The sequence below is a fragment of the Lynx rufus genome, unplaced genomic scaffold, assembly GCF_022079265.1.
Source record: "Lynx rufus isolate CCGP_SWC_20201006 ecotype Redwood Valley unplaced genomic scaffold, mLynRuf1.p SCAF_15, whole genome shotgun sequence".
Lineage (NCBI taxonomy): Eukaryota > Metazoa > Chordata > Mammalia > Carnivora > Felidae > Lynx > Lynx rufus.
The window spans coordinates 30,436,870-30,681,237 of NW_025814829.1; the positions used below are offsets into that span (position 1 = coordinate 30,436,870).

The 244,368-nt window shown below is 42.8% G+C and overlaps 5 protein-coding genes across 7 annotated transcripts; 3 read left to right on the plus strand and 2 right to left on the minus strand.

The window, feature by feature from the left end:
• Nucleotides 1-18,244: 18,244 nt before the first annotated feature.
• Nucleotides 18,245-46,995, plus strand: HSD11B1 (hydroxysteroid 11-beta dehydrogenase 1). The gene is made up of 6 exons (XM_047076785.1): nucleotides 18,245-18,332; nucleotides 19,072-19,202; nucleotides 19,941-20,052; nucleotides 20,184-20,369; nucleotides 44,020-44,163; nucleotides 46,778-46,995. The coding sequence occupies exons 1-6, from the start codon at nucleotides 18,245-18,247 to the stop codon at nucleotides 46,993-46,995; spliced, it is 879 nt and encodes a 292-aa protein (XP_046932741.1).
• Nucleotides 46,996-58,129: 11,134 nt separating this feature from the next.
• TRAF3IP3 (TRAF3 interacting protein 3) lies at nucleotides 58,130-81,833 on the plus strand. Of its 3 annotated transcripts, XM_047076786.1 has the most exons (16): nucleotides 58,130-58,367; nucleotides 62,005-62,411; nucleotides 64,298-64,442; nucleotides 64,584-64,647; nucleotides 64,900-64,924; nucleotides 65,562-65,591; nucleotides 65,685-65,780; nucleotides 71,990-72,061; nucleotides 74,454-74,594; nucleotides 74,746-74,883; nucleotides 76,578-76,713; nucleotides 77,289-77,351; nucleotides 78,803-78,862; nucleotides 79,939-80,075; nucleotides 80,828-80,941; nucleotides 81,590-81,833. In XM_047076786.1, the coding sequence occupies exons 2-16, from the start codon at nucleotides 62,064-62,066 to the stop codon at nucleotides 81,680-81,682; spliced, it is 1,662 nt and encodes a 553-aa protein (XP_046932742.1). In that variant the 5' UTR covers nucleotides 58,130-58,367; nucleotides 62,005-62,063; the 3' UTR covers nucleotides 81,683-81,833. The 3 variants fall into 3 exon arrangements, with proteins under 3 accessions (XP_046932742.1, XP_046932743.1, XP_046932744.1); XM_047076787.1 differs by lacking the exons at nucleotides 74,454-74,594; nucleotides 74,746-74,883; XM_047076788.1 differs by lacking the exons at nucleotides 79,939-80,075; nucleotides 81,590-81,833 and having other exon boundaries at nucleotides 80,828-80,915.
• On the minus strand, nucleotides 79,005-84,118 carry CUNH1orf74 (chromosome unknown C1orf74 homolog). The gene is made up of 2 exons (XM_047076789.1): nucleotides 83,918-84,118; nucleotides 79,005-83,216 (listed from the first exon to the last, which is right to left on the minus strand). Exon 2 carries the CDS (start codon nucleotides 83,137-83,139, stop codon nucleotides 82,330-82,332), a length of 810 nt encoding a protein of 269 aa, XP_046932745.1. The 5' UTR covers nucleotides 83,140-83,216; nucleotides 83,918-84,118; the 3' UTR covers nucleotides 79,005-82,329.
• A 3,637-nt stretch (nucleotides 84,119-87,755) lies between these two features.
• Nucleotides 87,756-125,476, minus strand: IRF6 (interferon regulatory factor 6). Its single transcript, XM_047076790.1, has 9 exons — nucleotides 125,436-125,476; nucleotides 100,692-100,775; nucleotides 99,965-100,141; nucleotides 95,699-95,903; nucleotides 94,320-94,448; nucleotides 92,111-92,269; nucleotides 90,645-91,037; nucleotides 89,837-89,955; nucleotides 87,756-88,478 (listed from the first exon to the last, which is right to left on the minus strand). Exons 3-9 carry the CDS (start codon nucleotides 100,136-100,138, stop codon nucleotides 88,254-88,256), a joined length of 1,404 nt encoding a protein of 467 aa, XP_046932746.1. The 5' UTR covers nucleotides 100,139-100,141; nucleotides 100,692-100,775; nucleotides 125,436-125,476; the 3' UTR covers nucleotides 87,756-88,253.
• A 1,059-nt stretch (nucleotides 125,477-126,535) lies between these two features.
• UTP25 (UTP25 small subunit processome component) lies at nucleotides 126,536-150,776 on the plus strand. Its single transcript, XM_047076792.1, has 12 exons — nucleotides 126,536-126,717; nucleotides 127,653-127,692; nucleotides 128,931-129,165; nucleotides 130,909-131,070; nucleotides 133,001-133,089; nucleotides 135,030-135,440; nucleotides 137,220-137,439; nucleotides 139,279-139,481; nucleotides 140,859-141,041; nucleotides 141,178-141,290; nucleotides 142,061-142,306; nucleotides 149,862-150,776. Exons 1-12 carry the CDS (start codon nucleotides 126,611-126,613, stop codon nucleotides 150,103-150,105), a joined length of 2,253 nt encoding a protein of 750 aa, XP_046932748.1. The 5' UTR covers nucleotides 126,536-126,610; the 3' UTR covers nucleotides 150,106-150,776.
• The last annotated feature ends 93,592 nt before the right edge of the window (nucleotides 150,777-244,368 follow it).

The following is a 244,368-nucleotide window of genomic DNA, read 5'->3' on the forward strand; positions in this document are numbered from 1 at the left end:
CACTTACCACAAGATGATTTTCTGGCATATAAATTATACTTAAAAAAGATGTTTAAAAAAAATCAGGTCAGTTTTGGCATGTTGAGTTTGAGGTATTTAGGAGGCATTATAAAGGCAAGGTTGAGTAAACAGTTTTTACATCACCTGAAGCTTAGGAGGCAGTGCTGCACAGGAGATAGAGAATTTTAAGATTCATCAACATAGAACCCCAATTGGAGGTTCTATGTCTCCCAATTGGAGCCATAGAGGTGAGGGAAATCTCCTAGGGAAGAGAGAGAAGGAAAGAGTGAAAACAGAATCAAGGCCAACTTGAAAATTCAAGGAATCCAAAAGGGAAGGGAAGCCTACAGAGAACACTGAGAAGAAGCAGTCAGAGAAGTAGGAAGGAAGCCCAGAAAATATAAATAGACAGAATCCAAGGGGAAAAAGATGCTTTGGGGCAGTGAAGAAAGGCTACTGAGAACTCAGGTAAGTATAAACAGAACCAACCAGTAGAAGTCATGGTAGAAAAATCTAGCAGGGCTGGGGAGCCCAAGAACATGGCTGGCCATAGCTCCAGGAGGCCAAAAGCCTCCAGAGGATCAGGCATAGCATGCAGAAGGAGTGACGTGTTGATGGAGGGAGTGAGGCCAGATTGATGAGCCTGAGGAGTGTAGGGGATCCAGAATTTTTGACATAAAGCAATGAGGGAATACAAAAGGCCAGTAAATAGAGCTCTGGAAGAAGGACAAAGAGACCCCAGGGTACAGAGCTTCCAAGTCTGGAAGTGGCCACAACTACAGATTCCAGCAGTAGATATTCAAGGCTCTCAAAGATGTGATTCCTGCTTACTTCTCCAGGCAGATCTCTAACCACAAAACCCCACACCTCTTAAATTCAGTGATCCTGCCATATGGAATCCTTTGCAGTTTCCCAAACATGCCATTCTCTTTCACATCTCCTTCTGTTTTCTCACACAGCTTCCTCTGCATAGAATGTTCTACAAACCAGCCCTCCCCTCTCCCACACACACTCCAGGAACCCAACTCAGTGTCCATGCTTACCCTTCCTCATTTGCCTGGAGCATTCCTCCTCTTGTTTCAATATGAATCAAGGTTAACCTTGCCTCTGAAGCCTTGCCTACTTGCCCATCGCCCACATGGAACAGCATATTTCCTTCTTTACGCCCTTGGGACTCCAAGGGCAGGCCACCCCAAGATGGGCTACTTTGGCATGAACATTATTTTGAGTTACAAGCAATCAAAACCCAGCAGATTCAGGAAAAGTTCTTTATCTTCCCCTTCACTTCCTGCTTGTACCAGGAAGAGAGCTATAAATGAGATTCCTTTTTACCTAAGAAATTTATCTGCATAACAGGGCAACCTTTGTTTTCTAAACATTTCCTTTTACCTTCCTGGTCTTTCTCCCTTTGGTACCCTCAGGCCCCTACAACTCCCCTTAGCTCATTGAAGCCTGATTATCTTTGGAATTCCATGTCTGTGTGGATTCATTGTATGCCTGAAACTAAATTTGATTTTCTGTTACTCTGTATCCTGTCAGTTTGATTCTTAGTCCAGTAGAAGGACCTTGAAGGGCAGAGAAAATTCTCCCTTCCCAACAGCTGCCATAGTCAGCAGGATACTTTCATTCTCTGGACACTACTCACCCCAGACACTCCTGCTGCTCAGAGATCCTGGGACATCTGACATACAGCTGGGAGAGGTAAGATTTCTTACCATGTCAGTTCCCCAGAATCTCTATCTGCAGAGTCTAATGGAGTGAGAGTGGTGAGTCCGTTTCTTCTCTTTGTAAATTTAGGTTAGCAGAAGAAAATATCTGTGGAACAAGTTCCTTGGGTCTAGCAACTCTGGTTAAATTTGGTAGACTACTCTTTAAGTACTTATCTGTTTCCTTCCACAGATGGTCTTTGTTTTCCTTTGTCTGTATCCTTTCTGTCCTTTGTCATAAGAAGGAGTTACCATAGGGCAGAACACAGGCATAGACCATACAAGCCTGCTGTTGGAGCCAGCCTCATAGACTGGTGAGTTCACAGTTCACACCAGACCAACACCTATTTAGACAAATTTTACCATAGTTTAATATGCACATAACTTAATGGCAATTGCTATGGGACATCTTAGAAGCCAAAGCCACAAAATTGGTGGGCACAGGCTGAACATTTAAAAGTTGTTAGAGTGCTTGCCACCTCAAGAAGATTCCCAGACTGATCATAGAATGAGTGAGATTGACATGGTCACTCAGCAACTTCCTTGCAATGAGGTACACTATAAAACAGCACATAGTCCCCAACCCTGTGGCACATCTCTCCTAGGTATTATTAGTATGGCTCCAGACTCAAGGCTTTAGCTAAAGCTGTTAAGGTGCATATGAGATTTTTCCTTTTGTCTTGTTCTATGTCTTAAGAGCTGGCTTTGTGACCAGTGAGAATATTCCCTTTGGTCTCTGTCATCCAGAGGGTGCACTTACCAGGGTGTACCTTGATGGCCAGTCGAAATGACTGGGAATCTAACTCTGACACTCTCTCTCTCCCCACCTTTCACCCCAGGCCTTGTCAGTGGTGTTAGTCATGAGAGGCTTTAGCCCATAGGAACCTCTGTCCTCTCACAACCATCATTGCTTATTAATGCTGGAAAGTCTCATTCCAGTAGCACCTCCCTGGTGTCACAGATTAGTGGTCTGTGATTTTGTGGGAGACCAGAGACACCATTTTCAGCACACCATCCTTACTGCCTGTGCAATGAAGACCTTTGCTTTCTTAGACTAATCTTGGAAGTAAACTTTTGGATCATGGGGACTGCATCATCTATGACCTCTTTGAATGCCTTTGTGTCTTTAGTTAAGTCATTAAAAGGCTTATTGGTTTGAGTTGCTATTAATAGATTCTACTCCTCAATGGCTGGACGATGGATCCTTTAAATTGGCTATATTTATTTTTTTAAGTTTATTTATTTATTTTGAGAGAGAAAAAGAGAGGGGGTGGAGGAGAGGCAGAGAGAGAGGGAGAGAGAATCCCAAGCAGGCTCTGTGCTGTCAACAAAGAGCCCAATGCAGGGCTCAAACTCACAAACCATGAGATCATGACCTGAGCTGAAATCAAGAGTCGAGCACTTAACCAACTGAGCCACCCAGGTGCCCCTAAATTGGCTATATTTAAAAGAAAAATATTCTTTATAGAGAGTTCTCAATTGTCTTATTAGTATAACTAGCCTAAGGACTTGTTTGACAAGATTAAAGCACAGAAGTTAGACAAATTTAATTAGAAATTAAAACAAAAATAAAAGTCCACATCCAATGTACAGTTTCCTAAAATCTCCCCGTTTTAATTTCTCTTTCCTTACAAGATGTACAGAGAGCACACCAGCCTATTCTCTAGGTTCAAAGAATATAGGTTGCTCATGTAAATGCTGAATGCCAGGAAATGAATGTAACAAAAGCACCCAAGACTGGCAGTGAGGTTGGCTTTGATCCTACCTCCCAGGGATCTGTAATCAGGATCTGCCAGCTGTAGGCATTCCTGTGCAATGTCCTTTACAGGTGTACCCTAGGTCCCCCACTGCAGAAGAATTCTCTCCCCTAGACAGCAACAGATCTCTTAAATTATAAAGCCTTTTTTTCCCCCAGAATATTTTACTAACTTTAGAGAGGAATTGGTTCATGAGTATTCACAACCTCCCTTTCACAGAGGAAACAGGACCCCAAATTTCTCCTGAGCCCTCCTACACATGATCTCAAAAGGCTAATATCAGGGACTAATAGAAGCCAAAATACTTTATACAAGGGCACAAATCTTTTGATTCTCAGTTTTAGTTAAAAATCCCCCTAATAGAACGAAGCAAATTTAGTTAAAAAGGCAGGCTAGTCCCTTGATATTCAGGCTGTAATCCAGTTCTTTGGGGGATTAGAAACAACGACCTTTGTTTTACAATCTCTACAAAACCAGAAATGCAAGTCTAGAAACAAGTCAAGCCCTCCCATCTTTACTAATCCCCAAACCTTGCCTATTCCTCTCAAAATATTTGTAGATATTATAAACAGAATATTAGAACAAAATTCTCCTGTACTCAAAAAAAAAAGTAAGTTTCTGATAACAATTACCATGAAATTTGAGGAGAAAAAACACTTTGCATTCTTTCTCTGTCCCTAAAAATTATAAATTTTACCATGTCTTCAAACAGTAAATACAGTCCATCATCACCTGAGACTGAAGGGAAATAAAGGGAGTGGGGGAGGCCTTTTTGAAATAAAAACCGCTAAAATGGCTCTTGTGCCAAGACTCCAAGCACCTCTGATAATAGGCACTTATGCTCTGATCTCCACCTTGGAGAAAACTTGGATACTTACTCTGTGCCTTTGTGATGCAAATTTTCTAACCACCACCACCCCCTTCCACACACCCCCTTCCCTAGGACAGAAGAGCCATTCTTTGAAATACAAACTTTAGAGAATTTTTTATCAGGAAAAGAAAGGAAGGAAGGAAGGAAGGAAGGAAGGAAGGAAGAAAGGAAGGAAGGAAGGAGAAAGAAAGAAAGAAAGAAAGAAAGAAAGAAAGAAAGAGGAAGGAAGAAAGAAAGGAAGAAAGAAGAAAGAAAGAAAGAAAGAAAGAAAGAAAGAAAGAAAGGAAGGAAGGAAGGAAGGAAGGAAGGGGGAGTTATTTTAAAATTTGGGTCTTGGGGTGCCTGGGTGGCTCAGTCAGTTAAACATCCGACTCTTGATTTTGGCTCAGGTCGTGATCACACAGTTTATGAGATGGAGCCCCACACTGGGCTCCAGGCTGACAGCTTGGAGCCTGCTTGGGATTCTCTCCGCTCCCCCCACCCCCCCTCACCCCGCCCTCATCCCTCCCATGCCTGCTCTCTCTCAAAATAAATAAATAAACTTTTTTTAAAAAAATGGGTCTTTATGTCCTCTCCACAAATATTAGCAAAAAGAAAGCTGTAAGATTTTGTTTGTATCTGAGTGTCTGTCCATATATGTTGCAAATATGAGATATTTTCTCTACCTCTAGGTGGTATTGCTAAAATTAATTTGCAAAAGACCTCTTTTAGTTGGCTTGAAGGCCAGCATTTGCAAAAACTGGACAATCTAAAACTCATAAAGAGAAACTAACCCAAATGTTTTTCAAGTTCATATGATCTGGGAAAATATTCAGTATTAAAAAGCTATTTAAAGTTGTTGGTTTAATTAAAATAGACATGTCTTTAAAGTTATCAGCATTAAGTGTAAAACCTTTATTCCATCTATATTTACTGAAAGTCAAATAAGTTCATGTTATATCTCTGTTGCAAAATTTGTCAAAAGAAAAAAATCTTCAAATAATCATTGACTTTGTCTAATGCCTCATAATGTTTTGCAAGTAATCTAAACATAATTGTTAAGAACAAGTAAATTGAATAGATGTAAATAAGATAAGAAGGTCTGTAGGTAAACTTTTAAGTAGCTTCCTAAATCTTTTGTAACATGGAACTTTATAAAGTTTTGCTAAGTTAAATGATAAGTTGTAAAATTATTAAATATCTACATCATTTCCAAATAAGACAAAATAATAAAACATTAAGTACTGAACATAGGCTTATCTACTTCTGTCATATTACAGAGAAACTAAAGATAAATTCGGGTCTGTTAATAAACATGGTTTGTGCATTATTGAAAGATTGTACTATGAAAAACCACACATTTCTAGGAATTACAAAATGTATTCATAAATTTGCCAATCTAAAGAATATTGGCATAACAGTTCACAAGTTGCTTACTACTTAGTTTTCATTAGAAGTCAAGATTTCTAAGAGAAAATTTTTAATAAATATAATTAAGACTACTGAAAATAATAAAGGAAATAACTTTGTATGCAAGGAAAGTAAGAATGTGTGTTTGAGGATAAAAGGAAAAAAAAGAAGCATGAGGAAGGGGAATACATTTTTGTTGAGGGAAAAGAAAATAATTTTGTCCTAAAGTGAAACTGGTTATTTAAAGAGGGAAAACTTAGGACAAAATCTGAATGTAAAATGTTGCAGGGGTGCCTGGGTGGCTCAGTTGGTTAAGTGTCTGACTCCAGCTCAGGTAATGATCTCACAGGTCGTGAGTTCAAGCCCCACATTAGGCTCTGTGCTGATAGCTCAAAGCCTGGAACCTGCTTAGGATTCTGTGTCTCCTTCTCTCTCTGCCCCTCCCCTGCTCCTGCTGTCTCTCTCTTTCTCAAAATAAATAAACATTAAAAAAATTTTTTTTAAATGTTGCAGAAGGTTTATGAAAAAGGAATCTGGAAAGGAATTTCGTGTGTGGTTAGTACTGGCTAAGATTAGAATCAATTTAAGTAAGTAAATGAGTCTTAATATTAAAAATACACTGAAGCACAATTACAATTTTGTCTTTCTCTTTGGTAAAAGGACAAAGTTTTCTTGAACTATTGGTCTGCTCTTAATAAGAAGTTGTAAACAAAAGTTTTTCTTTGCCTTTAAAGTCATCTGCCTGGAAAACAATCACTCTGTTTTGCCAAATAATTTCCTACATTAATCAAGTCTGATTACTTAAGAAAACTGAGCCTTAATATTAAAAAAGCTAAATTTTGCTCACAACTATTTAACTTTCTGTATTTGCCTTTGAAATATTCTATTGTTGATTTGGTTAATTAGATAATTTAATATTGTTTCATAATAATTTATGATCCTATCTAATCAAATGTTCAAATCTTTTCATACTTTTTGACATACGTCCCAAAATGAAATTCTAAAAGAAATCTTTGGACCACAATCTAACTGAGGTGTTCCAGAGCACTCCTGGAACATTTCAAAGATTTTGTGAGAAATTAAATTAAGTAGGCTTATTTGGCATGTCAAATTACATGGGAAGCATTGTCAAATAAGTGATACTAAGCCCTCTTGGGTTATATTTTTGTAGATATTTTGGGTATATTTTGCAGATATTTTATTAAACTAAGTGTTCTAAAAAGTTGTATGAAACCCCTAGAAATCTGGTGTGTTATTATCTTGGAGTGCTGTGTTTCACAGAAATAACCAAATTGTCAATTGCATTGTAATTAAGTCTAATCAGATCTTTAATCATGATCATTTTTAAGACTTGTCATTTACAGTTACTGTTCTACTCCCATGATGTTGCAATGTGTTTCATCTTAAGTGAGACTCAGAAAAAACTCTGAGTACAAGTTTCTGATAATTTTAATATCATAAAATTGAACGAGGTAAGAATTTCCAGAACTAGTAGAAAAACTGGATTAAAACAGAGCAAGAATTAATAACTTGAGACTGAATAAAGAAGATCATTGTAATTTTTACAATTTTTGTTTAAAATATCACTGACATTTTTCAATGTTTTGCTTTTCTAGATATAAGGAAACCTTTTCTCTTAGGCTAACTAAGTTAATTTAAACGTAACCTATAGCAATGTGATAAATTATACCTTTGGAAGCAGAATTGAACCATTTATCTTTTCCTCCCTACCGGGTCCCTCCAGAATTTAAAACCTCTCAGTGAGTATTCTTATATTTTCATGGCAATATATTTATTTGCATAAGCTCAATAAGAAACTGTTCTCCTTATAATAAGATACAACTGGAAACATTGGTTATATTACCAAGGCTTTGACTGGAATGTCATATTTCAGAGAGACCCACATAGACTCAGATATGACCAGACAGCTTTAGGGAGCTAAGGTTGACATGAGGGAGCCAATAAAGCCCCTTGGAAATATCAGCCTGAGTTTCCAGCAGCTTACAAGGTGAATAAACTCACTTCCTCAGGAGGAACCTCAGGATATTTTGGGTACCTCAAGAAGAGAGGAATTAACGCAAATCCACAGGTATTGCCGGCAAGGTCTGATGGCAAGTATTTGACTTGGCTTCTGGTCTCAAACGACTATTAAAAATTCAGTCTAGATACTTGTTATGAAAACTTACAGCAGAGCAGATTTTTATTTATTTTTTTAAAGTTTTATTTATTTAAATAATCTCTGCAGTCCTTGTGGTGCTTAAATCCACAACTCCAAGATCAAGGGTTACATACTCTTCCAACTGAGCCAGCCAGGTGCCCCAAAGCAGGCTTGTGTGGTCAACTGCTATTCTTGCTGAGCTTATGTAAATAATCAGGCCAAGTGGGGTTGTTTTTGTTTGCTTGTTTGTTTTTGAAACTAGACTTATTTTGAGAATTACTAATTTGGCTATCTTTGATAGAAATGGGGGTGATTATAGAGAGAAAATAGGTTTCAATAACAGACCTGAGTAAATATTAGATTCTAGTCCTGTTCATTATAAACTAGACTAGATCCTGATTTCTTCCAGCATCCTCCAATGCCTGACTACAACTCTCCAAACTAGTGCTTTCAATTTTTCTCCCACTTCCTGAGTTAGAGTCATTTGAGATCTAAAATGCCCTTTTTTGGGGCGCCTGGGTGGTTCAGTCAGCTGGGTGTCTGACTTTCAGCTCAGGTCCTGATCTCACAGTTTGTGAGTTTGAGCCCTACATGGGGCTCCGTACTGACAGCTCAGAGCCTGGAGCCTGTTTCAGATTCTGTGTCTCCCTCTCTCTCTGCCCCTCCCCCACTTGCACTCTGTCTCTCTCTGTCTCTCAAAAATGAATAAACATTAAAAAAATTAAAAAATAAAAAAACTAAAATAAAAAAACAAATGCCCCTTTTCCTGAAGCCCTGCACACTAAGTATGAATAACTTGATGTAAACTTGAGGGAAATCACCACAACAGCTCATGTATAGGCAATCTTCATGCTCTGTGGGCAAAAATATCACCAAAGACATTCAAACTACAAACCAGGAAAATCTGTCACTGGATGCTCTCACACTATCTAAAGAGGCTTCAAGCTTGACATTTAGAAATCTACTCTCTACCCTCAAAACTCAGAAACTGGTTTATAACTTGATCCAAACATTAGCCATTGTTTTTCTTTTGTTTCCATAGAAATGCCTCTTATTTAATGCTTAATTGCTTGAACCATAGGCCTAACTTTGAGGACACACCTGAATTACCACCTCCTGAAATGAGTTTAACTAAACTGACTTATTGCCAGGACTGGTTCAATGAGCCAGGAGAATCTACCAGCTCAACTTTTAATGTGTGAAATGTCAGGGAAGTTTCAGAGGAGAGAACTACAGGGGCCAAGGGCAGACTGCCCCAAGATGGGCCACTTGGGCATGAACATTATTTTGAGTTCAAAGCAGTCAAAACCCTGAAAATCCAGGAAAAGCTCTTTGTCTCCCCCTCAACTGCTTGCTTGTACCAGGAAGAGAGCTATAAATTAGATTCCTCTTTACCTAAGAAACTTATCTGCATAACAGGGCAATCTTTGTTTTCCAAACATCTCCTTTCACCCTCCTGCTAATGCTTTTCCTCCCCTTTGTATCCTCAGACCCCCACCCCTCCCCTTAGCTCATATAAAGCCTCATGTTGCCTGTCTTTGAAATTCCATGTCTGTGTGGACTCCCCATACATACAAAACCAAACTTGATTTTCTCCCATTAATGTATCTCATGTTAACTTGGTGATTAGTACAGCTAGAAGGACCTTGAAGAGCAGAAGAAATTCTTCCCACCCTCCACAGCCCCCACCATAGACTTCTATCATATCACTGGTAACTCTATTTCACTTACTTCCATGTATGTCTTCTTTTGAGACTTAGAAAGCATTTTATTTGCCTTTCATTCATAGGACCTGACCCATAGTAAGTACTAAATAAATGTTAGTAGATGAAATCTCCCCTCAGCCACCATGTGGCATGTATGTCCCTTTTCCTCCTTGCTACTAAGAGCCCTTTTGGGGCTGTTTGTGGCCAGACTGCTGGGTTTCATTGTATGAGGGTGGATGAGGTAGTCTGCCCTCTGCTATCAGCAGCCATGATCAAGAATGTTTTGTCCACACCTAAGGCCCAGTTTCCCAGTCCCAGGATGCCCAGTTGAACCTGAATTTCAGATAAACAATGAATACAGTTTTAGTATAAGTATATCCCATTCAATTGTAAGAAAGCAAATTTTACCACCCCAAGATATGCCTTTTTGGCACATTGATTATTCTAAGTTGGTTATTTTTAATAAACTGCAGACACAAGAGAAGCTCTGAAAACCAAGTAGAAGTTACCTTTTTGCAAGAGACATTTATATGTATAAGGGAAATCTCCATTTAGAAGGGTATCTGCCTCAATACTAGGAAGGAGGGGTGAGTCTAATTCTCTAGAAACTGTTATCAATGGAGAAAGCTTAGATATAAACCTACAGAACAACCTTACCCTTGAATATGGTACTTTCCCCAGGAACTTCCCATAGCTGACCCCCCCCACCCCATCTTTGTCTTTAGCTGGAGATGGTATTTTGGGTGTAGCTTCACCTTTTCAGGGAGTTAGTTTTCCTGGGTTTTTTCCATGTATATAGGAGGTATATATGTTATTAAACTTTTCTTTGACTTTCTCCTGTTAACCTGTCTTAGGTCAATTTCATTCTTAGACCAGCTAGAAGAACTTTAAAGGGTATAGGAAATTTTTTTCCCTCCTAACACAATAGTTGAGATTATACATAGCCCAAAAATGTATTTGTTGCTTACATATATCCATGGTTCTTATATATTTGTTAATTATATATATTCCAAAAAATGTATTCTGCAATTCAAATTTAATTTGGTGTCATGTATTTCTATTTGCTAATTTGGCAAACCTACTTTCCACCAAAGGGAAGTGGCTTCTGTCTAATGCTGAAGGCACTGGCACCCTAAAGAAACTCACCCAGCTGAAGCTGCCATACCATCTTGATGTGTTCCTGAAAGCTGGATTGAATGACCAAGAAAAAAACTGCTAGATGGACCAAAACTGTGTGAGCTATGTGGTGACTTTGCTGGAGCCAGCCATTTCAGCTGTGTGGGCCTCTTCCACTGCTCCTCATACTACCAGTGTTTTACCAAAGTTTCCAGGGAGTAACTTTTTCAGTTACTGTAGATGGGCCCTATCTCTCCTCCATGCTCAGATGCAAATCCATGGGAGCTAGGCCAGAGAAAAACCTGAAAAACTGCAACTGCAGCATGTTTAGAATTGTATCTGCCCCACTCCCTCTGAGGGGCAGGGATCAGACCATGCTCTGGGTCTCATCAGGTACCTATTCTTTCCCAAGAGTCTCTTGGCTTTCCCACACAAATGGATTCCAGGTAGTCTGCCCCAAGAGTTCCCCTGCCACAGATTATATGTGACGGGTTAGGACAGGAAACACACACAGGGCACTTTATCCCATCTCTAGTTCATTTGCCCCTATCTTGAGATTCTGTTAGAAAATGAGAAAATCTGTCCATTAGGAGTGGGGCCATACAGAAGGTTGACAAAGAACTCCTCCCCCACACCTCACTAGATATGCAGGAGAAGGAAAAGAAAGGAGGGAGTGGGGAGGAACCCATGTTATTAGATAAAATGATATAAAATGATGGTTGTTTCCATAGCTAGGAACAGATTTTGGCAGCCATGGCATAGACTTAGGAGTTCCTAAAAAGTCAGAACTGAGAAACTGGAATGAGGCAGGTGGCAAGGGTAGAGAAAGGGAGAATTTTATTCATTCTAATATTATGCTAAGGTCCTTTCCTGTCTCAGCGCATTGACAGTATTTTCTCAGGAAAGGGAGAATCTCCAAAATGAGAGGGTTCAACCACCTTTTACTCTAAGATCTTCCCACTCTACCTCTGGTAGGATTAGTTTTCAAAAAGAAGAGGCCACTTAACAAAGCTACTAAACAGTCCTGAAAATCCCCACAGCTGCTGCTGCCTCGGAAATGACAGGTGCACCTTTCATGATCCACATTTTATGCCAAATGCATGAAAATTCCTCTTTGGCTGCCCCTCCCCACAGTCTTGCCACCCCCTTCTTAGTCCTACTGGATCTGGCCCATCCCTCATGGTCCCTTTCCCGTTCAATGCCATGATCTTCTCACCTTGTTATTTCTTGAGCCATTGATTCAGGTGAGAATGATCAAATCAGAATTCCTGGCTGGGCTGGGACATGCACCTCCAGCTGAGTGGACCCACTCTGAGTTTTTGAAAATTTCTAGCTTGTGTTTACCTATTTCATTGAAAGCCTGCTCTAAAGTGTACATAGTCGATGCATTACAAAGGAGGGCCAGCATGAAGGACTGGAGTGAATAGCTAGCTTTGTTGCCATGGCAGGGAAAGGAACTTTACTTGACTGATGAAAATTTGACTCAAAACGAATGCTAGGTGAAACAGTCATATTTCCTTTTGTCTTTTTTTTTTTTTTAACTTTGTTGAGAACCACTAGAAGAGGAGTAGGGAATGGGGCGGATAGGTTCTAACTAGAATGCTGAATCCCAGTGATTTCTCTAGATTAAATCAGGCTGCAGAAAGATAGCAATTTTCTCATTGTTGCAGCACCTCGGAAACACTAAAACAGCAAATTTCATGGAATGCCTATTTTGGAGCCAGGCTAGGGGGAGATGGAGAGAGACAAAGATAAAAAGACACACTCCACATCCTCCAGGAGCTTACAAGCTAATGAGAGACCCAGGCATGAAAATATGGACATACCGTGGATCAATGTTTATTACATAACGTGGTCAAAGTGTGGCACAAATGTATCCCTAAGACCCTCTTGAAAGGAGGTTTGAAAGGTCCACTATTTTCATAATCATACTAAGACATTATTTGCCTCCTTTCTTTATCAGTCTTTCACAAGTTTTCTAGAGGCTACAGGATGTGTGATAATACAAAGCAATGTATACTTATGTATTCTTGAGTTTCAAAAAAATTCTCAGTCTTGGGGTGCCTGGCTGGCTCAGTGGGTAGAGCATGCAACACTTGATCTCAGGGTGTGAGTTCGAGCCCCATGTTAGGCATAGAGCTTACTTAAAAAAAATTCTTGGGGCATCTGGGTACCTCAGTCAGTTAAGTGTCCAAATTCAGCTCAGGTCATGGTCTCACTGTTCAGGAGTTCAAGCCCCTCATCGGGCTTTGTGCTGACAGCTCAGACACTGGAGCCTGCTTCACATTCTGTCTCCAACTCTCTGCCCCTCCCTGCTCATGCTCTCTCTCTCTCTCTCCTCAAATATAAAATAGAACATTAAAAATTTTTCTTTAAAATTCTCAGTCTCAATTTCTTTTAAAGAATCCTCCATTCTTATTTTGTTTTAATTTTGTAAGTAGTCTCTCAATCCAACATGGGGCTTGAACTCACGATCTCAAGATCAAGAGTTGCATGCTCTTATTGACTGAGCCAGCCAAGCACCCTCTCGGTCTAAATTTCTAATACAACAATATCAGCAGTAAAACCCACATGTAGGCATACCTGATTTTATCGCATTTTGCTTTTTGTGCTTTGCAGATATTGGGCTTTTTGTTCATTGAAGTTTTGTGGCAACCCGGCATCGAGCCAGTCTACCACAACATTGTTCACTTTGTGTCTCTGTGCTACACTTTGGTAATTCTCACAATATTTCAAACTTTTTCATTATTATTATATTTGTTATGGTGATCTGTGGTCAGTGATCTTTGATGTTAGTATTGTAATTGTTTTGGGGGCTCCATAAATTGTGCCGTTAGACAGCAAACTTAATCAACAAATAGTGTTCTGACTGCTCACCAACTGGCTGTTCCTTCATTTCCCTCCCTCCTGTCAGGCCTCCCTCTTCCCTCAGACACAACAATACTGAAATGAGGCCAACTAGTCACCCTACAATGGCCTCTAAGTGTTCAAGGGAAAGGAAGAGGCGCGCATCTCTCACACTGAATCAAAAGCTACAGATTATTCACCTTAGTGAAGAAGGCATGTCAAAAGCCAAGATAGGTTGAAAGCTAGTGCTCTTGTGCCAGTTATAAATACAAGCCCAGTTGCAAATACAAGGGAAAGGTTCTTGAAGAAAATTAAAAATGCTGCTCCAGTGAACACACAAATGATAAGAAACCAAAACAGCCTTATTACTGATATGAAAAAAGTTTAAGTGGTCTGGATAGAAGATCAAACAGCCATACCTTCCTTTAAGCCAAAGCCTGTTCAGGAGCAAGGCTCTAACTCTCTTCAATTCTATGAAGGCTGAGAGGTGAGGAAGCTGTAGAAGGAGTAGAGGTCGGTTCATAAAGTTTAAGGAAAGAGGCTGTCTCCATAACATAAACTAACTGCAAGGCGAAGCAGCCAGTGCTGATGTAGAAGCTGCAACAAGTGATCCAGAAGATCTAGCTAAGGTAATTAATGAGGGTGGCTACCTTAAACAACAGATTTTCTACGTGGACAAAACAGCCTCCTATTGGAAGAAGATGCCATCTAGGACTTTCACCGCTACAGAGGAAAAGTCAATGCTGGGATTCAAAGTTTCAAGGGACAAGCTGACTCTCTTGCTAAGGGCTAATGCAGCTAGTGACTTTAAGTTGAAGCCAATGCTCATTTACCATTCCAAAAATCCTAGGGTCCTTAAAAATGATGCTAAATCGACTCTGCCTGTGCTCTACTAATGGAACAAAAAAGACTGAATGACAGCACATCCATTTACAGAATATCTTAAGCCCGCTGTTGAAACTTACTGTTCAGAGAGAAAAAAAAAATTCTTTTCAAAATATTACTGCTCATTGACAATGCATCTGGTCACCCAAGGACTTCTGTGGAGATGTACAATGAGATTAATGTTGTTTTCATGCCTGCTAACACATCCATTCTGCAGCCCATGGATCAAGGAGTAATTTTGACTTTCCATTACTTAAGAAATACATATCAGGGACATCTGGGTGTCTCAGTCAAACATCCGACTCTTGATTTCAGTTCAGGTTATGATCTCAAAGGTTGTGAGTTTGAGCGTAGTGTAGGGCTCTGTGTGACAGTGCGGAGCCTGCTAAGAATTCTCTGTCTCCCTCTCTCTGCCCCTCCCCTACGCTCATACACGCATGCTCGCTCGCTCTCTCTCAAAACAAATAAATACACGTTAAAAAAAAAAGCCTTAAAGAAATATATTTCATAAGGCTATAGCTGCCATAGACAATGATCCCTCTGATGAATCTGGGCAAAGTAAAATGAAAACCTAGAATCGAAACATTCTAGATGCCACTAGGAACATTCATGATTTATGGGGAAAGGTTCAACTATTAACATTAACAAGAGTTTGGAAGTTGATTGGATCACATTGAGGGGTTCAAAGACTTCAGTGGAGGAAGTCACTGCGGATGTGGTGGAAAGAGCAAGAGAACTAGAATTAGCGGTGGAGCCTGAAGATGTGAGTGAATTGCTACAATCTCGTGAGAATACTTAATGAATGAGGAGTTGCTTGTTATCGATGAGCAAACAAAGTGGTTTCTTCAAAAATATACTTTTGCTGAAGATGCTATGAAGATTGTTGAAATGACAGCAAAAAATTTAGAATATTGCATAAACATAGTAAAGTAGTGGCAGGGTTTGAGAGAACTGACTCCGATTTTGAAAGAAGTTCTACTGGGGGTAAATGCCATCAAATGGTATGATATGCTACAGAGAAATCATTCATGAGGAAAAGGAGTCAACCAATGTGACAAACTTTATTGTTGTCCTATTTTAAGAAATTGCCACAGCCACCCCAACCATCACCAACCACCACCCTGATCAATAAGCAGCCATCAATATTGAGGCACAACCCTCAACCTGCAAAAAGATTAAAAGTAGCTAAAAACTCAGATGATGGTTCGCATTTTTTTTAAGCAGTGAAGTATTTTTAAATGAAGGCATAGACATGTTTTGGACATAAGGCTATTGCCTACTAAATAGGCTACAGTATAGTATAAACATAGCTTTTGTGTGTGCTTCATTTGACTCACTTTGTTGTACCATTTGCTTTATTGTGGTGGTCTGGAACTGAATCCACAATATCTCTTAAGTATGCCTCTATGCACAAATTGAGATCCTCAATAATTTTTAAGATTGTGCAGGGATGCTGAGACCAAAAAATTTAAGAACTGCTCAGACTTAATGTATCATCTACCATTATATGGTGTCCTCATTTCTTATTAATGCATTTTATTGGTTAAAAATTATTTCATCTATTTCACAAAAATTACTGAAAGCTTTCTTTGTATCCTTATTTTCTAGCACAATAGCTAATTATTAAAATGTCTGTGTGTGTTTTTGTGTGTGCCTGTTTGTGTTTAAATGTGTCTTCTGAAGCAGCACAATGTGGACTTCATTTTTCATTTAACCAACAATCAGCAATAGTTGATGCATTTGTTTTATGTTCCATCAACCCTATCTCACTTGTTATTACTTTTGCTTTCTTTAAGTGTATGCTTTCTGTAGTATACCTTAAGTCTTTTTTTTTTTTAATTTTTTTTTCAACGTTTATTTATTTTTGGGACAGAGAGAGACAGAGCATGAACGGGGGAGGGGCAGAGAGAGAGGGAGACACAGAATCGGAAACAGGCTCCAGGCTCTGAGCCATCAGCCCAGAGCCTGACGCGGGGCTTGAACTCACGGACCGCGAGATCGTGACCTGGCTGAAGTCGGACGCTTAACCGACTGCGCCACCCAGGCGCCCCCTTAAGTCTTTTTTTAATCAGACTATAAACTTCCCTCATCTGTCCATCTTTCTGTCACTTCAGCATCATATTTTAAAGCAATTTTTCCTTGTATTGTCTAATTTTACTATTAATAGGATGGTACTAAGAAAAATGAAATGTTTCAATTTCCTTCCCTCCAGAGATGAAAATGGAGCCTAGTATGTAACATGTCTTGGCAGCATAAAGCCCCTGATAAAATGATGCATATATGTCTTGGAATTCTGTCAGTATGTAATGTAATTTCCCACTTGAATTTTCTTTATATATTTTTTTCTATTTTGTCCTCCATAACCTTGAGCTCTAGCTAGCCCTCAACTGTTGTCAAATCGCCACTGTTTCCTGGATGTGAACTTCACAGCTGTGAGCCTTTGTTGATAAATTATTTCATCTCCTCTGGGTCTTAAATTGTTTTCCCTTACTCTGAAGTGAAAACTCACCGAGTGTTTCCACATACTGTACTTGTGGCCATAAGTCAATTTCTCTTAATCTTGTGTGAGCCCCCAACTCCTGCCCTCAAACCATATTCATCCTCCCAAAACACAGATACCCATTCTTATCCTAACATTTAAGTGGTTTTTCTTGGCTCTGTTGGTAATTTGCAGAATTTTGGGTTTGCTCTGTGATGAGAGAATTTTTATGGTTGGTTAGTTTGTTTTTTTAAGTTGAAAAACTTAACAATAATATCTCTCAAATTCTTTTTTGGAGGATTGTTCCTTACTGAGTTCTTGCTGCAGACATACCAAAGTGGTTATTTCTATATTTCTGTGACACATTCTAAATAACTAGGGGGTTTTCCCCTGGTCCTTTGATTGTTACTAGATCCGTCTTTAGCCGGATGTAGACCTTGGGGGGCAAATTTTGCTTCAACAATGCGAATTCCTTCTGTTTCTGGACCAGGTCTCCTCTCCTTTGCATCTTTACAGTTCTTGTGCCTCTATAGCATTTACAAGACCCAGTTTAATAGCTTAGTGCCTTTTTTTTTTTTTTTGGCACTCATTATTTCTTCTTTATTTGCTGTTAAAGTAATAAGTGTACGTTCCGTTGCACTTGCCTGAGAGAGAGTCTTGAACTGGTCTTGGGTTTCCCGCCATCTGGGTTCTTGCTGGCTTGCATTCCCCTTTGATGTTGTAATACTTGTTCATTGAACTTGAGTGTGGGGCTTATAGGGCTTGTTTGCTTCCCCCCCCCAAATGTGCACATTTTTTTCTTAAGCTTATTTTTCTGTTTTGTGCTGTTATTTTTAATTGCTTCCGACTGGGAGGTGGGGCCAAGAGTGAGATTTGGCTTGAATTTGGCTTGTTTTGCTATTACTCACATTTCCCCAGAAGCCCCGCACACACTTTCTCTCTGCCTTTGACGTACCACTTTTGAACGGCCGTTGATTCTTGGCATAAATGGTGTTAAGAGGAAGATGGGCTCTGGGTAGGGATGTTCAGGAATCCAGTCCTGTACAGTCATGAGCTTGGCCATCTGGAAGTCTCTTCTTGCTCAATGAAATGGAGTAAACATTGTCCATTATGAAATCCACCACACAGGCTGCCAGGGACGAATGGGATCCCACCCAAAGCCAATCGCTGCTCTGACAGGGAAATTGGCTAGCACTGCCTGAGACTACTCCAGCCTCCCCCGTCCCTGATGTCACAATTCAGAGGCTGCTGCCTGACTGGGAGGTTGTAGAAAGCTCTGTAGGTTCTCTCTGTGTGTCCTACAGGGCTCCTCGGGCCAGGTCTGTGTCTGATGGCTTTTATGAAAAAATATCTCCCCCCCATTCTGGGGATCTTCTTGGCCTACTACTACTATTCTGCGAATGAGGAATTCAGACCAGGTAAGTACCAATGTATCTAATTCTGGAGGAATAGATAAAAAAACATAGGGGTGGCTGGAGTGTTTCTGAGGATCCAGATGAGTTCCTGATCCCCAAAGTTGCTGAACAAGAGGAACCCTGGGGTGGGACTGTATTTCTGTGTCTTCTAGACATGGGCTATGGGTAATAGAGTATGGGGAGGGGTAATCATGTAGCCAACAGATTGCCAAATAGTCCATGCTTTATTTGGCACCCTTAATGGAAAGTAATTTCAGATTCCTTACAAAAATGAGGGTAATTCCAAAATTTACAACACAGCCAGATAATTGGGCTCCAAGGAGAGACTGATAAGTGGGAAGCAAGAAAGGATTCTGGAGTTGATGACTAAATAGAAGTGAGAGAAAATCCCTGGAATCTCTATGAGCACATGTGTTTTGATGACTTTTTGGGTTTTATTTCAAATGAGCAAAATTGGATGAGCCCAGAAATGTCTGGAACTCTAGTGTTTTAGCTGAAACCTCTGTCAATGAACATTTTTAGAAAGGACAGCAAGAAGGCTTGTTTTGAGCAATCAAGTTAAACCTCCATTTCAGAGCATGTTTATGAAACTTGAACTGTTCCTTCATTGATTTATACAGTTTGAGAAAAGTTGATCTGGGCTCATAACCTTTAGACATTGAGATAAGGCTGCCCACATCCAGAGAGGAAGGAATATTGCTGCCAAGTTGGGAATGGTCCTCACTTCTTTTTGGTTTCACAGAGATGCTCCAAGGAAAGAAAGTGATTGTCACAGGGGCCAGCAAGGGGATTGGAGAACAGATGGCCTATCATCTGGCAAAGATGGGAGCCCATGTGGTGGTGACAGCAAGGTCTAAAGAAAATCTAAAGAAGGTGAGGGTTCTGTGCCCACAGACACATGTACTCTCTCATGTCTAGATGTATTGTATATACTCACATACACAGGCCAACACACAGAAGCTGACACGTCCATACATAGATGCAAACACACACACACACACACACACACACAGATTCAAACACCCACAGGAATATAAAGATAATGCATTTAAGTATTCATTCCCATGCACACACATACAGACACAAAGTTCTTGGGCTATACATGCTCATAGACATGCCTATTCACCCATATTTACACATGGAATCACAGATATATAGATATGTGCTCAGATACCAAAATTCTAGTACCTACTCACAAATTCACATTCTCATCCCCATGCAGACTCAGACACATGTTTTCTCATATACTCAGACTCACAAACCTAAGGCTACAAAGAGTCACAAACCTAGGGCTACCCACATGGAAACAAGCATCCATACCAATAATGCATTCAGATACATCTATTCACAGAAACTCATAAGCACAAGCCATGAACTTAAACCCCAGCACAGGGATGATTTACTTAACTTACAGCCTAAGACAAAGATTGTGTCAGGTTGCATTTAGCAACACACACACATTCATTGAACTCATGCTTACACACACATATCCCTACCATTTCTTATCAAAACAGGTTTGTGAGCAGTTTCTCACTTAAACCCCCATTACTTCAGAGATTGCTCCCAAAGTCTATGGCCAAGACTGACGCCATTGTTGCTGTGTCCCCGCAGATAGTATCCCATTGCCTGGAGCTTGGAGCAGCCTCAGCACACTACATTGCTGGCACCATGGAGAATATGACCTTCGCAGAGCAATTTGTTGCCAAAGCTGGAAAGCTCATGGGTGAGGCTGCTCTCCTCCCTCCTCTTCTTGACTTTGCTCTAGGGGTGACTAGGGAGCTTTAGGGAAGGGGGGAGGTTGAGAGGAAAGGTATCACCCCAGACAGTTTCTCTCAACACAGCCATCTCTTGCAGGGGGACTAGACATGCTTATTCTCAACCACATCACCAACACTTCTATGAATCTGTTTAGTGGTGATATCCACATCGTGCGCAGAAGCATGGAAGTCAACTTCCTCAGTTATGTGGTCCTGAGTGCTACTGCCTTGCCTATGCTGAAGCAGAGCAACGGAAGCATTGTTGTCGTGTCCTCGAAGGCTGGTGAGTGGGGCAGGGACCACGATGGAAGGTAAGAGTAGGAGAAGTAGCAGGGATGGTGTTGGGGGCTCTGCGGTGAATGTGAATTTTTGTCAGTTTCCATGCAGAAAAGTAACACAATATAAACTAGAATTTTCAATGTTCACAGTGGGAAAAATTATAAATAAATAAATAAATAAATAAATAAATAAATAAATAAATAAATAACACAGTGATATTAAGCAAAAGCTGATTAACAGCTTGACCCTATACATGAATAGGCAGACATATGAATATGAGGCTTGGGTGTGTAAACTCAATGAGAAGCACACATCCTGAGGAAAAGAGACACGGTTAAAGAACAAATTGGGTCACAAGAAATGGGGGGCTGTTAAAGGTAGATGGGCTACAAGATCCTTGGGAGTAACAGAGAAAGAGCAGTAATGCAGAGTGCCCACGAGAAGCTTGGTGGTTTGTGACCTAGAAATGGAAGTCTAAAGGGGCTTTGGGAGACTGCAGAGGAATAGCCCATTCTGATACTAAGGGAGAGACCTGGTCATGATGGATAAACATGATCTTGCTTCTGCCATGACCAAGAACTGTAGGTTGGTAAAGTTCGTTGATGATACAAAGGTAGAACTGAGACGTGAAATATTTTAACATACAGTTGTCTGATAAGTGGATTAAACTAAGGCTAAATGAAATAAAGAACAGAAACAAGCACATCATATCATTAACAGATCTGCCTATATTGGGGATGTTCTCCAAAATCGGAACTTACTACCTTAAAAGTTCTATTTAAACAACGAACAGGGTAGGGAGAGAGCGTGTACAGAGAAATATTCATGAAGAGAACACTGTGACCAAGAAAGGTCCTTGATGCTTTGGATGGTGACAGTATCAGAAGTTATCACCAATAAAAAGCTAGAGAGTTTCCAGCTTGAGGGATTCCTAGGCCCACTTTTCTCATGCATCCAGGAGAGAAGTCCCACACGTATTTGTTGATTAGTCAGAAGGATGTGACTGGAAGGTGCAAACACCAGGATTAAAACGAGCCATTTAAAAGTGGTTCCTGTAAAAACAAATAACAAAAAAACAAATAACCTGAAGACTTTGTAAATTCTTAAATATTTCCCAAACTATTATTAGGTATTACTGTAACTAAGAACACCATCTATGTTGTAAAGAATTCTATTTCCTGGACAGGAAAGGCCTGCATAGTGATGGGATAAAAGGGCAGTGTGTCTGTGCTACCCGCCAAACAGAGTGATTGATATGCATCCCTGTGCTTCCCAGACAACACAGACTCCCCACCCCTCCCCAGACACAGCCTCTCTCCAGGCTGAAAGGAAGGGAGAGCTTCCGGATGCATACTGAGTGGGAGGGTGCTGGGCACATCCCCAATCCATCCTAGGGCATTGGCCAAAACCCTCACATCAGTCATGGTGTAGGTGGCTTTAATGATTTTAGTTGATTAAATAATATATCCACCCCAAGCAAAGAGTGTTCTTGATCTTTGGCTAGAGAAATTTAACTTTCTATAACGTACAGAGAGTCTTAATGTTCTCAGAAAGAATAAGAATTATTGTAGGAGCCCAAGGGCATGATGAAAGTCTGATAACCTCTTCCTCCACACCTCTTCCATACCTACTAAATGTCGCTTCATAATGTTTGTGGACTCAGAGGTGGAAATCTAGTTGAACTACTATCCTTCATGTCTGCTGTTTGTGTAGCCCAAAAAGTTCAGCCTGTTTGCTTTGAAGCATGTCTGTGAATTTGCAAAGTACAGATGCTTTGCTTTCTCTCCCTAACTGAAGAATTTTTCTTTCCTATGCTGTTTTTTAAACATTCAGCAAACATGGTCATTAATCCTTCCTTAAAATCTGAATTCCATAAACATGGGATGCTAATCCTCAAATAGATCCTAAGGTCAGCCAAAGAGTATTGGGATGAATTTTTAATCATTCCTTTCAGGGAATACATTAAGTCCCTTATTGAATTATGGTGATAAGCAATTGTTGTTATCTCCAATGCATTTCCAGGTACTGCAATACATAGAAATCCTATACTTTTAATACATTCTTTAAAGCCTCAGCTTTAAATATGCTTTAGCATCAAAACAGTATTGCTGCCTCTGGGAATTTCCTTACAGTCCACATCTACCCATCATTCAACACCATTTGGGGCACCTACTGATCAAGTTTCTATGGATATATAATATCTAGTTATTACACTGATTAGTCTCCCCTCCTTCTACCACATGCTAGTTTGGCTATAAGTTGAGCTACTATAGCAAACACCCAAATCAATGCTAGCTTACACAAATCAAAATTTATTTTTCTCTCATAAAACAGCCTGGAATAAGCAAGGCTGATATGGTAGTTCTGCCCCCACGAAGTTGTCCAGGAAACTCTCTATCTCAGAACCATCATCCCTGGGATGTTATCCTCACCTGTATGTCCAGGATGGTTCACTATCACATCAGAATTCTAGCTAGAGAAAATGGAGAAAGAAGAATAAAACCTGAAAGTTGTATACTTCAGGGCTCCTGGGTGGCTCAGTCAGGTGAGCATCCGTCTTCGGCTCAGGTCATGATCTTGTCGTTCACGAGTTCGAACCCCACATCAGGCTCTGTGCTGACAGCTCAGAGCCTGGAGCGTGCTTCAGATTCTGTCTGCCTCTCCCCCACTTGCATTCTGTGTCTCTCTTTCTCTCTCTCAAAAATAAATAAACATTAAAAAAAATTTTTTTAAAGAAAGTTGTATACTTCTCTTCTGCCACAGCTGGCTGCAATTGTGGCCTTTACTCAAAGTGGATTTGTGTCCAACTGAAAACCAGTGTCTATAAAAGACACTGATGTTGATAAACAACTAACAGTGTCTCCCACATCATCCGTGCCAAGATGCATACAAGACTAGAAGGCGGTATTCCCTCTAGGCCACCCCATGTGACTACTGCATACCATATACACACTCCAGATTCCATCTCTCCAGATTCAAGATCCATCATGAACACAAAACCCCTTCCATCAGACAGCAGTACAGGAGGCAATGGGGCAAGAATGTGGAGATGGTATTTGTGAAACAAAGATATTAATTCTCCAATGCAACTGGAAAAGAAATCACTGGTTTGGGCAAAGAACATTTGAAAACATCTGGAAAAAGTTTATCTGCCATTAATCAAAATGGGTCTTCTGGAGGCAGGTTCAGTTTTCAAAAAGTAAAGGTCATTCCATTTTCATGCCCCTTGGCTCTGTGACCCCTGTAACGATGGCCCATCACATCAGTTACACACGTGACAGCCAGAATCCACCTTCTAATGCTGCTTCTCCGCCCCTCCTTTATCATAGACAAACTCTGTGATTCCCTGCCTCTTTCTCCTCTTAAGAATCTCACTTCACATGAAGTTCTTTCCAGCTATCACCAGAGCCCTTTAAACATTTCCTCTTCCTCTAATCTACTACATTTTGGAAAATTACCTTTAAAATTCTACTTCCTCCCCCCCCCTTTCTTTTTTGGCTCTCTTGGTGATACAAATACTACTAACAACAGTTATACTAAAAATACTAACCACACTGGACCAGGATAAATGTAGGGATATTAATTCTTCTACATCAAGAAAAACGTTAAGACATATTTTGAAGTGCAACTAGACATAACAAAAGACTGAGTTTCTTTAAATATTCAAAATGAAAAACTAAAGGAATAAGAGAACCCTGCCAATAAACTGTGAATGCTCAGACTTCTCATTGAGAGCTCCATAAGGGTCTCCAGTTACCTATTCATGATTCTCCAAGTAAGTCCTCTTTTAAAATGATCAACTTTCTGTATATATTTTTTAAGTCTTATTCAAATGTATTCCTTTTCTGGTTTATCCATTTCCAGAATTGCTTCATATATTTTTTTTTACACAGATGTGTAGTATTTCAGGCATATTATGAGATGAGTAGCCAGCGGCAAATACCTCATAAGACAATGCTTTTGTGGGAAAACTCAAACCAATGTATGAAGTCACTTGTTGGGCCTTAACCTGTTTGTCGGTTAAGGGCTGCCTGTGTGGTCCAAACCTGTTTCAAAAATTCAACATTACGAAGAGGGGGAGTGGGGGTGAGGGGGAAACCAGGTTTCTCAACTACACATATCAACTAACAGTATTTGGAATACCCATAATGGTGTTTTGCATCAGGACAAGAATATACAGATGCTAATCTCATCCCTCCCTTCAGCTCTGTATACCTACTTTTTCCTGAAAAGCCCTAAACAATGCCTCAATGTATGGATATGCCTTGGAGTGCAGTGGGGAGAGGAGGGTCAAGGTCAATGTCTAGGATGCAAAGGGGCCTAGGAGTTAGAATAAGAAGGGGTGATTTATCATTCACCCAATTGCTTTATATTTTTCTAAGACGAATCTTTACCCTTAAATCCAATTACCTCAGAAATCATTTTCAGGAACCATACTTTCCAAGGTGAGTAGAAGTGTTTATATATGTGAATAGAGGTGTTTACATGGGCAGGAGGTGGGTGCTGCTGCAGATTTGCACTGTTTTGAGGGGAATGGGGAGAGACAGTGGGAGAGGAGGTATGTACATGTATAGATGTCATCTACAAGGTCTGGAAGAAGGCCAAAAAGGAGATTCAAGTAAGAATCAACAACCTGGACATAGAAATTTCAGGAGTCATTGTTGCCTAAATTCAAGAGATTGTGTTTAGGCAAACATGAAGGACTGAGACAGAACCTGCTGGACTCATCTTCAGGTTCTGGGACTCAGCCCCGCAAGAGGGGCACATAGAGATTTGAAGGGGGAGAGATGACTCCCTGCTGAAGATAGTAACAACTTAGTATAGGTTAAGAACAATATGATGCTATCCAGGACAGCCATTGCTCCAACTTTCCCCCTTGAAAGGCTGCGGTGGGGGTGGGTGGGCTTAAGGAGTCATAGCTCCTTAATGCTTCTAGACAATTGATTTTGTTCAGGTGCCCTTCCTGGTGAAAATAGGGAGGGTTCTACCATCCTTCATGTCTACATTTACTCACCAAGGACTTTTAAAAGGCTTAGAACAAATATACTCTATTTGGAAATACACAAGTAGAAAACTAGGTCTTAAGAAAAGAAGATAAAACTTATCAAATCACTATGTTGAACACCTGAAACTAATGTAACATTGTGTGTCAATATACTTCAATAAACTCGAAAAACAAAAAAAGAAAAGAATATTTAAAAGTGCCAAACTTAGACTCCACATAGATGCTGTGCTTAAGTTTCAAATTTGGCTCTTGAATTTTCTTAACAACAACAACAAAAGAATAAGGTCAGTATATAGATAAGATTATAGGCAAAAGAAAGAGATACTGCAGGAAGCAAATAGTATCTGTAATCAATTTCTCATAAAACACTGTTTTTCGTAAATAAAAGACTGTAAATTGAAGGCACAAAGTAATGAAAAGAGCAATGGCCCAACAACTTTCTGAAAGTTTCTTAAAGTTGCTATGATTTTAAAAATTATACACACACATTATGAAAATCTGAAAAATGAAGAAAAGTATAAAACTGAAAATAAGTCATTCATAATCATGCCAATATTTTGGAGAATTTCTTTCCAGATATAGATAGATATAGATATAGGACAATTATTTTCCTACTGCCAGATATTTAGGTTACTTCCAATGTTTTGCTATTTTAAAAATCCTGCAGGGCCTCTTAGTGACTCAGTCAGTTAAGCCTCTGACTCTTGGTTTTGGCTTAGATCATGGTCTCATGTCTCACGGTCATGATCTCATGGTTGTGAGATGGAGCCCCACGTTGGGCTCTGCACTGACAGCATGGAGACTGCTTGGGATTCTCTCTCTCTCTTCCTCTTTCTCTGTCCCTCCCCCACATGTGCACATCCTCTCTCTTTTTCTCTCAAAATAAATATTTTTATTTTTTTTTAAATATTTATTTATTTTTTGAGACAGGGAGAGACAGAGCATGAACGGGGGGAGGGGCAGAGAGAGAGAGGGAGACACAGAATTGGAAGCAGGCTCCAGGCTCTGAGCCATCAGCCCAGAGCCCACGCGGGGCTCAACTCACAAACTGTAAGATCATGACCTGAGCCGAAGTCAGAAGCTCAACCGACTGAGCCACCCAGGCGCCCCTCAAAATAAATATTTTTTTAAAAACCCTTTAAAAACCCTGCAATAGATGTCTTATATGTTAGCCTGTCACTAAGTTGATGATTATTTCCTAGATAAATTCTTAGCACTAGATTTACTGATGGGTGAAATGATGAAATGATGATGGTGAAATGATGGAAACATTTTTTTTTAATTTTTTTTTCAACGTTTTTTATTTATTTTTGGGACAGAGAGAGACAGAGCATGAACTGGGGAGGGGCAGAGAGAGAGGGAGACACAGAATCGGAAACAGGCTCCAGACTCCGAGCCATCCGCCCAGAGCCTGACGCGGGGCTCGAACTCACGGACCGCCAGATCCTGACCTGGCTGAAGTCGGACGCTTAACCGACTGCGCCACCCAGGCGCCCCTGATGGAAACATTTTTAACGCTATTGCTGTATTTCCAAACTGCCTTAGATACAATGAAAAATAAGAGACTAGACTTTTTAAATACACAAAAATAAAAAAAGAATTTATATGAGTATAAGCATCATGCCCCATTCCCACTCTGAGTATAGACCTGAGTGTTCCTCTCACACCTATTCTGCAGAGTTCACAAAGTTTTCAGCAATTGACAATTTTTGTAGGTAAAACAAAAAGGAGTTTAGTAGTTAAAATTTTAAAATCTTTATTTGTGAAATGGGACGTGTGAGGTCCCTGTCTCTTTGAGAGCAGTAGTATTTTATTTTTGGTTACCATAAAATCCTTATTTCCTACAATACCATCTGGCATGTAGTAGATATTTAACAAAAGTCAGGTAACGATTGAATTCATTTCATTTTCATGTGTTTATAGGATATTTATATTCTCTATTCTGTGAATTTTTTCCCCATGCTCCTGCCCATTGAGATTTTAGCAAAACTTTTCTAATAATAAAGACACCTAATTGATTTTATCTGCAGCTTCTTGTTGCAAACATTGGCAAAGTCATATGTTTGAAACACAGCTAAATATAAAATTAATAAAGTGAAAAGTGAATTTGGCATGGTGTGAATATATAGCTTGAGAGAGTTGGGCTTGACCCAAGGAGAATTCCTGTTGAAATAAGTATTGATTTCAGTAAGTAGAAGACCACCTAAGGTACTTCAAGATTAGGAATGGGTGGGGAGAGAGGGCATAACTTTACATCTGAGAAGTTTATTCTACACACAAAGTTGCAAAAATGTTCCCAAATTACATTCATTCATCTTCAAACGATATAAATCAAGGGTCCACTCTGAGCCACACACTGTGCCAATGCCAGGGCTTTGTCAGGAAGTGAGGAAGGCGAGACACGGTGCATTACCGTGGAGCCCTCATTCCAGTGTAAATGATCGTTACATTGTTTACAGTCATGAAAAACTGAAGGCAATCTGAATGTCCACCACTAGTGATAGGTTTCTAAATTATAGTGAAATGCTTTATAAATTTTTACACATACTGACTATAAAATCATAATGTTTTAAAAGAAAAGTAACTTAGAGAACAGTACATATAGTATGACCACAACTGTATTTAAAGAAGGAGTCTTTTGCCTTTCATTTTATAGACTTCAGAGCTGTTTCTTGTACAATGAGCTGAGAATAATTTGAATAATTAGAAAAGTTAGAATAATTTTTAAGACAAAAGTAAGAGATGGAATTCTATATGTAACCAGAAGCAAAATGTTTCTCTTCTCATGATGGCTGACTTGGGGGGGAGGTGGGAACAGAGATTGTGCCCAATCTCACAAGGCAACAAGCAAATTCAAGTGACTAAAAATACTACGTTACCAAATTCAAACTACTAAATGCCATGGTAGGAGTGGACTATTGTTTGTTTGTTTGCCTACAAAATTGTCAGTTGTTGAGAACTTTGTTAACTCCACAGAGTAGGTTTGAGATGGGCACACTCATATACACCTAGTAAGAAAGAATATTGTTCTTTTATTAATTTTAACTCGTTTCCACCATTGATTATTAAAAGTCTAGTCCTTTATTTTTCATGTTCTCTTAAGCAATTTGGCAATATGTGTCCATAGCCTCAAAAGTGTTCCCATCATTTCACTTAGCAAACATAATATTGAGACTCTATCAAGATATAATCATCAATCCAGTCACAGATGGATGTACAAAAACATTTACTGTAGAATTTTTTTCAATTTGTCTTTCAATCTGCAAGCAAAGCCACCACACTGAAAATAGCCAGCTGACATGTGCCTGAAGTCAGCCATCACAGCCGACTTAAAGTCAGGATCCAATTATTGCATAGTCCGTTTTACTATATGGGTTGTAAATTACTTCCTATTTTCCCATGAAGTTGTCTGGTTCAGGAACTCCCATTTAATAAGTGCCTATAATAAATCCTTTATTTCTAGCATTAGAAAATTAGTCTTTCCCTGTACTCTCTAGTTAAACAATATTTAAAGAATATTATTTTGAAGGGGTGCCAAATGACTGGCCCACATTGGACGTACATCAGTCTCAGCCCATCCCTGGGAAGACAGCTGGTCCTGTGGGAATTGCAGCTGAGACCGTGGCAGGAAATAAGGCCAGGTCAGGATCTCCCAGAGATAGCATGGTTCTGCCATACCTGCTTTGCTCAGCACATTTGCTCTCCTTCTCTCCCCATTAGCTTTTGCTTCCTTTGGCACCTAGTTCAACCTGGCTGCCACTGTCCTTTTGTCAGCCTAACATCTCTCAATATGCTTTTAACTTCTGCCCCATTGCCAGCTCCCTTGGTCTCTCAATCTCCCAACTCCAAATCCTCTCACAGAAGAGGTATCTAATTGGCTCTGCTGAATTTTATAAGTGAACCCCCCAAGTTATTCATGACTTGACCAGTCTAGAGGCACAATCATTGACTCAGGTCTAATTAGTGAGGCCACAGGAAGGACAGAGTTGGAGTAGAACCAGGGTAGAGAATGGTAGACATGTTTGAGTCATTTGCATAACCTTTGGATAATCTTCCTTAAAGACTGCTTCTGTCAGCACAGGTTGTCAAACTTGGGCAGGCTGGGACAGGACAGAAAGCAGCACTGGCAGCCTGGCTCGGGATATCAACACTGAAATGAGATTAGGAGGACGTCCATACAAGAGGCAGCGATGGTAGCTTGGTGTCAAGTTTCAGAGCTCAAGTGGGCCAAGGAGGCACCACTTGAGGTGCCAATATGGTGCCATATTCCTTCCCAATATGGAGGGAAGAGGTCACCCGTGTGCCCTGGTAGGAAGTACCAGAGCCCAGGCAGGATGAGGAAGACATCCACACAGAGGACTCAGAAAAAAGTGAAGAATAATCACATCCGAGGGGCATTCATCAAATAACTAACGCATACCAAGGATAATGGAAGCCAGGTTCTTGCTGCCGAAGTTACAAACATGAAAAGGAAAAAACTGGAATGAACCGTGTGATATTAGATTGGGCGTAGGGTGTCTAGGAACCAATCATTCCTAATATCCATGAATAGATATGGAAATACACATGTGTATGTCTATATATGTATGCATATGTTCCCTAGCTCTATCTAGTGAGAGGATCTGGGAGCACACTTAGCGTCCAGATCTTGGTTTTTATTTTTACTTGTTTTAAAGTTTATTTCTTTATTTTGAGAGAGAGAAAAAAAACCATGAGCTGGGGAAGGGCAGAGAGAGAAGGACGGAGAGAATCTCAAGCAGGCTCCACATGCCAGCACAGAGCACAATGTGGGGCTCGAACTCACAAGCCATGAGATCATGACCTGAACCAAAGTTGTTTGCTCAACCAACTGAGCCACCCAAGTGTCCCAGATCTTGTTTTTTTAAATATCATTCTCCACTAAAAGGAACCAAGTATTCTTGGAGAAATGGTTGATTCCAGGGCAATGGCAGAAATAGTATAAGATGGGCCAACCTGTGCCAGTGATTTTAAAACTGCTCAAAGAGGGGCGCCTGTGTGGCTCAGTCAGTTAAACGTCCGACTTCAGCTCAGGTCATGATCTCTCAGTTCAGGGGTTCAAGTCCCACATTGGGCTCTGTGCTGACAGCTCAGAGCCTAGAGTCTGCTTTGGATTCTCTCTCCCTCTCTCTCTGCCCCTCCTCTGCTCATGCTCTATCTCTCTCTGTCTCTGTCTCTCAAAAATAAATAAACATTAAAAAGAATTTTTTTTAACTGCCCAAAGAATAATAGGCACATGTTCTAGGACATAGAAACTTTTTTTTTTTATTTAAAAAAAAATTTTTTTTTCAACGTTTATTTATTTTTTGGGACAGAGAGAGACAGAGCATGAACGGGGGAGGGGCAGAGAGAGAGACACACACACAGAATCGGAAACAGGCTCCAGGCTCTGAGCCATCAGCCCAGAGCCTGATGCGGGGCTCGAACTCATGGACCGCAAGATCGTGACCTGGCTGAAGTCGGACGCTTAACCGACTGCGCCACCCAGGCGCCCCGAACATAGAAACTTTTAAAAGGCTCCCACTAGCCAAACCTGGGACCATTGGGACATTTGAATAAATAATGATAAAAATGGGTAATAACCCATAAGATACAATAAAAATCCATGATGATATAAACAAACACATGAAGAAATGGGGAGTGGACAAGGCACTTCCATAGAGTGGAAAGCTACATGATAAATATGGAAGGAGTGATGAAATTAGAAATAATTAGTAATAGTTGAAAAGAATAGTAATAATTTGGCCAGAAATCATCAATGGATGCCAAAACTAGTGGGTAAAAGTTTAATAGAAAACACAGTATCTACATAGTCTTAAAGTACCACCCTACTCAACAACAGAAGAACAGCCTGATTCGAAAAGGAGCAAAGGACTTAAATAGACATTTCTCCAGAGAAGGCGTACAAATGACCAACAGGTATATGAAAAGATGTTCAACATCACTAATTATCAGAGAAATGTAGATCCAAACCACAATTAGATATCACCTAACAAATGTTGGGATAGCTAGCCATTGTCAAAAACCAAACCAAAACCAAAACCAAAAAACAGAAGGTAACAGGATGTGGTGAGGATGTAGAGAAATTGGAAACCTGTTGGTGGGAATGTAAAACGGCACAGCCACTATGGAAACTAATATCGAGGTTCTTCAAAAAAAATAAAAATAAAAATAAAAATGGAATTACCATATGATCCAGAAAGTCTACTCCTTGGTACATACTCAAAAGAATTGAAAGCACGCCTCAAAAAGATATCTGTACTCTCATGTTCATAGAAGCATTATTCAAAATAGCTAAATCATGGAAGCAACCCAAGTGCCCATCAACAGATGTGTGAATAAGCAAAATGTGGTATATACATACAATTCAGCCTTAAAAAGAAAAGTAATTCTGATATATGCTACAACATGGTTGAAACCTGAGGACAGTATGTTAGGTGAAATAAACCAGTCACAAAAAGGCAAATACTATAGAATTGCACTTACATAAGATACTTAGAGTAGTCAAAATCATAGAGACAGAAAGTGGATGGTGGTTGCCAGGGGCTGGGAGAAGGGAATGAGGAGTTACTGTTAATGGACATAGAGTTTCAGTGTTGCAAGATGAAAAGAGCTCTGGAAATGGATGGTGGTAATGATTGCACAACAAGAGGAATGTACTTAATACCACTGAGCTGCACACTTAACAATGGCTAAGATAGTTGTTGTTTTTTAAGTACCATCCTATAAAATATTGGAGTAGGTTGAATGGTGATCCTCAAAAAGATAGGTCTATGGCCTAACTCCCCAAACCTGTATATGTGATGTTACTTGGAAAAAGGGTCATTGCAACTGTAATTAAGTTAAGGATCTTGACATGAGATCATCCTGGATGACCTGGGTGGGCTCTAAATCCAATGGCAAGTGTCCTTGTGAGAGACAGAAGAGAAGACATAGAAGGAGATAGTGGGGTGAAGATAGAGGCAGAGTTTGGAGCGATATAGCCAAGAGGGATGCTGAAAGCCACTGGAAGCTAGAATCAAGGGAGGATTCTCCCTCCCTCCCCTAGAGCCTTTAGAAAGAGTACAGCCCTACCAACACCTTCATTTCAGACTTGTAGTCTGCAGAACTGTGAAAGAATAAATTTCTGTTGCCTGAAGTCAGCTAGCTTGTAGTAATTTGTTACGGCAGGTCTAGGAAACCAATAAATGACTTTCCACATTTTGATAGTTGCATTGTGGTTATGTCTGAGAATGTCCCTATATGTAGGAAATGCACACTAACATACTCAGGAGTGGTGGGACATTGGATTGGCGATTACCTCAATTACAGCAATTACTCTCAAATGGTTCAGAAAGAGTGGGGGAGGTCATTTGTACTATTCTTGCAACTCTTCTATAAGTTTGGAATTATTTCAAAAGAGAAAAAAAAATCCCCATCCTAGGGGTCTAGTGACTTGGATGACATATGAGGATGGATTTTGTGGGGCTTTCTCGTGGGTTCCTTGGAGATCCCCTGCAGGAAACATGCTAGTACTTCCTCCAGCTCACTCCTCTCAGCTTCTTCCTCAGCTTCTAGGTTTTGATCAGCCCATCCCCCTTGGCCCAGGCCACCCCACCATCCCTGGGCAGATGACTCCAGGCCAACTCCCCCTCTACAGGCTCCACATTTGGTGTCTGAGAAACCTGCTGCTTATTGATATATTTGATCCCACAATGCACCCAACTAGTTCCCAAACTCCACTGGACACTTGCAAAGGTGGCTAAATAATCTTAAAGCTCCTTTTGTGGGGCTTACGGTGAAGGGAATGCAACTGTCTCCCTGACCCTCAGTGGATGAGCATATAAGACAGTGACAATTCTCCCTTTTCCAAACACAACTATGTAGGCTGGATATGGGTGATTAGGTAATGCTGGTGGAACTAGCTGGGGCCACCCTTCAACTCTGGGGGCTCTTAAAGTCTCTTTTGTTCTCGTCTTGGAAGACGTGCTGATGCTCACGACAGCAGGAGCCACATTTCATGGCCTGCGCAGGAAAGCTCTTGCCAAAATCATCTTGCAAAACCTAGTAACAGATTTTATCTTACTTATCTCTGCAGCATTTTGCACTGTTTCAACAGTATACATTCTTCTTTTGTGTTCAGCCAAAACACCCCCTACTGGGTGTCATGTCCTCTGGCTGCCCTGCATGCCTCAACTTAGTTCTCCTCATCCCCCTCAAAGTCTTACTGTTGGTTTCCTTAAGATTCTTTCCATCCTGAGCCCTCTTCTCTTTTTGCTCAACATACTCTTCCTGGATATTCCCACCCATTCCCATTGCTTCAATTACCACTGGATGGATTGTGGGCTGTCTTAATGCTAACAATGATACCTCAGGTTCTCCAAAGCCTGGAGGAGGAAGATGGGTTTATCTTGAGACCCCGATTCAACCCAAGCAACAAAAGAGGTTAGACCCTGAGGGGCCCAGCTAAGGAAATATTTTTAGGAAAGGCTGGATAGAAGGGGCAGGATCCAGGATGAGTTCCCTGCCTCAAAGCCATCAGGGCGTGGTGAACCCCAAGTTGGGGCTCGCTCAGTAGAAGATGTGGCACATTTGCCTGGGGTCACTCTGAAAGTCTGAAGGCAGGCAGAAATGAAGCTTTTCAATCCTGCACACTTTCTTCTGAGCTCTCAGTTCAGGCAGTTTAAAATCTGCCTTTGAAATGGAAATACTGTAATTTCAAAATCTCAGCAGGGCAGTTGGGGATGGAGGGTGTGGAGTGGATGAACAAAAGCACTGAGGCCTGCTTTTGACCTCTTCTTCTCAGCTAACAAGCTCCAGCGCACAGCTTAGCTGCCAGCCCTCTGGCTCTTGCTGTTTCTACAGTGGCTAAGTCCCAGCGTTTCTGGGACAGAGCTAATTGCAAACAGTATGTCCCATTCATCACCAAGTCTGCACTCTTACTTGTCAGACTCCATGTCCCATATTTTGCTTCAGAAAATATGATCACCAGAGCTCTGTTTCCTTGTGGTCTAAAACTTCCCAGGAGAGAAATCGAGACGGCATGTATCTATTCTGCTGGGATGGCTCCATTCTCCCCACGTAAACAAAACCTAACCTTGAGCAGAAACACCCAGCCTTCTCCACCCTAACTTTCATGACCGCTTCATGCAAATTAGTACATTTATTTACTTGCTCATTTGATTCAATTAAGCTCATACTCTGGCATATTTTTAACTGCTAGTTGAACAAGTGAATCTCGTAGGCTACAATCAGAAAACAACTTTATTCTTTCCCTCAGACCCATTCTGTGGGTTAGCGCACCCCTGAACCTGCATGTGATCGTGGGTGGACAGACACACTCTAGGGTAATAAAAGATCCTCTGGCTGCTTCCAGTCTCAAAAAAAGTCTCACTTCGGTAGTTAAAATGTCTGGCCACAAGTAATTTAACTGAAGCTTCTCTCCCCTCATCCAGCTCCCGGGTAGGAAAGAGAAATGGGATCAGCTCTTCCTCCCATTCCCTATCTCCTCCCTGCTTCCCAGGCCCCCTCTGGCCCCTCTTGTTTAAAAGAAAATAGGGCACATGGGGATGAAGGGAGGTTCAGGATAGGTAAGGTCTTACTTGGCTGGCACCTGGCGAATATACCACTAAACTTTGGCCACAGCAAATGTTCAAAGTTCATGCTTTCTGACCTGGGAGGATGACCAAATCTGACTCTTGCATTGGATGTTTTTGTGGGTCCTTTGGAAGCCCCTGCTGGAACACTGTTAGCTCTCCTTGTGATCTGAGCAGAAGTTGCCTATGTGATTTATTTCCCTCAGGCCCTGGGAACACAGTGGGAATACAGGAGGATACATGCACCACTTGGGGCTGTCCTTTGGGACAGGACTGGAAATGACTCTGGGGAAGAAGGGACAGGCCCCAGGACAAAGCCCATAGGGTGGTGAGGAGAGTGTGGGCTGGACGTCAGGCTTCCTACAGGGAGTTCCCTTGTGTATGACAATCTGCACCAGCTCCATGGTGGCCTTGCCCATAATAACCAGAGCCTCTGGGGTGGCTCCCCAGTCCTTGGTGCCCCCTCAAACTCCCAGGGACAAGGTCTCCATGAGGCACCCTTAGAGTTCCTCTCACGAGGATGGACATGAGGGGAAGGCCCACCTTCCTTCTTGGAAGATGGCTGAGACATTGCTCGTTTCCTCTCCCTACTCCATTCCCTCTGTCCTCTTCGCCTTCAGCCCTTCTTTCCCTCAGGATGGTTAGTATACATGTTGCAACCACATTGTTGTTCTGGATTTTTGGTTCTCTTGCTTATCTGTGTTACCACAAGCTGGGTAAGGACACAGGCAATCTGGAACCTCCCTCAGAAGATGGAAGCATTGGCCAGTTACTATGTTCTAGGCCTTTGAACCTCAGTTAAAACTAGAGCAGGAGAAGTCAATTTTTAACATCCTGTTACATGTGATTTATTCCATCTTGTCCAGAGCCTCACAGAACCTTTCCAAAAAATAAAAATCTGGGTTTTTAGAGAGGCACTGCCCTTTTCAGCTTCCTGAAACTTCAAAATATATTTTACATAGGACAGAATGCAGAGGTTTCCTCACACAAGCAAAGGAGTGATATATGGGAAAATGTTTAAGAACAGCTGTGTGAATAGAAAACAGACTTTAACAAATGCACCAAGGTTGTTTTGGAATAGTGAGAACCTAGGAGATTTTCCTCACTTCTATTCTCTTTTTTCTACTCTTTGACTAGTTTCAACTTTCCTTTAGTGAGCCTAGACTGGTTCACAAAATCCTTTATCTGCAATTCCAAAACCCAATAAGCTATGGGTGAGAAAAGCTCTGAATACTAAGGATTTCCCCCCATAATTAATTCTCTGTACTTAATTTAACTTGAACTGAAGGGAAGCCTTAAAGCCTTTATCTCAGTGTGAACTTTCAAATATTTTACTGAAGAAATTAGAATGTGTTTGCTTGCAGCATGCCTCCCCAGACCCTACTGGAAGTGTTATGTAATATACAGTATAAGCCCCATACCACCTCCTAAAATCCAAAAATAATTCTGAATTTCTAGGGCGCCTGGGTGGCTCAGTTGGTTGAGTGCCCAACTTTGGCTCAGGTCATGATCTCACAGTTCATGGATTTGAGCCCTGAATTGGGCTCTGCACTGATGGTGTGGAGCCTGTCTGGGATTCTCTCTTTATTTTATCTCAAAATAAATAAACTTAAAAAAAATCTGAATTCCATAACACATCAGGCCCTATTGGTTTTGGACAAGTGCTTAAAGCCTATATTTCTAAAGAGGAGAAAATGTAATAAAGTGTTATTATTTTTCTTGTTCTACTAGCTTCTCATTATAACTAACTCATCCCCACCTCTAGTCCTTGTACAAGCTATTCCCTCACCTTCCTGGCCCTTCTGTACCTTCTTTTATCAGAGCAGAATTCACAACCTACCTCCTAGAGGTAAAGTTTGAAGTTTCCTGGTTAGTCTAATATCTTTTTTCACCTGAATATCGAGTTTAGATTTGGGACCAAGCCATACTAGCTTGGGCTTTAAAGAGACACAATGACTCATAATTTAATGACAGCTCACCCAACTATTGTCATAAGACTTTAGCCCCTTCCAAAGACCTCCCCTCCCCATTTCTTCTGGGAATTCCTAGATCAGGTTTAAGGAGCTTATGTCATCATGAATCTCCTCCTCCCACCATAAGTATGGTTTATTGATAAAGACCCTCTTTCCTGCTGAACCCTTCAGCATAGCCCTCTACCCCAGCATACAGACTAGAAGACTCTGGGGAGGGAGTGGACTCAAATCTGCAGGTTCTCTGCAGACTTGGGTTTTTTTTTTTAAAGATTTTACTATGTTTAAGTAATCTCTACACCCCATGTGGGGATCAAGCTTACAACCCCAAGATCAAGAGTTGAATGCTCTACCAACTGAGACAGCCAGGTGCCTCATCTCTCCATATTTGAATTTGAGAACTACTGGTTTAAAGGTTTGCACATCAATGGCAACTCACAAAATTTGAGAGATAAAATATGGTTATAATGAAGCAGTCTTCAGCTGAGAAACTGACAGTTCCCATTGGTAGTTATGTTACCCTGTACCTAATGCATAGCTTTCATAATAAAGGTTAACAATTTTTCAATAGTCTTTGTCCAATCTTGATCCTTGTCTAATAATTCAGTATTTTTCTTCACCATTTAAAAATATTTTTTTAATTTAATTTTTATTTTTTTAAATACTTATTTAACTTTTTTTAGAGAGAGAGAAAGCGTGCATGAGCAGGGGAGGGGCAGAGAGAGAGAGGGGACAGAGGATCTGAAGCAGGCTCTGTGCTGACAGCACAGAGCCCAATATAGGACTTGAACTCACAAACCATGAGATCATGACCTGAGCCAAAGTCATTCACTTAACCGACTGAGCCATCCAGGAGCTCCTAAAAATGTCTTTTTAAGCCATGCATCTATCTGGTGAATTTTTCAGGAAGTTTTCTGCCATGTCTGGCTGCTTCTCTCCCTCTCTCCTTTCTTCCTCTTTCCCTTTCTCTCTTCTCTCACCCTCCTCCCTGGAACAAACAAAGTACCACCACCAACAACAAAATCTCTCCATTTCTCCTGCAAAACAATTCAGAATCTTTTTTGTACTTTGAGCACAGTCTAAGACATAATTAAAGACAGAAAATGGGATATACTTAAGTTCCCTTAATAAGACAAAAATTACTGCTACAGGAATTCAGACTGGGGGGTTCACATGGTCTCTTGCTTCTTCATCCCTGTTGCTACCTGGAAAGATACATAAAATGCCACAGTCAATATCTTTTTTAATATCAAGAAGGGTATAGTGGGCTGATATGTCAACCTGGAAACTGTGAATATGACCTTATTTGGAAAAAAAGGTCTTTACAGACATAATAAAGGTAAGGATCTCAAGATGAGATCATCCCAGGTTATATGGGTGGGCCTAAATCCAGTGGCAAGTATCCTAATAAGAAGAGTACAACACACACAAAATTGGAGAAGGCCATGTGAAGATGGAGGCAGAGAATGGAATGATGCCTCTGTAAGCCAAGGAATGCCAAAGATTGGGAGCAGACATTAAAAGCTTACATGACATTACATTAAAAGCAGACAAGGAAGGATTCTCCACTTGAGCTTTTAGAGGGAATGTGTTCCTGCTGATACCTTGGTTTTGGACTTCTAGTCTCCAGAACTGTGACAGAATAAATTTTTGTTGCCTCAAGCCACCAAGTTTGTGGTAATTTGTTGTTATGGCAGGCCTGGGAAACTAACACAAAGGGACAGGTAGTGACTAGCCCTCTCTACTTATGGGTAGCCTCATCTGTCAGCTTAGAAGTGAAAATAATTTTGCTATTCATAAATTTTGCCTATTTAGGGTCTTAATGGTCAAGCAGAGAATCTTCACCAACTCAGGATGGCTGATTTCTACACAAAATATTCAGATAAAGAACAGTGGCTTCTTCCTGAGTGATATATAGGATTGTTGAATCACTGTATTGTACACTTGAAACTACTATAACTGTATGTTAACTAGGCTGGGATTAAGATTTAAAAAAAAAAAAAGAAAAAGAACAGTGCTTCTGTTGAGGAAATGTCAGCTACTGCTTGAAATTGTTGGCCACTATAGTCAAATTTGAATCCTGATTTGGCTCCTGGTTCTCCGACTCATTAACCATGCAGCTTTAGGCAATTATTTAGCCTTGAGACTAGCACATAAGAGCTACATAAATATTAGCTCCTATTTAACTCCAACTTTTGTGTTTATTTTGTTTGTCTGCTCGTCTGTTTGTTTATTCTTTTCAATGGTTAGAGATGGTTACCCCAGTCCCAAACTTACACGACTTTTTAGTTCAAAATCCAACAGCAGCTAATTAAAACCCTTGCACCACTTATTTCAATTTCTTGAGAGAGAGACTACAATGTATGTTCAAGTGGTTGTGTACATTAACTATTACTGGCCTGACCTCCTATGGCTGGGAAGGCAAAATCTTTTTTTTTTTTTTTTTATAAATTTAGGAATGTTGTTTCCTTTTTTTAAATATGTAAATGTTTATTTATTTGTGTGTGTGTGTGTGTGAGAGAGAGAGAGAGAGAGAGAGAGAGAGAGAGGAGGAGGGAGCAGGGGAGGAGCAGAGAGAGAGGGAGACAGGGAATCCCAAGCAGGCTCCTCACTGTCAGTACAGATCCCGATGCGGGGCTCAAACTCATGAACCATGAGATCATGACCTGAGCCAAAATCAAGAGTCTGATGCTTAACCTACTGAACCACACAGGTGCCCCTGGAAAGGCAAAATCTTTTTGAAGGTGATGTGTCTAGGAAGGCAATGGTGAGCATTTCTAGAATACTAAAGCCTTTTAAATTGTATATATTCGAACCTATTTATATATACCTTCATAATGTATGCCTTTGATTTCATGCTTTAAAAAGTAGCTCTTGGGGCACCTGGGTGGCTCAGTCAGTTGAGTGGCTGACTCTTGATTTCAGCTCAGGTCATGAACTCAGGGTCATGGGATGCACTGGTTGTGGAGCCTGCCTAAGATTTTCTGTCTCTCTCCCTCTGCCCCACCCCCTTCTAAACAAACAAACAAACAAACAAACCAAACAAACAAAAAACAGTAGCTTTTACCTTGAGATCATACATTGACCCATATTTTTTTATTTTACTTTCCATGTATACTCTCTAATATAATTTAAATTCTTTTATCCCAAGGGCACTTTTCTTTTCACCAAGTATAGCTACTTGTCCCAACATAGTCTTCTGAGTAGCTCCTACTTTTCTCACTAATTTGAAACATGAATACTAATAACAACAGCATTTACTAAATGCTTTCTATGTGCCAGAGTTTGTGCTAGGCATATTACATGGATTATTTCAGCTTAGTAGTATTATTATCCACATATGACAGCTAAGAAATGGCATACTTGGGATTCACACCCAGGTCATTTGACTGTCAAACTCATACTTTCAACCACTATGCTACTCATACAAATAATTTGGGTCTATTTTTAGCTTAAATAATAGGAAACATTTTTGACACAACTGGAAGTCCAGATTTAGGATGGGCTTCACAGTTGACTTGGCTCAAGTTCAATGTCCCCATGAGTCTCTTGGCTCTGCTTCCTTCCATGTGTGACTTCATCCCTAGGCTGATAGTAAGATAGCTGTAGCAATTCTAGCCCCCATATCCAAGCACAAAAATGTCCAGTAGAAGAGAAACAAAATGCTACTTTAAGAAACTCTCCCAGAATAAGAAAGGATTTTCTCAGACCCTCCAACAAAATTCTCAAGTCACATTGGCCAAAATTGGCCAAATGCCCATTTCTGTATCAATTATGGGCCAGAAGATTGGATTAAATCAATTATATAAGCCCACCCCTAGAGTTAGAAACAGTATCAACTTTCTTTTGGAACATGGGCATCATAAAAGTAAGAAGTACTATCAGTAAGGATTAGGTTCAGCTCTCTAATTCAGAAAACTTAAAATAGCAGTAGATTAAATAAGTTAAAAGGTAAATCAAGTCTGGAGGTAGGCATTAATCTGGAGGTAGGGCTAGGATGGAGGCTCCATGGTCACCCAGTTTCCCTCTTCTCTCAATGCTCTGCTGTTCTCAACATGTGGCTTCCACTTCATGGTTCTAGATAGTTCTGGAGCCACAGCCATCATACCCACCTTTAGGCACCAAGAAGGAAGAAGGAATGGAAGGAAGAGACTGATTTCTGTCTTTAAGGACATATCCCAGAAATCACATGATACATTTCTGTTTACAACCCACTGGACAACACTTAGTCATCTGGCAACATCTGGCTGAAAAAAAGCTGAGAAATGTGGACTTTATCCCAGATAACTATTTGCCCAGATACACATCACAGATTACACTACTAAAGAAGAAGAGCAAAAGATACAGAGAGAATGCCAGTAGTCTCTAGAACAGGTGGAAACATGAACTCAACTGGGGTTCTGTTATGGAGGAAGAAGGGGGAACTAAATAAATTCTGGTTACACAACCAACAATGTGTCCTGCAGCCCTGATGGAGTCATTGATCTAGTCCTAGACTAGTCAACAACATAGTGGTATCAAATACTCTGGATGGACATCTTGTGCCACACACCCATTCCTGGAACTTGGCTGTAGAGTCATTCCAAGCCAAAACTCATGATTGAGAATAGAGTGGAGTGGTTCCCTAAAAATATTTGTTTGTATTTTTTTTAAGAGTTAATACACTACGAATTGAAGTTTGGGTTGCCTGGATGGCTCAGTCAGTTAAGCCTCTGACTCTTGATTTCAGCTCAGGTCATGATCAAGTCATGAGATAAATAAATAAATAAATAAATAAATAAATAAATAAATAAATAAAATTGCACCTTAAAAAATAAGAATTGAAGATATTTGTATTGAAGATATTAAGCTTTTGTCTGTCTACTATGTTCTAAATTGTTTTCTAGTTTATCATTTACCCTTAACCTTTATAGTTATATTATTAGTTATTGCTTTCACATACAGAACTTTTACATTTTATATTATTAAATATTCTTTACCTTTACATATTTTTTTTTACTTTTCTGTTAGAATGATCTTTCATAACCAAGGATTTGATAAATGCTCACCTATATTATTCTTTCCTGATTAAATTATTTTTTATCAGTCAGAAGATTCATTCTGCTACACATTTAACAAAAACTCCACTTACAATCACTTAACACTAAATAGGGGTTCCTTTTTCTCAGGTCATAACTTCCGGGTTGGTTTGGTGGACTCATTAGATCTTCAAGAATCCAATCTCATTCCATGTTTCTGTTCTATAATCCTTAATATGTAGCTTTTCCTCAAGTTCACAAACAACCACTGCATTTCTAGGCATCACATCTGAAGTACATTTAGAATGAAAGAAGAAGGGCAAAATGTAAAAACTGCATGCTACCGGAATCCACAGATTTTGTCAGGAAATCAATATCTTTCCTGGAGACCCCATCTGTTAGATTTCTCATTGGCCAGAACTAGGTCACATGGACACACAAAAGAGCAAGGGAATCTTGAGGAAGTAAATATTTTTATGTGAACACATTGCTGTCCTGAAAAAATCAAACTTGATTATTAAGGGAGGGAATGGATATTGGGTAGACAACGTCTGCCATACTTTTCCAACTAGAATTTTTTTGATATATGATATAGAACAAGGAGCTAACAATTTTTTCCAATGAGTTAACCAACCTCCCCAGCATCTTTATTGAATGAACCATTCTTTATTCATTTATTTGGCAAGCAACTTCATTTGAGAACTTATAGAGGTTCCAATTCCAGTAATGGCAGAGAGGTACCTAATATATCGGCCTGCCCCAGATCAAACTCTGGACAAAACATAGAAAACAACCACTGAAAGCACTGGAGAGAAAAAACAAAAGCTGACAGAAACTGGAGAGTTGTTGACACTTGAAAGGAGGAATTTACACTACATGAGTTTCCCAATATTATAGCTTATGCCTAAAGGCAGGCCACAATCAATGTTGTATCTGGAATAGACATCTGCCATCTTACTACCTTGAAGAACTAGAAAGAAGAGTTTAGGATTTCTGTAGCAGCCAGAAAGTGGAGGGGGACATGCTGGAAAGGAAAGAGCCACAGTGGAAGAGTGCCACATTCTGTATGTAAACTCTTTCAAAATCTGTTTGTCCCCTGAATTACTCATGGGCAGTGCAGTTACCAAGAAGCCCAATTAAGATTAAATAATTCAACAGAAATTTTAGCTGGAATCTACTGCAAGAGACACTAGATTTCAGGCAAGTTAAATGCCCACCTAAAAAAAAACAAAACCAAAACTCAATACTCTTTTGAGGAATATGACAGAATCCAGAGGTTCTACAACGTATCATTCACAATGTCAAGAATACATTGCAAAATTACTCCACATACAAGAATAGAAAATATGACTGATACTCAGGAGGAAAGGCAGTCAGTGGAGATCAACCCTTAAATTATTCCTATTGTAGAATTAGCAGACAGGAATATCAAAGTAGCTGTTATACCTCTTTGTTCAGCAAAGAATCTAAGGTCTCAGGCCACTTCTAATCCCTCCTCCTGGACAGAGTATAATGAATAGATCACCCTATGAGGCATATGTCCACATGTCCTCCCAACAACCGGACTGAGAATTAACCAGGATGATGAAAGTAAGAATAATAGTTTTAAGAAGAAAAGGAAAGACAGGGTTTTTCATTTCCCTCGTATAGAAAGTAAATCAATGATTGGTTGTTGTATTGGCAGAGAGTTCTTGCTAAACCCTTGGATCTCAGCTCTCTTGAGTCAGAGGTAGCAGCTGTGGGATTACCTGGCTGTTTTGTAGTCCCACTTATTTACCATCCTTATTAAAATCGAACCAATCTTTCCTCAGTGAAGGCTTTCCTGCAGCCCATCCCATCCCCCACCCAGACTCTTCAAGGGGAGTTTCTTTGAAACCTTAAAGATCTTTTTTTTTTCTTTCAGAAATTCAACACAGCATGATAATCTCTATAGGGAGTAGAGAGAAACTATGCCTCAAAGGGTAAAAGGACTCCACAGGGGTTACAAATCCTACTACAGATGCAACAAAGATCATCTCAGAAGAAGCTAAAATGGGTCACCTTCTTAACCCATTTCCTTATTATTTAGGGAAAATGGCTAGTCCACTTATTGCACCCTATTCTGCAAGCAAGTTTGCCCTGGATGGGTTTTTCTCCTCCATCAGGATGGAACATTCAGTGGCCAAGATTAATGTATCGATCACTCTCTGTATCCTCGGCCTCATAAACACAGGTAAGTTGAAGAGAGTAGATTAAACAGCTTGCAGATGATTTTCTGCCATTTCCATTGTGGGTAAAAAAGGTGCTGAACTCCTTGACTCCTGTGTAATGCACAAAAAACCAGTGAGAGCAGTCGTTCTCCATGCAATGAAGCACTTCTGTCACTAGTGGAGCCTCTGACTATTCTTTGACTCTTCTTTCCATTCTGACCACCAAGTGTGCCAAGTGACAACAGACTCATCACCTGACCCTATTCTGAACACTTTTTTTCCTCAGAGACACTCAACGGCCATTACTTTCCCATTTGAGGCTTATTGAATACAAGTTTGTTATTCTTAATAATATTACTAGTAATAAGACATATCAACATCATGAATCTTTTTTTCTTAATTTTTTTAATGTTTATTTAATTTTTAGAGAGAGAGTACAAGCAGGGGAGGGGCAGAGAGAGGGAGACAGATGCCTGAAGCAGGATCTGTGCTGACAGCAGCAAGTCCAATGCAGGGCTCAAACTCATGAACCGTGAGACCATGAACTGAGCCGAACTCAGACACTCAATTGACTGAGCCACCAACCTTTTTTTTTTTTTTTAATAAGTAATCTCTACATCCAGTGTGGGGCTCAAACTTAACAACCTCGAGATCAAGAGTCTCATGCTCTATTGACTAAGCCAGACAGGCGCCCCTCATGAACCCTTTGATGTGATGCACTGGGAAAGACACAGCATCATTTTTGTGATATACTTGTCAGAAATGTATAACCTGACTCCAATCATCATAGAAAAATGGACAGAGTCACTGGCCATCTCAGTCAGTAGAGCATGTGACTCTTAATCTGGGAGTTGTAAATTTGAGCCCCATGTTGGGCGTAGAGATTACTTAAAAATAAAATCTTTTCTTTTTTTTTAATTTTTTTAATCTTTTTTAATTTATTTATTTATTTTTTTAATTTTTTTTTTCAACGTTTATTTATTTTTGGGACAGAGAGAGACAGAGCATGAACGAGGGAGGGGCAGAGAGAGAGGGAGACACAGAATCGGAAACAGGCTCCAGGCTCTGAGCCATCAACCCAGAGCCTGACGCGGGGCTCGAACTCACGGACCGCGAGATGGTGACCTGGCTGAAGTCGGACGCTTAACCGACTGCGCCACCCAGGCGCCCCTTTTTAATTTTTTTTTAACGTTTATTTATTTTTGAGACAGAGAGAGACAGAGCATGAATGGGGGAGGGTCAGAGAGAGGGAGACACAGAATCTGAAACAGGCTCCAGGCTCTGAGCTGTCAGCACAGAGCCCAACGCGGGGCTTGAACTCACGGACCGCAAGATCATGACCCGAGCCGAAGTCGGCCACTTAACCGACTGAGCCACCCAGGCACCCCTAAAATATTTCCTTTAAAAAAAGAGATAAAAATAGACAAACCCAAATTGAGGGACATTCTATAAAACAATTGATCAATATTCTTCAAAAGTATCAAGGCCATGAGGGACAAAGAAAGAATGAAGAACTCAGTTTGGAGAGAAAATAAGAAGAAATTACTACTAAGTGTAATCCTAGCTAAGATCCTGGAACATAAAAAGGATATTAGTGAAAAAAATAAGGTCTATATTTTAGTTAGTAAAATTGTCCCAATTATATTGTACCTTGACAATTGTACAGAGGTTATGTGTAATGTTATAGTTAGGAGAAGGAGAGTGAAGGATATAAGGGAATACTCTGCACAATTTTTACAATTTGTCTGTAACCCAAAGGTAAATTTATCTAAAATAGGTTCAATACAGAAACCTTATTTAAAGAGTAATTGAGGGGCACTTGGGCAGTTCAGTCAGTTAAGCACCTGAATCTTGATTTCGGCTCGGGTCATAATCTCATGGTTCGTGGGTTTGAGCCCCATGTGGGACTCCACAGGGACAGCATGGAGCCTGCTTGGAATTCTCTCTCTCCCTCTCTCTCTGCCCCTCCTCTGCTCACAATCTCTCTCCCTCTCTTTCTCCCTCAAAATAAATAAACTTAAAAAAAAAAGAGTAATTGAGTAAATTGAGTAGTAGTTGTAGAACAAGAGAGATTAAGACACACAGGGAAACAAAGATAGAAAGAGAGAAAGAAACTGTGCAGGAAGGGTATAAAAATTTAGAGAAGATAAGGTAACTTTCCTTCCAAATAAAAGTGGCTACTGTGGACAGAAAGCAAAGGCCTGGATTCTTGTCCATCTCTTCCTCTTACAAGTTAGTAAAGCGTTATCATGCAGCACTCTGCTTTGCCCACTGACACTTTCCATTAGCTACTGGGTCTTGATATAACTTCTATCCTCATTCTACTGCCCTTTATTACTCCCTCACCTCAACCAAAACACCCAAGAGAGAGGCATGATTTAAATCTCTCAATTAATCACCTCTAACAGCACTCCCCACAAATCTTCATCTAGGAAGACAGAGCCCACATTAACTCTAAGCCTCTCTTTGCCCAGCAGGCCCTACATATACCCGGTCTTCTGATAGGGCCCACAGGGTCTTGTAGAGCAAACCCTGGCAAACAGTCCCTAACAGCGAAGCTGTGGCTATCTGCAGAATTTCCATCATGCAGACTCTACTAGTCTTGGACAACCCCACTCTTCTATTGTCATTCTTCAGACACAGCCATGAATGCCATTTCTGGAATAGTCAACATGGAGGCATCTCCAAAGGAAGAATGTGCCCTGGAGATCATCAAAGGGGGAGCTCTGCGCCAAGAGGAAGTGTACTATGACAACTCAGTCTGGACAGCTCTCCTGCTGGGAAATCCAGGGAGGAAGATTCTGGAACTCTTCTCCTTAAGAAGTTATAGTTTGGACAAGTTTATAATCAACTAAGCACTTCCTTAAGGTAGATCATGGTAAGAGAGCTTGGGACTGTTCTTCCTGACATTTATCTGAGCTCCATCCATGAAGGCATCTCCCTGGAGACATAAGTGAGGGTCCCAGAGAGTTGGAAACATCACATGTCACGGCTTGAAGGAGTTCCTCTAACACTTGCACAGTGGAAATGTAATTATAATGAATGTCATGAGCCACTGCAACCTGCAGTCATGAAATTGATAACCGTAGGTATAATTAAAAGGTAGTTCTATCAAGTTTACCTCATATGTAATAATATTATGATAATTAAAACATTAATTATAATAAAGGTCATATCTACTATATAAATTCATAATTTGTAGCTATAGGTTCATTCGGTGTGGTTCCTTCAAAACCTACACAAGTGAAATTTTTCAGTGTTCATATCTTATCTTGTGGCCTGAACATTTTCTCTGTCCTTGAGTTGAAGAAATCACCCTACTCTTCATTTAAAGGACATCACATCCATACCATATTGTATATTTCAGATATTCTTTATATTATTTTATATTGTTCCTCTGGGAAGGAGGAAACCAGGGTGGGCATAAATCACTAGGGCAAACCCATGGAAGCGGAAGTCCCTGGAAACTTGAGCCACAGAACCAACATACTTTAGTGCTCTCAGACTGCATCAAGTGTCTACACTTTACATGTGAACTTTCAAATGTGTACTGTAAGTCTGGAGAGAAAGAAGTGGAGTTTGATCCTGCCACTCATTTAATCATTTATTAAGTCAACAGATATTTACCAAACATTTGCCAGGCATCACCTAACTACAACCAAATAGGAAAGAGAAATCAGCTATATTAACAATTCAGCAAAGCCTTTTATTGGTTAGGTCTCCAACAGGTAAGAGATAGCAAGTTAGATAATTTTAGTAGACTTTATTTTTTAAAGTAAGCTTCACGCCCAGCACAGACCCCAATATGGGGTTTGAACTCATGACCCTGAGATCAAGACCTGAGCTGAGACCAAGAATAAGATGTTTAACTGACTAAGCCACCCAGACACCCCTAATTTTAGTAGACTTTAATAAAAAAGAGATTATTGACAAAAGTGTGGACAAGGTTATAGGGCAATCACAAGGGATCAAGTAAGTAGTATCTCAGGGCTAGTCCCACCTTAGGGATAAGAAGAGAGAACCATTATAGAGAACCCAGAGAGAGAAACTGTTTGGAGAGCATCACAGAACAGGAGCTATGACATTCAGTTAAGGGATGCCACCAGCACACCCAGGACAATACAGGAAGGATCTGGAGGGACAAACACCCTCGCTTCACTCTCTTCCCTCCCTCTGATTTCTTGTTAATATTTTCTATTAGCTAAACAGAGGGGTAAGGGAGCAGCAGATGATATAACCTCACAGCTTTACTCATGCACAGAGCAGGGTAGGAAAGGATGGAGAATGTCCTAGGGTGACAGATGGGATATATCAACATCCCCAAATGTAGGGCTTCCATGATAAGTGATGCTAGGACACAAGACTTGGAAGCACAGGGAAAATTTCCCTTTCTCATCTCTTCATCTAAATGACCAGGCAGCATAACAGACTAGAACCCATTAAGGCTGCCGGCCACATGAACAAGGAGCTAGATCTGAGGGTGAATATGGCTGGGCTTTTCTTAGAAAGAGATTCTTCCCAGACTATGCTCAGTGTAAGGGAGCAGGAAAGACTTGACTGCAACAGTGTGCAAGAAACTAGATCCGAAATGTGAAGACAGATTTCTGACCATAGAGCAGCATACACATGCATACATGCACACCTGTCCAGGTGTCCAGGTGTCCACACACACGTGCCAGTCCCTGAGTCAGGTGCGTCTGTAGGTGACACAAATGGGGCAAGGAACCAGGTTTGTGACAGGATGAGGGCGAGAGGATGATTAGGAAGGGAAGAGGTGAATGCCGAGACAGGAGCATGATCAAATGGTAAATGTACAGCCAGAGTCAGCTTAAAATTAGTTTTGCCTTCAGCCTAAACTTTTAAGATTCTCCTTAGACCCAAAGACACATTAAGACTTCAGCCTATGTTTCATATAAATCAGCTGCTCTCTGATTCTGCTGATTTATGGCCTGGGGAAAACAAGAAGCTATGTAACAATATTTATGTAACTAATAAACTAAACCTTTGGTCTTTCCAAGGGTGTGTTGGTAAATGTTTAACTGGCAGTCCAGGGAAAGAGAGAGAGAGAGAAAGAAAGAAAGCCCTGATTCAAAACATTTGCCTGCTTCCCCTCCCACCCCCCCCTTTTTTTTTGCCTGCTTCCTTGATGTAAACATTCTCAGCATAGTCGATTTTTTTAAGCCACCAGGTCATCTCACTGAATGTGTAACAGAACAGGAACACACCGTGGGCTCTCTCAAACCTGCACAGCCTCCTCCAGCAACCACCCTGACTTTCACATTCCACATTCTGGCAGAATTAGTTATTCTTAAAGGCCCAGCTCAATGCCTCTCTCCTCCTCCAAGGACTTGAAAGTAACAGAACAGTTTGTTTCTACCATTGTTGGAGAGGGTGGGGGATCAAGAGCTCCCAAAGACAAGGGATGCTCATATTCTGGAACTCAAGTTCATGTTGACTTTGCATGAAGTCAACAGCCTTAATTGTGTGCGAGTCCCAAAGATGACCTTCATGTCCGCTAGCATTGAATTCCCCTGGAAGTAACAGAAAAACCCACTGACAGTGGCTCAATCAAGTAAAAATTACTTTTCCACCAGTTACCAAAAATCTAGGAGGGGCAGTCCAGGGCTTCTGGGAGTTGGATTCCTTCTGTCTTTCCTCCACTCAGCTAACCACCCTCCTCCTTGTGACTGTGGGGGCACAAGACACCTGCTCTACCTCAGCTCTGTGCTGGGTTTCAGGAAAGGAAAAGGTGAAGGACAGCAGATGCAGACCAGCGGTATCTGAGCCCTGATACAGAGCAAACTGGGAAGCCCCATCCAGGACTTCAGCTCCCATCCTGTGGGCCAGAGTCATGTCATGTGATCACCTCTCCCTTCAAGAGAGGCTGAGAAATGGAGCTTTCAGCTGAGTGCATTTTCACCCCAAACAAAACTGGGGTTCTGTTAGGCACCAAGAAGTGTTTGTCACAAACATAAATCACGACAGAAACAAAGAAACCTAGAGTCAGAGAAGGACATACATAGTTCCTAAGATGCCAGGTTCCTAACCATGGTGACAGGATCCAGTCCCACTGACCACCTGCAAGGTCTCATTAGTTCCATCTCCCTCCATGGTGAAAAACATCCCAGGCTCTTCCCTCTCCAAACTTCACTTTGAAAAACTATGATCCCCTCTCCTTAGTAAAGAGTATAATGAAAGACCCTAGAAAAGAAGTAGCAGGGAGCCCTGAGGTGACCCCAGAGGCAATGACTCACATTGTTCCTGGAGAGTTCCCTCTCAGGGACAATTAATTTCCACCTCACCACCATGTCCGTCCACATAGGCTGGGCCTTTCTTCTTGGCTGGACTGCTCTGGGCCAGCATCTCAGACCACCCCCAGAGTCCATGGCTTCAAAGATTCTCCAGAGCAGCGGTTGCCAAAACTTTTGATCACATACTTTGTTATTAAAAAATGATTAGGCATGTATATTTCTAACAGATATACAGTGACTATTACATAATATATGCATGTAGTATTCACTAACATAAAACATATACAAAAACAGAAATCTTCAAAAGATAAGATAAAACATAAATAGAAATTTGAACATCTCCCCATATCCAGCGGTTCCTCTGACAGGCTGGAGACCATGGCTCTAAAGCTGTGTTAGAGAAAGAAGTCAGCATATGTTATGCCTCTAGCCAGCCCTTGGTTAGAGCATCAGCAGGCACCTGTGGCTCCTGGCGAGCCCCATTCCCCTCTCAGGGGACCACATGTAGGGTAGAATCTATCCCTCCCACCGGCTCACACTGCCTGCTGTCCAGGGAATTTGTCAAGGACCCTCATTCTTATCCATTAGTGCCCTGCCTAGAGCACTGGGCAACATATGCTAATCAAGTCCCAGAATCATCCCTTAATTTCTCCAGGGAAATATTCGAACCAAAGTAATTTGCAGTATGAAGGGAATAGAAAAACATATTTGCCACCTTGATACAGTGCTCATGATGTCTCACGATGTCTCTAGCAACTCTGCTTTGTTGTCAACATCTCAGCACCCCTAGATCTCCATCCCACCCCCCAGGCAGTCACCAGTTCATGGAGACCGCTCAGGAAAATCAGGATATCCCTTACATGCTAGATCCTCCCCACTCAGCAATTTTTAACCTAACTTCTCTAGTTGTTAGTCTTACACGTTTTCTAGTTAGACTTAGAATGTGTCTAAATTCTCTAGTTTTTAAGGAGGGGGGAGGGGAAACGGACGGAAACAGGGCAAATGTGAAAAGAAAGGGAGATGAGAAAAAGAGAATTTTCAAAAAAATAAAACAGAACCCCAGTGCCCACAGGCAAAAAACGTCAGAAGAAGCAGAAGTCTGCACAGATCCAGAACACTTGGGGTGAGGACAAGAACCTAGAGCAAAAGGTAAAGCCAGAGGAGGGAGGGTGGGGAAATGAATTCTTAAAAAATAGGAAAGTGCCAGATGAATAAACCGCTTTAGTTGGGGAGGCTTTGGAGATAGGAGTTTCTGGGAAAGAGGATACAGAACAGAAGCCAAAGGTGAGGGCACATTGGCAAGTCGTAGGATCAGTAACCAGAGGGTTTCAAAAGATCCACACTGATCAGAGCTGAGGTCTGAAAGACCACGACGCCAGCGGTGCTAGGGTCTGTCTGTGTTGTGATTGGCTGCCCTGGGACTGTTGGGTTGACATGCTTTGGGACTTCCCTCACACTGTCCTTGAACAGTCTCGTGGCACCCTGAACTCTGTAACAGAGAGCTTGAAAAGCTACCCCACCCCAAGAACAAAGAGCCAGGCCATCCTAACCAGACTTTTCCTTTTCACGAGCCTGCGTTTTTGCCATCAGGGTGGCAGCGCCACCCAGTGACTGACAGTTCGTGGTGTAGGGCACTTCACCACAATTTCTTCCCCGCAGGTGGCGCCGGGTCGGCAAGAGCCACCACGACTTCCTTCACAGCGTGCCTTCTCTGCATTACTGCTTAGAGCAGTTGAACAGACCTTACAGGAGGCGAGGCGGGGCTCGGGCATCTACACCATTGGCTTTTGGTTAGATCTGTTCAATAGCGACAGCTAGTGGTCACTCTAGCTTTGACCTTACAAGCAAGGTGCTGTGAGCCTCACAGGGAAAGAAATGTTAAGGGAATGGGTAAATCAAGGCCCATTCTTGGCTGCCACTGGAAGCTAGAATGTATCCAAAGCCATTCTTGAGTACAGTGGTACAAAGAAAACTCAAACTCTTGACAGTGATGTCCAAGGACCTTGGCTACCTCCATAGCCACATCTCAGGCCACCTGTCCTGCTTTTGATTCCCTAAGGAAAAAGAACTGCTGGTCCTCTGAAGGCACCCTTCTATTTCCACCAGCCGTTTGCTCCATGCTATCTCTTCTCCTCAGAATTCTCTTCACTCTCCCTATTGTCAGCTTAACTCCAACTCATCCTTCAAGACTCCACTCTGCCATTACCTCTAGGAAAAGTGTCTTCCCTTCCACCAAGGCCTATCCTCAATGCTGGGATGAGTGCTCTCCCACTCCTATCACGTCTCTATAATTTTTTCTTTCTTTCTTTCTTTCTTTCTTTCTTTCTTTCTTTCTTTCTTTCTTTCTTTCTTTCTTTTCTTTCTCTTTTTCTCTTCCTTCTGTCTGTCCTTCCTTTCTTCCTTCCTTCTTTCCTTCCTTCCTTTCTTCCCCGCTATCTTTATTTTAAGTAGGTTCCACACCCATGTGGAGCTTGAACTCACAACCCTGAGATCAAGAGTCACATGCTCTACTAACTGAGCCAGCCAGGCACCCCATGCCTCTATTATTTTCTATATCTGTCCATCACTTTAGTTCACTATGCTTTGAATTTACCTTTAAGATTGTCTCATGAGGGGCGCCTGGGTGTCTCAGTCAGTTGTGTGCCCGACTCTTGATTGTGGCTCAGGTCATGATCTCATGGGGCTTGCGCGTTCGAGCCCCATGTTTTGCTCTGCACTGACAGTGCAGGGCTTGCTTGGAATTCTCTCCCTCCCTCTCTCTCTGTACCTCCCCCCCACAAAATAAATAAATAAGCTTAAAATAAATAAAAAATAAAATCGTCTTATGTAATTACTTGAAGGTATTTATTTTATTTTACTCATTGTTGCATCCCTAATTCTGAACACAGATCTTCGTGTGTATAAGGTATTTCGTGTGTATAAGGTGTTTGAGAAATAAAGGACTTCTAGACCCTAATACTGGGAAAGGCTTACTATGGGGACAAAACAACTTTTCATTTCAAAGAAGAGGTATAGATGGATCTAAAAGTGACTTCATCAGATTCCAGCCCATTATTCTTTTCCCCACACCATCCTGTTTTTGCCTCTCTACTAACACCCAGCAGCACCTCAGCCTGTTGGGAGAGCCCTCCACCTCTTGGCAGTTCTGACCTTGCCATCTCCAGCAATGCCCAAACCCTAGCTCTCTTCCTTCCTGTCCACTTCCTGCAAAACTTCCTCATCAGAACTAAACTGCTTCTTCTTGAAACTGCTCCAGCATACCCCACTCCTGGATTTTATCCAAAAGGAAATATTTCAAAAGAAGAAAAGCACATAATTGCCTGCACGAAGGTGCTCATTTGCAGTACTATTTGTAAAACTTAGAAATGACAAAAGTCTCCATATAAGTAAAAAAAAAAAATTCCTCCATATAATCTCCATATGAAACAAATAATCAGTTACATCATGCAAATACTAAGAAGTGTCTCAGCACGTTGGGATGATTTGTTCTTTTTTACTTCACTTTATTAGCAAGCATAGGACTTAAATCATGTTCAGGCACTATTCTACGGAATGAAAAGTCACTCATTTATTCCTCAAAACAGTCTTATGAGATAGGTGCAGTTGTGTTCCCATTACTTATTTCAGAACACATTTGGTTTGGTCCGATAGAAAAGAAAAGTTAAATGGCCCACAAGACACTTATTTGAGGGAACAGTGTGAGGCATCTCAGCTATTTTTCTTCCATATAGAGTTGTGTGATACACATTTGTAAAAGAACTTGGTCAGTTGACTTGAGTTGGGTGAGTTTAAAAACTTACATATTTGAACTAATGCCATCATTCCATGGATAGACAAGTTCCTTATGTTTATTATTCTTTCAAAGAGATGATTTTGAATGTTTTTTTAACCCATGTATATACTTATGAAATTATATCAGATAAAACACACAGATGCACTGAAACTACTTCATTTTCATACAGCTGCATGTCTGACTGAGGATCTATTCCATCGTAACCATTAATAAGTCACAAGGGCAAATGCTCAAAATTGCAGATGTTACTATAACAACAGTGATAGCTGGAATTTATTGAGTGTGTTGTAATATCATGTAATTCTAAAATAATAATGTAGAGTAGGTATTATCATTATTGCCATCTTACATCTTTTTTAAATTTTTGTTTATTTGGGGGGGGGGGGGCAGAGAGCAAGGGAGACAAAGAATTTAAAGTAGGCTCCAGGCTCAGAGCTGTCAGCACAGAGCCCAAAGCAGGGCTTGGACCCATGAATGGTGAGATCGTGACCTGAGCCAAAGTTGGAAACTTAACCAACTGAGCCACTCAGGCACTACAGTTTAATCCCATCTTGCAGAGGAGGAAACTGAGATGCAAAGACATTAAATATCTTACTAAACTGAAACAGGAAGTAAATGGCAAAGCCAGGCTTCCAACCCAGGCAGCTCTACTTTCTGAGTGCTCTTGCTGATCTACTGACCCAGGCTACCATTCAGGCAGTATGCTTCAGAGTGACCAATAGCCCTGAAAAGCAGGTGACAGATGTGATATACAAAGTAATCCTGTTATAAAGTTGAAAGTTACCATGGCTTTGAATCAATTATTGCGATTACAGAAAATTATTATAACTCATTCATTTTTCTTATGGCTATTAAATTGTATTTACCAGGGATTAATAATTATCTTGAGCAACATTAGGTAGATATAGCTACTGTTCAATAATAAGGAAATTATTAAGGAAATAATTTAAAAAATCATAAACAATAATTATTAAATTATAATAATTATAAAATTATAAAAATGTAAAATATATAAAATATAAAACTTATAAAAATAATAATTATAAAATTATTTTTAAATACTAGAAATTAATAAGGAAATAATAAAAAAGAAAGCAAAAATATGAAAAAATTATACTATAGTATCAAGTGGGAAAACAAACATATAATTGTAGGTTCATTACGCTTAAAATATGTAAAAGAAAGAAAGAATAAATAAGGAAGGAAGGAGAAAGAAAGAAAAAAGAAAGAAAGAAAAGAAAAGAAAAGAAAAGAAAAGAAAGGAAGAAAGAAAGAAAGAAAGAAAGAAAGAAAGAAAGAAAGAAGGAAGGAAAGAAAAACTAGAAGGCAATGTGAAAAATATGGAACTTGTGTTGGGGGAGTAGGATTAAGATGTTTATTTTTTTACTTTAAAAGTTATTTTAATGGTTTTCATAAAGCTGAAAAAAGAAAATCTGAATGCTTTCTGACCCATTTCTCCATCAATCTGCCTTATTAGTCTTCAAAGAGTGCTCCTAAAATGCTCTCTGCAGAGCAGGCTGACAGCAAACTGTCAGAACTTTGGTGAGATCAGTTTTTGTTCAATCTCACTGCATCAATTTAAATATTCTCTGTTACGAACAATAGATTGTTCTGAGTATAAAATAGATCAGCAATGCTGGCTCAGTCAGTAGAGTATGAGACCCTTGATCTCAGGGTCGTGAGTTTGAGCCCCATGTTAGGAGTAGAGGTTACTTAAAAAATTAAAAAAAAATTAAAAATAGATCAGAAGAGTAAGTATAAAAATGTGCAAAATGTATAGAAAAGGCTCGAGAGGATATTTAAGTTTGAAATGTGAGGCATCTGTGACATAATGGGAATAACTTAATCAAGGCTGTGGCAAGAAATGACCGTTTAAACCAGGAAAGAAAACTGCCAGTTTCAGCAAGAAGATAACACTACTACTAATTTTACCAAACAGCAAATATCTCCAGAATTAGCGTGTTAGTGAGTACAATCACAATTGTTTAGGCTCTTCAGAATTCTTGGCTGAAAACAAAGGTAATGGCCTTACCTCTTTCGTGATGATGGGTGTGGTATCTCATTGAGTGCATAGGCCTAAAAGGGATTTTGATCTTCATACACATTTCTTTTTGGTTGTTAATAGAGTCCAAATAGTTGATCCATAGGAACTTCTATTTCGACCTGTATTCCCTAGGGCCCTGAACCACCAGAACCCTCTTTGTCAGCTATGCCAATAAAAATGTTTTATTCCTTCATCTTGGATTCCCCAACTTCTCTGTCTCTGCTCATTCTCATCTCTATTATGTCAGGCTCCAGGACCTTGAGCTCTTGTCTCTTATCCTGAGGGAATGTTGTTTGCCTTCAGTTCCAGTGCTGGAGAATCCATCCTCTGTCCTTTCCCCTGCCTTCTTCTTGTCTGTTTCCTCCTCAGAGAATGGGGTAAGTAGTAGGCAGCGGAGAAGACTGTGACATACTCCCTACATGTTACTGTTATCTTATCACAGCTATTTAAAAGTCTCCTTACATACTTCACATGTGTCAAGACTAGAATTCATAGGAGCCATATGAATCATCCAACCACTGTACCGAGTGGACCATTCGTTCAAGGCTTATTGCGCATAGTTATAAAGCTACTTAGTTAATTTGTCCTGATCCAATTTCCTCACCACCTTCTTATCCTGAACTTCTTGTGAATTTCCTGACAATATCATTTGTAATAGTTTCTTTTCTTTTTAAGTGTCTATTTTGAGAGAGAGAGAGAGAGAGAGAGAGAGAGAGGGAGAGAAGCGGGGGAGGGGCAGAGAGAGGGAGAGAGAGAATCCCAAGCAGGTTCCCTGCTGTCAGCACAGAGCCACACACAGGGCTCAATCTCTCAACCATGAGATCGTGACCTGAGATGAAATCAAGAGTCAGACACTTCACCAACCAAGCCACCAGGCACCCCTGTAATAGTTCTTTTTAATGCACACAGATCAGTTCTTTTTAGTTTTTGCCCAAATTTCCTAGTTGATTGGAAACTTTTATTTTTTATTTATTTATTTTTGAGAAACAGAGTGAGACAAAGCATAAGCGGAGGAGAGGCAGAGAGAGAAGGAGACACAGAATCCGAAGCAGGCTCCAGGCTCTGAGCAAGCGGTCAGCACAGAGCCCGATGCCGGGCTTGAACCCATGAACTGTGAGATCATGACCTGAGCCGAAGTCGGACGCTCAACCAACTGAGCCACCCAGGCACCCCTGGTTGGAACTTTTTATGAGATTCTGTCTGCTATTTGTCGTGCCGCTCCCCGGCCCACACATCCCTCACCTTTTTACATCCTCATTGCTTCAGAAAGGAGCAGATTCAGAGCTGGCTTCATTCCTGAATTCTGAAAAAGACACCAAGTACTTCAGAATAGCAGAAACTTTTTTTTTTTTAAGTTTTTTATTTATTTATTTTGAGAGAGAGAGCATAAGCAGGGGAGGGGCAGAGAGAGAGGGAGACAGAATCCAAGCAGGCTCCACGCTGTCAACACAGAGCCCGACACAGGGCTCGAACCCATGAACTGTGAGATCGTGACCTGAGTCGAAACCAAGAGTCAGATGCTTAACCAACTGAGCCACCCAGGTGCCCCCAGAAAAGCAGAAACCCTTTACAACTCTCTAGGATTGGGAAGAGGTAACCAGAGGAAAGAGAAAATCCTTACACGGAGAGCTACCTGATACACATGCAAACCTATCCTGGGAACATCTAGGCCAAAAAGGCATCTTCCCCCTCATCGAAACTGCAAGGTTTGCATGTGACCCAGAGTCCCATCCTTGTCTACTTCTAGAAAGGGATCTTGATTTGAAACCAACTGAGAGCTCACACTGACCCACTAGCAAGAAGAAGGGTGGCAGGGGTGCCCAAAGATGGGAGGAGCTCCTGTGCCCAGCCCCAGAGGCCTCAAAGGCTCAGGGGCCCACTCAGATTGTGCCAGAGAGCAAGAGAGAGGAACTGGGGTGAGCAAGTGTTGTGGCTTTGTCTGTTTCCTGTTTCAGCAAGGCTGCTGTGCAGAAAGAAAGACAGTACGAAGAAGGAAAATGCTAAGGGGGCCCAGGGCCATGGACTGACAGCTTGCACTTGACCCAGCTGCTGCCTTGCCCCATCTGAGACCACAGCCAAGATCTGCCCAGCAGCTGGAATGCTTTCCTGAGCTGCTTGGTTTGGAGCCTGGGACCCAAGGTAACTGAGAAGGAGGATGCTTTTGTGTCCAGGTTGGGGACCTCCGACTCTGGGGTGGGGAAGAAGGTGATCTGTCGTTGAAGCTTCCCTCGGCTGAAGGGGGAGACGCAGAAGCAGATGGATTAGTTGAAGAGTGTTGGGGGGGTTGGGTAAGCAAGAAAGCATCCTGCACTGGCTCCCGAGGGCACAAGCCACACTACAAGGGTACGGCTTTTGTCGCTCCTCTGCTCCATCCATTAGATTAGATTAGGAGTGAGTCAAATGACTTAGGGTCCAGGCTACCCAGTGATGGGCATGAATTAAATGAACTTTTACAGTTCCCTTCAAAGCAGGAGTCCCCCCCAGACAACAAGCTGCCATTAGAGCACGTAGGTGCAGGCCCTTGCCTTCTCACCTCGCATTAGGATCTCTGCACTAGGGCGGTCAGACCCGGGCAGGAAGCCATTCATTGCACACACAAGCAGGAAGTAGGAGCAGAGACTTGGAAAGGCAGCAACAAACCCCTGTCAGGTGAGGGCACCACCCTGACCTCTCCCTGAGGCAGGATGCCCTGAGCCATACCACCTCCTCCCCAAGCTCCAATGGGACTTGTCATACTGCCAAGGGACACCCCACAGATGCCAGAAAGCCTGGGCAGTGGCCCAGTGACCTTTCTTTGAACCACACAGGGACCAGTTCCCTTTTCTTCTACAGCCTATCCCTGTCAGTCAGCCGTCCCACATGGCTTCTTGTGTTTAAGCAAATCAGAATAGTCAAAACATCCCAGAAAGCTGGATATGATTCCATTCAGCTGTGCGCACCTAATCCTCCCGGGTGTAAGGGCCTGGGGGTCTGGGAATGCTCCCTTCTCTAAGGAGCCATTTCTACTGCAACTCCCTGCTGGAGTAACGGATCCCAGCGTCTGCCCCTCAGGAAGCAGAGTGAGGCAGCCGTATTTTTAAGCGAAGTGGCCCACTGGTGTGGACAGCCTGGCAGAGTCCGGGGGAAGACCTTACCTCAGGCTCCATCTCCTCCCCCGCAGCCCTTTCCTCCTCATGGCAGGAAGGTGGGAGGATTCTCCATAACCACAGGCTTTGCCTCCTCTACAAAGCCTGTGGATTACAGGGAGGGGACCTAGCGGCCCACGTTTTAATGGCGGGATGCAGGCACGCTGGACACCGATTCTTTACCCCGCCTCTTCTTTGCCTTTCTGCTGGGCCTAATTGCGATGGCACTTGTGTCCAGACCACAGAGAAGCCCTTTTGCCTTGTAGCCCACACGCGGAGGTCAGAGGAACCAGAGCAGTAAATATGATTTCAACCCGAGGCCAGCATCCCCTCCATGTGGTAAACAGCACTCCTTCAAAGAGAAGAGGGTGGGAGACGGAAGGATGAGGCATTCTCTTGGTCCTGCAGTGCTAGTCTAGCCGGAGGCGTTGGTCTTACAGCACTGAGTCTTTAATAGCTAAGATCAGCAAGAAAGGGGTAATAATCATCCCACTTTAGTATTGTAAAAAGCTAACATTTATTGTGCGTTATGTGCCAGATGCTTGATGTGCATTTTCTCTTTAATTCTTATCACCTTACAAGGGAGGCTGTGGCCCCGTTTTATAAATGAAAAGACTAAGACTTAGAGATGTGTAATAGTTTGTCCAAAAGCACAGGGGTAGTGGGTGACAGAGCCAGGATATGAATCCACACGGCCTGAGTCCAGAGCCAGGGTTCTCTGCCTCCCCCATCAAAGGCAGAATACCTTCCTATACCACAGGCATAGATTCTGGACATGGAGTTCACCTGTACATAATCCATTCAGTCATGTATAACTTAAAATGAGTGAGCCTTTTGGATACTGTTCTAAGGTTTTAGATAACAGAGGAAGCAGGTGGGAAGTCAGGGAACACCTACAGAGTAGGAACGAGAAGAAAAGCCTAAAGAGAAAAGCCACCCAGGGGTGGGACGAGAGAACAAGCACTGACAGCCTCACAGTCCTGCCTAGGGTCTGCAACTGCCCACAGCCGGAGGATGCCCCTCCAAGCCTGGAGAGTCAGGCATTTGACAGCATGCCAGGTTTGACCTTGTAAGACCACTCTCCTGGAGTGAGACTGCCCCACCCATGAATGACCCCAGGGAACAAGTGGTATGATCCTGGAGAGAGCAAGGATCCTGCAGAGAATTCTGGACTGAGCCAGATGGGCAGGAAAGTTCCAATAAAAGGACAGAGAGTCTGCTACCTGTTGAGTCTGTTTGGCCTATAAATAAAATCAAGGGGCCAGAGCTGGTAACTGCCTGCTGGTCGATGAAGCTGAGATGCCCTCTCTGACCTCTCCAGGGACTGGGTTCTCGGGTTGTGGGTAGTGAAGTTGCAGGACACAGAGGAGAAGCTGCAAAAGGAGTCCCTCTTCCTTCATCAACCACTGGGCTGACTCCAGCGATCAGTGGAGGCAGGGCGCAGAATTTCCAGCTCTCAGGACCAGCTCAGCCAAGTCCAGTCCCAACTCAGCCAAGTTACCAGAGAGGATTCTAGGAAAATAAACTAATTTGCAGAAGGTAGGTGAGGGAGGGTAGGAAAGAGAGAAAAGGGCACAGAGAAGGAAGAAGGAGTTAGAGTTGGGGGTTCTGTGAATAGCAGGTAGGACCATGTAAAGGGGCAACAAGTGTGGCTTCTTCACCAAGCCTGGTTCCCTGCGGACTTGTTGACACTGTTTGCCTTTGTTTCATTTTTGTTTGTAATAGCCTCATTGAGGTGTAATTTGTGTAGTTGCTAGTTATGATGGCACAATCTCTGTTTGGGCCAAGGAGAGCTGACCTGGCGGCATACTTAGCCCTAACAGAGAGGAGATTCTAAAACATGGAACCTTCAGCTTGGAGGGCTATTGAGCTGGAAGCTCTGAAATGGGTTTCAGTCAACACTGGACAGAGGGCAGGTACTCAGCTGATACTGGTTTGAGTTGATCTGCTCCTGAGGGTCAGAGCCCAGTCCTGGGCCAGAAGTGGATGTCAGTGGACCAATGTCAGTACTTCATGACTGGAGAAATTAGGGTGAGCTTTCCCTCCTCAACCATGCCCAGGACCAGGCTCAGAAGCCAGTCATTAAGGGCCAAAAAGATAGCAGTGGGTGCTGGTCACAGGACTGGTCCCACCTTGAGGGGGGGGGGGTTCTGGTTATCCCTCCAGGCCTTGAGAAGAGTCACTCACTTATTTAGCAACAACTTGGGCCAAGAGAACAGTAAAGATTATTTTCTTTTAGATTGAAGAACAAGGAGCCAATTTACCTGGTTCTCTAGAAGTCTCTGGAAAATGAACACATCCCTAGCTGCTATCCAAAAGGCTATACACACATGACAATTTTATCAATTATTCCTGACTTAGAGGCAGGGTGAGAACAAGGAAGGTCAAGGAAGAAGTGGAAGCCAGAGAGATCTTTCCACTTTGCAGAGGGAGAAACATAGGCCAGAGGGAAGCAGTATGGAAAGCTCCATAATTAGTATGGAGACTGAACTCGGGAGTCCTGATTCCCAGTTCGACACCATCACCTCCTCAGTTTTCAACCTACATGCATGGGATGGTGTGCTATTTCTGCCCCCTGGTCCTGGGAGATAGTCATTTTTTCTGCCCATCTCCTGACCCCTCCCCTTCTCCTCCCTCTTGGCATTTGGCAGACCCAGGCAGCTATTCCAGGAACTGGAAGCCAAGCACAACAGGTGCTCAGGAGGTCATCATGATCAGCCTGGACCCCAGGCCTTCCCCTGGCTTGGCCCGGTGGGCCGAGAGCTATGAGGCCAAGTGTGAGCGCCGGCAAGAGACCCGTGAAAGCCGCCGTTGCCGCCCCAATGTGACCACTTGCCGCCAGGTGGGGAAGGCGCTGAGGACCCAGCAGAGAGAGCAGCTCCAGAGAGCACGACAACAGGAGTTCTTCAGGAGGAGGAACCTGCAGGTGGAGGAGAAAGGCAAGACACAGAGCCCCAGGGCCAAGGAGCACGGTCCCTCGAGGAGGCCAGGCCAGCCAACTGACCTCAAGGAGCCCTTGTCTTGGGCCAGCAGGATCTCCTCCTTCCCCCAGCAGCAGGTGGGTCATGTCAAGGGACACACTGCTCTGGATGGTGGCAGGCACGTGGGTGGGCTCAAGGTCACTAAAAAGCGATTGAAATTAAGTTCCTTCTTCCCTAATCATATAGCAGTCCCCCTTAGCCACTTACTCATTCGGAGACTTTTATTGTTTGGGTCTTTGTTTGCTTAGGTATTCTTTTGTTTTGCATTTGCCTTTTAGGGAAGAAAAAATAATTTAGAAAGTAAGTCCATTGCTAATTCCTAGTGATCAGTTCAAATTTAGGCAATCTATACATATCTTTTACAGCATTCATTCATCCAGCATTCCACAAATATATACTGTATATGCTTACTGTATGCCAGGGACACAGGCCCATCTTCTTGATGCCCCCTCTCAGAAACACACACACACACACACACACACACACACACACACACACACACCCTTCCTGTTGCACCCACCTACATTTTCTCTTTCACTTGGACCATTCCATTTGTACTAAATTCACTCAGTAAAGGTCTTGCGTGGTCCAGTAAGCTTTCTCTGGCTTCTCCAGGCCACCTCTGCTCTCTGCGGTCCTTATGAGGTTATAAATCCTCTAAGATTGTGTAATAATACTTAGAGCACCCATCATTCTGGCCTGGGAAGGAGCAGTGCTGGCAAAAATCAGGGTGTGCTGAGATGATCTCAGCCAGCAAACCATCTGTGTCTTCCTATCCATGTTCTGAGCATGTTGACAACAGGGATGGGTCCATCGTATTCCCTGGAAGTGCCTGGCCTGGTTCTGTACCCAGAGTAGAAGTTCATTCAGGGTTTCTTAACCAGTGGATCTGTTAGCCACAATAGAAGGTGCTGTTCACAAAAATGATCCTTGAGCCCAATTGTAAAATAAAACCAACTGTGTACTTTCTAAGGCAAGAGGTTTCTGAAAGCTTTTTGTTTAAAAAAATTTTTTTTAAGGAGAAAAAGAACGAAAACACATTTAACTAAAAAACTTTACCTATGCCTATCGGTTGTTTAAGGTTTTACTGAGATTGAGTCAGTCTGCATGGTTGGATACTATAGGCATTTCTTAGCCTTTTAGTGTTCTGTTACAATCCTAGAATTTTTGAGTTTGCATAAAGAAAATACAAAAAGAGCAGACTAGAGGGGCATCTGGGTAGCTTAGTCAGTTAAGTGTCCGACTTCAGCTCAGGTCATGGTCTCATGGTTCATGAGATCAAGCCCCGCATCAGGCTCCACACTGACGGTGCAGAGCCTGCTTGGGATTCTCTCTCTCTCCCTCTCTCTCTGCCCCTCCCCCGCTCATGCTTTCTCTCTCTCTCAAAAATAAATAAATATACTTCAAAAGAAAAAAAAGAGCAGACTAGATTGTGATGGCTACTACCACACTCTTCCCCATACCTCCCTGCTCTAACGTCTCTTCACACAAAACCTCAGTGGTATTCCGGCTACTACTGAGAGGAAGGAAGCCACCTCTCCAATATGGAAAGGGCCTGGGAGATCATCCACATTACACACACTCATACACAAACAGGAGACCAAGACCTAGTAGAAAAGGCAGGATCTAACCCAGACCCCCTCACTCTAAGACCAGTCCTCTTTCCACATCACCATACTGGCAGTGTAAATGGCTAAAACCAAACAAGGTAGATCAGGGATTCTAGAGAAAGTAAGTAGAGACAAGCCCAGCTCCCCATTTGCCTGGTCTGTGGAGAACCATACCCACCAACCAGGACAAGAGAGGGCAGGAGCAGGGACAACTTTGTAGTTTTGAAGGTTGGAATGGGCTACTTTGGCTTTCTGGATCTGAAACTTGATCACTGGTTCATCTTTCTGCAATCTGCTGGAGAATCACGCTGTAAGAAGCTCTAGGCTTTCAGCATCCCCTACTTGCTTTCCAGGTGTCAGGAACCAGCTGTGACGCCTTTCCAACCCAGCGTCACCCTTCCTCAAGCACCCAGAGGGATCTGGCTCACCTCTCCTCCCAGGCTGGGGGCCTTTCACCACAGGACTCTCCCATCAAGAAGCCACCCACCCACCACCGTGGTAAGAGCTGAGCCTCCCTCCCTCACTGGAGCCTGCAGAAAACCTTGCCACAGCAGGCTCAGCTTGCTGGCAGTGGAGAGGCCTCTCCCTTCCCACTTCCTCCTCCATGGGTTCTGAATCACCTTATCCTCCATTGCTCAGGCACTCAGACAAAGGCAGAAGAAGCCCAGCCAACAATTAAGAATGATGCCAGTCAGCAAACCAAGTGAGTACTTCCATGTGACCCCAGCTGCCTTACATCCCATCCATTCCACTCTGATAAGCTCTGCTTGAACCCTCACCCAGTGTGTGGAGAAGGAGCATGATGAACTTCCATGCCCACCTTAACTGAGAGAAAGACCTTCCCTACCCTACTGGCTCTTCAGAAGAGATCAGAGAAGGAATCGACCCACTGCCTCCTGATGTGCTTTTTTTTCTTTGATCCATTGTCATTTTATTCTATTTCTTCTCTTCCCAGTTATGGAGTTGCAGTTCTAGATAAGGTAAGAAAATCCTCACTTTGAAGGGGTTGACTCAGATGATATCTCAGCTCTTCCAAGTTCTGACATTCTGGAATTCTATGGTAAATACAGCTGGGATTGAGGGACACCTTCTTCCTGGATAAGCAAAGGGACAGGGGCCTGGAGGGACTCTGAGCCAAGGAAGAAATTTACTTGACACGAACCAGTCCTGGCTCTGGTTCCATGTTCCAGGATTTCAGGGAACCTAGAGTCTTCCTTCTTTTTTTTTTTTTTTTTAATTTTTTTTAAAGCTTATTTGTTTATTTTGAGAGAGAGGGAGAGCACAATCAGGAAAGGGTCAGAGAAAGAGAATCCCAAGCAGGCTCCATGCTATCAGGACAGAGCTCAATGAAAGCACAATCCCATGAACCGAGAGATCATGACCTGAGCCAAGATCAAGAGTTGGACACTTAACCGACTGAGCCACCCAGACACCCCTCTTTTTTTTTTTTAAGTTTATTTTGAGAGAGAGAGAGAGAAAAAGCATGAGTGGGGGAGGGGCAGAGAGAGAGGGAGAGAGAGAGAACCCCAAGCAGGTGCCACACTGTCAGTGTAGAGTCTGAGGTGGGGCTCAGGCACCCCTAGAGTCTTCTTGAATACCCTTTTTCTTTCTCTCTAGGAAATCATCCAGCTTTCTGAGTACCTCAAAGTAAGTAACATGTGAACTCTCTCTTCAGTTCCTCCACCCATCTACTCCTTCTTCCTCCAGGTTAATCTTACCTTCTTGCATTTTTCCCCCCAGGAGGCCCTCCAAAGGGAACTGGTTCTAAAACAGAAAATGGTGATTCTCCAAGACCTACTGTCCACGCTGATAAGGGCCTCTGACAGCTCTTGGAAGGTAAGGGAATGAAATCTTTGTTTGAACAAAACTCATGGGCTTCTATGGGTGCCCATCTCATTCTTCTTTCCACATCACCCCAGCAAGACAAGGGGTTTTCTCACTACTGAAGAGGCAAGGTGGGGGGGTTGGGGGGGTTGCTGAGGCCTAAAGGGCAAAGATGTTACATACATGGGAGAGCTCAGCTAAATCCATGGTCATTAGCTGGGGTGATGCTGCTCCATATCCAGGGAAGACCCAGAACCAAAATTGGAAAGAATTCCCATTTTTTTTTTATTTTTTATTAAAAAAAAAATTTTTTTTTCAACGTTTATTTATTTTTTTGGGACAGAGAGAGACAGAGCATGAATGGGGGGAGGGGCAGAGAGAGAGGGAGACACAGAATCGGAAACAGGCTCCAGGCTCTGAGCCATCAGCCCAGAGCCTGACGCGGGGCTCGAACTCACGGACCGCGAGATCGTGACCTGGCTGAAGTCGGACGCTTAACCGACTGCGCCACCCAGGCGCCCCAAGAATTCCCATTTTTTAATATGTTGGAATAAAAGGAGGAAGATCCCAATACAGTTGCTATTACTAACTGTGGTAAATGTCAACTATTTTTATATGGGATTCACACCAATATTAATGCCAAGCTATCATGCACCCACGATTCAGCTTAGACATCAATGTCAAAGTGAGATAGGACCTTAGATATCACATAGTCTAAGTTTTCTCATTTTACCAATGAGGAAACTGAGTGTCAGAGAGGTCAAGTGACTTGCCCAAAGTCACATCGCTAGTTACAGGCAGAACTGAAACTAAAATTCAGACCTCCTTATTTTAGTCCATTTGTTCAACAAATATTCATAGACCGTGTTTTCTGTACTGAGCACTGGAAATAAAAGATTAATTAGTCAGGGTTCCTGCTTTTAGAGAGCTTGTGGTTTTGTCAGGGAGACAGATGCCTAAACAATGCAGAGATATCAGAAATAAATGTTTTTCAGGATATAATAGCACACAAGAAGGAAGGAATGAATCCAGAGAATAGGAGAACCAGGGAATATTTATAGTTACATAAGTATTTTCCAGACAAATGTGGAAGTGGGAACTATATTCTGGGATGGAAATATAGCACAGGAAAGACCCAGAGGCACGATATGGGTCTCAATCTCAAGATTGCTTTATACTCTTTAAGAAGTTTATTGAAAACCTCAAAGAACTGTTTCTATTTACCATATTGAGATTTACTATATTAGAAATGAAAATAGGAATCTCAAAATATGTACAAATTTTAAAATAAAAATAGTAAACCCATTGCGTGTGAATCTAAATTACATATTTTTATGAAAGATAAGTACATTTTTTGAAAAAATAGTAAGAGAAATAGCATTGTTTTATACTTTTGCAAATCTTTTTAAAGTCTGAACAGAAGACAGCTAGATTCACATATTTTCTTCTGCATTCCATCTGTTGCAATACATTGTTTTCATTGAAGCTTAGAAAAGGAAAATCCAGCCTCATACAGATATGTAGCTGGAAAAGGGAAGCCCTCGTAGAACCAGTGAAAAGGTCTTAGGGATTCCCAGGGGTCCTCAGACACCACATGGAAACCCTCTAGACTATATTATGTTCAGGGAGCTATGCCACTGGGGCATAAGGCACCAAGTACAAAGAGAATGTACACACTCACAAGCCTCCGTGGACATCTAACCCTACAGCATAGATGGTTTGCTATTTAGACAGAAAGATGGGATGGGACAGTGTACAACAAAACTGAGAAGTTTACAGTGATGTAAAAGAAGCTTTCTAAGCTCGGTCCTCCTTCCTCATATATCATTGTACCAGGATTTAAGTGTCTGTGTTTTGGGGCTCCTGGTGGTTAAGGAAGGTCGTTTGCATCAGCAGAGCAGAAGCCTGAGACAGACAGCTGTGCATGCCAGGTGGTTTCCGGTGCTGAACTAATTTGAGATCATCTCATTTATTCAACAGACATTTGATTAAGTTTCAACTATGTGCTGAGCCCTGTGCTCCAGGGACAAAAAGTAGGGTTCTTGCTCTTGAGGAGCTCGCGTCTCAGCCAGGAAGAGAGAGATGGGTAGTAAACAACACAAATCCAGTGTGGAAAGGCCATAACAGGGGTTTCTACAAAGTGACACGGAGGAAGGAGAAGGAGGCAATTTTTCTGCCTGAGGTGGAACAGGGTAGGATCCAAAGGAAAGGGACCATTTTAGCTGAGCCTGGAAGGATGCATAGTCTACCAGTTGCAGACGTAGGAATGATGATGGGGAAGAAAAAGCAGAAAGGAAAGGGGATTTAAGGCAAAGCAATCGGAATGATTATAAGGCCTCTGTGTAACAAGCAATTGGGTGCAGCTGAGTTTGGCTGAAATGAAGGGATCATGTCAGAGGAGTTCCGAAGACTCTGGAATTATGAAGCTTAAACTTTTTCCACTGATGGGGTATGTCAAACGTAAATAACACAGAGACTCCTTCCTAAAGGAAAAGCATATGTGTCACAGGTCCGTGAGAACACATGCTACCCATGTGAGAAACGCTGCTCCAGGCGGTCAGCAGGTAGCACTGGGAGGGCGCTGCATCTGGGTTGAAAGTCCTACACTTAGCAAGATTCCGCCCATCTTCACAAGCAGCTCAGTCAGGGGCTGTGGAGTTGTGCTCTCTTCGGCAGCACACAGGCTGAAATAGTTGCGGAACTGAGCTGAGAATGAATGATCCGATCTGTGCTTTGAAATGGTCTCTGACAACAGTGTGGACCTGGGCTCCAGGTGGGTGTGGAAGTGGCGAAATCTCTGGTGACGTCCTAGGCACTGAGGTGCAGTCAGAGCCTGAGTCATTGGAGCTCAGTGAGGACAGGACACACTTCTCAGGGCACCTCTGTGGGCAGTTTCACTCCACGCTGGGCAGGGCAGGCGAGCAGAAGCTCCTTTGGTTGTGGTTTTCTCCCTCCCTTCTTCCCACCCCTCTCTGCATACCCACGCTTCTTTTCTCCCTCCTCCCCACCGGCACCCCAGCTTCCTGTTTTTAACAAAAATAGTCAGATTTGTCAGTTAAGGGCTCTTGCTTCCCTCAAAACAAAATCATCCAGCCCTCTACCCCTGCCATGGAGACCTCAGCCTGGATGAAAGAGCAGCCCCAGACTGTGGTATTTGGGAAAACCAACTGGAAGAATGTGACCCAAACGGGGATTTTGACATTCAACCCAGTTCAGACCTTTTATTTTTTCCATTTGGCCTCCATGATTTGACTCTCCCAGTTTCACATGCAGGGCAGCCCACGGCAAACCCTGCGAGAACCCCAAGAAGGAGCTCCCTCCATTGCCTCTACCTCCAAGCTAAGTCTGGGCCTACTGGATGTGGTGGGGCCTGGGGCACTGCTGATACTCCTGAGCTAGGTCCAACCTTCAGAGGGGAGATGGTTCGGGCAGTCGAGAAAGCAGGCTCTCAGTATTGGGCAATACCAAAACAAGAGTGGGGCACAGTTGGGTTCTAAGTTCTGCAAAGTGGAAACGAGATCTTGAGATGACAGCACAGCGGGGGATTGGCTGCAAGCCCTAAGCAACCTCTGCTAGAGCACAGATGAGCTGTGGGTTGGCGCTTCTGCGGTGTGGCGGTAGTGTTTCTGGAGAACAGATCAGAGGCCGGGGAAAGCCAAGCAGAAGCAGGAGCTGAAGCCCTCGGACCAGCACCAGGTGTGTACGGCCTCCACCTTGCTCCCTTTTCCAATTGGGGGTCCTGTGCTCTCTGAGCCCTGGGCTCCTGGCAGGGGGGGCGACTGCCAAAAAAGGTCCACAGTAGGCCCGTAAAGGGTGCTTCTTCCCACATACTGTACCACTGGGTTTCAGTCGGGGTAGCTGGGGCTCAGACCAGGAAACTACATGCCCCATTTGCAACAACTTGGCTACAACTTTCTTCCCTGCCTCAGGGAGTCTGGGAAGGTGGAGCTGTGGACAAGAGATTTTTTTCAATCCCCAGACTTGGGTGGCCCTTCATCCCCACTGAAGGGGCTATCCTGAATTGTCTTTTATTGAATTGTGAATGGAAAAGTAATCTGGGATACGGCTAAAATACAAAAACAGTTGGAAGAGGCAAAACATTGAATTAAAACCACAGTAAGGAAGGAGAGAGGAGCTACCCAAAAATGGGAGTATATGGGGGGAAATGTAAGGATGTAATGTTTTGGGCTTGTTCGTTTTCTTCCCAAACTACAGCAAGATAAACCTTAAACTCGGTGGGCTTGATTACATTCTGCCGTGGCAAGAGTTTAGGCACAGGAAAATGCAGAGATCTGAACCAGGAAATGGGGGTGCAGAAGGAGTTGATTTCAGGACCTGTGGTCTGACAATGAACAGGACACTCAGGGGAATGCAGCCCTTTTACCAGTTACTCCAAAGCCCAGAACAATGGAAGTCTTTGTCCATCTCTTTTATCTGTCCCAAAGCCCTGTGGTTTCTGTAGATGCCAAATCCTAGACTCTCAGGTCTCACACGAGACATTATGAAAAACATTAATAGCAGGAGACACTTTGAAAAATTATTTTTGGCAAAGCCTTTTGCTTTTGCAAGGCCCAGCTGAGTAATACAGGAAGCAGAAAGGGTGGGGGCGCCCCCTGGCTCCCAGGGTCAGAAGAATCAGCCAAACAAGATCAAAACAGGAGCTGTGAGATACCACTTCCTGCGCCCTCCCCAGGTGCCCTGAAACTCAGAAGCGGACAGACCTCAAAACAGAGTCCCCTCCTCTGCACCCAGGCCATTACAGACGGGAAATGTTATGAGGGTTCCAAACACCCAAGCCACCTGAGAAGGGCCATGGCATCTCAGGCCAGAAGAGAAATGTAATTTCTAGACCTCCCAAGTGTCCAGCAAAGCCTACTGGGAAAAAAAGCCAGAAAAAGGATATGAAAACTGGTTATTGCTAGAGACCCACACCCTCCTGCCTCCCGATCCTCTCACAAACTTAGGTCAGACTCAGGCCTGGAAGAACAAAACCCCGCCGTGGTAAAAAGAGACAACTACAGGTGGGGGAAAGAACAAAGCAGCAAGGAGGTTGTTAGCTACTCAGCTAAAATACTGAAAAATTGAGAAACAGATAAGGCTCTTCCTGCCTGCCTTTCCCCACTCCCATCCTTGAGATTAGCATCCCTCTTGGAATGTCCAAAATGTCATGCAACTGACCCTACTTATGTGTGACTTTCTGGGAAGCCTTTTAATCACCACCACCACCCCCCACATACACATACCCTGCCTCACTTGATCTCTCTCCTCCATGTCCTGCTTTCTTAAAGAATTTCTCATCTTGAGTCCAGTGTGTGTGTGTGTGTGTGTGTGTGTGTGTGTGTGTGTGTGTGTGTTAGGGGAAGGAAGGAGGCAAGGAGGGGAGGCATTAGTTTGTTAGGGGTGCTATAACAAAATACCACAGTCTGTATGGCTTAACTAAAAGAAATTTATTTTCTCACAATTCTGGAAGCTGGAAGTCTAAAATCAAGGTATTGACAGGGTTGGTTTCTCCTGAGGCCTCTCTCCTTGGCTTGCAGATGACGGTCTTCTCCTGTATCTTCTTCACATAGTGCTCTGTTCTCTTCTTATGAGGATACCAGTCATAGTGGATTAGGGCCCACCCTAACAACCTCATTTTAAATTCATTATCTCTTTAAAGATCCTATCTCCAAATACAGTCACATTCTGAGGCGCTGGGAGTTAGGATGTTAATGTATAAATTTGGGGGTGGGGAGAGCAAAGGGGGACACAATTCAGCCCATGATGGAGGTAAGGAAGGGAATGTGGAGACCCTTTTGGTCTTACTGGCCTATACTTTAGAAGTAAAGATCCTGTACACAACCGAGGGGGTGAGGAATACAGAAGTGCCTAGACAGACAGGAGAGAGAGGTAATGAGGAAAGAAAAGAAGAGCTTAGAAGATTTCCTTCAAGTGAACTATTATCATACCTTGAGCCATTGGATAGAGGACCTCAAGATACAGAGAAGACTTGGGGCCAGTCTGATTCCTCCTTCTCCTATTCCAGAGACAGAAGAAAAGATCCTCTTCTACCTAAACATCCTTTGACATCCTTCCTCCTCCCTACCTCCTGAAAGAGTTCAGTTCCACAAACATTGCTTGAGCACAGACCATGTTCTAGGCAGTAAGCTGGGAAAACAGAAGAAAACTCTTTGCATGCTATATTTTGGCCCAGACTAATTAAGTCATCCCATTTGCTCCAGGGCCAGCTTAATGAAGACAAATTGAAGTGCAAACTGAGATCTTTAGAAAACCAGCTGTACACCTGTACCCAGGTAAGCATTCTGGAGGACACTTCCAGCCCAGGAATCTAGAATTAAAGGAGAATGCTTGAACCTCAATCCTATGCTCTAGAAAGGACACCCAACAAAGATGAATGTACCCATTCCTACTCACCCAGTTCTGGCTTTGCCATTTTCATTTTGGTCCCCAATCCACCCTCTTCTCCCTTTTTCCTAGTGTCCTTCCCTTTGTACCCTGAGAAGGAACCCCCAAATCAAGTACTTTGCCAGCTCCAGGGAAACCTTAGGAATACCTGGAACTGTAAGGAGAGGTAAAGATTCACACCATCCAGAAAGACCTTCACAGGTCCCAATCTTTGAACAGAAGTGTTGGATATTATAATAAAGCCTTACAAAATGGTTTCCATTCCACGGGCAACTTTTGTCTAGTAGCAATCCCTGGGAGAAAGTAAAAGGCTATGACTCTTGGCTTTTCTATGGCATTGTTACCCATCTTCACTAAACTCTGCATTGACCTGATCTGGGATTACAAGAGATAGAAATGACAAGTGGTGAGGGGTCAGATAAGAGAATGAGGTGAAGCATGTGGAGTTGGGGAGATACGATGGACGGTTGGGGTCTTGTGGGGGAACAGAGTTTATAACCAGGTTTGCTGACCCACAACTTTTATTTTTTCAGTATGGCCTGTTTTGTCAGACTCTTATGAACTAAATAATGTCAACCCAGCTCATAAAATACCAACATATAATCCAGAATGCCAGTCTCTTGGTTTTCAGCAGGGGTGAGGGGTGGGGGAGCGGGTAAAGCTGGCCAGCATGGTTAAGTCCACTAACTGGGACATACCCATGTATGACTTCAGCCAGTGGCTCCTGGATCTGGCTTCTAATGGAAATTCCAAGAACATAAGACCCACTCACATTTAAATCCAAATTTTCAGATGGTCCCAAAACTAAATGGAAATGACTTCGTATGGATCCCTAAATTTGCATGATCTGGACTGCTGTTTACACAGTGGGGTAACCCAGAATTGACAGTAAAAGCTTCCTGCCTTCCCCAGAATCACAGGGCAAAAAGATGAAAGGGATGGGGAGGGCAAGACCCTAAGTGAATTTGTAAAGTTGCTCTTTTCTTAAATCCTGAAGCCAATTTTTTTTTTAATGAAAATGTATTAATTTAAAAACATTGAGAGTGCTGGGGATTGTTCAGATCTCTGAAACTACAAACATTTGAAAAGGGGGGGGGTGGGGCGCCTGGGTGGCTCAGTAGGTTAAGCATCCCACTTCAGCTCAGGTCATGATCTCACGTTTCATGGGCTTGAGCTGTGCTAACAGCTCAGAGCCTGGAGCCTACTTCAAATTCTGAGTCTCCCTCTCTCTCTGCCCCACCCCCACTTGTGCTCTTGCTCTCTCTCTCTCTTTCTCTCTCTCAAAAATAATTTAAACACTTAAAATTATAATAATAAAGAAGCATTAAAAAAAAAAAAAAGCTTGCTCTCTAACCTGAAGGTGTTTACAATCCCATGAGGGAGAAAAATTAATCAATAGTGTGGGAAGATAGAGACATACAAGGGATACTACGTGAACCCAAAGAAAAGCTACCTAACTCATAATGAGTTGGGGGATAGGGGTGATTGGTCAAGATTTATCAGACCTTACATGATTCTTGAACTGAACCTTGAGCATGAATAGAGGTTAGCCAGGTGAAAAGGGTAGGTAAGGACCTCTAGGCATAAGCTATATGGACAAAGGCAGAGGCCCAAAAGCACAGTGGTTAGGGGATCAGCAAGCAATTCAGCTTGGGTAGAAGCAGCATAGAATCAAAGTCTGAGCTACATGTGGGAGCCATGCCAAGGAATTTGGACCTGATCCTTAGTCACTGAGAGATTTAAACAGGGAGTGACACGATCAGCTACAAGGTTGAAGATGGAGAAAATATTGCATTGACCCATAGAGTCACAACTAAGGAGGTGACAGGAAGTACAGAGAAGAGACAGAGACAGATATGAGCTGTTAAAGAGTTTGATTTGACAAAGCTCACGGAACAACTGATTACTGGGAGAAAGTGAGAGAAATCAGATCTCAGGCCTGGGAGACTGAGCAGGTGATGATGTTGGTCACTGAGATAAGAAACCCAGGAGAAAGGAGGTTGAGAAAGATGATTTTGCTTTGGAAATGTTGAATTTGAAACACCCCTGGAAGGCCGAGGGGATGCTCACCATGCCAGGACACTGTTTGTTATCCCTGCTTACCTCCCTCATCACCTGGGACCCTCTCCCTGCTCCCCTCCAGCCTGGAAGAAGGTCCATCAGATTACTGGTATCTCTGCTCTGGGGGCAAGGACCCAATTCTTTTCATTTCTCTATCCCATCTCAGGGTTCAGCACACAGAAGCTCAATATGTTTTGTTGAATTGCATCAAATTTACAGAAATACTCCCCTTGGGGAATGAAAAAGGTGTTATTGGAGATGGAAGACCAGAAAAACAGCTATGAGCAGAAAGCTAAGGAGTCGCTGCAGAAAGTGCTGGAGGAGAAAATGAGCGCAGAGCAGCAACTGCAGAGCGCGCAGGTGTGGGCGTGCTGTGTAATCTTGAGGCTGGGACCCCGGGGTCGGGGGGAAGGGGGGAGCCTCTGGGCAGCCTGGGAGACACCTGCAGAACTCACTGGAACCCCCAAGGCACCCTCCTCTTGCTCCTCTTGTCTGACCCCCCACCCGCCAGCGGTCCCTGGCTCTGGCTGAGCAGAAGTGTGAAGAGTGGAGGAGCCAGTACAAAGCTCTGAAGGAAGACTGGAAGAGCCTGGGGACCCAGCACAGAGAGCTGGAGAGCCAACTCCATGTGCTTCAGTCCAAACTGCAGGTAGCAGGCCCTGGGGTTGGGTCGTGGGGAGAAAAGGCAGGGTTTATGGGGGCAGTGACAGCAGTGAGGAGAGAAGCTGCTAGTGAGACAGGGGGTTCCAAAGGCAGCTGAGAGCATCTGGCTTTCAGTTCCTCACTCATTGGCCACTTTGGACTTGACTCACTGCTGGGGCCCTGAAATCTAATTGTGAGCTCAGCAAGGATGTCTGCACTGCTGATGCAAATGAACCAAGTGTTCACTGAATGACACCAACCAAATGCAAAGGGCTGGACTGGAATATTCATCAGCCTACAGTCAGCCCACTCTCTGCACCCCACCCCAGCACAGCATCCAGTTCGGAACAAAGGTCACTAACTTACTTACAGGTTGAGTATTAACTAACATCCTGCCAATGTAATTTTTAAGCAATTACAGGAGACCCTTGGCATTCTCAAGGGTTCCATCATTTCCAGCCTGTGTTACCTTGTAAACTTTTAACTAATCTCCTGAGCCTCAGCTTCCTCACCTCCAAAAGGAGGCTAATAATAGTAACTCCATTGCTTGTTGGGATTTTGGGAGGATCGAGTCAGGTAATCCATACAAAGCACTTAGTGCCATGCCTGGCATATACCAGCCTCCGTAAATATTAGCGGTTTTTTTGTTTGTTTGTTTGTTTGTTTGTTTTTAGACTTTACTTACTTGGTTTGAAAATTTGAAGACCCACATCAAAAATTTACCTTTATAGGGGTACCTGGGTGGTGCAGTCAGTTAAGCCGACTCTTGATCTCTGCCTAGGTCATGATCTCACAGTTCGTGAGTTCGAGCCCTGCATCAGGCTCTGCACTGATGGTGCAGAGCCTGCTTGGGATTCTGTCTCTTCCTCTCTCTGCCCCTCCCCTGCTTGTGCTCTCTCTCAAAATAAATAAATAAACTTAAAATAATTTTTTTATAATTGACCTTTATAATTTTACTGAAGCAGAAACCTGAGTAGCCAAACTAGTAAGACAGGTCACGTTAGTCTTACTGAAGGTGTGAACCCAGCTGGTCAGTGCACTACAGCCACATCTCCACATTTGTTGTTTCTTCCTCCTGTCACCTACAAGGCAACTCTGATGAAGATCTTTTTCTTTTTTAAAGGTTTTTTTTTTTTTTTAATGTTTACTTATTTTTGAGAGAGAGAGAGAGAGAGAGAGAGAGCGCACGAGCAGGGAAGGGGCAGAGAGAGAGGGAGATCTAGAGTCCGAAGCAGGCTCCAGGCTCCGCACTGTCAGCAGAGTCTGACACAGGGCTCAAACTCGTGAACCGTGAGATCATGACCAGAGCCAAAGTTGGACGCTTAACCAACTGAGCCACCCAGGCTCCCCATGAAGGTCTTTTTCTTTTTAACCTTAATTCTTTGAGAAAAATGACCCTACCACAGAAAAAACAAGTTGACAGTGTTAGAATGAGAAGTAAAGACAATGTGAAGTCACCTAGAAAAGTGATGGGTGTTCTTCAATTTGGGTATTACTCAAATGAGTCCCTTTGAATAGTAAAGTCTAATGCATCATTTAAATGTGAGGAACATAGCAAGGGAAGAACTACAAATCCCAATTTTCCCATTTTCCTAATACTCCTATCTCTAAAATTCTAGTTTTCCTCTTCCACAGAATCTGTTCCCATCCTCCACCCCAGCACTGACCGGCTTCTGTGTCGGCCCCTCCTCCTCCTTACAGGGAGCAGACAGTAGAGACTTACAGATGAACCAGGCTCTGAGACTTCTGGAGAATGAGCACCAGGAACTGCAGGCCAAGATTGAACACCTGCAGGGGGACAGAGACCTGTACAGCTCGGATACGCAGCACCTACAAGGTACCCTTCTCCCCAGAGGCCTCTGGCTCAGTAAGGCCAAGTGAGCCCAAGAAAGGAAGCTGGGTAGAGAAGGCGGCTTCAATCTTTGGTTGGCTTTGTGATTTCATTTGACCCGGAGGGACAGGCAAGGCTGTTTTAATCATCCAAGACTGAAAATGAATCGCACTGCACTAGCGGATCTTGTAGTTATCAGCCTGCTTTTCCAGCCCATCCCCCGAGCCACGTTGCAGCACTCCTACTTCAGTCACACGTGCCAAGGCTGCATTTCTAATTCAAAAGGGAAAGGTCAGTTGAAACACAAGGCGCCGTGAAGGTTTCCCATCACAGCCTCTGTGTCAGCTGAGAGGACCAAATCGTGTACAAATACAACTCTTAATTCAACCTGACGTTGCCGATGCTGATGAAGTCCAAGGCACTTGGGATCTGGTTTACCCGTCTCAGAACTAGGACAAGTAGAAGAAAGAGCAATTTCCACTTGACACACATCAGAGGCCTACTACTAGGTCCCATTCTCGGGTGTCAGGCTCATGAAGTCTTAGTTTCGTCTATTTCGGTTTGCATTATTTCATTTCCAGATCAACTGAAGAGGTCAGAGGAGGAGAAACTTGCCCTGGTGGCCAAAGTACAGCAGCTGCAGAGTAAGTTCCCTTTCCAGATCCTCAAGCAGCACAGCTGGCTCTTTGGTGCTCCTGGGGCTCCTGCCGCACAAAGGGCTCTGGGGCCCGGTCTTGGACTTGTCCTTTACCTTTGTGCATTTTCAGACCTTCTTGGGAAGCGAGAGGTCATTTACATAGCTCTTCGCAAGTTAGTATTAGCCTGGTCTTTTCTTCTCTACTTTTCTCCTTCCATGCCAATGACAACCACCTGAATTTCCCCCAGAATTGCCATTTCCCTCAATTTTGATTTTAAAAAATGGGTTTTCTAAGCCAGTTATTTGACATATTGTAACTTATTATGTACATGAGTATGTCATATAGACTTCTGTCACTAGGAATGGTTCAGAAAATCGGCTCACACTACATATGCCTCAGTCCATTTCAAAACTACCTGTTGGGGCCAAAGAGGAAAAAGGACTTTTCAGAAGAAAAGTAGGCCATTGCTGAAAAGCTAGAGAACCTGATTCAGTTAATAGCTCTGCTGGCTGCCCACCGCCTTAACCTCTGCTACCCCAACAGAGATGTTTTGTGTAATTAGTATTAACAGAGAAAGGCAACCAGCAGTAGATGCCGAACACCTACAGGGCAGGAGCGGAATGGACCAGGAATCACTTCAACACCATGCCTTTATTTACTCAGTACATATCTACTGAGTCCCTACTAAGCACCAGGCACTTTAGACATACACACTGAAGACACAGTGCTGAAGAGAACTGACACAGCTCCTTCCCTAATGAAGCTTACACTCTAAGCTCTATAATAAAGTATGGAGCTTCTACGAACAAGTAAGTATGTGTCAGGCAGCAATAACTGCTAGGGAGAAAAATAAAGCAGCTTAAAGGGAAAACAGTTGCTATTTCATACAAGGTCATCTGGGAAAGTCTTCTAAGGTAACATTTAAGCAGAGACTTAAAGGTAAAGACATTGAAGGAAGAGACATAAGGACAGTGTATTCACAACAAAATACCACACACTGTGTGACTTAAAAAACAGAAATTTATTTTGTTCTGGAGGCTAGAGGTCCAAGGTCAAGGTGTTGCCAGGGCTGGTTCCTTCTGAGGGCTTTGAGGATAGATCTGTTCCAGGCCACTTTCCCTGGCTTGTAGATGGCCTTCTTCACCCTATGTTTCTTCATATGTCTTCTATCTATGGATGTCTGTTGAAATGTCCCCTTCTTACAAGGACACCAGTCATAAGACATTAGGGCCCACTCTGATGTCCTAAAATTCTTGATTATCTCTGTAAAGAACCTGTCTCCAAATAAGGTCACATTCTGAGGTACTAGGAGTTAGGACTCTCCCCCTATGAATTTGGGGGAGCACAATTCAGCCAGTAACAGATAGGAACATCTTGAATAATTAAGGTTTGTAGCAAAGTTCTGAAGACATTGTTTACAGTCAATATACAGACAAGTTCCTTGTGTCTTCCCACAGGTCTGCTTCAGAATCAATCCTTACAGCTTCAAGAACAGGAGAAACTCTTAACAAAGAAAGGTCAGCAAACTTACTTCCACAAAGTCTAAGATACTGGTCTTTCCTTGCCTGCCTAGAGGCAGAGGAATGGACTACATGACCTCTTGGAGTCCCATGCAGTTCTAGGAGTCTGTGAGGTCAGGGATCTAGCAGAGCTTTTTAAGGACTGATCATTGGCTTTGAGAACACTTTAACTAGTTAGCCTCCTATCCTGAGAGGTACATAAACTGTGAAAAGAATTTCTACTCTCTCTGAAAACATGTCTGTGTTGAACATTTCAATAAACTGATTTTGAACTCAGGATTTAATGTCAATTTTTACATTTGACTTTCCAAATCACATCCCAAGTCCACACCTCCACACCATGCTGCATGCAACAGTCACCTCACTCTTAGCCCTCAAGAGTCTGCTGCCTTAACTCCCTGAGAAGAATGCATCATGTATCTGAGGGTGGGGGGCAAAAGTTCCTCATGTATGCACTCCAAGTGGTCTTTTGTTTTCTCATCACAATCACCACGTAAAATATAAGGCAGAAAGTATTATACCCATATAGCACAAGCAAGAAAATGAAAACCTATGGTCATAAAAATTAAGGATGCAGCTAAGACAACAATCCAGAATTTCCGACTCCTAGTTCAGTGCCCTCTTCACCAACACTAAGACTTCTGCGTGGCTCAGAAACCACTTTTAACCACATGAAGGTGAATTCTATGATATGACAGCCATTCTCATTGACTTTGAAATAAGGACAGAAGGGGAAAGGGGTTAGTTCTATTGAAGCATCCAGCAAACCTACCAGAAGTACAACAAAAGAAATTGGACTAGTAAGTATTCTCTAGAAATATCTGCCATTAAACGGGACTGGGGATACAAAGAAAAGTAAGAGGCCAACCTTGCCCTCACGCGGCTCAAATTCCACCTGTGTCAAGGCTGAGCAGGATCCCAATGGGAGAAGTCAGAAAATTCTACTCCATGCAGTCTAGTCAGGGACAGGACCTCTCTTGTTCTCTCCCCTCCCTCCAGACTTCTCTCAGTGATAGGGCCCTTCCTCAGAGGCATGGACCGCACTATCACTGAGAATCTGGCTGCTTTTTTAGATCAGGCTTTGCCTGTGTGGAGTCCAAAGCCCTCCCATAAGGAAGTGGAACCTGAGGGTACAGGGAAGGAGAAAGAACGGGATTTCAGAGACCAGCTGCAAAAGAAGACTTTGCAGCTCCAGGCCAAGGAAAAGGAGGTGAGAACGTGACCTCAAGGTAGTGAGGGGCTCATACCACAATGGTAGGGAAAACTGCTGGGAGGCAGCCAGGGAGCAGAGATTTCAAAGTTTAAATTGTGATTGGATGCCAGCAGGTATTCACTTTGCTTTCAGGCTAACTTGTCCATCTTTTTCCTTCTTCATTTATACCAACCATTATGCAAGGTTTTATTAAATAGTTACCTTTTATAAAGTCAGCCTAAACTAAAACACACTTAATAAACATATTAACTCCTCAAACTTTGTCCTACATAGAGTTATCTTAAAACTTTATATAGTGTCTTTTAAGTAACAAACTCTTTCCATCTACATACTTAGAAACCTACATATTCCCAGAGTATTCACATGCAACTCAACTAGGTCCTGTTGAAGATGCTTCTTCACCAGTACTAAGATCATTCCCAGGTCTTTTGTGCTATAAGAACTTCATTTTTTGGTGTCCGCATTTACAAAGCACTTGCACATACACAATCACATGAAAGCACTAACATGTATAATATATAGTATTATCATATGCATTATAATCAATCATTTAAATGAACACGTTCCAGGCAAACTAAGTAAGGCAGCCAGAAGATAAACTGAAATCTCTGAGTAAAGGCTGGGAAGGGAGGATGGTGATAAAAATTCCAAATGAATGAAGGGGTAACTCACATAGGGCCCTCTCCCCGACCTGAGCTCTATCCCAGAAGGAACTGGTAGTGATGATGTTGGTGGTATTCTCCCCCCAGTGCAGAGAACTGCATCTGGAGTTAGACAACCTCAGCGACGAGTATCTCTCCTGCCTGCGTAAGCTGCAGCACTGTCGAGAAGAGCTGAACCAGAGCCCACGGCCGCTTCCCAGAGTAAGAGGGTCTATCCTCCCATATCGCCCCGGATGATGGTGGGACAGGTCCTCCTTTAGTCAAATCTTGCAGATCATTCATCAACCCGCGCCAACGTTGGGCCAGCCCATTCCATTCAGCTTGGTTTATATACTTGAGTATAACAACTGTCGGGAAACACTTGCTCATGCAACCAAGCCTAATTTTCATGGAACTCTTGAGCCTAAAGGAAGAGGCCTACTATTAGCTAAAGTATTAAATGGTGTTCTTTTAGCCTATTATGAGCTAGTGGCAAGAGTAAGGAGAGAAGAAAAAAAAAAGAGTAAGGAGAGCAAAAGTACTATGGAATATGAATAGAGAATAATACAGTGTTGCTAAGTTATTTTCCATCCTTGATTACTCTAACCAGTATTTAAGTATCTGGCCCTTGCTGGGTATGGTTCCCTAGGCCAGTGATCCTGGGCTTAGGGACCAGTAACCAGCAGTAAAGTGGTCTTATCCCAAAGGAAGTGAGCAAGTGAGAGAAATAATGATATAAAAAGCTTTTTCTCCTCTACTGACCCAAGGTTTTCCACGGGGCTGGAATGGGAAGAAGGAAGATTATTTTTGTCTGTATCTTCTCCAAACAACCCATGGCCTCTTTCTCTTTCTCCCCTTCCCTCCTCACAGAGGCAATGTGGCCAATGGCTCTCGATGCTGATGGTAATGATTGCTATAGCACTGGCAGTGTTCCTGGCCAACAAGGACAGCCTGATGATCTGAATCACTTCGGACAGCTGCCTGGGTGAAAATCTGAAGCAAGAAACTCAAAAAACTCAGAATGTTTACATACTTTAGAGTGTGGGTTTTCCCACAGAGATTTCTGACTTTATTATTTTTTTTAACCTACTGTAAAATAAACTTCACCTAACAAGTTTCTGTTCCTCTGAACTCTTAGTTTACCCCTGAATGACAGACACATCACAACACAATCATAAGACATTAGAGAATCCTGGTCTACTCTCCTTAGTCCGATTCAGTTGGTGGTATATAAACATGCAGTAAAACTTACCTAGTCCTCTACTTTCTGGCAGACACTGCCCACTGGGGCAGGTATATTTACAACCACCACACAAGAACAGACTACTTGACTTCCACCGCCTGTCTCCACAATCTTTCTTCTATCCCCTACCCAGTGAAAAATGAACAGACATCTCAGTTAAGTCACGAGGACTCCCTACTATAGAAATGGCAACTATGTACAACCAACACCACTACCACCTGTTCCCATGCCCACTGAGATGAGGACAACTGTTCGCAGAATTTTTCCCTAATTTTCTCAAGATGCTCAGAATTGGTCATTGAGATGCCATCCCTAACCCGGAGCTGATCGTCTACTGAGTATCTTCTACATGAGAGAAGAGCTGAAGTCAGAGAGCCACAGCTGGCAACGTGACTATCTCGGAGGAGATGCTCAAGTCAGCAAAGTCATTCTGCCTCCTACATCGAGTTCTAAGGTCCTTCTCCCAAGTGTTTATGATCTCCCTCAGGGCTGGGAACAAGCTCTCTGGGACACTAAAGGAATAGAGCAAGACTGCGGACTGACCAAGCAGCCATGAGATCCGGGCAGTGAAAACCCGTAGTGGGGTCAGGGCTAAGCAGTTGTCATCTCCCTGGTTCAGATGAAAGGTATATGGAACAGGATAGCCCAGGAGGATCCCAAACACAGTACAGAGATTCCAGTCTGAAGAACGAAGTCTGCTGCAGGAGACTTCCAGGGATAAGTCCCTCTGCAGCCCTTGCAAATGTGTGATGATCTCAACCATTATGGCCTTCAAATCCTGAAGTTGGTCCAGGGAGCAAATAGAAGGGTGAGGTTGGGAGCTGGAAACATCCACAAAGGCTATGGTACCAAGCAGTACCTGCTCCAAGTGCTGACATACATGCTCAGGACTGACAATCAGGCTGTTTTCTCCAATCTCAAGGATGTGAAGTCCCTGGGTCAGGAAGCCCAAGCCCTGCAACTCCTCCAGATAGCTCTGGAGCTCTGATGTCCCTGCACAACTGCAATCATAGAGCAGGGCTGGCTTCAGTCCCCGGGCCACGGCCAGCACCTCTCCAGCTAGGTGAAGGCAGACGGCTCGGGGTGGGCCCCGTCTCTTTCCCATGCCCAGGGTCTGCTGAGCAGCTGCCACCAGCATCTGAGGACTTGGTGTTGACATGGGATCTGGAAGCAACATCAAGCATGGCCTCCTTACCTAGCCACAGTTCCCTGCCCTGGACCGCATCTGTAAGCTCCAGTCACTTGAGGAAGGGCCTAAAAACAAAGCAGTAGCAGGGACTGTTAACACCAGCCAGTGACACATCAGGAAACCTGCCAACAGCCTTCCCCTAAATTTTACAGCATCTTCCAAAGATCTTTTTGTCCCTCCCTCTGCTTTGAAATGCTAATACAGACCAGACAAGATGAGATCATCAATCGTAACTCATTTCTAAGGCTGCCTTAGTCTCCCTTAGTCCCAAATTTCATGTGTCTTTCAGGCGTCATGGCTAGATTTATATTCTCTCTGATTTCTTCTAAATTTTACCTGTTGTAAACTACTTTCTTGGATTCAAACCTTAAGGAGTTTGGGGCAGAGAAGTGGCAGGGCTGTCTTTGGCAACATTCCGGGCATTTCATCTAAAATTGCCCTTCTGAGGTAAAATTCTAGGTTCCAAAATTCTAGGTTTCCATTGCCAGCTTCCTCTGATCTTCCCGCCAATAACTAGGAACAGCGGTCTGATTAAATACACACAAGAATGTGGACTTACAACCACTGCACCCTGAGACGTAAAAGTAAATAAATAAAACCTGTTAGAACTGCAGGAGGGCTGTGTTTTACTTTTGTGGTCCCCGCCTTTCCCTTCTGGCCGATGTCGACGGACCCTCGGAAGATGGGCTAACTCCAATCCCCCCACCCTGTCCTGAGCACACTATAGTGATTTGTTAAATGAGGCAGGTCTCTTTCACACACGTACGTTCTGCTTCCACTTCCGCTGCAGGTTCGCAGGCTCAGAAATGCCTTCCAGTTTCGTGCGGGCTGCCGGGGACACGGCGAGGACCGTGGGCTCCGCCGCAATACTGGAAAACCCCTTCAACGCTCTGGGTTCCGAGTCGGCGAAACGGGCCTACTGCGCTTGCCCAACACAAGCCCTCCCACCGCTTTCCGTGACGTCATCCATTCTCCTCGCGCCCCTCGCGTTAGAACCTCTGGCAAGTCTGTGCCGGAAGTTTGGGCTCCCGAGGCCAGGCCCTTTCCGGCCGGACAGAAGCCGGCCCGCCCCTCTGAGTAGGAACGGGGAGGGGCGGAAGTGCACGAAGGAAGGCGGGACCTGGTGAAACGAGCAGCGTGTCGTTGCCCTCACGTGGCTTCGCGTCGTGCCCAGCCTGTGTGTTCTTCAGGCTGAGAAGCCTTAGGAAGGCACGCAACGCAAAAACACCCTTTGATTTGTGTCTGGAGAAATGCGCTTCCCACTCCAAACGAAGCCTATCCCGTGGCAAGCGACATGTTTTACACCTCACCTGTGCGTGGCGCTGCAAAGTTGGTTTACTTTGATCTCCCTAAATGCTAAATTTGAGACGCTGAATTCCTAGAAGTGGCTGCACAAGTGCTGTCCTGCCCAAGATTTGTCATTTCTAAGCAGGGTGTGAAGGGCATGAGCATTATTCACTCTGAACAAAGGTGTGCCAGGCACGATTCTAGGCGCTGGCTCTCTTACAACGTACAAAATAGACAAAAACCCCACCTTCCCGGAGCTCAAGTTAGAGGAATTCAATTTCCTGACTTCACATAAGAGCAGACATGCAGAGGCTTTTCAATCTGCTCAACAAGAAGAAAGTGTGATTTCGCTGAAGGTTTAACGCTCCTAACTGCCAGCTAAGAATTTCTTGAGAAAGCTCATCTGAGGAAATGGCCCAGACTCCATGCTCCATGGGCGGGACAGATGCAGAGGGAACTGCGGGCTCCTACACCGGACGTTGCACTCCTGGCTCTACCGTGGCGGCGTCTTCAGCCGGTGAAGAGAGGCAACTATGGAGTAAGGATGAGGCCTGCCAGCATGTAGGAACCCCCAGGCTAACACTGGTCCTTAGCTCAGAAGGAGTCAGAAACAGAGACCAGGAACTAATTTGAGGATTTTTCCTTTGCCATATTTATTTTATTTTCCATGGTGGTTTAGCAATAAATCTGTAAGATGAAAGGCTTCCTTAGTTCATTCATTTATTCTAACAACAAATACAGTTGACCCTTGAACAACCCAGGTTTTAGGGGGTGCTGTACACAGGAGATACTCTGTGTATAACTTTTGACTCCCCCAAAACTTTACGAATAGCCTACTATTGACCAGAAGGCTTTCTGATAATATAAGCATTTAGCACATATTTTTATTATAGCAACATGTATTATATACTGTATTCTTACAATAAAGCTAGAGGAAAAAATGCTAAAAAAATATATGAGAAAATACGTTTATAGTACTCTACTATATCAAAAAACAATCTGAGTATAAATGGGCCTATGTAGTTCAAACTTGTGTTGTTCAAGGATGTTATATTTGAGAACATACTATGTACCAGGCACTGGCAACAAAGTCCAAGACAAACAGTCCCTACTTTCAGCAATTTTGTAATCGAGCAGGACACAAATGCTGAGCAATTACCAGGGAACAGATTATTCTGCAAAAGGAAGTATAGGATGATATGGGAACATAAAACCAGATACCTAATTATATAGGGAAGGAACAGCCCAGATCCAACACTTGCTCCCCCAATTTACCTATAGTGTTGTGTTTTGTTTGGTTTTGAACTTTGAGCTAACCTGGTTTGGTGGGGTGGACAGTGAACAAAAAGAAGAGCTGGTGACACCATCTAATTCCCTTTCCACTCTTGAGCAACGTGGACACAAGGAAGTAGAACACATCAAGAGTGTGTCGCCACTAAAGGAGATAAAGACTCTCCCAAGAAAGATACACCTTTGGGGCGCCTGGGTGGCGCAGTCGGTTAAGCGTCCGACTTCAGCCAGGTCACGATCTCGCGGTCCGGGAGTTCGAGCCCCGCGTCAGGCTCTGGGCTGATGGCTCAGAGCCTGGAGCCTGCTTCCCATTCTGTGTCTCCCTCTCTCTCTGCCCCTCCCCTGTTCATGCTCTGTCTCTCTCTGTCCCAAAAATAAATAAAAACGTTGAAAAAAAAATTAAAAAAAAAAAAAGAAAGATACACCTCGTATCTATCAATCCATCCGGACCAGAGAAGGAGAACTGAGGGAGATCAGTGGACAGCACTGCACTCTCCCAGCATCGTAAAAACAATAGAAAACATGGAAGAAACCAGGCTGTCTCATGAAGACCACATAGAACCACTCATCCATTCCTCTGACATGTTTGGATTTTTTTATTACAGTCACATACTGGAAGTTTGATCCTTCTTGGCCCTTCAAAACACAATTTTCAACACTGCCAGCTCATATTATCTGGACCCCCAGCCAGATGGACAGACTGGCTATTAGCCTCTCCAAGAATAAGGGAAAAGCACTACCCAGATCTAGCAGTTGCCCTCCCAGTTTATCTACAGTGGGTTCTTTTTAACTTTGAGCTGGGCAGGTATAGACAGAGGCAGCCAGACACAAAGACCAAATCCTTCACGTCACCCACTCAACAAAATGATCAAAAAATATAAAGGTTCTATACCTTGCATGTTTTCTAGTTTCTAGAAGCCCAACTTCTGCTCACAGATCAACACCTGACATTTACCCAGATTTCTCTTGGTCATACTTTAGTAACAGCAGATCCCACTAGGTCCCTTAGAGACCCTAAAACCACAGCTTTAGTATTCTAAATAAGTCCCACTGCCACCTGTGACTGAATTGAGCCTAAGGCTTTTGAAGCTGCCTGACTTTTCAGCTAGCTCAACTTCAGTAGCAAATGGGGGACGGCCTGGTTTAAGTGCAACACACTAGACAGGGGTTTTCTCATTATGGCCTGGCATGAATAGGCATCAGTATTCAAGAAGATTAGGGGCCTGCAACCAGAGATTAACATCTTGTTCTCCATTTAGGTTTTGGAGTTTCAATTATGCTTGTCTTTAAAAAAAAAAAAAAAAAAAAAAGGTTGGGGGGTAGGACAGAGAGGTCAGGGATGGAGCAAAAGTTAACAGATAAGACCAGTCTGTGGCAGCCATAGTTGCAGTGTTCTACACCATTCTTCACCTGAGTCCTTCATGCCCAGCCACCTCCACAAGAAGGGAGACAAGCAGGTTTGGGCCAGGTGAGCCTTTTGCAGAAGAGCACAGCCTAGTCCTCCTTCACTTTGGCCTTAAAACTGAATACCCCATTTTTCCAACAGCAAAAAATCCAAAGGGTAGTAAAATTGTAAAAGTTTCCAAACAAGAACGAAGTGTCCCTGTTGTAGTCACGAGTTTGTCCTACATGGCCCAGTGCACTCCCAGGTCTTCCTCAAAGAAAAAAAGGAAAAAGAGCTCTATCTTTTCTGAAGAGTACCACTGAGTCATATACTCTTATCTACACCCGCCCCCGCACCCCCCCCCCCACCACAGTGTTATTTGAGTGGTGGCAAGGTAGATACCGGACAACCAATTCTGCACAATCCCTAGGCCTTCTGTTGACAGATTCCCTTTAGAAGCTCAGTTTATGAGGCTTTACTCCACAGACCAGGTGACTTTCAGACTTTGGCACATATTTCTATTTAGATATCAAGCTTGGTTCCTAAGCAACTAGCCAGTTCCCCTCCCTCTCTCTTACCCCGTCAGGGAGCCAAGCTTACTATACTAGCAGAACAGGTCAAACGGTGATCAATCTTGGACAAATCAGTGCTTGAGGGAACTTTAATAAAAGGAAAAAAAATAGTGCTAGAACAATGCAGAAGGGTTCTGTTCCAGGCAGCTTTTTTGCCTTGTACAAGTAGAATGAAGTCATCAGGCCAGAGTTTTAAAGCTGGCATTGTTTCAGGCATTGTTCCACCCCTTCACTTTACAGTAATGAATCTGAAGCCTAAAGGTTAAATAACTTGGTATTTCAAGGTCATACCACTGAAGCAGAGGTGCAGCTAGAAGGCTGGTGTCCAAACTCCCAGGTCAAATCTCCTACTACATTACACTAACATGGGGAGGTTTAAAAAAGAAAGGGGGGGATATGAAGGGTGATTTTTCCATAAATTAAATCAACTTTAGAAGTCAAGCATATGTGGAGAGTTGGAGATCATTGTAAGATCGTAAGAAAGGAGAGGCTTAAGAGCTGGTTAAATCTGAATAAAAAATATCCATATGTACAATACTGTAAAAAAAAAAAAAAGATGTCATTCATGATTACTGGGCTGGCAGGGCAGTGGGTAGTTGCATGCTGGGGGTAGGCTGCATGGGCTGCCAGCTTTCCTGGGTTTGGAGGATGCGGTACAGCTGTTTCAGCTGAGCGACGATGTTATCTTTGATGTCTGGAGTTGAGATCTGCAGGCGGACACTGCCACTGTCAAAGGACCGTGTAAAATCACCAGAAAACATCTCGTAGATCATCCGAGCTACCACTGGAATGACCTGTTCAGGACACAGAGCATACAATTATCTGGTGAAGAAAAGGAATTTAAAAAAAATTTTTTTTTCAACGTTTATTTATTTTTGGGACAGAGAGAGATAGAGCATGAACGGGGGAGGGGCAGACAGAGAGGGAGACACAGAATCGGAAACAGGCTCCAGGCTCCGAGCCATCAGCCCAGGGCCTGACGCGGGGCTCGAACTCCCGGACCGCGAGATCGTGACCTGGCTGAAGTCGGACGCTTAACCGACTGCGCCACCCAGGCGCCCCAGAAAAGGAATTTTTAAATAGCAGGAGGGGGCACCTGGGTGGCTCAATCAATTAAGCCTCCAACTCTTGATTTTGGCTCAGGTCATGATCTTGCAGTTTGTGAGTTCGAGCCCCACATCGGGCTCTGTACTGATGGTGCAAATCCTGCTTGGGATTCTCTCTCTCCTCCTCTCTCTCTGCCCCTCCCCCCTACCCTCCCCCTCGTCAAAAATAAATAAATAAAATTAAATAAATAGATAAATGGCAGGAGGGACTCAAGATCGAAGGAAGGACCAGTGAGGCCCTGGAGAAGTCCCAACTCTAATGTCTAGATAAGGGTACACCTCTGAACCATCCTGCCAAAATTCACTCTAGAAGATAAAAAAAAAAAAAACAAAAAAACACCTGTATGTATCATCACACCACATGCCTAAGCAAACAGCTGCTTATTTAGCAAGACTTTTACCCACATTTCCTCTGTCGCCTTTTTGTACAAATCCAGGGACCAAACCCAAGTGGTCTTGCTGCCACTTATTAGAATAAAGTTACATTCTTAAAAGGAACTCAGAAGGTTTTTCTAAGGGGCACCTGGGTGGCACCTGGGTGGCTCAGTTGAGCCTCTGACTTTGACTTAGGTCATGATCTCATGGTTTGTGAGTCCAAGCCCCACGTCAGGCTCTATGCTGACAGCTCAGAGCCTGGAGCCTGCTTCAGATTCTGTGTCTCCCTCTCTCTCTGTTCCTCCCCTCTTCTCTCTTTCTCTCTCAAAAATAAATAAACATTAAAAAAATTTTTAAAAAAAAGGTTTTTCTAAAAGAGGTGGAAAGGATTATATCCTTCCCAGCAAGATTCTGATGTCAGTGAGGGAATGAAAGAGAAGATCTTCACTAAATCAGTCACCCACTTTGAGGACCTTGTATTCTCCAGCTTGGCCCTGCTTTAATAGGACCTACTTGGTTCTTGCAATAAACAAAGCTTGAGTCGGCTACTCTATCTGATGGGATTAAAACCCACATAAGCTTATGGATCTTTGCTCAGCACAACCCTAGTCTTAGGGGCTAGAGCACTGGTAAAAAGGCAAAGAGTTGTTGACACATCCTTATCTCCTCACCTGAACCAAGATGAGTTTCCTTTCCAGGGGCTTCCCATCTGGCCATTCTTCCCCAAAGCATAAATAGATCTCAAATGGCGGCTGCTTCTCTATCTGTCCTTTCTGGTGGGCAATGAGATCTGTAGAAGGTGGAAGAGCGAGTTTGGTATACTGGGTCATTCCATATCCACTCAGTTAATACCATATTTTATGCTGTCCAATATGGTGACCACTAGCCACATGTGGCTATTAAATTTAAATTAATTAAAATCAAATAGTTCTTTAGTCATATGAGGCACATATGCTCAATGGCCCCATGTGGGCTATAGTGGACAAGACAAATATACAACATTATCATTTCAGAGGGTTCTGTTGGACATCACTGAACTAGACCTGAGGTTCAAATTATATTGTAAAATCCACATTTCAGTATTCTCCCTAAATTTGTCTGCTTGAATTTGCCACTCAGATATTTCCCAAACAAGAAGAGTGTATCTTTTGCTGATTATGATGATGTCACCTTCCAAAGTTAAGGATAAGCTGGTGGCATTTGGTGGTAATGACAAGGCTGTCTCCCTCTTCTGCTATTAAAACAGCCACAACCAACCTAAAAATAGATTCCAAGTACATAGCTTTGGAGTGGAATGCCCTTCTTTGTTGCCCAGGTCACTTTCAGTTTTCAGCACTAAAGTTCCCTTCTACCTTGACTTCCTCCAGAAGTAGTTTTTTATTAAGATCTTTGCAGATCCAAGAAGGGGGTGGGGAAGGGAAGGAGGAAAACCTTCCAGGGAGCAGTGCCCAACCATCAACCTTCTGAAAAACGACTTACCACTAAGGAATGTTTCCAGACAGAATAGTTTGACCTTCTTTTGTCTCTCAATCAGGTTGGGGGCAACAGGTGATGGGGCACATGGCCCAGACCAGTACACCTTGCACTGGCACAGCCTGATGGCATAAATGGCATGACCGCTGACCTCTAGGATCAGTCCTCTGTCCATGACATCTAGCAGTTTACTGGTGAACAGCTTCTGCTTCTCATTGGTGATGTGCTCTGGACCTGGGAACTTGACCTGCTCCAGGCTGACAGGACCGAAGAGCTCCTCTTGGTCAGGCATGGGACCCAGGTCCCCATAGAAGAGCCGGCAGCCCTGGGGGTTGCTCACCGTCATGGTCTGCCCATATTCCTTCCCACGGTACTGAAACTTGATGTCCAGGTCAGTCACTGCAAGGTGAGAGAGGACAGTGAGAGTCCTGCTCTGCTGCTCGGCCTGTCTATGCTTGAGACTCATGCAAGTCCATCAAGATCAGGCCAGTTTTCAACCAGCATTCAGGAAGGTCACTGCCATAGTTATCCTTCCTGTAATAAAGGGAGACATCAACCTATTCCTGGAATATTCAGTCAAAAGGCTGCCTTAAAGCAGACAGTTCAAGGTCCATGTATACTATCTCTGTTTAATCATCACACCCTAAGGGCTAGAATTTCTCCAGGCAGACTTCTGGGGCCAGTCTCCTCACTTATACTGACTTAAGTCTTCACATCAGGAAGCATTGGAAAGAGCTAAAAACCAAAGTATCTGGTTTGTGTCACATTTTTGGCTCATTTTTAAAGAAATTATCCCAGAGGAATAATAAAAAAATACCAATCCGTCTTCTGAAAACATATGAGCACACTCTGTGGATCTGTTCTAACAATTTATCATAAAAGGACACAGTTCACAGCAAAGTAAATTTTCACTCATCAAACCTCCCTTGAACCTTATAGATCTTATCAAAGCTATTAGCCTCTTGGTCAAAATGCTAGCACCTGCATCCCCACCCCCCACCCCATCCCCACTACCACCACGTACACTGTGAAAGGGAGATGGGACAATGACATTGATTCTTCATTGAGATAAATTTGTGTTCAATTCAGAAACATTTTCTCCCACTCAGCAGCCCCTCAAATTCTAAGAGCCTTCTTTATTGAATCCATGTTAATTCATCTTCTTATCCCACAACTGGCCTTGTCCCCAGATCTCCTAGCCAAACTGATTAACCTAGGCTTTCTACCCACCTAAGAGGTGAGTAGCCTAGAGCTGCAATGAATCAGAGCACTCCCATGGGCAAGTAGATATGAACTAATGTTTCTTTACTTCTTCCCTGGTGACTCATCGGTCAGCCAGGAACCAGACAGAGGCTGCCTGGAGGATAGGTAGCTACTCTATACATGGCAAATAAATGGAAGCAGAAGGTGGGGCAGGGAAGGGACTATAACAGGAGCTAAAGACCCAACTAGAAAGATCAAGGCTCACTTACTTGGGAGAGAGCTGATCCACAGCTCTGGAGAGCTATAGAAAGGCTGTATGGGTGCCTGGGGTACTTCCATTTCCAGAGGTTCAGTTTTAGGCCACACTGCTTCAGGGCTGCAGTTACCCACACTGCAGTTGCCCACACTGGCTGGTGCCATGGGAGAACCTAGAACAGAAGGATGCGGGTGAGCAGGCAGGGGTACCACATACGTACATCACCTGGTCTGAGGCTCTAAAACCTAACAAGGTCAACAGACAAGAGTCAAACACTGGACTATAACTTGGTGTGGCAGCAACCCATCAATGAATGATTCCCACAACGAACATGATAATAAAGTTCCCCTCCTCCTTTTGCTTCCTAATCGTATTAGTTCTCCCATAAACTCATCGTTCAGAAAACCTGCATTTGTTGACGATTAACAGACATGTGAGTCTTCTCTGGGGTTAAATTAGAATGGGCATGAGTGAGAGGCTCCCTGTTGCAGATTTCAACCCCAGCAATTAAGTAGGAGTTGGCTGTCTTCAATAAAATGAACTCAACTGAATTAATTGATTAGTTTTCAGTGTATAGAAATTCCATTAAAAACAAACAAATACTTTTAGATACACAAAACATCTGAAAGGATACCCCAAAACCTGAAAGGATCTCTTTCCTCCAGGGAAGCTGAGCAGGAGGTTCAGAGACAGAAAGGAGGGAAAGCCTTTTAACTGATTACCTTTGTAATAATCAATAAATTGATTCATTTGTACCATCATGAATTTTAAACCACGTAAGACCACTATTCAAAAGCATCTAATCAAAGCTTTTTAAGAAAGATAGTGAAACACCCATCCTATTTTCCTGCTCTTGTCAGAGTTGACTCACTCCAAAGTCTACAGATTTCTCCTCCTAGCCTCACCTCTTAGGCATCTATCCTTCAACAATTCTTCCTCTGCCCCAACAGCTCTGAAATCATAGAAGTTAATGTTTCTTTGACCCTTTGTGCACAAGCCTGGTTAAATCTATGTACCCATTTTACTTTTTTGTTTTTAACAGACGTCCCACATCTTCCCAAAAAGGATCCAAGGCAGCCCGTTACATAAGGCCACACAACTTTAGTTTAGTAAAATATGAACAGAAATAGGAAATCAAGATCCTGGAAATAGGTTGCATCCTTTTCAGGGGTAAGAATAATAGAATAAGTCAGTCAAGGATTTGGGAAAGGATCTCACATCTCCAGGTATGCAACTCAAATCACTAAGTGGGAATGTAGCACGTGGCAAAACGGACCATGAAAAAGCTCAATGATATTTTTCTTTACGCATCACTTGGTTGTAAAGATATAAATGGCAGATGGCAGGTTAAGTGAAGGAGGGCAAGTGAACAGACAATAAGGGTTGTTTCTTGATTCTCAAAGGCAAGGGAATCACCTAGAGTAGGGTACTCCAAAAGAGCAAAGGAATCATCTCGATATATTAAATTCTCTAAATGGCACAAGTATCTCATTTGATCTGTAGCAGCCAGATGGAATTAGAAAGGCAGTGACAAGCTTCTGAACTAAATGCATAGCATTTGCTCCTAGTCAAATGGACAGTCCAAGTGAAGATGCTGAAAAGCAATTCACCTCGTGTTTGAGCTTCTTCAGAATGTGCAGTGGCAGAGTCACGACCTACCTTGTCACAGTGACCTTCCAATCTCTCATTTTTCCTGGGAAGCTGAATTCAAAAAGTCCATAAAGGAAGCAAAAAATCTCCTGCAGATAAATTCTATCAAAGCCTAGTATTAAGAGATGTAGAAATCACAAGATTCTCATGATATAGCCCTAGCAAAGTAGACCCTGTTAAGAAAGTGACACAAAATTCATACCAAGAGAAATAGTGAAAGAGTTTGCCTACAATTCATAAAAATGGTATCTGCTGCACTTGGCCTTAAGGAAAATTAGTGAAATTTATAACTGATGTATTTGTATATGGGATTGAGAACGAATTTGAATTTTTAATTTCTCTGAATTATGTGTAAGATTCAGATGTTCTCTAGGCCTGGAAGCCACCCTCTGGGATAACTGGGCCAGCAGAGTTCCTTTGTCTATGACCCCTACTTGCTAATGGACCAGCAGCTTGGCCACAGGACCTGGTCACTGCTCCCAGTGCCATGGGGGCCGAGGGGTCAGCAGTTGCAAAGGCAAAGCCTCTTCCATCCTCCTCACTCTTCTGTACCACCTATCACCCCCACTCACCATTGATGTTCAGGAAGGGGAAGGTGTCCTGGATGGGAACATGGTGCTGTGACTGGTCAAGCTCATCTTCCTCCTCTTCTTCATCTACATCATTATCCTTCTCATCCCAAGGAGCAGATCCAGTGGATCCTACCCGAGAAACAGATACACAAGCCAAGTGAGCCACTCAGGTTGCACCACCATCCTTGCTGCTGATCCACTGTACATATTAGGTACTGTTAGTACAGAGGTTCCCTGGGTTCAGTGTGCTCCCTCCACATCCTAGCCAAAAAGAATGGGAACCAAAGCTGTATTAACCTCTGGCTCCAACTCCTATTGAGCCCTAACATGAGCTCTCTTCCCCTCCCCTACTTAGGACCTGCACGCCCTACTCCCCTTTCCTAGAAATCTCTTAATTCCTACTTTTGCTACACATTAGCATTGCTTTTAAGGACTCAAGAACACTAACTTCTCTCCTTTAAGCTTAAAGCGAGGACAGATGCTTCCCTCTTGGCAGGGGCTCACTAGATTCATTGGAGGACAAGTCTAAATTGTCTGGCCTTTAGTTGGTACTTGCCAGGCATTGGGTAAACAGGAGGATCAGGTGATATTCGCTTAGAAAAAGTATCCTACAAATTAAATAATCACTCATCCAACATTTACAGAGAACTTAATAGCTTTTAAATGTCATGTCAGTTGAGTCTTAACAATAGTCTTTGAAGTAGGCAGGAAAGATGAGAACCCAGATTTTACCATTGAAGAAACTGAGGCTCAAAGTTCATATGACTTGATTCGATGTTTCACAAGGAGCAAAGTGATAAGAGCCAGGTTCAGAACTCAAACCTTCTAAGGTTTAATTCCTCTATCTTCAAAACTACTTGACCTCTCCTCTCAGTGGTGAGTCCCAAAGGAAGCTCTTCCTACAGTAGGAATCTACATAGCCTCTATATTCTAATGCTTTAAGCAGTCAGGCTAGTGAGTATTCCCCTAAGTGAACAAGAAGATTTTGTTGTCTTTACATCTTTTGTTCTCTGGGTCCTTCCTAGGGAAAGGCCTTCTTGCTTTACCAATCTTAAACTTTGTAAGAGATTTTCAAGTCAACTATCTCTTTTTTATTTAAGTTTTTTAAATGTTTATTTATTTTTGAGAGAGACAGAGCACAAGCAGGAGAGGAGCAGAGAGAGAGGAAGACACAGAATCAGAAGCCGGCTCCAGGCTCTGAGCTGTCAGCACAGAGCCCGACACAGGGCTTGAACTCATGAGCCATGAGATCGTGACCCGAGCTGAAGTCCAACGCTTAACCCGACTGAGCCACCCAGGCGCCCCCAACTATCTCCTTAAGAGCCTAGCCCAGAACCTGGTTCACTATCCCCCCGTCTCCCCAGCAGCTGGGGCCTCACCTGGGTTAATGATTGACCCCTGAGGCTGGGGGATGTCACACACTTGATATATCTTCACTGGGTTCATGGGCACTTCCTTGGTGCCATCATACATCAGGTTGAATTCCCTGCTCTTGTTGAGAGCACAGCGGAGCTGGGCCTTCCATTTAGCCGGGTCAGGGTCATCCACTCCTTCCTGGTACTTCCCAGTCTCCACAGCCCAGGCCTGAAGAATAGGAAACTGTAGTGAATGCCTGCTGTTGCCCAGTACAAAGTGTACTCACCCTCTCCCATACAGACACACATGCACACACACCCCTGCCTTGCTGCCCCACCATCCCAATCCCAATTTAGAGAGCCTGCAGCAGGAAACACCACCCTCAGGACCAGGCAAAGCAGGGCCTGAGGGAAATTAAGCCATAAGTAAACACAATCTTTTGAAAGGAGGAGCCTCATCTCAAGTGTTGATGCCAGCACCACCTGTCAAGAGTGGCTGTAACGAGGGTTGAAAATAAAGAAAAGCCTGGAAAAAAATACAATTCACTCTTGAACACTATAGGGGTCAGGAATACTGACCCCTTGCACAGTCAAAACTCCACATACATTTTTAATTTTTTTTTTTTATTTATTTTGAAAAAGAGATAGAGAGCGAGTGGGGAAGGGGGCAGAGAGAGAGAGAGAGACAGACAGACACACAGACAGACAGAATCCCAAGCAGGCTCTGCACTGTCAGTGCAGAGCCCAGTGAAGGGCTCAAACTCATGAACCATGAGACCATGATCTGAGCTGAAATCAAGTCAGACACTTAACCGACTCAGCCACCCAGGTGCCCCAAAAATCCACACATATAATTTTTGACTCCCCAAAACTTAACTACTACTAGCCTCCTGTTGACCAGAAGCCTTACTGGTAACAGTCGATTAACACATATTTTGTATATCATATGCTGTATTACAATGAAATAAGCTAGAGAAAAGACATGCTAGTAAGAAAATCATAAGAAAAATACACAGTACTGTATTTGTCAAAAAAAAAATCCGCATATAAGCGGACCTGCACAGTTCAAACTCATATTGTTCAAACGTCAACTGTATACACCAAAATGCTAGTGGTAACTTTGGATAGCAGGATTTCAGGTAAATTTTTTTGGCTTATTTGTTTTGACATTAATTACTTACAAGACAGAAGGAGATGGCATGTGATATGAAGAGTTTGGCCTTGCTGTTCCCTCCCCCCTACATCCCTCAATCTGATGCTTAAATAATTGTAGAAAACAAGTACCTTTAGGAATAAGAGCCTGTAGGAGGACAGGAAGCACACTCTGGGAGTTCAGCTGAACACTGAGGGCCTCATTCAGCTGACCCCATGTCCTAGTAAACCCCCACCCCCTGCCCTTCCCTAGTTCCTCAAAATCCCACTTCACTGGAAATACTTTGCTGCAAACACCAGGGGCTGGTGGCATGAGCTAAAACCACTTTGGCTCCTCCACTCTGGTTTTCAGTTTCCAGGTCCAATGGCATGTCTGTTTCCACTCACGGGATATCCACTCTCCCCGGCTGCTAATACAGTCTCAGATCTCTATGCTTTCTTCAGGACATCACGTTCTGATGCAGAGAAGGGGGATGTCATTAGCAGAGTAGTCAAGATCAGGAAGCACACACCAACTTGTTCAAGTGGACAGGGCACACGTCCAGTCCCAACTCTCTGCCTCTGCTTCTGACCTCAAGCTGAAATGGAAATGTCCTGCCCCATCCTTTGAGATCTCTGATCCCCCTCAGTCCCTCCCTGCAGAACCTGACCATCACGAGGAAGTTTCTTCCAAAACTAATTTAAATCCTTATCTTCTAATTCCAGCTCACTTCTTACCATTTCCTCAGGCTTGGGGGCACCTGCATTTGTTTCGCACTATAGGATGAAGAGGTCTGCCCCAGGTGGCTGCACTGGCACCATTGCATACAGCTCCCCACAGGGGATTTCAACTTCATCGATCCCTAGGGTCTGGGAAGCACATCTCCAGTTGTGCCTGACTGCTGCCTTGCCACATTTACCTTTCCGTTTATTTGATCCCCTGTGCCCTCTCCCACTCTGGCCCCACCCAGCTGGCGTGGACTGTGCTGACTTTGGCATGGGTCTTCAAGTTTCTGTGGCTCCCTAAATCCCTGCCCCTCCATGGAGAGCAGCCAGACTAACCCAGAAGCACTGCCCCAGCCTTACTGCTCACAACACAGACATTCCTCCTCAGGACCCACTCAGAAGGTTCAGAGGGCCAGGGCTGATGCAGCAGAACACAGTACCAGACACATGGCATTCACTGGGATTTATAAACATGACTTACTCAAACCCATTCTGAGTCTTGCTTCTGACACTCAGGTCCCTGTGGAGGTCCCTATTCCCCTTCCAGAAATGGAAGTAACCTCTGTATTTTGATGGTAATTCACTATTTCTCCCCAGACGTTATTTCACTCAATTCTCATGACAATCCTCTGAGGCAGGCAAGACTGGTTTCATCTCCATTTTACCAAAGGGGAAGCTAAAACCCAAAGAGACTATGTGACTTGTTCAAGACCATATGTGCAATTGATAGTAGTAGGATTTGAAATCAGATCTTCCAATTCCTGGCCAGAATGAGGTAGTATGATAAGGGGGGAGCAGATAGGCTTGGGTTCAAATCCAGGCCACACCCATTACTGGATGTGTGATTCTGGCAAATTATTTAGTCCCCCTGAGACTCAGCCTCTGCATCTACAACATAAGAGGAATACCACCCCTTACAGAGTTCCTGAGAATTAAATGAGATAATGGACACCCATTTAATGCTAGCACCCCGCTGCTTCCCCCTCCCCCCACACAACCTGCCCAAGGCCTGTCAGAGCTTGGGATGGGTGAAAGCACCCTCACTCTTCTCCTGACTTAAAGGCCCTCCCTGACTATTCCACAAGCAGAGATCCAGATATAAATAAGACAAGCTTCCTGCAGCCACTTTTTTCTCAAGCCCGAAGCACACAGATTGCTCTCGTGAATAGGGCTTTCAGGAACCAGCCTCTTCCCCCATGGCCAGCCACCCCCAGTCACCAACAGCAAATCCAGTTTCAGACCAAGGCCACAACCACAAGTCAGCTGGGCCAGGGCAGGTCAATTCCCCCCTCCATGCCAACTCCAGCAATTGGTACTGGTTTCAAGATGTCTTCCCTACCATTTTCATACCGTTATTTAATTGGTAAATTAAAAGTGCTCCTTTACTTTCTTTCTAAGTGCTCTAGACCAGTTTTCTCTCCACTACCTGGGTCTATACCTGATATAACTGAGTTGGGAAACATCTCTCAGATGGCTCTCCTTTGAGGGGCGAGCCCACCTTTTCTGATCCAATCTCAGCAAGAACTTGGGGTGTCACTCTTGAGGGGCCCAGCGTAAGGACCGGATTTCCTTCTGACTTCCAGCTTAGAGAGGGAAGAAGAGGCTAAACTCACTTCTCTGTGACTTGGAGAGGCAGGAACTTAAGCCAGCAGCTGACACAGAAGACTGGCCAGCACACAGCAGTTGGTCCGGAGCAGAGGCACAGGCTCCAGAGTTACAAACAACATAACACTCCTTCCCACAACCAGCTTCCCACCTACGTCTGTCTTAAGTCAAGCTTTGGCTTCACGAGATTTTGTAAAATGCCAGTGATTAAATCTGGTTTTCAGTTAAGTAAAACAATTCTCATATCAGGTATTTTTTATTTAAGAAAACATATTTGTAGAATAAAAGCTTGCACTATATCATCTCTCATTTTTAAGCAGAGGTGATGGGTTGGGTAAGGGATTTTAATACCAAAAGAAAAACTTGCAAAGAACCCTCTATACCCATCCTACGGTCTATGTTAGGAGCCTGCTAACACTCAGTAGTTCTGTCCTGGGTTGGAGAGCTGTCCCTGGCCCAAGCACCTCTCTCCATAGCAAGAACCCTGAGTGAATGAAGAACAAGAGTTATTTGCTGACCCTGGGAGCTTTTGGAACAACCCCGTCAGTCCAATCATTTGTAGTTTAGCCAACTGCACCTGGGATCTTTTGGGATGTGAGTCGAGCTCCTTCGACCAATGGGAAAGAATAAACGGCCTCAAACATTATGGACATGCCCCAGCAGGAGAAATTACTACGCCTAAGTTTGGGCACCCCCTTCATAAACATTCTCTCTGATGCAGGAGCATTTGGATCTAGTGTATCCCCATGCCCAAATAGAAAACAGAACAACCAAAAACATCCACATAGGTCTGACAGAACCGGTCCGATGGTAGAAGAAGTCCTTTACCTTGAAAATGGTATTTTCCTCCTCTTGTTGGGGGCTATGCCGGGTGGCATGTTTCCAGGGAATCTGGAAGCGCTTGGAGTCCCTGTGTAGCCAGATGAGCCCAGGGTACAGGCCACTATCCACCTGGGCCACCAGCCAGGGCTTCAGCCGAACTCTGCGGGGGTGGAGGGCCATGATCTGGGTGGAGGGGTAAAGAGTAGAGAGCGCAGGAGAATTAGGCCAGCCTCTGGGAACTTTTCCCAGCCACTGTTCCCGTATGATAGAGCTACAGTTTCATTAGATTACAGCAAAGAAACTAAATATGGGAATACACTGTGCCAGGTAAGGAAGAAAAGAAAAGAGGTTAAAAGGTCCTTTTGATTCTTATTCCAAAGCCATTTATGCTTCATGTTCTAGCCAAATCAGACTTATCATGTAAGTGGATCACATTTCTTCTATTTAAATCCTGAAGCAGAAAAAGAAAAAAGATGATGTCATCCCTGCTGGAACACAGTCCTTCCTGAAGAACCAAGGGCTCTTGGAATTGCTCTTTTCTATCTCATCTCAGGAAAAGGAAGAAAAAAAAGGTATGGAAACAGCAAAGATACAGGGCAAGAATTTGAAGCACACTCTCTTTTTCAACAAGAGAACTAAAGGCGAGTGGGGAATATTTTAGGAAGAAATGACCCCATTGTGGTGAGAGAGAAGTAGACAAGGGGCAGGCCCTGGTTCCAACATCCTCACTTACAGAGATGAGCAGGCAGTGTCTCCACGGGGTTCTGAAGAGCTGGACCTCAGGTCAGCTTCCTTTTCTCTGGACCACCCAAAGACTCTGGAGCAAGAAAAAAGGGGTCTGAGTTGGTTATCAACAGGACAATCCAGTGGCTGGGAGAATACTAGGGAACATGGGAGACAAAGGCTCTGAGGACCCTTTCTTGCACCTGAGTCCAGAAAAGTCCAGGAGCCCTAGAATAATCGAATGCTACAGTTCCTAAACTTAGGCTGCTAACCACAATCATAAGACAGGCTCTGTTCTGCTCAGGCAGCCTCCTCCACCTGGGTCTGTTTGTCTCCACACGAAGGCTAGAGTGACCTCTTTGGTTGCAGGAGCTGGCCTGGGTAAAGTCTGCGATTGATTCTCATAAAAATACACGGGCACAGCAGATAACATTCGGCAGCAGCCAGCACTCACAGCAGGAAACAGAGGCCTGCCCAGATTGGGTGTCTTTAGGAAAGACTAGTCAGTCACTAGAGACCTGTTTGCTTGGGATGTTGTGTTTAGATTTTTTGGGTGTTCTCATCTTACTTTGTTTTTACATCAGGTGAAAAAGGGAGGCCTGCAAAATAGCGTTCACTCAACAAATATGTGTTCATCAGCTACTGTGTGTCCAGCACTATGTCCGTTAAAAAGCACATAGTTTTCCTCAGACTCCCTGAAGAAACCCACATTGGAAGTGCTCAAGCCCCACAGTGGCCTGAGGAAAGGAAGATAAATAAGTCACCTTCACACCCAGGAAGATCCCCACCTGGATCACAGTTCAGAAACCAAACCAGTTGAGTCAGCTGAAGGCTCCCACTCAGAGGAGCTTAGCTGAGGGGGTGGCCTCAGCCACCACTTCCTTCCCCAGCCAGACACCCAACAAACAGGGAAAACCCAAACCAACTCAGCTTCTGGCACTTTAAGAGCAAGGCAGGACCTGCTCTCACCTGAGCCTTCTGACCCAATTAACAAGTCCTGCAACTGAAACCTTCCCCCTGGGAGCACAGCTCACAGTGGGCAGGCAAGGTTGGCATGCAGTATTCAACTGTCCCCCGCCCCATCCCCATGTTGTTGGCCATGGTTTTGGAAGGGCAGCAAGTCAAGCCACCAAACCGTGGAGAACATTTACCTTATAAGGAGTAGAGAATGCATATTCTCCTAAGGGCAAGTTCTACCTTCTCCTCCTCAGTCCCAGGCTACTGGAAAGGGGATGGGGCAAGGAAAGGACGAACAGGGACATGGGCGACACGTTGGCCAACCCTGCAAGGAACTTTTGCAGTACCAGTAAATGCTGGGTCTATGCTTGTCAGACATGGGAAATCTCCGTTTGGATGGACTTTGAAGAAAAGGGCTTATCCTAGCTGATTGACAGCTCATCAAGAAAAAATTAAAGCAACGGAGCCAACATGGGGAACTGCACATAGTGATCCGGAAGGAGAAGCAGCCACCCATAGAGATGGACTGTTAAGATCTAGAGTCCTGGGTTCTCAACATTCTCTCAAGATGGCACCACACATGAGCAACCCCGCCCCAGCCTGCCTTCCTCCATGCCCCACCTCCCTCACTGCTAACCCTCTCCACCTTCTGGAAGTCAGCCAAGATCTCCCTTACCTGCCACCCAGTAACTAAGACTCTAAAAACTGGCAGAGAAGGAAAAGCTGGAAGCAACCAAAATAACAGAGGAAAATGGCTAATTCACAGGCTGCAATATTAAGCAGTCATTAACAACGGGACGTCTGAAGAATTTTTATTGGATCTGGGGAAATGTTTACAACATGAAGTTAAGGGAGAAAATACAGCATACAATATTGACTGTAGACTAGTATGTTCACCTTGTAAGTAACATGCACTTGGGTACTTAGGCACATACACACATAATTTAAAAAAGGAAAAGATAATACATCAATGTAACAAGATATTCACAATGGTTACCTGGTGATGGGATTATGAGTGAATTTTATACTTGCTCATATACTTGTGTATATGATTCACATTTTCCTACAATGACATGTTTCAATTTATGATAACAATAATAAAAAAGCTACAAGTAATATTTTTTCAACCAAAAAAAAAATATTAGCTTAGGAAGCTAAGACATTTCTTGGCCCCTGGAAGGTATAAAAGATGATGTTCTTCAGCTAATGAGAGCACGGTACCAACAATCCTTCATATCTACACTGACTTTACAAAGTTTATATACACTTTTATTTACCGTGTTTGATTTCATCCTCATGATCAGGAAGTGGCATGTATTATCATCCCCATTTTAAAAAAATTTTTTTTAACGTTTATTTATTTATTTTTTTATTAATTTTTTTTTCAACATTTATTTATTTTTGGGACAGAGAGAGACAGAGCATGAACGGGGGAGGGGCAGAGAGAGAGGGAGACACAGAATCGGAAACAGGCTCCAGGCTCTGAGCCATCAGCCCAGAGCCCGACGCGGGGCTCGAACTCACGGACCGCGAGATAGTGGCCTGGCTGAAGTCGGACGCTTAACCGACTGCGCCACCCAGGCGCCCCAACGTTTATTTATTTTTGAGACAGAGAGAGAGAGAGAGAGCATGAACAGGGGAGGGTCAGAGAAAGAGGGAGACACAGAATCCGAAACAGGCTCCAGGCTCTGAGCTGTCAGCACAGAGCCCGACGCGGGGCTCAAACCCACGGACCGCGAGATCATGACCTGAGCCGAAGCTGGAGGCTTAACTGACTGAGCCACCCAGGCGCCCCTCATCCCCATTTTATAGCTGGGTTAACTGAGACCCAGAAAAGTGCTTTATCTGGGGCCTGGACCCACCGCTCCTCATCAGAGTGTGCTGTACTGAATCTTGCCACTAACCCTGCCTTCCAAATCCCTCCCTTCTTCTACACACTAAGAGAGTAAACCAAAAACATTCACAAGATCCCAGCAGCACGAAGGGCCAAGGAAGTGGTTAGGGAGAAGACTGCATGACACCTGCCACCAAACACACCTAAATCAGAGTTCTCTTCCAAAACATTCTCAGCGCCCAAATCTCAATGCCCACAGAAACTTAGCCTAGCTGAAGTCAGCCCTAGTATCTCCAGCTGCCATCACAGTGAAATTCAAGGCCTGTGTCTCCAACCGGTATTTGACCAGCCAAAGAACAAAGATGCTAACCCATCCACTCCCCTCACGCTGGGCATCCAGCTGGGATACTTTCAACCTCCCTCAGGCAGTAATTCTCCTCTCTCACACCCCCATTCCAGGGAGCAGGCCCTCTATAAACACCCCCACTGCCACCTCTGCAGCCCTTGCCCAGACGAGTTTCCAAGGGCAGCACTACCTCAAAGTAGAGATTCGAGATTGGGCTGTCAATGGTTTGGCTCAGAGTGAAAAGCATTTGCCAGGGAGTCCTGTTTTTTTTCCTTCCCCTGCAGGGAACCGAACGCCATCTTCCCAGTTCCCCAGCCTTTCTTCCCTTTAGTTTAGCCCTGCTTAGAGGTAAATTCTGTGCCATAATTCCCATGCCCTTTCTCCCTGCTGGATTGAAGTTGGGGGCTGGTGAGATGGTGCTGCTGTTATGTGTTATGCACACATCTAACCTTAAACTACTCTCCTGGGTCAGCACCAACTCCTACTCAAGCGCCTTCTCCCTCTCCCTTCCCTGGCTTCCACTTTTGACATCCACCAGGAGAGCAGGGTCGGGACAGAGGTGACCCCTTCATTACAAAGCAGGCTCCCCGGAAAGAGTGGCACCCGGGGCCTCCTTTCCAGTTGGGCCTGGGAGACTTTCCCCAGTTTTCCACACCCACCCTCCATCCCCTTGGGCAAAGAGGGCCTCACCCCCAGAGCAACCACGCCCTGCACCACCCTCCCCAACACCAAGCTTGGCTACTTGGAAAGCCAGTGGTGTCTCCCAGGCCCAAGGCGAGGGGCCTGGCTGCACTAAACAAATTCAAAGAGAAAAAACAAACTGGCTAAAGCGCCTGGCCGCCCCCATCTCCATTTCCCCAAACCCCCACCAGGACCAAGGGCCCGCAGGCCTCGGAAATCCCCTTTGGGACACTGGGGCCGGCGGCCCAGCGAGCTGGGCCTCCACCGGAGGGGTGGAGGCGACGTAGCTCTATCCTCTGGTGGGTGGATAAGGGCCGAGAGCGGCACGCTCCAGTAGGGCAGGGAGGGAAAGGGAGTAGAGAGAAGTGTGGGGTCGGGAGGGGCCCCGTACTCCAGGGCTAGGACCGCCCAAAAGCTACCTAAAGCAGGGCGACAAGCATCCAGCCCCTGAGAGTCCCCCCCCCCAAACAAACAGATGTCCTCAAGCAAGGTTCCTAACCCCACAAACTCGGGGGCGGGTGTGTCCCCAGCCCCCTACCCCCAAAACTAGTGTTCAGAAGTTAGCGTCCTCACCTTTTCTCAATCCTGCTACAAGAAGCGGTCGTCCCCCGAACTAAGTCCCCAGCACTCCTTGACCGGTCAGCAAGCAATACCTGGGTTTGCGCAGGTAGACTCTTCGAGCTCCGCTCTCCGTCCCGCACCGGCCCTTACCTGCCGGGCCCAGGTGCGCGGAGCTCACGTCACCGCCTCGCCCTAGGACGCCGCAGCCCCCCTCCGCAGTCCGGCCACGCCTCCCAGGTGTGGCCACGCCCCCTCGCGTTCAGGATTGGCGGCTTACGGGAAATCTGATACTCTGTGTTCCTGGGCGGCCCCGCGCCGCCCAGCCCCTTCCCCACCTCGCTCTCTGGCTTCTAACTCTGGCTGAGAAAATTCCCAGACTCGAGGCTGGACCTTACGCCTCGGGGCTGGTGGTCTTGGGAACTGGGAGCGCCTGGGAGGTCAGATCTGAGTTGAGAGGGTGCCCCCCCTTTCCTCGTACCCCATGGTTCCACTGCGGTTTTGGAGATAGTTAACCACAAGCAAGGGTTTAGAGATTCTGGGCAGGCCCTTCTACCCGTGGGCCTGTGTAAGTGAGTGGGATAAGGGGAAGGGACTCAGGACACTTGATCCCATGGAGAAGAAGCTCGGTGGCTTTCAGGGCAGGGATTCTGCCTTTATTCTGCCTCTTACCCGAGTGACTCAGGGTAAGTTACTTGGCTTCTTGGTTTCACTTTTCTTGTCTTTTCAGTGAGAATAATATGTGAGAGACTGCCTTTTCCAGTCACTATCTGGTAATGATTAAAAGCGTGGCCTCAGGAGCTAACTTTTAGGATTCAAACTCCAACTTCATCAGTTACTACAGACTTGACAAAGGTTCTTAAGATCTCTGAGCCTCAGTTTCTTATCAGTACAATGCAGTAAACAAGAGTACCCACCTCAAATGAGTGCTGTGGGGGTTCAATAAATTGCTTCATATAAAGTATTTGGAACAGTATTTTGGTACTTATTGAGTGATGTATAAATACTTGAAATTTTGGTATAAAGATAAAAAGCATATAGACAGTGCCTCACAGAATAAGGTGACACCTTCTGTTATTACTTGAAACTCAAGGCCTGTATGTCCCCTATCAGATGTTTGATGAGAGTTCACTCTCCTGTCCCACTACAATGAACCCCAGTCCTTACAGAGTACATGCTTACAGTGAGCTGTGTACCAGTACATGAGACCCTGAAGCATGGAGCTGTCACAGGTAAGAAGGGATATACTTATGGGTACTTAGGTTTTGAAGTTTAAAGCAATGAGAGAGAGACCATAAAGGAGTGATATTATGGTTGAATTATGTCCCCTCACCCCCTAAATTCGGATGCTGAAGTCCTACAGCCTCCAGTACCTCAGAATGGGACCTTACTTGGACATAGAGTCTTTACAGAGGTGATCAAGTTAAAATGAGGTCATTAGGGTGGGCTCTAATCATATTTGACCCGTGTCCTTATAGAAAAGGGAAATTTGGACACAGAGGGAGAAGATGATGTGAAGAGACACAGGGAGAAGACAGCCATCTCCAAGCCAAGGAGAAAGGCCTGGAACAGACCCTTCCCTCAGAGCCCTGGGAAGCATCCAACCTTATGGATGCCTTGATTTGGGGCTTCCAGCCTACAGAACTGTGAGACAAGACATTTCTGTTAATTAAGCTACCCAGTCTGTGGTACTTAGTTCCAGTGGCCCTAGCAGACTAATACCGGTGTGTTGGAGAGCTCCGGGTTGGTAATCATGGGAACTTGATTCCCAATGCTTGGGGACATATCCAGCGAAGGCTGGGAGGGTAGCAAGTCCCCAAGCCTGACTCAGCCAGCCTCTGGCTCAGCCGCTGCCGGTGGCCACTCTTCCCTTCATGAGGGGAAGGACTATCTCATCAGCACAACCTGCTCTTTACTGCTGATGAGCTCACTGGACAAGCAGCATCTCCCATGTGGCCCAGGGCTTGGCTCTTGAGACCAAGCAAACAGTCCACTGCAGGTGTGTGTGAGGGATGAGGGGAAAGACCACCAGGAGAGCATCATTTGAGGGGAGCCAAAAGCCCAACACCATACAAGTATGAGCCCACACACAGGCATTCACTTATGTACTAGCAGAAATCCCTATAACTAAAGTGATTTCTTAAAGATTTTCTTTAGAAGACACATACTTTAGAATCAGAAAACTCAAGCTGGGAGGGACCTTCAAATCCTCTGGTCTCGGGCTATTACTGGCTTAGAGATGTTTGTTTGTTTGACCCACACGGTATCTTAAACACCAGGAGATTTCACATAAACATCTAGGTTTTCAGCATCTCTTGAAGACAGGCTCTAGACAGCCTGGCTCAGCAGTTCCATCCGACAACAGCTGCTCATTTAGATGGAATCCACATGTTAAAATCAGGACAACCCCACCCTACCGGATTCACTCATTTACTTTTAATTGTCTGACCCTGTAGGCATACGAGTTTATAACTTCTAGTCCAAATTCTCCCTTTTTATAGATGAGAAAACTGAGGTCCAAGGAGGTCAAGTGATTTGCTCTAGATCATGTAGCAAATTACACACAAAGTCAAGACTAGAACCCAAGCCCAGGGTCCCTTCCACTTGGACCCTGCTCAGCATCCCAACCAGAATCTATACTGACTGATGCTGCACTGGTTGTTAATTTATTATTTTTTAATTATGCATGTATCTATGCACTGTTGATACTATGGCAAACAAAGTCCCAACTCTCGTGTCCCTCTACTGAGGAATCAATGAAAGGGGATAAAGCAAGAGGAATTAAGGTAGAGATCAAGAGGAACTTCTGGGTCCTTTGAATGATGAGACCTGGCAATAGGCCACCCTGAAGTCTTCTTTGCTTGAGATACACCTCACTTGCTTGGTCTGGGGAATAAGAAAACCCAAAGGCTCTGGAGGAATCAGTTCTACGTTCTCAAAAGAGAACTCCTAAGATTCAGACATCCCCAGTGTGGCTTGGGCCTGTGATGTTTCCATTGCTTTGCCCTCCATCCCTGCTCAAGTAAGGCATTGCTGACTCATTTGTGAGTCTGAGTTTCAGGCTGTGAGATGTATGTTTCAACACAGAGGCATTGATTTATAGCTATAGGGAATCTGGGAATTCCTCTCTCCTGCTCCCAGGCAGCTCTTACTTGGTGAGGACTCTTTCACCACCCAGAGGCTTTAACCTCAACAATACCAAACATATGACAATAAAGCCATGTGACCCAAATCCCACTCTTCTCCGCTGAGCAGGGTGCGTAGCAACTGGGACTGCTCCCAGTGGTTCAGGACAGTGGAGAATTTAGTGTCCCTGGAGTCAGTAACAGCAATAGGCTGCGTTATTTGTCAGCGGGTCTGTTGAAGAGGGGGTGAGGACATCAAACTGAACAATACAATTCTGGTCTCTCTCAGAGGAATTCAGACCCCATCCAGCCTTCTGGAAGGCATTTTGGAGCCCATCAATTGGCATTTGGGGGAATTCAGACCCCATCCAGCCTTCTGGAAGGCATTTTGTAGCCCAAGTCCTACCCTGATTTATCTCTGGCTCCATCCAAGTGTTTCAAGGTACTGGGGCTACAGATGAACCTAACACATTGCCTAAACTGTAGCCTGAATTGTTGCCCCTTCCTCTGTCTCCTTATCCTGTATAGAGGGTCCCAGAATGTGATCCAAATTCGAGGCTTATTGAGATTTCTGTAGTGGAAGCTGCAGCAAAAATAATTTATAAATGAATCTCACTTTCTAGCCCAGGCAATCAAACAGATTTTGGTTTGAGATTTTAGGTGAATTCCCCACTAAAGTGTTCAGAATTATTAGTTTCTGACTCTCTTTTTATCCTTGAACTAAGCCAAGTGCTGGTAAGTGTCCTCAAAGGAATAGTTTTCTTTATTCCAAATTTGGATCTATGTGGGAAGAGGAGGAAAAACAAGGTCCAGTAAATCACTTAGAAGTAAGCTCTCTCCCTGAGGTCCTCCCATCATTCTTCCTCCCCTCCAGTGTCAGTCAGAGACTCCACTTCCACCCCTCCCCAGGCCCCCCCCCCAGGCAAAAGAAGGTTCCACTGGCCCTGCAGACATAAGAGCCACATAAGAAACTGCCATGAATGTGAAGATTCACAGTCCTGATCTTATTTTATTTTAAGCTTATTTATTTATTTATTTTTGAGAGAGAGAGAGAGAGAGAGAGAGAGAGAGACAGAGAACACATATGAGCAGGCAAGGGGCAGAGAGAGAGGGGAGACATAGAATCTGAAGCAGGCTCCAGGCTCTGAGCTGTCAGAGCAGAGCCCCACAGGGGGCTCAAATTCACAAACACACAAACTGGGAGATCATGACCTAAGCTGAAGTTGGATGCTTAACAGACTGAACCACCCAGGTGCCCCATCACAGTCCTGATTTTAAATACGCTGCCCTGTCAGGACAGAGCAGTGTCCCAATTCTGACTTCATGGGCAGTACTGAACAACATATCCCATGATGTTATGCTGTTGTAAAATGAGACTGTGGGCATGAAAGCTTTCTGAACTTGGTCAAGTGTGGATGGAAGGGATCATCACTGTGGTTATCTACTCTGTTTTCTCATGTAAATCAATCTCTGGCCTCAGCAGCTAGGGGACAGAGGGCAGCAAGGGGACTTGAGGGCAGCAAGGCACAGACCAGACAGGAGCTCTCGTGAGCCAGGAGTTCCTACCAGTGTCAGGCTCAAGGCTAAGCTACCTGAGCACTGGACATGTGTTGACTTCAGCAAAATGAGTTATCTGGGGATACAGAATCCTATGGGGGGGGGGGGGCAATGTGGTAAGAAATTGGACTTCTGTTCAATAAGACTGATTGACCAAATGTGTTTTATCTGTTTTCCCTCCCCACCCCCCCCCCCACCATTCTGGTACAACCACAAGGTTAAGAAGAGGACAAAAAGCATTGGGGAGGGGTAGGATAAGAAGGTATGAGAGATTTCAACAAAAATATTAGGAGATGAAATATTCTCTCAACAAAAATAAGGAGTGGGGAGGGCCAATGTTTTGGTTATAAAGCTTTCAGTACTATTTGACTTTTAAGGCAGATAAACATAATATTTAAGAATGATATTATCATCACATATTTTTAAAGACAAAAGAAAAAGCACGTGGGAGTCAGGGGACCGGACTATCAGACCTTTCTTTGGCATTCAGACCATTCTTTTGGCTTGTGGCTGTTGCTGTCTGAGCCTGAACCCCTTTGTGGGAAGGACCTGAGCAAATTCCACAAGCACCTTCTCGTCCAAACAATTCCTAGTTCTGTGGTCAAATTCTAGAGACAGCGCTGATGTCCTCAGAAAAACAACCTATGTTTGGGATGAATCAAAACTTGTCTCAAATTTCCCTTCTCTCAACTTCTAGTTGTATGAACGAGCTGGACCTCAGTTTATTCATCTCTTACATGAGGATACTACTTCACAGGATTGACAAGAAGATCAAATTAAATAAATAAAACAAGAATAAGTCTATGCAAATGTTATTTTTTTCCACCATCTTTAGGCGAGGATCTGGTGCGGTTCTGGGCACCAGGCATTCACTTCATAGAAACCTGGAAAATTCAGAAGCGAGTTACTATATGTTTATTCTTGGGGCAGGGAGGATATGAAGCCCTTCATTTCTGTTGATTGGATTAGGGGCAAGGTCCAAGTGTGGATCTCAGAGCCTAGTGAATAATTCCTTTGAGGAGAAGGGCAGACCAGGGAGGGTATAAATGAGAGGTTCTTTAACCAAGCAACAGCCCCACCTCACACCCCTCCACCCTCTCCAACCCCCCCCTCCAGTGTGGGAACTTTCTCTTAACACAGTCCACATACCCAGCCTCAACCTAGATCAGCCTCCTATCCAATAACTTGTGGTTTTGCAGAAAAGGTACGGATGATGTCCACAGGGATTTCCATGCTCTTGAGGGGCTCTGGACTGGCACACTAATTTCCACACTAATTTATCCACGTCACCTAAGGCTTTAGTTGTATAGCATTCAAAAAGCTCATTCGACCTGGTCACTGCCTGTAGAAACCTGCCGCCTGAACCCCACCTCAATTCCCACAGCCTGAACCCCAATTTGTCTGAGTTAAGCTGAGGCCTAAAAGGTGACTGGATGCCATGGGGGGTTAGCAGGAAGGGAGGAAGGGAAGATGTACATACCAATGTAAGAGTTAAGTGTTGATCTCATGTAACTCCTGGCCAGGAGAACCCCAGAGTCAAGAGCAAAGAAGGTTCAGGTCTTTCCTCACACAGACCCAGACCAGAGGCCTGAGGCCATCCCACACGAAAAACACAAGCATCATTCCCTCATTCATCATTCGGTAAATATTTACTGAACACCTACTATATGCCAGACAAATTCCCTGCCCTCATGAAACTTACCACCTCCTATTGTCATCTTCTATTGGTACTGAAGCCCTCTGTTTAAACTTTCACTTATGAGTCCTTCTGCTATTGTAACTACCTCCTATCCGCCAGCTTCCAGCCCCATTCTAATCTATCCTGCAGTCCTTTGTGAGCTCTGACCCCATTCACTTTCCTGCTCAAAAACATTGTGACTTCCCAAGGTTTATTGAATCAAAGCACTATTCACTCATCCAACACATGTTTATTGTGTATCTACTATGTGCCGGGCTCTGTTCTAGGTTCTGGGGGATACAGCAGTGAGCAGGACACATAAGAACTTCTGCTCTCATAGTACTTAGATTCCAGTGGGGAGAGACAGAAAATAACCAAGATAAATAAGTGAAGCAAGTAAAGCACATTGGTTGGTAATAAGTTCCAAGGAGAACAATAAGGCAACCGAGGTTAGGGAGGGGAGGGGGCAGGGAAGAAGTAAAATTTTAGATAGACTAACTAGGGAGAAGATGACATTTGAGTAGAGATCTAAGAAAGTGTTGGATGGAGCTGTGTAGATAGCAGAGGGAAGATGGTTCCTGAAAGAGGGGCGATCAAATGAAAAGATCCTGAGGTAAGCACGTACTTGCTCATTAAAGGAGGGTCAGGGAGGTCAGAATGAGGTTCAGTGGCTGGAACAGAGCAAGGAGTGAGGGGAAAGTGTTGGGATACAAGGTGTGAGAGGTAATGACTTTAGCTTTTACTCTAAGGCAGATAGGGAGCCACTAGGGGCTTTAGAGTAAGCGCAACAAGGTGTGACTTGTTTTGCAGCATCGCTCTGGCTGCTGTGTTTAAGACAGGAAGAATGGAGAAAAAGGCCAAGCAGGGAGTCTAATTGGAAGGCCCCTCTCTCACCCTAGCCTGCTTTTCCAACCACATCTCTTAACCATTTCACAACTCTACAGCCCTCATAGACTCTTCCCAGAGCACACGTTACAGCTGCTGGCCTACTATTCGCGAAATTACCACCACTTGGAATATCAATACGACAACAGGAACAATAGCTGTTACTTACTAAGCATCAATAACTCCAGTCAAATGTGGTTTTTGAAATATTATCAGATGTCACTCACAGACATTATTTCATTCCATGTTTATATTTTGTTCCTATTTATTGGGAAAGCTGAGGCTTTTTACAAATTGTCACCAACTGGGAAGGTCCCTGGGCCCAACTGTAAGATGTAAAACAAGTGCTGTCCCTCAGGTCTCAAATGGACCATTTCTATCTTTGAGGGTCTCCACGCCATGTGACTCTCTGGGTACTTCCTCACAGAAAGTCTGAACAAATGGGGAGAGTTATGTTTAAAATGACCCTGACAGGTCAATATCAATTTTCTGGATTGAAAAATAGAAGCCAAAAACATTTGGGCAGAGAAAATAACATTGCAAATGGTCAGAGGTACCATGTGGGAAGGTCAGGAGGTTTCAATTTGCCGGAGCTTTAGCATTTGTAGGGACGAATTAGGCAGGAAACAGACCTAAAAGGCCTTGAATGTCATATCCAAGAGCCAGGCTTTCACCTCTTTATAGTCCGGGAGGATGGAAAGGTTTTAACTAAACAAACAAATAAAAATATTCTTTAAGTTTGAGCAAGATAAGAGTGCCTGGAAATGTGCAGACTGTGGCTACCTGGAGAAAATGCTTTCCTTTTAAGGGAAGCAGACACTAAGCTCTAGCTGATAGTTGCCATGCAGAAAGACAGGCCCAGCCTTGCCACTGGGAAATCTAGACTTTATGTAAAACTTTGTATACGTTCGCAACACGTTTAAAGAAACAAATTTAATTACATGAGCCATATAAAACACTCCATGGGAGCTGCTATTTGGGGGGTTTCTGCCCTGGAGTATAAATGAGTTCCAGGAAGATAGGGACTTTGTCTTGTTTCCACTGTGTTCTCAGCGGAGAACTTGGCACAGGGCCTGGCACACAGTAAGTGTTCAATACATATTTATTCCGTGCATACGTAGGGGTTAGGTATTAGTATTCCCCCTTACACTTTAGGAAACTGAGGCTCATCGAGGATAATAGATCACACGGGAAGTGGCCATACTCTGGCTCAGGAGCAAATCTCTGAACTTCAAATGAGATAAAATGACTCATAGGAGAGATCAATTAAGAGTAGAAACAGTTCTTCGTCTGTCCCTTACACCACCCCCTATCCCAGGGCTGTTCCCACTTGTTACCAAAGCCTCATGTATGGCGCTACCTGGTTTTAACTCCCCTGGGATACTTCCGATCCCACTCTGTTGGGACTGTTTTTTCCCCTATTTTGTTCAGACCTAGGAATTAGAGACGAGGCAGCCCACACACCACCTGTCCCTCCCCAGCACAGTGACATCTGCATAACGTTGGGCTGCTAACAGTAGCAGCTTCTCTCCTTGGCCTTTCAAATCCAAGGAAGGACCCACCAGGCCTTCCCTGGCCAGGTGCCTGGCTGACAAATCCCTTAGCATAGCCAAGTATCTTCAACGCTCTTGCTGTTCTAGTTCACTAGTTACAAAACATTATCTGCAGAGCCGGGCATTGCTGCTGCATAAATAGAAATGGAAGGAGGTAACAAAATAGTAGAGCCAGTGAGTGGGGATTTGGGGAAATAAAACACTAATCTTTGAAGCTTCTAAAATAAGAGGCAGGATTTCTAAGAAGATCTACTCAGTTGACATGAAATCAATCCTTGCTTCTGCCCTTTAATCTAATCAGACAGGTTAGTTAGTCAATCAACAAACATTTATTGTGCAGGGCTCAACATACTGCTGGAAGTGCAGGTCATGATTTGAATGATGCCCATGAACTGAGTGTGTCATACTCCGTTCATATATTCATGTACTTTTAATTCATTAAGAAAGGATGAGGAGGGAAAGAAACACTAGCATGTTTTACCCAGAGGGGTAAATGTTTAATCCAGAGGGGAAAGTTGTTCTTCCCCAATACGATTCTAAGAGTGATTTACCAATATTAGCTTTTCTGGAATCTTCCCAGCATCTTGTACTTTGAAGGAACAGCTGCAGCTCAGTGCCCTGCCTTCTATACAGCACTGCCAGCCAATCGGCCAGGTTCATCTTGCCCACCACCATTTTCCTTAAATGGCTTTAGTTTCAAGTACATCGGGGGCATTTTTTAAAATTTGTTAAGAGAGTCTTACCCGAGGTCACTCAGCTGGTAAACGGTGAGTGGGAAGCTGACCCGCCCTATCTGACTGACTTCGTGCCCTTTCCATTAGGTCATGAGGGGGAACCGAAGCTTTGGAATGTTAATCGTGCCCACGGGCCGAAGTAATATCCCAGGATGTAAATGTGTGTGACCATCTGTCTGTCCTGGGGGCGTGAAGAAGGCAACATGCTCTGCCCTTGACCCTAACTGACTGAGCCCAGGGGCCAGCTCTGGAGCTTTAGGGGCCTGGGAACCAGTGTGCCTGTGTCTGGAGGCCCTGAGAGTTTCGCTCTGTTTCAGAGCAGGCACTGCCACCTCCCAGTTACTATTCTGTGCTGTGGCAAGTGCCAGCTTGTCTCCCCTTCCCGCCCAGCCCAGGAACCCTCCGGCATTTCTAGTTCAGGCCCAGACCCGTCCTGGCAGCCTGGATTCCACTGCCGAGGCTGGAAGCTCATCTCAGCCTAGTGACCATCTTGCTCTGGTTTTTGTCATGGGAGAATTGTGATTCCAGCAGTTTTGGGAGTTGGGGGTGGGCGGCCACAGATGTCTCGCTCAAACTACAGAGTGGTGGGGTGGAGGTCAGGGTGCAGAGAAGGAAAGACGGGAGAGAAGCGGGGAGGGGACGCTTTAGACATTCCACTCCTGAAGCTGTTTCATCCCAAATCCAAGGTAAATAAAGGAGTTGGGGAGGCTGGACTGGACCCAGCAGCCCAGCCCTGAGTTCTAGCCCTGACAGAACTGAAAGGAGGACTTTCTGGCATTCCCACACGGGGGTGGGAAAGAGGCTGGGTCTGGGCAGGTCTGAGGAGCCCTTGTTCCCTATGGCCCTGGGGGGAACACGCCCGGATTTGCTGACCTCTCTGGTAGGAGTCTATCAGGTAGGAAGCCCAGCCTCTGATGGCACTTGCTGTGTGTGGGCGTGTATAAGCAAATTGTGTAGTGCATTTGTGCATTTAGTGTTTATCTGAAATTCAAATTTAACGGGGAGTCCCAGTATAGGGGAGTGAGGTGACACTTCAGTCCCTCTGCCCCTCCAATTTCAGTGAGATGAGGGCCAGTTTCTGGCACGTATCCCTGCTTTAACCTGATCCCCACCTTACAGCAAGAGAATTCCTTGGGCATTGGCATTCCAAGACAGCGCCCGTGCCCCAGCCCCCACATAGCTAGGGCCCCTCTGCCTTCAGTTCTGAAACTCCAAAGACTTTCATGTCAAGTATTAATGCTCCATCCTGGAGCCCCTTTGAAGATGAAAAGCCCTCCTGAGAAGTGAAGGGCTCTGTTGTTGTAATTAACATAATTACAAGCAATTTTTCCCATAGCCCTGTGGAAAACTGGGGGACCTCACTTCTTGTAAGAAATACCTACCTCGCTCTCCCAGGAGAAGGCCAACCTCTTCTAATCCAGCACTAGGGTAGATGTCCCTGCCAGCCCCGGTCCCCAGTACCACCCACCTTGACTTAGACTTGGTTTTTGTTTCTGGTTTTGTTTTGCTTTTACCTTTTCAGATGATTCATCACCACGACAAGGGATCCACCTTTCTGGGCACAGTAGCCACCCTCTCCCGGGACACGTCTGTGCCTACCTTCCTGGGTTGAAAACACTCGGTGAATGATAAAGCTGAAAGCTACTATTTCTACCCGAGTCCTGGACGAGACAGAAGGGATGTCAGCTGCCTCTCTCAACCCAAATGCCCTGACGACTGGGAGCAAACTCTTCCCTGATTCGAAGAATCAGTTGCCACTGTGCAGAGTGACTATGTGGGAGGACACGTAAGCATTTCCCTGCAGAGGTAGCTGGTCACACAATGGTAGCCAGGGCAGCTAAAGGCCAGGCCCAGAGGCCCTGAACAGAGTCTGTGGTCTTAACCGTTTCTAGGATTGCATCCTCCTGCTGTCCCCAGGGAGGCGATCATCTCTTCCACAGAAGGAGCCACGGCATTTCCTTCTCTAAAGGTTTAGCACAGAGGAGGTGCTCAGCATTACTAATTGTGCCAAATGAATCTGTCTGTGCTAGGCCAAAGAAACATCTCTGTCTCTCTCTGGATTCCCAGGGCTCTAAACAGCTTTTGGGTTTCCTGGCGTACCAACGTATGACTCGTCTCTGACCTGTTATGTGAGTGTCAAAACTTACAGAAACGTCCGATATGGTTACTGTTGGCAGTGCAAACTGCCCAACTGCCCAAACTGTCTGTAAGTTCAAGAATTTTAGACTGTAGACTGATGATGGCAAATTAGTGAGATGTTATAAAATTTCCCCATCACCCAAAATCTGTCTTCAATACCTTTGTATCGGCCTTACCCTAGGCTCCTTAGGAAATCAGAACAAAGAAGAATCCTGGACTCCAGAAGAATATGCCCTCAGGGCCTGGTCATTATAACCAGCTCCTTTCCCCACAGTACACGTGTACACACGCATGCACGCACACATACATGCACACACACACGCACACACGCATATACTCATCTGGGACGGCAGAGCCAACTCCTCCTCACCCTTCCTGTTTCATTCCATTTAATTTAATAGGAACTTGCACTTAGAGAGTAAATAATGCTCAACAACAATAACAGCTCATTATTATTGATCTAGTCTCTTTGAGATTCAGAGTCAGCAGAACATGTCAGATGAACTTAGGGTATCTTGACAGGGGCTCAATGACAGACAGTTGTGATTAGGCTGCTGAAATGGTGTTCACCATGACAGGGGAGAATTGGGACTGGTGTCCAAGGGCCTAGAGCCCATCAGAGGGGAGATCTGACTCTGAGAACAACATGAGGCTGATGCTGGAGCCTCCTTCCAACCCAACCAGCTTGACACTGCGGGAGTCCCTGGGGAAGTGGCTATCTGCTGAAGGGCTACACCATTGGGAGCTAGCTAACTCTGGCATGGCATGCGTAAGGCTGACTGTAACAAATTGGGGCAGCCAAGGTCAGGGAAGGGGAAGGCAGGGAAGAATGTCTGCTCTTGCCCCCTGGAACACAGCTAGGCTTCAGCAGTGACCGCTTAACATCAGTGTTAAGGGTCAGGACTGACCCTTTGGGCTGTGTTTGCACTGTTGAGAAATTTGCCCAAATCAGGGAGAAGACTGCACTTCCCGCTAACGTATGTGTGTAGAAGCTTGATGTCTTAGTCTGTTTGAGCTGTTATAACAGAATACCATAAACAGAAATCTTTTTCTCTCAGTTCTGAGACTGGGATGTCCAAGATCATGGCACTGGCAGATACGGAGTTTGATGACAGCCGGCTTCCTGGTTCTTCTTGGCCATCTTTTCGCTTTGTCCTCACATGGTGGAAAGGATGAGGGAGCTCTCTGGAGTCCCTTTTATAAGGGCACAAATTCCATCATGAGAGCTCTACCTTTATGAACTAATCATTTCCGAGAGGCCCTACCTCCAAATACTATTACCTTGGGGGTTAGGATTTCAACATATGAATCTTGGGGGGATACAAACATTCAGTCCGTTGTCCTCAGCATCACTGGGATTCCTATATTAAAAGAAATTCCTTCTTTTAGGTAAAGGCTGAAGCACAGGAACAACTTTGAAGAATGACTGCTCTTCAAGTAATATACTTAAGAAACAAATCTATCTTTCCTAAAAGAAAAGGGTAGAGTATCCTTCATTTTAAAATCAAGAATACAGTTCTCTTTCTTTTCTTTTAATGATTTTCAAGGTCTTTTTGTTTTCTGAAGAGCAAAGAGTGATTTCAGGGCATATTCCTGGGTGGTTGAAAAAAATTCCTCCTTGGATCTCAGCTACCAATGCTCAACCCTTACCCATGCTACCTTCCTTTCCCTTTCCAATGGAATCTGTCTTATCCCAAATACATTCACCATCATCCACGCTACCACCAGAAGGATTGCTGTTACAGTTACGTTAGGATTGGAGGATGCAGTGATCCAAACATTCATCTGGCTCTCAAACTCCAGCCCTGTCTTCAGGCAGAACTGGAGGACCTACAAGTTTGCAGAAGAAGGGTAGAAGAGTCCACTGTGCTCAACACTGAGCTGCAAACAGCTCTGCAATCTGCCCTGGTGGACTTTTCACTGCAAGAATTTACAATAAATTCATGGAAGGACATCTTCAGTTACAAATTTTAGGTCTAAAGCTTTCAGTTTTAACCAGAATGAATGCATAGAGAAGAAAGCAAAGAGTAATAAAAAGCACACAAAGATGCTAGAAATCTTGTTCATGAGAAATGTATGGCTGTTAAATCTGAGAAAGGCCAATGTTTATTGGGGTTTCCCTATTTGAAGAAACCATCTGCCCCCCCAAATGGAAAGTAAATCATCAGCCAAGGAAAAAGATTGAGATCACTGAAGCCTACCACACCAGATGTGATAGGCTCCCCGGTTTAGCCTGTGATGTGAGTGCTACACTGGGGTAACAGTCAAATGTGGGAAAACATAAGAGCAGCTGCTGTTGATTTGGACTAATAGGCAATTATGGATTCAATTTCATTCAAGATGGTAATTCTTCATTTGTCAAAAAGTAGGATCACAATCTGTGCCCACAATCTATGCTTCTTCTTTCCAAAAGAAAAAAAAATTCTCATAAATTGTCACATAGATGGACTGGCGGTAGAAGAGTCAAGATTTTCTCGGGCAACTTGACATGTAAAAGACAAATGATAAAAAAATGCATCACCTTTAAGTCAGGCCATCACAGGCTGGATTAATCATTCCCCTTTTCTGCTGTCCCAGTGCATGGCTCATAGTTTCATTAAAGAATTGATCATGTCGTGATGTCATGGAGAATGACTTTGAGGGCTGCCCCTTCCCTCTGGACTGTGAGCTCCCTGAAGCTAGGGCTTTTGTTTGATTCTTTCACATGAATTGCCTTGGCACTCAGTATATTCCCAGAGTGCAGTGGTCACAATGATTACTCAACAAGCAGATACCCTCCTGGTGATATACTGGACCCAGTGACACATATAAAGTGTAAACTCATTTAGTACTTAATATATGACTGAGATTTGAATCCAGTCCATCTAAATCCAGTATCCACAATCTTAGCCTCTTTTTTTTTTTTAATCCTCTTTGTAAACCTACCTTTCCTGAGAAGGATCAGTCAGTAAATGGAAGAAAGTATCAGCTTTCCTCCTTCTCCAGTGGCTGCTCCTTCTCAGTCACCTTGCTTGTTCTTCCTCAACAGCGACCCTCACCCCCAGCCTCTTAAATTTGCAGGGCCTGAGGGCTCAGTTCTCAGACCCCTTCTCTGTATTTACACTAGGTGATGTAATTCTGTCTTATTCATATGCTGACCACTCACAGATGTGCTTGGGCCTCCTGGCATCTTGGATCTCTCCCCAGAAGCGCAGATATGCACACATCTCTGTGCATCTCTGACTACCTCTTGGATCTCTCTACTTGGATGTCTAATAAAATTCTCAAGCACATGTGAATCAAATGACCTTTTTTTGTTAGATACATGGGTGCAGGATCTCTGAGGCCAAAAAGGCAGAACAGAAGAAGTTAATAGCTGTGGGGAGCAACACCCTTAGGTTGGCCCAGTGGATGCCCTTGTGTTGTAACAAGGCCCTGCACAGGGACCAGCATGGGTGGGTGTGGATTTCATAAATCTACTTCACTATAGTCTCTACTTAGGATGCTTCTATCGGGGACATTTGAGATGCTAATTTCAAAAATGTTGAGAAGTGTAAGGAAGTATTTGGTAAAAAATATGAAAAAGTCTCCAAAGTCTTGGTGGGCAGCATGGATAGCAAAATAACTGCTTAGGGGAGGCATCAAAAAGGAAGATTTAATACCCTTGTCCCCTACACCAAACATTATTATTTCTCTGAAGTCCCAATCTGATCACATAATCCCCTTGCCTGAAATGCTTTAATGGCTTCTCAGCTTATGTGGGGTTGGGCCTAAACCCCCCAGCAAGATGTGCAAGGCCTTTAACGGACTGCCACCTTCCCTGTTGGCCTCACCAACTACTCCTCTCTCAACGATGCACCCCAGCAACATGGGCTTGCAGTTTTCCAAACACATCTTTACACCTTTACTCGTGTTATTCCGTCTCCATGGAGTATTCTTTCCCTACTGTTCACCTGGGAAACCCTGACTCAGCATAGCCTCTGTGCAGCTCCCCATGACCCTCTCCCTTCCCTCCACAGAAGAATGAGTTTCTTTATCCTCTGGGTTCCTAGAACCCCTTCTACATCCTTCTAATACAGATTTTATTTTATTTTTTTAAAGCTTTATTTATTTAAGTAGTCTCCACACCCAACATAGGCTCAAACTCATGATCCCAAGATCAAGAGTCACACGCTTTTCCAACTGAGCCAGCCAGGTACTTCCTAATATAGATTTTAGCCCATGATGATGCAATTATTTAATTGCTTTGTCTCTCCAGATAGACTATGAGATCTTCAAGGGAAAAGTCTGAGGTTGGAGCTTTTAAAATCCTTGATGTCTAACTGGAGTGTTATGCTTGATGTCTAACTGGAGTGTATTATGCTAAATGAAATAAGTCAGTCAGAGAAAGACAGATACCATATGTTTTCACTCATATGTGGAACTTGAGAAACTTAACAGAAGACCATGGGGGAAGGAGAGGGGGAAAATAGTTACAAACAGAGAGGGAGGGAGGCAAACTATAAGATACTCTTAAATACAGAGAACAAACTGAGGGTTGATGGGGGGGGGCAGGGAGGAGAGGAAAATGGGTGATGGGCATTGAGGAGGGCACTTGTTGGGATGAGCACTGGGTGTTGTATGTAAGCGGTGAATCACCGGAATCTACCCCCAAAACCAAGAGCACACTGTATACACAGTATGTCAGTCAACTTGACAATAAACTATATTAAAAATAAAATAAAATAAAATAAAATAAAATAAAATAAAATAAAATAAAATAAAATAAAATAAAATAAAATCCTTGATGCCCAGCATCATGCCTGGAATACAGCAACTGTTTAGTAAATGTTTGATAAATGAGTGAATGTGTGCATGCAGAGCCCTGCCCCAAAATATGAAAAATAGAGTATAGTTGTACCAATATTCCACTAGAAGAGGATATGTAAAGCTTTCTCCCCTCTAGCATAGCATTTTAGTCTCCATCTCAATCAGATTAATATAATCTGATAAAGTATTTCATTTTTAGGCTTGACCTAATATAAATGAATCTCTAATAAACCTGAGGAAACATATTTATTAAAAGTCACTATCTTCCAGGCTCTGGGTTTGACAATGGGAACTTGTTATGGGTACAGATGAACAGAAAGGGTAGGAACTATATATATCAATATTTTATATTTCTACGCACACTTAAGTGCATTACAAAGCTTTTCTTTTCTCACACATAATTGCATTTTCTAAAATGTGCTCCACCTTGAAAATGTATTGCTCCATACACAATAAATGCTGTGGAATCCGATGACTACACAGGTTTCTAATTTCCTGTTGTCCTATATCCTTCATATCCTGTCTTGAACACACACACACACACACGCACACGCTGTCCATGAAGTCGGCCGAAACAACTCATACAGACTAAGATCTAGAATCTAGATCAATTTGGAATTCAATCCTAATGGTCAATGAATGTGACTGACGGACAAATGCTCAATGGTAGCAGACCCACCCCGGCCCCAAACCCCACCCTGGTCCTAAAACAACATCCTGGCTGCTTCCTGGGCATCGGCATTTCTTGGTTCAGCATTTATCACAGGGTATTGCAATCATAATCTGCATACTTATCCATATCTAAACCAGACTGCAAACTCCTTTAAGAGACCAGCATGGACCGTATTCTTTCTCCTAGCCTCAGCTGCTAGCATAGACCTGGCATGTGGTGTCTAGTCTATGTATTTTTTAATGAATAAACTCATTTTATTATAAGGGTAGTGAGATACTAATTTCTACCAGCATTCTCAGGGAGAGGCTGGAATGCTTTGGGGTGTATATAGATGCATGTGTATACATGTGGTGGAGAAGCTGGTCTTGTGTGTAGGAAACTATCTGATTTAAGCCCTCTAGAGGAGAGGAGATAAATGTGTGGGTGTGCATAAGAACTTTCCCCAGAGCCCTCCCAAATAAGTAGTTGAGATGTCTGAACTTCCGTCATTAGAAAGGCATACCTTTGCATTACGTATGGCTCCCTATCAATGTATCTTGAATCCATGTGTCCTTGCTATTACATAAGTTATCACATTAGTTGCAGCATTCAAATATCTTCAGTATCTGATCTATAGCTTCAAATCGTACACCCCTGGCCCACTCACCTCCTAATTTCCACACCCACCCCACTGAGAATCTGAGATAGACCTCTGCTAACTTTTTGTAGTTTGCATTAGAAAGTGGTTTGTTTATTCGTCTCTTAAAATATATAGTTATATATCAAATAATCTCTTTCAAACAATATACACCATAATATACGCAAGCGGTGAAAACACATCAATTTGTATAATTCCATGAGTTCATAATGGTACTAAAAATAAAACAAAAACTTGACTAATTACCATTAGAAAACAGAGAATTGACTCCTTGTGTTGAAAATTTGTAAATGAAGGGAGGGAATCAACCATTTATTCTGCCTTTCCTATTGAAACTGTACCACTGGGTCACCAAAGTTTCGATAAGGGAGAAGTCGTCTTCATAGAGATAGTTCAGCAAGGGAGTGAGGAAGAAATAACAGAACTAGGATATCACCCCTGTGATAGAACTGGAATGCAACCTCTAATGAATTAATGAATTGAGACATTAAGCACCAATGGCTGGTAGCATCACAAATAACAGAAAATCACATTATATGCCTCCTGTAGGAAGCATAAAACACTAACTATAATGAAGTCTGATCAAAGTTCTAAGTCCAGCAACCTATCTGCAAGAAATATAGAGAACAGCAGAAGACCTTAAACCAAGAAAGTGTAAAGAAAAACAGGATGACATTTATGAAACAATGAAAAATTTGAACACCAACTAGATACACGATGTTATTAAATAATTGTTGTCATTTTTAGGTGAAATGCCATTATGGCTATTTTAATTTTTTATGAAAAAAATTTTTTTAACCTTTATTTATTATTGAGAGACAAAGAGAGACAGAATGTGAGCAGGGGAGGGGTAGAGAGAGAGGGAGACACAGAATCTGAAGCAGGTTCCAGGCTCTGAGCTGTCAGCACAGAGCCTGACGCGGGGCTCAAACTCACGGACCGCGAGATCATGACCTGAGCCAAAGTCGGACGCTCAACCGACTGAGCCACCCAGGCACCTCTATTATGGCTATTTTTGAAGAAAAGAATCCTTATCTTGTCAAAATGCATACGACAATATTTACAGATGAAATAATATGATGTCTGGGATTTGTTTCAAAAATAATGTGGGGGTGAGGGAGGTCAGGGACAATGGTTGGGTGCATGTGTGAAATAAGATGGCCTTGTGTTGGCGATTGTTGAAGCTGAGTTATGGGGTACGTGTGAGTGCATTATACCATTTTGTCTGCTTTTGCATATACTTGAAATTTTCCAAAGAATAAGTTTTTTTCTTCTAAAGGTGTTAACCTTCCTGAATATTCTGATGTTCTTGTCCTAAGGGACAGCCACTTCTCTCCCACCTTTTGAGATCATTCTCCTAGGGAGTCTGGGGAATTGCAAATATCCTGGGAAAAGTTACATTAATCCATTAGTATCTCTGCACACTAGTTAAAAGATTATTTCCTGGGCTGTCTTTACCTCTGAAAATACTGAATGCCTGCAGATAAACATTAAAGAAAACCTTGGAGGAGGGAAAAGTAAGGGCTGAGTATGGGAAGAAGAAAGGAGAACAAATTTGGGCTTCATTAGGATTTTCCACATCCTTCACTATTTGGCTCATGCATCTTCTTTGTGTGGGTTTTTACTAGGAGAACTTTCCCTGAAGGCATGAAAAAAATGTTTAAATTTTGGGTCCCTTTTTATGTTGTTAAAGGCTAGTATAAATACTTATAGGAGAAGAAGGAGTCTTTTTTCCTTGTCTAGTGAGCCAGCGATGAGACCGTTTGGGTGGGGCGAGGCACAGTTTTGCCTGAACCCGAGAACAGTCTAGACCTGTCCACAAGACCACAAGGACGTGGAAACCAGGAGACAGTAAGGAGTCATCTCAAGTGCTCAAGAGTATAGCTTTTCATAGAAGATCTCTGGAAGAACACCAAGGAACTGGTTGCCGCTGGGGAGAGAAGCTGGAGCACTCCGGACAGGGTGGGAGGGAAAATAAAGTATGACTTTATTGTTACAGTCAGATTATACTGTGGTTAGTGCCTTAAAATATATGATGACATTTTGCAAACAGCCTTTTGTTGACATAAGTACACCTTTTTATCTTCAAATTAGACAGAAGACAGATGTGTTTGTTTATGGTTTCCTTGGCTGGGCCAGCTGCTGACACCACTGGCTGTTTGCACATTTTCTTGATAGGCCTTCCCCTGCCCTCCCTACCCAATGCCAACCTCCCAGAATCTAACTGGGAGCAGTAGATGGTCACTAGAACCAAGAATAGGATTCTAGTAGTTCTAGTACAATTTCTCCACGGGAGACATGATATCAGTGAAAGCTCAAATGTTCCCACAGAAGCACCCCTAATAGCAGAGCCAAGGGAACCCTCTCTTTGATGGCTCCCATTTTACCTTAAATATTCAGATGAATTCTGCAATCTCTGATTTATCACTTTGTTCTTCTAGAACATGATATTATATTATTATTAGGGGAAAAAGAGTTCCTATATTTATCCCATGAATTCCAGAAGCCCCGCACACCTGTGCCTGTTGCTGAAGTACAGAGTCTAGTTTTGTTTTGTGCTTCCTTCTGTTTATTTATTGAGGTTATTATTTACATACATTAAAACTCACCAGAGGCGCCTGGGTGGCTCAGTCGGCTGAGTGTCCCAGTTCGGCTCAGGTCATGATCTCACGGTCTGTGAGTTCGAGCGCTGTGTCGGGCTCTGTGCTGACAGCTGGGATCCTGGAGCCGGCTTCAGATTCTGTGTCTCCCTCGCTCTCTGCCCCTCCCCCACTCATGCTCTGTCTCTCTGTCAAAAATAAATAAACATTTAAAAAAACCTCACCAATTTTAACTGTACAATTTTTGTAATTGTATACAAGACGTAACGACTGCCACCATCAAGAAATAGAATGTTCACACTACCTTAAAAAAGTTTTTCCATCCCCTTTGTCCAAGTTCAGTTGAGACCCTCCAGTTTTACGGCATTCTCCAACATTGACTCTGGCTGATTTTAGGAAAGTCACTTTACTTCCCCTGATATGTTTCTGCTCTTGTACCATGATAAATGAAGGAATACATTTATTTCTAGGGACTCTTCCAGTACTTTCAGAAAACAAGGGAGTCGAGTGGGCGCTGGTATCCCAGCCTTAGGTCCCCATTCTTGATACAGCATACGCAGGTGGCCGATTCTAGTGGGTAAACGCCTGTGGTGGCGTCAAAGTTAGTTCCCCATCCTCTTTTGCCAGTATGTAACGTTTTCTTTATTACGATTATTGCTGTTTTTTTAGTGTGCAACGTTTACTAAGCATCCATTTCCTCATCTACAATATCGGGCTTATTAACAGGACCCCTTTGTGTGTGTACTGCTGTGACAATGAAGTGAGATGTGCCGCACCCTTAAATATTGGTTGGTCTTTTTATTATAGCATAACATAAAGTCAGGGCATTCGACCACCTCCGCTCCTGTACGTTTACGCGGGAGGATTCCCACAACCAAAACGGAAGCACAAAGCATGCCCACCCGTCTACTCACCCCCGCGGTCCCACGCTGGCCGGCCAACGTTCTAGAACTCAGACCAACAAATAGGCACGCGGGCATGTGCTTCCAAAGGGTCTCGCTAGAGGGCGGAATCGAGACCAGGAAGTTCTAACGCGTGTCGTACAAGGTGACGTAAAACGGCTCTGCTTTATGGCAACCTGGTTCCGCCGTAAAGCGCCGTGGGCGACCTCGCGTGAGTGAGTTGAGACAGCTAACAGGTGGGAAACGCGGCTCTTGAAGGTGGGCGACCTTGACGTTTTTGCTATGGGCAAACGCGGGAGCCGGAGCCAGAGCCAGCTGCTCAACACCCTGACTAAAAAGCAGAAGAAGCATCTTCGGGATTTCGGCGAGGAGCATCCCTTCTATGACAGGTATGGAGGGGCACTGCCGGGGCCAGCCGTGTCCGTGGCTTTTCCCGGGTTGGGTCCGCTGGTCTCCCTGGGGATCGGGACAGAGCGGCGCCCCCCGCTCCCCACCGCTTCCCGCGCTTCCCCCGCGGCCTGGGAGGATTTCGGTGGCATCCCGCGTGGGATGGGGTTCTTCGTGGGTCTTCCTGCCTTTTGTTGAGCCCTTAGCTTTATGCTAGACCGCACGCTCCCTATGGGGTGGGAGGCTGCTTTTCGTACTGTCAGAGGTTTTCTAACATTGATTTTGGTGTTTTGTGTTTTCAAAGAGTTGTCTGGGCCTTTCGACATTACTGATTTATCCACTTACAATGAGGAAACCAGTGTATCGGTAGTTGTGGTTTCCTTTGAGTGTCCGGACTCTCAGTTATGATCTTAGTCCTCACCCGCCACTCCACTTAGGGCTGCTTCATCAGCAGTTGAGGACATTGTAATGAAGCGATGTGCTAGAAAAGGTATTTTATTTGCTAAATTGATACTTCTTTCCGATGAGAGCCAGGTACTGTGTTTGTCATTGTGATGTTGTTAAACTTTTGTCAATTATCAGTTTGCTGTATTCTTACAATCCCTGTCCAAGAGCATACATAGTTTTTACGTGACTATAGTTATGTATTTATAATGGCATATTCTGCTTTTTTCACTTAAAGTTGTGTCATTATGGGCGCCTGTTCGTTGAGCGTTCAACTCTTGATTTCCGTTCAGGTCTTTGGATTGAGCCTGGCACCGGGCTGTATGCTGAGCATGGGGCCTGCTTAACACTCCCTCTCTCTGCCCCTCTCCCCTGCTGGAGCTTGTGCATGCGCTCGCTCTGTCTCTCTCAAATAAAAAATAAAGTTGTATCATTAGACTTTTTACTAGTTGCTACATGCTAGTAGAGTTTAACATAACTTGTTTCTTCTCAGGGTTTCAGGAAAGGAAGGAAAACCACAGATTTATCAACCGGTAATGCTTTATACTTTTTTTTACACTAGTTGGTTCTGGGTTGTTTTACGATTGTATATAATAACGATGAAGTCTGGCTACATTTCCACTTCTTTCGATTTTAGACTTAAGCTATTATTTTAGTAATGTGTACTTTTGAATGCAGATGTCTGTTAAAATGTCATTGTGACAACTAATACAGTAACCAGAGTTTGAAACTCTCCTGAGAGATCAGCCTGTTCGAACCTGGTAAGGAGGCTTATTAGAGGCCTCTCTTGGTGAATCCTAAGGAGTATCTTGTTTACTTAACATAAAAGGAGCGACAAACAATGCAAACTGAACAGGGGTCCTAACTCATTACAACAAACTAAAAAAAACCAAAAAACAAAAAACCCCCCACTAAATTCTTTTGTTGTATTGTAATTTTCTTTTTGTTCCTTTCAAGGTGCCAAGTATCTAACACATAGATTAGTTTAACTTCTGGGACCTGTGGGCAGCTCCGTCATTTAAGTATCTGACTTCGGCTCAGGTCATGATCTTGCAGTTCATGAGTTCGAGTTCCGCATCGGGCTCTGTGCTGTGCTCAGAGCCTGGAGCCTGCCTTGGATTCTGTGTTTCCCTCTCTCTCTCTGCTCCTTCCGTGCTCACATACTCACTCTCTCTCTCTCTCTCTCTCTCGCTCTCTCTCTCTCTCAAAAATAAATAAACATTAAAAATAGTTATAAAAAAAATTAGTTCTCATAACCCAAAGCTCTGTTTTTAGTCAGCTTTCTTCCCATGTGGAACATTATCAGTTCAAAGAAGGTGAAAGTTCCTAGAATCATAGCCAATCTACCTTTTTAAAATAACTTTGTTGGGGCCCCTCGGTGGCTCAACTGGTTGAGCATCTGACTTTGGTTCAGGTCATGACCTCATGGCTCGGGGGTTCAAGCCCCACGTCGGGCTCTGTGCTGACAGCTCAGAGCCTGGAGCCTGCTTCCGATCCTGTGTCTCCCTTTCTCTCTGCCTCTCCCCCACTCTCACTTTGTCTCATTCTGTCTCTCGAAAATAAATGAATGTAAAAAAATTTTTTTTCTAAAAAAAAAATAAAATAACTTTGTTGTTGGGCATGGTTGAATAGATAGGATTGCATATTTACAGAAAAACTAATTTTTATTTATGAAAGTCTGAACCTGTTATACTTTTGGTCTGATGATAATAATCATAGGGTAGAAACGAATGGTTTGTTTCTGTTTCAAAAATTCCCATTTTCCTTTTAGTCAGAGAGTTCAGATACTTCAGGTTCTGAAAGTGAAGCGGAGAGCGAACCAGAGCAAGTTTCTGGGTACCACAGACTACTCGCCACATTAAAGAATGTTTCAGAGGAAGAGGAGGAGGAGGAAGAAGTGGAAGAGGACAGTGCTGTAGATGAGGCAGAAATGGACGATGATGATGGTGAAAGTGATGTCACCGTGGGGGAGGAGACAGTGCCCGAGTCTGCCGAAGTGCGGGAGAGTAAGTGTCTTCAGACATCCTCTGTGTCGGGACAGATTGCCCCCTGAGCACAGTGCCCTCCCTGTACTGAGTGAGTTGGGGGAAAGCACATGGATCCAAAGCAGAGACTCTCAACCTTGGTTGGTTCAGTGATGTCTTTGAGAGTCCGATGAAAATACAGGGCCCTCTGGCCAGAAAAATGCAGAAGTAATATTTTTGCTTATAATTTCCAGGTCTTCATCAATCCTAGTTAAAGTTTTCTTGATTCAGAGGAAAGGGGACATAATTCTGTTTTTGTGACAGTTTCAGTTAAAGAGATCATTGTCCCTTAGAGAAACCAAATTTAATGGAAGACAGACGTAAAAATACAAACATTTTGAAGCAGCAGATTTGTATGTAACAACTAGCTGTAAGGCTTGGGAGAAATGCCAAGTGGTTGCATGCTGGAGTAAATGGGGGCAGGCTGCAGAGAAGAGCTGAGATTGGAAGTTTAAAGGAATTCTCTCACTCGGACCTCCAGGTGACTTTTTTCCTCTAACTTTGAAACCAACTTTACGGAGCTGTGATTTACGTACAATAAAGCGTACCTGTTTTAAGTACACAACTTGAGGCATTTGACAAACGTGTACATCCATGCTATTATCACCAAAATCAAGATTCAGAACATTTCCAACACTTCCAAAAGGTGTCTTGTCTCTTTAGAGTCCATTTCTCCCTGCTGGCATCAGGCAACCACCGACCTGCATTCTTTCCCTACAGATTAGTTTTGCCTGTTCTAGAAATTCGTATAAGTGGAAGCATACAGTGTATACTTTCCTGTGTCTGGCTGCTTTGGCTCCTCATGTTTTTGTGGTTCATCCATGTCATTTATGTGTTAGCAATTCATGACTTTGTATTGCTGGAGTAATATCCCATTGTCAGTGTATCTGAGTAACTTTTTATATCTTACTATCTGAAGGCCTATTTTCCTTACAGCTGTATTTTTCTCTCTAAGATGTCATTCACCATCCTTAGTATTTTAATTCAGTTTCACTGGGATGAAAGTTTATTGCCTCAGACTTAGGGGGCTTTTTGTTTTGTTTTTTTATTTCCTGTTTTGGATTTTTGAAAATGAAAGGTTTGTGAGGTTGTTTTTTTTAATTATAAAACTCAAGAGGGTCGTATAGTTAACCTGTATCTCTCGTACCTTGGGATAAACACCTTTAGCGTTTTATGTAATCCTCCAGGTTACTTTTTTATGGATACAAGTGTGAGTAGAAGTGTGTGTGTGTGTGTGTGTGTGTGTGTGTGTGTGTGTGTGTGTAATGGTCTCATACACTTCTGTAATTTACTTTTTTTCTTTAATAGTATACCACAGTCCTTTTCTCTGTGAGTAATTGTGGATTCATATTAGCTTCTTAATTACACAGTATTTCGTTGTAAATGCTATGTGGTAACTTAATTATTACTCCATTGGTAGAAAAGGATGAAATCAATTTTTCCAGTTATTTCTGGTCATAATCAGTGCTGCATTAAACATCCTTACATGTTCATCTTAGTGTACTTTGTCCAGTTATCATCTTACAATAAATTCCTAACTGGAACGGGGTCAGCGGTCAGGCTTAATTTTGAAACCTAAGTCTTCCACCTGAATTTGCTTAAAAATAAATAATAGTAATGAACATCAGTGTTGATTTGGGCTAAAGAATTAAGTTTTACTGGTCCACAGAGGTATAATTATATTTATGCATAAATAATTTTATAAAATGTTTCTCAAAATGACAGGTCCTCCTGACCCTGAGGGAAAAGGTGGGGATGGGCCACTTGGCACATCACAAGAATCCTCCGAGGAGTTTACAGATGCAAAACACGAGTCACTCTTCAGCCTGGAAACCAATTTTCTTGAAGAGGAGAGTGGAGGCACATGTTCTCTGAATGCATCACAAGGTCAGAGCACAGTGTGTGTTGTTCACTTTCACCAGGTGCTTAGCATGGAGGCTTGTGGGCTAATACACCCCATTAAATCTCTGGTTACTGGCATGAGCAGCAATAAAAACGGGTTAGCAGCTCCATCTAGAGCTGGAAAGAAATATTTCCCAAAGGTATTTTGTGGTTTTCAGTGGTTAGGCAGTGTTGGGAATCAGGAGGCTATTTAGTAGGACAAACTGCCTAAGAGTGATAGTAGGGAAGGCCGGTTCCCTGGATCCCGGATCTCCACAGTTGGGAGTCAGGGGAAGACCTCTGATTTTCTCCCCAAGCAGGGAAGGAAGAGAAAGGAGAAAAGTATTTTGCACTTTTCTCTCTGCCCTTCACTTGCTCTTTGTTATTGGAGCAGGAGTTTTCCAGATTTGTAGACTCAGGACTGGCTAATCTGATTGGTCCTCATTACCAGGGAGCCCCTTAGAGGCCAGAAAGCTCCATCCTGTCTCTCCAGTCTCTCTCAGCCTCTTGGTCATGCCTGTGTCCCAGTGGCAGTGACTTGGACAAGGTCTGGCTGTGGTGGGGGTAGGTAGGTCTCTGCTCTCTCTCTCAGCTCCACTTTGTCAGCCTGTGCCTGGCAGGCAAGTCAGGTTGGTCTTGTTCTTTGCTCTGATGGCCTTTTTGGCCCCATTGCCTTTCTTCAACCTAGCTCTACAATTACTGAAGCTGAAATTTTGATCCATATTTGGTTTATTTGGTTCCGTTGGATGTTGTGCTGGAGAAAGAGAAGTTAGCAGGTAGAATTTGGGCACAAACCCCATTCTGAACCATCAAAACTTCAAAAACATTGGAGGTGACATTAGGAAGCTTGATTATCCTAAAATTTCTCTGGTTGTTTTGCCTGTATAGGTATATAAGCACCTAGAATTCTTATGTCCTATTGTTCTGTCTTAGGTGTTCAGTAGAAAGTGCATTGCATTTGAAGTTTTACCATTTGGATCCTTGCATAGGTCATTTACCTTTTCTCTGCTTCTTTAAAAAATTTTTTTTTGAAGTTTATTTATTTTGGGAGAGAGCACATGTGTGCGTGATAGTGGGGGAGGGAAGAATCCCTAGCAGGCCCTGCACTAGATCTCACAAACTGAGATCATGACCTGAGCTGAAATCAAGTCAGACACAACTGACTGAGCCACCTAGGCGCCCCAACTTTTCTCTACTTCTTAATGAGTGGGACTGGAAGACAAGGTTGGGTGGGCAGCTCAGAGGACTGGAGATAACCCCGATTACAGATGCTACCATTTGGATCATTTGTTCAACTCAGTTGAGTATTGAGCATTTCTGCATGTCCTGCAATGTTAGATAAGTCAGACATGGACCTGCTGTCAGGGATCTTACAGTCTAGTGTATGAGACAAATCTGCACATATATGTGTTGCAGTGGGTGGGTAGGGACGGGGTGGGGGTACTGTCCCCAGGGCACTGAGGATGGCCTGTTAGTGGAACCAGCACTGTGCCTGGCACGGTAGGCTCCAGGGAAACATTTATTGTGAGTCAGGAGATAACATTAAACTGATAATATTTGGACATACAAAAATGAGGTGAAGGACAGAATAGAATTTTTCATCGAAGGAAGGAATCCCACAGTGGCAGAAGAGTTTGAGGGCCATGTAATTCAAAGATTGTATTGGAGAAGTAGATTGGAGTTGTACGTCCTGCAGCGCCCCAGATTTCAGACTGAGAAGCTTCTTCAAGGGTTTTGAGCTGGGAAGTAAAGTAATTAGAGAAGTGTGTTAGGAAAAGGAACCCATTGGAAACTTTTGAGCTGGGAGAGAGGGTGGGGAGATCAGATGGGAGAAAGGATGAGTTAACACCATGGAAAGAAGTGTGTTGTTTAGAGGGAAGACCAAGAAAACACCTGTTTTCTCCAAGTGTTCTGACATTCTGGATTTCTGAATTAGATCCATTTCTACAGCATGTGAACAAAGAACTGAAAGAAAAAGAAATTCAAGCTGTTGCCACAAATTCCAAAACTACTCACCAGCTAAAAGTAAGTGTTGCTTGGTTAGTGGTCACAAACGAAGTAAAGCTCCAAGTAAAGCAATGGTCTTGGGTTTTGGCGGTCTCCTCGAACATATGATACATGCTGGTGGTAGATGGGACAGGGGAGCATAACCTAGGAAGGCTGGAAGAGCCTAGGGGAGCACAGGTGTAGCTAGAAAGGCCTGGGGAAGCTGGAGTGTGGGAGCCAGAGAAGAGTGGCTTTGGAGACAGGTACACCAGGGTTTAGATCAGCATCTGAGAGGCGTTGTTGCATGACGTAAGGCAAGTTAATCTACCTTTTTGATCTCCACTCTTCTCATCTGTTAGAGGGGGGCAACAGTGCTTATCTCAAAATGAAGAAATTTAGTTTACTGAGTGATACATAGAAAGTGTTGAGTAAAACAGTAGCTACTGCTGCTGTTTGTTTGAAATAATCTGAGATAGGTTCACAACTAAGTAATGCAAATGTGGAGCAATTTTTTACTTCTTTGTGTTTTTTGTTTTTCACCAGCTCATGCTGTTTATGAGAATTGGTCATCCTTGTTTAATTGAAATTTTTACTGAGATAATAATTATAGATTCAATTGTAAGAAATAAAGACACCCCTTATGCCCTTTGCCCACTTTCCCCCATTGGTAACATCTTGCAAAACTGTGGTATAGTATCAGGGCCAGGAAATTGACATTGACATGCTCTTCTGTCTTATTCAACTTTCCCCGGTTTTGCTCCTACTCTTCTGTGTATGTGTTAAGTTCTGCACTGTGTTAAGTGTCCTCTGTCCACCACCAAAGTCAAGATGCAGAACATTTCCAGCACTTTAAAGATCTCTCTTGTTCCCACTTGCCCTTTTAATACCACACCTCCCTCCCTGCCTCTGATTCCTAATCCTTGGTAATCACTGTCTGTTCTCCATTTTACAGTTTTGTCATTTCAAAAGTGTTATGTAAAAGAACCCTGGGATGCCTGGGTGGCTCAGTCAGTTAAGCATCTGACTCTTGATTTCGGCTCAGGTCAGGATCTCATGGTTTGTGAGATCGAACCCTGTGTGGGGCTCTGTGCTGGCAGCATGGAATCTGCTTGGTATTCTCTCTCTTCTCTCTCTGCCCCTCCCTTGCATGCACGCATGCACGCGCTCTCTCTCAAAATAAATGAACATTAAAAAAAAAAAGAATCCTACAGATTGGCTTTTTTTACTTTGCATAATTCCCTTGAGATTCATCCCAATCGTTGGTGCATATTAATGATTCTTTTTATTGCTGAGATCATTCTTTTTGTCCCCCCACCTCCCACCCCAGGTCATCAGTTTTGTTACAGTGCAAAAATTTCCAAACTGGTGTCTCACAAAAATATACTTTAGGATTTTAATAGCTGTATCCCCCCCCCCCCCCAAAAAAAACTATTCCATGTCCAAGTAAATTTGGAGAACTTTAGGTTAAATAAAATAGAACAGAGTTCTTATCACAGGACTCACCAGAACCTTTTGTATTTAATATACATTGTGACTCTCCCGGAGGAGGATTAGCTTTTGTGATGTTTACCAAAGTTATTTGACCTTGGAGCCCTTTCTCTTCTGCAATGAATTTTGATTTCCTATAACATATTCCACAGAATAGTTTGGGACACACTGACACAGTGAAGAGGTCAGGTTGGAAGTCAGAAACCTTGGGCTCTGGCTCTTAGCTCTGTCCTCTCCTGGAAAGTTTGTCTGAATCATATAACCTCTCTGAACCTCGGCTTTCCTAAACTGTAAGAAGAGCATTATAGCATCTACCTTGCAGGGTTGTTGGTTAGGATTAAACAAAATGATCTTGTAAATCAGAGAGATCTTGGTAGATTAGGAATTGTGTGAGTGTAACATAGTATAATGCATTTCTTTTTTTTTTTGATTTAACTTTATTTTTTATTTTTTGCATTTCTAACTTAGCTCTTGATCTGTCTCTTTCCTAGTGGCCCATATTGGGCCAGCTTGTCTTTTCATCAAAGTTTCAGAAGTTGGAAACATTTAAACCATCAAAGGACATTGACTTAAAGTCACTTCATCTCCAGAAGCCTCTGGAATCCACCTGGACCAAGACCAACAGCCAGTTCGTCTCTGGTTCCCCTAAATCAAGTAGCCCCTTCACACCCCTCCAGAAAGAGCTCTTCCTAATTATGAATTCTTACCGGGACCTTTTCTACCCAGAAAGGACCGCCCTGAAGAATGGGGAGGAGATCCGCCATGTGTACTGCTTGCATGTAATAAATCATGTCCTCAAAGCCAACGCCCAGGTGCTCGGTAACAATAGCAGACGCCGCAGCCAGAAACTTGGGGTGGGTGACGATGATGACTTCAGAGACCAAGGGCTAGCAAGGCCCAAGGTGAGTGACAGCAGGAGGACTTTGTCCTCAAGAAGGAGGCTGCAAGGCACTGCCATATAGGTACTGCCATATGGGCACTGCCTCGCACTTGGCAGGTACTCGACTATTTTAATGATATGAATTCTGGAATAATTAATGAGTCCAAGAGTGAGCATGTTAGTTGGGCCAGGTAGTGTCAGAGCAGTACAGTAGACAGCTCAGTGGACTGTGTCTAGCTGCATATTTGTGGATTTAACTGGAAACTTGTAAGTCACAGGTACTTCCGTGATAGTTTTCCTTAAAGATAACCCTGAACATGTGTAAATGACACTTCATTGTAAATCTCCTCTTGATGATTGTCAGAGCTGGATGGAACCTTAGTAAGCCTTTTATCCAATCCCTGGATGTTAAAGCTATGAACAGAGACCCAGATTCATAGAGGACCTTGCTAAAGAGAACCAGGGATGCTCAAGTAGCAGAGATGGGATTAGAACCAAGGATTCTCTTCACTGAGCCACATACATATGTAAACCTTGGAAAACAAATTCCTATTTTTCCATTATATAGTTATTACTGCCTAAAACTATTACATTAATGTGGGTTCATAAGCATAAGTTCCAGTTGATTTGGGGGCTTTGGGAAGAAATGTGTTTTAGTTGTGCTCATGTTATTCATGTTAAGTGGCTACATCTTGTGTCGTCCATTTCCTATACCCCCTTAGCCTATATCCCTCCATATTGAAGAATCTAAAAAGATTTTTTAGATTGTTTTACTGAGTTTAGTAGGATTCTAGGGTTTAATACTGATGCGGATCTTAGACATTTCTTGGTCCAACCCCTTACTTGAAAGCTGGGGAAATTGAAGCCTGGACGCTTACATAGCGTGGCTACTAGGCCAGTAACTTGTCCCTCTTCAATCTTGGGTCCTCACTGCTGCACTGTACCAGGCTGAATCATGACACCTCTCCAGCTGTGCTGGTTCCCTTTCTGGGAAACTGAGTCTTGGACATAAGGATTATAGATTTATCTGTTTCCATTTACAGTTGTAGAGAAAAATGAAGCAGATTAACCGTGAAGCACATTTAGAATTTGATGGATTGTGTGATCTGATGGGCTGTTCACATTGTTGATATTTACAGAAGGCTAGTTAGAAATTTATTTATCAAGCATATTCTGTTTTCATTCTTAACAGTTGTAACTTTAAGCATTTTTGGAAATGTTTGGAAAACTTAATTTTCCATTGAGATATGATCTTATTTCAGAAATGCTTTATCATCATTTCTGAAAAATGTACTAAAGAACATTCTAGAAAAGTAGTGATTCATTAATCCTTTTCCTTACCAGCTTTATTTGTTCTCTACTTATTACAGCTAATTCATTTATTTATTCATTATATATTTACCCTTTGAGGCTTATGGACAAAAATACCAATACTAAGTTCTATGGGAGACAGAAATGAGTACCATTCCTTGCCACTTGTATGTTTCTATTGGGTTTTTGCTAGTGGGCAGCTGTTAAAGGCATTGACTTAATCCTGAAAGGTATTTCGACATTCTGGTTGAGAAATGCCTCCTGTGGGGCCATGAGCTTAAAGTCCACAGGACATAGTACTGTGGATATGAGAGGTACTCAGCTTCTAGTACTGAGCCAGGTCCTGTGCAAAAGGGGTGATCTAGCTATGAGCCCTTCCAGGGGCTGCCGCTCTGTGGAGGGTTCTTGAGCTCCATGTCCTCAGCAGGCTGACTTGCAGCTGCCCATCCTTCCCCTGGTCCCACCAAGGCTGCTGCGGCTTCCTCCACAGGTGCTGATAGTGGTGCCCTTCCGGGAAGCTGCTCTGCGGGTGGTCCAGCTCTTCATCAGCCTCCTCGAGGGCGACAGCAAGAAGAAAATAATTGTGAGCAATAAAAAGAGGTTTAAGGGAGAGTATGGCTCAGATCCTGAGGAGAGACCACCCAACCTGAAGAGGCCTGAGGATTATGAAGCTGTGTTTGTCGGCAACATCGATGACCACTTTCGGATTGGTAATTCCTCCTTGTCAGAACTCAGACCCCCAGGGACCTACAGTGTGAGGTTCTCATGGCCGAAGACTAGAAGCCTGGAATTAGGCATTCTCTCAGGGGGTTGAGATGTCCTCCTAACAGGGGTGGGGTGCATTTGAAACATCTTGTCTGCCAGAGGAGAGAGTTTTGCTTGGCTAATGGGGTGGACGCTGGGCTAAGGGTGGAGCATCTCTGAAGCTCTTACATAAAGATACGTGCACATTTATAACAAATGTCTCAGCACACCCATAGCTAGTAGTTGATGCTACAGGGGAGTTGGAAGTGACACAGGCTGAGTGGGTCCCTCGGGGGAGGCTAAATAAACTGAGTGCCTACGCATAATGGTGGACTTTCCTCCTACTGGCCATGTAGAGTGCCTACCCCTGAATTGTCTCCACTCAGGACTTACCAACAGCCACCCAACTTGTTTTGTGTTTGCTTGTCTCGTTCAACTCCCATATACTTGGTTGGTTGTGTATTGATAGAGTAATGTTCTTGGGAAAATGTTCATTCAACAAACATTTATAAAGCATCTATTGGGTGCCGGGTACTGTTAGGAAGCTAGAGATACAGAAATAAAAGTTATGGTTCCTGTTGCTAAGGAAATCCAGCCTCATGGGAAAACAATATAGAATGATCATGATAAGTACTTATCAGAGGATGCAGTGGATGTTCTGGGAGTGTTTAAAGCAATTTCTGTACTCCAAACGAGGACAAGATAGGGAAGGCCTCCTGGTGGAGGTGCCATTTATAGAAAGTTACAAAGAGGGGCGGTCAGCATGCAGGAAAAGATTTCAGACAGGAAACTGCATGTGCAGAGGCATCAGGGTGAATAAGCCAGGCATGACCTAAGATTTATATAGGCTTTAGCAGGACTGGAGTGTCAGGTGAAACGGGACAGGAGTTGATGTTTAGTTTTACATTTTTTTTAATGTTTGTTTTTGAGAGACAGCATGAGCAGGGGACGGACAGAGAGAGAGGGAGACACAGAATCCAAAGAAGGGTCGAGGCTCTGAGCTGTTGGCCCAGAGCCTGATGCAGGGCTCAAACCCACAAACCATGAGATCATGACCTGAGCCAAAGTTGGCCACCCAACCAGCTGAGCCACCCAGGCACCCCAAGAGTTGATGTTTAGTTTTAAACATGTGCAAGTGTCCTGCAAGTTGCTGATGATGTCAGTTTTGAGCTCAGGAAAGAGATGTGGGCTGGAAATACAGATCATTGTAGAGGTGATGTTACAGTCGTGGTTGGTGAATACCAATTTATTGGTAAATGGTGAATACCCATTTATTACCCATAAACTTAGGTAGAGTGAAAGTAGAACTTACAGCCAAATCAGGGATTTGTGGAAGAGCTGTTTGGATCTGGAAAGATTGATATGGGCCAGGTCAGGTATAGAAATGGAAGTGAGTATTAAAGTGAGGAAAAGAACATTTCAAGGAAGATTGGTTCAATATGCTGCTTTATGCATTTGTGATAAGAAACACTAAAGTGTCATTGAATTGGTGACCTTGGCAAGAGTCATTTCAGTGGAGTGCTGAGAATTGAGCCAGATTGTGATGCATTGAGGAATGAGTGGGAGGTTTCTAAGTGGAGACCATCCTCTGGGGAAGTTGGCCCTAAAGGAAAAGAAGAGAAGGGGAGCTAGATGGGACCATAGACTCAAGAGAGGGAAGATTATTATTATTTTAGTAAGTGAAACAACTTGAACATGGTTATGTGCTAAGGGAAAGATGTGAAGGTACAACATACATCAGAGGGTGAAAGCCAATGGCTTGGTGGGAACTAATGAAGTAATGTGCACTTGGCTGTTTCCTGTAGGAGTGGCAATCCTTCAGAGGAGCATCCGACTGTATGCCCCCTTTTACTCCTCCGACATCCTCATTGCCTCCCCGCTGGGCTTGAGGACCATCATTGGTGGAGAAGGAGAGAAAAAGAGAGATTTTGACTTTTTGTCTTCTATTGAGCTTCTCATCATTGATCAAGCTGACATTTACCTGATGCAGAACTGGGAGCATGTCCTGGTAATGGTGGTCATTTACATTTAGAGTGACAAAGTTCACATTTAGGGAGAGTTGTTTAAGCCTTTTTTTTTTTTCTTTTTTAATACTTATTTTTGAGAGAGAGCATGTGCGTGAGTGGGGGAGGGAGAGGGAGAGGGAGACAAAGAATGTGAAACAGGCTCTGTGCTGTCAGCGCAAAGCTCAACATGGGGCTCAAGCCCATGCACCATGAGATCATGACCTGAGCTGAGGTCAGACCCTCGATCCACTGACCCACCCAGGCGCACCAGTGGTTTAACTCTTAAAGGGCTATTTAAGTCCAAGTGAGAACTCAGTTTGGAAATGGAAATGTTTCACATTTTCCAGTTTGAAAAAGCCTTTTGTCCCGTTTTCTACCCACAGATTGGTCAATAATCATGCAGAGAAATAAAAATTCTTGTCAGTATTGTCATATCTCCAGCAAAGATTTCTTCCCTTCAAAGGTCACTTCTGTGAATAGACCACTTGAGTGGCTGGTTGGTAGGTTGGTTCCTTTTAACCTGGAAGGTCTTTACCTGACTAATTCTTCCTACCAGTTATGCTCATTCTCTCTTGTTTGGCCTTCAGAGGAAATGGGAAATGTGGCTCAGGATTTCTTAATGTGTGATCTTGTTTTACAGAGAAATGTAGGAGGTCTTTATCTTCCTACTGTAACATGCTGTAATTTTTCCTCCTTCCCCACATACTCTGCAGTGTTGACCATTTTTGCTTTGGAATAATCCTTACCACAGAGCCATAGGTTTGGTTTTTACAGGCACATGAGAACTTGCTTCTGTAGTCCCAGGGCTTGCAGGAAGGTTGGGGCAGATAAAGGGGAGCATTTAGTCATAAAGGAGGGAATACATTTATAGTACTTGTTGTCTGTTAATACAGATTTCCAGGTGAAAATATAATGAAGATAGAAAAGGCATGTTGATAGCTGAGTCTTATTTCTTAATTTGAGGGAAAGGCAGGTGTTGTGTCTCTGGGGATCTCCTTATGTTTGAGAACTAAGTCACTGAAGAACAACAGCTCTGTTTTCCATGTCATTTCTCTTCTTATCCAAGTCTGGGACTGAAGAACCCATAGAGTGACCAGGCAACATTTCTGAAGTTCCTTTTAAAGGAATATTCCTGCAAGTACCATTTTGATCCTTTCTGAAAGATCCAAGAGATGGTCAGTTTTAGCTTACCTTCCTTTTGGCAGTGTTCACCTAACTGGGCAATTCACACCCATCTGGGCCTCGATTTTCTGGTGTGATCTGGAGGTTGATTGTACATAGCCCATGGGGTTAATAAGATGATAGATTTATAAAATGCTTAGCAGTGCCCAACAGGTACATCCAGAATAAAAATTAATGGTAGTTATTTTTGTTCAAAGCATTTGATGAACCACATGAACCTACTGCCATTGGATTCACATGGGGTGGACTTCTCTCGAGTGAGGATGTGGAGCCTCAATAATTGGTCCAAGTATTATCGCCAGACACTGCTTTTCGGGGCCCTGCAGGATGCCCAGATCAACTCCGTGTTCAACAAGTACTGTGTCAATCTGCAAGGCCAGGTGGGCTCTCTCCTTGTTTCTCTGGGTCTTCATGAAGCACTGTGTACTGTTTGGGTCATGAGGCATAAGGAGAAGATGGCATTTGATCAGCAGTGGGGATGGCTGGCCTCCTGACACTCTAATTGCCTCCTGACAGGTGGCTGTGAGGAACGTCCCAATGACAGGCTCCATCAGCCATGTCCTGGTGCAGCTTCCACATGTCTTCCAGAGGATGGAAGCTGAAAACCTAGCTTCAGTGATTGATGACAGGTACCTATCCCTTCCTGGTCCCATTGGACACTTGGGGGTCAGAGAGAGGGATTTGGCTTTGGCCTATGAGATGAGATAATTGAACCTAATCATCATTGACAGAGGAGGAGACTGAAGCCCAGAGAGGAATGGTACCTTGTCCTAGTGCCCCAGCTGGTTAGTGATAGCATTAGTACTGCAGATCGGGGCCTTTCCACAAGATTGGGGCATTTCTTAATTACATTACACTGGTTAATGCTGCAGAGTGTTCTATGTCAACAACTTAATTTTAAGCCCTTCAGAGCAGGAATTAATGCCCAGAAGCGAACACTGAAACCTTTACTTTTTTCTTTTTTTCTTTTTGAAACCTTTAAATATTCAACTCTAAGCCCTTCACCTTTTGCTTCCTGCAGACGTCAAGGTTCCAGTGTTTTTAATTCTCTCTGCATTTTCCCTGTCTCCTCATGGTGTTGGTCAGGGGACCATGGGAGTTGTTCAGTGATGATTTGTTGATTGACAACAGAATGAATGAATGCGTGAGTCAATGGTTTGTGTATGTACTTCTAGAATAATTCTCTGAGATATACTGGCATCGCATCTATTTGTTACAATGAATAGTGTTAGCACTTATTTTTTTATCCTTATATAATCTCTTTGTGATGAGGTAGGCCATACTGGCCTTTTGGGGGAGGTAGAAGGAGATTGTGACTTGCTCAGGGTAACCCAGTTAGTGAGGACACTGAGGGCTAATCTCTCGGTCATTGACTTTGCCCTTTGCTTTTCCAAATCAGGTTTAACTTTTTTGTGAACAAGATTTTGCCTCAGTATCGTGATGCAGTCATGTCTCACACGCTCATCTATGTCCCCTCCTACTTTGACTTTGTGCGCCTCCGAAATTACTTCAAGAAGGAAGAACTGAACTTCACCCACATCTGCGAGTACACCCCGAAGTCTGGTGTCTCCAGGGCCAGACACTTCTTCCTTCAAGGAGAGAAGCAGTTTCTGCTCCTCACAGAACGCTTCCATTTCTACAAAAGGTAAAGTAGTGCCAGGTTTTGAGTGTCCTCTCAGGAGGGGAAAATGCAGTGTGCATCATGGCCTACTTCTGAGTGCATGGTAAGCTTTGCAGTGTTGTGAGGTCCTCTTGTGTCTACCTTTTGTAGAGGAGCCAGAGAGTTTTGGAACTGGACAGGCTCTTCTTGGTTGGTTGGTTGGCTTCCTCCCCAAATGGGCATTGTTGGAGAATGTAGAAACAAATGAGTGACTACAGTATAATCTGTGTGGGTCTGGAGCGGGTCCACACTTGGGGATGCTTCCTGTAGCTGTGGTTGTACACCTCAAGAAAGGCATGACTGAGTTGAACAACTCTAGATAGCACAACTGAAGTGACTGTAGGAAGCAGAGGGCCCTGTCATGGAAGCAAAGCCAAAATACCAGGGACTGTGTGGTCTGTGGAGGCGGAGGTGGAGGCTGAGCACAAAGTCAGTGTTCAGAAAGTTCCAGTGTGTCTTGAAGAGGTGCACACACACTTCCTGACCAAGGAGACTAGGAGCGAGGGGCCCCTTGTTTGTAGGAGGCAAAAGATGAGGGGCTTACAACTGAATATTTAATGATTTCAGAATTTGCTTTGCTTCCCCACTATGTGATTTTGACAAAACAAGTTGGACTGGCCTTTAAAAAAATTTTTTTTTTAATGTTTATTTACTTTTGAGAGGTGGGGGGCGAGGGGCAGAGAGAGGGGGACACAGAATCCGAAGCAGGCTCCAAGCTCTGAGCTGTCAGCACAGAGCCCGATGTGGGGCTCGAACTCACAAACCATGAGATCATGACCTGAGCCGAAGTTGGACGCTTAACTGACTGAGCCACCCAGGCGCCCCTGGATTGGCCTTTTTAAAAAAATTCTAATTAGAGTGTTAGTAATATTGGGCTTTCTGTTACTATTTGCAACCTTTCGTGCCCCGAGAAGTCAGGTATTTTATTGTTTTGCCAAGTTTGTCTCTGCTGCCAAGTGAAAAGCCCTTTTTAAACCCTTATCTACAGAGAGAGGGAAAATTGCATCCTATTATCTCTTCTTTCCTGATTCACAATAATGTTCAGTGAATTTACGTTTTGCCTTTACTGTTTTATTAATTCTCAGTCACGTGTACTACTGAGGGGCACTTTTTCTCAGAGAACTCCAAACACGTAAGAACTCTTCTAGGCTTTGGAGAGTATTTGATGATGCACATTGGCATTGCTTTGCCTTTTAGTTTATCCTGATGTTAGGATGTGCTCCCCAGACATGTTCTTGTTACTAAGATGAGGAGGGAGGAATCTAGCATCCCACCAGGGCTGAGCTGACATGACATGACCTCTTTGGCTATTCTGCTGACTAGGTGATCTGTGAGTGGAGAGAGGAGAAACGGCTACATTTGTGTTCTCTGGGCTCCATTCTGGGCCACCTACACAGGGCTGTTTGGCCAAAGAGTGCTGATGAATTTTGGCATCGTTATTTGCTTTGTTCCGGTGAGTTGTTGTTTTCATTCATGTTGGAAAGTGATATTTTGGGGGAGTTTGCACTTGGCAGGTCTTAAGAGCCCTTAGTTTTCTGTCAGCTTGACACATGAAAGCAAGCCTTTTAAGTGAAGTGTATGGATTGGAAAATTTCCCAGCGTGATGGTCTATAGCAAGTATGAATTAAGCTGGGAGGAAAAGAGTGTTCTCATATAGCAGCTTTTCAAGGAGAGGGCATGATGTCTTAAGTAGGCAGCACAATCCACTGGCTTACACCACTGCATTTACCAAACTATTTAGCCCCCAAATCATTATAAAAACAAATCAAGCATGTACCACTTGCCTTATACCCTGGACCAGGTTCGTGAGTATATCCTGTCCTGGATTGAAGATGAATAGAAACAATGTGCTTCAGTGTTCTGCGACTGCTAATTATCTCAAAGTTTCCAGCTCTAGATTTTTTTGCTTGAAAGGTCATCAAAGTGATGATAGGTGCTTTTATCTGCAATGCCTTTGTGATTCGATTTGACCTTGGGAAACATATGTTAAACTTTAATATCCAGCTCTGAAATTCTGTATTTATATTCTCTCTAGAAGTAGGCAGTGTTAGAAATACCACTGCTTTTTTGTGAGCTAGCAAAACATTTTCATCCAGAAGATGATTCATTTTTTTGTGGGGATTGGGGGATGAAACGAGTTGAATCTTAGGATTGGACAGGCCTTTGGTCATGATGGCCCACCGAAGGATGGGATGCTTCACAGTCCTTTCTGTGAGCTTTATCACTGGGTTGCTACAGCAGGGAGAATTCTTAACCAGGGCACAAGTCAGAAACTCTGGAGGTGGGATTTATGGGGTTGGGAAAGGCTGCTGGGGTATTTCTTTTATCTTCCTTTTTTTTTCTTAATGTTTATTTTCGAGAGAGAAAGAGAGCGCCAGCAGGAGAGAGGCAGAGAGGGAGGGGAGGGGCAGAGAGAGAGAGAGACAGACAGACACAGAATCCAAAGCAGGCTTCAGGCTCCAAGCTGTCAGCACAGAGCCCGATACGGGGTCAGACTCACAAACCATGAGGCCATGACCTGAGCCAAAGTCAGATGCTTAACCGACTGAGTCACCCAGGCATACTGGGATATTTCTGACTACTCCCAGCCCCTACGTGAGAATCCCCAGTTCTGGAAATAGCAGACCAGCTTTATAGACAATGTGGAGAAGCCAGCCTTTCAAATCAGCTGTGAGTGCCTCATTTATCTTTCACATTTGGTAGGTGAGGTCGACATCTGAATGTCCTTTGTCCTTAGTTAAAGTTCCCATCCAGCCATTGAGTTCTATTTCTAGGGGTCACTAAAGACCCAAAACCTGTTCCAGGGGAGGAAGAAGCTACACAGGGGAAGGGATGCTGAACATTATGGAGAATCGACAGTAACTGTCCCTCTGAAGAGGCCGTCACCACGTTCTCTGTTTCCAGGAGATACCTAGTCTGTTGTGGGAGATTGAAACTGAGAAAGATCTTCTTGGGTTTTAAATACAGCACTTAGTAGAATTTGTTTTGTTGTTTTGTTTTATAAGTACGCTGATTGTAAGAGTGTTAGACAATTGTTGTAGAGAACTTGGAAAATGTAGGTTAAAAAAAAGAAAATGGAATCTCACTGCCCTGATATTAATACCCTTTTTAGTGTGTTTTTTTAATGTGAAAAATACGTGCACATGTACAAACGTGTGTACCCCCACACACACATTTTTTTTTTTAACTAAATTGGGATTACATTGTACTCGTTGGGATTTTTTTCTTTTATGCATTTTATGTGTTCATTGAAAAAGAATTTTAATATGTTAACATTTTGGCATATGTATTTGTGTATCATGGGTGCATTTTTAAGTTGACATACATAGCTCTATCATGTCCTCCCTTCCCCCAGCTTTTTATTTGGAAAGATTTCATTTCACAGGAAATTGTAAGACTATAATAGTGAACGTCGATAGCTCCTTTTGCTGGGATTTCACCAGCTGTTAGCATTTTGCCACATTTGTATGCACCCCTGTTCTCTGTCTTTCCTTCTCTCTGTCCATTCACATCTTAATTTTTCTTTCTGAACCATTTGTAAACAAGTTCAGAGGCTTCATGACATTGAACCCCTAAATCTTTCAACATGTAGCTCCTAAAAACAAGAATATTATTTTATCTAATGGTAATACCACTATCAAACCACTTGATATTATTATAGTAATATCATCTGATAGTCTGTATTCAAATTTTCCTTGTTGTCCTGATGACCATTGTAGCTGTTACACCCCATAATTCGGGATTCGGTTAAGGATCATACATTACATTTGGTTAATGTTTCTTTAGTCTGTCTTAGTAGTTCTCAGCTGGGGGCAGTTTTGTTCCAGAAGACATTTTTGGTGGTCAAAACTGGAGGGTTATTCTAGTGGTCTAGTGCTTCTAGTGGATTGCGGCCAGGATGTTTCTGGATACCCTAGAGTACAGAGGCTAGCCCCACAACAAAGAATTATCTGGCTCAATAGGTCAGTAGTGTGGAGGTTAAGAAACCTTGATCTAAAATAATTCTGTTGCTTTTTTTCCCCTTGACATTTTTTGAAGAGCCAATCCAGTTTCCTACAGAATGTCCCAAAGCCTAGATTGTATAATTGTTTTGTTTTATTATTCAGGTTGTTTTGTTTTATTATTCAGATCACTGGTTCCCAGATTTTGCTGTACATTAAAATCCCCTTGGGGAGCTTTTAAAGATCCAAATACCCAAGGCATACACCCCAGTGCCAATTAAATCCCTGTGTCTGGGGATGGGAACGAAGCACAGATATTTCAAGCACACAACCAGACAGGTGATTCATAGTGCAGTGATGTTCAGACTAGATTAAACATCTTTTGGCGAGAACTCCACATAGAGGATATTGTATACTTTCCACTCTGTCTTGTCAAGAGGCACATAATGTCGGTTTATATCATTTTTGGTGATGTTGAATGTAATCACTTGGTCAAAGTGTATCTGCTAGATCTCTTCATTGTGAAAGTACCTTTCCTATTTATAAGTAAGCTATGAGGTGTGTATTGCATCCTTTTATTTATTTATTTTTTTTAATTTTTTTTTTTTCAACGTTTATTTATTTTTGGGACAGAGAGAGACAGAGCATGAACGGGGGAGGGGCAGAGAGAGAGGGAGACACAGAATCGGAAACAGGCTCCAGGCTCTGAGCCATCAGCCCAGAGCCTGACGCGGGGCTCGAACTCACGGACCGCGAGATCGTGACCTAGCTGAAGTCGGACGCTTAACCGAATGCGCCACCCAGGCGCCCCAACATCCTTTTAAATGGCATATAGTATGTTGTATGGATATATAAGTAGCTCAGTTTCCGTTTCATGGGTATATAGATTCTAAAAAAATTGTTCTATTATATGCAACAATGCCAAGAACATCTATGTGCATAATTGATGGCATAGTTGTCTAGTTATTTTATTAGAATAAATTTAGACAGGAAAACTTGTTAGCTCAAAAACTGTATACATTGAAAAATTTATTATGCATTGCCCTTTCCTCCCTCCCTCTGTCTTCCCCATATCTTCTCTCCCTCCCCAAAATACACACACAATAATTTATACTCCATTAGCCTATTTCTGCAAAACCCCACTTGTTGCCAGTGACTTGATAGCCAGAGTGATTCCTCAGTGTGTTAATGTCTTTTAAAGAGTCTTGCATGTGTGCGTGCGTGTGTGTGTGTGTGTGTGTGTGTGTGTGTGTGTGTGTGTTTGTAATTGTCAATTGAATGTAGGGGCTGAGATGGGTAGTACTTACAATCAGGCATACCTCTTACTCTTCAGGCCACTCGTGTGGGAGTTGTGAATCGAGTCAGGATTTGGTTATTACTGTAGCTAACCTTCCATGCACCACAGACTTCAAATTCCTCTAGCAGTCAGTGCTTAGTGTAGGGCCTGGGGTACCGGCAGGTCTTTTCTCAGTGTCCATCTTCTCTCGGCTTCCACCAAGCCCTGTGCCCCTGTGACAGAGGAGGGGTCTCTCCCCACTCGAGCCCCTTTTGCAGCAGCAGGCTTGTTACTCCCTGCGAGGCTTGAGGTGGGATTGGGGTTCTCTCCGTGTGGCTTGGTTTGAGGCGGGCCCTGTTCGTCCTAGGCTGCGGAGCTGGGGCCCGGTCAGCATTCCTGCAGCCCACTCCGTGGCAGCCAAACCCTACCTTGAATCTGTGAGGGATCTTGGTAGGAAAGAACTTCCTGCTTCTCCCACGGTGGTGGCAGACCTGTGCTTATGTCAGTGTGGGATCTTGGGCTGAATGGATTTTGTGTTCTTTCCCCAGGGACAGTCTGCTGCTGCTTTTTACTGGGTGTAAGTCTTGTGGTGAGGAAGCATGGGTGGGCCTTTAAGGCCCCAGCCCCAGCTCTTGACCTTTGCCCCTCTCTCAGCAGTTTCAGATTTTACTTCATATACATATGGGTCTGGGAAGTGAGTGAGGTTTCATGTCTGCACCGAGGAGTCTGTCTCAGGTCTCCTGCCTCGCCTCCCACCTTTCTCCACGACCCCCATCGGAGACCTGTAGAAGAGAGCTCACGAGTGAACGCGAGCTAAAGGAGTGTCCACCAATCTCAAGGGTTCTGAACTGTCGCAAAGGCCTACATTTGCCCTTTAAGAATTTGTACAGCTCTTTTCTTGCTACCCATTTTCTTGGCAGCTGCCCTCTTCCTCCTGTGCTCTGCCAGAAACTCTCTCTTCAGAGAGGTTTGTCACTCTGGAATTCAGTCAGTGGTGGGCTGGCTCGTGAGATCTGCTTGCCCATCTTCCCGACTCCCAAGTTTAGCAACATAACGTTGGTAGCTTGAAATTGGCCACGGTGGGAGTATTTACACCACAGAATTTGGCAATTGCTTCAAATCCGCACCCTCTCTTCCCCACTGAGAACCAGTTCTTAAACATACACCAGCATACCATTGAATCAGTTCACTTGGTTGCCTTGTGACATGTGCTGTCTAGGCTCAGGAAAAGGAACATAGGTTATGTGGCTTTTTCTGGTTAGTGTGGAAGCAGTGCTCTCTTGAGTTTTCTACGTACAAAGCACAAGTGGAACTTGGTGTTTGCTTTTGTTTGTTTCGATAACTAGTGAAGTAGGACAGTGTACTCAAGTTCATTAGCCATTGGAATTCCTTCCTTATGGTAATGTGGAAAAGTGAACCAAGTAGTGGGTTGCAGTTACAGTTTGGAAGATGAGGGTCTCCAGAGAGATCAGGATGATCTGTGGGATAAGAAGACAAGGAAAGCGGATCCTCTGTGAATAAAATAGAATTCCCAAGTGAGTCTTACATCAGCAGCGTATGAGAGGGCTTTAGCAGGAAAAATCAGAACTTTGTCAACTATAAAATCTTTTGTTATGGGGCCCCAGAGGAAATAATTGACCCGGACCCGAACCATACAGTGAGTCCCTAAGGTCCGCACCTTGCCCCCCCTCCCCCCCCACCCCCACCCCACCACTGTATACAGCGCTGCAGCAGGGAGAGTAGTGCACGAGCTGTTGAAACTAATTGCTTTTCCGTAATGCCTGATGGGTCCTCAGTCAGGATTTTGTAAATGGGTGAACGTGGGACATCTGCCATGGAGTTAGCATGTCTGCAGAGTGACAAGAGAAGACTGATGGGAACTCCTTTACAGTTTATGCAGTTCATTTTACGACCTGGGTCTGACCTCATTGCCATTACAGGACATTCTGTTTTGCCCGATTATAATAAGGGTAACGTTAAGTTGTGTTTACTTTTTAAATTTTCTGTGACAGATCTTTAATCCTAGTCTACTGTTCTTCCCCATCCTACCTTGGTCTACCCAGAGTAGGCTCAAGAAATGCAAATTTGTTTTATCACTATCTCAAGCCAAACATTAGGAATTCAAATACGTTGTCACAAAATAAGCCCTTCCAACTCAAAATAACCTCAACTCAAAATAACCTTTGGTCTGTCGGATGGTGAGCCATTATCTTCCTCCTTGAGCATGGAGCAGCAAGAGGGAGCTACGCCCCTGCCGAACTCTCAGGTAGCTTTTCCATAAATGTTCTCAAGGAGATATAGCCTCTCTTTCCCCTCCTAATAGGTATACCATAAAAGGGATCAGGAACCTGATTTTCTATGAACTGCCAACATATCCCCACTTCTACAGCGAAGTCTGTAACATGCTGAGAGCCACCAGCAGAGGAGAGGAAGCCACCTGGACTTGCACTGTCCTCTACTCCAAGTACGACGCCCAGAGGTTGGCTGCTGTGGTCGGCGTGGAGCGGGCTGCGCAGATGCTGCAGTCCCACAAGAACGTCCACCTCTTCATTACTGGAGAAAGATGAGAACTTGTCGGACAGAAACGGTATTGGCGGGATACCTGATGCTTGGTTCTGTGCCGCTTGGACCCAATTCTGATCACTTACGCAAGGACTGCTCCAGGAAGGAGCACCGGGCAGCAGCGGAGCGGATACGTCTTTCTCTTTAGGTCACACGTCCCTGAAAAGTTAAATGTGAACCAGATTCTGGGCACATCTTTCAGAGATCAGGAGGGAGCTAATAGAACTCTGAGAGGTTGGCAGAAGGAAAACGTTCTACTTGTGAAACTTTTTGTAAGCCATAAATTCTTCTGGTGTTATTTTATTCTCTAATTTATTACACTTGGTAAATTCTTTCAGATTCGCCTATTTCTGTCTGATGTTTCCTTAAAGTAAGGCATACATGTCATTGCTTGTGAGAATTGGTTGTGAGAATATTGGGAGACTTCTTGCTGCTGAATATCATCTTAATTGTGGATCACACGTGTTTTGCAAAACTATTATTTTTCCCCAGCCAAACTTTTTTAAATCTTAAATATTCTATTTTAATTCAGCCTAGAAGAATACATTCACTGATTTTTTTTTTAACTCACAATAGTAAATGTTGTAAAATATACACTTAAAATCGTGTTATTTGAAATAACATTAATCTTTACTCTGTTTCAAGAAATAATTTTGTGAGACTCTTGGTGTCATGACATCTGTCTTCATGTCACTGTCTTCATTATTATGGTGGCCCTTTTTTAAGTCCTATACAGATAAAAATGGAAATCACACTTCTAAAAACATTTTTATTTTGAAATATTCCCAGAAAAATTGTAAGTCCTGAACCTAAACCATTTGAGAATAAGTTGCTGACTTGATGGGCCTGTCATTCGTAAAAATTACCCCTGGATGTAGTGTGTATTTCCTGTAAACAAGGACATTTTTCCATGTAACCAGAAAACAAAAATCAGGAAACTGCCATTAATACTTATTGCCGTCTAATCCTTGGCCACCATTCAGGTTTTGCCAAGTGGTCCAGTCATGTCCTTAATAGCAAAAGGAGATAGTTGAGAATTACATGTTGCCTTTCATTGTCGTACCTCTGTAGTGTCCTTTATTCTGGAAGACTACCCCAGCTTTTTGCTGGCTTTCTTGACTTTGACATTTTTGAAGATTACAGACTGGTTATTATTTTGGATAATGTTTCCCTTTGATTAGGTTTAGTTGACGCACCACTAGCAGGAACACTGAAGCACTGCTGTGTCCTCACCCCGTCTCATCAGGTGGTACACAGTGTCCATGTGCCCCGTCAGTGATGATGCTAACTGACCACTTGTTTTTCTTTTGTCTTTTTAAAATTGTGTTTTAAAAATTTTATTTTTAAGTAGTGTCTACATCCATTGTGGGGCTCGAACAACCCTGAGATCAAGAGGCACATGCTCTACTGAGTGAGCCAGCCATATGCCCCGCTAACTGACCACTTGTTTAAGGCACTGTTTGCCAGGGTTTTCCAGTATGGAGTTACTCTTTTCCTGTTATTTGTTAATTTCTGTCCATCAGTATGGGCTTGTAGTTTCATCTTCTATTCAATGGGTTATAATCCATTACTATCATTGTGGACGTGTATACACACACAGCATCTGAATTTATTTCTATATCCATGTATTGAAAACCATGAATTCACACCACACTTTGACACCACGGACGCCTTCCGGTGTTCTCCCTGTCTGTAGTTGTAGCTCCCTTCTCAGACAGTGAGATGTGTGGCTCCCATTATCCTCAATGGAACAGCCCGTAATTGGTACAGATTTTCTTTTACTTGGACACACTTAAAATTGCTTAGCAAAAACAAGTAAAATCACTTTTGGGGTAGTCTTCCTGCTAAGTATTTAAATAGGCATTTTTATTTCTCTCTTCCCTCAACAGGGAAAGTAGAACTATTCATTCCATATACAGATGGGTTCCTAAAGTTCTGAAAATTGAGGTGACATAAGCTGCCCAAACCAATGCTACAAAGACCGTTTTATATCCCCAGAGTGTCCTGTGTGTTATTGGCCTATCTGTGCTGCTGTTTACCATGTATACATGGAGCATGTATATTATGAGAAAAGAAATGGGTTCCCTTGCCTGGTTCAGAGATAGGAGGAAAAAGGGGCTCTGGTTGCCCGCCCCCCTCTTCTATTTCTGTGTTCATTATGCTGCACTGTAGCTGATCTCATGGCTCTCATTACCACTGCTTACAAGACTCCCAGAGCTGCGGCTTCTCTGGATCTCTACGCACGTGTGAACCTGGATTTTAAGTCCATGAGATAGCCCCAGGAATCTGCATTTGATTAAGCATCCCTAGTGATTTTAGTGCTGGCTTATAGGCAGCCAACTGCTTCTCACCTGTGAGAACACGGAGGCTTTCAAGTGTGAACAAAGTACTTCTTTCGTTCTTGGCTCGGTACCTGGGAAAGAAGGTAAGCCTCAGCAGCTGGCCCTGGCTCCTGAGTTGATTGCAAAAAGTTGATTCTCTGGAATGGTTCCATTAAAAGGATGCCTTAACATCAGATCTCTCACATACACCAAATAAGGGAGAGAAGAGAATTTATTGGACTATGGATAATAATGCCTGAGCTGGAATTACATACTATCTTGCTATTTCTTATTTTTTTTCCTTCCCCATAGTAGTAACAACTAGCTTAGCACTTTTCTTTTTGAGGGGAGAAAAGCTTTGAATCATGAATGCTTCGTACAGCTGGCTGCACCATGTGCAATATTCAAAAAACAAGAACTAGCTAATCATAGAGAACCAGCAGCTAAACAGCCCTCTGCTGGCTTCCAAAGGGCTTATAATTGGTGCAGATGGCCCCGGCGGGATGGGGAGCATATCCCTGCTGACTCCTTGCACCCCAGAGGGCCAGGAGGGGTGGGGTGGGGGGGGGCTCATGAAGGCTCTTGGCCCTGATCATGCCCTCGTGGGAGTGAGGAGCCAGGCTGCTGAGGAAGGAGGGGGAAGGCAGGTGGTGTGGGAGCCTGCTGGCCGCCTTCTGCCCAGCCTTCCCAAGGCCACATGAACAGATCTTCAGGCTGCAGAGTTTAGATTTGATGAGTCGAGGGCCTCAAGATGACAGAAGGCCTGGGGTGAGGGAACAGGAGTTGGAAGTTCTTTATAATCATCTGAAGAGTCTCATTGTGCAACCAGCAGGTGGCTGTGAGGTGCCTGCAGCTTGCCGAAGAGGAATGTAATGGAAACGCATCAACTTCACCTTTCCCGGAGCATCTTCCAAGCGGCATGGCCTTCACAGCTGGTCCGTCTGCTCCTTCTGCCCCCTGTCCTTCCAATCTCTTCCCCAATTTCTCTGTCTTTAAAGGGCTTATGGTAGTGATTTTTATTATCAGTGTTCCTACTCCCGACTTACTATTTTAAAAAGCTTTTCTGGAGGCCTAGCTAAATAGAATTCTAAACAAATTTCAGTCAGCTTTTAATTAGTCTGTGAATTGGGAGCAGATACACAGATAACCCAAAATTGATGTAGTCTTTGGAAGGCGAAAGAGAGGAGAGCTCTCTCCTTCCCTCTGGGCCTATCCACTCCCTCCCTGGTGAACCCAAGCACATTCAGCTGACAGAGGAAAGTCGTGTTTCTTTCTAAAAATTTGTGGCCCTTCCTCCTATACCATATGCTCTCATCAGAGTTGCAATAAAATTCTGTGCATTTTCTATCCTGTTTTGCAAATGAACATGCATTTCTGTCCCCTCGGGTCAAGTTTGCTTTCTTTCCATCGCCCTGCTCTGAGGACTTTGCTTTCTTTGTTCAGATGTGGGAAGGGGTCGGCTCTGCTCTCATTGTGTGTATTTCAGCATAATTCCCGGATTCCCCTTACCTCTCTGGCCACATTGCCATTATATCTGTGGGAGGTGAAGGCACGAGAAAGAACAGAGCTCCAGGCCTCAATGAGACAGGCCATCTCAACAGTTAGGGTCCTGTGCTCCCCAGAGAGCTGGTTCGCCCCACACAGAGAAGTCTGCCCGCTCCTGGTGGGCAGCTCCACCCGGCTGTCCCCCTCGCTGCTGGGACAAACAAACCGCTGCACTCACTTGTCCTCATGACAGCCCCTCACATCGGGTGAGGGATGGCTCATTCCTAGGCTGCTCCTGGCCTTCAGTCTTGGGTCTCTGCAGCTGGCTGTGACCAGGTGGGAACGAGCCTGGCTGACGGGGAAGGAAGGCAGTTCTGCCGCTTGGCTGATTTGGAAGCCGCACTGAATTCCCGCCCATCTGTTCTCCCAGCTGAGCCAGGGCCGAAGCCGTCTACCTCTTGCCAGCCCAGGGAATGACATGTAGACCAGTGTGCTGCAGCCCTCGTCCTCCCTGTCCTCTGCAGCCCGTCTCACATGCCAGTGTGGCTCCCTGCAGAGAAATGGTCCCGGGCCCGCAGCTGGTGTTTGCCTGCAGACATTTCATGGGTTCCTGCTTTGCATTCTCTGTCATTTTTCAAAGCCGGCCCTGAGCTGGGTGCTGAGACTGACCTCACCACTGACCTGCTGTGGCTCTGCACGGTTCCCTTCGTCAGCGTTCTCATCTTTGTAAAGTAGGGAAGAATCGGGACCTGAGAGGAAGCGGATGAGGCTGCTGTAGTCACCTCCTACTTCCTACTACTAACAGGACCCTGTATTTTATTGGGGTTCTGCCCAGCTAAAACTACATTTCCCAGCCCCCCTTACAGGTCTGGCTGAGGAAACGAGCCGTAACCATTGCTCATTGGAGGAGCACTCTTTAAGCCTGAGAGGAACACCCCCTTTCTACCTGGAACACCGAAGTGACGGCTGAAGCTCTTGGTGGGAGCTCTGTACAGAAGGTGTCGGAGCAGAAAGACCGAGTAGCCTGGTTCTCTGATCACATTCTGAAGGTGCCACCCATACCAGTCCTGCGTGTTCTCCCTTGGCACTCCAGATGAAAACCCAAATCCCTAATTTGTCTAAGCCACTGAGGCCAGGCCTCTATTGTTAGCCGTTCCTAACTGATGCTGAGGACAAAAAATGGGATCACAGAGTCCTGAAGTCCAAAGACTTTGCCTCTTCTTTCTTCTGTTTCTCTGCAGGATCCCCCATAAGGACTGTACTTCAGGGTGGATACCTGACCCCTTGATGACAGTGGGGAGTGAGCGCTAATGTGCCTCTGACTTTGTACTGTCACTGCCGTCACCTGTCCATGCAGATCCATAAATCTGAGGGAAGACAAGTGTCTCCTCCTAGGACTTCATGGAAACTGGTAGTGGCAGAAAAATCACTGGCAAGAAAACAGACTTCAGCTCTCTGAAAGCTGATGACCGCCTGCCTTTTATCTGTTCTGTGTTTCAAGGCAAAATTAGGTAATGAACCAGGATCCCCAGTTGGGTAGGAACTTGGAGGTCTTGTGATCCAGTCTGCCGCTTGGCCCACACGTCATCCGTAGACCATCTCTGAGAGGTGGTCTTCGGCCTCTGCGTGAATGCTTTCAAGGATGAGGTACTTCTTTCTCACTGTGGCTTTTCTAATCAGCCCCGATTAGACAACAGAAGACTCTGTGAAGCTTCCATGTGTTAATCTAGCCCAGTGTCTCAGGTTACACGGTACAAGCCTTTCTTCCACTTGTTAATCCTCAGCTATTTGAAGACATCGACCCTGTCCTCTTGAGACTTCCTAGTTCCAAGCTAAGCATTCATTCTTGGTGGTTCCTTCAATGATTTTTTTTTTCCTGAGAAATTTTTTACTTTTGGTCTTTTTATTAAAAAACCCTGGTTCATTCCACAAAAAGAAGTAAAACAGTGAAAAACAATACAAAGTCAAAACTATACCTACTTGGTGGTAACTATTATTAATATCTTGATATGTTTCCACCAAGAATCTTTTCTATAAAGATTATTTTCTATAATAATAATAGTAGCTAACAGCTTATATAGAGGGACACTTGCATGAAAAGGTGGTTTTGGGGGCACCTGGGTGGCTCAGTAGTTGAAGTGTCTGGCTCTTGAATTCGGCTCAGGTCATGATCCCAGGGTCATGGGATCGAGCCCCACGTCTGGCTCTGCACTGAGCAGGGATGAGTCTGCTTGGGATTCTCTCTTTCTTTCTCTCTCTCTCTCTCCTCCCCCCCTCCCCCCAGTGCTTACTCTCTAAAATAAAAATTAAATTTTTAGAAAGGTGACTCTGTACTCTGCTTAGCACAGTGCCTGGCACATTATACTATAAGGTGACACTTTTTGGAGCACTTATTATGTGCCAAAAACTCTTCTAAGCTCTTTATGTGTATTAAATCAGTTAATTCTGATACCCCTATTTGAAGTGTAGGCATCATTATTTTCCCCGTTCTGTAGAGAAGAAATTTGGAATTTGGAGATACGAAGTGACTTCTTAAGTAACACTGTCAGGGTTTGAACCCAAGTAGTGTGATCCCCAAACCAACACTTTTTCACTACAGATCTTCCTTGTCTTACAAATGGGGTTATGTCCTGGTTGAAAATGTACTGAATACACCTAACCTACCAAATATAGTTTAGCCTAGCCTACCTTAAACATGCTCAGAACACTTACATTAGCCTACAGTTGGACAAAGCCCTCAAACACAAAGCCTATGTTGTAACAAAGTGTTAGGAGTCTCACGTAATTGAATACTGTACTGAGGAACAGCATGGTTGTGGGCACAGAATGGTTGTAAGTGCATCGGTTGATTACCCTCCTGATTGGGTGGCTGACTGGGAGCCGCAGACAGGTACCTCTGCCCATCATTCCAGCTGGGTATCCTCCCATACACTCCTAGCTCAGGAAGAGTTCAAAATTCGAAGCGTGGTCTCTACTGAATGCGTATGGCTTTTGCACCAGGGTAAATTAGAAAAATTGCAAGTCAAACCACTATAGGTCAGGTACTGTCCATAGATAATTGCTTCCCTAAAATGAAAAACAAGCACTCAATAAATAGTAGCTGTAATTATTATTACTCTTCTTAAAGAAGAGCTCTCCTAAATTGTCAGACTCTTAAAAGGGCTGAGGGGATTATAATATTTTCCTGGAATTATTATAAACAAACATTAATTAAGTTGTTTTGTATGTCATCCTTCTGGGTTCTATGATATTCTAAAAGAATCTATGCTTCTGAAAAGCTTACTATCTCATATAGCAGAGGATTATTGAAGGCATATTTTTCACTTCTTTGCTGCTTTGTTTATCCTTGGTCCATCAAGATTTACACAGAGAAGTTAGATTCTTAATATCAGGCCAAATAAAAATTCAGGTATGTTTTCTTGAACACATACCTACATGGAAAAATGGCATATTAGTTGAAATCATGGACACTTCAGCAAGCCTGCCTGGGTTTGAATCTCTGCTACTTTATAGCTGTGTGATTTGGGGCAAATTCTTTAAACTCTTTGTACCTCAATTGCCACATCTGTAAAATGGGAGTGATAATAATAATAATAATACCTATCTCTAGAGTTGTTACAACTAACTTACACGGATTACCATGCTGGGCACTTAGAGTACTGCCTGGCACATAGTCAGTGCTCTGTCTTAACTAGTATTACATACAGACCTTCCCTTCCACATCACGAAGCTAAACAAAAACAAAGGAAAGCTGTGAGGCATATTCTTGCTTATAAGACTCATACTTTTCATGTAAATGAAGAAGAGATTTTGAGAATGTTTCATAAGACAGCTGTGGGGATTTTGCTCAGCAAATTTCAGCTCTGAAGGATGAAGCCGCTTGAAATTTTTATGAGCTGTAAACACCAGGGGGCGCAGTAAACAAGTGCAGTAGTGGGCTCTCCCCCACCTCTGGCTGCCTCGGGGCTGCTGCTGTCCTGTGCTCTCTCCCGAGCTGGAGAGACCCAGAGACCCGCGTCTGTCTGTCTGTCTCTGTGTGTCCTTTCTTTCTCTCCTTTCCTTCCTCCTTCTTTCCTTTCTTCCTTCCTTCCCTCTTTTCCTCCTTCCCTCCCTCCCTTCCTTTCCTTTCCATCTCTCCAATACGTAGGAAATGTAGAAATTCAAAGACAGTTACAAAAACTTGTGGTATAAAAACAATTCCAGATAGTGTGTTTCTTTCAGGAAACAATTTCTATAGAGCAGTGTGCGTGATGTTTTAAGAAATGGTAAATCTCTAGTAGGTGCAATTCATAATTAAACTCACAAAGAACTTAAAAAAAATTTTTTTTTAATTTTTATTTTTTAAATGTTTTTACTTATTTAGAAAGAGAGAGAGAGAGAGAGAGAGAGAGAGAGAGAGAGAGAGAGAGAATCCCAAGCAGGCTCCTCACTGTCAGCACAGAGCCTGGTCCCAAGAACTGTGAGATCACGACCTGAGCCAAAATCAAACACTTAACCGACTGAGCCACCCAGGTGCCCCGGCAAATAACTTTTAAAAATTAACATTTTTAACACTAAATTATAACTTTATGAATAACTTCCTTTGGGGCTCCAACCAAATTTGCAGACATGAGGCCCAAGCCACGTGGCTCCCTGGCTCCCTTCACCACGCTCTGGCAGCACCTTTAGAGATTGAACCACAGACTTAGAATTCTGGACACTTGTCTGAACCATCATCCGAGAGGGACCAAAGCTTCCCTCACGGCGAGGGAAGTTTTCTCTGCCTCACTCTCCCTGAGCCCCTTATCCATCCACCTCTCCCAGGCTCGAGCTTGTCACTCAACTTCCTTCTTGACGCTGTCCCATTCCAGCACCTGTACCAGGGCAGATGTCCTCTTAACACTTCTTCCCTCTTTGGTCTTCTCAGGAACAGTATTGCCCAGGCCAGTCGACATCAGGAGGCCGTGGGAAAAGCTAAGTGAATTTATATTGGCTGAACACCTACTACGGGCCAGGAACTGTCCTGGATGCTTTACCCACACTGTCTTGTGACATCCCTAAAGCTAGTACCTGTTACCATTTTGTAGGGGAAACATACTCAGAGAAGTTAGGTATTTCTCCCCAAGTTAAACAGCTAATTAGTGGCCAAAGCCATATGTTTTTCCTGTCATCCGCATGTGATTGACCCCAGGCGGGAGAGAGGTCAGTGCTGGGATAGAGATGAACCTGCATGGGGATTTGTCCCTTTCGGTCTGCGGCCAGGTCTGGTCAGGTCTATCGGTGCAGTGGCTCCTGAGCATGAGCTCTCCCCTCTACACCCCTTCCCACAGTGTGACTTCACTCAGGCCTTTATTAGCCTCTCCCTGGTATACTCCGGACTTTGGAACCAGACGGCCTAGGCTTTGGTCTCTTTTCCTGGGTATGGGATCTTTGGAAATTTGCTCACCTTTGTCTGACCTCAGTTTCCTTATTTGCGAAGTGCAGATAATGATGTCTTTTGGGGGGAGTGGTATTGTTAAGAGTGAAACGAAACCACATACGTATTTGCAGAGCTTATTAAAGTTCTCTTCTCTCCCTTTCACTTGGACCGCCCACTGATTCATTCATTCTACAAATATGTACGTGTGCCCACGATGTGCCAGGAATGCTTCTGGGCACTTAGAGCAATAAATGGGACAAACATGCTTCCTGCACTCAGAGAGTTAGATTCATGCGGGAGACAGAAAGTAAACAATTAGCTACATAAAAATATAATTGCAGATGGTGCTAAATGCTGGAAGAAAAGAAAACAAGGTCAGTGGATAGCAATTTTTGACCATCGGGTTTCCTTTGCCTGGAATGCCCAATCCCCACTTCCGTCCCTGTTGAACTCTTGCTCATCTTTCAAGCCCCCCTTGAAATGATCGTCTTTGTGAAATCATCACAGTTCACTATCAAACTTAATCATGCCTTCCTCTAGACTTCCCATCGGTTGTCTAAATCCGTCTGTGGGGCTGAGGACTACTGCTCTATTTTGCTCATTGCTGCATTCTCCAAACCATTGTCCATCCTCAAGAAAGTCCCTTGGATATCCTGGGGCGCCCGGGTGACTCATTCGGTTAAGTGTCTGATTTCGGCTCAGGTCATGATCTCATGGTTTGTGAGTTCGAGCCCCGCATAAGGCTGTCTGCTGTCAGCACAGAGCTCGCTTCAGATCCTCTGTCCCCCTCTCTTTCTGCCCCTCCCCAACTTGCGCTCTCTGTCTCTCTCAAAATAAATAAATAAACTTTAATAAAAGAGAAAGAAAAAACTAACACCGTCACCCCAAGCACCACCCCAGTTCCCACGTGGCAGATTCTCAGGGTGAGCACTGAGAGAGTGAGGGGAAAGAGGGTAGGCATCCTGGAACCTATACAGGGGGCTGAATGAGCAATCTTCTAAACAAGTAACAAAATGAAACATCACACTGTGTGTGTGTGTGTGTGTGTGTGTGTGTGTGTGTGTGTGTGTGTATCTTAGAGGTAGCAATGAAGGCTGATAGGAGGGGAAAACCTATATTTTCCAGCAGGAGGGATACTGGTTCTTTTTTCTCTAAAAAGCCCAAGAAGGCTTCCTGCAGGAGGCTGGATTTCTAGGAGCCACTGGAATGAAGGCTTGTACATCAAGGGCATATAGTGGCTGAAAGAGTCTGCTTGGCTCTCACTGCTCCTGCTGAGCTCCTCTGCCACCTGCACCCACCCCTACTGTGGCACCACGGAGCACCCTTTTTCATTAGATACTCAGAGTCTGAATGCAGCTTCCCCCTGGGGTCCTAATCATTTCCCAGAAAGTAGCCACTCTGTACCCTGGAAGTGGAGTTTTGGACCTTTTCCCCTACCCATCTCCAATCACACAGGGTGAAGAGGTGTCGGCAGGAGGAGGGATGGATGGGGAGCACCTGTCAGAGTTCTTCCTGGCCACTGTGGGTGGATAGCGAGATTTCCTGTTTTTTTTTTTTTCTCTCAGTTATGAAACCTGAGGCAAAGACTAAATCTAGTTGTGCTGACTCAGCTCCCTGGTCAGAAAACCAGCTTGAGGCTCTGGGGCGTGGAAAGGAATGCCTGCCAGCAGCCCAAAGAATGATGTCCCCCACAGGAATCTGAACTTAGAGGAGGAAATGCCAGCTGAGCTCTGTCCTTGCCCCTTCCTTGACAGAATTCCAGCTGTACCAGGATAAAAATGTGGCTCTGTGAGTGAAGGGGGTGTGGTAGTTTCCTTGGGCTCCATCAAAACAAAGCGGGATGACACTAATTTATGCTGTTTTTGTTGCTATAAGTGTTCCTGCAAATTCCCGCCAAGAAGTTAACAGGTCTTTCTTGGGGAGCTTTGGGGCAGAGGTGACGTAACTTCTTCCAGGAGGAGAACTTTGTTGGCCTGTCCTGGAGGTGGAGGACGTTGAGGCCAGGGTTGGAGGAGAAGAGGCAGAAGCAGCTCAAGGGGAAGAATTCTGAGGGCTTACTTCTTTCAGACTGGGAAGGGCATTGCAAAGATCCCCCCTCCACTCACACGGCCACCATCACCACCACGCTAGGGCTGCCATAATAAAGCATCACAGACCAGGTCACCTAAACAGAAATTTGTTTTCAATTCCAGAAACTAAAAATCCAAGATGAAGGTGTCCATGGCGTTGATTTCTTCTGAGGCCTCTCTCGTTGGCCTGCAGCCGCCTTCTGTCTGTGTCTTCACGGGGTCTTTCCTCTCTGTCTGTCTCCGTCCTAATCTCTTCCTCTGACAAAGACAAAAATCATAGTGGGTAATTTTACTTTAATTACTCTTTAGAGGCCCTATCTTCAAATTAATTACCTTCTAAGTACCAGGGGTTAGGAATTCAACATACGGATTCAGGGCTGGGGAGCCACAATTCACCCCATAATGGGTGGCCGTACTCCCTTTCTACTCAGAACTTAACTCAAATATGGATTCACCCGGGGCGCCTGGGTGGCGCAGTCGGTTGAGCGTCCGACTTCAGCCAGGTCACGATCTCGCGGTCCGGGAGTTCGAGCCCCGCGTCGGGCTCTGGGCTGATGGCTCAGAGCCCGAAGCCTGTTTCCGATTCTGTGTCGCCCTCTCTCTCTGCCCCTCCCCCGTTCATGCTGTGTCTCTCTCTGTCCCAAAAATAAATAAACGTTGAAAAAATATGGATTCACCCATTTATCAGGAGGGTGCCACGCCTCCTGGAGGAAATAACTTCTGGGAGGAATAAATACAGGCAGCTGTAGGCATGGTTACTACAAAGTGAAATTGAGAATCTGCCTCTTTTCAACACACACTTTTGTTACTTCCTACATTGGGCTGCAAAGCAAGGGTGCCCGTAAGTCCCATAAGTCAGCCCTCTCCGTGGAGAGCCTGGGAGAAACATTCTATTATTTTAGTTTTCCTTCTCTAGCTACCCTAAGGAAACATTTATGGGGCATCTTTGCCAAAGGCTGCAAATATTTTGTAACAAAAAAATACCCACATCTCTTAATAAGCAAATAATCTTGAAGAAACTACCTCATTAGGGGCGCCTGGGTGGCTGAGTTGGTTAAACGCCCGACTCTTGATTTCGACCCAGGCCATGAACTCACAGTTCATGGGATCGAGCCTGGCATCCAGCTCTGTGCTGACAGTGCAGAGCCTGTTTGGGATTCTCTCTCTCCCTCACTCTCTGCTTCTCCCCTGTTCATGATCTCTCTCTCTCTCTCTCTCTCTCTCTCTCTCCCTAAAATAAATAAACTTTAAAAAGACAAAGAAAAGAAACTACCTGGTTAGACCATTTAGTAGGAAAAGCTGGCCCTAGAAGACTGGCCATAGGGTGAGGTAGTTAGGAGGGAACAAAACAAAGGGAAGGCTAGGCTGGTCCACAGAATAATTGCCTGTGCCCTGGGGGCTAACTTGTATGGACTACCTCTTTGGCTCCTCAGTGCACGGCTCCGTGTTCATCCTGTGGGCTCTGGTGATGGGGAGTCCCAGTAGATGGAGAGTGATCACCAGGGGGCTCTCATTCTCCTGGGTCCTCCCTGCTCTGTGCAGGTAGTCAGTGGCTGCTTTCTCTAGCGCACCCCTGTCCTTCCGCAGCCCACTCTCTGGATCCCCTTCCCTTGCCCGTGGGCTGTTCCACCCTGCTAGCTTCCCCTACCCTGCCCGCACCTTTGGGAATAGACACCTCCTTGCTCGCTTCCCCTGACCCTGCCCACACCTTTGGGAATAGACACCACCCTGCTAGCTTCCCCTACCCTGCCCGCACCTTTGGGAAGAGACACCTTTTATTCATCTCTCCTTAACGACTCATTTAAATGTGCCATCTCAGGACCCTGAACTTCTTCCTATGTGCTACACATTGTTAAAAATCTTGTTTTTTCAGAAACACCTTTATTAAGATATAATTTATCTATCATACAATTCACTCACTGAAAGTATACAATCCAATTGTTTTTAGAGTATTCACAGATATGTGCAAATGTCATCACGGTCAATTTTAGAACATTTTCATGACTTCAAAAATAAACCCCATTTCCTTTAGCTATCAACTCCCTACCCTCATCCCGCCCCTCAGCCCTATCCACCACCGGTGTTCTTTCTATAGATTGCCTTATTCTGGACATTTCCTATGGACAAGTTCATATAGCATGTGGTCTTAAGAGACTGGCTTCTTTCGGGTAACAATGTTTATGAAATTCTTCCACATTATAGCAATGATCAGTACTTGATTCCTTTTCGTGGAGGAATAATATTCTATTACATGGATATACTGCCTTCTATTTCGTCAGTTGATAGCCATTTGGATTGTGTCTGCCTTTCGGCTGTTATGAATAGGGTGCTGTGAATACCCAGGTACAAGTTTTTATGTAGACAAGTTTTTATGTTTTCCTTTCTCCTGGAATGGAATTGCTGAGTCATAGGGTAACTATATTTAGCCACTTGAGGAACTGCCAGACTGTTTTTCAAAACATCTGCGCCATTTAACATTTCTGATGCAATGCAATCAGAGGGTTCTGATTTCTTTACAAGCTCACCAACACTTATTACTATCTGAAATGTTTATGCTAGCCGTCCTAGTGGGTGTGCAGTGGTATCTCATCACAGTTTTGATTTGCAATTCCTTGATGGCTAATAGTGGCGAACATCTTGCAGTGTGCTTATCGGCTTGTGGATCCTTTATGTTCACAACTCCTTCGTGAGGTGGGTGGATGATGAATCTCCGTTTTGCAGAGGAGAAGAACGAGGTGCAGAGGGGTGAGGGGGCTGACCTAAGGTTGACGGCCGATGAGGATTAGGCCGGAACATGAACTCTAGGGTTGGCATCCATCCTCCCAAGTGCTATACCACCTGCCTTGGCATAAAACAACATGAGGGTCTGGGGGATAGTAGAGCAATGAGGCAGAGTGGCCAAAGGAATATCTGCTACTCAGTTTTATTTTATTTTATTATTTTTTTTAATTTTAGGTTTTTATTTGCATTCCAGTTCGTTAGCGTACAGTGTCATATCAGCTTCAGGTGTAGAGGTAGTAACTCAGTTCCATACATCACCCTGTGCTCAACCTGACACGTGTACTCCGTGATTCTCCCACCTATTTCACCCATCCCCCCATCCACCTCCTTTCTGGTAACTATTAGTTTAGTCTCTATAGTTAAGAGTCTGTTTCTCGCTTTGTCTCTTTCTCTCCCTCATTTTTTTCTCCCCTTGCTTGTTTGTCTTGTTTCTTAAATTCCACACATGGGTGATATCATATGCTATCTGTCTTTCTCTGACTGATTTATTTCACTTAGCATAATCCTCTCTCGTTCCATCCACGTCATTGCAAATGGCAAGATTTCATTCTTTTTCTTTTTTAATTTTTTTCAACATTTATTTATTTTTGAGACAGAGAGAGACAGAGCATGAGTGGGGGGAGGGTCAGAGAGAGAGGGAGACACAGAATCGGAAGCAGGCTCCAGGCTCCAAGCTGTCAGCACAGAGCCCGACGCGGGGCTCGAACTCGTGAACCACAAGATCGTGACCTGAGCCGAAGTCGGACACTTAACCGACTGAGCCACCCAGGTGCCCCGATTTCATCCTTTTTTTTGTGGCTGAGTAATATTCCATTGCATGCATATATATATATATATATATGTGTATATATATATATATGTACATATGTGGTATATATATATAGCACATCTTCTTTATCTATTCATCAGTTGATGGACACTTGGGCTCTTTCCATAATTTGGCTATTGTTGAGAGTGCTGCTATAAACAATAAACATCGGGGTGGATGTATCTGTATGAGTTAGTGTGCTTGTATTCTTGGGGCAAATACCCGGTAGTACAACTGCTGGATCATAAGGTAGTTCTATTTTTAACCTTTTGAGGAAACGCCATACTGTTTTACACAGTGGCTGCACCAGTTTGCATTCCTACCAACAGTGCACAAGTAGTGTTCCTTTTTCTCCACATCCTCATCAATAGCTGTTGTTTCTTGTGGTGTTGATTTTAACCATTCTGACAGGTGTGAGGTGATCTCATTGTAGTTTTGATTTGTATTTCCCTGACAATAAGTGATGATGAACATCTTTGCATGGGTCTGTTGGCCATTTATATGTCTTCTTTGGAGAAATGTCTGTTCGTGTCTTCTGCCTATCTTTTAATTGGATTATTTGTGTTTTGGGTGTTGAGTTGTATCAGTTATTTATATACTTTGGATACTAACCCTTTATTGGTCATGTCATTTGAAAATATCTTCTCCCGGGGCGCCTGGGTGGCTCAGTCGGTTGAGAGTCCGACTTCAGCTCAGGTCACAATCTCACGGTTCGTGAGTTCGAGCCCCGTGTCGGGCTCTGGGCTGATGGCTCAGAGCCTGGAGCCTGCTTCCAATGCTGTGTCTCCCTCTCTCTCTGCCCCTCCCCCGTTCATGCTCTGTCTCTCTCTGTCTCAAAAATAAATAAACATTAAAAAAAAATTAAAAAAAAAAAAGAAAATATCTTCTCCCATTACGTAGGTTGTTTTTTTGTTTTGTTGACTGTTTTTTACACTGCTGTGCAGGAGCTTTTTATTTTGATGAAGTTTCAATAGTTTATTTTTGCTTTTGTTTCTCTTGCCTCAGGAGACATATCTAGAAAGAAGTTGCTGTGGCCCAGGTCAAAGAAGTTACTGCCTGGGTTCTTCTCTAGGAGTTTTATGGTTTCAGGTCTCACATTTAGGTCTTCAATCCATTTTGAGTTTCTTTTTGTGTGTGGTATAAGATAGTGGTCCAGTTTCATTCTTTGGCATGTAGCTGCCCAGTTTTCCCAGCATCATTTCTACCACTCAGTTTTAAATGGTTTATGTCACTGTACAGAAATCTCATTCATCTCCATGTCTGAATGGTTATTTTGTGAAATGGGGGCCAAGTTCTTCCGTGCTTGGTTTAAAGCCAGGGTGAAAATGAAGGAACAGCCATGAGATAGGGCAGAGGACAAGAACTGAGCAGGGACAGAATGTTGGCACCAGAACCGAACAAGATCATACAGACCCACCAGTAATTCACAGAAATTTGGGAGAGGGGTCTAGCTGTTGAATAATCCAGATAGTTCAAATGAACCTTATCTGGATCTGCAGCAGCGGGGAGAGCCCGGCAGCGTTTCACTTGTGAAGTAGTTTCACAGAAGTGGCCAGATTCGTCTGCACCTCCTCCCTGCTCCACTCCTCCTTACCTCTTACCCAAATGAACATGTGGGTGCCACAACCCTCTCCTTCCTCCTTCTCTCTCTATCCCCTGGCCTTTGTCTCTGACCTTGAAGAGACTGTAAAATCAGCATCATTCTCCCAAATATTTCTCGAAGATGGGCATGTAAGAGTTTAGAGGTTAGAGGACAGCCCGTTTTGGAGCTGTCTCCCCTCAAACTCATCCCAGGAATCTTCTTCCTTTTACTCCAGGTGCCCCCTCCCCACACATGCATGTGCACATACATACCCACATATACACACACATGCACACACACACTCCTCCTGGTTCACAGCCATACTGCCTGATGATTCTCTCTGATGTGAGAAAACAAAGTAGTAAGAAGGAAGGAATGAGTCTGTAAATCAGGCATATTTTCTGAATTTCCATTCTGCATCCCCAACATCCGTCTGCTGACTTATCAAGGGGAGCGGCGAGAGTTTAGGAATGATGGACAGTCCTCTGAGAAAGCAATGCCAGAAGCATGATGAGCAGAAATGCTGAACAAGATGCTGGCTGGAGGGGAAATCAATCTCCCAGGCCGATTAGTTTGGGCGAGCGCCAAGAGAGGCAGAAATTTGTTACAGCCACAGTCATGTCTCTGACTACCTTTTCTTCTAGGTCCTACGATAAACTCAGATAAGCTAACTGGTCTAAGCATATGATGGCAATGTCTCAACACAGAAGACTATTACTAAAAAATGCATGTGATTCATCTCCCCAGTTGGCCTGTAAGATATGTAAGGACAGGGGCAGTGACTTTCTTCTGTAATTCATGGAGTAACCAGCACAACGCTGGACCCAAAGGACAGCAAGCAACTTGCTGAACTGAACTGGCTTCGAAGTAGAAGTGAAAGGAACGTTCATTTTTTAAAACTGAGACTTTGTCTAATGTGCCAGCCGAGAAAGGAAAGCCAGATGTGTCCAATTTGTTGTGAGACATGGAAAATAAGGTGGCTAACTGCAGACAGGGAGGCCCACGGTGAATTTTGGGAGAGGGGTTTCTATAAAATGTTAAAGACATGATTCTTGCACAGACATATAGTCATAGATTTATTCAATTCATTAGTGAAGGAACCAGTAGAATGCCAAAGCCAAACCAAGGGAGAATACAGGAGGCTGTTTTATATGATCACTGAAAGAAAGGACAGGAAAGGAGGTTTGCAAAGTTACATAAAACTGTTAACATCCTATGCAATGATAAGATCAGCCCCCTTTGGGGTTAGTTTGCTATGTGGTGGAATTCATTTGCACGTCTACTGAATAAACATCATCTGCAACTTGGAGGTGTTCTCAAGGTAACATCTATGTTTGCAGAGCTGGGGCCCTCATCATTAGTAATTAGTAAAGCTTGGGGCACCTGGGTGGCTCAGTTGGTTGAGCGTCTGACTTCAGGTCAGGTCATGATCTCACAGCTCGTGAGTTCGAGCCCTGTGTCGAGCTCGCTGCTGTCAGCACAGAGCCCGCTTCAGGTCCTCTGTTCCCCTCTCTCTCTGCCCTTCCCCCATTCACGCGCGCTCTCTCTCTCTCTCTCTCTCTCTCAAAAATGAATAAACATTTATTTAAAAAAAGAGAGAGAGAGAGAGAGAGAAAGTAATCAGATCTCAGTTCCTCCCCTGGAGCACTGGCTGATCCCTTACGTGGGCTTGTTAGACGATGGAATGGCATGACATCAGATGGCGCACAGAATATTTTTGGTATTATTTCCAAGTATTGGATGATTTTTCTTTTTCTTTTTCTTTTTTTGGAATGATTTCTCTTAACACACATTTTCACTCTTTGTGAGACACCATTTGCCAATAAATCACCACACATGATCACGTGTAAGCCCAGCACACGGTTTCCAGAAGATGTTATCTAATCCAAACTGTAAAACCCGGCTTACTTTTTCTCCCCGCACTCTCTTGCCCTTTTTAACCCTTCCTCTGCGTTCTTTAGTTGCACGGCAATAACCACCTGCACGGAACGAATAGGCCCACCTCTCTGTCGACCTTATTTTAAAAGCCCTAGATTTATAAGCCAGTATTTCCTAGCATGAGGGCAAATCGCGGTTGTTAAACAAGCGCTTGTTTTCTTTTTGTTTTTTCCCTCACAGACCAAAAGCGATTTCTCTGGGCCCCACTCAAGTTTAGGTTGGGGGTGCCAGAGCCATCCGTGACAGTGACTGTATTTCTAGGCCACCAGTATCTGACAGGGAGGGAGTTGCTTGTCGACTGACTTGGAGTGTATCCCTGCCCCCATTGAACCAGGGTTGATAAACTCAGCAATAGAGCTTTGGAGGCTTAACTGTCCACCTCTGAGGCTGTGGCTCATTCACTGCTACCTGCTGCACCGGCCGGGGACACAAAGGTAAGACAAAACAAAACGGCATTTCTATTGTTCAGCCCCATTTGCTACTGTGAGCCCCCAGCCTCCTCAGAGCTCTCTCTGCTGGTTCTCCCCCAAGGAGCACTGCACGTGGATACGTAGAATAGTCTGGGTTGTCACTAGCATCTGTCATTTCTCTCCAGCTCTGCCCCAGCTTGCTGGGCTGAGTTCTGTTATAAAGGTCACATATGCTTGTGCAGCCTCCTGGAACAACCACGGACCACCACGTATTGTGCCAAAGCCACCAGCACTGGCCCTCAGATCCCCTGTATAGTCTTAATGCCCTCCATGCCCCTGCCAGAACTCAACGTAGTTTTCATTCTTTCCTTATTGCAGCCCTTCCTCTCTGGGACTCAGGCATGCGTCCTCAGTGCCCGGAGGGAGAGCCCCCTGCATTTCTCTGCTCCTTTCACGTGAACCCAGATTTGTGCAGCTCTTCCTTTTGTTCCTTAAATGAACTCTTTCCTGGAGGCTCACGGGAAAGGCCTCTTAGGAGGCCGATGCCATGATTCTCCAAACATATGCAAGGATGCCTGAATGGAAGGGGAGCAAAGTTTAGGTCCGGGCTGAGATCCTGTCACTCCTTCAAATGGACACGCATGGAAAAACAGGACGTTACCAGTCAGCTCTGACAGGAAGCTCACGGATATTTACATGGCAAAGCAGAGGAGCACATGGGAGAGGTTCTTGGCTCTTCTGAGTCAGATCTTCAAAGAGAGCTTTTGTTATTCAGGTGAACAAAGAATGGGATATTCAAGAAGAGAAACAGGATAATGGAGATGGAGTATGCTCTCACCCTCTCAACAACACCGACACCATAATGAGACCGGGCAAGTGGCTTCCTCCTTCTGGTCTCACTTTCCTTACGTATAAAATCAGAGTGGTGCTCTTTCTAGGCCAGGGGCCAGCAATCCTCCTCGGTAAAGGACCAGAGAGTATAAATATTTTAGGCTCCGCAGGTCATGTGGTCTCTGTCACTACTCAGCTCTACACCTGTAGCATGAAAGCAGCACAGTAAATATGTCACCGTGTTCCAAGTAAGCTTGATTTATAAAAACAGATGGTGGACTGAATTCGACCCACAAACCCAGGTCTCGATGATCTCCAAAGTCCTATAAAGTCTCAATAATTCCCTTAGGCTGGGGCGCCTGGGTGGCGCAGTCGGTTAAGTGTCCGACTTCAGCCAGGTCACGATCTTGCGGTCCGTGAGTTCGAGCCCCGTGTCGGGCTCTGGGCTGATGGCTCAGAGCCTGGAGCCTGTTTCCGATTCTGTGTCTCCCTCTCTCTCTGCCCCTCCCCCGTTCAGCTCTGTCTCTCTCTGTCCCAAAAATAAATAAACGTTGAAAAAAAAATTAAAAAAAAAAAATTCCCTTAGGCTAGAGGTGAATTTCTTTGCTAGCACATACACAATACATTTAACCATGAAATCCCAAATATAATACACCAACGGTTTAGTCGTTATTTTAGATAGCATCTTTTCTTCTCTCTTCTCCAGTGATAAATTTAATTTCAGCATCTATTGAGAGCCTAGACTGTGCCACGTGGTGCTCTTACTGTCGGGGAATCTAACAATCCACAGGACCAAACCAAAAGCTATCCACAGTGTAATGAAAGAGGCATGCAGCAATTACATCGTTATAAACGTTGCAGGAACTGCCATAATTGTGCCATGATCGGTTACCAAGACTTAAATCAAGTTCCATGACATCCCGATTTGAGATGCAAGAGAGGACCAGGTTCAAGGACATTGCAGGGTAGCCCGTATAGGATACACAGAACACTGGGGTGAGCCATCTCCAGGGCATTCCCGTGAGAAGTGATGGCTGTGGCCTCTCAGGCAAGTTCTGACTCAGACTGGGACTGGTCCGGGAGCAATGCCATGACAGACTGTACTTGAGGTCCGAGGGGTGGCCAGGTGTGGTAAAAGGCGGACCTTTGTTCCAGTGCAAAGTAGCGAGGAGTAGCTTGTGACGCAGAACTTGTGAAGAGAGCTTCTGGTTCTGGAATGTGGCATGTGACATTCCGGGGGAATGGGAAGCACATGGAGGAGCTGTGTTTTCACAAGGCACGGCCCTCAACTCCACAAAGCTTTGTACTTCTTGTTATGTTTCTTTTCTCAGGGAGATGAGGTGTTTGGTAGAGGAGATGCTTTGACCACAAGCAAGTTATTGTGCCCAGATTTTGGTGTGTGACGTATTTATTTCTAAAACGTCACCGTGACTTGATCTACCCTTTCCATAAACCTGCGGCCAACTTGAAGTTCCTTTGCCGATGTGGCTAGGTAGATCAAAAAGCTTGTCTTAGTCAAATCTAGAATAGCTACGTGGATTGGAGGCGCTACAATAGAGTTAATTCAAAACACCCTCAGTCCATTTCTAGTTGACTTTGGGATGTAGTGCATTTTTGCAAGAGTAAATTTATATTTTTCATATTTTGTGGAATCACAGAAGCTTAGGATTTTACCAGACCCCTTCATTTTACAGATGCTGTGAAAGGAAAGATTAGAGAAGGGACATTAGGCACTTGCTTAAGGTTACATAGTTCAGGGAAAAACCAAAATTAGAACTGAGGTCTTCTGATGCTAAAGTTAGAACTCTACAGGAGCCACAGTAAGGACTGCATTTTACATTGTGACTCACTGTGTGTCCAAGAGCACACCTACAATTATGAGCTGGTGTTTTCTGTTCTTTTCTGTTTAATTACTTCCTCTTTTTTTTTTTTTTAATTTTTTTTTCAACGTTTATTTATTTTTTTTGGGGACAGAGAGAGACAGAGCATGAACGGGGGAGGGGCAGAGAGAGAGGGAGACACAGAATCGGAAACAGGCTCCAGGCTCTGAGCCATCAGCCCAGAGCCTGATGCGGGGCTCGAACTCACGGAGTGCGAGATCGTGACCTGGCTGAAGTCGGACGCTCAACCGACTGCGCCACCCAGGCGCCCCTAATTACTTTCTCTTAAAAAGTGCTGGTCATGACCCACTCAATTGGCTTCACAACCCGTTAAAAGATTTCAGCTCAGCTCAGTTTTTGATAAACACTGTGTTAGGTGACAGTATTACTCATATGCTGTCATAACCATACACCAAATGGAAAGGAATGCTTTCTTACAACAGTGTGAGCAAACATTTCCCTTTGACAGATTACATTTCTGTGCCACTTTTCATAGGTGAGTAGAAAGAATTTGTGGCTATTTATTTGGTTTTCTTGGGCAAAAAAATTTTAAATGTGCATAAAGGGAGTCATGAACCTGTCAGATATTTTCCAACCATGTTCAAAACTCACTTTCTGCATGAATTCTTTCCAGTCTAAACTTACTGAGCTCTGATCTCCTCAACACGGATACATGTTTTTGCAATATATTTCATCACTAATCCTAAACCTCATCCTTATCCCCTTCCTTCCAGGAAAATTGGGCGGGGGGGGGGAATTCCCGTTGTTGCCTGAAGGACTTTTGCCCTCATATTCCTGAGTCTAGGAGTGGGGACAGAGGCTCATATGCATGGTGTAGAATGATATGTCATCCATACAGATCAAAATTCTGTATATCTGAGTGCTAAACATAGGAAAGCAACAAAAAAATGTCAAAATCAAGCTGGTCCAGAATGGGACCCAGGCTTTTAAAAAATATACATAATTAGATTTCCAGTGCAATTTTAGAAACTTTTCAGCCTCTGGACAGCACGGCCCCAGCTGGGTTCAGCCTCCCGCTAGCTCTCCACCGCAAATGTCCTTCAGAGCTATAGGCTTCCAGCAAGGATACCTTTGAAATTCATTTTGTTTTCTCAACTACTGGGGCTGCAGGAGGTCATGGCTAGGAGCAAGGAGCAGAAGGGAGAAGCACAAGAAGCAAAAGCCTTTAAAAATCTTTGTACCGAGGACTCAGGCTGCAGATTGAAGAATCACAGCCTGAGACGGTGGGTGGAATCTCAGAAGACCTTAAAAAATGGCCCTCAGGCCTGATCTGTTTCCTTTCCTCGCTTCCACTGTTCTTTCCTTGCATGGTTTCAGTTTCCTCCTTTTCCAAGAGGCAGCAGCAGAAAGGAGGGAGCCAGGAAGACAGAGGCCAAATGCTCTTCTCAATGGCTGCCCCAGCCGTGCTGCTATAACTGAGCTGATGGGAAAGTGGCTCCTAATTAAATCACTTCATAAAAAAGAGACCATTTTCCATCTGAACGCACTCCGCAGTTCTCATGTTGGGTAATTTGTTGTTCTAATAAGCCAGAGAGGTTGAATTCCAAGGTTGCAGCCGCTAACAGTCCTCAGAAACAGGGACCATGTTTTGGCAATGCCCTTGCCCTGTGGAGGGTACCAAGGAAAACCGACAAATGGCTGTTCCTTATAATAAGTCTGCTCCCTGGAGACCTGGGGACTGAGATTTGTGTTTCCCAGTTTGTAGGTTTGGGATCATTCAGTGCCACCAAGCAAAACCAAAACTGAAACCAGGAAAAGCTCCTTTGCCTTTTGTTAACTGAAAAATAAGCAGAGGAGGGCTTCCCTTTTGCAGATCTTGCTGTGATGGGGAAGGAGGGTGCTCCTTCCATCATATGTGGACAGGAGCATGGAAGTTCTTCATCTTCATTCAGCCCCATGGTTTTAGGACAGTTGGAGAGGCAATGCCACCCAATTTGAGACTGTGGGCTCTGAAGTTAGACCAAGTGTCAGTTCTAGCTATACCACTTCCCAGCTGAGTGACCTTGGAAAAGCTGGGACAGTATGTCTAAGTCTCATTTTTCCCACCTGTCAAAAGTCAAGGGGCACCTGGGTGGCTCAGTCGGTTGAGCGTCCGACTTCAGCTTAGGTCATGATGTCACAGTTCATGGGTTCAGGCCCCATGGCCAGCTATGTGCTGACCATGTTCAGAGCCTGGAGCCTGCTTTGGATTCTGTGTCTCCCTCTCTCTCTGCCCCTCCCTCACTCACATTCTGTCTCTCTCTGTCTCTCAAAAATGAATAAACATAAAAAAAATTTTAAATATAAAAAGACAATAACAATACCTACCTCCTCGGGTGCTGGTGAAGAGTAAAGAAGATCGAATGTGTAGAGTGCGTAGTGTCTGGCAACAGAAAACACTCATGAAACAGGGGAGCGAGAGCAAGAGAGAGGGAGAGAGAGGGAGAGAGAGAGAAAGAAAGAGAGAGAGAGTTTTCTACTTTGCAGAAGAGGAGATGGAGAATTAGAGAGCTTAAGTAGCCTGACCAAGGTCATAACCCCAGTTAGTGGTGAGGTCAGGACTCTGTTTGACCCTAAATCCAGACAGCACGCTTTCATTGTTTGTACAGACGGAAACAGGCATTTAAATGCATATAATTTTACTGGCTGTGGACTGAGCAGAACCATTTCTGATATACTTGTCTAGAGCAGGCCAGTCAGAGTATATAGATTATATTCCCTAAGGTATATCTTGGCAAAAATAATGCCAATTCCCTTTGGTTCTTGGGCTGATCTTGCTCTAGGATCCCATTGCTCAGGGTATCTGAGTCCATCTCTCTTTGAATTCTGGAACATTTGGTCTCTTGGGTTCTCTGTAGCCAGACTCTGCTGCTTTAGCATCTAGATAGATTCTTCTCTTATTTCCTGAGACCCAAAAGAAAATTGGTGGTCCTGGATCCCTGCCTTCTGACCTCCACTTTTCTCTCAAGTTTTCGTTTTAGTTCGATTTCAGTGGAAAATTCCACTGCAGCCTTCTATGGATGAATGCAGCCTTGTTAATTACATTGAATCTACAGAGATCAATTTTTATAACTCTAACAGGGTTAGTCCCTGAGTTCCTGTGATTGTTAGATGATCATGGCCCCATTCCTCTGGGTACAGGGGTCCCTCAGGGAGGCTATTTGACGGAGGCTAGTCATCTGTCACGAGTCATTTCTGTCATGCTGGAAAATAGAAATTTATGGCTTTGATCAATATCTTTCCTTAGGGCTCAGCATCTCCTGGCTCCATTCTCTTGTTGGCACTCTGAAGTGGCAACATTTCCCCCCTTTTTATTAGAATAAATTCTTCCTTGCTACAGTTTCTCTGAGGGCCTTGACTGCAAAAGAAATCAGAAACTATACCACAGTTGGGGCTGTATTTAGTTCTCTTTCTCTCTCATTCTGATTTCCTTACTCTCTTCTTCCCTCCTTCTCCCTTCCTCCTTCTTTCCCTCTTATCTTTTTTCTCCCTTCACTTCCCTTGCTCTCTTACCTTCTCCCTCCCTCCTCCAAGCCTTCCTCCTCCTGTCAACCCTCCTCCTATCCTCTCCCTCTCAGTTGAATTCCCCTTTCTCAGTTGAATTCTTCTCAATTAAATGCATGTTGATTAGATACCCAATTGATTGGGCTGAGTAACTGAGGACCCAGAAATGAGATGGTCTCTGCCCTCAAGGAATGGACAGCTCACAACCTAGTAGAAACTTCCCATATTGCCTTCTTTTTTCCAGTTTATATTGAAGACTGAAAAATCTAGATATTTGGGGCTAGTAAAGATTCTCTTACGAAAAGTCAAAAACACTGCGAGGATTATGTGTGAATTAACCATTCACACATTAGTATAAAATTGCTTTCTCTCTCGTACCTTAAGCAGCTTTTGAGCAGCTGTCCTATAAGAATAAAGATTCTGGTTGGAAAAGTAGAAGTAGGGAATTTTGGATCATAAAACAATTTTGGAGATTGGCAGCCTCAGGAAAGCACTTTGAACAGCATAAGGATACTGTTCATTAAGATATTCTTTTCACCCAAGTCTTATAAAGTATCTTTGTGACCTATAGTTATAGTCAAGGCCAAATCAGATAATTTGGAGAGATTATAATTTTTATTTCTTCAGCTGTAAAAATCTTTGACCCTACTCTCGGCAACATTAGTGGGACTTGTTTACTGGATAGCTTCTTTTGCTAGACTGTAAGCTCCATGAGATCAGGACATTACTTGTCTTGTCCCTAACTGCCCTCACTGCCCAAAATGGTGCCTCGTCTACATATAGTAAGTGCTCAGTACATACTTGAATGAATAAATGAATGAATGAATGAATGAATGAGTGGAGTGACAATAGGATACAAATGCTATAGGGGTACAAAGGAGGAGAAAATTACATTAGGTTGAAAGATTTGGTTTAGAAAGAGCTTCATGGAAGTTTCAACGAAGAGTGAGTGGACTATTTGCCTGGAGCTCAAGGACAACTGGGGAGGAAAATAACTTTGCTGAGAACCAACAGGGGACATAACCAGCTGGAACAATAACATTTTATAAGAATGAATACTCTTAACAATTAACCTCCCTTGAATAAAATGGAAAGTACAATCAGATGTGTGCATGTGTGTGGGTTGGTAGGATGATTTTATCTACCTTCTGACCAGTCTGGGAATTGTCAGGAAAATGGAGGTAGCTTCAGGCCAAGAAAGGATTGCCGGGGGCACTGCCTGGTAGGTCACGGTTATGCTCCACAGGACTCCATTGGTCACTGGAATTCTCACAGAGTTTGACAGGTACTGTCTTTCTGAAGGGTTGTCGTTCCTCCAATCCAGGAACCGTCCCTAAATCTGTTCTATGGGGTCATGCCTACCCAGAGTGAGGGACAGGGTGACTACGCAGTTCTTCTTCCAGGAACAGTCTTCCCAGCCCAGGGTGTCATGGGTGTGGGTGGGGAGGATCCAGCCCCAAGGTAGGGAGGAGACCAAATGTCCTTTAGTTGAGCCCATTCAGCCTGAGAGTCAAGGATTATCGAGGGCAAGTGGCTGCATAATGATGACCTATTTTTCGGCTCCCTGTGTGGCAGCACGTGTGGTTAATGCAGCAGCCCTTCCTCTCTTGCTGTGTGTCACCATCCCCTCCTCCCACCTCAACCTAGAGATCCTTCCTTCCTTCCCGGTGTCCTTTTTTTCTTTGTCTCGGAAATAACGAGATGTCATGAGTCTGCCATACATCACCCTATCAGTAGCAAGTGGTGACTTCTGATTAGTGAGATACTCTGAGAGCAGCAGGAGGGACCATGGCAACACTGGCTGTTCTGCTTGGCAGCTCGGTCGTCCCTCAGAGACCAGCATTCTGTCTGTGTCAACAAGAATTTGTCTGGGGATTATTCATGTAGCTGGACATAATGAATTCAGCTGTTTGCTAGAGCAGCAAATGGGTTTTTTGCCAGTGATATTAGGATCAAGCTGAGTAATAGGATGTGTCCATACCAGAGTAATGTCCATTTATTAGCTTCTGTGGGAGCATACGCATTAAGGAAATCACATTTTGCATGGCTGTGTAGCCGAGGGAGCTGCTTGTTAAAAATTTCCACTCAAGCAACCCCGAGCTAAGGATTTGTATTCCAAAGAGCTGGACCTATTTCACCAAAAGTATTTACTTGAGAAGTAGAAAAATCCCACAAGCACAATGAGCACAAATGACTCTGCCTTGTATAAAATCTCTACGGGCAAGTTAACCTTAGTCGAGGGGAAAAGCGGTAGGTCTGCAGAGAGGGCAACCCAGGGCAAATGACTGACACATGCCGTCTTTCAACGTAACGTTGATTGGCTTTTTTTCAATGGCGACATAGGATTGACTTTAATTGCATGTAAGGTTACACTGGGAGCAAGAATAATCTTCTAAGTCACTGGGAGAAGTAGCTGCCTACTTGATTGCAGGGACTGGGGGAAGGTTCTATTAGTTCTCCTCGGGCATCTCTTATCTGCTTCACTGATGACTAAAATCCCACCATTTCAGGCTCATTCCTTGGCTTGAGATTTGCCTTTGCCCAGTGAAAGATATCACTAGGAAATATTACACATTAGGCCTCAGAATTATACAGTGCCAACCTGCGCAACTGTATATGGTGGCCCTTGAAGCATTGCAGGAATGATTTGAATCAGGAGTGATTTGAAACTCTTTCTTGTGAATGAGTTCTGGATGGAAGGGAGGGTGAAAAACTGGAAGACTCTGGGAGGACATGGTGGAGAGGAAAGACGTTAGACACAAGGCAGAGAGGGGATAACTAGTGGTTCCAGAAAAGTTAAGAAAAAGTAGATTTGAAGACAAATTTTGCCTATTTCGTGCTCTTGCAAAGTAAAATTTAATAAGCAGAAGTCCCAATCCCTGTCATTAGGGAGCTTACAAGTCTAGGATACTTTGTAAGGTATAGCTCATGCAGCCTAGACATCAGGTCTTCACAAAGCCAATGTGATAAGCTTCAAAGTATCTTCATGGTATATTTTTCTCCAGCGTGGGAAGGAAAAAGGGGAAATGAAGGGAGGGTTCTCAGGTGAGACAAACCCACCTCTTCTTTCCCAACACAGGGGTCCAGAGGCAGTCCTAAAGGAAGGGATGTTGAGATTCCCTGTTCCTCCATGTGCCCATCAAGCCATGTCTACCACAGCAGGGAGCCCCCCTTGGCAGCAACTGGGCATGTGTAGCAGTCAGTTTTGTGTGATCTCATGAAATTATCCAAATTCCCTAGAAGACAATAAGGCAGCTCCTTCAGCTCAGACCACCAGGTCAGAAAACATGGGGGTCTACTGCCAGGCAAGCACTTCTCTCAGCCCCGGTTCGCCTTCCATCACTTCCCAGATGCCCCTTCCCATCACAGATGTCCCTCAGAGGGCTGAGGGACCTCTGTCAACTTCTCATACCTGTTTTCTCCTCAAGACTAAGTTCTGAGTCGGTTAGTAGCTCCTCCTACAAAGGAGATGACTCTCCTTTGTCATCCTCAAAGACAAACCCAGAGGCTTCTTTGGTTTTTTAACCAGTTGTCACCAGGAAGAAACAGCCAGGATGCAAAGATGTTACAAACATGGGGTGAACACCAAGGTCCCAGAATTTTACTCAGTTCTCCTGGTCACTGTCCCACACCCCAGCCCCCAGCTTATACTCCCTGTTACTGTTCAGTCCTTGGCCCTCTCTTCTTCTTAGATCATCACACGATCCCACTTCATCGGCCATCTTTAACTGGAACCTTCCATGTCTCCATCTCTGGAAGCAGCTCTTTCTGAGCGTGAAACCTCCATATCCAACTACACACTCAACAGTCTCACTTTGGTGCTGTCCATCCAGGACCCACTGCGCACATCCAAAACAGAATCCATTTAGGACTTGCCCCAGAGTCTTGTATTGGCTTCAGCAGCCCCCCAGTAGCTTAAACCACAAACCTTGGAACCTTTCCAGACAGCTTCTTCTCCCTTATCCTCATGCTCCCTTATCTACCAGCAAAATCTTCTACCTTCTTACCATCTCTGTTCCTGACCCCTCTTCTTCTCTGCCATTGCTCTGCATTCCCACCCCACTTTAGGCCCTCAGGATCTTTCTCTGCATTGCTCCAGTAGTAAGAGCTGTCCTTTTTCCCCTCCCCGCAGTGTTACCACAGAATGGTTCCCAGGAGGCAGATATGATGTTATCCTCCTGCTCAAAATCCTCAGTATACAAGGGCACCTGCCCGACTCAGTCAGAAGACTGTGCAGCTCTTGATCGGCCATCTTTAACTGGGTACTTTGTAAGGTATAGCTCATGCAGCCTAGACATCAATTTAAGCCCCACATTGGGTATAGAGATTAGTTACACAAACAAACAAACTTTAAAAAATGAAATAAAATCCTCGTCATACACTCTAAGCTTCTTAGGACAGCCTGTGAGGTAGCCCACAAAGTGTCTCAGCTTAACACTCCAACTTTATCTCTGGTGAAAACCCCTCCTGGCCTCATCCCACTTCCCCCCTTGGCATGTTCTAGGCCAACCACACTTCTTTATGCTTCCATTTCTTATTCATGGTGTGCCCTCTGCCATTCATTGACCCTAATGTTCCTGAGTCACTTTTTAAATTTCTAAAAGAAATTTTTTTAATGTTTATTTATTTTTGAGAGAGAGAGGGAGGGAGGGAGAGAGAGACAGAGTGTGTGTGATCACGAGTGGGGCAGGGGCAGAGAGAGCAAGAGGGAGACCCAAACTGAAACAGGCTCTAGGCTCTGAGCTGTCAGCACAGAGCCTGGTGTGGGACTCGAACTCTGATCACCAAGATCATGACCTGAGCTGAAGTCGGAAGCTTAACTAACTAAGCCACCCAGGTGTGCTGTGAGTACCTTTTTTTACAAGAGGGCCTCCCTCCCTACCTGGTTGGTCTGAAGTTAGGGTAGAACAATAACTGTGATATAGCTGGCCAGTAACTCAGGACAATTCAACTGTCTTCTCAATCTAAGGTCCATTATGGTGGCTTGACATAATGAAGGCGGACTGACTCTGTATTTCTAGTATAAATGGAAATATAGGGTTTTTTTTCATGTTTATTTTTAAGAGAGAGAGAGAGAGACAGAGACAGAGACAGAGCGTGAGTGAGGGAGGGGCAGAGAGAGAAGGAGACACACAATCCGAAGCAGGTTCCGGGCTCCGAGCCGTCAGCACAGAGACCGATGTGGGGCTCGAACTCCTGAACCCCGAGATCATGACCTGAAGTCGGACGCTCAACCGACTGAGCCACCCAGATGCCCCGGAAATACACTTTAACTTAACTAATATAAAGGGCTGAAGTAGACAAGGAAGCAATCTCTGGAGTCAGAATGTTTGGGTTCTAACGCTCATCACTTAACCCTTAGTTTCCTCATCTTTAAAAGGGGAAAAGTAATATACTTATCTCAGAAGGTTGTTGTGAGAGGAAAGAAATCAATACAAGTAAAGATCTTCTAAGAACAGTGTCTGGCAGAGAGTCAGTGCTTGCTAAGTATTAGCTGTTGATGTTGTTACTAGTAGTAGTAGCAGCAATATTTCTAGAATTCCATTTTCCTTATCGAATCGTCAGAAGGATTGTACCCCCATAGGGGAAGATTGCGTGACTCAGCAGTGGCGTTTGCATTCCGATCGGTGGCGGAAACTGACAGGTACACGGTGTAAATGAAAACACACAGCCCGTTCCTTCTCACCCCACCCTGCTGTATATTTGATAAAGGGAATTCATGGCCCGGTAAACCCGGTGCTGGGTAAAAGTACTTCCCGCCTCTGTTTAGGCTCGTGCCTCCAGAGCCTTCCACGCTCAGTCAGAATCCGGGGTAATCACTCCGTGCCTTCCATCTCTGTGGGCCACGGCTTCTCACGTCCTTCCACCTCCGTGCTCTCACCTGCTTCTCACAGTGACCCATCCCCACCCACAAACAGACTCTGTCACGCGCCTCTGGAAAGGCTTTAGTTGCTGCCATTTGGGTGGACACTCACGAGACAGCTTTTTAAAACGGAAAATAATTGCTTTGGTGATTTTGCGTCAACGCAACTGGAGGGAGAGACCAGGGGCAGAGAGGCTTCACTCAAATCACTGGCAGGGAAAATACCTGGGAGTTTGGCCTGGCTTTGTAAGAAGCGCCATATTTTTCATCTGAACAGAAAGAATCTCAAAAAAGTGAAAAAAGGAAGGGAGGAAACTAACGAGACATCTCTTTCCTCACGGATAATGTGGGCTGCTCCCAATCCGTCTGCGGTGGCTATAGCACCTTTTACACTCCAGTGACGACCAAATGCCTGGGAGATAAGGCAACAATTATGAGACCTGAGAAGACATGAATGAAAGCCCAGTAGCAGCCAAATAACACTGCCATCTATTAACAAATTATTGTAGGCTGAGGCAGTCTTTAATGAGATTTTAACAAAAGAAATCTAGTCGTGTTCCTCTGGGGCAAAGAGATTTTATTATGATGTGAATGATTAAGCGGGCAAAGGGCCCTCCCTCCGAGCTTCAATAAAGAGGAAATGTGTGAGCCCTGTGTCCTAGCTCCCCAAGGGGTCTGACTCCCATTCAAGATGAAAAGCTCTTGGAGAAAAGGGCTCACACAACAAACTGTTCCACAGGAAGTTGCAGCTCGGTACCGGCCTGGTGAGCCAACCGAGTCTCCTTAGGAAAATTGTTCTAGGCCCTTGTGTTGTGATTCCAATACTTCATTGTGCCTTTGGTTATCCTAAAGGGCATCACGACATTCTCCAGAGATTCTTAAGCCAGATGGAATAGAGCGTTAATTTGGAGGAACAATGGGACCGGCTAGAGTTGAGACCTTGTAAAACAGCCGGGGTTTCGGAAGAGCAGGCAGTGTGAGCCTGATGGTTCAAGAGAGGAAAGAGACAAGAGCCTGCACAGAGCAGGTCAGAGGAAAAATTGCAGTTCTGGGAAGTCAGTGCGCGGTCTGGATGCGCTGGACTGCTTGCATGGAGCGGATTTTCTTTTTCCGCTTTCATTTATCCACTCAGTGCAAACTTACAGGCTATCCGTCGCATCTGAGAGAGGTGTAACAGATCCTGAAGGAGACCGAGGGACAAATGGAGTGATGTAATGAGGCCTGGACTATTAAATAGTGTAATTCCTTAGGAAAGGGCCACTGGCACATAGAAGGATGGTGAAGGAAGGGTGAGTGGGTGGTCCTCCTCTCACAAAGATTCTTTGCTGACGGAACCTTGGTCAGGCTTCTGGGCCTTCTCCGGAGGCCCATCTGTACCCTTCCTTGTAACATTCAGTTTTAGCAAGAACCCTGCTACCTCAATTTAGCAAGAACCCCTGACCTTTGATATCTGATCTGGAGCCTCAGCCTCCACCATTGCCCAGGTGATGTCTGATCACCCACGGGTTTCTTCCTAACAGGTCGTTTAGCCAGAATCCCCCAGCTCCTGGTTTTTCTGTGTGTAGTTTTCTATCCACCCAGCCCGACCCTGCTCCTAAACGCCCACTTGCCAATGCTATATTTGGAATTGAGTCCGGTTCTGCGCCGAGGTCTCCTTTGCCTCTTCGTAACAATCCTGAGTAAACTCTGTTTGGACCACTGTAACTCTGGTTCTTTTCGACGCCTCCCGGATGATGAGTCAGGGGGACCGATCTCTCGGCACCTGGGCCACGCTGCAAGACTGTCACCTTTTGTGGCAGAATGACAACCAGAATGGCCTATGGACTATGTTGGTTATACTCCCATTGGGACCCATGGCAGACATTGGCTGTTAAAATATTTAGCGTCTGATAATATATGATGAATGAGTGAGAGGTATAGTAGCACTTCCCTTAATGGCTCACACTGTAGGAAGGAAATTTAATAGAATTGAGGATGAACTTACAATGACATGGAAGATAAATCTCAGGAACATACATCTTTGGGACAGATAGGTCATTTTGTTAGACTACAGCGCGGTTATTGCTATTAGCTAACATTTATTAAGCGTTTACTAAGTGCCAGGTGCTTTTTAAAGTGTTTTATACATGTTAACTCAGTGTTTCTGCATTGGTGTCTGTGATGATGAGTCAGTATGGTTTTTAATTTCCTATCTGTCATGGGCAAATGCTTTTGTAAATTTTCAATAAAAAGTAATTACTAGAAAAGTTAAGGTTTTTTTAAAAATGCAAAATTCAAGGTCAGGTGTGTTTTGATCTTTTTTTTACTATTAGATTTAACAGGTTTAAAATTACTCCAGCAAATGGCTATAAATGCTTATTCTTAATCACTGTACTCATCTCCCCTATGGACCAGTAACAAATCTTCAGACTGGCAACCCATTTACAGACCATATATTGGCAAGTCGTATTACCTCATTTAGCCCTCGTAAAAATCCTGTGATGCAGTTAATGCCTCGCTTCTACAGGTAAGGAAACTGAGGCACAAAGCATTTATGTTACTAATGAGGCCAAATTAGATCCGTTAGCAGTCAATTAATTAGCTTTGCAAACAGAAACATCTCTATTTTTGGACCATAGAAGTATATAGCCCATCTAGTCCTGGTAAAATCATGAGTAGCTTAAGAAAAGCAAGCCTTAATGAGAAAGTATCGTGTTTTATAATCTAGGCCTCTGTTGGGAAAACTGTTATAGAAATGGACCAAACATCTTAAGAGTGTTGTCTTTGTTATACTGAGCAATATGGTGACGTATTTAAGAGAGGGCTTAGGAGCGAGGCTGTCTGCATTTGTTCCCTGGCTTGGCTGTCTACTTGCTGTGTAAACTTATTAGTTCTAGCTAAAAGGATGGTTAGGAGGAAGAACTGTGCTAATAAATATAAAGCACTTAGAAGAATGCTTAGTACCTAATAAGGGCATATAAATGTTAGTTATTATTTTTGCATTTGAAAAACAATCCACTGAAAAAATCTCTAAATGCCTCCATCTACAATGGCCTGACTTCTGACTGAACGAGTCAGTCCTCGCTGCCTTAAACTAAAACTGCTGGTAGAGCCCGGGGCCCCTGGGTGGCTCAGTTGGTTAAGAGTCCAGTTCTTGGTTTCAGCTCGGGTCACAATCTCATGGTTCGTGAGATCGAGCCCTGCATCGGGCTCTGCACTGACAGTATGAATCCTGCTTGGGATTCTGTCTCTCCCTCTCTCTCTCTGCCCCTACCCAGCTCTCTCTCTCTCTCTCTCTCTCTCTCTCTCTCTCTCTCTCTTTCTAAATAAATAAATAGATAAACTTTAAAGCTACCGGTAGAACCCAGCAATGCTGCAGTGCCACTGCCAAACCTAAAGCACAGAGCAGAGTTTCTCTACTGTGGCACCACTGACGTTTGCTGGGAGCTGTTATGTGTGCTGTAGGGCAGCAGCATTCCTGGCCTCTACCCACTAGATGCCTGTATCACCTCCTTCCAGTTATGACAACCAAAAATGTCTTCCGTCATCCCGAGTATCCCCTGGGAGGAAGAATGCCCCCATTTGAGAAGCACTGTTATAGAGGGGAAAGAATATAAATAATATTTGCTTGTATTTTTATCGTTTTTCAGTTTAAAAGGTTTAAAATATTTTTAACTCAATTGTGAAAAAGCAAAAGAGAGAAAGGATGAAAACATTAGAAAAGGAAAAGAGAAGAAAAGGAAGGAAGGAAGGAAGGAAGGAAGGAAGGAAGGAAGGAAGGAAGAAGGGAAAACATATAACACAAGAAAAGAAGAAAGGGTAAGAGTAGAAAATGAGGGGGTAGCTGGACCGGTGTGTGTTTGTGTGATCTCCCACTAGTGCATCTACACCTACATGTCCTGCCAGCCCCTCTAACTCAACATATTCAAATGTGGACTCAGGTTTCCCTCCAGACCTTTGCTATTCTAGTTTCTGTTACTGACCTCGCCATCCACCCAATCACTCCAGCATAGAAATGTGTGTCCTCTTGAAAGGACGCCTCCTACCAACCCTCCCCCTTCTCCAACACTGAATTCATTATCAGGTTTGCTGATTCTCTCAGGGTCAAAGAGTCACCCTGTGACTCACCAAAGAGTCACATATTATTCACCCCAGGTGAGCACCGAATCAGCCACCACTCTGATTTCATAGATGAGGAAACTGAAGCCCATGGAGGTCAGGGTCATGACCTTAGACAGATTACTCTGAGTCTAGTTTCCTTGATTGTAAAATGGGGATAATACCACAGGCCTTAAAGGGCTATGAGCTGGCACTTTTCTCATGTCTCAGTTATGGGACTGGAACCCAACGCTCTTCCTCCTTCACCACACTGCCTCCTGGGTCTTGGCCCTGTCCCTCAGCTGCACCCAGTGTTCTTGCCCATTCAACCCCACCATCCTGGCCCTCTTGCTACTGCCCCATTCATGGCCAGTGTTCAGTACTGCCCACCTAGTGTGCTGTGAGAGCTTCCTCTTTGAACTTGCTGGCTCCGGGCTTTCCCTAGGCCAATCATTGTATGGATCAGTGTCGAATTCCTATCCTTAAACAGCCCTTGACACAGGCCTCAAGTCACTTTTGTGTTTTAAATCTTTCATTGTTCCCCACCACAGAATCTAAACTTCTTGGCCTCCCATTAAATGTCACCCTCTCTCCCTCCTCCCCACTATCAGGCCCCCTGGCCTATCTTCCTAATCTTCATTCTGCATTTTGCTTCTTATCCCTTATCAAACTAAAATGCAATTTCATATATACACCCTGTGCTTTCCCACCTCTGGCCTTTGCTCCTGCTAGTCACCTTCCTGGGATTCCGTTCCTAAATCCACACATATCTTATTTCAACCCATCCTTCAAGACCTATTTCATCTGACTTCCTTCATGAAGTCAAATCTCATCTTCCCGGTTAACATGTATTCAATCTCCCTCTACTCTAAAGTCCCATAACACTATATTTACATCTATGTATGGCATTTATATCTTTCCACCTTGCATCATAAATATCTATATATTGACTTTATTTCCCCCCCACTAAACTGGAGGCTCCTTAAAGACCCCATATGTACAGATTGATTTATCTTTGTATCTTCCATTGGGTCTACTACAATGAATATTTACCTGGTATATATATGCCACATAAATGATATTAACTGTCTATTTATTTATTCCTTATAGAACCCCTATTTATTTATCAAACTAAATTTGACAGTGGTTAAAAAAAAAGAAATGTACCATACCATGGCAGCAAGAAAGAGAGTCCCTATGCCAACAGAGATTCATAAAAGGAGCGTGTATAAGTCAGGAGTTTGTGTCGTATGAACAGCCTCACGTGTGTGTGGGCCTGGGCATGTGTGTGTGCATGGTAGGGTTTTGAAATCATACAGGACCAGTTTCCAATCCTAGCTCTGATGCTTGATAGCTGTGTGACCTCGGACAAGTTATTTTGCATATCTAACTTCATTTCCTCATTTGTAAAAATAGAGATAAAACATACTTTCTAATGTTAGTATGTGGAACATTTATTCATTTCATCAACAAGTATTTTCTGGAGTTTCACTATGTGACAGGTTCCTGGCAGAAACAAAATAATATCCATACCATATTTACCAGAAGGCCTGGCACATGCTAAATACATTTAGTATTTAGCATTAAAGCAATTAGGGGAATATTAGAGCAGCGACATTCTTGCACATGCGTGTGCATATGGATAGAGAAAGCTCCAGGGGCACCTGGGTGGGTCAGTCTGTTAAGTGTCCAACTTCAGCTCAGGTCATGATCTCACAGTCCGTGAGTTCGAGCCCCGCGTTGGGCTCTGTGCTGACAGCTCAGAGCCTGGAGCCTGTTTCAGATTCTGTGTCTCCCTCTCTCTCTGCCCCTCCCCTGCTCATGCTCTATCTCTCTCTGTCTCAAAAATAAATAAACACATTAAAAAAAAAAAAAGAGAGAAAGCTCCAGGTCCCAACTAAGAGTCTTTGTTTTAAAATCTGGACAGAGGGTGTACAATTTCATTCTTTAGCCAGGATGGTTTCTTCCCCAGTCAGCTTGAATATGTTTTTTCCCCTTTATTCTAGTATCCATTTTACAAATTATAATAATATTAATTCTAGTATTCTTAATATCCATACCTAGAGAAAAATCAAGAGCCCTTAATAATGCCATTTGTCGAGTGCCTAGTATTTGCTATCACTCTTGAAACAACTGTCAAAGGAAGATAGCTGATCTGCATTTTATGAGTGAAGAGCTTCCAAGGGGTGCACAGCCTGTGTATAGTGGGGTCCTCCTCCAAATACCACATTTTCTTCCTGCTCAGGGTTCTGCTGGTGAGGTTTCCTAAGTACTAGGCCAAGGTGAGGAACGGTGATCTGCCCTACCCCAGAAGTTCTATCACTGGTCCTTCTGGGTTCAGAGTTCTCTGAAATATTGAGACAATGTTGGTTTCAAACTCCATCTGAAGAGAAAACAGCCTTTTTGTTGTTGTTGTTGGAGGGAGAATTCTATTACTTCTGTACATTCTCACCTATTCCTAGAGGACGTGACGTCCACCAACTGTCTGAGTCTTTACTCTCTACTGGTTTATCCCTGGCGAGGAAAAAATGATTAATTCCTGCCTTTTCATAGGGAGAAGGCTTATTAGCTTCAAGCTTCAAACAGGAATAGGCCCAGCAGGTCACCTGGCATAGGCTTCCATATCTGTCTCCCTTCTGGGTAGAGCAGAGCTCATTGCACCTCCCTTGTCTATGCAGCGCAGAGAACTGGGTTTACCCTCTCATGATGATGTGTGTGATCGACAGTGTTCAACCTCATGGCAGTTTGCTTAGTGGACGCCCTTCATACCCAAGCCCCCACCTCACCCCTGGGATGGCCTATCCCAGAGCCCAGATACCAGCGTGAAAGTGAGAGGCCCCCACTTTGACATCAGTTCTTAGCAGCTTTCTCTGTTCTGAGTTGTACATAGATACCTGTAATGTGAAGATTATTGGGTCCTTGCCAAGCCACTAATAAAGCTGATATTTTTGTTCCCTTTTGTCTAGTGGTTCTTACGTGTATTATCTAACAGTCAGAATCCAGAGGGAGAAAGAGGGTCATTTTAGGGGCAGAACTACTGGCTCCATTACTAGGTCAGGGACTTTCTGCATAGCTTTCTGCTTCTTCTATATCAAAACTAACCTTATTTTCACAGGTCAGCTAACCTTCAGTGATTTTAAGCCACACATGCAAATACTATCTAACAACCTACAGAAGATGGCCTGTCACTGGAAACCTTATTCATTTTACAGTTGACAAAGAGTAGGAGGCTGGAGACTCTTTTTGTAATTTCTGTTTAAGGACCCAGAATTTGAAACTAAAAACTGCTTATTCTAATTTTGTCAGAAATAGCTCATACACATTAACCAAGTTAATTCTGACAAAAGTTAGTCTAGGAAAGCTAGTCAGCTTTCCTTATATTTCTATTAACCATCTTAAAAATTAGCCCCACTCCCATCACCAAAGTCCTGCAACTTGGACAAAGCCTTCTTCTGGGCCTCACTTTCCTCATCTGAATAGTGGGTGTTTTGATCTGGACCATTTCTGACACCCTTCCTGCTCCCAAATTCTATTTATATTCAGAAGTTATTATTTGGGCCTGGATTGCCTTCAGGGTGTGTTGTTGGTTCTGAGAGGTTTTGGGAGATGAGTGAATCTAGAGGGAAAATCTAATAAATAAAAAGGGAGAAACTTGCCAGATGCAAAGTGGGAGTTTATTCCAGGCATATTAAATTATCATGAAACACATCCATCTACATTTATTAAGAACAGGAAACTCAGCTCTGCTTGCCTAAAGCCCTCATTTCCAAAGCATTAACAAATTATTCATTTCCTTCATAAGTTCGTTAGTCCTTGGGGTGTTTAACACCAGGAGTTTGACCATATTATCACTTATCCTCATAACATGTGATAAAGATGATACTAAATATTTTACACAAATGAAAGTGGATATGGCTTATGGATCCTCATTAATTTATTTTGCTTTCAGCATAATAGCTTAATACTTTACCACAGACCTTTTTCACTCAAAACAGAACAGATATGTCTCAGATTTGCAGTATTTTCAGATAAATACTGCTGACCACATAACAACAAAAACATTATTCTTTTATGCAAATGTGTCAAAAATTACTGAAAAGAGAAAGAGTTTTGCTTTCTCAACCACTTAGGAAAAAACCCAAGATCTTAAGGGGGGCCCTGTCACTATTCAGCTGTATACTATGTATTAATCTTCTATTGCTACATGATATATTACCACAAGCAACCACTGAAAGCAACAATCCAATTATTAGCTCATACTTCTGTAGGTCAGAGTCTGTGTGAGCTTTACGTTTTGTTTTTGTTTGTTTGTTTTGTTATTTTTACCCGGTAAGGCCAAAATCAAGGGTTGACCATTTGGCTTTTGTCTGGGGGACCGGGGAAGAATCTGCTTCTAAGCTTATGCAGGTTGTTGGCAGAATTTGGTTCTTGTGGTTGCAGGACTGAGGTCCAATATCCTTGCTGGCTATTGGTGAGGGGAAGTTCTCAGTTCCTTCATGTTGTCCACATCCTTGACACATGGACCTTTCCTTCTTCAAGCCAGCAAAGATGTGTCAGAAGTCCTCTTTAGCTTTGAATCTCTGGTCTCCTCTTTTGCAGCTAATTAGAGAAAACTCGGCGTTTAAAGGGTTCATCTGTGGGGTCAGACCACCTGGATAACCTTCATATTTCAAGGTCAGCTGACTTGAGATTTTAGTTACATCTACAAAATTCTTCCTCAGCACCACTTAGATCACTGTTGGAGTGAATAACCAGGAGGCTAGAATATTAAGGAGCCATTTTTAGAATTTTGTCTGCCACATATTCTAACACAAGTAAGCAGTTACCTAATATCTATAGGCCTCAGGTTTTTTAGAATCCTACTCTGATAGCTCTGATGACTAGACCTACCAAGGACTTATACTTATTATAACTTTACAGCACCAGCCAATTCAAAACAAAACAAAACAAACTACAAACAAAAACACTCTCAGACTGGGTCTATAAGATGTACAAACATATGAATGGAAAAGAATCGGATTTCATTATTATTAGTTTAGCTCACTGCCATTTCCCCAGCCCTTATGGCAGCATCGGGCACAAAGTAGGTGCTCATTAAATACAGTGTTTGCTAAATGAATGGATATACAGCACTAATCAGAGCCCTGTAGTTAAGTCTTTATCAGATGCTTACTGCACACAGTACATTTGTGCTAAACTCAGTGAAGCCTACAAAGACTCATAAAGCTCCATCCCCTCCTGTGATGATTAATTTTATGTGTCAGCCTAGCCAGGCTTTGGTGCCTAGTTGTTCAGTCAAGCACTGGTCTGAAATGTTGCTGAAAGTGAAAGTATTTTTTAGATGTGATTGACATTTAAGTCAGGAGAAACTGAGAAAAGCAGATTACTCTCTATAATGTGGGTGGGTTTCATCTAACCAGTTGAAGGCCTTAAGAGAACAGACTGAAGTCACCTAAGGAAAAGAAAGTTCTATTTCCAGGCTGCCTTCAGACTCAAGCCTACAACCTAGAGAGAGAGAGAGAGAGAGACCACAGCATCAACTCTTCTATGGGTTTCCAGCCTGCCAGATTACCCTCAGAGTTTAGATTTGCCAGCCCCCCAAATTGCATAAGCTAATTCTTTAAAATAAATCTCTTTCTTGGGGTGTCTGGGTGGCTCAGTCGGTTAGGCCACCAACTTCAGCTCAGGTCATGATCTTGCAGTTTGTGAGTTTGAGCCCCGTGTAGGGCTCTGTGCTGACAGCTTGGAGCCTGGAGTCTACTTCAGATTCTGTGTCTCCCCCTCTCTATACCCCTCCCCTGCTCATGCTGTGTGTCTCTTTGTCTCTCAATAATAAATAAACGTTAGAAAAAAATTTTAAAAAATAAATCTCTTTCCATATATGTCTATATCTATATCTACACACACAAATCCTACTGGTTCTGTTTCTCTGGAGAACCATGACTAATAACATGACCCTTAAGAGGACAGAATAACATTGGGAAGATTGAAATGTGTACAAAGGAAAACAATGAGTAACAGGTGATCACACATAAATGAAGAGGAATAAACTGCCTTGGACTTCATGAGAATGGGTGGTCAAAGGAGGCTTTATGAGCAAAGTGGGATTTAATCTGGAGCTCTCAGAATAGATGAGAACAGGTAGAAAACAGAAAGGAGGGTGTTGCACATAAGGAGGCCTGGGGAGGTGGGCAGAGAGTGTTATGTTGTGTTTACGAGGAGGAGCTAGAGAATCCTAAAGGGTAGGGGGAATACTGTTATACAGGGTAGGCTCTGAGCAACACTAGGCATAGAACAAAGGCAAGAAAGAACTTTAAAAATCTTCTTTTATTATTATTTTTTTAAAGTTTGTTTCTTTATTTTGAGAGAAAGCATGTGTGTGCAGGGAAGGGGCAGAGAGAGAGGAAGAGAGAGAATCCCAAGCAGGCTTTGTACTGGGAGCCCCATGCAGGGCGCAATCTCATGATCTGTGAAAGCATGACCTGAGCTGAAATCAAGAGTCGGATACTGAACTGACTAAGCCACCCAGGCGCCCCAAAGATCCTCCTTTTAAACAAACAGCATTAAGTGTCTGTGGCAGGCCTCAATGCATATCATCTTGTCCAAGCCTCACATCTTGCAGCAAGGAAACTGAGACCCAGGCTGATTGTCCTTAGGTCCCACAGGAAATTAGTGGCAGAGCCTGGAGGAGAATTTAGTCTCCCTGTGCCTTGGCCAGTGTCTGGCTGTCGCATCTTTCTGCTTCCCACTTCTGCAAACCCAACTCTGACCCTCCCCGCGTTGGTTGCTGTGTCCCAACCACACTGGCTCTCAGGCTCTCCAGCTTCACTCCCACCTCAGAGCCACTGCACCTGTTCCCTCTGCCCAGAAGGGCCTTCTCTCAGGTTTGCACAGGCTGGAGCTTCTTGTCTCAGATGTTGGCTCAGCTGTTGTCTTCTCAGAGGGGCCTCCCCTGACCACCAGCTCAAACAATGCCTCCTCCAGACCTGTCCTATTACCCTGATTTACTTTCTCCACGGCACATACCAGTGTGCAGAATTATAATTTTTTTTTTTTTTTGGCTTCTCCGTTGTTTGTCTCCCCAACTGGAATGTAGGTGCTGTGAGAGCAGGATTCAATCACTCCCGGGATTTGTTTACTCTTCATATCCAGCACCTTGAACAGTGAATTGTGCCTACTGGGTACTCTACAAACAGGAACTGGATGAATAAACATGGACTTCAGGACTCGCTATGTCTTTGCTGAGTCCTCGAAAGCAGAAAAGAGATCAAGAAAAACAAAGAGGCAATTCACAAGGTATAGCGGAGATGCTTAGAGCCGTCACGCCTGGTCCCAGGGACTTGCTTTTTGTCTTCTCTCACTTCCTCTCCAGAGCAGATGCCTCTCAGCTTCTCAGCTGCACCTGCTGAGGCAAGAGTCTCGCTGGCTACAGAGCCCTCGTAGCACTGACTTCAGCAGCTCACTCGAATTCCCCACTGCATCGGTTTCAACTGCTCTCCCAAAGACGAAACCTCACGGCCCTCTCCTCAGGTCTCCCTCTTACCTGAGAAATTGTGGGCCCTCTAAAATGAACTCTCTCCTGGCCTTGCTTCAGTTTGCTGCCCTTGATCACCAGCTGGTTTTTGGTTTTCTATGAAGAGAGTTGTATTGGAACCTAGGTATGCTCGTTATTACAAGTACAACTGCTCTCCCACTGCAAGAGCAGAGCTGAGGGGTTTTGACACACGGTAAGACCTGCAAAGCCTAGAGTATTTACTGTATGTTGACAGAGAAAGTTTGTAAAAAAAAAAAAAAGTTTGCAGGAAACTGCAGAACAAGTTTACGAAGCTCTGAAGATTAACCAACTACACAGTTCGATTTGAGGAAGTTTTTACTGCATGTAGCACCAACTCCTCATTTTTCCCTTTCTGCCTTAAACAAACGTGTTCTCTTTCCACTCAGAGATTTCCTTCTTCACGTGTTTTCCTCACCCCTTCCTAAGTGACCTATCCCTGCTCCCCACACCCTCACAGTGCTGTCCAAGGATCCTCATCAAGCCACATTTCACGTGGTTTTCTTGCTCCAACACCTTCTCCTCAGACTCAAATTCCTGAGTATGGCATTCAAGGCCCTCCTGGTAAGCAAAGTCAGTTTACTTCTTCAATCTTATTTCTTGTGCCTCTTAAGCTTACACTGGTGTCAAGGCATATAAGATATAAGTAATCGCCTGCCATTTTAATACAGTGAAGCTGTGAGCCTGCCGCTCTGACAGAAAGATATTTACCCACGGGGTGGAGGTGGGGGGTGGGGGGGTCTGGTGTAAAGGCATTCCGGAGGAGCAAAGTCCGCCACACCAGTTTTATTGTTTCCCGTGACCAGCTAAGCCACCCTGCAGGGAGTCCGAAACTGTTGACATCTTCCTCTAAATTCTTCTTAGCAGTCCAGCTGTTTCAGTGTGGGTGTGGGACTACATTACTGAGTGTGCAAAGCCTTTCGAATCAGGGAATGTGGATTTCAGAACTGTCAATTATTTTATATCAGCCGAAGCCCCCTCTCCCCTCTACGAGCCTGGACGCTGATTGAGTGGGAGAGTTGCACAAAGGGATACATTCATTCAACAAACATTCAGCAAATACTTAAGTACCTAAACGTACGCTACTGAGAGAAGCAGCACGTGCCACTTTGGTATATTGATTATATTGAGCTAGAGGCTCTTAAAAAAAAACACAACAGACACAGGAAGAGAACTCTGACTTCCCTTTTTCCTTCTAAAAGCAGGAAACCAAACGCTCACGTGGAAGACACCTTCCCTACCACAGGAGGAAAAGAACAGTCTTATCACCAGAGATGGGGAGTTGAGACCAAGAGAAATCTGTATGAATAGGCCTTGTCAAAATAACCTTCATCTTCCTGTAGCCCCCCCCCCACATATTTTTGTTACTTTTCCATAATTACTATTCTTTGTTTAATCTAGTATATAAACACTTAGGCCTAGGTGCTTTTTGGGTCTTCAGATTCCTGTGAAGATTCTCATGTACATGGAAAAATATTCAGTAAAAATTGTGTGCTTTTCTCCTGTCAATCTGCCCCCATATCAACTTAATTCTTAGGCCCAGCCACAGACCATAAGAGAGCAGAGGTAACGTTCTGACTCTCCTGTACTACCTGGAGATGCTTACAGTATAGCGATATCCCACACACTGAGGGGACATAGAGATAATACCCCTCTCACGCTGTAAAGAGGACAGGGAAGCCTTCATGGAGAAGGTGACAGGATGTAGAGGGTATGGATTTGAGGCAAGGCTACACAGGGAAGTAGGTTTCCCAGATTTCAACTGTTTCATCAACATAACTTGAATAATACCTTAACATCTCACGACAGAACACATTTTTTTAGTGTATCACTTTGGTCGTAACAAACGATCACTGCATCCTTTTTACTCCTTCAACGTAAGTGTCAACAGAGGTTGGCAAGCCATAGCCAAAAGAGTGGTTGCAGTGGATCAGTGGATCAGGACGGAGTTTTGAATCAGAGTTTTGAATTCCAGCTGTGCCGAAAATGGCAGTCTTGAAAGGTGGTCGCTCCTCTTTGCTAGAGCTGTGAGGCGGAAGCGGAAGGAAACAAGGCAGGACAAACCGAAGGAAAGAGCCCAGAGCACACCTAGTACTAGAAAGTTATGGGCCTGGAGCCAGAGTCATTCAGGGAGCTTTTAAATAGCAGATCCATCATGATGTTTCTGGAAGAGCACATAATTCAACTGAGAGAATTTATACATTTATACACACATTTATAATTCATAATACATTTATAAATTATAAGGCTCTGATTAGCCACATGGACAAGGAGCTAGAGGAAAGGTACCTTCTGTTAGAGGTTAGCTGTGTAACTCCCGTTTAACAAAATGTCCACCGGTTCATTGGCAGGACTCAGGGCAAAAAGTAAGAACAAGAGCTCTGGGTCAAACCAGTTTTTTTGCCAAAGGACAGTTCGTGGCTTAGAAGCAACTGTCCCTAAGATTGTCTAAGGTGGTAGGGGTATCCTGTACGTTCTTAACTTCTTCCTGTGAATTTCAACTTTCAAGTATTAAGTCAAAAGCAGTAAGCATTGAGCCCATCTTTGATAACTGTCCCATATTGCTTTTCAAAAGGGCTATGTTAGTTTACCCTGCCACCAGCAGTGTGCGTGTATATCACATCACACTGACCACAACCTCAATTGTACTTAGCAAAAGTAAGTTATTGAGTGAATAGTTGATGGGTAAGTGTATTTAAAGCAGTACCTCAATATTGACTTAAAACATACTTCTTTGATGATTGGAATGATCTCCTTAGGCGGGCACAAAGCCACTAACAGGGTTTCATGAGGAGACAAGGGTATTTCCATTTGAATAGCGAGCCTGTTTAATGATTTCTCCCTTTCTTTGATCCTCCATAGGGATCAACACACCTAGTCATTGCATTTTTTTTTGTATTTTTAGTTTTTATTTAAATTGCAGTTAGTTAACATACAGCATAATAGTAATTTCAGGTGTACAATTTAGTGATTCAACACTTATGTATAACACCTAGTGCTCATCACAGCAAGGGCACTCCTTTATTCCCATCACCTATTTTACCCATCCCCCCACCCACCTCCTCTCTAGCAACCATCAGTTTGTTCTCTATTGTTAAGAGCCTGTTTCTTGGTTTTCCTCTCTCTTTCGTTCCCCTGTGATCATTTGTTTTGATTCTCAAATTCCACATATGAGTGAAATCATATGTTATTTGTCTTTCTCTGACTGACTTATTTCGCTTAGCATAATTCTCTTTAGCTCCATCCACATCATTGCAAATGGCAAGATGTCATTCTTGTTGATGGCTGAGTAGTATTCCATTGTTACACAGATACCACATCTTCTTTATCTGTTCATCAGTTGATGGACATTTGGGCTCTTTCCATAGTTTGGCTATTGTTGAAAATGTTGCTATAAACATCAGGATGCATATATCCCTTCAAATTAGTTTTGTTTTTTGTTTGTTTTTTGTTTTTTGAGAGAGAGAGAGAGAAAGAGAAGACTTAAATAAGTGAGGGGCAGAGAGAGAGAGAGAATCCCAGGAGGGGCAGAGAGACAGAGACAGAGAGAGAGAGAAGCAGGGCTCACCTGAAGCAAGGCACAGGCTTACCTGATGTGGGACTCAAACTCACAAACTGTGAGATCATGACCTGAGCCACAGTCAGATGCTTAACAACTGAGCCACCCAGGTGCCCCAAATTAGTATTTTTGTATTCTTTGGGTAAATATCTAGTAGTGAAATTGCTGAATCATAGGGTAGTCTTATTTTTAACTTTTTGAGGAACCTCTGTACTGTTTTCCAGAATGGCTCATTGAGTTCTTTTTATTCTTTATTTCAAAGGGCACTTACAGCTGTCTATCCTATTTTTTTTTATTTGAGAGAGAGAGAGAGAGAGAGAGAGAGAGAGAGAGAGAGTAGGGGAAAGGGGCACAGGGAAAGAGAAAGAATCTTAAACAGGCTCCACACTCTGTGCAAAGCTGGATGTGGAGCTAGACCCTACGACCCTGGGATCATGACCTGAGTCAAAATCAAGAGTTGGACACTCAACCAGCAGAGCCACCCAGGCACCCTGTATCCCTTTCTTTCTTTCTTTCTTTCTTTCTTTCTTTCTTTCTTTCTTTCTTTCTTCCTTCCTTCCTTCCTTCCTTCCTTCCTTCCTTCCTTCCTTCCTTCCTCCTTTCCTTCCTTCCTTCCTTCCTTCCTTCCTTCCTTCCTTCCTTCTTTCTTTCTCTGTCTCTCTCTCTCTTCTTTCTTTCTTTCTTTCTTTCTTTCTTTCTTTCTTTCTTTCTTTCTTTCTTTCTTTCTTTCTTTCTTTCTTTCTTTCTTTCTTTCTTTCCTCAGAGCAGCTTGTCTTAAGTTTCTAAGATTTAACAACCCCACCCTCTTCCCTCTGGTCCTTTAGCCCTAAGGTGGTAGTGCTTCCTGCTATTGCTGACTCCCTGATACCTTAGAGTTCTCTTTTACTGTTTCCGGTACCTGGTGAACAACTTTCCACCTCTTAATTCTGGGGAAGCTCTGGCCAGGGAGAACTTACTCTAGGAAACAAGTGAACCTGAGGGATGCAAGGAGCTAACTGAGCATGACTCCTCCCAGATTCCCTCCTCTGGTCCAAAGCAACCATCTTCCGGCCTCTGGGGTATGGGAATATCTGCTGCTGATGTCTCAGAGCTGTGTGCCCACAGGGAAAGTGCCTTCAGCTGCAGGGAACTTTATGCCCAAGGCCACATTGCTTGCTGGGGGTGGTTCATGGCCAAGGACTGGCTGAATGAGGGGATGTAAAGGCCAGCCCTCCCTGCCTTCCTGTAGGAAGCTGGAACTGGAGTCATCATGGGTCACTTTCTGCCTCTGCTCAGTCCTGCTTTCTTCAGTCTCTTCAAGGTATGTCTCCCTAGAGTATTTCCAATAACCCTTCTGGAGGCAGTTGTCCACCCCGGTTTTTCTTCTGGGAATCCCCAGTATGCCAACCTAAATTCAGGACGCCTCGCTCTAGGGTCTGCAGAAATCCAGGTGGGCACCACGATTGAGCTTGGAGTGGTGGAGGGCAAATAATGAGAAAAAACTACAGCTGCAGGGACAGTTCATAACCGCATTGCCATAAACCCAGAGGGAAACGGGAACAGGGTGTATAGGATTACAATGCCTAAAAAATAACCCAATACATAGAGTGTGTGGATAGTCCCAGGCCAGCAGCACCTGGGGTATTTCTATTGTCCTGTGTTTTCACCTACTTTTCAGCTTTAACGAGTGGAATTACCTCGCTGCCCTGGGGCCAATCCAGGATGCATATGCCAAATTGGCACTGCAAAACAACGCATCCTAGTTTTCTTTTCGGCTGCTGATAGTTCTATAAATAAAAGCGAAAACAATGTATGAAACTGCTATTTATTTTCAATTCACATTAAATCACAAAACATGAACTTCCAGTGAGAAGGAGTCATTTTAAATTATTAAAACCCTAAAACTGTTAATGAACAAAATAGTCATCCCTCACAACATTATGTATTTTGAAAAGTTGCTCCTTAAGTTTTTCAAAGCGCTGCTCGTGGACTAATTTACTTAGTCTGCAAATAAATACAAGTGTTCATAAACGCCATTAAGGTTATGTCCTACAGTTTTGAAATGATATCCAATTGCTTTTTAATGAAAGGAAATTTATACAAAGAGGATAAGAAATTCTCCAATTAATAGTGTGGCCTATACCTCAAGCAATAAATAAAGCCCCCTTGAGACATTTTTCATACAAGAAAATTTTGGGTTTATTTAAAATATCACTATAAGTTATCACTACATTTTGTTTCAGAGAGATAAAAGCTTATAGCAACTAAATATCTGGCTAAAATGAGTTAATATTTGAACAAATTCAGGATGAGAAATGTTAAAAATATCGCTTAAAATATTGCCTTACTGGGATGAAGACTCAGTTAAATCCCAGATATAATGATAAATTCCATGCTTTAACCTCATGTGCTATTCGTAGAGTCTTCCTCAAGACCCTAAAATACCGCTATGAAACAGTCTAGTCAGGGGGCACTCGGTTGGCTCGGTCAGTGAAGCATATGCCTCTGGACCTCGGGGTTGTAAGTTTGAGCCCCATGTTGGGTATAGACATGACATAACAATAAAATCTTAAAAAAAGGAAGCAGTCTAGTCTGCATATTTGTGTAAAATCTGTATTTTATTTGGATATATTTTACATGTGCTCATTTATACCAATGCCCTACAGCTTTCCATTTGAAATTTGATTGTATATCTCCTCCTGGTAATAGTTTCTTGATTTTCCTCTTTTTTATTCCTTTCCGTTTTCTCTTCACAGTAACCTTTCATTCCCGTGCCTTTGTGGGCAGTATAGAAGACACTCTGAACAAGGGGAGGAAGACAGGAGGGACAGGGAGCCAGCCCAGGCAGAGGCACAGTGGCCGGTGGAGTATTTTTTCTACCGTTCAGGGTAGAATGGTAGAAACGTTTAGAAAGGCATGGAGAGGCAGCTAACTAAGACGGAACACGTGTTAGTTTCATGTTTTAACCATGTGAACCGAAGTTTCATATTTTAATCACAGTTTCATATTTTAGCCCACTGAAAACTAAATTTATATACAAACACAAGATTAATATGATTACTTGTTCTTTTTTTAAATGTTTATTTACTTATTTTTGAGACAGAGAGTGGGAAGGAGCTGAAAGAGAGGGAGACAGAATCCCAAGCAGGTTCCATGCTGTCAGCACAGAGCCCAATGTGGGGCTCAAACTCATGAGTTGTGAGATCATGACCTAAGCTGAGACCAAGAGTCTGACGTTTAATGGACTGAGCCACCCAGGTGCCCAATATGATTACTTGTTAATAGGCTCCCCTAGCAACTTAATTAAATCAATATGATTACTTGTTAAAATGCTACATAGCAATTAGGCCTAACTGCTGAGTCAAACATACAAGTAACTTGTTTGAACGGTGTTGATTCCTTTTTTTACTTAAAAATGGGTTATATTCCACGGTTCATTTTATAGGATAACTGTTTAGAATATGAAACATAGTTGACCTTTGACCAACACGGGATTGAATTGTCTGGGGCCACGTACATACACGTGGATTTAACATAGTACAATACTAAAAATGTATTTTCTTTTCCTTATGATATTCTTTTTTAAAAATTTTTAATGTTTATTTATTATTTTTGAAAGAGAAAGAGAGAGTGTGAGTGGGGGAGGAGCAGAGAGAGAGGGAGGGGGACACAGAATCCGAAGCAGTTTCCAGGCTCTGAACCATCAGCACAGAACCCGACACAGGGCCCGAACCCACAAACCATGAGACCATGACCTGAGCTGAAGTCAGACGCTTAACCAATTGAGCCACCCAGGCGCCCCTGATATTCTTTTTTTTTTTTTAATTTTTAAAAATTTTATTTAAATCCAAGTTAGTTAGCAGGTAGTATAATAATGATTTCAGGTGTTGATTCCTTGAACTATGTTTAAGACCCTCTCATAATATTTTTGCATGTATGGGTTTATGTGTGTGTGTGTGTGTGTGTGTATTTATACTACTCTGCACTCTATAGCATATTGGAAGAGACTTTCCAGAATCATATATACAATGGAAGAGGAAAGTTGAATTAAACAAACAAACAAATAGTGTTTTGTGTTTGCAGGCTACAGCAACCAGTCCCCTCCCTCTATATGGGTATATAGGTGTAATATGAAGGTATATAGATATAATAATATCTATGTGGTGTTGGGGATTAAATGATGTGGTATATGGTAGGTGTTCAATAAATGATAGCTATTATTATACTTTGACTGACTAAGGACTATTACTGACTAGAGGGATAAGGTCCCATGATTACTCTGATTGTCATTAGTAGGACTATTGCACTGGAAAGCAAAGTAGAATTTGGGGACGTGTAATATAGGGCCAATGAGTATGAAGTGAAGCTTTTCTAATATTTTATCCTTGTCTTAGAATACAGCTGCACACATTTGGAAGATAGATTGCCAAAATCCCCTGTGACTACCCAGTAGGGTAGTTTTGGTTCATTATTTCCATGGCAAAACATCTTCTTTGTAGGTCTTTTATTTATATGCATATTTGCTGGAGAGCAGTGGATGTTAGTGAAATGAGGAGGAGAGGGAGTACTTGGCACTGATGCACTTTTGTTTGCTCTTCTTGCTGTCATAATATAAATTGCTAAGGAAAAAAGATAAAGACACTCTTCTAAGAAGAGTATCCTAATTTTTTCAGTTGTGGTGTATGATAACAGGTAATTAGAAAAATTCTTATCAACAGGGAACATACCTTTATGATGTATATTGCAATGATGATTACTTAGCCCCCAAATATTCACTCTCCTCTTATCATCACTGTGGATTTATTTTTTAATGTTTATTTTTGAGAGAGAGAGACAGAGCGCCAGTGGAGGGGGGAGGGGCAGAGAGAGAGGGAGACACAGAATCCAAAGCAGGCTCCAGGCTCTGAGCAGTCAGCACAGAGCCTGATGTAGGGCTTGAACTCATGGACTGGTAGATCATGACCTGAGCCAAAGTCAGACGCTTAACCTTGGATGCTTAACCGACTGGGCCACCCAGGTGCCCCCATCGTAGTGTTTTTAAGAAACTCTTTTGTAAAACATATAGGATGTAATTAAGTAAATTTGTGAGGTGAACTTTTAGAAATAACTAATATTTTGGAGAAATTATCAGAAAGAGGAAACTCAGGGGCACCTGGGTGGCTCAGTCGGTTAAGCATCTGACTTCAGTTCAGGTCATGATCTCCCGATTTGTGGGTTTGGGCCCCACATGGGTTCTGCGCTGACAGCTCAGAGCCCGGAGCCTGCTTTGGATTCTGTGTCTCCCTCTCTCTCTGCCCCTCCCCTGCTCTGTCTTTCTCTCTCTCAAAAATAAACATTAAAAAAAAGAAAGAAAAAGGAAAAACTGAGAAGTGGCTGGGCAGCTTAAGTGGCCCATTCCAGCGTTTAGTAACTAGCACAGGGACTGCACACAAGGAGTTATTCCTTCTTCTCCCGGCTGCTAGGTTAATCACTAGGCTTTAAGAAGGGACTTAAAGGCTCAAGAAAGTGGCCATATTGGAAAATATATGTTATGTGAAGTCAGAAGACCCACCAGAGGATTATGTTCTATAAGAGAGCCTAGAAGTCACATCAGTTCTCAAACTATCAGGAATGTGCTAATGAGACAGGCACCAGTCTCACCAAGACAAGTATTGGCTCTTTTCTGTAGGCCAGGGCTGATGGTAGATGATGCAGTCACAGAACAAGGCTCATCAATAGTGGTCAGGACGGTGGGATTCTGCAACAACAGAGGCCAGTAGGTGGCCCTTAGCTGCCAAAAGTCAGGGAAAACAATTATGGTAATGACCGATAAATATGGAGAGGCAGCTAAGGAGACTTAATCAACAAGGGAGCTATGGAGACTATTAAGTGAACAGAGCATTCCTAGGGACAAAAATAAATGGGAAACCAACAAAGGCGTTGCTTCATACAATCAGGAGAAAGCAAGAATGGGTAAGCAGAAGGTTGAGGGCAGTTGCCCCAGTAAGAAGTTGTGACCCCTTGCTTAATTCCTAAGCCAATTGGGCCTATGCCAATTCTCAGACCCCAAATCTATTGACTGAAAATGTGAATAGGTACCCACAAAAATATAAGGTAAAGATTCTTCTAGTCCTTCCCAAAAGGACCTTCAGGCATTTACTCAGAGAAAGGAGAATGCCCAGATATTTGGGGGGATTATTGGACATAGGAAATTAACCTGGAACCTAAAGTGTCATTGTGGCTCTCCTGTTACAATGGTGGCATAGGCAGGCCCATCAGCATGCATTCAACATGTAAGAAGCACTGAACAACCTAGTAGACAAAATGACTTGGCCAGTTGACCTCAGCCTGCCTTTATCAGCAGGAACCCAAGAACTGGCACAATGAAAGTGCACGAACAAAGTGATAGTGGTGTCAGAAATAGAGGTTATGCATGAACTCAAGAACATGGAGTCCTACTTACCAAGACCTATATAACTACCTCTGCTTCTGAATGTCCAAGCTGCCAGCAACAGAGAGTGATAATGAGCTCACAATATGGCACTATTCTTTGAGAGACCAACTGACCATTCAGTTTAAAGCATACTACCCTGGACTAGTGATTCATTTTCACAGGAGAAGAAGCTTACTCCAGGTACGAATTTGCCTTTTTTGCCTATAGAGCCTCAGCCAGTGCCATTGTGACATTCATTATGGAGTGCCCAATTCACAAGCATAGAATCACTCACAGTATCCATGTAACTGGGAGTCACCTTTATCATCTGACCAGGGGAGCAACTTCACAGCAAAGGAGCTGCAGGAGGGGGACCCATGACCATTGGATCTACTGGGCATTTCATTTATCACACCACCCAGCAGCAACAGGTCTGACAGAGTACTGAATGACCTGCTGAAGTTACAACTGAGTACCAGCCTGGGAACATACTTTGGAAGGATGGAGTATATGTACTTTACCCTTAGTCAGGTTTCTACATATGGCTTGGGAACCATGGAGTGGAAATGTGAGTGGCCCCACTTACCATCATTTCTAAAGACCCACTGGGGGCTTTGTGATTCCTGTTCCCACAATTCTGCTCTCTACAGGGCTTATAGGTTTTGATCCTCAAAGAGGAAGCACTATTGCTGGGGTCCTATTGAACTATAACCTAAAACTGCCACTGGCCACTTTGGACTCCTGTGTCCAGCGATCAAGAGAGCAAGAGAGAAAAGAGTCACCATCTTGTCAGAGGTAATTAGCTCTGATTATCAGGAGGAGGTAAGTCTCCCATTATACAGTAAGGGCAGAGAGGGATATCTATGGAATGCAGAGGATCTTCTTGCTTGCTTCTTGGTGCTCTATTGACCAGTTGTGACTGTGAATGGAGAAGTGCAGCAACTCTGACCTGATGAAGGAGTCAGGGGCTCAGACTCCTCAGAAATGCGGGTTGGCCACACCACCCTGTAACCTGCCAACAGCTCCAGAAGCGATAGCTCAGTGTGAGTAAAATTTAGAATGGATAGTGGAAGAAGAAAATAATGAGTACCAGTTGCAACCCTACAATCAATTGTAGAGATGGGTGCTGTAGCTTATTTCATTAATTTCCTGCTAAGCTTTTCTCTACTGGAAGAAAGCCTGTATGAACCATGGAGATGGTGAAGGATATGTTGCAGTGTTCAAGGCAAGGAAGGGCTCTCTTTGTGAAGAGATAGAGCTGAAGACTGAATGCGGTGGGGCATCTAGAGTTTGACCATTTCTGCTCAGAGGGAAATTTCTCCAAGAGGCAGTATTTGCTCTGGAGCTCACTAATGGACTGACTCAAACTTTCTCAGAGTTGCACCACAGTCTGAAGCTCTTTCTACCCAATCCCCATCTTGCCCCTTCTTTAACAGAGGTCAGACTTGCACTGTGGTCTGAGGCTTTCCATACCTACTCCTATTCTCTTTCTCCATTCTCTTTCACAGGCATTAGCCTCAATGAACCTCTTGTGCTTCTGATTCTACCTCGACATTTGCTTCCCAGAGGGCTCAAACTGACACACCAATTGTGAGACCTTCCCAACTTGTGCATTTCTATGATTCAAGTTCATAAACCCTCTTTTTAAAAAAGAATCAGGGGCGTCTGGGTGGCTCAGTCAGTTAAGCATCCAACTCTTGGTTTTGGCTTACGTCAGGATTTCATGATTGATGAGTTCAAGCCCCACATTGGGCTCAGAGCTGTTGGTACAGAGCCTGCTTGGGATTCTCTTTCTCTGCCCCTCCCCTGCGCGCTCTCTCTCTCTCTCTCTCAAAAAAATAAATAAACTTAAAAAAAATTGCTCTCTCAAAGAATAGTGCCATATTGTGAGCTCAGTTTTAAAAAAAGAAATGTGCACATATTTAAATAGCAGAACAGTCCTACAAGGTTTGTAATAAAAAAGAGAAACCTCCTGGCCCTCTCCCACAATTTCTTCCTTCTTTTTTTCCCCCTTTTAAAAATTGTAATTTATTTATTTTGAGAGAGAGAGAGAGAGAGCTAGCAGGGGAAGGGCAGAGAGAGGAGAGAATCCCAAGCAGGCTCTGCACTGTCAGTATGGAGCATAACATGGGGCTGGAACCCACGAACCAGGAGATCATGACCTGAGTCAAAACCAAGAGTTAGATGCTTAACTGACTGAGCCACCCAGGCAGCCCAATTTTTTTCCTTCTAATAGACATTTATTTCCCCTTGTTTACCTGATTATTTTGGTATCTTTCTACGTATCTTCAAATATCATGGTTGTATTGTTGCTACTTAATTTTTCTGTTTTAATCACGATCTATTCCACTACAGATTAGGATTTAGCTCTCTTTCTATCCCCTACTCTTACCACTCATATGCACACTTTCCATAGTTTTTATACTCTCAAAGTGTTAATTTATACTCTGGTTAGATCAATATTCAATGTTTACATGTGATGACTAAGTGATTGTTATTCAGAGGTAAGCATTGTAGTAAATATGATTACCTTTATTTTCCTACAAATTGAAGTTGATCATTATCTTTTTCTTTTTTAAAGCTTCTTAGGTCTCTGTGTGCCCATCACTGATTCAAGCTCGTGTATCTAAATACCCTGTCAAGATGTTGAAGCACATTAAGTGTTCTTTCGCATTCATCTTCATGAGGAAGTGTCTCTCTTGGAGCCTTGTGACTTGGCCCGTGAGAACTCATTGCCTTCTATGTGTGGTGTCCAGATGTCTCCTGGTTCTTCCTTTATCATCATCTTCCTGGGATTCTAAGAGTTTCTCTTACATGTTAAGCTCCTGTTTCCTATAATCTATATCTTTCCCTTTTTTGGCTTCTTCAATTAGTATGTTGGAAAACATTCCCAAGTAAGTTTTTGAGAAAGGATGCATAGGAAGTAAGATTTTTTTGAGACCATAGATGTCTAAAACTGTATTTATTCTACCCTTTCACTTTATTTTTAATTTTTTAGTTTTTTTTTAATCTTTATTTTTGAGAGAGAGAGAGAGAGAGAAGAGAGAGAGAGAGAGAGAGAGAGAGAGAGAGAGAGTGGGGGAGGGGCAGAAAGAGAGGGAGACACAGAATCTGAAACAGGCTCTAGGCTCTGATCTGTCAGCACAGAGCCTGACGTGGAGCTTGAACTCATGAACTGCGAGATCATGACCTGAGCCAAGTTGGATGCTCAACCAACTGAGCCACCCAGGCGCCCCAACCCTTCCACTTTTTTTTTTTTTTAACTTGGTTGGATATAGAAGCTTAGGAATTAATTTTTCTGCAGAATTCTAAAGGCATTTCTTTTTTATTTTTTTAATTTTTTTTAATTTTTTTATTTTATTTTATTTTTCTAACGTTTTATTTATCTTTGAGACAGGGAGAGACAGAGCATGAACAGGGGAGGATCAGAGAGAGGGAGACACAGAATCTGAAACAGGCTCCAGGCTCTGAGCTGTCAGCACAGAGCCCAACGCGGGGCTCGAACTCACTGAGCTATGAGATCATGACCTGAGCTGAAGTCAGCCGCTCAACCGACTGAGCCACCCAGGTGCCCCTAAAGGCGTTTCTTTATTGCCTTCTAGTTTATAGTTTATTGAGCTACTGTTATGTAATCAGATTGTTCTATATTTATCCTTGTGATACATCTGATTTCTGATCTTCTTGCCTTCCCGGAATTCTAAAAATTGCTGAGATGTGTTCTGGTGTACAAGGCATTCAGTTGTACCAGGCACTCAGAGTAGCCTTTCAATCTGAAAAATCTTGTTCTTCAAATACAGAAAATTTTCTAGATTTTTTCTTTGATGATTTCTTCTGGGTTTTTTTTTGCAACCCTGGAATTTCTGTGTCACCTTATGTTCTTTTCTTATTCTCTATTTTTTAAGTTTTATTTCCTTATTTATTGAGAGAGAGAGAGAGAGAGAGAGAGAGAGAGAGAGAGAGAGAAGGGCAGAGAGAGAATCTCAAGCGGCCTCCATACTTGAAGCATGGAGCTTGATCTCACGAACTGTGAGATCATGACCTGAGCCAAAACCAAGAGTTGGATGCTTAACCAACCGGGCCACTCAGATACCCCTTCTTATCCTATTTTCTGTATCTTGGTCATTTTCCTCAACTTTCTGGGAGATGTCTTCAACTATATCTTTCAGCTGTTACATTGAATTTTAAATTTATATTATTTTTAGTTTCAAAAATCTTTTTTTGTATTCTCTAATTGTTACTTTTTATCCTGTTCTTGTTTCACTGTTGAAATATCTTCTTTATCTCGGGCCTAAGTGAAGACTGAGAACAGGGCAGCTCTGGGGTTTTTGGATGTTGGAAGTTAGTGAACTCCATGCTAGACCTTAAGGTGATGTCCCAACTGTGATGTTCTTTGGCTTTCTCAGTTCAAATTACAGAATGAGGTTGACTGGGATTGATTGGTCCATTTCAGTTAGGTATTACCCCAATCAATTAGCTCAATCAATTAGAACCAAAGAGTAAGTAGACTACACTTGACTATACCATATTTGACTATACTAAACATGACTCCCTGGGTCTCACTATAGATAGTGGGGAGGACTGTTCTCAGAAACAAGAGATGTATCATAAGCAGGAAGATTTGTTTCCTAAAAGATTTGTTTCTCTGGTGTTTCTTCTTGAGATACCAAGAAAGTATTCAATATTTTTTTTTACTTGAAACACTTCAGTATGTGTTAGATTACTGAACTTAAAATAATCTATAGAAGGGAAAATATTCCTTTCAGACCAGTCTTTGTGGAGTAAAGCTTTCTTTTACATGACAGTACCTTGGAGGGGCTGCTTTTTAAAGATGTGTGTCTTCAGGTCCTAACTCCAAAAGTTCTGATTTGTTTGATATGAGATGGAGCATACGAATTTGTATATTTAACAAATCCTAGATGGTACTCATGTGATGTTAAGGACCACACTTTGAGAAACACCTGTAGAGAAGGCCTTTTTTATGCTTGTTACCAAAAAAAAAAAAAAATCTGATTTTATTTCAGGAGTCAAGGAAACACATGAATTTATTAAGGCAGGTATATAAAAGAAAGGTTCAGCTATTTAACACCTTATTGTGGAATGTTTTGCTTAACTCACTAGTTTGGATGGCCACCAGAGTAAATTTTTGGCAAGAGTTACAAGGTTGCTGCCAAAAGTTCTTAGTGAAAAATTCAAATTGAGAACACAGATCAATGAGGGCATGGCAGAATATCATAATTATCACAACCACCTCATCACCTACTGGCCTGATCAATTTCCTGGGAAAGAGGTTTCTTATCTCTTAAAGAGAAGTCATATATTTTCAAATTCTCTGTGTCCTCAAATGTATCACTGTTGTAACAGTGACATTGGACTTAAATTTTACGAGGCAAGTGACTCAGAAAAGGGATTTGTGGAGGAAAATTTTAAAAAAGTTAATCCATGTTGACTTAGCTGTAGAATGACTTAGCATTCAATTTCTTCTTTTTTCTAGTTTTTATTTTTTTCAACAATTGTGATGACACATCAGTAGGATTTTTTTCTGCTCTTCATTCACATTCTTTTGGATATATGAAATTATTAATTGTAATTTTAATTGTCATTTAATTGTAATTTAATTTTAATTGTAATTACAATTCAAAGTAATTGTAATTTGGTTGTGCACCCCCCCCACACACAAAATATTTATAGTACAAGCCAGCTTCTGTGTTGTTTAACCATTATTTTGGCTTTAACCTCATTTAAACTTGGTTATAACAAATTTTAAAAAAACAGTTAATTTGAACTAATTACCAAATTACATTAATGAGGAAGGATATATATGTTAGTGACACTTCCATATAGGTTATGTACAAGGATGAAAAATAAAAATAGAGCAAATGATCATCTCATTACAGTGCAAAAGCCCAATGTATTACCTTTTTTTACATTCCACTATCACCTGGCAAGTCCGTGCAGTATCTATATCTCTTGCCTAAGACCTCTCCCTAAGGTTCCAATCATACTAACCCCAGTAATCTATAGAACATTTTGATTTTGGTATCCTGTCATGCCTGAATCATCTTCCATAAAATGTTTCTAATTCCTATATTTCTGGTCTCTTGTGTTTATAACTTCAGAACGAATTCTGCTTTTTCCTGTACTTAATCTGTTTTGTCACTATACGTGTTAGTTAGGACTCGTTTGGTTGCAAGCAGTGGAGTTTCCAATTAGCTTAAGGAAAAAGAAGCGAATTTTCTGGGGGATCCAAAGGTAGTTCCCAGAATCAAAGAAAGCAAGAAGTGGACTAGGTCTAGGAACCTCTGGAACTAGAGCCAGCAAACTGGTGCAGCAAGAATGTGCTTTCTCTCTGGACAGTAACTAAACTTGCTGGGTATTTTCCACAAGGCTGAGAGCCAGTAGAAGCCTTGATGTCACACACCTACAGCTCAGTGTGCATGAGGAAAAACTGAGTTTGGCCTCCAGTTTAAGTTCAGCCAGTCTCAAGAAGGCATTCCTTTGGTCCAGCTTGAGTCATAGGCCTATTTCTTGGACCAACCATTGGGACTTGTGGGATGCTGTTCTCTGGGATTGGCAGTTATATTAGTTCATGCCCTCTAAAGAAGCAGATGCCCAAATGGGATTAAATGCATAAGGATTTTATTTGGGGAGATGCCTGTATGTAAGGGAGCTGGATGTAAAGGGAAACCTTTAGATGATGCAGTCTGACCCTGAGTGAAGGAGAGAGAGAGAGTTTCTACAGTTTGTAGCAAGTTCAGCAAAGCTATCGGGTCGTTCTTGAGCCAAAGTTGGCTGAAAAAAGGAGTCCCTTGTCTCCTCATCACCCAGGAACAGATCTACCTTGGTGTTCCAGTCATACTCAATTGGTGGCAAGAACAGCGTGTGGGAAGTGTGGCCTCCGTGCAAACACAGAGATGGATTATGAAACACAGCAGCTGGGACCCTTAGTCAGTTGTGTTCCCTGCAGTAGGAGGTCTATGAGGGGCATTCTCATGGCTGCACCTCAGCATTTCCAGGATCACGTGGTTGAAGTGGGAGATGGGCAGCTCCTAAAAAAAAGAAAGAAAGAAAGAAAGAAAGAAAGAAAGAAAGAAAGAAAGAAGAAGAGATATATTTTTGTGGACAGATAAAACAATACCGTCTAATACATAAAGTATTGTCAAAATTCTTCTAACATGCCTCTTGAACCCAACTCTTCCTTTTTATTCCCATATCTGCTACCATTGTCCATACTTCCATTATCTTATTCCTGGACGACAGAGCATCTTCTAATGAGTTTCTGCCTTTATTCCCAACCTTCCTCAACTAATCCTATACTCCATCTTATAATTTTCTGACTAGAACATCACTTTGAACATATCACTTTCTTACTAAAGGCCCTGAAAGATTTCAGAGGAGTCTCAAATCCTCAGTCTGGGGTTCAGGATCTTCTAATATAATTCTTACTATTCCCTAATTCAACTCCTGTATCTTGCAAATATCACCATCCTTCAAGCACACCATGTTCCTTTCCACCCCAAGCATGTCTTAAAATCGTAGAGTCTCAGAGATGGAAAGTCTGTATATGAGTATCAATTGTTCTCCATTCTAGCTTCTTTGTTTTTTTTTTTTAATGTTTATTTATTTTTTAGAGAGACAGAGAACAGGTAAGGGGCAGAGAAAGAAGGAGACCGAGAATTTGAAGCAGACTCCGTCCATCAGCGCAGAGCCTGATGCTAGGTCTGAACCCACAAGTTGTGATTTCATGACCTGAGTTGAAACCAAGAGTTGGACGTTTAACCAACTGAGCCACCCAGGCACCCCACCATTCTATCTTCTTGATCTTAGGGAGACTAGAGGTGAATCTTTGGAGATTAAAACAAGAATATAAAAGAAGAGAAGGGAGAAGAGAGGGAGAGAAAGACAGGGAAAGTGAGAGAGGAAGAGGAGGGGTAGTGCAAGGTCTAAGGTCTGGTCCATGTGACAAAACCAGCAGATGGTCCTTAGGGTTTTAAAAGCACATATCTGGGATAAAGTGAAAGCTTCTGGGGATCTGGACTGTGGGAGAAGAAGGGATGGAGAGAATATGGAATAGGTTTCAGGAAAAGTCTTGTAGCAAGAAGAAAACCCACCTGGGAAAACTTCACCATTTCCAAATATCCCAAGGGCCTCCACCAACACAGGGTGAAAAGAAAAAAAAAAGCCAAGTGAGTCTGAGGGGAAAAGCATGGAAGAAAGGAAGGATGGCAGCTTCCCAAATCAGCCATCCATCTAATGTTTTTGTTGACTGGGCCCGTTAGCATAATTCTGTTCCAATAGAGCTTACATGTAAGGTATGATTGCAATCTGGCTTACTGTGGTAAGAAATCCAATTATCTTGCACACTAAACCAAGAGGGATTATTTGTAACAATAATAATCTGGGCACCAGGGCCTATAACAAGCCAAGATCTGTTTCTGTGCAGCTGTCATGCACTGGTTTTGGCTCTAACTCTTGTGACCATACAGAATAAGCCTGATCCCTTTTCATCTGGCAACCATTCAAATATTTGAAAACAATTACCATGGAGTCCCTGAGTCATTTCTTTTTCAGACTAAACATTATCAGTTTTTTAACCTTTTCTCATAGAATATAATTAGAAATATCTTGCTGCTGAATTCACTCCAGATATTTCTTACTAGGGCAAAGGAGAATGGGATTATTGCTTTCTTTGTGATAGATAATAAAAATCTAAAATTGCAACCTAAAATCACATTAGGAATTTTAGTAGGTGCGCTTATGTGAAAATTAAACTTACCCTCAATGAAAACTCGAGTCCTTTCCACTTGTGCTCCTTCTGACACAGGTCTTCTCTATTCTGTTTTCTTTCATTTACTGGAAGACTTTATTGAGGACTTCTCATTAATTACATTTTTACTGATAAGGAACCACTGTGGGTGGCACTGGGAGTGGGAAAAATATATCTCTACTGGGATCCTCTCCTACTGCTATGACCTGGGGAAGCTGGAGATGGCAGGATCCTGGGTCAGGACTAAGAATGAGGTAAGCAAAATGTCCAAGGTGCAAAATTTAAGGAGGCACTCACTCTCAGGTTTGTGCAAGTGCAGCATAAATACTATAGTATTCTGGACAGAGTTCTTATCCTGTCTCCTCTCTAGTTTATTGCTTTGGATAATCCAAGAACATAGATCAGGTAGCTTAGTTCAGGTGTTGGCCATTTTTTTTTTTAAATTTTTTTTTTCAACGTTTATTTATTTTTGGGACAGAGAGAGACAGAGCATGAACGGGGGAGGGGCAGAGAGAGAGGGAGACACAGAATCGGAAACAGGCTCCAGGCTCTGAGCCATCCGCCCAGAGCCCGACGCGGGGCTCGAACTCACAGACCGCGAGATCGTGACCTGGCTGAAGTCAGACGCTTAACCGACTGCGCCACCCAGGCGCCCCAGGTGTTGGCCATTTTAACTACAAAACAAAGTTTTACAGTTAGTACTTTTATATTCTGCACAAACAACTACACAAGTATATATTCTTATTTAAGATGCACAAAGGAAAACGATAGTCATTATATGGTATATAGTCAGAGCGAGGGAGTTCAGAATACAAGACTGGGATATTTCTGAAATCTTCCCATGACAGTAAGGAGAGAGAGGAGAAGTGTATAAATCCAACTTGTGCCCCCAATTTGGACAATTGGAAGTGTTTATACTCATGTGTTTCCTTTGGGCTGTGAATTCTTCCTATTATTGTGCAAACTTTTCTTTAAAATTGTCCCCTGGATCTAGGTTCTCCCATTCTGCAGAGGCATAGCTCAGAACATTAAGTGACTTCCCAATGACCAGCATCAAAAGAAAAGCTCTCCATAGGAAATTTGGGAGAAAAAAGAACTTCAGCTGTGATTATATAACTAAGCCTCAGACATAAAGGAGGCTAAATCAAAAGGGAATAGTCCCTAACAGAGAGCAGTAAAATCCTTTCAGGAAAACAAAGAGAAGGGGAACACAGGCAAAGAGGGTTGAATGCATACCTCCTCCTTCAGGTTAGCTTACCATGTCCAGCTCAAACCAAATCTATTTGAGGAATTCCCCATTTTAGCTTTCTCAGTGAAAGGGGACCAGGAAGATGAATGAAACAGGGTAAGTATTTAGGACTCAGTCTAGGCCCTATTCAATGACAAAGAGATACTCTAAATTTTCTAATATATGTAAAGGCAAAATGTCAGGGGAGTTCTTACCTCTGATTCAGGGAGAGAGGGTTGGAAGGAATCACAGAGAGGGGAAGCAGCCATTTGAAGTTGTATTTTCAGAATATAATTATATACTTTTAACCTTAAATGCTATTCTTGTTATTTGTGAAAAATTCAAAGACCAAAGAATGATAAAATATAAAGTGAGAGCCTATTCCATGCTCTGGCCCTCCAGAGGAAACAGCTGTTAACAGTTTGGTGTATATCCATCCAATACTCCTGTGCCTTAAAAATGTGTTATTACATATGTATTGGGGTTCTCCAGGAAGATATATCCTGTTTATATGTATATGCATGTGTGTATATATATATGTGTATATATATGTGTGTGTGTATATATATGTATATATGCATATGTATATATATGTGTGTGTGTGTATATATATATATATTTTCTTTATATGGATGGGGAGAGAGTGAGGGATTATAAGGAGTTGGCTCACATGGTTATAAATCCCCAGATTATGGCTATTTTTTATGTCTTGCAGTTAGCTCTCTGAAGACCCAGGAGAGCTGATGGTGTAAGTTCTAATCCAAAATCTGGCAAGCTGGAGACCCAAGGGGAGCCGATGTTTCAGTTTACCTTCAAAGGCCAGAAAAGACAGATGTCCCAGCTCAAGGCTGTCAGGCAAGAAGAGTTCCCTCTTACTCAGCCTTTTTGTTCTATTCAGTTCTTCAGCTGCTTGGATAAGGATTTACTTAGTCTACCAATTCAAATATTAATCTCATCCAGAAAAACCCCCATAGACACACCCACAATAATGTTTGACCAAATATCTGGCACCCCATGGCCCAGTCAAGTTGACATGTAAAACCACATTACATATTTATTATATATAACAAATCAGCTTACAGAGTATGAACTGCCTTATAATCTATTTGCATTATGGCATTGACATTAAGAACATGGGTTTCAGAGTCAGTGGGCCTAGGTTTGAGTTGTGACCTTTATAAGTCACCGAAGGGCTTTGAATTTGTTTCCTTCTTTATAATACTGATCTAATAACATGATATAACTTACAGAGTTGTGATGAGAAGTAAATGAAATGTTGCAGATAAATTGCCTACCAGAGAATAGGCAATTCTCTGATGTACCTGATACACTGTGGCTATTGTGTACGTCAATCAATGTGGCTCCACTCCATCCATTTTTGATAAATGGATAGTATTCTATTACAGGGATGAATCCTAATTTATTTAACTGACTCCTATTGATAGACATTTAGGTTGTTTCTAATTGTTTCCTATTCCAAACAAACAAACAAACAAACAAACAAAGATAGTCTTATCAACTTATTTATTTAGCAGAAATTCATAAAATTGGAATGACTGGGTCAAAAATATACTACTTATCTTTAATTTTGATGAATATTGCCACATTGTTCTCTGGAAATGTTCTATCAATTTATTTCTCTCCCATCCCCACATTTGAGATCATGCCCAGTTGTCCATACTCTTACCTAAACTCAGCACTATCAATCATTTATGTCTTTGCCAATCTGATATTTAAAAGACATCTCGCTTGTTTTAATCTCCATTACTTTTATAAATGGCAAGCTTGAGCAAATTCATATACTTAATGCCCATTAGTATTTCTTCTTTTGACCCTTCTTATCTATACGACCACTTTCCTAATAGGTGCTAAGATACTGTTTTCTTATTTTAAGTGCTCTTTAAAATCTTCAACAGTATACTAAAATCTCAAACTTATATGCCACTTAATATATGTCAGGTGCTGTTCTAAATGCTTTACATGTACTAATTAATTTATTCCTCAAAAATCCTATAAATTTGGTACTATTATTATTCTCATTTTACAGATAAAGAAACTGTGAGGGGCGCCTGGGTGGCGCAGTCGGTTAAGCGTCCGACTTCAGCCAGGTCACGATCTCGCGGTCCGTGAGTTCGAGCCCCGCGTCGGGCTCTGGGCTGATGGTTCGGAGCCTGGAGCCTGTTTCCGATTCTGTGTCTCCCTCTCTCTCTGCCCCTCCCCCGTTCATGCTCTGTCTCTCTCTCTGTCCCAAAAATAAATAAAAACGTTGAAAAAAAATTAAAAAAAAAAAAGAAACTGTGTGACACATGAAAGTTAAATAACTTGCTCAAGATCTTGCAGCTGGTAAGTGGTAGAGTCAGTTGCTCATAGGCATTTGGCTACGTCCATGCTGTACCCATTGTCATATATGCTGCAAATCTTTCTTTTCCCAATTTGTATTTGTCATCAAACTTTGTTTACAGTGTCTTTCTTCCATACAGAGCTTTTAAATTTTTATGTAGTCAAATTTCTCCTCCTCCTCCTCCTTCTTCTTTTCATGATTTCTTGCTGATCTTATTCATAAATGCTGAGTAGAACTTTCCCCAGCAAAGCAGATTCCTATCTTCCATTTTAAGACAGAAAGGTAGTCATGTGCAAAAGACATGCATGAAGGAACAGAAGAGCAGTGTGCTTTCAGGAAAAAAGTGAGGTGGTCAGATGCATGAATTCTGGGAGACAAGATTGAAAAGGTCATTCGGAACTAGATTGTCAAACACATTGTAAGTATAGATCTTATCCTCCTGAAGGCAGCAGAAGTGGGACTCACTTAACTTATGTTTTTGTTTTTAATAAAAGTAAAACATACTCATGTATAGAATGGCATAAAACAAAATAAAAATACATATTTCCCAATTTGAACTCCCCATGTACCTAGCATATTTCCAAGAGCTTCTTTGATATGTTTATGCTTTTGGTTCTTGCAATTATCACCATAATCCTACAGAATATACTTATAATTCTGTGTTTTGATTTCTAAGTTTAGACAACACCTGTTGATTCCAGGTTATGAAAGCAGAGGGATTTCCCACCACTTCTCCCTTTCCCTCTCCTCCTAAATATATATTCAATGCTATGCCATATACATAAAATGAGGTATAATATATGCAAACATGATATATTACATATGGACAATATGATATATATATGAGCAATATGATATATATACATTCTATTATTCATTTACATCAATTAAAAATATATAAAACTTCTCCTTATCTTCCATCAGTTTTAAAAAGTAACTTCAAATTCTCCATTATGTAAGAGGAGAGAAATTACCATCTCTAAACTTTCATCTCTCATTCCTTTGTTTCACTTTTTTAGCCTCACTGATGGCTATATTCTTCCTTTGATGATGTCAAGATTGATAATATTTACATTCTGTTCTGTACACTAAGGATTTTGTACTTTATTTAACATTTTAGAACACATATTTATAATATTATGATTAAATAAATATTATTTACTGTGACCCAAATTTTATGATTAGAATTCTAAATTGGAAAATGTAATACTATTTTGCTAAATCAGTGCTGACCGAAAGAGAATATTCCAAATGTCTAGATAAAATGGATTTTCTTGTCCAAAAGAACTACTCAAAATCATGCCATATTTAATTTGCTTCATGTGTAGACCATATGGATTCCCCCCTACAATATCTAATTGCCTTCTTTTTCCAATGAGAGAAGAAATATATGCCCTTTTCATGATAATAATAAGATCTTCCAGCTTTGTAGTATATTTATTGTTGAATGGAAGGAATTTTCTTCCTGAACATCTTCTTTAGACTTTGTTTTCTAATTTGAATGTGTTACTTTCTAGGCTTGCTGTCCAAGTGTCATCCTATGATTTCTTTTCATTGTGTTCACAGGTTAGTTTCATTGTTTCTTGGACCCCTAGCTTCCACTTCCTTGGAATCTGTTCTCATTTTATTAGGCTATATCATCAAGTTAAAAAAATTTTTTTAATTAAATGTGTATGACAGTAGATTTTTTGAACTCATGCATTCCTTAAATGACTTAATTTTGTCCTCATTTTTTTTTTTTGAGAGAGAGAGAGAGAGGTGAGTACAAGCAGGGGAGGGACAGAGAGAGAGAGAGAGAGAGAGAGAGAGAGGGAGGGAAAGAGAGGAGTGGATCTTAAGCAGGCTCCATACTCAGTGCAGAGACCAATGCAGGGCTCAGTCCCATGATCTGGGATCGTGACCTGAGCTGAAATTGAGTCAGATGCTCAACTGACTGAGCCACCCAGGTGCTGCTGCCCTCATTCTTGATTGAGTTTGATTTGCAAAGAATTCAAGTTTCATAATCATTTTCCCCCCAGTAATCTATAGGCATTGCTCTGTCCTTTCCTAACACTCACTTTGTTGTTGGGATTTCTGATGCCTGAATCTCATTTTGGGGGAGTTGACTTTTTGTTTTGATTTACCTTTTTTCCATCTCTGGAAGCTTTAAGAATCTTCATTATCCTTCCTCTTCTGAAATGCAGTGGGATGTATCTAGATATGAGTTTTTATTCATTCAAGAGCTTATTTAGCTTTTGGAGGGCTCTTTTCATCTAAAGTCCAGAAGCTTTCTTTAGATCTGAGAAATACCTTTCCATTGTTTCTTTAACTATCTGTGCTTCATATTCTCTTTTCTTTCACTCTGAATTCTTATCAGCTAAATGCTGGACTTCCAGAGTTGATCTATGAATTATTATTATTTTTTTAATTTGGAGAGGGAAAGAGAGAGAGAGAGGGAGAGAGCATGGGGGAGAGGAGCAGAGAGAGAGAGACAGAATCTTAAACAGGCTCCACACTCAGTGCAGAGTCCACTGCGGGGCTTTGTCCCATGACCCTGGGATCATAACCTGAGCTGAAATCAAGGGTTGGATGCTCACCTGGCTGAGCCACCCAGGCACCCCTGATCAATGAATTATAATTTTTTCTCATATTTTCCATTAATTTTCTTTTTTTTCTCTTCTAGATCTTATTTTGTTTTCTTCATATTCTGTTGTTTTCTTTGTTCCAATAGCTTTGATGAAGCATATTTAACAAACTATAAATTGCATATATTTAAAGTGTATGATTCGGTAAGTCCTTTTTTTTTAAGTTTATTTATTGAGAAAGAGAGAGAGAGAGAGAGAGAGAGAGAGAGAGAGAGAGAACATGAGTGGGGCAGGGGCAGAGAGAGAGGGGGATAGAGCAAGAATCCCAAGCAGACGTCGAGCTGACAGTGTGGAGCCTGACTTGGAGCTCAAACCCACAAACTGTGAGAGCATGACCTGAGGCTAAGCCAAAAGTCGGACACTTAACCAACTGAGCCACCCAGGTGCCCCATATGATTTGGTAAGTTTTGACATATGTTTATACCCATGAAACCATCAAGATAAAGGACATATCCATCACCACCAAAAGCTTCCTTCTGCCCCTTTGTAATCTCTCCCTCCTGTCTTCCCTAGACCATCTTTCTCCTTTCCCCCAGGCAACCACTCATTTGATTTATGTCACTATATATTATGTCATTCGCATATTTTAGACTTATATAAATGGGACTGTACAGTATGTATTCTTTTTTTATCTCTGACTTTTTCACTTAGCATAATTATTTTAGATTCACCCATGATGCTGTGTATATTCATAGTTCATTTCTTTTTAATTGCTAAGTATTATTCCATTGTATGGTTATGCCACGGCTTATCTATCCATTCACCTCTTGGTGAACTTTTTGGTTGTTTCAGTTTTGGCAAATAAAGATGCTATAAATACTTATGTACAAGTCTTTGCATGGACATATGCTTTCCTTTCTCTTGGACAAGTATCTAGGAGACGAATGACTAGATCATATGGTAGGTGTGTGTTTAACTTTTTATGAAACTGCCAAACTGTTTTCCAAAGTCCTGATGCCATTTTCATCCCCTTTAATGAACGTTTTGTTTCAACAATCATATTTTAAAATTTCAGTAAGTCTTCCTTGTTCTTGGATTTTTCTCTATTTATTCTTTCAATAGCAGCCTTTACTTAACAGCTTGTAATATCTTTCTGAAACTCTCTGAGTTTCCCTTGGGATCATTTATGCAGTTGTTCACTTAGGCTCTTTTCAAAGTCTAGAGATCCTTGCCTCTCTATTCATATTTTTTAATGTTTATTTATTTTTTTATTTTTGATAGAGAGAGAGAGAGACAGAGCATGAGTGGAGGAGGGGGAGAGAGAGACAGACAGACAGACAGAATCTGAAGCAGGCTCCAGACTCTGAGCTGTCAGCACAGAGCCTTACGTGAGGCTCGAACCCATGAACCATGAGATCATGATCTGAGCTGAAGTCACATGCTTAACTGACTGAGCCACCCAGGTGCCCCTCTATTCGTATTTCTTATTGAAGGACTAGGTTGAATAACATAGATAGCTAGTGTATTGAAATAGCAAGGGAATTATTTTGGGGTATCAACACTGGGAGCCTTACCTCTTCCTAGGCAGACATTAAATTTCTTTAGAGCTTTCTGATTTTACCCTAGGTACAAGTTCTACCTTTGGAGTTAAATGGGATGAATATTTAGTAATATAAGAATAAACTCAACCAAGTGTATTTTGGTTGGGGGAGGAGTCTGAGTGGAGGAGAAAAAAGATGGATGGGGGTTAGCATCTGAAAAAAGTACATCTTTTCCCCATGTAAATTAAAACAATAAAATGCAGTAGACAAAAAGTGATAGAAGTAGCAAGTACCCTAATAGCTATATCTATTATTTTTACATAACCTTTTCTATTGAAAGTTAAAATATTTGTGCATATTGTTTTAGGAGAGAGAAATTGGTTACTTAGGGAGTCACTAAGCAAGTGTCTTTTAAATCAGATTTTGTGGTGTTTTTTATTTATTTATTTTTTAATTTTTTTTATTTAATTTTTTTTTCAACGTTTATTTATTTTTGGGACAGAGAGAGAGACAGAGCATGAACAGGGGAGGGGCAGAGAGAGAGGGAGACACAGAATCGGAAGCAGGCTCCAGGCTCTGAGCCATCAGCCCAGAGCCCAATGCGGGGCTCGAACTCATGGAGTGTGAGATCATGACCTGAGCTGAAGTTGGACGCTTAACCGACTGAGCCACCCAGGCGCCCCTTGTGGTGTTTTTTAAATTTAGTGAGCATCTTTATGAAATGAAAACTTTATGGTAGTGATTGAAACAAATTGTGCTCATGATTCACTTTCAAACCTTAGCATATCATGTAAAACTCAAATTGTACTCTTACAAATCATTGTCCTATGATTGATTGTTGTGGCCCATCAGTTTGAATCCTCAAAAGATGTCCCATAATTCATTTAATAAATCATTCCACCTTAAAATAAAAAAATACCTGCAAACTTTTTTTAATGTGAGAACATGGCATGTTATACCATGTTAAGCTCTGTGGAAATTTCCTCTTTCATTCATAACGGTAAGCAAAGAGAAAGTCTATATTGGGGAAAAAGTAATTGGGAAGATGATAAGTAGAAAGAAACACTATGATAGATAAAGTGATCTTCAGGTTTTTCAGAGTTGTTTTAAATTTCTCTTTATCACAATCATCAATGGCTATTTTATCAGATTATTATGCAATATACACATTAAAGTTTAAAAATGACTAATAAGAGGACCCATGACACCTAAGCCTGTTATCATTTATTTACTCACTCATCAAAAATTAATTGAGTATCTACTTTCATACAAAGAATTGTAGTTGGCATTCTTGTATTTGATGAATTTAAGCAAGAAAAGCACTTAGTGACCTTCTCTGTATCAGGTCCACACATTTAAAGTTATATAAGCTGAGGAGATTTAAATGACTTTTTCCAGCAGAAGATGATTTTCTCATCTAACTCAGATTACTAATTTTCTTTAGTATTCAATTTCCTTCTGACATTTGTACATTCTTGAGGCCTTCTATATGTCGCCTCCTGCCTTCTACATGAGGGGTGGCTGTATTTACTGGTGTGTGACATATTTATGGCACTTAAAAGGTTTGTGGCATACTTTCTGACCTTTGAGTGAAAATTGTTACATAACGGTCACTTGTCATTATGGGAACATCCAGCTGTGAAAAAAGCTTTTAAATATAATCGAGTACTCCTACTTAGAACAAAATAATATATTTCTTCATTGGGAATAAAGTTTAGCCAAGGTAGTTTGTATCCTACTAAGCATGTGTTTGTTGGACATTTTGCGTTAGGTTAGTATGACTGGAAGTTCTGATCAGTCCCCCATGCTGACAGGCTTGTATCATACTGAGTGGTAGTTTCTCAACAAACCAGAGGGTACTTGCTCCATGCATTTAGCCAACAGCAATAACTTCATTGATCAATAGGAAATTATAGCAGAGATTATACAAGTGCACATTATATTTAGAGAGGAAAAGGAAGAGAAATGTAGGTGGCCCTTCAGTCTGCAGGAAAGTCTTAGAAGATATAATGGAAGGAAAATATAAGGTAATAATTCGTGTCTGTGTGAATTGCTCTCTTCTTTTTTTTCTCTGATTGAGCTTCCGGTATCTTGAAAACTTGAGGTGGCAAGAGGGAAAACTACCATTTGATCTAAGTGAATAAAAAAAATTCTAGAATGCATGTTTAGTTTTTCTCTTAGTTGTTACTGTGCTGCCTATAATGGGGTAGGGGCAAATCTTGAAGAAAATAATTGCTGGAGGCAATGAAAGAGTAAAAATAATTATTTTGATTTCTGTTTATTTTTTATCTTTTTCTTCCCATCTCAATCTTTAATTACTTCCACACAGCCTGATGGATACATTTCTTACCATACTGGGTGATAAGGTAGAGTATCCACACACAGGAAATTACTGTTCTCCTCTGATCAGAGACATTACAGTTTATCCCACCAAGTACCTGTTAGATAATCTTACTCGGCAGTCCCTACCTGAACAGCATCGTGTCATTTCTGTAGCGCTGAGGTTGTGCTGTCCAATATGGGAGGCGCTAACCGCATGTGGCTGGGCACCATAGTGCCCAGCACAGCACAAATATAGAAAGTGTTCATTGTCACAGACAATTCTTCCAAATAGCTCTGCTCTAAGAGAACCTCAGGGAAATGTGTCAAGGTAGAGTGTCCTTGTAGCCATTACTTACGATTTCTCGGTATGAAAATCCCCTGTGGGAACTGTCTCCCTCCCCTCCCCTTCATCCATGTGGGTCTCATGGGGGCTGCTGTTATTCTTCTATGGCCCTGTCATTATGGCCACAGAGGTTTTTATGTCAGAGGTATGCACCTGACCCAAGCTGGTCAATTTCAGTACCTGGCCTCCTGATTGGTCTGGGACAGGATCCTTTATTTAAGTAGTGCCAATGACACCCCACCTTTTTTTGGAATATATGGACTTGGGGCCCAGAACATTGGCAGAATCTGTGAGTCATAGAGCTTGGAATTTCTCAGGGGTCATGTTTCCCACCATAGGGATAAAGTTATCCTGTGGTGAGCAAGGAAAATGAAGCTAACATGCAGAAAGAGGTAGAGAAAACAGGCAGAAAGTATAGTGATAGCATTCAGGCTCCCACATCCAGCAGATACTGAGGCCCAGCTTTATTTGTATACTTCTGTCTTTATAATTAACTTTCCATTTTCCTTAAGCTATTTCAAGTTGAGTTTCTCTCATTGGCAAAGTTACCAGAACAAATAACTAATATTATAACTGTTTCCATGACATTATGGTTCATGAAAGAAATTCAGTATTAATGGTGTTAACTAGATTTCTCACTAGATCCTTATATCCAGCTACATTTTGGATAACTGCAACTGCTAACAAAGCTTAAAGTTTAAAAATGTCTCCTTGCTCAAAGATTCAAAATCCCTGGGTAACATAACTTAACACCTACTAAATTTTCCAAAATATAATTTTTTGTATAGGTACTTGTTAAGTCTCCTTATTTATTTATTTATTTATTTATTTATTTATTTATATTTATTTATATTTATATTTATATTTATATTTTTTACTTATGTTGTTGATTTTGAGGGGAGTTCTCTGTCTAAAGTCTCCATTTTTATATATGCAACTATATATTGCTAGAAAGAATTATTTTTTCATTCTTTTAGTGACTTTAGTCTTTTTAAATTTTTTAAATATTTATTTATTTTTGGGAGACAGAGAGACAGAGTGCAAGCAGAGGAGGGACAGAGAGAGAGAAAGAGATGCAGAATCTGAAGCAGGCTCCAGGCTCCGAGCTGTCAGCACAGAGCCCAACGTGGGGCTCAAACCCACGAAGTGCGGGATCATGACCTGAATTCGGATGCTTAACTGACTGAGCCCCCAGGCACCTGGACTTTAGTCTTTTTCTATTGAATAGTTTAAGCTTTCTGCCCACGGGTCCTGTCCCCGTGCTTTGATAAAACCACTTTTTTGTACAGAAGATGTCTCAAAAATTCTTTCTTGACCATTGGCTCCCAGACCCCAACATTTCACATCACTTCTCTCTGAACCCAAGCAGGGAGCTCTGCAGGTGCAGTATACCCTATGGGAGGCGAAACTACCCCCTCAAGCATCAAGGATTGCCCTGAGTCAGCAAGACCCCCGTGACTGACTGCATGACCATGACAACCTGACCTTCACGGCCCACCTGCATGTATCCGCTGACCTCTGTCCCACATTCTCCTGACTTAAACCTGGAAGGATTGTCAGCACTTTGGAGAGGCTCTGAGACACTAGTCTGCGTCCTCCAGGTGTTAGCCTCATGGAAATAAATTTCTTTCTTGTTTCATGACCCAAAAAAATAAAAAATAAGAAAGATAAAGGAAGGTTCCAACTTTAAAAATCGTTTGTTTCTTGGGGTTAAGCATCTGACTTCGTCTCAGGTCATGATCTCACAGTTCATGAGTTCAAGCCCCATGTCAGGCTCTCTGTTTTCAGCACAGAGCCTGCTTCAGTTCCTCTGACCCCCCTTCGCCCTCCCCCCACCCCCGGCGCTGGTTCTGTCTCTTTCTCTCTCTAAATAAATAAATTTTAAAAAAATTTTGTTTCATGGGGTGCCTGGGTGGCTCAGTTGCTTAAGCGTCTAACTCTTGATTTCAGCTCAGATCATGAGCTCATGGTTCCTGGGTTCTAGCCCCGCCTAGGCCTGAGCTGTGCTGACAGCATGGAGCCTGCTTGGGATTCTCTCACTCCCTCTCTCTCTCTCTGTCCCTCCTCAGCTTGTGCTTTCTCTCTCTCAAAAATAAACTTAAAAAAATCCTTAAAAAATTAAAAATCATTTGTTTCTTAAGAATGAACCAGGAACTTTTATAAATTAGAATATGCTTTTCCATTAAGATATTGTTGCTATTAATAGTGACAGGTTATTTTTTGTGTTAGTGTTTGTTTATTTTTGAGAGACAGAGAGCGAGTGGGGAAGGGGAAGAGAGGGAGACACACACAGAATCCAAAGCAGGCTCTAGGCTCTGAGCTATCAGCACAGAGCCTGATGTGGGGTTTGAACCCATGAACCATGAGACCGTCACCTGAGCAAAAGTCAGATGCTTAACTGACTGAGCCACCCAAGTGCCCCAATGGTGGTAGGTTATTTTGGTTGGCACATGAATGCTACTTAACTAATGTAGGTGGAGTAACTTATCACTTTCCCTTTGAGTTGACCTTTCCACATGATTCACTTTACTAATGTTTAGCCACACCACCTGATATTTAAGCTTTGTTGCATTCCTGGAAGTCAACTATAATTTTAAATAATATTTCTGTGAAATTTTAAGCTGAACCTTAAAATACGAAGAACACATTTCCATTTCTGAATCACAAGTAAGGGAATTACATTGATTTCTTTTATTTTTATTTTCCCATCTCAACCCCTGTCCGCACAACACATGGTGGGGAAAATTGGGTAATTGCTTGAACTATATGTTTGGAAACTATTTTGCAAATAAACTTATTAATAAAGAAGAATGAAGAATTTATTTTTTTATATATATAATTTATTGTCATGTTAGCTAACATACAGTATATACAGTGTGCTCTTGGTTTTGGGGGTAGATTCCGTGATTCTTTGCTTACATACAGCACCCAGTGCTCATTGCAACAAGTGTTCTCCTCAATGCCCATCACCCATTCTCTCCCCTGTCCCCCACATCAACCCTCAGTTTGTTCTCTGTATTTAAGAGTCTCTTATAGTTTGCCTCCCTCCCTCTCTGTTTGAAACTATTTTTTCCCCTTCCCTTCCCCCATGGTCTTCTGTTAAGTTCCTTAAGATCCACATATGAGTGAAAACATATGATATATCTTTCTCTGACTGACTTATTTCACTTAGCATAATACTCTCCAGTTCTAACCACGTTGCTGCAAATGGCAGCATTTCATTCTTTCTCATTGCCAAGTAGTATTCCATTGTAAATGGAATCTTTTCATGTCTTCTTTATCCGTTCATCAGTTGATGGACATTTGGGCTCTTTCCATAATTTGGCCATTGTTGAAAGTGCTGCTATAAGCCTTGGGGTACATGTGCCCCTCTGAATCAGCACTCCTGTATTCTTTGGGTAAATTCCTAGTAGCACTATTGCTGGGTTGTAGGGTAGTTCTATTTTTAATTTTTTGAGGAACCTCCACAGAGCAGCTGCACCAGTTTGCATTTCCACCAACAGTGCAAGAGGGTTCTCATTTCTCCACATCCTCACCAGCATCTGTTGTTTCCTGAGCTGTTCATTTTAGCCACTCTGACTGGTACGAGGTGGTATCTCAATGTGGTTTTGATTTGTATTTCCCTGATGATGAGTGACATTGAGCATCTTTTCATGTGTCTGTTGGCCATCTTGAAGTCTTCTTTGGAAAAGTGTCTGTTCATGTCTTCTGCCCATTTCTTCACTGGATTATTTGTTTTTTTGGGTATTGAGTTTGCTAAGTTTTTTATAGATTTTGGATACTAACCCTTTATCCGATATGTCACTTGCAAATATCTTCTCCCATTCCATCAGTTGGATTTTAGTTTTGTTGATTGTTTCCTTTGCGGTGCAGAAGCTTTTTATCTTGATGAAGTCCCAATAGTTCATTTTTGCGTTTAATTCCCTTGCCTTTGGAGACGTGTCGAGCAAGAAATTGCTGTGGTTGAAGTCAAAGAGGTTGTTGCCTGTTTTCTCCTCCAGGGTTGTGATGGTTTTCTGCCTCACAGTTAGGTCTTTCATCCATTTTGAGTTTATTTTTGTGTATGGTGTAGGAAAATGGTCCTGTTTCAGAAGAATGAAGAATTTAAAAGGAAGCAGTTCTTGAATATCCCCTAGTGCATAAAGGTATATAGACTAAATAATTTAGAGGTACCAGGTCTAAATTAGAAAAAATAATGTCAGTAGGTAATCAGTAAAATAAAAAACATTTATGTATTTTTTGTAAAGATTTTATTTATTTTGTATGTAAACTCTCCATCCAACATGACCAAGAGTCATATACCCTATCGACTGAGTCAGCCAGGTACCCCAAAATGTAAAACATTTAAATTGTAATGTAATTGTAAGTATCAAATTAAAAGTATCAAACCCATAGCATACTTCAGAAATAGGATTATATGTATAAGAAGATAAATCTCAATTCCAAATGGCAGATAAGCAAACTTAGCAGCTATATGAATGTTGGAAAGTGAAGGTAAGCCATATGATATTGTCCATGACTGGTTTCATAGAAAATTTCCAATTAGAAATTTGGAGAGCACAGTTTTTTGTTTTGTTTTGTTTTGTTTTGTTTTAAAGGTAATGTTGACAGAGGGAATTCTGTATTCTAATCTGGGGGAAAATGTCATCAGTGCTGAATAGCCTTGGCCTAAATTCCTGAATTTAACAAGTTTAAAGCTCAAATGCACCACACATTTACAAATTAATTTCCTGAGCAAACTATGGTGATATTAACCTGGGCATGGAAGCTCACACAACTTGGTTATATATATAGTAACTTGTGTGTTGGTGATGAAATAATAATAATTAGGTCTTTCTGACTTTCCATATGAAATTCTTAAAAAGGTTGAACAATTGGATTACTCAGAGCCAGTCAGAAACCATAAACTCAGAACTGTCAGTTTCAAGTTCAAACACATGCTTTAGAGTTCAAGACATTTTTAAGGGAGGTTACCTGGAGAAAATATCTTTGGCACTATACATATTTTACCTATATTTCATAGATAATCTGTCTCTCTCTCTCTCTCACACACACACACACACACACACACACACACACACACACAGCTTTGCTGAAATATGGACGTTTAAATGTTTTCTGGGTACAATTTGTTCCTTAAATAACAACTCTTGCTTGTAGCCTGCTTTTAGTATACAGTTCCTGGTTCAGTAAATATTCACTGAATTAATGAAAATGGTAAAGAATGAATGTCTAATTGAACATAAGCTGTGACTGAGGGAGGGATTATATAAAAGCAATGAAAGACAGTTCTGCTCTAGATTTACAGTCCAACCTCACTTACATAAGTGCAAAATCTTTTCTTCTTTGTGTCAGTCCCCAATATAGCTATTTGGCGCTAGGAGTTATCATTTTCTCTTCATTTCAGAATCAGTTAAGTCCCTATTCCTCAATGTTGTTGATTGTCCAGACTCTCAGTACCAAATAAAGTTGCGAATTGGGTAAATGGTTGAGTGGTTCAAGTACTTTAGGTAAAAAATGAAGGGGCTAAGTGTTGCTGTGTTCTAGATTGGCCTGTAACTGTTCATAACACCCACAGGTTTGTAGATTTTTTAAAAAGCTGCATGTGACATGCTTTTCAGGCCCTTTATCAAAACTGTCTGATCCCTACTTTTGTATGGCCTCAAGGTGTGTTTATAATGTGGAGATAAATATCAACTCCTATTTCCAGAGTGGAAACCAAGCTCAGGGTAGTGGCAAGCTTTATCAGAAATGTGTGCGTGTGTGTGTGTGCGTGACAGAGACAGAGACAGTGAGAGAGAGAGAGAGAGAGAGAGAAACAGAGATAGGGGGAGCCCAACGGAAGCTGCTGTCCTTAGGATGCCTTTCTCCTGTTTGCTCTTTGCCAACTAGCTGTCTCTTCACCCCAGAGCAGAGATCTGAGGCGAGTACTTGGCTGATTCAGGCAAAGCAAAGCAAAACCAAAACAGACCTTCAGATTACCTAAACAAGGAGTCATTGGGTGGGAATCCCCGAGCCCAGTCTTCAAGCGAGGAGACCTGTCCATGGTCCTGACCACATCCTTTCCCTACTCTCCTACTTCTTCGGCTGCGGATGCTGCCACCACCCGAGATGCGTATGCCTCCGCCGTGGTCCTGGGCCCGGGGAAGCCCCGGGCCAAGCGAGTCGGAGCCTCCTGCACATGCTCAGTGCGCCTCGGGCCGGTCTCCGGCGAAGGTGCCGGGGCTCCCCAGACTGGGCACCTATTTTGAATCCCGGCGCGAGGCGCTGTGGGGGTGGCGGGGTGGGGGCGGGGCGGCGTCACGTGCCGCCAGCGGCGGCGGCAGCCCGGGAAGGTTCCATTTCTTCGGCGGCCAGCAGTCGGACGCTCGGGGCGCCCCTCCTCCGCCCCGCCCCAGCCCGCCCCGCCCGCGGCTCCCCTCCGGGCTGCGCAGCCGGGCGTTTGCGGGGCCTGCCCCGCCCCTCTGGCTGGCGGACTCCGTGCGTCTTCCGCCCGCACGCCGGCCCTCCGCCCCCGCCATCCAGTTGGTGCGGTCCATGGCGAGCACATCATGGCGATTGAAGGTAAGTGGAGGCCGGCCGTGGTGAGGGAGGAGGGGGAACGCCCAGGGAGCGGGGCTCCGAGGCGCCCGGGAGGCCGTGGCGCGGGTGGGGCGCTCGCCTGCGGGAGGGGAGCCGGCTGGGGAGGCGCAGGGGTCCAGACCGCGTCTCGGGAGACGGGTGGGCGGAGCGGCGCCGCGGGTCCGCCCGACTTGCTCCGGCCCTGGCGGTCCAGTCGGCCTCGGCCCGGGGCCCGGCGCGGGGAGGAGCCGGTGCGCCTGACAGGTGCCGTGCCTGGCGGCGCCGAGTGGGGCTCCGGTGCGGCCCTGCAGAGCCCCGCGGGACGGGCCCGGGGAGCGAGGGACCGCGGGGCTTAGCCCCTTCCATCGCCCACCCCCCCGTACCCCCTCCTCCGGCAAGTACCCGCTTTGCTACCAAACTGGAAGTCCAGTTTTGCTGTCCCAGTCCTAACCATTCTTAGTCCCTGCTCTGGAGCTGACGCTGGACCGCACTCTTCGTCCATTCCCCTCTGTTTGCTGCTGTTAGGGGGCTAAGAAATTTGGGATGAAGTTAATTTCCTCAAGTGTTTTTTCCCCTAACACTCAAAACTGCTTTTTCTCTGGGAAAGAGAAGTAAATACATCTGAAATAACAAACGCACGCTCTTAGAATCCTGCGTGTGTATCAGTCCACTAAGTGTTAGTGTCAACAATACTCGTATTTTCGAAATACTTAGTGTTTACCACCTAGCCAGATGAGGTAGTTGCCATCAGAGTGTATTTTCTTCTTGTTCCATGTTTTTAGAAGTGTCTGTATTTTGCTTTGCTTTTAAGGAGGATATTGTGAAAATTAGTATCACACGGCTAGGATGTTTATGTGAAAGACTGCACCATCTTCCAGCCTGTGTCCTTCTGAGCTTAACTCAGACAGTGAAAGTAGTTTGTAAAATTTACCTGGGTGCACGTCCGTGTGTACAGATTCACATCATCTGTACAGATGTTCGAGGTACCTTTGGCTGTATCCTCATTAGCTGAGATTTTATGTGTGTTCCTCGTAAACAAAACTTTTCAGAGCACTTCCCATCTTGGTGACTGACTAATCACCAGTAACATACAGCTCTGGGGGTTCCTTTTTGTCAGATCCTGCATCCTCCAAAATAACTTTAGCTGTGTTTATGCTTATTTAAGAGATTCTACCTTTTATATGCAAGACATACATTTCAGACACATTCACACATTTCAAATAGCTACTTTAGCCAAAACGATGGCTAGCACTGGGAACAAGATCTATTTCATAACCTTTGATATTCCTGTTACCCAGAGTGGTACTTTCAAACTCTTTTCCTTATTGTACTTTTTACTAGAGGTTAAAAACCCAGCAACCAAATCCACTGATTAATGTTTTGTACTTTATTTCGCCAACCAGTTTGTGGTAGTATTTCTTAATGATGTGGTAAAGCTAAAAAGGTTTATGCGGAAGGTATAATAGCATCTGGATCTGATCTTGTAACTTGTAATTTCTTGATATATTTTAGTTTTTCCTCTTTTTCTCAGTCTTTCCTACCCCACAGTTAAATGTGATTGATTCCTTTTTTTATGTTAACTGATGGCATTTTGTTCTGCCTTTCACTACTAGTATGTTTAAAGAACAAGATTTTTGAAATTCTCCTAGAGATTCTTCTGTGTTTTAGATACTCTCATCGGTTTTTTAATACTTAAACATTTGTCAAAGTCTTCTTAATATAAAGATTGGAAATTATACTTTTTCTAGTTTGGTATAGAGACTAAAGTTAGTATTAGCATTTCAAATAAAGATGTCAGGTCAGGTTAGTCTAACTGTGCTGTTTATTACATACCGGAACACTTTTTTTTTTAATTGTTTTTAATGTTTATTTATTTTTGAGAGGGAGAGAGAAACAGAGCTTGAGCAGGGGAGAGGCAGAGAGAGAGAAGGAGACACAGAATCTGAAGCAGGCTCCAGGCTGCCAGCTGTCAGCACAGAGCCTGACATGGGGTTCCAACTCATGAACCGCAAGATCATGACTTGAGCTGTAGTCGGACGCTTAAAACCAACTGAGCCACCAGCTGCCCCCTGCACCCTCCACACCAGCACATTCCCATGCTGTTTTTTTTTTTTAATTTTTTTAATGTTTATTTATTTTTGAGACAGAGAGAGACAGAGCATGAATGGGCAGGGGGTGGGGGTGCAGAGAGAGGGAGAGACACAGAATCTGAAGCAGGCTCCAGGCTCTGAGCTGTCAGCACAGAGCCTGACGCGGGGCTCGAACTCACAAACTGCGAGATCTGACCTGAGCTGAAGTCAGAGGCTCAACCAACTGAGCCACCCAGGCACCCCTCCCATGCTGTTTTATGAAGTAAAGTGAACTCTGGATGATGGCTTTGTACTAGAGACGTTTTAGGATTTTAGTGGCCCAAGGGGGCATCTCATTCAACCTTCTTCCCAATGAAGTGGTTCTTAAAACATTCAGTCCCTTCATTCACCTGTTAATTCAGCAGACTTAATGAGCACTAGCTGTACTCAGTGTTCTGTGCTGGACTCTGTGGGGCCATAAAGATGACTAAGACTGCACTCCTTCCCTCAAGGAGCACATGTTCTAGTTGGGGAGACAGATAATTTTAGTCATGTAATTACAATACGGTGTGAACAACAAAGGATGAATCATCTTTTGTATAAAAACACTCAATGGGGATGAATTTATTGAACTCATGTGCCAGTGGACATTGAACAATGTCTGCCAAGTGGAAGTATAATTCTTACAGTTCATGAGGTCTTTGAATTTGACCAAAAACCTGCCATTCAGTAACTTCTGTCTAACTACTACTCCTAGATCTGCCGTTTGGAGCAATAAATTAAAAGCCCTCTATTCCCTATATACATGACATCCCTTCTGCCATTTGAAGACAACTTTTGAACACTTTCTAGACAGAATAACCATCTCTTCCTCTGGATGGTGTATAGTTGTATGTGTGTTTTAAAGTTTGAAATGAAATCCATTCCAGATGCGTTGCCGAGTAGCATACATTTAAAACTGTTCTGCCATTTCTTATCTTGTGCATAATCCTATTAATGTAGCTTAATATTAGCATAGCCTTTTTGGAACTGTATGTTGGCTCAAGATGAGGTTGAAATGAACCAAAACCATAGAGTCTCTTTCACCTGGACTTCTTTCACATCAGGTGTCTTCAATCCCTTGCATAGCAAACCGGTGTTTTGACTCAAAGAACAGATCATTTGTATCTGTTAAGCATATTCTTCCTAGCTCAGGCTCCACATTTTAGCCCTTGAATTTAGATTTTTAAGTACTGAGGGTTACTTTTATTTCCTCCTTTATGTAAAACCCATATTGTACGTACTAAGTAATCATTCACTTCCTCCTTTTATCAGAAAGTAAGTGCTAGTCAGGACTCAGACAAATATACGATGATGGTGTTACCACACTGATCTAATATAATTCCAGTCAGAGGTAAAGAAGTTAGTTCTAGGGGTGCCTGGGTGGCTCATTCAGTTAAGTGTCCAGCTTCAGCTTAGGTCATGATTTCATGGTTCGTGAGTTTGGGCCGCATGTTGGGCTCTGTGCTGACAGCTTGGAGCCTGAAGCCTACTTTGGATTCTGTGTCCTCCTCTCTCTCTCTCTGTCTCTGTCTCTGTCTCTCTCTCTCAAAAATAAATAAACATTAAAAAAAAGAATTTAGTCCTATCTTTTTTTTTTTTAATTTTTTTTTAACGTTTATTTATTTTTGAGACAGAGAGAAACAGCATGAACAGGGGAGGGTCAGAGAGAGAGGGAGACACAGAATCTGAAATGGGCTCCAGGCTCTGAGCCGTCAGCACAGAGCCTGACGCGGGGCTCAAACTCATGGACCGTGAGATCATGACCTGAGCTGAAGTCGGACGCTTAGCTGACTGAGCCACCCAGGCACCCCACCTATCTTAAATTAAAGTACAATTTTGAGAAAGCATTTTGAAATATTGAATAGTTTACAGATCCTTATTGTTACCCTAGAGGTCTGGTGGTAATCATGTTGGGAATCATTGGTCTGCTGTAGCCTATCAAGACCTATAGTTTTCATCCAGTGTATTAATTCTTGTAATGTTGGCCTTTGTCAGTCTGGCATTGTTAACCATTTCCTGTGTTTAGGAAATTTTCTCCTCTCTCTTGATTACTTCTCAGTCTTTCCTTCATCTTCTTTGCCTAATGTTCTTTGTGTTTCCATTCTTTTTTTTTTCTTCAATGTTTCTATTTATTTTTGAGAGAGAGAGAGCAGGGGAGGGGCAGAGAGAGTGGGGGATAGAGGATCTGAAGCAGGTTCTGTGCTGACAGCAGAGAGCCTGATGCGGGGCTCAAACTCAGTGAACCATGAGATTATGACCTGAGCTGAAGTCAGGCGCTCAACCGACTGAGCCACCCAGGTGCCCCTGTGTTTCCATTCTTAATCCTGTTCTTATCTTCTCTACATACTGCTGTAATTGCACATATTGAGTAATTTTGTAATCACTTGTTTATAATTTGTCTTTCCTGTCAATTCCAGAAGGTAATATCTTCTTCATTTTTTTACTCCTTACATTTTGCACAGTATCTGAGTATAGTATATAGTCCACAAATATTTTTTGAATAGTTATAATGGAATTCTGTAAATTATAGATGTTGATTACATTGATTCCCAGATGTATTTGACCAAAAATCTGCCATTCATTAACTTCTGTCTATCTACTAGTCCTTCTAGTTCAGCTTTCTGGAGCAGTAAATTAAAAGTGCACTATTGATTCTTGTGATGAGAACCGAGTGATGTATGGAAGTGTTGAATCACTATATTGTACCCCTGAAACTAATACTACACTGTATGTTAACTGGAATTTAAATAAAAACTTAAAAAATGAAAAGTGTTGGGGCGCCTGGGTGGCTCCGTTGCTTAAGCATCTGACTCTTGGTTTCAGCTCACATCATGATCTCACAGTTGGTGGGTTCAAGCCCTGTATCAGACTCTGTGCTCTCCCCCCTCCCCAAATAAGTAGACTTTAAAAAAGCAAATAAAAGTGCACTGTTAATAAAAGCACACAGAGTTTTCCTAATTTATATTTTCAGATAGTAGCTAGATATCATGGGTGTTCCACAACAATCCAAAATATTTAGTTTGGGACATTCAAAATGTCCTAAAGTTGTCATCACAGCCACCACATCCAGTTTCTGTATCCCCACTCTATGCAAATTTACCATCTGAGTGTCATTTTTAAGTAACCAGACATCTGAGATAGAAATCTGGAAATCAACCTTGTCTTAAAATTCACCCCCCACATCTTGTTGATCACTAAGTCCTGCCAAGTCTACATCTCAAACGAATTTATGATGCTTCGTGCTTATACTTTAGTTTATTCCCCCTCATTAAAGGGCTTGTATTAGTTTCCTAGCTATTCTTGTTAGCACCAGTTTTAGGGTTCCTTCCAACCCATATTCTGAACTGTTGCTAGTTATCTTCGTAACATATAAATTATTTAAAACCTCAGGTTAGAGTAGGCCTTTAATGATCTGACCTATGCCCCTCCTTCCCTCACTCCACATTTTTCTGACTTCCATAGGATTATCAAAATAGAGGTAAAAGTACTCACTTTTGTTGTTAATGTGCTGTATATCAACTTTAACTACTTTACCTCTCTGGGTAACATTTTTTAAAGTTATAAAAGAAGACTATATTAGAAAGAATCTGTGTGTGTATGTGTGTGTATACCTTTTATTCATAAGGCACTTTGTCGTTTACCACACACTTCCACATACGTACTTTTTTAATCATCAGTACAATTCTGAGGTGCTTTTGAAGGTTTGTTGTGACTCTAAGATTTCCAAGGCAGAATTTGGACTTTTGAAGTATCGAATTAAGAAATCCCAATACAAACATGTTCTGCTACAAGTCCTGAGGGAGAACATCACACTCCTTTCCTGCTTTCCATGTTATTGTAAGAGCTCATTAGGATGTAATGGGGGATGATAGAATTAGGAAGTCATGCCTGTCTGCAGTCTGTGGCAGAATGAGACAGTTTATCGAGCAGTTTATTTTTGGAGGATTTACAGTTCAGTGTAATCAATGATACTCCTAAAAGGGATATTTTGACTTTCGGCAGGTATAAAATTCCTGATGTTTTGCAGAGATTTAGGATATGTCTAGATGTGAGGTATGTTTGTTCAGAGACCTCTGTCTGTAATTACTCTTGAATAATTTACAGTCTATTTAAGGTTTCTGTCCTAACTCACTAAACCAAATTAGAAAAAACCTAGGGAACATTAGAGAAACAGTTGCATTAAGAAACATTTCCTTTTTTCATTGGTTTAGGTAGTGTTAGAACACAGTGGCACAGGCCGGCATAGAAAGCTAGAGAACCACATGTTGGCTTATTTATTTGTTGAGTAATGCTGCTTACGTTATTGTTTTCTTTAAAGTGATTGTAGTGTTTGTCCATAGCATATGTGTAGTAGCATACTAGACTGTCTTCGATTTCCAGTTAGCTGACTTCATTCTTTCCTCCACTCCCAAGTCCTACCTAGTTTATACCTAACGTGACAAGCCTGTGGGGGAGAACGTCAGATTCAACAAACTAGTGTCAATGAAACATTCTAGACTTTTGAATAAGATAATTATGTGCATATTTTGTATGTATGTGTAGTAAAATCTTAATTGAAACCTAAAAAATTGGAACCCTTGATCGACTTTTTTTTTTAAGAAGGAAGAAATAGTGACAACGCAGCAAACTGTCATCAGGAATTTGTTTATTTAGGAAGTTATTTAAAAACAAACTTCTAAGATCCATATGTACATTCAGAACATTACAGTTGTAAGGCTGTATTAGGAGTCATCAGGAGATAGAGGATTTTAATGAGAAATTATCTTCAGCATTTTGAACTTACTAATACAATAATGCATATTAGTAATTTTAACAAATGAACTGGTGCAGTAGTCAAAACACAGGTGTTTTAAGTAGAAAATTAAGTAGAATACCTTTTTTAAATTTTTTAGATTTATTTTTGGGAGACAGTGAGTATGCACCTGCAAGCAGGGGAGGGACAGAGAGGGGGGACAGAGGATCTGAAGCGAGCTCTGCGCTACAGCACAGAACTCGGGAACACCGAGATGACCTGAGCCAAAGTCGGTCGCTCAACCAGCTGAGCCACTCAGGCTCCCCAGTAGTATGCTCCCTTTTTTTTTTTGAGCATATACTTATTCAGGGATTTATGGTGTTATCTCAATGAGCATCTAAACAGTCAAAAACTTAATTAACTTAAAAACTGAAGTAAAAGTGGCTCAGAAGTAGGAAAAATGGGTTATGTTTGTGAACAATAAATTTACTTTTATAAGATAAACTTGTACCTCCTGGAAAAAAATTATTGAATAAATTTATAGGAACTTATATGGATCAAAAGATATACTGTACTTAGCAAGATTTGCAAATTATAAAGTACTCTAAGATATCGTTATGAAAAGAGGTACACTTGGTTGTTCTGTGTGATGCTGGAATGGTGCCGAATATATGTCTCAAAACTTAGGCTATGGTATAGGAATGTTATAAATAAAAAAAGTTTGTAAAAGTAAATATAGGAAGGACTTATTCAGGGGCGCCTGGGTGAATCAGTTAGTTAAGCATCAGACTCTTGATTTTGGCTCAGGTCATGATCTTATGGTTCCTGGGGTCGAGCCCTGTGTTGGGCTCTGCGCTGACAGTGCAGAGACAGGGATTCTCTCTCTCTTCCCTCTTTCTCTCTACCCCTCTCTCAAAATAAATAAATAAAATTTTCTCTCTTTAAAAAAAGAGAGAAAATACTTATTCAGATTATTTTAACTCTAGTAATTGAATAGCAACAATAAAAAATAAAAGAATTCCAATTTGGGAGGATAACTCCCAGAGGACTGGAGGCCCAAAAGTTTGTTGTTGTTGTTGTTGTTGTTAAGAAAATTTCTAAAAAGAGGATAAGTTAAGAAGTATGAGAAGATTAATGTTTATTTTGGAATATTTACACAGGAGAGTGTTTGAAATTAACTGGTAACTAATGCTGTAGAAGAGAAGAAAACATACAGAATCTTTTCTGTCTCTAGGCATAAGTCTAAGTTTTCTTTGAGTTTTGTTCTTGTGAGGAATGCAAAGGGAATTAACATTTTTTGGTGCTCACCATGGGCTAGGCATCATCTATCCATTATCACAGTGTGGACGGCAAATGCATGGCACTGTTCTCGGTTTCTCCTATAGTAGTCATCTGTTTCCTTCCAGTGTCTTTTTAACGTCTCCCTACCAAGTATCAACTTTGTTTCAGAATCCTTCTCAACATTGCCCTCCACCCCATGCCAGCAGCTACTTTTAATAGCCCAGAATTGGTATACGATAGGAAAGCTATTTTCCATCCTGGAGTTAACTATTATTACTACTTTACAAATGTGTTTAGTTATTTTTATTTTTTCTTACAGGCACAAGGTTTACAAAGACAATACTAGGTGATGCTGACTTGAAAACTGAAGCCTGGCTCAATTCAGAAACCATGGTCTTTCCATAATACTGTGCTTTCAATTAGGCACCAAAATTGGTATCATTCCTTGAATAACTTAATTAGGGTTAAAACTGAAAAGTATCTATAGATTAGTGACTGTGGTCTAAATGAGTTAAATTGGTTGGGGAAGGTGGTAGTTGGCAACATTAACAGGAAATATTTAACATTTCATGCTTATTATATATAGCTATAACAATTAGCTATAACAGAGTTTATCAGTGTAAGCTAGACATTAATTTAATTTTGACCACTTTAATGCATGTGTTTTGCTGATCTTTAGATAAGGTAGAATTTAAGGTATTTCTAAAGTAGCCTTGTGCTGTTTGAGAAGTTAATATTGCCTGTAAATTGTAGTGACTTAGGTTATTGGTCAAAGTTAACATGGTAGACAAAATAAAGTCAATTTCAGAAAGGACTCCTAGATCCATTTTCAGTGAACTAAATCTTTGGGTTTAATTGCATTTTTGTATACCTGGCCATATTTTGATGGGACTGGAGCATCACTGCATATTTTCCTTCTTTTTTTTTTTTTAAAGTTTATTTATTTATTTAGACAGCAAGTGCGTGCGCACACACAAGCAGAGCAGCAGCAGAGAGAATCCCAAGCGGGCTCTGTGCTGTCATCACAGAGCCTGATGTGGGGCCTGATCTCATGAATCCGTGAGATCATGACCAGAGAGTGGAAATCAAGAGTCAGATGCTTAACTGAGCCACCCAGGCTCCCCACATGTTTTCCTTATGTAGGCATATGGAAAAGTACATACTTTGTAAGTCCCTATCACCCACCTCGTCTCCACTTAAAAAGAAATTCCTAGTTCCCAGGCACACTCTCAATCATGTGTCCATTCATACACAAACACACACATGCGCACATTCGCAGCATGTACGTATGTGTGTGTGTGCCCATACACATCTATTTCCTCTTACACTGTGTACTTACGCCAATTGTAGAGGATTCTGCCAGTTTATATTATGCTCCTACATGGGTTTGCCTGAGGGAAAAGATGGTAACTTTGACTAAGCTTGTCATTTTCTATCTCTCATTTCCATGTTGCTGAGATGATTATTTCAAGAGCAATGCTGGTATTATCTCCAAGAATAGTTTTGAGAAACTGACTTGTATTTTAATTACCTGAGAGGGTTAGAAAACAATTACATAATTTTTATTTGTAAAAGTGAAGAAAAATTGATATTTAAATTTCTTACTGTATTAACCCTAGTGTACTAATTATTTTTTCTGGCAATAAACTAGTGACCCTGGGCAACTCTGCTTAACGTTTAGTGGTTCAGTTTGTTTATCTGGATTGAGCTAGACAACTTTATTTCTGACTTCTAGCCTTTTTATATTCTGTCATTCTGTTATGGTCTCCAAGTCTTCATTATTGTTATGTCTTTGAAGTAAATTTGATGTGTGAAAATTTTTATTTCTATGAGTTCATTTGGGGGATAATTATTCATTTTAACAGAAGACATCTCTTTCTAAAGAGATTGGCTAGGGGTGCCTGGGTGGCTCAGTCGGTTGAGCGGTTGAGTGTCTGACTTCAGCTCAGGTCATGAACTCGTGGTTCCTGAGTTCAAGCCCTGCGTCAGGCTCTGTGCACAGAGCCTGGAGCCTCGTTCGAATTCAATGTCACCCTCTCTCTCTGTTCCTCCCCTACTTGTACTCTCTCTCTCTCAAAAATAAATAAAGATTAAAACAAAATTTAAAAAAAAATAAAGAGATTGGCTAATTTATTACTTTGAGTACTCATTCCTCCAAATTGGTTCAGCCACTGCAGAAAACAGCATGGAGGTTCCTTAAAAAATTAAAAATTGGGGGTGCCTGGGTGGCGCAGTCGGTTAAGCGTCCGACTTCAGCCAGGTCACGATCTCGCGGTCCGTGAGTTGAGCCCCGCGTCAGGCTCTGGGCTGATGGCTCGGACTCTGGAGCCTGTTTCCGATTCTGTGTCTCCCTCTCTCTCTGCCCCTCCCCCGTTCATGCTCTGTCTCTCTCTGTCCCAAAAATAAATAAACGTTGAAAAAAAAATTAAAAAAAAAAAAATTAAAAATAGAACTACCATGAGATACAGCAGTGCCACAAATGGGTATGTATCCAAAGGAAATGAAAAGAATATATTGAAGAGGTATCTGTGCTTCCATGTTTATTACAGCATTATTCACAATAGCTAAAATAAGGAAACAACCTGAGTGTCCATCAGCGGATGGATAGATAAAAATGTGGTGTATGTATATACAATGGAATATTTCTCAGACCTAAAAAGAAGGAAGTCCTGCCAACATGGATGGACCTTGATTGAAGGCATTATGATAAGTGAAATAAGTCAGATACAAAAAGACAAATAGTGGGGCGCCTGGGCGGCTCAGTAGGTTGGGCGTCCGACCTCAGCTGTGGTCATGATCTCATGGTTTGTGGGTTCATTGGGCTCTGTGCTGACAGCTCAGAGCCTGGAGCTTGCTTTGGATTCTGTGTCTCCTTCTCTCTGCCCCACCCCCACTCATGCTGTCTCCCTCTCTTTCAAAAATAAGTAAACATTAAAAATAAAAGACATAGGGGAAGGGGAAAAAAGTTACAGAGAGGGAAGGAGGCAAACCATAAGAGACTCTTAAAAACTGAGAATAAACTGAGGGTTGATGGGGAGTGGGAGGGAGGGGAAAGTGGGTGATGGGCATTGAGGAGGGCACCTGTTGGTATGAGCACTGGGTGTTATATGGAAACCAATTTGACAATGAATTTCATATTAAGAAAAAAAAAAGAAAGAAAGAAATTCCTTTAAATCCAAAAAAATAAAAATAAAAGACAAATAGTGTATAGTATCACTTAAATGTGGAATCTACCAAAGCTGAACTTGTAAAAACAGAGAGTGGAATGGTGGTTACCAGGGTCTGGGAGATGTGGGGGAATTGGAAAGATGTTTAAGGGAAAAAACTTGCAACCTGTAGATAAATAAGTCCTGGAGATCTAATGCACAGTATAGTGGTTTTAGACAGCAATTCTGTGTTATAAACTTAAAAATTGCTAACAGACTAGATCTTAATTGTGACTACAACAAACAACTGATAATTATGTAATGTGATAGAGGTGTTAGCTAATGCTATGGTGGTAATCATTGCGATATATAAATGTATCAAATCAGCTTGTGCATTTTGAACTTACACAGTGTTATATGCCAATAATAGCTGAATAAAAATAATCATTCTTGTATGTATTTGATATACAAGTAATCATTCTTCTATATATTTGATATACATATTTGTTATATATGTATATATACATACATATATATACTTATGTATCTACCTCAAAAAATCATTCCCCTTATGCATTATACTCTTAAAATCAGTAAACCACTTTTTGAATTACCACCATATCTAAGTCAAGCTATGCCTACAATGACTTGCCTTTTGCTTGCAAATTTGACTCACTTGGAAATTTTTCAGATTTGTTTTTAGAGATTTTAAAACAAGGCATAAAGTTTATACACAGTTCACTATCTCTGATTGAAAAAGTATTTAAGCCTTTGACTCCCAAACACATACTTTAAAACATACACATTTAGCATATAGAATGCATATTTTTTCCTAAACACTCTTACTGGTCTCAAAAAGGATTGAAAACCAAAGGAATATCGATTTCATGGTCCAGTAATATAGTAAATTTTATTTAGCTGTGTTTCTTCTTTTGTACTTTTAAAAGGGAGAGTTTTTTTTTTTTTTTCCTAAATTTTACTTTATTGCCTGGCATTTATTTGTCCTTAATATTCCTTTCCATTTCAGTAATAATAGTGAGTGCTCTTGATTTCCACATGTACATCACTGAGATATCCCTTGTTGGTTAGAATTTTTGGGACAAATATCAGCAAGAGTAGAGCACAGTCTCACTTTTTCTAGTTATGTGATTTTTGTGCTACTTTGACACGTTTATTGGCTGTAAATTTAAAATATAGTAATTATTTGACTTAGCTTTTTATTTATGAAGTTCTTTCATTTGATATAGATGAATCGAATACTTTTAAAAGCGGGAGTTAGCTTTCCTTGTCATTTTATAGTTTTGAGAAAAGTCTTAGATTCTAATAGTTTATGTTACTGTTAATAGTTTTATGTTACCATTAGCACTTAGGCTGTACAAACTATGCACTTATATTTGAGATTAGATGTGTATACTAAAACCTAACTGATTTGCATTAAATATGGGGGAAAGTCTGTTTTTTTTTTAATGTTTATTTTTGAGAGGGGTGAGGGGCAGAGAGAGAGAGGACAGAGGATCTGAAGTGGGCTCTGTGCTGACAGCAGAAAGCCTGAGATGGGGCTCGAACTCACAAACTGTGAGTTCATGATATGAGTGAAGTCGGATGCTTCACTTAACTGAGCCACCAAGGTGCCCTGGAAGTCCGGTTTTAAATACAGGCTTTAACAAGTACAGTCTTATGAACATGAATTAAGTACATAAGGCAAACTAAGTTGTAGGTGTTATCTTCTGGAGAATAGGCCTTAATGACCATATAAAAAATATTTTTATGTAGCCTGTGAAAACATCAGTGATGGCATCAGTATAGTTATTTTATTGTTGTTACATGATTCTTCCAAATCTCTTGAAAGTAGTTTCTTCTGTAATTTGGTAAACATTCGCCTTCTAGTTTTTGATTAGTGTCTTCTCAATATTAAAGATATGTAGTATACAGTTACAGCTTGTTCTTGCCCTTCAGCAAGTAATCAGTGGTTGCTCATTGGTAATATTCTAATTAGTAAGGACCCAATGTATTTACACTGAGATTTGCTGAATAATAGGCATTTTATAATCAGAGCTTTAAGGTATGTATTTCTTCTTACTAAGTCTATCTTCCTGATAACTGGTGATTAGTCTATAGTGTTGATAATAATCACAAACATGGCGTTGTTACAACCAAATTAGAATGTAGATCTAACCTACTTTAGCAATAGAAATACTGTTTTCTGGTTTTTCACTTGCTTCTCAGATGACCTACTTTTTTTAGTGGATATCATGGATTTTACCTCATGTTACTGCTGTAAGATATTTCTGTTTCTTATAACTTAACTTTTGTAATGAGCTAGATTAAATTATTTAATATTTCTATTATGCAAAGTTTAAACATAATTCACAGCATAATTATAAGGTCATGCATATATAGAACACTACAAAATTTCATTTAGCTTACATTCATTTAAAGTAGGGGCATTCTGTTTCAGAATGAAGGAATATCTATTTCTACAGTGACCAATAATATTAATTTTATGATAGAATACTTTTTATATTAATTATACTCAAAGTAAGCTTTTGGTTAAATTTGTTTTTATCATCCTATTTTTTAAATTTATCTTTTTACAGACTTATAAGAGTGGGTAGCTGAAGAATGGGGAAAGGTTACATTTCATTTTATACCATATATGTGATAAACTATAGTGTCTTTACAAGGTTGGTCCCTCCATAGTAACTTACCTGTATATATTAAACCTCAAATACAAAAGTGGGTCCTACGGTGTTTTTTCTAGATGGTGTGAAGAGGTACTTAGGAAATGGCGATATGATATTTGTTCTTGAGAAGACTGCCATTTAAAAATAACATACTTGAGGGGCGCCTGGGTGGCGCAGTCGGTTGGGCGTCCGACTTCAGCCAGGTCACGATCTCGCGGTCCAGGAGTTCGAGCCCCGCATCAGGCTATGTGCTGGCAGCTCAGAGCCTGGAGCCTGTTTCCGATTCTGTGTCTCCCTCTCTCTCTGCCCCTCCCCCATTCATGCTCTGTCTCTCTCTGTCCCAAAAATAAATAAAAACATTGAAAAAAAAAAAAAATAACATACTTGAATGAAGTGTCTTCATTCCAAGACTTTATAAGATCTTAATTTATGGGTTCAAGAAAATTCCAAATATGAAGTTATCATATAGCTGAGTTTAAGGAAAATTAGTAAACTTTTTCCCCTGAGGTCATTGGTAGAAGCTAATTTAAAACAGTTCTTTGTAATAGTCACATTCACATTATGTCCTCTTTTTAACTTCTAACAAATTTTTTTTTAACAGGTGGAGAAAGAACCTGTGGAGTACATGAACTTATCTGTATTAGAAAAGGTAAGTCAGTCCTCTGCATGGATATTCAGATACAAAATGGACACTTCACAGTGTATGTTAAATTTTAGTAAGATGTTAGATAATTTGGACTTAGAAAGTATACAGTTTAATAAATATTAACTTTTGGGGCACCTGGGTGGCTCAGTCAGTGAAGCGTCTGACTTTGGCTCAGGTCATGATCTCACGGTTTGTGGGTTCAAGCCCCACGTCAGGCTCTGTGCTGACAGCTCAGAGTCTGGAGCCTGTTTTGGATTCTGTGTCTCCCCCTCTTTCTGCCCCTCCCCTGCTCGTGCTCTGTCTGTCTCTCTCTCTCTCTCTGTCTCAAAAATAAAAAATAAAAACACTAAAAAAATTTAAAAGATATTAATTTGTTATTTTTATTAGACTTAAGCATTCATAAAGTACCTGTTGTTTGTTATGTGGTTATTGAGAGTTGTTACTTTATGTTTAGTTTTGTTGGGCTGATAAAGCCTGGTTTCTTAGCATGTTGGTTATTAGACATGGTGCAGAGGCAAAGAATGGAGGGTTTGATTTTTGTTCCCTTTCAGAATCTGGAATCTGAGTGCATGCTGATCTCCCATTGACTTCTGTTCTATTACTGTACCCCATCAGAGAGATGTGAGGAGTTGGTTGAAATTCAAATCGGGATCATGTCCAAAGACCACAACATCCTTTGACACCAACAACTGTCTGTGCTTCCTTAGAAGGAGCCACCTGACAACTGGGTGGTTCAACAAGGTGGCCCCAGGAAAGGTAATTCAGTTATTAGGTGGGAGGAAAGGAACCAGGTATTCTCTAGATTTGGAAGAATCAGGAGAACCTTGGGAGTCCCCACACACATGAGTAATCCCAAATCGGTGACGTGCTGTGAGGAAAGGAAAAGGTATACCTGGGGAGGTCAGGGGAGGAAATCCTTATAAATTCCATACTCTTTTCTATTTTGAAGCTTGGGAGACTTTATTTTTCTTACATCTCTCTTAAAAACTGAATTCGCCCTCCCGAGTCTGGCCAACTAGCAGCACTTTTGTCCCTAATATTTCACCCTAAGGAGGTTTGAGGCGGTGTCGGTATTTGTGTTAGGTGAGTCTTACTGGCATGCCAGGAAAATTGAGCATATTTTCAGTAAGTCTTCAACAGGTCTGAAAGCCTCAGCTTGTTTAGAGTTGAAAGCAATTTATAATCCTTTGTAGGGGAATTTGTGTGAACATTATTGACGTGGTCACGCTATGGTTTGTGTGTCACTGCCTGTGATTGCTATCCATTTAAAAACAGTCTCCTTCCTTGATTAAAGTGTAGTTTATCTATATTACCTTTCTTCTGGTAACACAAAAGAGAAAATCGAAGTCCATTCCCCGAAATCTCAAATTTTTTTATTACAGTGTTCATGCTATCATCATTGTTGATTTGTACTTCTTACCTAAAATGAGAGAGAGAGAGGGGACAAATGTGTACATTGTTTTCTTCCTCTAGGTCAACATTTTGAAATCTTCTTCTATAATATATTAGCCCAGAAATTCTGAAGATGTTGTAAATAATTTTACAGTTATTACCT

Excerpts from the sequence above, each read along its gene's own strand:
- UTP25 (XM_047076792.1), top strand. The coding sequence starts at position 126,611 with ATGGGCAAACGCGGGAGCCGGAGCCAGAGCCAGCTGCTCAACACCCTG. Across the intron at positions 129,166-130,908 it reads GTCTGCCGAAGTGCGGGAGA|GTCCTCCTGACCCTGAGGGA; the intron begins GTAAGTGTCTTC and ends TCAAAATGACAG. Across the intron at positions 139,482-140,858 it reads AGAACTGGGAGCATGTCCTG|CATTTGATGAACCACATGAA; the intron begins GTAATGGTGGTC and ends TTTTGTTCAAAG.
- TRAF3IP3 (XM_047076786.1), top strand. The coding sequence starts at position 62,064 with ATGATCAGCCTGGACCCCAGGCCTTCCCCTGGCTTGGCCCGGTGGGCC. Across the intron at positions 65,592-65,684 it reads AGCTTTCTGAGTACCTCAAA|GAGGCCCTCCAAAGGGAACT; the intron begins GTAAGTAACATG and ends TTTTCCCCCCAG. Across the intron at positions 80,942-81,589 it reads GCCCACGGCCGCTTCCCAGA|AGGCAATGTGGCCAATGGCT; the intron begins GTAAGAGGGTCT and ends CCCTCCTCACAG.
- IRF6 (XM_047076790.1), bottom strand. The coding sequence starts at position 100,138 with ATGGCCCTCCACCCCCGCAGAGTTCGGCTGAAGCCCTGGCTGGTGGCC. Across the intron at positions 95,904-99,964 it reads AGGAAAATACCATTTTCAAG|GCCTGGGCTGTGGAGACTGG; the intron begins GTAAAGGACTTC and ends CCTATTCTTCAG. Across the intron at positions 92,270-94,319 it reads CCCCTTCCTGAACATCAATG|GTTCTCCCATGGCACCAGCC; the intron begins GTGAGTGGGGGT and ends CTTCTGTTCTAG.
- HSD11B1 (XM_047076785.1), top strand. The coding sequence starts at position 18,245 with ATGGCTTTTATGAAAAAATATCTCCCCCCCATTCTGGGGATCTTCTTG. Across the intron at positions 18,333-19,071 it reads GAATGAGGAATTCAGACCAG|AGATGCTCCAAGGAAAGAAA; the intron begins GTAAGTACCAAT and ends TTGGTTTCACAG. Across the intron at positions 20,053-20,183 it reads CAAAGCTGGAAAGCTCATGG|GGGGACTAGACATGCTTATT; the intron begins GTGAGGCTGCTC and ends CATCTCTTGCAG.
- CUNH1orf74 (XM_047076789.1), bottom strand. The coding sequence starts at position 83,139 with ATGTTGCTTCCAGATCCCATGTCAACACCAAGTCCTCAGATGCTGGTG.